Raw genomic sequence first — 288,072 nt, forward strand, 5'->3', positions numbered from 1 at the left:
CCATTTAACCCCAATTTTGGGCTCCTTGGGGCCCTAATCTACGAGACATCAACATTTTATTGATCCTTAGTTAAAATATACAAAATATGTTGGGTAAATTTGTAGCTTTCTTGCTGTTCTCATCTTGGCCCGAACCCGAGTCACAAGCCATTTTTCTTTTTTTCTGTTAGTGACATTGAGAAGTAAGACCTGGCTCAGGCGATGGTCCATGTGCAAAACATTTGCCGCATCCACAATTCTGGTCCATAATAGTGCATGAAATACAGGCAGCTCCTGCACCCAAGCACGAAGCGGCCAAGTATATGGGGCGATTGTCCACAATTTGCAAATGGACTAAATTTTTACAACAGCCATCTAAACCAAGCCTAGGGGCAACACGTTGTGCATCAGAGTAATGAAGAGAGTGAGTTTTCTTTTTGATGGGTCTGTCAAGCAACTGGAGTGAATCCAAATGAGACAAAATGTTATATTTAACCCTAAGGCCGATTTCAGAAGCCTTTGATTTGCCGACCTGAACTAACTGCCTCATAGATGCCTATTGTGAAAAGAGCACAGACTGTACCTCAAGGGAGCGTGAACCCGGCCTAAGGCTACGTGAACAGATTTGGAGCTTTATAAGAACATGTAATGCAATAGTGAAGAATAGTGGAGAGAGAATACACTGCTCAAAAAAATTAAGAGAACATGTAAATCACATCTTAGATCTGTAACGAAAGATTTGAGTTGATTTTGTACGGATATAAATTGTATAATTCGCTGAGAACAAAATGACATATCAACGCTTGAAGGCAAACCAAGACAATCACCCAACCGAGGAAGTGTCACAGGTGTGTCAGAGGTGACAGACAGTCGCCCTGCAGTGGTTTGCAGATCTCCACGTTTGGCAATGCAGACAGCTGCCTAGATAGGAGGCTGTGTTTAGGATCCAGCAACTACCTCCCTTTAGTCTGGGTGTATATATACCTGGCGTGTCTAGGTAGGCATCGCCGGTTATACTAATTTCTACTTGGAACTTGGCTGAAGCAGCATCACGTCCTCTCGGGAGTCTTGAGGCCGTGTGCCCTGTTGGAGTTCTTCTAAAGCTGAGTTGGCGTTCCCCTGTGTTGTCTTCCCCTTTTGGCTTTAGAGTGCTAGCGGAGGTTGACTAGTGCTCATCTCCTTCCACCCCCAGCTATAACCTTACGCCAGGGATAGTAGGGCGAAGCACGTGATTGGCGATAGCTGCGGATGCTGTATAGGGACGTTAGGGGGAGACAGGGTGATGCTAGTCCAGATTAGGAGGTCACCTCTTCCCCCTTTCCCCTCTGTGTTGCACTCACACCTGGCGTGACAGGAACGGATTCTAAATCTTTAGAAAAAATTCAAAGGAAATACTGAAATCACAGCTATATACAATTTTCATGAATTGAATCACTGTAACTCCTAATGTGACCCAATAACGTGTATGGCCGCCACGTGCCTGTATGGACTCTCAACAATTTCTGGGCATGTTCCTGATAAGACGACCAATTGTGTCCTGGGATGGGGGTAAGGGATCTCCTCCCGAACTTGGATCAGAATATCAGTGCGCTCTTGGAGAGTTACATATAGTAGTTATATAGTATTGTTGAAAAAAGACACGTGCATGCACAAGGTCAACCGAGGGATGGGAAAGGATAAAGGGAATAAAGTTGCACTGTGTAGCGCTGTAGCATGCAAACAAAAAATATATGAAATTAGAACTGCATTACTGCTCTAGAAAATAGGAAAAAACAAAGATACTTAGCGCTTAAATTGGCCAATTCATGCATGCCCCACAGCCAAGGCGATCCTCTTTGCTGTTAACCTAACCTAATGTTATTCCTCTCCTGGGCTGATAGCGTACATTTAAATGGGTAGGTGTTTTGTTAGTTATATATGGAAGCGGCTACTCACAGTATCCACCTGTTCACACCTGGTCTCTATTTGGAAGTGATGGTCAGTCTTTGATATTTGTTTTAATCACAGCTGGATTCTACCTACCCTTATATACCCTTATGTTAGTCATCTATGAGACAGTTTTCGATCCAATTACAAACCTTATTTTCTAATCCTATAGAACTTAATTTACCCTCGGCTTGAACCATATCTACTTTTCACTGGGATCGGGTACATCCGACTGATCTCACTTCTCCTGTACATACAGATCTGAAGAACCTATTTAAGAATTCTGTCTACTTTTGATCCTCAGTGACTAACTCCCCATTACAATGATTTAGGAGACCCACCTGTGAGGAAGGTGGGATTTATATATTTAAAAAAAAGTTCTTGTGATATGTCTCGCTTTCCTTGGCTTCTTGCCATTCATTTTCTACTTTATTGAATATATTTATTTTACAGATTCTGTTAAGCTCTTTAGTTTTTAAATGCTATCGCTGATACCTCAGATTTATATACTCTGAATGCCCTTTTTGTCATTAATAGCCATCCTAACCATAGATGTTAGCCATTGCTGTCTAAACTGGTTAGGTATAGGAATATTTTTTGCAGTCTGTTCGACCAGTATAGATGTAAAGTTCTCCCATTTATCACTATTGGACAATAGCTGCTCCCAGTTAGGGATGAGCAGACCAATGAAAGTTCAGGTTCGTCATGTTCAACCAAACTTTAGTTCAAAGTTCAGTTACCAGAATTGAATCCGAACCCCATAGAATATCTCTTTCTCCTGTAAATGGACTTCCAAGAGAAGTCCGATCCTGAACTATACAGTTCGGGTTCACTCGTCTCTATTCCCAGTCAATGTTGTGAAGTGCAGCCCTCAACCTGGGAAAATTGGCCTTTTTGTCATTGCCCTCCCCATCTATGATTTTTTTTTATGATATAAGAAAAATTAAATTATGGTCACTAGTACCAGTGATATTTCCATCAAGCTCTACATGGTTAGAATGGACCGGATCCAACAGAACATTGCTTCAGATCCTCTACAGGTAGTGTTGAGCATTCCGATACTGAAATATCGGGTATCGACCGATATTTGCGGCATCGGAGATCCAATACTGAGTTCCGATACTTTTAGAATATCGAATACCGGAATCGGAAGTTCCCATAATGCCTGCGCTCTGCAGTGTCTCTGAAGGATGACAAGCTGGATGGCAGCGCTCAGCTTACTGTACTTGTCATTTAGTGTTAAAGGATTTATTTAAAAAATAATAGTGTTTTCATGCACCGTCTCTTTAAAAAAGCCGGCCGGCAATTCAGCAGCGGCACCCGACAATTTACAACAGAAAGAATAGAGCATCACACATAGATTAGACAGATAGAAACATGTCAGTCACATATATAAGAAGTACAGTGACAGTGTTGATTACTGTACTTGTCATTTAGTGTTAAAATCAAGGATTTATTTAAAAAAAAATTGGCGTGGGGTTCCCCGTAATTTTAGGTTCTAGCGGAGGTTAAGCAGACGGCTGGGGCAGATGTTTGAAGCCTGGGAAGGGGGTAATACCCACAGAGCTTCCCAGGCTACTAATATCAGCCCCCAGCTGAATACCTAGCCTTTACTAGCTATTAAAATGGGGGACCCCCGCAAAAAAATGACGTGGGGTCCCCCCTATTTTAATAGCTAGCAAAGGCTAGGCAGACAGCTGGGGGCTGATATTAATAGCCCAGGAAGGGTGCCATGAATATTGGCCCCCTCCCAGGCTAGAAACACCAGCCGTCAGCCACCCCAGAAATGGCGCATCCGTAGGATGCGGCAATTCTGGCACTTTACCCCGCTCTTCCCACTGCCCTGTAGCGGTGGCAGTGGGGTAATAGGGTTGGGGTTGATGTCAGCTTATAATGCCAGCTGACATCAAGCCCAGGTTAGTAATGGAGAGGCGTCTATAAGACACCCCCATTACTAACCCCATAGTCAAAGTTAAAAAAAAAACCACAAACCCCCAGAATAAAGTCCTTTAATTGAAATGAACACACAATTTTTTAATGTTCTAAATTAAACAATACTTACCATCATGCCCATTCCAGCTGAAGCCAATGTCTTCTGCAATAAAAGTAAAATAATAAAGCAACATCATCCTTACCTTTCCATGATTCCCACGACAGCTTCAGCTCTGCTACATTAACATGACAGGCTGGATAGCAGCAGAAAGCTGCCATCCAGCTTGCCATGCCGCAGAGACTGAGAAGCGCAGGCATGCTTGCACTCCTCAGTGTCTCGCTGTGACAGCATCCAGATGAGCCGAGGTCATGTCCAATGAACTCAGCTCACCTCATGCACGTCGCTGACAGCGTGGGAGAATTCTCCTGCTCAAACGCTGAGCACAGGAGAATTTTCCCACGCTGTCAGTGACGTGCATGAGGTGAGCTGAGTTCATTGGACATGAACTCAGCTCATCTGGATGCCGTCACAGCGAGACACTGAGGAGCGCAAGCATGCCTGCGCTTCTCAGTCTCTGCGGCATGGCAAGCTGGATGGCAGCTTTCGACTGCGATCCAGCCTGTCATGTGAATGTAGCAGAGCTGGAGCCGTCGTGGGAACCATGTAAAGGTAAGGATGAGGTTGCTTTATTATTTTACTTTTATTGCAGGAGATCGTTGGCTTCAGCTGGAATGGGTGTGATGGTAAGTATGGTTTAATTTAGAACAATAAAGAATTGTGTCTTTATTTCAATTAAAGGACTTTATTCTGGGTGTTTGTGCTTTTTTTTAACTTTGACTATGGGGTTAGTAATGGGGGTGTCTTATAGACGCCTCTCCATTACTAACCTGGGCTTGATGTCAGCTGGCATTATAAGCTGACATCAACCCCAGCCCTATTACCCCACTGCCACCGCTACAGGGCAGTGGGAAGAGCGAGGCTAAGTGCCAGAATTGGCACATCCTATGGATGCGCCATTTCTGGGGCAGCTGACGGCTAGTGTTTCTAGCCTGGGAGGGGGCCAATATTCATGACACCCTTCCTGGGCTATTAATATCAGCCCCCAGCTGTCTGCCTAGACTTTGCTAGCTATTAAAATAGGGGGGACCCCACATCATTTTTTTTTTGGGTCCCCCATTTTAATAGCCAGTAAAGGCTAGGTATTCAGCTGGGGGCTGATATTAGTAGCCTGGGAAGCTCCGTAGGTATTACCCCCTTCCCAGGCTTCAAACATCTGCCCCAGCCGTCTGCTTAACCTCCGCTAGAGACTAAAATTACGGGGAACCCCACGCCAATTTTTTTTTAAAATAAATCCTTTATTTTAACACTAAATGACAAGTACAGTAATGAACACTGTCACTGTACTTATTATATATGTGACTGACATGTTTCTATCTATGTAATCTATGTGTGATTCTCTATTCTTTCTATTCTAAATTGTCGGGTACCGATGCTGAATTGGCTGCCAGCTTTTTTAAAGAGACAGTGCATGAAAACACTATTATTTTTTTTAATAAATCCTTTACACTAAATGACAAGTACAGTAACCAACACTGTCACTGTACTTCATATATATGTGACTGACATGTTTCTATCTATCTAATCTATGTGTGATGTTCTATTCTTTCTGTTCTAAATTGTCGGGTACCGGTGTATGCCACTGCTGAATTGCTGGCTTTTCATGTCATTCTACATTATTCTTAGTTGTTTTCCTTCATGTAGAATTAACCTACAAGGAAAGAAAGGGTTTATTTTTATTCCGATATTTGTGTCCCATTGACTTGCATTGGTTTCCGGTATCGGAATCGGCGATATCCGATACTTTTTGGGTATCGGTCCGATCCAATCTGATCCGATATTTCCCGATATCGGAAGGTATCGCTCAACACTATCTACAGGACATTAGGCCCTCAAGTAGTCTGCATCTTGGCAGTTTGGTCAGAAACCTCAGACCAGATGGCAACTGGAGGTCATTTTGTAGGATTCTGGCAATGCTCCTCCAGGATCTACAGTGAGTGCCCTGGGATCTGCTCTATCTTCTCTAGATCGTGTTGGGAGACACCGCAAACCTTCTGATCAGTCAGGAAGGATAATGAGAGGATAAATAAAGATTATCAGGTTATTTTCTTATAAATCGACTTGCACATCAATATACATAAAAAGTTAAAGCCATACTCTACTCTTAGAAACGTATGAAGCATCCACCAGATAAGCCATAGATGTCTGAGATCAGAGTACCCGTTTGACCATCCATTGGGATCCCATTTTCCCTTCAAAAGAGGAATCTATTGGCTTCTGGACTGAAATAAGACATAGTGATTTCTATAAAATGATAGATGGTGGTCTAACTTCACGGACCAATATACTTATTTCCTTAATGAGGGTCCCACATCCACCTAGTTGTGTGGCTGAATCAATCAAAGAAAATAATGGAAAAGGGAAAGGATGGGGGGGGGTCAATGGATCCCTGTCCTGGAGATATGTGCAGACCCAGATCTATCGGACGTTAATGGGGTACCAAAAAACCTCTTTCCATCCATTGGGATTTGAAAATTCTGTCATTCTTTTCAGTGAAGGCATCAAATCGGCTCCTGGAAAGAGAAAATAGGACCCAGCAATTTTCATGGATGTCACTAGTTTTTACCGTCGTTATCTGTCTCCAGATGAGCATATATTTTTATATTAAAAGGTTTTATATATAAACTCATTCCAGCCTAAACAGTGGGGCTTAGTTTTTCTAAAGTTGTTTCCACCACCGGTGGAGAGGACATCTCCAAATCCATTTTATAAACCTTGGGTCTGCCACTTCACGGGAGGGTCTCAAGCTCCTCCTAAGTACATAGCCAAGAGGAGATTAGCGGTCCAGCATGAGCAATGTCACTTTATTCAGTCAACTGGAAAGATGGACCGCTAATCACAGCACTCATCAGGTTGTCAACCGAGTCGACATCGAATGAAGCCCAGGGTGCACGTTCGACAAACGCTTCTTCCAAATCTTTCCATGCAGAAGAATGTGGGAAGTAATGAAACGCTCAGGACCACTTGTCCTACTGATTGGTGTGAGACCCGATGAGCGTTATCCATGAACAGCGCCATTCATAAAAGAGTGGCTGTGCCTGGTACTGAAGGAATTTATGTTCATTACCACCGAGACTATCGAAGATGCATGTGACAATCCACAGGATCTCAGCAACAGAATAGGCAGAGTAGAAAATTGACAGCATGTCATGAATTCTTCATGGATTTTGCCCCCTGCGAAACCTATGGTTCTGTTAATTGTAAATTTGGGATATTTGCACATACCGCAGGGTGACGTTACTGGTCTGTGACCCATTCCTGCTGGATAAAGACACATTCGGTCTCTGAATCGTTCACACTCGACCGGCATAAATTCAATAATGTCAGTGAAAATGCTAAAATAGTACAAGGTTCTTTCAATGTGATTGGATGCAAAATCCAGAGAAAGAGGCAAAGGACCCATTGTATTACCAGGTAAAAAAAATGCCCCAAAAGAACTATCATCATTGAAAAATAATGGCTGTAAAATGTCCTATTAAAGCAACTGAAGACAAATACCAGAGCAAAATTAGGCTTTAATGGAAAATATCCTGCAAATGCACCACAAATGGCAAACAAATCCATATGACGCCATAAGCCTGGCATATGCCAAAAAAAAAGGGGCCACCATGGAATACACAGGGTGAATATGCATTGCCATATCTATAGGTATGGTCAGACGTAGCTTTTTTTTTATTAATTTCTTTTTCATGAAATATGCAGGATATAGCCAGAAAAAGTTTTGACGCTTTTTTTTTGGCGCCAAGCCATTTTGATCTGAAATAGGAAAAAAAATAAATGCACCAAGGATAAAAAAAAAATAAAATGCAGGGGAAAAAAAAGCACCCAGCGTGAATGACTTTAGAAACCTAATACAGCTTGCCTTTACTGAGAAAAGCTGCTTTTTTTCTACATGGAAAAAGAAAAATATGCGGAAAACACATCAACTTTGCTACATGTAAACTAGCCCACTTTTTTTTATTTTTTTTTAAACTATATAGCAAAACAAACAGTCTAGTACACTTTTCTGTTTAACAAAAATGGGAATCAACCGGCAAAATATGCCCCTCCATGGAAGACTGCGGCATAAACAGTAGTCCACCTCACAGCCGTTCACTGAAGGCCTACATTAGGTGATACGTGGATGTACACCTCTAACGAAAGGGAAAAATGAGTTGCACAGAGACAATGGATAGGATCACACTAAGTTTTTTGGAGGCTTTTCTTTTTAAGAGCAGAAAATGATTTAGGAAAAGCTCCATTTTTTATTCTTTTCCTAAAACCTTGAGTTGTTTGTAACTTTATTTGGAGTAAATGCCATCAATATAAGCTTCATTGAAGTGACATACACTTTTTTGTGAGATGTGTCTCTTTCCTTGGCTTCGTGACATTCATTTTCTTCTCTGATTACTTTTTTTTTTCACAGATTTTATTAAGCCATTTATAGTTTCTAAATGGTAGAGGTGACCACTCAGATCTATATACACATGCATTTACAAGTCAACATAAGCACAATTGTGTATTTCTCTTGGCTTAACAAATCTAATTGTCTGGCAGATTAAGATTATAAACTGTGTCGTCACAGCAGAGGTGACCAATTAGATCTATATACTCTAACTGGCCTTTTTTTGTCATTAATAGCCTCCCTAACCGTAGATGTAAGCCATTTTGCAGTCTATACTTGTTATCTATAGTAATATATATTGCAGTCTCATCGACCAGTAAAGATATAAAGCGCTCCCATTTGTCACTTTCTGAAAAGAGCGGCTCCCAGTCAATGCCCTAAAGTGCAGCTTTTAACCTGGAGAAATTGTCCTTTTTAATTGTCATTTCCCTCCTAACAAGAGTATGTTTTTTTTTAAGGTATAAGAAAAGGGAGATTTTTGTGTACTCACCGTAAAATCTCTTTCTCTTAGCCTCTAATTGGGGGACACAGGACCATGGGTGTTATGCTGCTGTCCACTAGGAGGCGACACTATGCATAATCTGAAAAAGATTAACCGTGGTTCCTCCTCTGCAGTATACACCCCTGGACGGCGTCAGCCTTCTCCAGTTTTGTGCAAAAGCAATAGGAGGAAAGTAACATGGATAACATAATCATGCCTATAAGACGGCAACTATGTACAAGCTAAAAAAAAAACCAATATGAGAACCCAGCATAATAACGGCCCGGAAAGGGCGACAGGGTGGGAGCTGTGTCCCCCAATTAGAGGCGAAGAGAAAGAGATTTTACGGTGAGTACACAAAAATCTCCTTTACTCTGTCGCCTCATTGGGGGACACAGGACCATGGGATGTCGCAAAGCAGTCCCTGGGTGGGAAGCAATGGACGAATATTGTGTAGACGGGCCCCTACAATTGGGGCACCGCCGCCTGCAGAGCACATCTACCCAGGCTCGCGTCTGCTGAGGACTGGGTATGAACCCTGTAGTGTTTGGTAAACGTGCGTAGGCTAGTCCAGGTGGCTGCCTTACACACTTGTTGTGCCGAAGTCTGGTGCCGAATGGCCCAGGAGGCCCCTACCGCACGTGTAGAGTGTGCAGTAATACCTGCTGGAAGAGGAGAATTTTTGAGGCGGTAGGCCTCTTGTATGGTGGATTTGATCCACCTGGCAAGGGTAGCTTTGGAAGCTGGCAGACCCTTGCGGCCGCCTTCCAGAAGAAGGAAAAGAGAATCAGACTTCCGGAAGGGCGCAGTCCTAGACACATAGATACGCAATGCCCTGACAAGGTCAAGCGTATGCAGAGCCTTCTCCACTCTATGAACCGGGACCGGACAGAGGGATGGCAGTGAAATTTCCTCATTGAGGTGGAAGTTGGACACAACCTTCGGAAGGAAAGATGGGACCATACGGAGAACTACCTTGTCCTGGTAAAATGCCAGGAAGGGCCATCTGCAGGAGAGTGCTGTCAGTTCAGACACCCTGCATAGCGAGGTGATTGCTACCAGGAAAACCACTTTCTGGGATAGAAGGCGGAGTGGGACTTCCCTAAGGGGTTCAAAGGGTGTTTCCTGCAATGCTGTCAGCACCAGGTTGTGGTCCCACGTTTCTAGTGGTCGTCTGTAGGGGGGAACCAATCGGGAAACCCCCTGAAGAAATGTCCTTACTTGTGGCTTGTTAGCAATGCACCTCTGAAAAAGCACTGAGAGAGCTGACACCTGGCTCTTAAGGGAGGCCAGGGACAGTCTGGCCTCCAGATCCGATTGGAGAAACCCAAGTACCCTAGGGAGCGAATAAGGGAATGGGGTCTGGCCACGAGATTCGCACCAGGTAAAGAAGGCTTTCCAGGTACGGTAATAAATCTTAGCAGAGGTTGGCTTCCGTGCCCTGATCATGGTTCCAATGACGTCCGGCGAGAACCCTGACTGGGTTAGAACCCAGGTCTCAATGGCCATGCCGTCAAATTGAGGCACCCTGAGTTCTGGTGGTATAACGGGCCTTGTGACGGAAGATCCGGGCGGTCGGGGAGACGCCAGGGGACGTCTGCTGTGAGCTGTACGATGTCAGCGTACCATGTACGTCTGGGCCAGTCTGGTGCGATTAGGATGGTTGGAACTGCCTCTTGCTTCATCTTCCTCACCACTCTGGATATCAGGGGGAGAGGGGGAAAAATGTACAGGAGCTGGAACTGGGTCCAGTCCTGAACCAGGGCGTCCGCTCCTAGCGCCTGCGGGTCGTGAGTTCTGGCCATGAAGTTGGAGACCTTGGCATTGAAGTGGGATGCCATTAGGTCCACGTCCGGAGTCCCCCAGCGATGGAAGATCTGTCGAAAAACTTTGGGATGGAGAGACCACTCTCCCGAGTCCATTCCTTGCCGGCTGAGGAAGTCTGCTTCCCAGTTGTCCACACCCGGAATGTGGACCGCAGAGAGAACAGAACCTGTGTCTTCCACCCAGTGGAGAATGTGTGTCACTTCTCGCATCGCCTGGGCACTGCGGGTCCCCCCTTGGTGATTCACATATGCCACAGTCGTGGCATTGTCCGACTGTACTTTGATGTGAGTGGCTGCTAGTAAGTGATGGAAGGCCCTCAATGCCAGGAGGATGGCACGAATTTCCAAGATGTTGATGGGCATGTTCGCTTCCGCTGGGGACCACTTGCCCTGTGCTCTGTCGTGTAGGTGCACCGCACCCCAACCCGTCAGGCTTGCGTCGGTGGTCAGAACTTTCCATTGACCCGTGAGAAAGGATTTCCCCTTTGTTAGTGAGGTTGGCTTGAGCCACCAGTGCAGGGACCTCCTGGTTGACGACGTCAGCTGGAACTCGCTGTCGAGAGAAAAAGGGGTTCCTGTCCTATGACTTGAGGATGGCTAGTTGGAGAGGCCTGAGGTGAAGCTGGGCAAACGGGACCACTTCTATTGCCGCCACCATCCTGCCGAGGACTCTCATGGCAAACCGGAGAGATCGAGGGGGTTTGCAGAGGAGAGTGCGAACTCCTAGACAGAGAGGCAGTGCCTTGTCCTTGGGAAGGAGCACTAGACCCCTGAAGGTGTTGAATAACATTACCAGGAAGGTCAGAGACTGACTCGGGGTTGGTGATGACTTTTGTAGGTTGACTAACCAACCCAGGCGACTCAGAATGTCGATTGTGATTGAGACACTGAGCTCGCAGTCTTTGAAGGTGGGAGCCTTGATAAGGAGATTGTCCAGGTATGGAACGACTACTATGCCTCTGGAATGCAGGACGTCCATGGTGGCTGCCATAACTTTGGTAAACACTCTGGGAGCCGTGGCGAGTCCGAACGGGAGAGCCACGAACTGGTAGTGGTCCTGGTCGATTGCGAACCTGAGAAATCTCTGATGGGCAGGTGTTGGTAAATGCAGGTATGCGTCTTGTATATCTATGGAGGCGAGAAATTCTCCCTTTTCCATGGACGCAATGATGGACCGAAGGGACTCCATGCGGAAGTGACGTACCCGTACATATTTGTTGAGCTGTTTTAGGTCCAGTATGGGCCGTACGCCACTTCCTTTCTAGGGGACTACGAATAAATTTGAGTAGAACCCTCGGAAGCGCTCGGCCGCGGGGACCGGTAATATGACTCCTGCTTGAAGAAGCGCGAAGACCGCTTGGCGGGCGGTTTTGGGGGAACAGAAAGAAAGAGTCTGTTTGGTGAGTTGGAAGTGAACTCTATCTTGTATCCCGAAGACACTAGTTCCCTGACCCACCTGTCTTCTGTAATAGGCAGCCAGACTTGATGAAAGAGCAAAAGACGGCCGCCTACAGGTGGGGTGTCTTCCAGAGTCCGTGAGTCATGAGGAGGAGGAAGTCTGAGATTTTCCTCCTTTGAACTTTGACTGGCCTGCTTTTGACTGCCAGGTCTTGTCCGACTTTTGCGTCGACCGCGAGTTGTCCCTGCGTACGGAGCGGTTGCTATTTTGTGCTGGCCGCGAGACGGACCAGCCCGAAGAGTTCCGAAAGGATCGGAATTGAGTTTGATTACGCTTCTTGTAAGTTGGGTTTCAGTTGGGGGAGAGAGGTACTCTTACCCCCGGTGGCATTGGATATCATCGTGTCCAACTGTTCACCAAAAAGTCGACCACTGAGGTACGGGAGATGCGTGAGGGACTTCTTTGAGGCTGCGTCTGATTTCCATTCCCACAGCCAGAGGATACGCCGAATCGTGATGGCGTTTGATGCTATCCCCGCTGCACCCCTTGCAGAATCCAGAGCTGCATGAAGCATGTAATCTGCTACAACTGCTATTTGAACCGCTTGGTCCGACAGCTCAGGAGCAGATACTTGGAGGCCAGCTTGTAAATTTTGGGCCCAAGCCAGGATGGCCTTGGCAGCCCAAACTGAAGCAAACGCAGGAGCCAGGGAGGCCCCTGTGGCCTCGAAAATTGAAAGAGCCATGCGTTCTACCTGCCGGTCTGCTGTGTCCCTGAGGGTTGAGCTATCCGGCAGTGAAAGGAGTGACTGTGCTGCTAGCCTAGAGACTGGGGGATCCACTTCGGGTGGATCTGTCCATTTCTTGGTGGTCTCCTGTGGGAAGGGGTACCGCGCCTCCAGATATTTGCGATTGGTAAACTTCTTCTCAGGCTGTGAGAACTGTTTTTTAAGGATCGACAAACTCTGGGTGGTCAAAGAAGACCTTAGGCGGCTTCAGAAGTCCTTCAAAGGAAATCTTGTGTTGTGGTGCCTCCAGGGGTGGATCAGAAATGTCCAGTACCCGATGGATGGACGATATTATGACCTCAACTAGCGCTGTATTGCTAGGGGGGATTGGGATCAGAGACCCTTCAGTTTCCTTGTCTGAGTCGGAATCACAGATGCCTTCCGAATCCTGTGTATCGCTAAGGCATCTCCTGCTGGGTGAACCAGGGTGGAGGCCTTCTCTGGTCAGGGATCGCTGCAAACTGCATTGTCTGTCCCTGGTAGGGGACGGTCTAGATGATCTGGAACTACGGTGTCTCTCCCTAGAAGGGGATGACCGTGTGCTATGGGATGACACAGATGAACGTGACCTGTGGGTCCGCTTACGTCCTGACCTAGACGTGGATGTGCCCGGGTCGTCATGTCCCTGAGTCGAGCCTTCCCTTTGCTGGGTAGCGTTCATAGCCGAGGCATCACTCTGCAGAGCCTGAAGCAATGTGGAGGTTATGTTATCTATAGACTACGTCATAGATTGCGACATCTGAGTGACCCATTCCGGCGTGGCATTCGACACCGAGGTATTGGCAGGGGCTTCTTGGGGCTCTGGCACAGTAGTCTGGATGCAGTCCTGGCAGTGTGGGTACGTGCTGCCACTTGGGAGAGTATTGCTGCAGGCTGTACAGAGTGCATAATAGCAGTCCTGCCTGGTTCTCTTGGACCTTGAGCCCGGCATAGTGTACTGGGGTGGCTATGCAGAGGGCCCTACAGGGGTGGCTATCCAGAGGAGACTGGACTCACAGCCGAGGAAGAACTCCAGCTGTGATCTTATCCCACCGGTGTGCCCCTAGGTCCAGCGCCAAAGATCCACGGTCCTGTGCCCCCCGGAGACTGGCTGGTCTTCCCTTATCCTGCAGCAGATAATGGCTGCCGGAGTAAAGTTAAGAAAGAAGGGGGGCGGAGAGCTGAAAAGGGCGGCAGAACTGTGTGAAATCGCGCCCTTTCAGTCTCGATCCGCCCCTTCTATGACACTGTAGTGTCATATTTGTCATCCGGGGGGCGGGGTGGGGAGGTAGCGGCTTCGGCTAGGCCGAAGCCGCGGCCTAAATTAGATGCCTGATGCCCAAAGGGACTGCAGGCCGGCGCGGAAGTCCGGGAGGGGGCCGGATCTGAACCGGACCCCCCCGGATTTAAAGGCAGGATAGCGGTGGGGCCTTGTGAAGAGTCCCCCTGAGGCACCTTAGAGCTGGTGCTGCTGCAGAAACAGGGTGCAGGGAGGCCTGTGCCTCTGTTATGTTCTGCCTGCGCTCCCCCCGGTACCGAAAGGAGCCCGCAGCAGGGCTGGGGTCCCTGGATTCAGCCGTAGTGTGCTGGCTGCTGGGAGCTGCTGCCTGTACAGGCCCTACCTGAGGCGTTTCAACCTAATACTCCCAGGGGGATTAGGGAGGTGCTGTTGTCACCGTCAGGGGGCTATATCCTCGCCTCGACCTCAACCCAGATACCAAAAGGAATTGGGGAAGGAGGGGGGGTCTCTACTTCGAACCAGCAGCCGAGGGGTTGGGGAAGGAGCGACATGGGGAATAGCCATCTCAACTTCAACCGTGCACCCCATAATAAGGGGCTGAGGAAGGAGCCATGCCGGGAGTCTCGCAGTAGAACCACTTTTCTTCATCTGTAATCACGTCGGTGAAAAACGGAGTAAAAGTTTTAGGTGTGCCTCCTATGCGACACTAAGCAAAAACTGGAGAAGACGGACGCCGTCCAGGGGTGTATACTGCAGAGGAGGAGCCACGGTTAATCTTTTTCAGATTATGCATAGTGTCGCCTCCTAGTGGACAGCAGCATAACACCCATGGTCCTGTGTCCCCCAATGAGGCGACAGAGTAAAATGAAATTATGATATATTGTGCTCACTTTTATTATTATAGCGCCATTTATTCCATGGCGCTTTACATGTGAGAAAGGGGTATGCATACAAGAACAATAATCTTGAACAAAACATGACAACTGGTACAGGAGGAGAGAGGACCCTGCCCGCGAGGGCTCACAGTCTACAAGGGATGGGTGAGAATACAGTAGCTGAGGGTAGAGCTGGTCGTGGACCGGTATGGTGGAGCGATGGTTACTGCAGGTTGTAGGCTTGTCAGAAGAGCTGGATCTTCAGGTTCCTTTTGAAGGTTTCCACAGTAGGCGAGAGTCTGATGTGTTTGGGTAGAGAGTCCCAAAGTAGGGGGGATGCTCAGGAGAAATCTAGTATGCAATTATGGGAAGAGGATATAGAGGGGAGTAGAGAAGGTTTTCGCTAACAGTGACATTTCCCACTAGCTCTACATGGTTAGAATCGAGCGGATCCAACAGACCATGGCTTCAGATCCACTACACGACATTAGGCCCCCATGTAATCTGGATCTGGCATCTTGGTCAGAAACTTCATCTCAGTTGCCCACTGGAGGTCATTTTGTAGGGTTCTGGCAGTGCTCCTCCTCTATCTACAGCCTGTGCCCTGGGATCGGCTCTATGTTATCAAGACTGTGCTGGAAGACACCGCACACCGTCCAATGACTGCGTCAACCGGGAGGAGCTGGACTACCCCTGCATCTTGAATGGGCAGCAGGTACCACCTAATGCCACCAGTTGTAACAAGGACACTAACAAAATGCCAAACTTGAGAAAAATCAGTAATAGTTTTTTTTTTACCATTTTTTTTTCAAAGCCTCTGCAAGAGCAGAAATGCTCAAAAAACTATTTTATGCTCATAATAGTGCCATTTTCACTTTGTAATTAGAAGTACTATACATTTTACATAAACTAGAGATTGGTGGTCTCAATGGAAATTCAGCTAATACTACACCTCCCCAGCTGTCCAGTCACACTTTATAAGTGTAGTGTCCCAAAAACTAGGAGAGTCACTTTTTTCAGATTCAATAAAAAAAAAAAAAAAAAAAAAAAAAAAGTTGTGTGTGAAGCAGATCGGGAACAAGTCACATTCAGGCTGCGTGCCCACGATGCGTTTTTTAAGCAATTCCGCTGCAGAAACGCTTAAAAAAAACGCTTGGTAGAAGGTCTGCCATGTTCCCCAAAATAATCTGCATGAGCTGTGCACATGCTCCGGAAATTTCTGCTGCGGATTATCACTGCAGAAAAATCCGAAGCACTACCATTAATTATACGTAATTGCGGTGTTTTCGCCGCCATTAACTTGCATTGAATCACTTAATATCCACATCACTACATGTGCACATGCGGATATTAAGCGAATCAATGTGCGGATGGTACCTGGGTCTGGAGAAGAGGAGACTCTCCTCCAGACTCTGGTACCATAGAACCTGTAAAAAAAAAAAAAAAGAAAAAAAAAGAATTTAAAATAAAAAATAAACATTATACTCACCTTCTGATGGCCCCCGGTCTTCTCTCCGGTGCGTCCTGGCTCCCCAGCAGCTCGCGATGCTGTAGAAGGACCTTCCATAATGTCATTTAGTCATGTGACATATCACATGACCGCTGAGGTCGGCCGTCGCGTGACCTGTCACACGACTAAATGATATCATGGAAGGTCCTTTAACACCACTGCGAGCCGCCCAAGACACCGGACACACTGGAGAAGGAGACCGGGGGCCATCAGAAGGTGAGTATAATGTTTTTTTTTTTGGGGGGGGGCGGGGGGGGGGTTTACACCATTTTTTTAACTATGTAACACTATAGAAATCCATGCCGGTTGCATAGATTTATATAGAGTGGCCAGGTTGTCAAGCACTTTTCCAAGTGATGCTTAAATCGCTTGGAAAAGCGCTAGATGACCCGCATGCAAAATCGCATGAGAAAAAAGCGTGACAAACGCTTGTCCCTGGCATGAAAAACGCATGTACAATCCGCATGTACAATCCGCATGCGTTTTTTCTGCCAGGGAGATGCAGAAATGCTCAGGAAAAATCCGGAGCATTTCTGCATCGTGGACACATAGCCTTACCAAAATGGACACTCCTCCTAACATCTACTTTAATCAGCTAGCGTGAAAAACATTCAGGTTTCAGATAAGATGATCTGTTTTATTGTTTTCTACAGTTTTACAAGACCTCGATGACCATTGTCTTTGCTCAGATGTCATTTAAGCTTCGTTCACTGCATACAATGTACTTACCCTTGCAGAAAAAAAAACAGATTGGCGAGGGCAAAAGAGAGAATTACAACGAATCGAATATCACATCTCAATTTCTTATCAAGTGAGAGTCTAAAATTCCTGAGAATGAATTCAGTTTTAGCAAAGCCTTGAAATAAAAAACAAAAACAAAAAAAAAAAACACTTTCCGGGACCCTCTGGACAAATAACGCACTTATTTATATGTCCCTGAATGCGTGTATTTTTTTTCTATACACACAGACAGTAATATTTATATAGGATTACATTTCCATTTAAAATAGTCATTAATAACATCTGTTAGCTATACAATATTTCACAGGAAACAAAAAATGTGTTTTACAATGGATTCCTAATTACATATGAACACGGAGAAGGACACATTAAGAGATTAGTTTACAGTGAGTTTATCAAACATTTAAAAGTGCAGTTCCACTTAGCAAAATATACCCAACTAAATTAGCGCTTTAGTATGGTGGAGTAGTTCCAAAGTTAAGGCTAAAAAGCCCCCAACCCATCCCCCCCAAAAAATCTTAAATATCACAATTCATCACAGCACATAATATTCACATCAATCGCCCCCTTCCCATTCTGGCGGTTTACACTGGAGATGGGTGACCCTAAGCAGCGCTAACAAACCCCAATATTGGCGGGTTGTCGGTAAAGTCTCCAGTGACTATACAACTCCACACATAGAAGCAAGGACTTAAAAAAATGTACAGAAACTTAGAGAAATATTCTATACAGAACGAGCGGAAATGCGCCCTGAACATTCAGCATCCATTGTGCTTTCGGGGCAGCGCCGGCCGGAGCGTTCCTTTGCAGCTTTTTCTCTCCGCGGCTGTTCTTCCAGTGCTTGCAGGGATGTGTCTGTATTAATACAATAGCACCTAATCACTAGAAAGCTTTATGTCGGCATCGATGGCGCCCGTCCTCTTCTTTCGGAAGGAAGCCCTTTGCTTCTTGCTAGCAATTTTCATTTGCGATTGCATTGATCTTCACAGGCTATTGTAATGCGGGCCCCATCTCTTATTGATGTGATCAAACGTGTGCGTCACCCACTGCTGCTCCAGCACATTGTAACGCTCCTTGCAGATATAGAGAGGTTTTCCACGTCTGCGAAAAATGCAATAAAAGGAGGTTAATGGGACTAATTTTTTTTTAAAAGCATATTAATGACAATGCATTAGTGGTGGAGGTCCAAAACATAAGAACTGAACACAATATACATCACTGACAATTATCTCCAATCGTCAATTACGAGGCATTGATTATTACCGGAGTTCTCGGTCTTCCTCGCCGTGTGCGTCGAGATACACAGAACCCCAAAGGCAGAACCGGAGTCCTCGAATTATGATGATCACAGAGGCGTTGATTAGCAGGAAAATCCCCGTACCGGCTCCACAGTTCTGCGAGTGCTGAAGAGAAGCAATACGCAACAGAGAATGAGAATAAACCCCCCTCCATGATCAACCAGTAGTCGACATGGATTTCACAATCCAATTTTAGTTTTTATTTTTAATGAAAATACATGAATTTTTAATTAAAAATCATTTTTGTAACTGGGTTTTACTACAAATCTTGCACCATTTTCCTTCCACAGCGTATGTTGCACGGTTTATTGCTGGCTGTAGATGAGTTTACTGCCAAAAAATACATCCATTCAAAAAAAAAAGGGCCCCAAAAGGTGTCCATATTTTTTTTTTTAAAGGGGTTCTCTGGTGTCTCATTTAGTATAATGCACGATACCCGCTTGTCGATCCCATCGCGGAGGTGAGAAATCCCTGAGAACCCCTTTAAATGTTCATGTCAAGTAAAAATTCATTGCACTTCTGGATCTGCATAAGGCTGACAGACGCCATGTCACCAGGACATCTCAGCGCCCAATGCAGTAGTGAGAGGCAGTGGATGACTCCTTTAATATGTCTAGCACAGAATGACTGTTCATACCAAGCACAGGCGCTCAGTGCACCATGGCGTGGACAAACAGTTCAGTTCTCCACCTACTTTGCCATCTTTCCCAATCTGCTCCAGTAAAGTCCGAGCCGATCAAGGAAGAGTAGATAGATGGGAAAACAAGTGCGGGAGAAAGTGCACTGAACAGTTTGGCAATGCCAAGTATATACTGAGTGTGCACATGCTTGGAGTGAACAGTCATTTTTTGCAGACAGACTCCTTTTAAAATACAGGATGCCGGGAAGAAGTGAACACTCGCATTGTGCAAATTAAAGGCAATTGTTCCAATGACATTTGGGGACCTGTGATCATTTAAGTTGGGAAACACAACAAAATCCTTACGCTGTATATTGCACTATTTTCCCAGTTGCTTGCTCAGCAGTAAAAAGCAAGACTGACCTATCAAATCCTGACTGAAGAACATGAAAGCTAAGAAGGTCTGCAATGCTGCTGCAGGGGATGGTATGCAGTTCTTACATCAAGATCCAAAAGGAAAAAATAATCCTAAAGTCTTACCAGGACACATTCACAGAAATTCTGCTGCTTGCAACACAGACCCTTCAAGCAAACAAATGTGCCACAGACGAGGCAAAGTGCTGGATCCTTGGGGACTTTGGTGCACACACTGCAGGCCTTCCTATGATAGTACTGGAATATGGTGTTGTAGATGTCTGGCAGCTGAAGAAGTCGTGGTAAATCCCACTTAGTCTCCTGGATAAGTAGAGCCTGAGAGGAGAGAGGTGCAGACTGTAAAAGAACGGATATAACAGTAATTATATGCCAAAGTAAGAACATTGCCATGTACGGTGGCTCAGTGGTTAGCACTGTACATGGTGGCTCAGTGGTTAGCACTGTTGCTTTGCAGCGCTGGGGTCCTGGGTTCAAATCCCACCAAGGAAACATCTGCAAGGAGTTTGTATGATCTCCCCGTGTTTGCACGGGTTTCCTCCGGGTTCTCCGGTTTCCTCCCACACTCCAAAGACATACTGATAGGGAATCTAGATTGTGAGCCCCAATGGGGACAGTGATGATAATGCCTGTAAAGCGCTGTGGAATATAATGGCGCTATATAAATTAAAAAATGTAGAGAGCACGTTCAAAAAGCCCAACGCAAGAAAAACATGCAACAATAAGACGCCAGCTACTAATCTGAATCAAGTGTGAAATTGTAATAAAAATCAAAAATAAAAGGAACTGCGTACATTTACTTGATCAGATTGTTTCTCTGTAAACTGAATCACTTCTGAGCACCACTGAGACATCAGGTCAAAAGCAGAGACCGGCCAGTCTAGGCAAGCCGCGCTGCTGAAATCGCGCGATGTTTGGAGGACGGATGGTAAAATCCCTAAGCAGCTGCAAAGGACGACAAATTCATCTTCTTCCTGTAAACCACAAAGAAACCTTCATTATGGACACAGAAGACAAGAGGAAACCTGGGTCTTCATTTCAGGCAAAACAGAAAACAATTTCGAAAGAAGAAAAAAAAGAAACACAAAGAGGTTTCCTACTGTAGAGAAGACCGGTCTGAGGGGTGCAGGTCTCACCCCTGGGACCCCCACCAAGCATGGAGAATGTGCCCGACTGTTTCTGAATGGTGACCGCTACATATATCCACAGTCCCCCTACATTTATTATCCACTTGGATGTCAGGTGACTGCTTAAATTTGGAAAAAATGAAAACTACTGATGGCATAATACCTAATTAAAGGGGCTGCCCAGCGACAATGTATTGATAACTGATCCCCAGGATAGATCATCAACATCTGGTTGGTGGGAAACAGACACCTGGCTCCCCCAACAATAAGCTGTTATGAGCTCTAGTGGCTGATTGATGTAAATGTAGCTCCATTCAATGAGTAGCAGCAGCGGCAGGGTACTACCGAACATTTTAGAGAATTAGAGCTGATCTGCAGTACTCGGAGCTGATCGAAAAAGGGAGGTGTTGGGTGTCAGACTAGCACGGATCCTATATTGATGACCTATCTTGAGGGTCAGTCATGAATACGTTGCCTGACCTAGGAATAGGTGATCAATATCTTGTAATCAATCAATCCCTTTAAAATTGAGGCAACCCCTAATACAAAACGTGAATTAAATTCTTTACCTGGCAGCTTGGAATATCTGCTCCAAAAAGATGGTGCTGGAGAAGGGTTGTGATCCTCAGGAAGGGCAGACAAAACTGCTGCACGTGATGTTCAACAGACTGTGAAGTCCACGCGACAAGGCTGGTCTGAGAGACCAAAAACAACCAGTAATATTAATATCAAACTATATATATATATATATATATACAGATCACACTACATTAGTGAGTCACACTTGTCGGGTACCTTAGTAGTGTCCTCCGTCTCTTCTTCTTGGTAGAACTTTCCTGCCGATAACTCGCTAATCGCAAAACCAAGCAAGGCTTCCCATGACTTCCCGGGAGAATATGAACTCTGCTGGTGAAAAATGAAAAATAATTGTCAAAAGGACAAAGGAAATAATATAACATAGCAAATTATTGAGGTTGTAACAGCAAAGTTACAACTATTTAGTTAAAAAAAAATATCTTGTATCCTAATGTCTCCTACAAGAAAAAAAAAAAGTTCTGGTCAGTATTGCCTACTGAAAAGGATGGTGAAGCGTAGATATTAGGTCTCTCCTGGCCTCCACTGATGATCCCTACTGAGTGTATGAAGACATGCATCGACTGTACAGAGAAGAGACTGGGACAAAGCGGCAAGAGAGAAACATTAATGATGGGCTTTTTACTTGCCTAGAAAATAAATGATTTTTTTCTCCTCCACGAATCTACTCAGGAGTAAAGAAACCTAAACGGCAATGTGGACATAGGACTATGAGATTGTGCATTGCTCTTACTCATTATTTTCAATGGTTGACCAAATGATTGATATTTTTCCAGCAGTGATGAAGACTTCCAGCAGAAGCAGTTTTATGTACTACCTGCTACCCAGGCCACTTTTACACTTGAAGACATGTCTAGATGGGAAAACTCCTCGCCTTGTTTGGCAACCCTATAGCTGTGCCCTCCAACCAAAAGCTGGGAGTCAAACTGTCCACTCAAAATACCATGGTGAACCATTGTTGGTCCCTAAAGGGTTAATCTCAGCCTTTTGGGAGCTATTCTATTTTAATAAATGCAATACAAGTTACAAAACAGCGTAACTCAGCCGCTTCACCTGTGGTGGTAGGAGATGGATAGAGTTAAAGTCTATGTACATCTTTACACTATATTTTTTACTGTTCATTTGCTTCGTAAATGCAAAGTTCAGCAACTTTCTAAATAGTCTTCATTAAAAATGTTCTACCATTTTGCTGCTGTAAGTCGTTTGACAAATTTGCATCAGTTTTGCAAATACTGCTAGACGGAGCTCCTGATGGCTTTCTCTGCTCTTTCCTCCTTTCTCTCAGTGTTAGTGATAGCAGGATGGAGGGGTTAGGGGGTTTGTACACTAATCTCAGGTTTCGAGAGGGGAAAGAGCATATACAGTCTCAGGGAGGGTGGGGAAAACGTTTATAAATAAGAAGGAAAGCACATGAAGAAGTAGTGCGGGGTAGAAGCTGTGCTGATACTTGTAAGCCAGTGCACAAACCGTGAGGAGGAGCAAATATAGATTTGAGTGCTGATGCATTATTTAAAAGACAAAAAAAAGAAAAGCAAGTGACGAAAAAGCACTTTCAAGAAAATCACAGAAATCCCTGTTCTTGCGAAAGCTGGGTCACTGACTATGGTCATCACGGCCTCCAAAGTCATTCAGACGATCCCAAATGAAGACCAGCCTATTTATTATTTATGCCTTAGAAGATGAGCAATGGGTAGGCACATTCAAAAATGAAGGAATAGTAAATATATAGTGGTTATTTTACAGGGATATGTCATTACAGAGCTTTAGTACCAGATCACAATGTGTCCAAGGTGCAGACAGATATAAGCATTTTTGCTTAGGTAAAGAAAAATTTGCTAAAATGTTCATTTTCGGGTAGACATAGGTCAAGCCGTAAGCTGCATCGCACGCTGATGGAGCCGAAATGTCGTTCTTTTGTGCCAATGAAGTATTTTGCACGGCTGTCCGCTTGTCAGGAGATCAGTTATACAATGAATGATTCTGCCATCTCTGCACCTTTGGAGCTGAAACTTTTCATAGTGGCTGATGGCTGAAAAATGTCACCTTTCCTTCTAATCGCTTATTTCCTCGCAGAGCATCACATAAAAGGCGCTCACAAAATAGGAGCCATTGATTTTCCTCTTGCAATCATTATTTAAAAAAAAAAAAAAAAAAAAAAAGCACATTGAAAATAAAAACGCAATGACAACGGGGACACCGGCAGATATTAGTCACCGGCAATAATTAGTCGCATCGAAACTTTTCACTGGACTACCCTAAATTATATAGATCACAAAACTACGTACTCTTTTGTGGGATCCGGACTCTCTCCAACTTGCTCGCTCCTCGGCGCTGAGTCTGCCAGTGACTGAGATGAGGGCTTGAGTATACAGGAGCGAGTACAGTACTTTCACAATGCAGGTAAAATGTTCTGTAAAGATAAACATTCCTTGTGAAAACCGGTCATTGGGAGATAGATGAACAGCACAAATCTTTCTCTTTTTTGAGATCTGGAAAGAGTGGCATCGAAATTTTTGTTTTTTTTCAAGCTAAAAGGGTATTACCAAAATCAAACGTTATCCCCTATCAATGACTTATTGATCGCTGGGGGTCCGACTACCGAGACCCCTGAGAATCTTGAGCATGAACGCTGCCTTCTGCAGCAGTCTCAGACAATGAATGTCGCAGAGGTCGAGGGTGCGCTCCTCTTCTCCACTCAGGATGGAGATCTGCAACGATGAGTAAGTAATGGATCTAGCGTTAAATACCCTTTTAATGACTTTCCTGTAGAAACCGTTGGTCATTTCTTGTATAGAATCGGGTATATCTTTTTAAAATGGTTGTCTGGTTTAGAAATCCCATTTTCAAAAGTTTTATTAGGAAACTTTTAAAGGGGTTAACCGGTACCTTAATGGGAATCTGTCAGCAGATTTTTGCTATGTAATTTTAAGACAGTAGGAGATGGAGACTGAAAAACAGATTTCAGGGATGTCTCACTTGTCAAAGTAGGTGCTGTTGTTTACTAACTGTGAAGGGTTAATCACTAGGAGATTAACTACTTTAGTCTGGCAACGCCCCCTCCTGGGATGAGAAGCTCACTGTCTATGGACATTGTCTGCTGTGCACGTGGCTAGATTTCATAGCTCTGCTTCATGCTAAATCTAAAAGCTCTGATTGTGTCAGAACAGCTGAACCCAGTAATCTAAGTGATACATCGTTGGATTCAGCTTCTTTTTACCTACATTATGCTGCTCTCAGATGAAGTAGCAAAAACCTGCTGAAAGACTCCCTTTAAAACCAATGGATAGGTTATTGATATTAGATCGGTGAGGATGTGACGACACATCGAGACCGGTCTCTTGATCTGAATCGCTTCATATATGCCTATGAGGCCATTTAGTTTGGGTCAGACCTGCTGCCAGCCCATACACTGATTGTGATGCACGGATGTGTGAAACCAGTCAATTACCAGGCACAACAGCTACCAAGCGTACATGGAGCATTGTGGCTCCTTTAAAGAGCTGGTTGATCAGTGTGCCAAGAATCAGACCAACAACATTCTGATATGGAGATCCTATTTCAAGGCTAGGTCACTTATCCGTTATCAGAAAGTCAATTGGATTTAAAGCTCTCACCTATGGACAAAAAGAGAGAGTGGCTACATAATATTTTCTATGGTTCCACCATCTTGCATTAATAGCAATACAAAACAGGTGCCTATTCCAACCATCACGGGAAACATAGAATAAAACAAACCTTCATATTGCTTTCCCTGATGCCAGATATTGGGGGACTGTCTCCCAAAAGACATTTTTTTTTCTTAGCTAGATCTGCAACCCACAATCCATGGTTGTAGTCACGAAATGGAAACTGGCCATCAGATGGCTGACAATGTTATTTTCTGGTACTTTTGGCCAATGACATAAACCCATGAGACCAGGCAGGTTAAAAAAAACAAAAAACATTTGCCCATTTTTTTTTTTTTTTTTTTTAATAACCGCTCAACATATGGAAATAATGAACAATGAATTGTAGCCAAATACTGGGTAAAAAAAAAATCCAGCAGGAGATTCTGGCAAAATTTCAGAATTGGGTTTGAGGGACGCAAGAACGTAACCAACTAGTGTTTGACAACTGTGAAAGAAGTTGGATATGTACTTTTTTTGCCTGTAGTTGGATTTGAAAGAAGTTAAACTAGAAACTAGCAATTATCTCTAAAGGAACAATATTGGACATGGAAGAAAATCTGGTAGTGAGGAGCGATCATCCATTACTGCAACTTCTGGAGTCATCAGCTCATGGATCGGACTAAACACTGCCAACGATGAATGGTTCCTTCAGGCGTTTCATGAATGATATATGGCCGGTCTAGGCTTCCATGTTTCTTTTTGGCAATAGCGCTCCTCTGCCAGGGTGTACCTCCGTATACCACCAGAAATTGGGTCATGTTCCGTATAGAGAATAACTAATACGGTGCCTACAGCCATTTTCTAGGAAGCCACGGAGTAAATCAGACCACGGCTAGGAACTGTGCAAAATAAAATCCAGTTTAGGTGGGATGTTCATTGAGAAAGTGTAATTCTTCCTAAGAGCAATTTCAATAACTGGCTTTCCTTCAGCCGGTATTTGGCCGCCTCTATAGAACAGTTTTATTATTGCCTTCAGCCGGCCAATCAATCAAAAGACTTATACAACAGCTTTAAAGTAGACTTTATTGAATGCTGCAGTTCTGCCAAGTGGATTTGGCATTTTATTTACTGGAAAAAGACACGAACAAGCAGGAATGGCCGACGCTACCGGCTGCAAATGATGAAATAATTCTTAAGGCAGATTGACAGCAAAACGTGGAAAATAAAAGGAACTAGCGAGTTTTATTTACCAGGATATCTGAGGCAGATGTGAACGTTAATGCAACATTATACCAACACGCGAGACTGACAGTAAAGGAAATGTGGCGCCTTGTATCAGACCTGAGGATCGGACGCTGCTCATCTGTCCGCAGGACGCGCCATCAATCACACATAAAGCCAACGGCTTCTATTGTGACAATCAATTTTACTTTACATGTTATCGCTGACGTAAATTATAGCTGCACGCACGCGGCATTTATAGGATCAGAAGCAACAAAAAAAAAAAAAAAATAGCTCAAATATGCAGTCACCGAGAAGGTCCGTGGGGCACATATCGCAAAAATTGTAAAAAAAATGTTTTTTTTTTTGTCTTCTCAAAATCGTTGCCCATTTTGCACAATCCCTTTTTTGTTAAAGAGTATCAGGAAGTAACCAGTTTTCCTACAGCGCCTCCATAGGTGAAGTGAAGCATTACGCAGAAGTGAATATATCAATGGACTGCAAGTATAATGTATGGACATGCCGGGTCCTCCAAAGTAGGGGGCACTCTTTGGTAGTCCGTCAATCTCTGCGATGGCTAAAAAGGTTACTCAAAATATCCTAAAATGGGTTTTCTAGATCACAGAACTCCCGGTATTGAACCTACTAAATGTTCCGGATTCATTTAGCGCATTAACATCTCATGTTTTCATCAACTGAGTTTACAGTTTCTACAAAAAAAAAAATTTGACAACCGGCCTAGCTGCCATTATATCATCCATATGGGATGTGCAAATGATAATACATTCCACACACACAATGTTATATCACCTACTTTAGTATCTAGGCAAAAACAAGCAGCTCTTACATTCAGGTAACTAGAAAAAAGAGGAGGGACAATCTGCTTTCTAATGAACAGGTTTATCTAAAAATTGCAGAAATTAATAAGGGGACAATACGGGAATATATACAGTGTTTCTCTGAAAATAAGATCGGGACTTGTTTTTTGCTCTGCAAGATGGGTTAAGGCTTATTTTCAGGGGATGTCTTATTCTTTTTCCCCATGAACAATCCACATTTATTCTTCAACAAAAAAAAAATCAATATTTATTCAAATATGTCATCACGCATACACACACGTGTATACACACACTGCACATACATATGTAAACATACACACACTGCACATACATACCAGCCTGTCTCCTCTTCAGTTCCTGTAGACTCATGCAATTAAAGGACCTTTGGTGACATCATGGACACATGACCACGATGTCATTAAAGGTCCCTAAACAATCTTAACCTTAGAATAAAAATGCTAAGGCACCCTGAGAAATTGCCCAGTCACACCGGGCTCTACATACAAGTCTATGTCTCTTCTGTAGTTCCCCTAGACTCCTGTAGTTAAAGGACTTTTGGTGACATCAAGGACCATGATGTCACCAAAAGGTCCTTAAGCAGTTTTAACCTCGGAATAAAAATGCTGACCTTCCCTCCCCCCCAAACGCTGGTCCTAACTGTTTTTTGGAATAGGGCCTATATTTCCAGCATACTCCAAAAATCCTGTAAAATCATGCTACGGCTTATCTTCGGGGTAGGTCTTATTTTCGGGGAAACATGGTACTGGTGATCTTTAGATTTTATAGGAATAGTTCTTGAAAAGTAAAATAGCTGTCTAGACCGCTATTTTTGAGGTTTAGCCATCAATTAAAGGGTCTTTTAACCCAATAGAATTTTCTTAGAACAACTTCCGATGGTAAAAAAACAACGAAAGGCTCAATTATCAATGAAAACGATTCTCTTTAGAACCCCCCTAACCATTCTTGTGTCTACCCTTCCCCGTTTCCCTGCTAGTCTCTGTTTATCAGTCTCCACCAACCAATGTCAAATAGAGTATGATCACAGGAGCAGCAAGGAATTGGCTTCCCCATGTCCTGATCAGCAGAAACCTAGGGCCAATAAATACCCGTGTAGGGGCTATGGTTGCACAAAACCACTCGGTCTACAGAGTTTAAATGTTTTTTTCCATAACAATGTCTTATAACCTATAGACAAGTTTCTAGATATAGAGCAGGTCGCCAAAATTAGAGTTCTCCCGAATAAAATAATGAGAGCTGATAATCGCTATACAATCATCAGTGCTGCATTGTCTATTATTGGTGTTGGAAAAATCTTTGAAAGGGCGGTACAGAAATACAGTCATGGCTGCCTAACACTGAGCTGAGTTGCAATGCCGGCCACAACGCATGGACAGATGTGGAGTTATTTCTGCAAAAACAAAACATTTTTTAAATTCTTTAATTCCCATTTCAAGGGAATCCATCACCAGATTTTTGCTACCCAATCTGAGTAGCATAGTGTAGGGGCAGAGATCCTTATTCCAGTGATGTGTCACTTACTGGGCTGCTTGATGTTTTTAATCACTTTTTATCTGCAGCAGATCTAGCAGTTCTCCGAATGCTGAGCTCTGTATAACTCCGCCCACATCCCTGATTGGCTGCTCTGTGAGAGCAGCCAATCAGTGGTAGGGGTGGGGTTATACAGAGCTCATGGATATGCTTGACTACCTGGCAGCAGGTTTACTAGCCTTCTAAAGATAAAATCACTTTTTAACAGCAGATTATCAAAACTAAAACTAAGCAGCCTAGTAAGTAACACATAGCTGAAATCAGGGTCTGTGTCTCGACATTATGCTGCTCTCAGATTAGGTGTCAAAAACCTGGTGACAGATTCCCTTTAAGAGGGAAGAAGGTAGCCTGATGGGTTATTAGGTCTAGGACATGACAACATATGGGTTCGGAGTTAGAAGTTGACCAGGATAAGTCCTTGTTTTGCTGAACAGGTTTCTTTGGGTACCTCAGTCTCACAATGATGGGGAACCCTTAATTTATAAAGATGCTTATTGTCCTCCATTAGCGCCGCACGCCCTAGTAAGGCACGATCGCAGTGACCTGTCTAATATCCGGGTCGCTTGAACATTTTCATCATGAAACTTAATGGCAAGCAAGGAGCGGTAAAACTGTCAGCTTGGATTTCTGCTGACGTCTAATGTTCCTCGATTATAAAGGGCTAATTTGCTCTTCCATGTGAAAAGTAACAGTACAGGAAAAGAGCCAAAAGGCTGACTTTATAGAGCCAAGCGCGGAGTCCAAGCACAATCCCACTGCCACTGTGCTGAGCGATAACAGACAGGAATCCCACCATCATCCCTCTTTTACCACTATCGACACAGACGTACGAGGAATAGGTTTTTTTGCAGAAGTTTTAGTTTTCATTGAACGACACCATTCAATGTACTGGAAAATGGGAAAAAACTAAAAAAAGGTGCAATGAAATGGTGGTAAAAAGAAAAAAAAAAACAATCCCAATATTGTATGTTTCTTTTCCTGTGTGAGGGCTGACATTTTTATGGATACCATTTTATGCCACAATTTTGATTGCCTTTTATTGCATTCTAGTTGAACCGCAGCAAAAAAAACCCAAAACTTTAATTCTGACATTTCAATATTATTTTCATTTTGGTGTTCACCAAATGGGATGAATATTTTTATGAGTTTGGGTGATTTTGCACAACAATAGTAAATGTGTTATTTTTATTTTCTTCATTCTTTGCATTTCCACTTGGGAAAAGGATGGGTTTTTAAATATAAAATACAGAATAATGGGCCCCACATGGTCCCCCATACAGAATAATGGGCCCCACATGGTTCCCCATACAGAATAATGGGCCCCACATGGTTCCCCATACAGAATAATGGGCCCCACATGGTTCCCCATACAGAATAATGGGCCCCACATGGTTCCCCATACAGAATAATGGGCCCCACATAGTCCTCCATACAGAATAATGGGCCCCACATAGTCATCCATACAGTATTATGGCCCCACATAGTCATCCATACAGTATTATGGCCCCACATAGTCATCCATACAGTATTATGGCCCCACATAGTCCTCCATACAGTATTATGGCCCCATATAGTCCTCCATACAGAATAATGGACCCCACATAGTCCTCCATACAGAATAATGGACCCCACATAGTTCTCCATACAGAATAATGGACCCCACATAGTCCTCCATACAGAATAATGGGCCCCACATAGTCCTCCATACAGAATAATGGGCCCCACATAGTCCTCCATACAGTATTATGGCCCCACACAGGGCTGGTGGTTCTGGTGTCACGGGCCAAATAAAAACACCCCGCAGGTCAGAAGACAGCGTTATGGCACCATGCAAGTATACATATCTTTTACTTCTTTTCTTGATCCCTACAATATTTTTTTCAGATCTCTGCACTAGTAAGCTATAATTTTTTTAATTTTCTTAAAAATGGAGCAACATGAACTCCGTGGGTGTGTACCCATATAGCATGAACTTATCTTTGTAACTATTTTTTTTTACGTCCTGCACTCTAATGCGGCGAGCTCCCAATAGACGGCATTACACCCATAAACACTCTGACCTCTATCATAAAAAGCTCTACTATAATAAAAGACTTAATTTGTGGTGCTCTTTCATGGTGATGGGTTCAGATCAATTTTCCCTTGGATTGAACAGCCTGAGTAGTATAATGACATTTACTTTAGCTTAATCAATGTTGGATTGAATGAGATAGCAAGTATATCTAACAGCTAATAAGGCAGTTAATACTATTCCTAGAGCAGCATTTCAAGGGCACGAGGTAACACCGGGGTTGTGCCATGAAACTACAATGACTTCTAGAGACTGCACCTTTCGTTTTGGGTCTGTAGAGAAATCAGACTTTAAAGACCCCCATACACATTACACTAATGTTGGCTGAACAAGCAGATAACGGGTTCGGCTGACGTATGGGGATCCCAGACAACGGATTATCAGAGAAGTTAAAGGGGTATTAACATCTCCAAGATTCTATCCCAATATGTATTAGGCATGATAATAATAATATTAGCAAATACCTACAATTAGAAATGAAGTATAGTTCTTCTGATCCGCTATGTCGCTGACCCCCATATGCAGGACATTGCAGTAGCTTAGGTATCCACGGTTACGATCCCTCATATAGTGACAGTTAGTAGGTGTAACCATGGATACCTAAGCTACTGGAATGCCCTGTACATGGGGTAAGCAATATAGCAAATCAGAAGAATTATACTACATTTCTAATTGGAGGCATTTGTTAATAATAATAATAATAATAATAATAATAATAATAATAATATTATTATTACTACACCTACTACATATTGGGATAGGATCTTGGAGATGGGAATACCTTTTTAAGCATTCAGCATGTTCAATTTCAGAGTGCAGATCCTTTTGTCTTCCTGAGATTAAGAAAAAAAAAAAAAGGGGCTTAGCCATATGAACGCTACCCATGTTGGGTTTCGTTTTCACGACGTTCACTGTGGTGTGTAAATGTATCAATGCCTTGTTAACTGTATTCTGTGGGAAAGTTTATGGTGAAACCAAAACTTTTTTTTTTAAACTATCTTGAAAAAACATTTTATAAAATATTTTTTTTAAGGTGTGGCCATATTCTGAGAGCCATAACTTTTTAAATTTTTCTGGATATGTGAGGTTTTCTTTTTTTTTTAGTCAACATTTTCATTAGTACCATTTTGGGGTACATACCGGGCTTTATCTGAATGGGGGGCTTCTCCAAAAAGAATACCTGTCGGAAGTTCAGGGACTGGACTGCAGGGAACTGGGGTCTAGCTATTTTCTCTGATGAAGCCCCCATCAGATTGTTTAGGAACATGTGAAAGAATGATTGTCCGGAGGAGAAAAGGTGAGAGCTACCCGAGTCCTGTGTCAACAGTAAAGCATCCTGACGCCAGCCATGTGTGGGGGCTTTTCATCCGTGGAGGGCCTCACTCACAATTTTGCCACTGAAGACTACCATGAATAAAGAATGAAATCTAATCCTACAAGAGCAAAGATCGAGGAGAAAGTTTGTTTTATATTACCTGGTTATTGACTAAGGAGCAGTGGAACTGAGGCTATGTATTATCATATCATTCATGTCTTTATCTGATTCAAATCCCTGATTTACTGTATACTGTAGCAACGTCAAATGACTGATAACAGTATTGTATCTTTTTTATGCTCGTTTATTCTTTTTATAAAACGAGTTTAAAATGCGTTTAACATACTTAAACTTATGAAAATGTTTAGAATTGTACTTCAGTAACCACAGAAACATCCTAATAAAAGACCTAAAAACACTGAAGTAGCAAACTTTGTGAAAACCAAAACTCAAAACGTTTAACGACTATTTAAAAAAAAACGAAAACTATATACAGACAGGCACCAACTTACAAATATCTGTCTCATATACAAAAAAAAAAAAAGTAATATAATAGTGTGTGTGTGTGTGTGTGTGTGTGTGTGTGTGTGTGTGTGTGTGTGTGTGTGTGTGTGTATGTATATAATATATTATATATATATATACAGTACAGACCAAAAGTTTGGACACACCTTCTCATTTAAAGATTTTTCTGTATTTTCATGACTATGAAAACTGTACATTCACACTGAAGGCATCAACACTATGAATTAACATGTAAGCTAGTTTCTTTGTAGCGCTTGATGGTTTTTGCAACTACACTTGGGGACACTTTCAATGTTTGCCCAATTTTTCGAACTGACTGACCTTCATTTCTTAAAGTAATGATGGCCACTCGTTTTTCTTTACTTAGAATTTGCATTATGGCAAGAAAAAAGCAGCTAACAGTCTATTCAGTAGGACTATCAGCTGTGTATCCATCTGACTTCTGCACAACACAACTGATGGTCCCAACCCCATTTATAAAGCAAGAAATCCCACTTATTAAACCTGACAGGGCACACCTGTGAAGTGAAAACCATTTCCGGTGACTACCTCTTGAATGTCATCAAGAGAATGCCAAGAGTGTGCAAAGCAGTCATCAAAGCAAAAGGTGGCTACTTTGAAGAACCTAGAATATAAGACATATTTTCAGTTGTTTCACACTTTTTTGTTAAGTATATAATTCCACATGTGTTAATTCATAGTTTTGATGCCTTCAGTGTGAATGTACGATTTTCATAGTCATGAAATTACCGAAAAATCTTTAAATGAGAAGGTGTGTCCAAACTTTTGGTCTGTACTGTAATATATATATATATATATATATATATATATATATATATTTATTATTATTATTATTATTATTATTATTATTTATATATATATATATATATATATATATATATTAAAGAAAATGTTATATAATGATAAAAATAATTGAATAAAAATAAATAAAATATTAATAATATTAATAATATAATACTAATAAAATACAAATGTATTAATTAAAATATAATAAAAATGGAATTAAAGTATAACAATAATCAAAATATAAAAATAATACTCTCCTTTCTGCACTATAGGCCAGGACTTCTGGCCACGGATGTCACTGCATGTCATAAAATCAAGGTCACAACCTTATGACGCACAGCCGGGCATGTTATGGCAGAAAGAAGAGGACCAGACGACATGAAATGAGCAGCAGAGCGGCCAGAGAGGTTAGCGATCAAGAATTACTTTTTGTTTTTTTCGTCCTGGCCCTGTTTAATTTGCATACAAATTTGGGTTATGAACAAACCTACAGTCCCTTTCCAGTTCGTACCCCGAGGACCGCCTGTATAATAATTCTATCTAATAACTATATAAAAGAGGAAAACTTTTAACTTCTTGGATCTCTTAAGTAATAGGTTGCATAGTCCAAGCTTTGCATTACTACGTGTGGATTGTCGGCACAACATTCACAAAGGAATCAAAAGAACAAGTCAAATATATCATCTAAATTCATGAAGTTAACATTGAAAGTACAAAGAAGAGATTCTCTGCATAGCTTATCCGAGCCGACTCTCCTTAAAGTATCGGCAATTACCTCTGGATGTCACCTCCAGTTTCATGTGATTTCACCTGTCTAATCCTTGAATTTCAGAATCATTTGGTAGCTTTCACCTTTAAGCAGTCGTAAGCTTGTGAAAAATGAAGCCAAACTTCGCCATTGAAACACAGAAAGGTCAAACAAAGGACTTGATTTCTCGGCTCGGAGATTTGGGCAGTTTATTCTCGCTCTTTCCTCTGGAAGACCTTGTGCCTTCACTCTCCTGAATGACTGATAAAGGACTATGACAGGGGACACAGATAAGCCAGTCAAAGCCCAAGTGAATTCCCAGCCCAATGTCACTTTATGCTGATAAGGAGCAATCATTATTTCTGTAGACCGATCAGACACAACGGATTCTGCAGCGATTACACTATTTTTTTCTCTCCCTTGTCCCCAAACACAATATCATGGGGATGGGATCCACAGACGTACCTCTGCGTAGCGGCTGGGGCATTGTTAGGACCTGAATGAGCAATATGGAGGTGACATCTCTAAAGAGTAAAGGAACCTCGGCTCTCTCCTCATCGCTTGTCCTGAGAAAGCAAAAAAAATAAGCATTTACAGAACAAAAAGTACGACACACTGTTACTAAGCATAGCAAATACTACAAAACATTACACCACTAATATCCTCTTTTCTCTCTGGAGACGGGCAAAATATATTAAAAGGAAGCAATAATCAGAAAAGGAATTATTGGTTAAATCAGGTTTTTGTGTTACATACATTTATATATTAAAAATAAATAATTCCCAATGTGTTCTCATTTATTAAAAAGTATTTTGTAATCTTACAATTTTCACATTGGCCATTGTTTTTTTCATAAACTCAATTTCTGCCCTTTCAGTAAGATTTTCATCAGAGGCAGGATTACATTGACAGGTAAAACCTCTATATACAGATAACACAGGATCCACCAATCAAAATAGACAATGTAACAGCCCCCCTTCCCTTCACAATCACCTTTAACCCTATCTTTTGTATTGAAGCATCTAATGAGAGTGTGCAGAGTCCGTGCATTGTGGTTAATGTACATGTATTATTTCTGGAAATAAGAGGAAAATTGAGTCGAAACAACAAAAATCAGATTTAAGCAATAAATCATTTTCTGATCATCGCTTCCCTTTAAGTTAGGCATGGGAATTTAGGCTATATTAGGTAGCCAGCATTATGATGATTCCACTGATTTTCACAAAAAGATCTGAGGCTTCAATTTCTGTCCTGCAGTGAAACAAAATCCCTTTCCCCTGTTTTCTGACCCTACAAAGTCCCTTAGATTGCTTTGCTCACGCTACAGGTAACTTTTGGACAGGGCCCATACATTTGGAGGAAAAAAGTGCATCTGCTGTGTCTTTAAAGGGACTGTCAGCACAGACGGAAGATCTGTTAAAACCAAGTAAAGGCGCTTGGTGCACCCTTGGTGTGGCCAAACATGTAAGTGCAACTTCCCACCTACTACTTTGGGGCCTTTCAGACGTCCATGATCATCAGTCCGATCTCAGATTGCAATGCACTGACTAGTCGCCCGTCTCCTGACCCGAGCGTGACAGCTTCATGTATTTCTATGAGGCTGTCACGCTCGGTTCAGGAGACGTGCGGTCAGTCCGTGCACTGCGATCAGAGATAGGACCGATGATCACGGACTTCTGAAAAGAGCCCTTACTTTTGCGCCATTCTAGAATGGGGAACGCTGACTATAGTGTTCCAGATAAATCACTGGCCACAAGATATCTACTTTCTCTCATGCATCTCCAATTCTGAGCAGCATTTTCATTAGAATTGTGGGCAACATGGTGGCTCAGTGGTTAGCACTGTACACGGTGGCTCAGTGGTTAGCACTGTTGCTTTGTAGCGCTGGGGTCCTGGGATTAAATCCCACAGAGGACAAAATCTGCAGGGAGTCTGTATGTTCTCCCTGTGTTTGCGTGGGTTTTTTCCGGGTTCTCCGGTTTCCTCCCACACTCCAAAGACATACTGATAGGGAATGTAGATTGTGAGCCCCAATAGGGACAGTGATGATAATGTCTGTAAAGAGCTGCAGAATATGATAGCGCTATATAAGGAAAATAAATTGTAGGATCTGCCACGTTTTAGCACAAATGCACCTGTGTATCGCAGTCCTTTCTTTGCAAAACAGAAAGGGCATTGTACTTAAATTAAGAATGCAAATAAGAAATTGGCAAATAAGCTAAAAGTAACAAAGAGTGTTAATTGAAACATCAAGCCCACGGTACTCTGGAGAGCACGATTCCTGGCACCGCCAACTGGGGCACAAATTGCTATCACAGTAGTAAGCTCAATGCTTTTAGACAAAAATGGCTCTTTAGGGAGTTACAAATTCATGAGCAAGCGTTTAAAGACTCTCAGATGGCATCCTCTGTTAGCTGAACAGTTCACACTGATTAAATGGCTTTTAAAACAGGCTGGAAAAATAGAAAAGTACATACACCGAAAATACAGACACACATACAAGTGATCGGATATTAAAGGCTATAGAAAGAATAATGCACCTAAACCGGGAAAAATTACTGAAACAATTGCAATAAACACTTAGAACAAGAGATCACTTGAGGGGTCACCCGTCATGAAATGTCAATTATATTTATCACAAAAAGCAGTGGTCACCATAAGTGTAGACCATCAATTCACAACATGCGACAAAGGGGTCCAAAACTGGTAATGCCATGTGAAGAAGAGAGACCTAGCATTGCAGAATTGTACATCGATTTCCTAAAATACAATTTTTATAGGGGCCAAATCTTTTTTTTCCTCTTAAAGAGAACTTTTCACTTGATTTTTTTAAATTTTTATTTAATCTGAGTACTTTCTCCAAGTGCCGCTGCTCCACCGATCCTGGGACAGTTTTTCTTTTTCTGCGGCCCTCCGTTCCGAAGTTATGTTCTCCCGTCCCCTTCAACAACTGGGCGGGTACCGCAGAACTTCTTGGGGGACGTATGCTTTTTCTCTTCCGACGATGGCCAATCAAAACACAGCCACGCCCACAGAGACATTCTGTGGTATACGCCCAGTTGGTTGAAGGGAAAATTTGCAAAATTGTTCCCTAGTACATAACTTTGGAACAGAGGTGCACAGAAAAACTGTCCCAGGATCGGTGGAGAAGCAGCAATTGAAAGGGAGAACTCTGTTTAAATTATAAAAAAAAAATATCAAGTGAAAGGTCCTTTTTAAAATGCTCTGAATTTCTGCTTTCTTTTACAGATCCACGGAATAAAATTCTAGCTGCCAGTAGAAACCACTAGGAGCAGTATATACCTCTGCCTAAAATCAAAAGATAACTCCGGCACTATAATACTGATGAACCTTCCAATATCAGAGTGACTCCCATCATCCAGGTCGACCAGTTTTTTTTTTTTTTAATGGGGCTCCGGTGCACTGAAATTGGAACAAATCCATATATTATGTATTGGCTGTAAATGGAACGTTCTCCCATAAAAGTGAATGAGAGCTTGCACTACCATTCACGGCCACTACACAATGAACGGAGCTGTGCCACAGTCCTTCTAGTCAGCAGATTGATGGGGGTTATGGGAGTCGGACTTCCTTAATACTAAGGGCGGGTGCAGACGAGCTTATTTTCGGCCCATGTTCCGTATTTTTGTTCTGATATTTGGATCGCAGTCTGCCATGAAAGTAAATGAGTTTGTCGAAAACATCGGACTGCACTTGGATGACATCTGATTGCAGTTTCGACTTCCATGCACTGACAGAACGGAGAAGACGGAGAAATTTTGAATTGGATCAAAGTGTGATTTGCATAATTGACCCAATTCTATTGGATGAGAAAATACATGGTGGTCTGCACCGGCCCTGAGAATAGGCCATCAATATTAAGGTTCATGAAAAACTCTTATCAGAAAGTTTTACATGTGGTTCTTCTGTGTTAAGGACTTAAAGGCCCAAGGCTACAAGTCTACAGTCACTCCCATCACGCGCACGGTGAGGATTTTCCGGTGCGATTTGCATACTTCTGGCCACATGACTACTAGACGTTAGGATCGCTCATTGACGATAATCGTGCGCTTTTAGACACAGGCTGTGGAGGGAGAAACCTGTTTAGCCATGTCACAAACTAGATGGCCATTTTGGATTCAACTTTTTGCAATGGGAAGTTAGATGTGTGACGCATCAAACTGGTCAAGAAGATCCCTATAAAAACAATGGCGCGCTTCTTGTAACGTATAACTTTATTCATTTTTACGTTAAAACTGTAACTTTACTTCTGTACAGGAGATGTGAACAGCAAGCACTTTATTCTTTAAACACCCGGACAAATTGGACACTAGGCGCATTTCTTATGCAATTCTTACAGGTCAACTATTCAAATATGTTCTATACATGAGAAGTTTGTAATTTTTTTTGGGGGGGGTAAATTTTTTAGAATGGTTATCCAGAAAAAATAAATAAAATAAACACTTACTGTGACTCTTTTTTTGGCATAAGTTGTGTTAGCTTCCTCCACGGATTATACTCGGCGTCAATGCTGTAAAGCCTCATGTGCATGGCTAAAACATGGAAGAGCTGATCTGCAAAACAGAGTGAAACGCTGCGTTACGCACTGCCGGAGCAGCGAGCCAAGACGTAAGCCGGCTATAGACAATTGTCTGAGGACCTCAAAAGGAGCTGCCAAAAAACTCATGTCTTTAAGGACTGCCAGAAAGTCTACTACTGCCACCAGGAGATATCTGGCAGACAGTAGATCATAATTTCAAAAATGCACATTAAGCAACAGGAAAAATAAAATGCACATTATTGGGCGAGTCGGGTCCCAGTCAGCCATCTTTACAGCTAGTTTTAGAAAGGAGCTTGGAAAATACCTTGTAAATCCAACATTAAAAGTGGTTCTCATTCTGAATACTGAAGTTTTTCTACTTTTGGGGACTTTTTTTTTTTTTTTTTTTTACCTAAATACATGTTATTTGGGGCTAAGAATCACTATTGCAATTGATTGAGTTTCATTAAAAACATTGCATCATTTTGCCTACTACAGCCTCTGTGTGTTGCACTGTCTATTGCTGGTTGCAGAAAAAGTTAACTGAGAATCAGTCAGTGAGCGGACTTTTTCTGAATGCCTCCCTGTGGATTTATGATCACAGACCACATCAAAGTTAAATGTGCAAGGAAAGAAAAAAAAGCCTGTAAAAGCCAAATGTAAGCCAACTGCAAAGATGTTTTCTATCTCCAAATACATGAATTAAAGGGAAAAGGTGAAAAAAAAGTCCCAATAGGTGGAGAACACAGCTGGGTCGAGGAATATTTGGGTTAGTGTCCGGACTTTCAACTTTTTGCCTCTGCACAATGAAATGGAAACAAAGCCCTCTATATATGAAACATATCATCGGAAAACAACCTATTAAGTCTGTTTTTTGTATTTTTTTTTCCAAGTTTTTTGGTACATTTTTATTTAAATGAAGATCTGTATTGAAAAAAAATAAATTGAAATTTAGCAACTTTTACACTGGCGAATGGGGCTTTTTTAGACTCATTTCCCGTTTCAGGGAGAGTTTTCAGCAGTTTCACTATCATCACAGGCATGCATAAGTATGAGTCTAGAGTAGTCTCAGTGGCCAGTACCAAAATATCAGAGTTTTTGCCTCCTCTTCTCTGTATATTAATCTAGTCTTGTTAGCCAAGTGGGTGTGGTCCTCAACGCCTATCTATAGGAGTCTTCAAGAGTACCATGCCAGGTTGACAAAAGACTAGATTTACTATCAGGGAAGAAGGGGGGATATGTGTGTAGGGGGGGGGGGGCATATCTTAGGAATGGAAAGTAGCAAGAACAAAAGAAAAACAAAACCAGATTCAGGAAAACAGCAGCATTTACACCAGGTAAAAAACACTTGTTCCTTTGCCTTAAATAAGTTTTTTTTTTAAATAAGAAATTTAATATTCTTCAATGGCTTACCGCTCCCCTGCTACCTGGGAGAGGAGGGAAGAGGGGAGCAGTGAGCTCCTGATTAGTGACAGTTCGAACTTGTGGCATGGTGTAGCCACTGTTACAAGCAGAGGCAGGTTTGTCTCTGTAGCTGGGGGAGAAGGTGAGCAGTGAGCTCCTGATTACGGACAGTTCGAACTTGTGGCATGGTTGAGCCACTGTTACAAGCAGAGGCAGATTTGTCTCTGCAGCATCGAAGGAGCTCAGTGGCACAGAACCTGGCCGGATCCAATGATGGCAGCATTAGCAACCTCCTTGCTATAAACCTTGACCTCTTTTCCTACAGATTGGCCACCGCTGATGGACAGTAGCAGTGGCTGGTAACTGAAGCAACAAGCAGCAAACAAAATTATATATCCCTCCATCCTTGAGAACGAAGAAGATTTTTGATAAGAGGTATGCACGAATGCTTAATAGTGGCTGAAAGAGTTTTGTCCAACATTAGATATGTTCACGCCAATATGTTACATCAGTTTTCCAAGTGCAATTCAATGGAGAGGGAACACACATCTGCAGGCATATTTCCACTGAAAACAAAATAAAGTCAGGGTCCTTTTCTTCCCAAACGGGTAGACACAGTTGCCTGAAAATGATCAATTTGACACGTATGAATAATCCGACTGATGAGTTATAAATTCATAAATGCAGAATAAAGAGTTTTTAAAGATTTGGCATTTATGGAAAAATAGACTAAAGCATCAGTCGCCCAACTCATCTGATGTTTATACATGTATAATTATACCAGAGCGCAGTAACAAAAGCTTCATTATGGCCAATGTGACCTTTAAAGCAAAAAAATGTCTAAAGTTCAATGTGTCTCCTGTTCTGTATGCAGACATTCACGCCACGAGCGCTCTATAAATATTCTCAGTCCTCGGAGGCGCACACGTCCCTTAGATCTGTGATCGGTCACTGACCGGAGGGGGAACACTGCCATCTAGTGGGAACTTCAACTCTGGAAACCACAACTAAATTTACTTTCCTCAAAACCTGCTGAATGTGGTCAGCCAATGATTAAAAATAACTAGCGAGACAATAAAAGTAACGTGGGAGTTGAGCAAAATGATGAGTAGTAGCCTGATCCAATGGCCAGGTCTGCAGAACGTGGCCAGATGAGCCTCCTCTTACCTGCTGGCATCCCCGGAGCCTCTTCTGATTAATAAGCCTGGTGAAACATCATAGTTGCCCACATGAGAAGTGACTACTAGTCAGTAAAGGCACCATGGATGTCATCAGGTAGGAGGGCGTTTGCAGGGCTCTGGTCTGGTGGCGCCCATTGACTACCGACATGGATGAGGATCTGGAAAATCTTTTTGTTCGCCAATTAGTGTATATGTCGTCACTAATATGACTTCTGTCTAATACTTAAGGTACAAACACTTCAATCCAATGCTCTATTCATTCTCAATGGGGCAGCTGGAAAAAGTCGAACACAGTCACATAGGGAATGGATGGCACAGCAGTCGGCCAGGTGCACTGCCCCATTCTAACGGGGACAAAAACTTCCCTGGTCAGTGATCGGACCATCACCAATCAACAAGTGATCACCATCAACAAGGGTTGTCCATGACTTAGGCATCTATGACCCAATATCAGATCCGTGGGGATGAAATGTTACCCAAGAACGGCCTCTACAAAGTGTACAGAGCAGCGGTGTCCCTGTCCATATACTGTTCAAGTCAGGACCTGCAAACACCTGATCAGTGAGGGGGCAGGGGGTCGGTCCTCCACTTATCTGATACTGATGATCTATCATATGGACACAACATCAATACCTTAGTCCTAAACAAACCCTTTGACTGACTGTGAAGGTAAGTCGGGGTTTTGAAGCTTTATATCAGAAAACGGTGCTATGCTCCTGTGACGATACACGACAGGTAAAAAAATTTTGGACCCAAAATATTCAAAAACGGTGATGCCTAACAAATCAGTCCATCTACGAATGTCAAGCAATATATTATATTCTTTATTCTAAGCTTAAAATATACTTTGCGATGTTGCACCTAAAGTAATAGTGAGGGGAAGATTTGCCCATGATAAAGGAGATGTACGATAATTGCTGCCAAGTGCAATCACTGAATAGTTTCATTTCCTTACACAAAAAAAAAGAAAAAAAAGGATAAACAGAAAACTTGAACACCTTAATGAAAGGGGGGAGCAGGGAATTTAACCCTTTAACAGCAAGGATAAGGTGAATATTTTACCGACTCTTAGACTTGTACTCGGATCCAAAATGGACACGTATCCTGTTTTTTTTTTGTGTGCATTCAGCCCACAAAAAGACATGGAATCAGCTAAAAACAGAAAACTGAAAGAGGCCTAATGGTACAAAAGATGTAAGAGTGTATGTGTAAGGGTAACGTGTGCAATCATAAAATATACATTACACTTGATTGTTCTGCTACTACGGATACCAATTTACTACTTAAAATTAAAAGCTGGTCAGTGGACTAATCAGATCCCCGATACCATGGATTAAACAATTAACACACATTAGCTAAACCTGCACTGATCGACATTTGTAATTATACAAGAAAGAGCTGGTAAAGTAAAGTTACCCTGCGGATCATATCAGTCCTGGTAATTCCTGTAAAGTAAAGCACAGGAAATATGTGACCAATACAAAGATGGAAATCCACACTGGTGCTGGTCTGAGGACTGGCAGAGCAGAAGCAGCGCAGTAATAACCAGACGATCATCCTTAAGCCCAAGATGACCTTCCTGAACAAGTCTAAGAATATGGCATCTCTGTGGCACCCTGTGATCTATTGTTCTCCAACCTTACCCCCCTTTACAACCTCTTATAATAGACGAGTATAGTTATATATATTTATGCTATTTACTGAGGAGTAACGCAAAATCAGAAAAAAAATATATAAGTTATCGTTGGTTTTAAAAGTAACATATCCTGCATTATATTATGTTATACTGATTTTCACGATTTCTGGTTGCAATCTTTTACTTGGATGGTTCATCGTTTACAACCAACAAATATTGATAGGACAACCGTGTGGAGCCTATTTGGCTGTTATAACCTGCTGCAAACGTGATGCATAGCCAGACCACCAGCTTCTGGCAGCATCCTTGAGGAATTTTACCCAGTCATCATGGGCAATGGCCTCCAGGTCACTAATATTCTCGGTTTGGTAAAGTAACCACCTAACTCACAGCCCAGCAAAGATTTTCAATGGGGTTCAAGCAAAGAGACTGACAGCCACGTCTAATGATGTCCAAGTTTCAGCTTCCTTAAAGAAGGCATGATGTTTTCTCCTAGGATATGCTAATACTTTGAGTTTATCTGGCCTTTCACACACTCCAAGTCTCCAGCAAGAGAAAGCAAAGTAGCCCCCACAAGCATCGCCGATCCCCCACCTCACTGTAGGCATTAACCGAGCTGCCGCCATGCCTCACTGTAGGCATCGCCAAGCCGCCGCCATGCCTCACTGTAGGCATCACCGAGCCCCCACTATGCTTCACTGTAGGTATCACAGAGCCTCCACTATGCCTCATTGCAGGCATCACCGAGCCCCCACTATGCTTCACTGTACGCATCACAGAGCCTCCACCAGGGCTGGGGAGTCGGTAAGACAAACCTCCGACTCTTCAATCTTCATGACACAGACTGGGACTCCCTCATACATGGCTCATGTTTAAGTGATACATTTACTGTAGCACAGATTCATCTCAGCTAAAAGTCTAGACCCTTACATCAGGAATAGGACAGACATTTATAGGACATTTCATAACTTTCCCAAATTCTTATGAAAAAATATTCCTCACAAACTGCATTGAACTACTGTACCCAATTTTTTATATATTTTAGGAGTCAAAGTTGGTCCATTTTATACCGACTCCACCAAAATGGGCTCCGACTCAGACTCCACAGCCCTGGCCTCCACTATGCCTCACTATAGGCATCACCGAACCGCCGCCGCCATGCCTCACTGTAAGCATCACCGAGCCACTGCAATTCCTCAGTGTAGGCATCACAGGGTCCCCACTATGCTGCACTGTAGGCATCACCGAGTAACGTCATGCTTAGCTGTAGGCATCAACAAGCCACCGCCAACTGTAAACAGGGAATTATTTGCAGCGTATCCTTCAGTCTTCCCTCCAGACATACTGCTGATCCATAGGCCTGAAAAGTTCCAGGTTTGTTTCATCGCTCCCCAGAATAGAATACCAAAACTTCTGTGGCTTACTTATTAATTGTGAGCATTTTGGAGCAGACATCTCTTGTGCTTTTGGGTTAAGCAGAGGTGATATTTTGGATTTCGGGCATGGAGACCTTCAGCATTTATGTACAAAATGAATCCTCAGTGCCTGCTGCCACCACCAAATCTTCTTCAGTTTTTTTTTCCTGTCATTAGGAGGTATTTGTTTTTTATCACCTGCCTCCTCAGGAATCTGGTGGCAGCTGGTGACAGCGTCCTCTTCCTGCCACGTTCATGTAGTGTAGCCAGTGTTTCTTCAACTTTCAAAGTGCAAACATATGCTTTAACTGTATTGCTTGCTTCCTTCATGACTAACAGTATATTTACTGATTGAACAGTTTTTAAGTTTTATTAGGTGTGTTGTAAATGACAAATCAAGCTCTGCTACATCTGTACAGGTGTAAAATATAACATGGATGGTTGACATTTTTTTCTGAACCGCCACAAAGTTCCTATTGCAACATTGATTTAAAAAGTTAGAAAATCAGGATGAATCTGCAGAAATAGTCGCGGTCGTCATTCCTGAAAGAGGGAGCTGTTAAATTCAGCGGGCAGAACCATTGTTCACCTTGTCACATTGTTTCCGAAGCTGACATAGGCAGCTCTATCAATCATTGCTCATTTACATTTCCCGAGTGGAACCGTCCTCATAGCTCAATCTACTAAAACAGTACTTGACCTATTTGTTCCGACCGTTTTCCCTGATGCTTTTTGCTGTAAAGGCTCACCTGGGACACTGCTTTCCATTTAATGCAATATCTAATCGACAAAGTTAACACTTCTTACAAGACTATTATGGAGTGCTGTGCTTAATCACAGTAAAGACACCTCATTACCGCTGCTGTGAAACGTACGGAGGAGGAGGGTCTTGTTCGCAGTCTTTTAATTGACTGAAAATAGACTCGGCGAGCGACACAGACGTGCGGGTCACCGGTGCGTTTTATTTCAAGGGCGTCATTGGCAGCAACTGTAGAACAATTTTAACTCTCAGACGAAGGAGACTGATTATCTGGAATCTAGAAAATACAACCTTAATAACAAGAGAGGAGAGTATAAATTTAGGTCAAGGCAGTAGTCCGTGGCTGCCAGACAAAAGCCTTGCGAGCCGCCAATTATCTGGCAGCATCACCGGCGCCTCCTCAACTTTGCAGCCCCGACGTGATGTCATCGTGTGATGTTCCACCAGGTCTACTAAATTAGAGACGGCAGACGGGAAGCGGTTCACAAGGCTCTCGTCTGGCAGCCATGGGCTACTGTCGTGGCCGCTGGACCAACGTCTAGCAAATAGATTTGCTCATCTCTGGTGATAAGAAATTTGGAAAATAACCAATACCCAGAATATAGATAGACCGGTGGCACGGCGAGGCCTACAGTAAAGGACGGCGGTGGCACGGTGATGCCTACAGTGAAGGACGGCGGTGGCACGGTGATGCCTACAGTGAAGGACGGCGGTGGCACGGTGATGCCTACAGTGAAGGACGGCGGTGGCACGGTGATGCCTACAGTGAAGGACGGCGGTGGCACGGTGATGCCTACAGTGAAGGACGGCGGTGGCACGGTGATGCCTACAGTGAAGGACGGCGGTGGCACGGTGATGCCTACAGTGAAGGACGGCGGTGGCACGGTGATGCCTACAGTGAAGGACGGCGGTGGCACGGTGATGCCTACAGTGAAGGACGGCGGTGGCACGGTGATGCCTACAGTGAAGGACGGCGGTGGCACGGTGATGCCTACAGTGAAGGACGGCGGTGGCACGGTGATGCCTACAGTGAAGGACGGCGGTGGCACGGTGATGCCTACAGTGAAGGACGGCGGTGGCACGGTGATGCCTACAGTGAAGGACGGCGGTGGCACGGTGATGCCTACAGTGAAGGACGGCGGTGGCACGGTGATGCCTACAGTGAAGGACGGCGGTGGCACGGTGATGCCTACAGTGAAGGACGGCGGTGGCACGGTGATGCCTACAGTGAAGGACGGCGGTGGCACGGTGATGCCTACAGTGAAGGACGGCGGTGGCACGGTGATGCCTACAGTGAAGGACGGCGGTGGCACGGTGATGCCTACAGTGAAGGACGGCGGTGGCACGGTGATGCCTACAGTGAAGGACGGCGGTGGCACGGTGATGCCTACAGTGAAGGACGGCGGTGGCACGGTGATGCCTACAGTGAAGGACGGCGGTGGCACGGTGATGCCTACAGTGAAGGACGGCGGTGGCACGGTGATGCCTACAGTGAAGGACGGCGGTGGCACGGTGATGCCTACAGTGAAGGACGGCGGTGGCACGGTGATGCCTACAGTGAAGGATGGCGGTGGCACGGTGATGCCTACAGTGAAACACGGTGGTGGCACGGTGATGCCTACAGTGAAACACGGCGGTGGCACGGCGATGCCTACAGTGAAGCACGGCGGTGGCACGGCAATGCCTACAGTGAAGCATGATGGAGGCTCAGCTGATGCAGACAGTGAAGCACGGTGGGAGCTCGGTGATGTCTTAGATCGCCATCAGCTGAACATTTGTTGGGGAATCGCTATTTCTTTGGACTTATGGCTGCACTATTTCTCCTGTGAACAAAAAGGATTGAGCTGAGCATCTGGAAATCTAATATGCCTAATCCTTCTGTACACTGAAACATGCTGTCAGAGGAAAGTGGGTACATCCCTATTGGATATTAGATGGTGTGCTAAAATCAGAATGGCTAAAGGGAATTTGTGGGCAGGTTTTTGCGCTGTAATCTGAGAGAGCATGTTGTAGGAGCTGAGACCCTGATTCCAGCGATGTGTCACTTACTGGGCTGCTTGCTGCAGTTTCACTAAAATCAGTATTTTAAACAGCGGATAATCACTAGAGGAGCAGTTGCCTCATGTCATGTGGTCCCCTGCTCTGTGTAACCACACCCTCAGCACTGATTGGCAGCTTTCTGCCTATGCACAGTGCACACAGAAAGCTGCCATTCAGTGGTGTGGGCGAGGTTACACAGACCTCAGCATTCAGAGAACTGGTACATCAGCAGAAGATAAAACAGGAACTTTATCAATATGACAGCAAGCAGCTCAGTAAGTGACATAGCTGGAATCAGTGTCTATGCCCCTAAACTATGTTGCCCTCACATTGGATAGCAAAAACCTGGTTACAGATTCCCTTTAAGCCGTCACTTCTTACTATGTATAGATTAGTGGATCTTGTGACTCCTCTGCAGATGGGTCATAGTCATATACAAGATTACAATGACAGGAGAGAGGTCACAAGATTCAGCATTCACAATAGGTGATGGTCACAGCTCACCTCCTCCCTCTCTCTGCAGTGACCTCTACAAAGATCATGCACATAACATAGTACTATGTACCATAGGGATCTGTAGAGAGGTGGCTCATATGGCTGCTGTAAAGCATATCTTCGAATGCTGCAACAGCGGCTCAGACAAGATGGCCGTCTTATAATCAAGTGTATAAAATAAAAATTTAGGTAAAAAAAAAAATTCTACAATTAAATAAAAGAAAAACAAAATTTGTATCCGAAACTGTTTTTAGTTACTTAAAATAAAAAATAATAATCCAGATGATACATTCCCTTAAATAAAAATGTAGGAAGTGTGTGCACCCAACGTGCAGGTAAACCACCCAGAAAATACGGGAAAAGTAGAAATTAAAGTTTTTCTCTATCTCTCCGAAAATAATTGGTATAATCTTAAAACTCAAGCATACTTAAGCAAGATCTTTTGCCAGCAGCGCTCGCTCCTCCTGAGCACAGATTGTCTCCACGGTGGACAAGTTCCAGTTCCAGATTTGTTCTGTAATTAAAAAGTAAAAAAAAAAAAAGTTAAGATTATTATAAACAATCTGTACAAGAATGACTTTACAAATAAATCAAATTCTTGTGGTCCCAAAAAAATGACATAGGTTTGTGACTTAAAAAGAGCATCTCAGCTCCATATGCTGCTAACACGTATGCTGCTAGCACGTATGCTGCTAGCATGCAGCCAGGTGGTCTACAGTTATTTGGCTTCTGGTGCAACATTGATGTTTAGGAATTCAGTATACAATTTGTGCAAATACATAGAAATTTGATTGCTTAAATCCGTCTGGCCAATGTTGTAATAGGAGGCACAGTATTCATGCCTAAGGTCGAGAACAAAGTCACGTGAGGCTGCAAGCGAGTTTACTAGCCCCAAAGTTTGACATAGAACAACGGCAGCAGCAGGGAGGTAAATGCAATAACACAGTAAATTTTAAGGCGGACACTTCTACATATGTACAGAAATTAGTGATTTAAAAGGAATCTGTCAGCAGGATTTCACCCCCCATATTTATATGTACCGTATATTCCGGCGTATAAGACGACTTTTGAAGACTGAAAAATCTTCTGTCTAGTCTGGGGTCGTCTTATACGCCGGTAATGCTTTTGAACTTTCAGAAATTGACATGCGGGGATACTCTGGGGGTGTTAATAAGCTGCCGTGGCCGTATCCCTGCCATGTCGGAGTTAATATAAGGTGGAGGGAGTTAAAATACGGCGGCGGTAGGTCCAGACAGTCAGCGCTTCTGTGCTGAAACTGACACATCGCTGCGTATTCCCTGCTCCGGACACAGCGCAGGGCTTCTGTGCCGACAGCTTTCACTTGTCACAGAAGCGCTGCGCTGTGTACGGAGCAGGGAAGTTCGCATCGCTTCTGTGACAATATATGAAAAGCCGGCAATTCAGCAGCGGCATAAGCCGGCACCCGACAATTTAGAATAGAAAGAATAGAGCATCACACATAGATTAGATAGATAGAAACATGTCAGTCACATATATATGAAGTACAGTGACAGTGTTGCTTACTGTAATTGTCATTTAGTGTAAAGGATTTATCAAAAAAAATAATAGTGTTTTCATGCACTGTCTCTTTAAAAAAGCCGGCCGGCAATTCAGCAGCGGTACCCGACAATTTATAACAGAAAGAATAGAGCATCACACATAGATTAGATAGATAGAAACATGTCAGTCACATATATATGAAGTACAGTGACAGTGCTGGTTACTGTACTTGTCATCTAGTGTTAAAATAACGGATTTATTTAAAAAAAAATTGGCGTGGGGTTCCCCTTAATTTTAGTCTCTAGCGGAGGTTAAGCAGACGGCTGGGGCAGATGTTTGAAGCCTGGGAAGGGGGTAATACCCACGGAGCTTCCCAGGCTACTAATATCAGCCCCCAGCTGAATACCTAGCCTTTACTAGCTATTAAAATGGGGGACCCCCCCAAAAAAATGACGTGGGGTCCCCCCTAATTTAATAGCTAGCAAAGGCTAGGCAGACAGCTGGGGGCTGATATTAATAGCCCAGGAAGGGAGCCATGAATATTGGCCCCCTCCCAGGCTAGAAACACCAGCCGTCAGCCGCCCCAGAAATGGCGCATCCATAGGATGCGCCAATTCTGGCACTTAGCCTCGCTCTTCCCACTGCCCTGTAGCGGTGGCAGTGGGGTAATAGGGCTGGGGTTGATGTCAGCTTATAATGCCAGCTGACATCAAGCCCAGGTTAGTAATGGAGAGGCGTCTATAAGACACCCCCATTACTAACCCCATAGTAAAAGTTAAAAAAAACACAAACACCCAGAATAAAGTCCTTTAATTGAAATAAAGACACAATTCTTTATTGTTCTAAATTAAACCATACTTACCATCACGCCCATTCCAGCTGAAGCCAACGATCTCCTGCAATAAAAGTAAAATAATAAAGCAACCTCATCCTTACCTCTCCATGGTTCCCAGGACCGGTCCAGCTCTGCTACATTCACATGACAGGCTGGACCGCAGCAGAACGCTGCCATCCAGCCTGTCATCCCGCAGACACTGAGAAGCGCAGGCATGCTTGCGCTCTGCAGTGTCTGGCTGTGACGGCATCCAGATGAGCCGACAATGAACTCAGCTCACCTCCTGGACGTCCGTCACTGACAGCGTGAGAAACTTCTACTGCGCAGGAGAATTTTCCCACGCTGTCAGTGACGTGCATGAGGTGAGCCGAGTTCATTGGACATGATCTCGGCTCATCTGGATGCCGTCACAGTCAGACACTGAGGAGCACAAGCATGCCTGCGCTTCTCAGTGTCTGCCGCATGGCAAGCTGAACGGCAGCGTTCTGCTGCGGTCCAGCCTGTCATGTGAATGTAGCAGAGCTGGACCGGTCCTGGGAACCATGGAGAGGTAAGGATGAGGTTGCTTTATTATTTTACTTTTATTGCAGGAGATCGTTGGCTTCAGCTGGAATGGGCGTGATGGTAAGTATGGTTTAATTTAGAACATTAAAAAATTGTGTCTTTATTTCAATTAAAGGACTTTATTCTAGGTGTTTGTGTTTTTTTTAATTACTTTACTAGAAATTCATGGTGGTCATGTCTAATATTGGCGTGACCCCATGAATTTCGGGCTTAGGGCCAGCTGATAATGCCAAGCTGGCCTTAACCCCTTTATTACCCAGTGAGCCACCGCACCAGGGCCCTGGATGAGTTGGGTACAGCGCCAGAAGATGGCGCTTCTTTGAACGCGCCATTTTCCGGGGTGGCTGCGGACTGCAATTTGCAGCGGGGGGGGGCCAGAAAGCTTGGGCCTCCCTGCGCTGCAGATTCCAGTCCCCAGCTGCCTAGTTGTACCTGGCTGGACACATTTCATGAAATAATTAAAAAAAAAAGGGCTTCCCTATATTGTTGTGTCCGGCCAGGTACAAATAGGCAGCTGGTGGTTGGGGGCAGCCCGTTCCTGCCTGCTGTACCTGGCTGGACACAAAAATATGGCGAAGCCCACGTCAACATTTTTGGGAAAAATTAATTACAAAATTAATAATAATTTAGGGACTGCATCTTTATTAACCCCTCAATTGTCATTTAGTGTTAAAATAAAGGATTTTTTAAAAAGAAAATTGGCGTGGGATCCACCATCATTATAGTCTCTAGCGGAGGTTAAGCAGACGGCTGGGGCAGATGTTTGAAGTCTGGGAAGGGGGTAAAACCCACGGAGCTTCCCAGGCTACTAATATCAGCCCCCAGCTGAATACCTAGCCTTTACTAGCTATTAGAATGGGGGACCCCCCCAAAAAATGACGTGGGGTCCCCCCTATTTTAATATGTTTATGAGTGACAGTTTTCCTGCTATATACCTGCATGTCATAAGAATTTAAATTAAAAAAAGGACCATGTTAAATTCAAATCTGTTTTTTTTAAATTTTTACCGGTGTTTGGTATGCGTTGGAAAAGGGGTAGTCTTATACGGTGAATATATCCTAAACTCTATATTTTAACAGGAAAGTAGGGGGGTCGTCTTATACACCAGGTCGTCTTATACGCCGGAATATACGGTACATGTAGCTCTTTCAGAAACCAAGCCCAGCAATCCCTTTACATGGCCAGTCCGTCCATAGGTTACTGAGAAATCAGCGTTTGAATTGATATGCAAATGAGGCTGAAGGACTAAGTGTAGATCTGAAGCCTCTGTCACTCTAGCTCTATTCCCAGCCCAGCACCACCACCACCTCCTGCTACTTGACTGATGGCTCCCATGTCTGAAGTCACGCAGTATAAAGGCTGTCAATGAAGCAGGAAGCGGCGGTGCTGTGCCAGGAATAGAGATGGAGTGACAGAGGTTTCAGATCTACACATATGCAAATAAAGCTGAAGGACTAAGTGTAGATCTGAAGCCTCTGTCACTCCAGCTCTATTCCCGGCCCAGCACCACCACGTCCTCCTGCTGCTGCTTGACTGATGGCTTCTTTGTCTGAAGTCAGCCAGCTGTCCGTCAAGCAGGAGGCGCCGGTGCTGTGTCGGGAATAGAGCTGGAGTGACAGAGGTTTCATATCTACACACAGTCTTTCAGCTTCATTTGCATATTCATTCAAACACTGATTTCTCAGCAATGGAGGAGAAGACTGGCCATGTAAGGGTATTGCTGGACTTGTCTTTGAAAGAGCTACATGTGCATAGTTTTGGGGGGGTGGTGTGAAATCCTGCTGACAGATTTCCTTTTTCATACAGACTCCTTAAAATTGACCACTGGCAGAACAACAACTTAATGTCACTACCTGACTGTCTATCGCACGCTGAACTTCTTTTATGTGCGGACTTACCTACAGCTCACCCTCCGGTCTTCTGATCTGACACCATATTGAATTTAAAGGGAGTTTCTACTTTGGTGTTTAAGGGGAATCAAAGACATTCATGACAAGTCCATGCCAAATACATCTTATAGGGTGGTTGTCAACCTCTGAGATCTCAACCTATTGGAGGAGCAGATCTGGGGATGGCTTCTCCCCCCCAATTTTTTTTCCCTCTATGATCATATTTAACCAATAACTTTTTGGAGCCGACCACTGTCGAATGCAGAATGAGAAATGTAAAAATGTAACGTGATAAATCTGGCGACTCCCATGGACATCATTTAACTATTTAAGCTTCTTAAAAGAGATCTTAGAAACCGAGATTTAATGCTGGCCTAGGGTTTGAAACTATGTCGGCAACAATTTCTCGCAAGCTGCTCAGCATTATTATTATTATTTTTTTTTTAAACGTCTATCAAATAAGATGGCGTCCGTGTATTAACATCACTAAGTTTCCGCTGTTACTGCCACCTATTTTCCAAGGAATGTTTTAATCCACTCTACTTCTCTGAAGGAAAAAAAAAAAAAAGAAAAAAAAGAAAAATCCAATTTAAAATTGATAATGCTCCGGCTCAGAGCTGCATCTGGTTTCTGCTGATAAGGGCATCTGTCTGCTAGGAATTTTCCGCTCCTCAGGCGGTTCGCGCTGCTCACAAAAATACGTCTACCGCTGGAAGAAACGAGGGTTGAGACTTTTTTAGCTTCTATTTTTTTTTGCACATTTTGCAGAATACTCTATTTTATTTTTTTGCTTATTAGCAACATTTTCAAATTCCCAAAGAACTAAGTTCACTTGAGTAAGTCGGTACATGTATATTTATATGTGCAAACGTGTAAAAAAAAATAATATAAAAAGGATGTAATGTTACACCAAGGAGGTGTCTCGATTACATAGAGGAACAGTATAAACCGGGATGTGAGCATTGACATTTCTGAAATGTCAGCGACACGTTTACACGGGAAATGAAAGGGACATTTAAATTCCACTCAAGTTTTCTGACGCGTCACCAAGACATCCGAAAAGTAAAAAAAAGGGTACAAAATGGCATCAATGCATTCAGGAGCGAAATGTACTGATCCAATGTGTTCACCGGCTGATTTATGAGCCAAAAGAGGCTTAGTCCAACAGCGGGACCCTTACAGATCATGAGAAGGGTCCCAAAGTACCTGAATGGAGCAGGATTGCGTATGTGTAACCACCACTCCATTTAGTTCTTTGAGTGGCCATGAGCATGCTTAACCCTAGAACACATGACCATAAAAATCTACTTTTTCACATACCTGAGGCCTTTTAGGCCCGTGTGCAAATAACATGGAATAACTCAAACAAAAATGACAAACTATATACCTGAGGAATACCTAGAGTTTCAAAATTCTAACTAAAGTAATCTTGCAGAAAATTGAAAACAATTAACAGGGCGGGCCTGCGAGGCCCCAGGTATGCGTTCTAGGGTTAACAACTATTCTCGTAGAGAGTGAACACGCACGTGTGCTCACGCATGCGCAAAGAGGTCAAGCATACGCAATCCTTCTCTACTCACACAGTAGACTGAGATCTGTGGCAGATTGTATTGGAGTAATAAACCAGTAATATTTTAATGCATATTTGTCCTTTCATATAAAACTTGTAGAACAGCATAATCTTTCTGTTGTCAGATCCCATAAAGGTAAAACTGCTTTGAATGCAGAAACCAGTCTAATACGTCCAGGAACTGTCTCAATTCTCATGCTCTGATTTAATTGGTCGATTATTCCTTATTAGCATTCTGCCAGCACTATAGGTGCAAGTACTTACTTTCCCTCACTTCTCAGCATGCGCTCTGCCTACCAAATGTTAAGCCTGTACTGAATTGAAATCTCTCTGTTATGTTGGTATTCATTTTGACAAACAGGAGAGCAGGAGCAGAGAAAGACAAAGTACCCATCTCACTTTATTTAATCCTTCTTAAGCCCGCCGTGAACATTCGATGGCGGTTGGCCAAACAATGGTTCAGTCGATAGTTTAGCCGATCGCTCCTGTGTTCTCTTCACCAGTGGTGGTGGCTCATCTCAAAACAATACAATCGTCAGTCCAAAATAAGACATCCCGAAACTAAGGTATATTCCCCCCTCAATAGTTCGGGGCTCACATATACCTTAGACTATCGGATGAACCTGTCGATCTCGGCGGATTGAGCACACATGAGTAATGTGCATGACCCAAAGAGGATTCCCAGAAATGTAACAAAGGAACAAAACCCAGTATTCCAGAATATATGTATTGATTGTTAGCAATCACAAGACTAATACAGACAGAAAGCAATAAACTCTTAACATTGTAAACCACACGTTTAGTGCTACGTAACTGTAGTACCGGTCTGCTGATGGACACTCACCGAGCAACAGAGTACATGAACAGAAAGTCATTGTCGGGGGAGCCGTGCGTCTTGCTGTAGTCGGTATACTTCTTTTGCGTCGCGCTCTTGATGTCTTTCATCACCGCCTCCATTTCTTTGCTTAAATTGGTTTCGGACTAAAAAGGCAAAGAACATAATGTGAGGCAGGGAGTCCTGAAAGTGGCAAACACAACATCAGTGAAGAGCCGCCATTTGTCAGCAGTTCCAATGAATCGACTAAATTAATAATGGGGGAAAAATGAAAAAAAGACGACTTGTCACCGTGAATTTGTCTATTAGGACCTAAAAGTGACGCATGTCCATCATTGCCCGTGTGCTTCTCTAAGGGCGAATTCACTTTCAAACTTTTTATTTTTTACTTTCTCTGAAAGGGGTTTGCAGAAAGCCAAGTGTTTGTCACTAAAAAAGAATGGAATCTCTGTTTTCATTGGAAGAATTTTCTCGAATTGGAGCCAAACTGCAGTTTTCGGCAAATGCCACTATACAAGAATGGAGCTGTGCTGTTCTGGCTCCGCTTACATCCGGCCACCGCCAGTGCTGAAAACAGCTGATCAGTGGGGGTGCCAGGTATCGGACCACAACCGATCTAATATAAGACAGGTCACCAATAGATATGAGCAAATTTGTTTAAGTAAAATTTAATTCTCCTTGAATTTTACAAAATTTCAGGTTCTCCAGGACTCAATTTTTTGCAATTCGCTCTGCACAAATTTAGCAAAATGGTGGACACCGTTGAACCAGATAAAAAGTTAAATAATAATGCAATCCACCATCCTGTCCAACACGCCTCTCCTTTTCGCATTAACCCTTTGCACCCATTCTCTTCTGCCAGCTTGACTCTGAGTAGAAGCATTCAGCGCAGGGTAGTCCTTAGACAGTACTGCGAGCCATGCTGTCATGATTTGCGTCCCTTGAGGCACTAACTAAGCCGCAGGTAACATGTCGTAATGGGATCACATGGCGGTGTTCGCTGCGACGGCACAGCCCAGAGTGATGTCAGGACTAGTCAGAGTGAAGCAGGCCAAAGAGGATGCGCTAGATGGGGAAGGGGGTGGAAGGGTGAAAATAAGGAGGCACACGGAGGATCTGACAGCGGAGCAGTGAAATTTTATTCTTATTTTTTACATCCTACGTAGATTATACTCTGAGGACGACCCCAGAGTATAATAAGGAATAGTCAATTTGCATAGAAAGACTTTGATGCAAACTGAATTTCCCTGTCAAGCTAAAGTGATTTGCTGAATTTGAATATCGACGGATTCACTCCTCTCTAGTCACCAAAATTATGCCCCGAGAGCCCCTTCAAAGAAACACTCCTCCCATCAAACTTTTCATCCTCTTAATATATTGCAGTCATCATATTATACAGCACTGTGTGCTTACAATTGCTCATTTTGCCTTTCTACCCAGCTAATTCTTCTCTTTTCTCTGCTCTAGCAAGTCTGACCCTGCATTTATCATTTCCCTCTTCTTCTCCTGACCCAGCTTCTCCCTCTTCCCCCTGCTATGCCAGGGACTTTTGCATTAACTTATGACTCATACAGGGAAAATTGACCTTCTGTGTCTACATAGAGCATAGAAGGATTCAGCTAGTCTGTTTTTAATCAAGTGATGTCATAGACCTAATGGAAAAGAGAAGAATTTATTGGGTAGAAAAGCAAAATAAGCAATTTTAAGTACAGTGTGCTATATGACTGTAAACCATTAAGGAGGATCACAACTTTTTTGGTAGGAGTGCTTCTTTAATAATTTGTAAATAATGCAGCACTAACTTTGAAATTAGTTCTTTAAAGCTGGCCAATTCTCCCAGCACAAACCGTAATCTCTATAATTTCTATGGGGCAATTCAGATATTTATAAACCGGGGGAAGAGGGGAAAGACGTCTGCTGGAATTCAACGTATATATCATCCTATGTTACCACTTTAACGAAATGTACATTAAGCTGCCCCAGAGGGACTTAACCGGCCAGATATTTGCCCAGTAGGTTTCTATTACCTTCCAACTTAAGACAGAAAGGTGAGGGGGAACGACTCGCTCCATAAAACCAGGAGACCAGCTGATATCTGCAATAATATACAGTACAGTCATCGCCGGAAGTGTTGGCGCCTTGAAATTGTTCTAGAAAAATTAAGTATTTCTCCCAGAAATTGTTGGCAGCCTCAACAATTGCACACTCTTTGGAATAAATAACTGCAATCAATCGCTTCCTATAACCATCAACAAGCTTCTTACACCTCTCAACTGGAATTTTGGACAATTCTTCTTACAAACTTCTCCAGGTCTCTCATATTTCAAGGACCCGTCTCCCAACATCAATTTTAAGATCTCTCCACAGGTGTTCAATGGGATTTAGATCCGAACTCATTGCTGCCACTTCAGAACTCTAACGCTTTGTTTCCATCCATTTCTGGGTGCTTCTTGAAGTATGTTTGGTCTTCGAGCAGGACAATAAACCCAAAGACCTAGGATGCAAACTCAGCTTTCTGACCCTGGGACTACAATGCAACCAAAATCCTTTGTTAATCTTCAGATGTCATGATGTGTTGCACACAGTTAAGGCATTCAGTGCCAGAGGCAGAAAAACCTCAAAACATATTTGAACCTCCACCATATTTGACTATAGGTACTATGTTCTTTTGTTTGTAGATGGACTTGTAACTTTGAGGAATTGAGAAAATTTTTTTTGAAAAATATCAACAATCTCAGTCAATTCTCTTCTCTTTGTTCTCTATGCTTAGTGTGGCGCACACAGACACACAATGCAAAGATTGAGTCAACTTCTCCCCTTTTTATCTGGTATTGGGTGTGTTTTTCATATTACCCACACCTGTTACTTGCCACAGGTGAGTTTGAATGGGCATCACATGCTCAAAACAAAGTTTACCCACATTTTTGGAAAGGTGACAACAATTTTGTCCTACCCATTTTTGGGGTTTGGTGTGAAATTATGTCCAATTTGCCTTTTTTTCTGTTTTTTTTGTGTTGTTTGTTTTGCGTAATACACGCAAAGAGAATAAACTTGTGTATAACAAAACGTGTAACTGCAATAATTTTCTGGGAAAAATACATCATTTTCTGGAAGAATTTCAAGGGTGCCAACGACATTCGCCATTACTGTATATGCTTATTCCTCCTAAAGGGCCACTGAAAAGAAAAAAAAACAACTATATGGTGCTACATCTATTGATTTGTACAGCACGATGTAGGGTTGTTGTTTTTTTTCTTTTTAATTAAAAGGCTTTCAGAGCCTGGCATGAATTTCCACACCCAGTCTGCCTGACTGCATCTTGCAGAATCCTGACTGTGTGCAATAAGTACACTGTTAGGATTGCGAGGGATTGGCTGCCGGAGCGGGTGACACGTGAGTATCAGGAAGAGAAGTGAGCTGGCATTTAACCTCATGAACTATGTAAATCTCGCTTGAGAAGTTACATGTTTACCGCTCCAGAGGGCAAAAAAATAAAACCGCAGAATCCTGATAGCATACATATTGTGCCATCAGGATTGGGGGAAGAATGACTGCAGAAACTCATTCCTGGCCAGTCCGTTCAAACTAAAACACATTTTAGTTGAATCTAACAATGGTTATATGTACGGTGACTGTTTCACATTGCTGAGCTATGCTTCTATCAGGAAATGTGAAGACTTTTCCAATATTGCCCAATGGCTAAACAGATGGGATTCAGCTCCCAGTGATTCTTAGAAATAGTTATGTCACTTCTGCAGTTAATGGGTCCACGCACTTGACATTGATGTGAATGATGACATAATCTGGTGGTAAATAGGTAAAAATAATGATTCTAGGCATGGAGTTTCCAGTCCTACAATATGGAGGGCTGGAATGAATAGATGATCTGTCATGGTCTGGGCAGAAAGGACGATGAGGATTGCAATCCCCTGGTTGCAGAACACAAGGGAATTTCATGAGATCGGCATACAGATGGATTTTTGCCTCTTCGTTAATAAGAATGATGGCGAGTGACGTATGGGGGGGATGAGGTGACGGAGTGGAAGTAACAAGGATATTTCGGCCTTACACTGATGCTTACTGGGAAAGTTCCCAGCTGCTCTTGAAGCTCCTCCACCTCTTTGATGAGCTCGCTCATGCTCTTGTTTCCGTGACTCTGCCAGGGGCTTCGCTCTGTATTATTTCCAGGAAAGCATGGAAGGACACTATTTGCAAATTGCCTGCAGAGAGGACATGTAAATTCGCCTTTGTCAACAGAAAAGCCCGGGAGGACCTGGTCATTCTGCGAAAACAGACACAACAGATACGGGTGAGCAGTTTAGGAATCAACTCATGCAATAATCTCAACAAAAAACTCAACTGACACAGACCTGTTCTTATAATCTATTAATAAGAAAGACTACAGATAATATTATCAGCAGCATTTACTGTTAAACAGAAAAATGCCTATTGTTAAAATAAAGTTTTTACATTAAACCACATTTTTAAGAATTTTTCATTATTTTTTATTGCCACTATTTTTTTAATGAAATCTTGCAGTTTAATAACAGGCTGATATTTTTTCTTAAGAAACCACGTCTCAGCAGTCTCATTACCATCACAAACAGGAGTACAATATAAGGCACCATTTATACATAGCTAACACACGACCCCCCTCCATTCACAAAAGGCAATGGTCACAGCTCACCTCCTCCTCCTCCTCCCTGCACAATTGCTTCTGCACAGATCACGCCTAGAAAATTCACTAATAGAAGTTGGTGAACATTTCCAGACTATTGCACCCTAAGTCTCCAGTAAATCCTTCCTCTAAAACCTTCTGAAGGGAAGGGGAACATGGCAACAGGTTTCTCATTCAAAACCAGCACCGCTGTTCTTGTACGTAAAATTTTCTGTCTTTTGCTCCTCTCCCCAGTATAACTTATACAGAGAACTCTGAATCCCACTGGGGAAGGAATATACATGAAAGAACACCAGGGGGCAGATCCGGAATTTGTGCATTTCATTGAAATGGATGATGCCCCCTACATCATCTGCACTGGCCGTACGAATCTTGCAATTGCCCCGTTGATCAGAAGACTGGCGCATGCGCAAAATCAATTCTCTCCAGCGCATGTGCTGATTATCTGATTAACTGCGCCAGCACTAGATCTGTACAGCGGTGTGGATGATGTAGGACGTAAGCCACTTCATTTACAAAAAGTAGTAAGAAAATGCTAGAATAAAACAACACAGATCTACCCATCCTGCAATCATATAGAGTTAAAGCACCACGCCAGTATTTTTTTTTTTATTCCTCCATCCACGAGCCATTAGTAACGTATGTTCAGTTTCTGCATTAAAATATTTACCCATTGCCATTTTAAAGAAATACATAGTGGAAACTTAAAAAAATATATAAAAATACCTTAAGAAATCAACATAGAACTTAAAACATAGAAGTTTATTTATTAACCACAAAAATGGCACATCTGCTGACCTACTCCTAAGGCAAGAGAAAAATTCTAGTTCCGAGGAGTCATTTGGGGGGTTGCTCCGGAGAAAAGGCATCGTCGTCTTATTCACTTTAACGGAGAAGTGTTACAAATGTTTGCAGGTTTCTATTCCGACAGCAAACGGCGGTCTGGAAAATGGGTAGAACCGAAGCTTATGTATAGTAAAAGCTTATAAAAAATGTTTAAAAAACTTACTCGCAATGACTCCATGTAGGATTTATGGCAGTCTATATGGAGCGTGTGGCCACACGTTTGTACGTATACTCCTCCTTCCCAACCAATCGATACAGACTGAAGACAGGAGCTCTGGATATACGAGAAAAAAATAAGGGATGGAGTTAATTATCACCATTGAATTCAGGTAATGCAAGAAGAAAGCAATTCTTGGTGCTGCCTGCTTTAGAATATACATTGTGGAAAAACACCTTAAGTAATGCATCTAAATTAATATAGGGGGTCTCTTTAGGGGCCATCATACAGTAGCCGAGATTGGATAGCAGATATAAGCGCAGTTTTATTTGGAGGAACCAGTATACCCGTGCATTACAAGGACAGCCCATAAGTTTAAAAAATAGAATAGTAATGCATCATTTCCCCTGTGGGGGAGCTATAGGGATGTTGCACACTTGCTGCAGGATTCTACAACAGATCATACAGCTGATATAACTGGTCATATAGGGTTAGAGACCTGATATTATAAAAGGATGCTCCAATAAAATCAATAAATTACATCACTCTTGCATCATATGTTTGTAGGAGACAGACTGACAGATACACTCGAGAAATGGAGACCGTTCTGACCCTCCCATACAATCTAGAAAGCAGCAAGAACGAATCAACCAGGAGCAGCATGGCAGTAATGTCTGCGGTTTGCACATCAGCCAAGCTGTGGGAGGTTTGACGATTTCCGCATTTATTTCAGAATACAGTTATTTTGGGGGAGGTTTCATCCAATCAGTATTTCAATATCAAGACAAAAACTAAACTGGATGAGATTTCATCATTAGTCATTGTGCACGGATGATATAAAGGTGTACGTCCTCCGCAATCGTCCAGCAAGTACCGAACAGCAGAGTCTAAGAAACTTACAGACTGTCAAATGGCTAAATAAAAAAAAAACAAAGATGGTAGAAAAGGTAAAAAAAAATATTGGTTTGATGAAATAATAGTATCAATAATAAAAATTGCACTCAAAAAGGATCATCTGATTGAACGATCTGACGCGCTCCAGCATTCGCTGCCTCCACCCCATTATTTACCAGGCACAGCGCCATACGTCTCATAGTGGCTGTATCTAGTATTACAGCTCAGTCTTTTTTATGCAGCCACTCTGAAACGTATGGAGTGCCTGCTAAACAATGATGGATAAGGAAGGGATCCCCAAAGATCTGTTAGTGATGGCTTATTCTAAGGAAATGTTGTCAGTATTAAAGTGTTGGAAAACCCCTTTAAATAGGAGTAGCGCTCTATCAGGTGGACTTATTACAGCCGTATATTACATGGTCATACATTAATCAGAATGTAACCGGATAATAACAATTTTTCCCCGGTTAGGATATGTGCACACATTCAGGAATTGAATCAGAAATTTCCTGAGCGTTTTTGCCTATCCCTGGCAGAAAAAAATGCATGCGGATTTCCATGCGTTTTTGACGGGTTTCTGGAAGAGTTTTTGAGCATCAATGAATGATTTTTGAAGCTAAATAAAGTTGGTGGGACATTGCTTAAGCCCTTGGATTACCATAAGAACTGGGGCGAGTATATTGGTTCATTTAAATTATTAAAAAATGGGTCTGTTATATTTCAAATAAAGTGCTTACATTGTGTCTGTGTGTTTCTTTACTTTGTTTGGTCATGAAAAGGTCTGATTAACACCCTTGACATCACCAAACAAAAGAGCTGGGCGTCAGCTAGTCCCATTCACCCAATCTTCATTAGCATTTCTATTCATGTAATTTATGCAACTGCTGTGAGCTGTTTTTTTTTAGCCTGGGAAGGTGCCACTAGGCAAACATTTCCCTGGCCATTAAATAACATCTTACATCTGGTTCGTTAGCCCCTATGTTTCCCCAATCAGCACTCAGCAGCGCTTTGGACACAACATATTTATGTTCTAATGCCGCACTTTTGTTGTCGGTACATGTGAATCCACTGCATATAAGGACACTTCAATCGGTCAAAATCTGCAGTGGAGACTAGCATGTCCGCTACAGAAATTGACATGCTGCGGGTGAGTTTGGGTACGTGGCCACGATCAGGAGTCGCTGCAGGTTTGACGCTGCGTGTATATACAGCGTAAAGCCCGAAGCGTCCAAATGTTACAGCATAGTGGATGGGATCTCTAGAAATCCTACATCTACTATCCGTGCATCAGAGGCAGCGAATCACCCGTGGACACTGACATGCGGCGCGTCTTTCAGGACCGCAGCATGTCAAATTCTCTTGAGGAGTCGCCAGTCTCCACAACATAAATTTGACCACTAGAATGTATTGAATGCGGTAAATCCGCATGGTTCAGTGAACACATGTGGATTTACCTGCGTTCAATAGAATACAATGTTTTGGACGCGGCAAAAATTTGCGTCCAAAGCGCTGCTACATCTGAATTATGGGCACGAAGCCTAAAATGAAAAAAAAAATGGTGTGGGCTTCCGCGTCATTTTAATAACCAGCAGAGGGAAAGCCGACCGCTAGGGGCTGATATTAGAAGGAGCCATTAGCCAAAAATGTTCCCTGGCTATTAATATCAGCCCACAGCTGTTTGTTTAGCCTTTACTGGCTGGGATTACAGGGGGACTGCAGAAAAAAATTGACATAGGGTCCCCCTCTAAAATCTAGCAAGCAAAGGCTAAACTAGACAGCTGCGGGCTCCAAGGAAGGGACCATGGACATTAGCCCCCTCCGCGGCTATTAATATCACCCCTCATCAGTCCCAGAAATAGCGCATCCATAAGATGCGCCAAATCTGGTGCTTAGCCTCGCTCTTCCCACTGCTCTGTAGCGATGGCAAGTGGGGTAATGGGGTTGGGGTTCACGTCAGCCTTGTATTGGCGGCTGACGTGAAGCTCAAGTTAGCAATGGAGGGCGTCTAAAACACCCCCGTTATTAACCGCGTGGTTAAAAGGTTGCTACTTTTTCAATGAAAGACACGGCCAGAATAAAGTATTTTAATGAAATAAACACACACGGTTCTTCAATTTTTTTTTATTACCCGCCTCCGCAAAGCCTTTGATCTCCTGAAAAAAAAAACGTAAAAAAACAAACAATATTCCTCATTTGTTCGCCGTCAATGACGTAGTCTACGATCACGACTGTCCCACGACAATCCGGATCATTTCTACAGCTGTGACATCAGAAATTACTGATGTCACAGCTGTAGAATACAGCACTGTATACTGCCAGGGGTGTAAAATCACTCCCTGTCAGTGTACATGCTGCAGGGGGTCACTGGGGTTCATCAGCTGAAGATCAGCTCATGAGCCCTGGTGAGCTAGAGACCTTGGGAACATTCTTGTGAATGAGACCGATCAGCTGATTACTGGCTTCAGGAATCAGGTGATTGTCACGAAACCATCAGCTGATTGCTGCCGGCACTGATCACCTGATGGTTACACAACCGCAGGTCCTGGAAGTACACTTGCTGTACATGGCAGACCTATTACCAATCAGTTTTAATGCGTTTCCGCCGCAGTTTTTCGCATTAAAACCGCACCGTGTGAACTCAGCCTGACAATTTAAAGGGGATTTGTCTGCAGGTTTTTGCTATGTAATTAGAAAGCACCGTGATGTGGGGCAGCGACCCTGATCCGAGCAATCAACATTTTATTTTATTTTTTAAAGGTGTTGTCCAGCCATGCTTGCTACTGCATCGGAGCGGAGCGGTATTGATGACATCGTATATATTATTATTATTTATTATTATAGCGCCATTTATTCCATGACGCTTTACATGTGATAGGGGTATACATAGCAAAAACATTTACATAGTCTTAACAAAACGAGTCAGCGACTGGTACAGGAGGAGCGAGGACCCTGCCCGCGAGGGCTCACAGTCTACAAGTATATACAATTAAAGTTGACTTCTGTAAAAAAAGAAACTAATTTCTACCAGTGTCTGCCTATAGAAAATGTCCTCCCTACAAGTCTGGTCTGGAGCATGGAGCAATCAGAACCTGAATCCCCTTCATCCAGCGCTGGTCACTGTAGTTCACCAATTAATTATATAGATTAGATAATTAGATAAGCCCCACAGCATGAAGTCAGCTTTCACTAACAAAATCAAATACATAAAGTCCATGGACAATGGAAGCCATCACAGCAAACCCGTAAAACTTGACCTGAGGCCGCACATTTTAATGCCCTGAATTGCATTCTAGCGATCAATAAGTGGCCAGACCGGCTCATAGGAGATTTTGGCCACGTTAATCACACCCCGGCAATTCCATTTGTCACACACAGAAGAATACATCTGAAGAACAAATGATCCATATCCTTCTGACAGTAAAGGATAAACTGGACTTTAAAAAGCCTCAGTTATCTCCTGGAGGACAGACGGTGCAAAGCGAGCACAGCCGGCGTAACCGCTCAGAGTGGCCGTATACATGTAACCCCATCCTGTAAAGTTACTCAGTAACACATATACATGCACCATATACACACACATATATTTATATACACCCCCCCCTCAAAGTGCGTGTGTATATGTGTATATATATATATATACATACATACACACACACACATATATATATATGAATGAATATATACACACATATATTTATATACACCCCCCCAAAGTGTGTGTGTATATATATATATATATATATATATATATATATATATATATATATATATATAAATATATACACACATATATTCTATTATATATATACACACACATATGCACACACACATTATATATATATATATATATATATATATATATATATATATATATATATATATATATATATATATATATATATATATATATATATATATATACACATACATACATACATACATACACACATACATACATACATACATACATACACACACACACACACACACAGTACAGACCAAAAGTTTGGACACACCTTCTCATTTAAAGATTTTTCTGTATTTTCATGACTATGAATATTGTACATTCACACTGAAGGCATCAAAACTATGAATTAACACATGTGGAATTATATACTGAACAAAAAAGTGTGAAACAACTGAAAATATGTCTTATGTTCTAGGTTCTTCAAAGTAGCCACCTTTTGCTTTGATGACTGCTTTGCACACTCTTGGCATTCTCTTGATGAGCTTCAAGAGGTAGTCACCGGAAATGATCTTCCAACAATCTTGAAGGAGTTCCCAGAGATGCTTAGCACTTGTTGGCCCTTTAGCCTTCACTCTGCGGTCCAGCTCACCCCAAACCATCTCGATTGGGTTCAGGTCTGGTGACTGTGGAGGCCAGGTCATCTGGCGTAGCACCCCATCACTCTCCTTCTTGGTCAAATAACCCTTACGCAGCCTGGAGGTGTGTTTGGGGTCATTGTCCTGTTGAAAAATAAATGATGGTCCAACTAAACGCAAACCGGATGGAATAGCATGCCGCTGCAAGATGCTGTGGTAGCCATGCTGGTTCAGTATGCCTTCAATTTTGAATAAATCGCCAACAGTGTCACCAGCAAAGCACCCCCACACCATCACACCTCCTCCTCCATGCTTCACGGTGGGAACCAGGCATGTAGAGTCCATCCGTTCACCTTTTCTGCGTCGCACAAAGACACGGTGGTTGGAACCAAAGATCTCAAATTTGGACTCATCAGACCAAAGCACAGATTTCCACTGGTCTAATGTCCATTCCTTGTGTTCTTTAGCCCAAACAAGTCTCTTCTGCTTGTTGCCTGTCCTTAGCAGTGGTTTCCTAGCAGCTATTTTACCATGAAGGCCTGCAGCACAAAGTCTCCTCTTAACAGTTGTTGTAGAGATGTGTCTGCTGCTAGAACTCTGTGTGGCATTGACCTGGTCTCTAATCTGAGCTGCTGTTAACCTGCGATTTCTGAGGCTGGTGACTCGGATAAACTTATCCTCAGAAGCAGAGGTGACTCTTGGTCTTCCTTTCCTGGGGCGGTCCTCATGTGAGCCAGTTTCTTTGTAGCGCTTGATGGTTTTTGCAACTGCACCTGGGGGCACTTTCAAAGTTTTCCCAATTTTTCGGACTGACTGACCTTCATTTCTTAAAGTAATGATGGCCACTCGTTTTTCTTTACTCAGCTGCTTTTTTCTTGCCATAATACAAATTCTAACAGTCTATTCAGTAGGACTATCAGCTGTGTATCCACCAGACTTCTGCACAACACAACTGATGGTCCCAACCCCATTTATAAGGCAAGAAATCCCACTTATTAAACCTGACAGGGCACACCTGTGAAGTGAAAACCATTTCCGGTGACTACCTCTTGAAGCTCATCAAGAGAATGCCAAGAGTGTGCAAAGCAGTCATCAAAGCAAAAGGTGGCTACTTTGAAGAACCTAGAATATAAGACATATTTTCAGTTGTTTCACACTTTTTTGTTAAGTATATAATTCCACATGTGTTAATTCATACTTTTGATGCCTTCAGTGTGAATGTACAGTTTTCATAGTCATGAAAATACAGAAAAATTTTTAAATGAGAAGGTGTGTCCAAACTTTTGGTCTGTACTGTATATATATGTAACACTGTTAGTAATTCCACAGTAGAATGCCAAAATGGCAGCTTAAATCGCATCTGTCACCAGATTTCACAATACACGCTGCATTCATTATTACGTGAAACCCTCTCTTTGATGCTGAATCTTCACCCACCATGTCGGATTGATGGCTTCTTAGTGCTGCTGAATCTCTGCTCACATAGCCTGACTGCCAAGCTCCTCAGTGTCCCTCCTACCTGCTGCCACTTAATCTATGTCCCCCCAAGCAAGAACAAGCTTCTTTGTGGCCCTCCTCCTTGCTGCTGAATCCTCCTTCCATTGCTCCTCAGTGATCCACCTCTAATGGCTTAAAGGGTTTTTTCAGCATTAGGCTACTAGTCTGCAGTCATGTGACTGCAGACTTGTGAATTCTCCGGTACTGGGAACGGCAGGTGTGTGACCGTATGTGATTTGCATACATGTAGTCACATACTGACTAGACATGCGTGGCCTCACTCAATGCACGTGTACTGAGCGAAGCTGGACACAGTCTAGTCTGAATGTGGCGGGAAATACGTAAATCACAAACTTGCAGTCACCCATCCGCTCCCGGTGCAGTCTTGTAGCTTAAGCCCGGACAACCCCTTTAAGGATATGCTTGGTGTCTTTTGGAAAAGTTCTTGACAATAAAAGGTATTTAAAAATCACCCTATGCATCTATAATAATGTGAAAAATATGGACGGCAATTTGGATCTAAATGATCCCTATGATGACACTTCCACAAACAACACAGTATTTTACTATGTGGCTTTCAAGGATCCTATTTTACAAACTCCTTGCAATAATATATGGAATAAACAAAGGATACAGCCAAGAAAATGCAAATTCTCATCTGCCCCTGATCGATCCATGAATCCATCCTATGGTCCGTACACGTATAGGATCAATATTGGGCATTAGTAACCTTATATAATCTTCCACCAACTGAAACTAATTTTCCGGCAGTGTTAACAGTCATCATACAAGGTGTTGTACCAAAATCTGTTCTTGACCACATCTAGCGGATGAGAGACTAATTGCTCAGAGTATCACACTCATAAATCTCAGAGCACCTCTACGTATGTTCAGCCGGTGATGGATGGCCGTACAGAGCCTAAAGCGACAGATCTCTTGAAATGAAACAGATGGGGAAAAACTAGCAAACTGCCTCTCATTGAGCGTGTCAGGGGTGTTCGACTAACGCGGTGGTAGGGAGAAAGGAGGAGTGGGACTAAGAAACAATGAGAACAGTAAGCAAAAAAGGAAAAAATTAAAAGGGGTTGACTCATCAACGCAAGCCTTAGTCAAGCTGGTGCTGGTCATCACGTTTCTGGCAATCGCCAGACTAGGAATGGAGCAGCGTTCGAGCATGCACACTGCCATTCCATTCATTCTCTATGTGGGTGCTGGAGATCATCGGTTTTTAGTAATCCCATAAAAAATTAAGTCCCGTGTATTTAAAACCGTGGGGAACTTTATAGTTCAATCCTCACTGATCTAGTAGTCAACACCTATGCCCTATAGGTTTGTGATAACAATCTTGCTGGAGGCCCTTCACTTTAAAGGGAATCTGTCAGGAGTTTTTTTTTATGTAATCTGATGTCAGAGATCCTGAGTCTAATGATGTATCACTTACCGTATATACTCGAATATAAGTCGACCCGAATATAAGCAGAGGCACCTAACCACATTTACCACAAAAAAACTGTGAAAACTTATTGACTCGAGTATAAGCCTAGGGTGGGAAATGCAGCAGCTACCGATTTATAGTAGGACTCCACCACCATAATCAGATGGTAAATGTAAGTCTGTGTATTGGGAAAATAATTAGCAACATGTCCTGATGGCCAAGTATCCAAGGAATATGATGCCCGATGTCAAAATAAGGGATAATTCTAGCCTAGCACTAGCATTTAAAGCACTTTCCTACGATGACACTTTTATAAGTGTCTGACCATGCTTTCCTTTTTTGTAGACTGGAATACAAGCCAACGTTTGACACCCAGTAGCCCAACACTCACATCTTTGAAATGGCGCTGTAATATGGTGAGCCTGACGTCGTGCGCTGCGGCACACGTTCCCTCCAGATATATCTGCTCCTCTTCACTGGTTGGAAGCTTCTTTGGCTCAGACAGTTTACGACGGTGTCCCAAAACTAAGAAGAAAAAAAAAGTTTGGAAATAATTAAAGCAAAAATATACAAAACAATTTAATGTCCTTACAGCCATTCATATTAATTGGCTAAAATATATTTACTTTTTTAAAATTTTATTTTAATTAAAGGGAAGTGTTTTTTAAAAAATAGATTTTCCGCCGTACTCCAGTCTCAAAGCTGCCTGGGTCCTCCACTTCTCTTTATGAATTCTGCTCGGTCCACAGCAGAGGTAGTAGTTTGACGTGATGGTCACCCATAGGGCCACTGATTGATTGCAGTGGTCACTTGTCGGTCCAAATGGGAGTGGCGGGAAACTGGCAAGTAATACTTGTTTCAATATTTTACACCGGTTTGAGGATTTTGTTTTAATTTTTACAAGTGGCCAGACAACCCCTTTAAATAAATAAAATCACACCATGTAATTTGTTGGTAGGAGATAAAACTCTAGGTCCCAGTAGACAAAATAGTTAACGAGTCCAAACATGGCTGATCTAATCCGCTACAAGGACTGGATAGATGAAGCCTCTTTGCTATGCCAGTATTAACACTTATCTTGAAAAAGAAGGTTAAAAAAAGAAAATCGTAACATTGAGTAAAAAGAACACAAGGAACATATTTCAGTATATTAAGAACTGGCTTTTTAGGGTTTGTAGAGAGGACGTCACTTACCAGATGTTGCTTGCAGCAAAACCACCAGCCCGATGGGACGGTCCTCCGTGGACGGGCCACTCTGGCCACATATTACACAGTCGTACGTAGGTTCGGACACTTGCTGTTCGGATGACGCTATCTCCATAGCAACATCAGATTCGGGTGATTCTGTTAAAAAGAATATTTAAAGTGAATCAGAAAATTACCCGACATAATAATAATTGTAAAGTGCTGCAGAATATGTTGGTGCTATATAAATAAAAATTAAGTAGGGACATATACCAACAATATAAACAACACAATGTATCACATTTCAACTGTTATAGGAGTGAGGTTCCTGCTCGCAAGCTTACAATCTATATGGATATGGGGACACAATAGGTAGAACATGGTCATCAGCCAGTATCCGTCTAAGGGCAGTTACCGTGTGCTAATGGGTGCATGGAGCATGTGGAGACAGATTAATACGCAGGGGCAGATTAAGATTAATATTTAGGAGGGGACAGGGGAGAGTTAGGTTGGTGAGTTGAGGTGATAGGCTTGTCCAAACAGATGTGTTTTTAAAGCACATTTGAAGACATGGGGACTAAATATTAGTCGGATTGTTTAGGGTAGTGCATTCCAGAAAACTGGTGCGGCACGAGAGAAGTCTTGGAGACGGAGGTGCGAGGTTCGGATTAAGGAGGATGTTAGTCTTAGATCAGTTGCAGAATGGAGGGCACGGGAGGGGCGATAGACAGAAATGAGGGATGAGATATAGGGCGGTGCAGAACTGTGGAGAGCTTGGTGGGTGAGAGAGAGGAGTTTGTATTGTGTTCTGTGGTGAATGGGTAACCAGTGCAATGACTGGCACAGGGTAGAGGCGTCGGTGACGCGGCCTGATAGAAATACGACCCTGGCTGCTGCATTCAGAATGGACTGGAGAGGAGAGAGTTTGTTTAGAGGGAGACCAATCAGAAGAGAGTTGCAATAGTCCAGACGAGAGTGAATGAGAGTGACAGTAAGTTTTTGCAGTATCAAAGGTGAGAAAAGGTCGGATTCTGGAGATGTTTTTAAGGTGCAGGTGACAAAAGAGAGTGAGTGATTGAATATGGGGAATAAAAGGAAAGTCTAATATGACTCCAAGACCGCGAGCTTGCTGATTTAGAGTTATGGCGGCACCAACCAAGGAAATTGAAAAGTCAGGTATAGGTAAGTTAGTAGAGGGAGGAAAAACAAGGAGTTAAATTTTGGAGAGATTCAGTTTCAGATACAGGGAGGACATGATGTTAGAGACCGTGGACAATCACTGGTATTTTGTATTAGAGTGGGGGTGATGTCAGGAGAAGAGGTGTATAGTTGGGTGTCATCAGCATAGAGATGATACTGGAAACCAAATCTGCTGATGGTGACATCTTTATTGTACGCAGAGAAGATATGAAAAAATAATAGGATATAAAGAAGTAATAAAAATGTAAGAGAAGCTTAAAAGGGGTTCAAGATTTTCTCACCTACACAGGACAGGTGATAACTTATTGATGGGTGTGGATCTGACCGCTACCGAATGGCTGAATAAGGAACTTTTATACCTATTGGATTGGAGTGAAAAGTGCTCATTGCACGACCATTGTTGCAGTCATTCCCTGCTGCATTGCTGAGCGCTGCACTCCACTTTTTCCAGCGGCCTATAGAGAGTGAATGGAGCAGAGGTCGAGAGTCCGACCTGCTGAACCATTTTGTAAATGGGGATTGAAGTTCCCTGTTCTGCCTAATTTCAAAAGAGTTGGTCTTAGAGATGACCCGCTTTACATTGCAGCAGCTGGAAATGGAGACCAACAGATCGATCATGGTGAGCCCAGAAAATTTTGCAGGGTGGGTGGGGGTTCTCTAACCAGAGATCTGTAGTATTACGTAATAGCCATTCATGTACCATATACATACAGCAGGTGAACCAGATGTCAATAATAACCCATCCAATCCACACAGGCAAAGAAATCAAACCACAGATGTCCATAAATTATGTGTAATAATGAGAAATGACATAGGGAAAAAGTATTGAACACTGTTACTGAAATGTATTTAATACTTCGCACAAAAGAGTTTGTTGGTGATGACAGTTTTAAGACACCTCCTGTATGGAGACACTAGTCGCAGGCATTGCTCAGGTGTGATTTTGGCTCATTCTTCCACATGAACGCTCTTCACATCCTGAAGGTCCTGCGAGCTTCTTCTATGAACTCTGAGCTTTATTTCCTTCCATACATTTTCTATTCGGTTCATGCCCAGTGACCGGTTCAGCCATTCCAGCAGCTTTACTTTCTCTCTCTGAAAACAATTGAGAGTTTCCTTGGCTGTGTGTTCAGTATCATTCTCTTGCTGAAATGTCCACCCTCGTTTCATATTCATCATCCTGGTAGTTGGCAGCAGATTTTTAACAAGAAGGTCTCAGTACGTTTGTCCTTTCATCCTTCCTTCCTTCAATCATATCAGGTTTGCCAGTGCCGTATGCTGAAAAACAGCCTCCCCACCATGAGATTCCCACCTCCAAACTTCACTGTTGGTATGGTGTTTTTGGGGTGATATGCAGTGCCTTTTGGCCTCCAAACATAGTGTATTATGGCATCCAAAAAGATCAATTTTGGTCTGATCTGACCAGACTATATTCTCCCAATATTTCACAAGCTTGTCTAACTGTTGTGGAGCAAACTTTAAACGTTCTTGAACATGCTTTTTGTTCAACAATGGAGTCTTGCATGGTGAGTGTGCATACAAGCCATGGAGGTTGAGTGCATTACTTATAGGTTTCTTCGAAACAATTGTACCTGCTGGTTTCAGGTCTTTCTGTAGCTCTCCACAGGTGGTCCTTGGCTCTTGGACAACTCTTTTGATAATGCTTATCACTCCTGTCTGAAATCTTGCGGGGAGCTCCTGGTCATGGCCAGTTCATGGTGAAATTATGTGTTTCCACTTCACAATTATAGCCCAAACAGTGCTCACTGAAACCTTCAGTAGTTTAGAAATTCTTCTGTAACCAATGCAATCAGTATGTTTTGCAACAATAAGGTTGTGAAGGTCTTGAGACAGCTCACTGGGTTTACCCATCATGAGATGCTTCTTGTGTGGCAACTTGGTAATGAGACACCTTTTTATAGGCCATCAGTTGAACCCGCTGATATTATTTTTCACCAAGTGGTAGGATTGCTTTCTAATTACTGATAGATTTCAGCTGGTGTCAGGACTTTCCAGGGCTTTTTGTACTTCTTTTTCTTCATGTGTTTAATACTTTTCCCTGTGTCATTTCTTATTATTACACATCACTTAATTTAAGGACATCTATGGTTTGATTTCTCGTCATTTGTTGGGGCCTTTTGAATGTTTTGGTCGTAATATGGATGCAGAATTGTATCATATGACGGCCATGTGAAACCAGCTTTAATTTGTCCAAATGCTTTTATTTATTACATTTATGCTCTCCCAAGAATGGACATGTTCTCAATAGAAAGAATAAAGAAAAAAGCCAACGGTTTGTCTAACAAGCATGTTGAAATCGGACATGTCCCATCTGAGAACTGTAGCTCAGCTATTAGGCTGAGTTCACACGATGCGTTTTTCATGCGTTTCCGCGGCGTTTTTGCAGTTGCGTAAACGCCGCGGAAACGCATGAAAAACGCATGGTAGAAGGGCAGCAATGTTCCCCAATGGAAATCCGCATGTGCTGTGCCCATGATGCGGATTTTTCCGCAGCGTAAACGCTGCGGTCAAAAATCCGCAGCATGTCAATTAATTTTGCGGAAACGCTGCTCTTTTGCCGCCATTGACTTGCATTAGACCGCATGGAATCCGCATCACTGTATATGTTGATGCGCTTTTCATGCGGTCTAATGTGCGGATGGTACCCGGGTGTGGATGAGAGGACTCTCATCCAGACCAAGGTACCATTAAAAAAAAAAGAATAAAATAAAAAATATATATATTCTCACCTTCTGACGGCCCGCGCTGCGTCCTGCCGGCTTCCCGCGCACTTCGCGGTTGAATGAAGGACCTTCGCTGACGTCAGAGTCATGTGACGGGTCACGTGACGCTGACGTCGGAAGGTCCTACAGTCTTCACTGCCGGCAGCCGGGACCGATGAAGCAGGACACCGGGGGCCATCAGAGGGTAAAGTATATATTTATTTTTTATTTTTTGACATCACACACTATATAAATCCATGCCGGCTGCATGGATTTATATAGTGTGAAGTTGACAAGCACTTTCCAAGTGATGCTAAAATCGCTTGGGAAGCGCTTGTCAACCCGCATGCGGAAATGAAAGTGAAGACCGCTTCATTTCCGCATGTCCCTGGCAGGAAACCGCATGTACAATCCGCATGCGTTTTTTCCTGCCAGAGAGATGCAGAAACGCTCAGGAAAAAATCCTGAGCATTTCTGCATCGTGTGCACATACCCTTAAAAAAGAAAAATGAAAAGCTTCATCCCTGTGCTACTCAAGAGCAGTTCCCTGTTTCCATCTACCTGCATGTTGGTGAGGGAGTCGGGTGCAAAACCCCGATTGATCTGATGGGGATGATCTTCGGATAGCGAAAAAAAACACGAGTAAAGGAAGACATCACCCGCCAATATAATTCGTACTGTCAAGTTTGCAAGAAGTCAAAGAATTGCGTGACCATAAGCATGCCTGAAACTATCGATCTCGACAGCACGTCGTCCTGTGCTGCCGAGAACATGCTGTTCTAAACGCACAAAAGTGCCTAAACAAGCCATTAAATGACTGCGTGAGCCACATTTACCACTTTGCTGGCTCCTTAAGTAGTGACAGATCTGTTAATAACACTCAATACACAGTTTATTTCCGATCTATACGGAGCTGGCGGCCGACACAAACAATAGGCGGCGGCGTTGTGCACCGCGCATTATTGACCTCAGCGGTTATAATGTGAAGCGTATGGTTACTCTGTCACAATGAAGGGGGAAAAAAAATCCCGTGATTGTAACAAGTGAAGGAGAAATAATGTGTTGTCACGCCGGGGTGACTGCTCTGTGACGCAGATTTCCGTGAACTACATTATCTGCTGATAACAGCTCTAACCCTCCATATAAAGGATCAGAGTTTCTCCGTGTTTAGATGAATCTTGGGTTATTTCCAGTCTCGTTCAGCGATATCTCGTGTGGCGATGCAATTTTTCACCCACTTCTACTTATAATATAAATATAACTTTCCAGCTTGGCAGAGATTCCTCGGAAAAACCAATGAATACAGAACAGCGAGTGGAAGAAATCACACCGGGACTGGCAATAAGCAACGTGGCGGCCGAAGCTTTGTATGTGCATGATCTGCATATCCTGGAACAAGAAAGGTGGATGGAAACATTTTATTTTCAGTAGCATTTTTATTATTTCTTTTAATCCATCTTTCTTAAGAATCACTCTTTGGAAGCCATGGTCAGGGAGGAAAAAAAAAAAAAAAAAAAAAAAAGAGAGCTTTTCCACTTCAAGGGTTATTTCCATTTTCATATACTGATATTCTCAGATAGCGCTTCGCTTTTAAGCAAAAATAAATAATTACAAGTATTTCTGTAACTTACCGCTTATTAAAATTTGAGATATTAACACTTTTGTTTACATCTCGTTACCTAGGAGACCGACCACCTCTGCGCTGAAAGCTGGCCGGGATTACGAGTTAACAGGACTAGGCATCTCTTTAGGGGAGCAGTTTTTTGGACCTCACATGGACAGGAGAGGCACGAATTGCAGCCAATGCGCTAATACAAAAAAAAAAATCTCTGCAGGCACTATTAAATGGGGGTATTCCCATCTCCAAGATCTTATCCCAATTTGTAGTAGTAATATTCGCAAATAACTCCAATTAGAAATGTAACATAATTCTTCTGATTTGCAATTTTGCTTACCCCATGTGCAGGGCAGTGCAGTAGCTTACATATCCATGGTTACGACCACTAATAACTGTCACTATGAGTGGTCGGAACCATGGATAACTAAGCTACTGCAATACCTGCACATGGGGAAAGACAGAGCGAATCAGAAGAACTATACTACATGTCTAATTGGAGGTATTTGCTAATATTATTATTATTATTACTACTACACCTACTACATATTGGGATGGGACCTTGGAGATGGAATACTCCTATAAGATCTGTTTTACAGACCAAAGTAGTGTATGCAATAAAAGTAAGTTCCTGCACCCATCAGCAAGAGCTGCACACGCAAACAAGTGGCCTGGTATTTTTATACAGTTATCTGAATTCTGCCTTAAAAGTGTTTTCTCAAGTTACACTTTCAGAAGTGTGCCGCTCTCGGTCTCCGGCTTGCTACTTTGCCGGAGTTGGTGCCCTCCTGAAGATTGACAGTGCAAACCAGCACCATGGTCGCGTAGCAGGTCCAAACTGTGCCCTCCATCAGCAATCCGGTGCAAGAAGGCTATAAAGAGTCTACTGGCACCACTCCTTGCTGCAACTCCATGGGGGGCGCTAACTTAGTTTTCAAGAGTGCAGCTCGTTGTCTAAGGGGAATTTTAATATGGGGTAAATTTTAAAGTTGCTTATTTTTTACAAGCACTTTGCAATTTTACCACATTTACAAACTTGAGACAACCTCTTTAAGAAGATCTACCCTAAGACCGCGTTTTCACGTCCATGTTGTAAGGTATATAAGAGGCCAAGTTCAGATCGGGCATTGCATGTTAGTACACAGACAGTGAATGTAAACTTAGGAGTGGATCTTTTAATCGAGGAGGAAGGTGTAAAAAGTTGTACAATGCAATTCGCCGCTGCCAGGACTGCAAGGCCAAAGATGACGCAGCTCTCTCTGCCCCTCTCACAGCAGGTTAGCAAACTGATGGAAGCTTTTTCAAGGGTTCATATAGATTAGCACAACACCAATCCCTTTACTTCCCTGAGAAATAGGCTGCCATAAGAGGTCTCGTTCTCCACTCTATATACTGAATACACCAGCAATCTTGTCCACAGCAAGCGTGCACGTGTACTTGCTCACTGAGCCTTTGCTGCCAGTCCCGATGTCTGTTATTGTCTGCAGATCTGAAGTCACTGCAGCCAAATCGGTGAGCTGATGGCACAAGCCAATGAACTCACTGATTGGCTGCAGCGCTATTGCCGTGACATCAGCACTGCAGACCATAACAGAGACCAGGAGCAGCGGCAGATACTCACCGCTAGACTCAGGAAGATTGAACTTTTACCGTTGCTCCCGATTGTCTGGAGCTCAGAAATCACTTTAGCCCAATCAGTGAACTAATGTCATGAGCTAATGAGCTGAGTGATTGGCTGCAGCCCTGTTGACGTGACATCACCTCTGCAGACTATAGGAGCAGTGGCAGAGACTCTGCGCTGGACCAAGGAAGGTTGAGCCTCCCGTTCTGAAGTCACTGCAGCCAAATCAGTGAGCTGACGGCACGAGCCAATGAGCTCACTGATTGTCTGCAGCGCTGTTGATGTTACATCAGTGCTGCAGACGGCAACAGACACCGGGAGCAGTGGCAGAGACTCCGCGCTGGATCCAGGAAGGTTGAGTAAAGCACAGATTGCAGCTGGGGGACAGGTGTTTTCTGAAAATAAAAAACCCCTTTAACTAAAAGGAGAAATCAATGAACATTCTAAAATTAACACTAAAATATTCCAATCAACGACACATCCAAAGCAATAAAATACAATCTACAATAAATTGGTCCTATATTAAAAGAGTAGGGGTGCCCCGCTGCGGAGATAATAATTTTTTTTTCCTTTTAGTTGACAATGTTTTCCATTTTCCATGGTGCGCCCGTGTAGTTGAGGACGCACAGCTTGTCTGACGGGGTTTCGCTGTGCTAAGTAACTGTTCCCCGATATGCCCCAAGGCTCTATTTTCCTTTGCAAAACATTTTAGGTCAAGAAAATTCCCCTATCGTCCGAGGAGCTATTAGCAGACTAATATACCTTGCCCGGGCCCAGCAAGACGATCCTCAGAAGGCCAGCAAAAACTAATTTATTTTTCTAACCGGTTTCAATAAATGACAAGTGTTCGGAATTTTGTGTCACCTCGGTTAAAAAAAAATAAGTAAAAAGGAACTCGGAGCTTGTTCCCTGCAGCAAATTCGCTGAATAACGGAGCGTGGTCCTGCAGATTTGGGTTTAGGAGGGATCCAAAACTAGAGCATTTATGTTCAGGTGCTTCGGATTTACCGGGGAGGGCACAAAGTGGAGAGATTTGTAAATTTAAGCAGTTTTATTTTTGTGTTATTGTTGCATCTATGGAACAACAATCTGGCAGTTTACTATTAGTAACGTGGCCGGGTTATGATGCACATTTCTATTCCGTCTGCACAGTGTGACACGCTGCCATAATGTGATGAATGGACTCGGCCGGGAGCTCCAGAAGCTGTTACAGCAATTAAATCGGACGCGCACCAGATTAATCTCGCCATTTACTAGTATAAACTGCAAAACAGATCTGGCTTAAGGTGAAAAGTAATGATGAACGCAAGCAAGACTGTGCTGAAGAGGGAAAGATGTCACATACCAAGAGCGATCATTCATAAATCTTACCAACATCCATTGCCGTTTCCATAAAGCTTTTCTGTCTTGAAGCAAACTCGGCCAGTAACTTCTGCTGCCTCTCTCGAGCCTTCTGACGTCTGGGGTACAAAAGCAAAGTTTAGGTGTAGAAATCTATGCAAATGACATGTTTTTATTGTTTATTTGCTTCTTAAATGTAACTTTCTAAGTCTTTGCTACAAATTTTCTACCTTTATCTAGTTCAGGGTTCTGCAAAAAAAATATGTTACAAATCCATCAGCGCCTTTACTCTGTTATTGACTCTCTCTTTTCTCCTTCTCCCTTCTTTTAGTGTTAGGAACAGCAGCAGGGAGGGCATTGTACAAAAGAGCTATAGCTTAAAGGGAAGAAAGCATTTAATGCTTTATGGAGAGCAGAGGAGGAAAAAAAAGGCTATAGAAGAGAGAAAAGCACATGGAGAGAAAAAGGTGTAATACTGGGAGATGTGATGATACATTAAATAAAATAAGATAGCAGAACTGTGGATTCACACAGAGTTCACATCCAGCCTGTATTACTGGGAAGGACACTCCAGCAACAGACATCTACATATTGGATCAATTGTAAGCATAAATTTTCATATCAGGGGTGACAAAGACACTGGGAGGTGGAGATACGGGTGGGGCGTACTCACTCTACCCTAAGCTATATGTACATAATTACTTTTTAATTTATTTGTGGGCTCGCTTTATCTGCATTCAGAGTGCACTGGCACTAGTCCACTTTGTGAGCTCGCTTTATCTGCATTTGGAGTGTACTGGCGCTAGTCCACTTTAAATGCAGATAAAGCGAGCTCACAAAGTGGACTAGTGCCAGTGCACTCCAAATGCAGATAATGCGAGCCCACAAAGTGGACTAGTGCCAGTGCACTCTAAATGCAGATAAAGCGAGCTCACAGAGTGCACTGGAACTAGTCCACTTTGTGGGCTCACTTTATCTGCATTTAGAGTGCACTGATACTGCTTGCTGGCACACACAATTTTTACACTCTTGCACTTTGTTTATTTGGAAGTCCCACACTATGAATTCTTATTAGTCGGGTATTAGTGTTTTTTCTACTGTTGGTATAATGATCCTGATCTACTATCATTTTTAACTTTTTTTTTTTTATTGATCATGTATTGGTTTTCTGTTCTTGGGACCATGGTATCTATTTATTAATAATATGTGGGCAGTAGTTAAGGGTATTTCTGTCTATTAGGACAATACCCTGTATATATTTTTCCTCTTAAAGTTTTTATTCTTTTTTTTGTGCTTGTGTTAATAAAATTATATACTTATCTAAGAAGCCTCACCATTTTGTACGAATCCATTTTTCTTGTTCAATTTTATTTATTTATTTATACGTGAGGAATAACAGGACCGGCAGCTCAAATTTCTATAAAACAGATGCCCCAGATCGGTTAATTTATGGTAAATACAAAGATTTAAGGGTTTGCCCCCTTTTAAGATACAGGCTGCATTCCCATGTCCATTTTCATGGACCGCTTATGGGCTGCAATTCCCCCTGACCGTGAGCAAGTCTCCTGACCAGAACTAAAAAGCCTCATGGTCGTACATGACGTGGATCGTTTGGGTCAGGAAATCAATTACCCTCACCAGGTCCAGTTACAAGTCTCGACAGCTGCTCCCGATGACTGTTCTTGCCTGCAGCCCTGACGTCACGTTGACAACGCTGCAGGCAATCAGTGAGCTCAGTGGCTCTGGCAGAGTTGGTGACACAAACTGAGCTTGTTGATTGGCTGCAGCACTGTGGACAATAAAAGACAATAGTAGCGATGGTGGTGACTCGGCGCTGGACCTGGGGAGGGCGAGTAAAGTTCAGTTTGTTTGTTTTTCCTAAAATAAACTGCAGCCTGGGAAGAGGGGCTTTCCAAACCCAGAAAACCCCATCAAACAATCAAAATCTTGCTATAAACCCAATGCTAAACAGATCCGCTCTAATATAATCCATCCGACGCTGCTACAGAGCAATCATAAAAAAAAGGAAAGATCAATGCAGCATAATGTACATTTATTCCCCAATATAACAGTATATTAATTACATGCGCATTGTATTATCGGCAGTAAATTACACCATAAGCAGAAGAGATATTGCAAATATAAAACTTCTTATGGGGAGAGAGATTACTAGAAAACAAACAGCAACTACAACACGAATAAAAGAAATACACCATAATGGCGCCATATAAATTAACAGCGTAATAAAGTGACGCAGAAAATTAAATAAAAGGTGCAGTTAAAAAAAAAAAAAAAGGTGTAAAAAGGACAAAGACTTAAAGAGGTATTTCCATCTCCAAGATCCTATTCCAATATGTAGTAGGTGTAATAATAATAATAATAATATTAGCAAATACCTCCAATTAGAAATGTAGTATAGTTCTTCTGATTCGCTACGTCTCTTTCCTCATGTGCAGGCATTGCAGGACCTTCGATATCCATGGTTACAACAACTAGCTGTCACTATCAGTGGTCGTAACCATGGATACCCAAGGTGCTGCAATGCCTGCACGTGAGGAAAGAGGCATAGTGAATCAGAAGAACTATACTACATTTCTAATTGGAGATATTTGCTAATATTATACCTACTACATATTGGGATAGGATCTTGGAGATGGGAATATCCAGTTAAGGAGGAGCTGTCTGGTCTCCTGACAGGTCTATTAAAGAGAACATCTGTATTCATTATTTGAAATTCTGGATCATCTTTCCTTAAGGACTGTGTTGTGCAAAATTAATGACTAAATTGACAAATGGGTGTTGCCAGTAAGGGGGTGTGTCCCCATACATTTTAACACTGTCCAATCAGTGCTGATAATGTCATTTTTTCCTTCCCATAAATTTCTAGGCGGAATAAGAGGAACCATTCAATTAAAATGGAATGATTAGTTTTTGGGGAACACAAGTATTTACTAAATTATCAGGATGGAAAGGAACCATTCACACAAAGATCAGAAATTAATTAAAAGAGGTAGGCCATCAGGGCAAGCTTTTCCCATAGGCTGTATTCAGGTGTATGGGCGGCAGAGGGAAGCGGGCTCTCATCCATTAGAGACAGATTGGGGAGTCTCCAACAAACAGAAAACTTTGCACTAGTGAACATAGGCCATTCATATACTACATGGACGTCCATATATCTGAATAGACCCCAGGTTCTCCTGGGAGAAAGAGAGAGCAAAGTGAAGGGAGCTCCTGGTAGCATACACTGCAAGGACAACTAAAAAAAAAAAAAAAAAAGTTACGGGAAAAAAATCATCTATCGGTCAGGGGTCTCGGAGGCTGGAACTACCTTAGCAATCAGCTCATTGCCATTGCTAGTTCCCATATAAAAAATGTCTGAAATGAGACCATGCCTTTAATAGACCCCTGGCTCCAAACATCGTAAGGAACAATGACAGACTTCTGAAGTTCTAGTTCTGTTGTCTGATAACGCTGCATAAATAGCTGTTGGCGGTGGCCGGATGTAAACAATGTACGGTGCTGAAACTGCAACTTGTAGTGGCCGCTGCCGGGCACTGGAGTTCAGCTCAGTCTCTTAAAAGGGGGACTTTCACCAGGTTTTTGCTACCTAATTGAGAGCAGCATACCAGCGATGCTCGCTGTAGATTTGATTAGCAGGAGATCATCACTGCAGCCATGTAGTCTTCCATATTTCAGGAGTTCTGTATAACCCTGTCCCCACCACTAGCTGGCAGCTTTCTGCCTATGCACAGTATATGCCACTACATGTTGTATAAGGCTGTGCTGTTCTAGCTCTTTTCCATGTTTACATTCAGCTACTATCGGAGCCAACAACAGTTGACTGGTGCGGGTGCCGTTTGGTGGACTCCCACTGATCGGATGACCTTTCGCAAAGGATAAGTCGGGACATCCCTTTGTTGATCATAACCGCTGTGTCTACAAAAAGAAGCCATTTACATGAAGTTTTCAGCAACGACACAATCGGCGCCCCCAGAATCCATAGGCCTTACGCTACGGTCATACATCTATGTGTCGTGGTCCGTGACAAACACACCGGCCGGGGGCCAAAAATCAACATCCTCAGGCTGCTGGGTTTAACTCCGGAAACCCGTGGCCGTTCCGTGCATCATGCCCGTACTCGGTTCGCGACCAACCAATGTGAGAATACGGCCTTAGGGTAGACTCACATGAGATCTTCTTACCATAAATGAGGCCTTCATAGTCACTTTAATGGAGGGATTCTGGGGGGGGGGGGGGGGGTGGAGGGAAAGAAAGTCCCTAATACCAGCGTTCCCTCTGGAAATCCTATAAGGATGTGATATGTGTGGTGCTCTGCTGCCGCCATGTCCTTGTGTGGCATCGGCACTTTATATTCACGCATTTCGCCATCCAAGTTCCGCTTCAAGTTAACCGGGTCTGACTGTAAATAGAGATCCCTAATAAGAGGACATAAACCAACTGTGACAGATTCAGTGCAGCTCAGTAATTTTCCGTGATGGCTCACGGGGATGAGACGCTGAGGCTGGGAAAAAAATAAAATTGTGAGGCTTCGCAGCCTTTCCTCGAGTGCCGGATCTTTGTTTCTATGGCGACAGAGCGTCATTCGGGTAATGCCACCTTTTGTCTTATTCTGCAGGTCGCAGTCGCTGCAAATGGCTCATCATGGGGCCCTTATAGGCTGCTCCATCTTCATTACTAGAAAACGCGACTTGAAATCTAGGGGGGCGGGGGAACAAATGAAGGTGGCGATGTGGAAGCTGCGTGATGGCGGCAAATTAGATTCATCTTCATTCAGAGCCATCAACAACTAAGGCGATCTGCGAATGTGTCACGGACCTGGCAAACAACAGGTCTGCGATGTGGCGGTGGAAGCTGAACCAAGAGCAGAAGGTGAAAGAAGTAAAGGAAAATACGGTGCAATGCACTATAGAAACCGCCATCCAAAAACTGGATCTGGTAGATGCAACAACCACTATTCTCTAATTACGTATGATGGGAGACATTGGATTTTAAAGTTTAAAGTTTTTTATACCTTTTATTTACTTGCTAAATTAAACATCTTCATTAAGAATTTCCTTCCATTTTGATGCTGTAGAGTCTGTGCAGCTCCTCCAAATGACAGGCTGTGCTGCTGCTTCTGACAGTTGTTGACAGTGGCTCCTGTCATTTCCTCCTCTCACCGGAGTACAGAAGCAGGTATCCGTAAGGTAAGGTATGATGCCGTAAGGTATCAGTGAGGAGGGATAAAGTTTACACACAATTGTGCAAAGCAAACAGTGTTAGTGAGTGGGGAGAGCACCCTGAGGTTTGTTCGTTTTTATTTATTTATTTTTTTTAAACTTGAGAAAAAAAAAGTAAAAAAAAGGCAGCATTGAATTATCTAGGGAGGAGAAAACCTTTGCACCAAGTCTGCACATTGTCCATCAGCAGGTTTTCTAGCTGTCTCCTAATACGCCACAAAAGGTCAATCAAGTAAGCAGTTTCACAACAAACGTTTCATAAATCAGTAGTACAACCAAAATATAAAAAAAACAAAAAAAAACAAAAAACTGTGCGATATATCTTAAAGAAATAAGTTTTTCTCCACTTATGAACCACTTCCTTTTCTCCCTCTGCCTTCTTTCTCCATGCAGAGACTAGAGGTGGACAAAAAGCACACATAGGGCTTTAACTAAATCGTATGCAGTTTTGTTGCATTGTTTTGCGCTCACCTTGTGAGCAACTGGATCGAATTAAACAGCAATTCCCCAGTTACTGATGCTCCGCTGCTTGGATAGACAAACATCAATATGTACTAAAGGGAGAAATGCGGGTGACCTGCGCTGCTGGTAAGGAAGTCACAGGATTCAGGACTATCTTCCTCAGGGGAACCACAATAAAAAAAATATATACAGCTCTGGCAAAAATTAAGAGACCACAGCAAAATTTTCATTTTCTCTGATTTTCCTCTTTATAGGTATATTTTGGAGTAAAATGTACATTGTTGTTTTATTCTATAAACTACTGACAACATGTCTCCGAAATTCAAAGCTACAATTTTTGTATTTATTTGCAGCAAATGAGAAATCATCAAAATAAATATATTTCAGACCTCAAATAATGCAAAGAAAACAAGTTCTAATTCATTTAGAAACAACAATATTCATGTATTAACTCCAGAAGAGTTCAGAAATCAATATTTGTGGAATAACCATGATTGTTAATCCCAGCTTTCATGCGTCTTGGCTGCTTTCCTCCAGTCTTTCTCTCTGTTTTTGGGTGACCTTACGCCACTCCTGGCACAATAATGTGCGCAGTTCTTCTTTGTTTGATGGCTTGTGACTATCCATCTTCCTCTTGATTACATTCCAGAGGTTTTCAATGGGGTTCAGGTCTGGAGGTTGGGCTGGCCATGACAGGGTCTTGATGTGGTGCTCCTTCATCCACACATTGATTGACCTAGCTGTGTGGCATGGGCCATTGTCCTGCTGGAAAAACCAGTCCTCAGAGTTGGGGAACATTGCCTGAGCAGAAGGAAGCAAGTGTTTTTCAAGGATAACCTTGTATGCGGCTTGATTCATATGTCCTTCGCAAAGATTAACCTGCCCAATTCCAGCCTTGCTGAAGCATCCGCAGATCATCACCGATCCTCCACCAAATTTCACAGTGGGTGCAAGACACTGTGGCTTGTATGCCTCTCCAGGACTCCGTCTAACCATTAGATGACCAGGTGTTGGGCAAAGCTGAAAATTAGACTCATCAGAGAAGATTACCTTACTCCAGTCCTCTATGGTCCAATCCTTATGGTCTTCAGCCTGGCTCTCCTTTGCTTCTCATTGATGAAAGGCTTTTTTCTAGCTTTACATGACTTGAGGCCTCTAGGAGCCTGTTACCAACTGTTCTTGCTGTGCACTTCACCCCAGCTGCCATTTGCCATTCCTTTTGTAGGTCACTTGATGTCATCCTGTGGTTGCTGAGTGACATTGGAATAAGATGACGGTCATCCCGGTCAGTGGAGAGTTGCTTTCGCCCTCTGCCGGTCTATAGCTTTGTTGTCCCCAATGTCCGCTGCTTCACCTTGTTGTAATGGACTGCCGTCTTCGAAATTTTAAGGATGGAGGCAACATGACGCTCATTGTATCCCTCTGCTAGTAAAGCCAGACCTGAGCCCTTCTTTTCCTCACTCAAGACTCTTCTTTTCAACTCCTTTGGCATGGTTAAAAGTTATTTTTTCATTCAAATTACTTTTGGGCTATTCCTAGCACTTGTTTTGCCATCCAGCTTGTCCTATTGCAAGAGGACTGTAAGGCTATGTGCCCACGATGCAGAAATGAAGCAGAAAATTTTGCAGCATTTCTGCATCTCCCTGGCAGAAAAAACGCATGCAGATTGTACATGTGTTTTCCTGCCAGGGACATGCGGAAATGGAGTGGTTACCCACTGACATTTCCGCATGCAGATTGACAAGCGCTTTCCAGGCGATAGCATCACTTGGAAAGTGCTTGACAACTAGGTCACACTGTATAAATCCATGCAAACAGCATGGATTTATACAGTGTGACCGTAAAAATTAAAACAAATAAAGCTATACTCACCCCCGAGGCCCCGGCGTGGCTGCAGCGCTGCTTCCTGGCTGGTTCCCGGCTGCCGGCATATCGCGAGACAGAGCGGTGAAGGGCCTGCGGTCACATGACTGTGACGTCACCGCAGGTCCTCAAGCGATGCCGGCATTCAGAGAGAAGCCGCCGGACAGGTGAATATAACTATTTGTTATTTTATTCTTTTTTTACAGGTAGAATGGTACCCAGGTCTGGATGAGAGTCTCCTCTCCTCCATAACTGGGTACCATCCGCACACAGAGACGCATAGAAGCCGCTTGTACAAATGTACAGTCGCGGTTTCCCTGCGTTTCAATGCAAGTCAATGGCGGGAGTTCCGCTGCGCTTCCGCAAAATTAAATGACATGCTGCGGATTTTTGTACGCAGCATAAACGCTGCGGAAAAATCCGCAGCATGTGCATAGAACATGCGGAATCCCCTTGGGGACCATGGGGGGCGGATTACCTAGCGTTTCACAAGCGTTTCCGCTGCGGAAATTCCGCAGCATAAACTCTTGAAAAACGCTACGTGGGCACACAGCCTGAAGACCACAGCAGTGTTTCTTATACTTTCCCTCGTTACATAAGATTTGGTTCAGGTGATCACCTAATCAGAAGCACATTAAGTAGAATGAGGTGGACGGTGGTTGGAATTTAACTGACACTGGAATGGAATGGCTGTCAGACATGGAGAGATGGGGATTTTTAGAAAACTGTGCAGTGGTCTCGTCAGAGCTGTATATATCGTGGTTCCCCTGAGGAAGAGGTTTGTTCAACCTAGAAACAAGTTGGGAATAAAATACAATTTATTTCTATTCATCTGAATCCTGTGAATTTCCTACCAGCAGCGCAGCACACTAGCATTTTTCACTTTGGTTCTTTTTCCACTTATGAGTCACTTTTTCTCCCTCAGCCTTCTTTCTTTCCTTAAGAGCCACTTCTTTTCCTCCCTCTGCCTCCTGGACTCATCATCTACTTTTTAAAACATCTAAAATGGATTTTACTCAAACCGCAAAACAGACTGATAGGGGTCAGACTACATCTGCCTAATGAGAGGGGAGAAGGAAAGCAGGATGAAAGGCCCAAACCCATTCTGCTGCTTTCAAGTGATTTTTCCCACAACAGTGCAGGACTCACAGCTACACTGCTTAGTTCAGGTGTACGATGTCCTCCATGCCGCTTCTGAATGAGCGCTATGTAGAGACAGATGAGCAGGAATCGCTCGTGTCTGTGTACTGCCTATGGAAGACATCAGGGTAGGCAGTCTACAACCACTAGCTCAGAGACAGAGCCTGAAGAAGGGCTGCAGGGTACAAGTCAAGTCATGGGAAGAAATGTTATTCTTTAAGTACACACACTTGACAGCATATACTGAAAAGCCACCTGATCGCGGTTGAGCTTAAGGTAAGGTAGTTGTGCAAATATATAGAGGCTGAGCAGAATTAAGACATTTGTGCAGCAGAAAAATAATCCATAAATCCTCAGCAAGTCCTTTCACCTAATAATCATAAATAGGGCAAAATCCACATATCACACTCAGATTTAGATGTGGATTTTCAGCTGAACGTTTAGGGTAACATTTCCTCACAGGGGTTCAGATGCCCAGAGGGTGTTCAGCTATAATCTCCAGGGAAAACATGCAAGGATATAAATTTCTTCAAGGAGTTGTCACGTTTCCAAAAACTTTTTCCTATAAGTTCCCCAAGTAGTAAAAATAACAAAAAAATAAATAAATTGTTCTTTACTTACCCTGCCCAGGTCCAGTTCTAAGTGACAACTGCTCCCAATGTCTGTGATTGTGCGCAGTGCTGACGTCACATTGACAGCGCTGCAATCAGTGAACTCAGCCAATATAGATGGCACGACAGTCAATGAGCTTCGGCAGTTGTGCCGGCTACTCCAGCAGCGCTGCTGAGCTTAGTTGTCTGCAGCGGTGTCAATGCTGCAGACAATAACAGAGCAGCTGAGACTCAAACGTTGGACCTGAGCGGGGTAAGTAAAGCGCAATTTGTCTTTTTTAGTACTTCGAGAAGTTATAGGAAAGACTTTTCTGAATGTAGACAACCCCTTTAAAGCACCACGACAGAACAGGTTGTCTCACAAGATGGCTATTGAAATAAGAGATTTACCTTTCCTCTTTGTCCAGTGTTTTCTTCTCCGCAGGACTAGACTTTTTGGGCGGAACGGGTGGAGGAGCTTTCCTACAAATTTCATCAATGCTAAGTTTGTTTAAGCAGCTTCTCTTGGCAGCCTTCAATAAAATCCTTTCCACAGCAGTTACTCCATCCCCATGAGCATACTTCGATAAATCTGCTTGGGCAAGACAATCCGGATCACCCAACCAGGGTGGACAATAGGAGTCCGACTTCCCAGACAGTTTCTGGTGAAGCTTAATCAGTAAGGATAGCATGCTTTCTTTCACCTCTAAAATCACCGTGGTTAACTGAGGCGTTGAGCCCGGCGCGGTCCACTTCAGAGCCGAGGTTTTAGGACGCACAACTTGATTGGCTTCGCTATTGCTCCGGTTTATTATTTCCTGAAACTTCTTCCGTCGTTCAGCGACCAAACTGAAAACTTGAGCAGTGCCAGAGTTCTAGGGGGAGGAAAGAAAATACATATATCATTGAATACGGCACTGCTGTGTACTGACACTCATAAAAAAGCTACCATCTGAACATTTAGCACCTTGGCGGCAACCCCTTAGGCCACCACTATATAGTGCGGGCTCAGGCGTTGAGCCTGTTCCATAAAGAGCTGATGCCAGCTGTTTTAACCGGACAGCAACTGATGAAATTAAGAGAGTAACTCTTAAATGCTGCAGTCAAGAATGAGAGAGGCATCAAAAAGGCTTCAAAGATGACGGCAGTCACTTCTGATGGCTACGGCAACCCCGGACGAAGCAATCAGCCATGTTAAAACTGCTGTGAAGCCCAGTGGCTGAGCCTCATAGGAGGTTATCAATTTTACAATACACTGCAATATTAAAGTATGGAAGCAAAAGAAATAAGCAATCAATTAAATAACAGGTTTAAGTCCCCCTAAGGGGACTAAAAAAAGGTAAAATAAAAACACTAAGGAAAAAAAGAAGCAAATAAGTTTTAAATCACCCTCCTTTTCACCCAAACGTAAATAGTAAAAAGAAAAAAAATGAATAAAAACATATTTGGTATTGCTGTATAAATCGCCAGAATGAATAAACTCTAAAAATATTTATCCAATAAGCCGAATATCAAAATGAAAAAGAAAAAAAATGAAATTGCTAGAATTGCACATTTTCGATTGCCGCACTTCCCCCTAAAAAAATGCAATAAAATTTTTGAAAAAATTATCAAAACCAAATATGTTTCCGAAATGGCACCAATAAAAACAAGCTCTCGCAACAGGTTTGATACCAACGTATTTGTACCAATCTGAAGATTCGTGCGGTCAGATCTTTTTAATTGTGTCATAAAAACATAACCCAAAAACAATGGCAGAATGGCGTTTTTTTCTTTTTAAACATGTCACCAGACTTGGATTTTTTTTCTTTATTTCAGTGCATTAAAAGGGGTTGCCCACTATTCGGACAACCCCTCCTCAATTGCTATATTCTTCCATAATAAATTCTAAATTATATATATATATATATATATATATATATATATATATATATATATATATATATATATATATATATATATATATATATATATAGTCGTAGATAACGTTATATCGCACAGAGCCTCGTAGCCAATCAGCGGCCAACCATTGTCATTCAAAACTACAACCCATCGTGCAAAATGCAAGCCCCATGCGGCCATGTTGACGGAATAATTATGGCTCTTTAAAGAATAGGGGGGGAGGGGAGTGCAAAAATGAAAAATTGTCGTGTCTTTAGGGGGTTAATGGTGTATTCCCCTCTTATTGTGAAATTAGGGCATATTGCGAGGATGCGCCTTCATTTTACGATTTGTCGGGAGCCCAACCTCTGGGACGCTCACAGACATTGATTTAGCTCTGCGGCTTCTTCACTTGGATGAAGCGGTGAGGTACAATCAGGGTTGACCGGGAGTTCTGCTCTGCAGGACAAAAAAAATAATTCTAAAAATGCTGCAGCCCCTTCATTTTTAGGATTGGTTGGACTCCAGAGATCAGACACCCACTGATCATACCGCTCACTGATGGCATTACTTTGTAAGAAGGGCATCTGTCAGTAGGATCAACCCTATTAAGCAGTCTACAAGGGCATTCAGAAAGCTGAATAAACTGATACCTTGATATCTGTGATCCGACATCTTATTCCAGTGAAATCCACATTTTTCTTAATATGTAAATGAGCTGGAGGCGGATTCTCAGGGAGATCTATGTCCGGCCCATAGATCTTAACAGCTCATTTACATATTAAGAAAAAAACGTGAATTTCTCTGGAGTACGACATCAGATCACAGATATCAAGGTATCATTTTGTTCAGCTTCCTATGACCTACATGCCCATATGGACGGCTTATGAGGGTTGACCCTACTGATAGATTCCCTTTAATAAACTTCGATAGAGACGCTTTCAAAATTGTTGAATTTTTGCTGCAGTTTTACGCATTTACAAAACTGGAACATGTAAAAGCAGCGTTCCAGACATCCGCAGGTGCTGGCTATTATGATGCAGGGCCAGTTAAGGTGAAATTGTCTTCATGGTCAAATCCATTATCTTTTATTTTACAAGCATTTAGTTTGAGGTCGTTTTCGTTGTCTTGAGCTTTGAAAACCAAGTTTTTGCCACTTTATTACAAGGGTATGAGAAAGGGCACAAATAACGGCTCAGAATATATTGCAAGAGAAAAAAAAAAGATTAGCAATTAGGCTTAACTGATGCAGAATGAAATAAAGGCGGCACACAATGATTAGACTTCGTTTGCACAGAAAGCCATGCGCAGAGCCGGACAACGGGGTGATTTATAACCAACACACATGCAGTCCCGTCCATCGCCATTCATCAAAAATAATTTGGTTTTTAAAAAAAAAATAGAGAAAAAAGAAAAGAAAATACTTCAAACAATGTCAGTGTTTAACTGAAAATATATTTATGAAAAACTTTTTCCTATCATTAAATGAAAAGAAACCAAGGTTAATCTGACCTGACCGTGTATGGAGACTATTAGTGAACGGGAAACATTACAATAGGATTCGCTTATAGGGTGCGAAACCAAAATATGAGCAGTCCTTTAAGAAACTCATACCCCGGGGCAATTCAATTCTAGCTGCTGGTGACCACAGGGTACCAAACGCATCTGATTACTGCTCCAATCAATGTGACTGGATAGCAAAAGACGCCGTGTACCTATAGACAAAAAGGCTGGGAATTTAAGATGCTGGCTTTAGTACAATGATTCACATTAGAAAAAAATAGATTATTAAAGAGGTATTCCCATATCCAAGATCCTATCCTAATATGTAGTAGGTGTAATAGTAATAATATTAGCAAATACCTCCAATTAGAAATTTCATATAGTTCTTCTGATTAGCTACGTCGCTTACCCCAAGTGCAGGACATTGCAGTAGCTTAGGTATCCATGGTTATGACCACTAACTGTCACACTCTGAGTGGTTGTAACCATGGATAACCAAGCTACTGCAATGCCCTACACATGGTAAGCAACATAGAGAATCAGAAGAACTATACTACATTTCTAATTGGAGGCATCTGCTAATATTATTAAACCTACTACTACATATTGGGATAGGATCTTGGAGATATCCCTTTAAGCACCATGCAAGTCCAAGTATGAAACACTGGAAGCATATCACACCATCCATAGCAAACATCACACATCTACCTCTCTCTGTAAGGAAGGCCGTCTGGAACTCTGCTAATGGATAATGACAAGCGTTATTAATTATATCTACATTGAAAGTAAGTGCAATGTGTATATGGTTCTCCTACGGAGCCATCATCCAGGTTATTATTAATAAACAAAAAAATACTCGTACAAAAGTAGATATATTCTATACATTTTTTTTTTATATTTTTGTAGCCACCACTAGGGGAGCTCTTGATATATAGTTTTGTACAGCTAGGGCTGTATTATGTGGGTTTCGCATAAATCCTTGTTTACCAAGCTTCCTCTAGTGGTGGTGGCAGGAAGCCAGAAATTTATCATGAAACAACACTGGTGTGTAGGGGCATTGAAATGATTCATATGACGATAGATCTAGCGTATAGTGGTTCATGCAGTTTGATAAAGCTGTCTAATCTTACGACGGTCTAGTTTATGTATACAGCAACCACTAGGGGGCCTACTTTGTGCCACAAAATGTGTGCCGCAATACTGCCACATTCTTTGCCGCATTGTGTTGAGAGTTAAGTCACGTCCCTTTTCTGACTAGTCACACCCCAAATCAGTGAGGTCACGCCCTTTTGAGAAATTGAAAGCGTCTGTAATACGTACTAAATCTGGTTTAGAAAATAAAAAAAACATGTTTTAGGTGCAAATTATACCAGAATTATGGCACATTTTGCTCATCACTGTATGGGAAGCTTGAACATTAATGTACATACAACAGGACTATGGCTTGTGGGGTGGTCTTAATTGCAATATTTTTAAAGCGTAACTAAACTTTAAATTATTGATCAGCCTTTGTAAAGTTATGAATCTTTGCAGTGTACTTATTTTGCTTCTTCCCACCTCTAACACAATGCTGAAAGTGCTGTCTTATCTGCCTATTTCTTGCTGTGTGGGCAGCTGTTTTGAACTGCAGGTCTAGTAAAATCCATACTCCTGTCTGAGAAATGGAGGAAAGGAATAAAGAACAGGAGATGGCATCTGAGCATGAGAGAGGATAGCAAAGAAGCTCGCTCTCATGCCATCTTCGGTCTGAGCAATGGAGGAAAGGAATAAAGAAGCTCAAACAGGAGAATGGATTTTACTAGACCTGCAGTTGAAAACAGCTGCCAACACAGCAAGAAATAGGCAGATAAGACAGCACTTTCAGCATCGTGCAAAAATGGGAGGAAGCAAAATTAAAAAATAAGGTAATTGAGCATATTACAATAATACCTTTCCAAATGCTGATCAATAATAAAAAAAAAAAGTTTAATATTTAAAGAATTATAATAAAATGTGTAATATTAGGGAGCACTACATTTTGTAAAGAGACCAATTTACCCAGCTTAGGACTGAGCCAAAAATGTGGTAACCTAAAAACTTACATGTGCGGATGAATGGCTGTCCGAGCTGGTGCTGGCAGGTTGCTCTCTTCGTACCTCCGGAGCAGTGTCAGGTACTCGCACGCGCACATAGTTGATGACATGACGCATATTGCACAGCAGACTGCTACCGGGAAACCAGCTGTCATGGCAGCGATCTGGTCCAGCTGTGTCCTGAAAAGAGATAGGGACATGTTAAAGTGGTCATCCAAGAAGTTTATATAAAAAAAAAAAAAAAAAAAAAGACACATCCATATAGTTTAACAGGGGATGACCGCTGCAGCCAATCATGTGCTTCATCAATGGCAGCAAAAATGTATAAAAAGGGAAAAAAAAAAAAAAGGGGGGATGGAATTATGGGGGTATACCTCATCGCAAGGCTCGTCCTCTGGATAATTTTCCAATCCCAGCTCTATGAGATACAGAACCATGCAGAGGACGTGTTCTGACATATTTTGATGATCCATCAATATCTATAAGTAAGGAACCAAAGGTGAGATTCCAGGGGGTAACGGCACCAATGGACAACGGACTTTGTGGACGTGATGGAGCTTTGTTCTCCAAGTATTTAGGACCGCCATGGGTACGGGTCACACGCACCTTGTAGAGAAGAGTGAAGAGCACAATGTGTAACGTTTTGCAGTGCAGGAGCCTCATCAGCCCTTTATAACTGCGATGCAGAGGGGTTCTCTTCTTGTAAGGCGGCCATGGGTTTCCAGGACATCGTCCAATCTGCTTTAAACTAAAAAGACATAAAAAGACATGAAAAAAACAACCACATGATCACTTCAATACACAGCAGTCATGGCACGGTTTTCAAAAAACGCAATGCAGCTTAAAAACCACATGGAAAAAAATGCAGAGAGTGAATGATATTTTAGGAATCAAATTCATTTTCTCTCTATTGTAAAATGCATTTTTCCATAAGGGAAAAAAAATGCTAAGAAAAATGAAGCAAAAAAAAACACACTACGCACAATTAAAAGAAAAAAAAAATACAACTTTACAAAGCAGAGTTATACTGGTAATAAAATACACTGCTCAAAAAAATAAAGGGAACACTCAAATAACACATCCTAGATCTGAATGAATGAAATATTCTCATTGAATACTTTGTTCTGTACAAAGTTGAATGTGCCGACAATAAAATCACACAAAAATCATCAGTGGAAATCAAATTTATTAACCAATGGAGGCCTGGATTTGGAGCCACCCCAAAAATTAAAGTGGAAAAACACACTACAGGCTGATCCAACTTTGATGTAATGTCCTTAAAACAAGTCAAAATGAGGCTCAGTATTGTGTGTGGCCTCCACGTGCCTGTATGACCTCCCTACAACGCCTGGGCATGCTCCTGATGAGGTTGCGGATGGTCTCCTGTGGGATCTCCTCCCAGACCTGGACTAAAGCATCCGCCAACTCCTGGACAGTCTGTGGTGCAACGTGACGTTGGTGGATGGAGCGAGACATGATGTCCCAGATGTGCTCAATCGGATTCAGGTCTGGGGAACGGGCGGGCCAGTCCATAGCTTCAATGCCTTCATCTTCCAGGAACTGCTGACACCCTCCAGCCACATGAGGTCTGGCATTGTCCTGCATTAGGAGGAACCCAGGGCCAACCGCACCAGCATATGGTCTCACAAGGGGTCTGAGGATCTCATCTCGGTACCTAATGGCAGTCAGGCTACCTCTGGCGAGCACATGGAGGGCTGTGCGGCCCTCCAAAGAAATGCCACCCCACACCATTACTGACCCACTGCCAAACCGGTCATGCTGAAGGATGTTGCAGGCAGCAGATCGCTCTCCACGGCGTCTCCAGACTCTGTCACATCTGTCACATGTGCTCAGTGTGAACCTGCTTTCATCTGTGAAGAGCACAGGGTGCCAGTGGTGACTTTGCCAATCCTGTTTTTCTGTGGCAAATGCAAAGCATCCTGCACGGTATTGGGCTGTGAGCACAACCCTCATCTGTGGACGTCGGGCCCTCATACCACCCTTATGGAGTCGGTTTCTATCTGTTTGTGCAGACACATGCACATTTGTGGCCTGCTGGAGGTCATTTTGCAGGGCTCTGACAGTGCTCCTCCTGTTCCTCCTTGCACAAAGGCGGAGGTAGCGGACCTGCTGCTGGGTTGTTGCCCTCCTACGGCACCCTTCACATCTCCTGGAGTACTGGCCTGTCTCCTGGTAGCGCCTCCAGCCTCTGGACACTCTGCTGACAGACACAGCAAACCTTCTTGCCACAGCTCGCATTGATGTGCCATCCTGGATGAGCTGCACTACCTGAGCAACTTCTGTGGGTTGTAGAGTCTGTCTCATGCTACCGCGAGTGTGAAAGCACAACCAACATTCAAAAGTGACCAAAACATCAGCCAGAAAGCATTAGTACTGAGATGTGGTCTGTGGTCCCCACCTGCAGAACCACCCCTTTATTGAGTGTGCCTTGATAATTGCCAATAATTTCCATCTATTGTCTATGCCATTTGCACAACAGCATGTGAAATTGATTGTCAATCAGTGTTGCTTTCTAAGTGGACAGTTTGATTTCACAGAAGTTTGATTTACTTGAGTTATATCCTGTTGTTTAAGTGTTCCCTTAATTTTTTTGAGCAGTGTATAAACCAAGTTCTCGAAATACTTTATATGACTAAAACAGTGGCGTCACTATAATAAATCCCAGGCACATAAATGTTATGGGTCTGTCATTGAGCAGCTTCTCCTTCTAGTCGTGAACCTTACACCACAGATTGTCATGTTCTGTAACTTAACATCCACTCTTTTTGAGTGGGTGAATCCTCTTCACCAACATTCTGCCAGTACTATAAGTGCTGGAACTTCCTTCCCAACCCAGAATGTATTTCCCTTTTGCCCTTGTCCAATGGTTTGCCTTCCCTTAATGGTAAGGCCACCTTTACGTTATGCCGGTATGCAGCATATTAGACAAGAGAGAAGCAGCAGAGACACAAAGCTCTGCCACCCCTACTCAGTGTCTGTACTGGTACAGATTACACTTAACAACAGACAGTATAAAACAAAGTTAAAGAGTAACCATCGTTTTTATTTCATAAATCAATAGTACACATGAAAATAAGCAACCTTGCAATATATTTTATCACAGAAATCTGATTCTTTCTCCATCAGGAGTGATTTTTCAGTTTCAAAATTTTCAGATTCCAGATAAAATCCGTATTCGGTGAAGACATATTTTTACATCACTGAGATAGGAAAGGCAGTTACTATTGATAACATTTTATGTATATAGGAGGGGAAGGAGTAGTGAGGACCACTGCCTCTAGCTACTCCCTTTTCCTCGCCCCCTTTTATACATAGAATATCATTATTAGCAACTGCCTTTTCCTAAGTATAGGAGGGGGCGAGGTAAAGGGAGTAGCTAGAGGCAGCGCTCCTCACTACTGCTTCCCCTCCCATATACATAACATTTTATCAGTAGCAACGGCCTTTTCCTATCTCTGATGAAGAAATCTCTCTTCACTGAAACAGAAATTTTGAAAATAAAAAAAGATCAGTCCTGGAGAAGAAAAAGAAAAAACAGATTTCTTTGATAAGGTAGAACACAAAATTGCATATTTCCATGTATATTCTTGATTTCTGAAATAAAAAAAATAAAATGATGGTTACATTTTAAACAAAAATGGAGGCACCTAGCGTCGGCCACTTTGGAATGATTTTATGGAAGCACGACAATATAAACTTTAACATGAAAAGAAATGTATATTTATCATATTATCCATCAAATGATAACAAGTTGTCAGAAAGTAGAGGGGGAATTTAATTCTGCAGGAGATTTGTAGCTTTGTATCGGGAAAGCTTATGACCACCGATCATTACAGCATATATTAATAGAATTTTGGATCTTTTTAGATTTTGGGAAAAAAAAAAAAAAATAGCATTTTTGTTTCTACAGATCTGATGGACATTCCCTTTAAAAATCTAAATAGCAGAATAGTAAGCAGCTCAAAGTCACGAGCGTATAGGAAATCTGCTTTCCTTGAAGAAAAAAAAAAATAAGGACAAGGTTACTTTAAGCCTCTTTTTAGCAGGACTTCAGGGAAATGCAGCATCCAATTAGCAAATAAATTGCTCTGGAATAAAGGTTAAGCAATATTTGCTCACGCTGGAAGGCAATGCATCATTCATTCTGACGGCTCATTCCAAAAGCACCACCAGACGAATGGAAATGAAAACCCCGAATGTCAGCTAAATTGCAGGAGAGCATTTTATGCCTACAACTAATGCCCTTTTCTAATATTTAGTAAAATATAAATAAATCGTTTGCGTATAAAGATGTAATCGTTATTCTTCTCGTCTGTTGCAAATAGTTTTGCACTTCTGGATTTATTCAGAAGACAATCCGACTCGCACTAATGATAGGTCACCACTTACAATGCGGTGTATCGGTCCATGGCGGACTGCACGTCTCTGCGGTACACGGTGCGGAGGATAACCATCACGGGGTCAAATTCTTGGTCCCAGACCTCACCTTGGCAGGGACAGAAAGAAACAATGACTCGGGCTGGTCATTTAGTATACATGTTCATAAGCTCTGCATAAAAGGGAGTCTGTCACCACTTAATCTGAGAGCAGCAAGAAATACGGACAGAGACCCTGATTCCAGCGATGTGTCACTTACTGGGCTGCTTGCTGTAATTTTGATAAAATCACTGATTAGTAGGAAAGTATCACAAAAGGACTAGTTGTCTCATGCCAATGTAGTCTCCCTACACTGTATAACCCCGCCACCACCACCGTTTGGCAGCTTTCTGCCTATGCACAGTACACGCAAAAAAGAAGCCAATCAGTGGTGTGGGCGGGGTTACACACAGCTCAACATTCAAAGAACTGGTAGTTCTGTGGCAGATTGATTTTTATCAAAACTACAGGAAGCAGCCCAGTATGTGATACATTGCTGGAGTCAGAGTCTCTGTCCCTACATCATATCACTCTTAGATGTGGTGGCAAAAACCTAAAACAATGAATGGATTCCGGTCCCAGAACAGGAGACGTTACAACCCTCAGAGGTGCGGAATAACAGATCGGGACCACCCAAAAGGTCAAGGAAATGCAAACGGAAAAAACAAAACAAACATATTTTGTGCTGCAATACCCGGGAAGAGCCGCTGCTTGGAGAACTGCGGTCCTATCCCGGAGGCAAATGTTCCTGAGCAATGTGCTGGAGAGAACACCCTTAACCCCTTAGCAGCTGGTCAGCTGCCTATTCACAGCAACTGTGGCTGCAAATCAGTTTATAGTTGTAATTATAGCCAATGGCAAGATCCGCCCAACATGGGTGGCCTGGATGTTCATACGTTAACATGCACCCGTCTGACACTGGGCTAAGACTGTTGTCAGATACTGAAAACAAAAAATTATCCAAAAAAAGACTAATGTAAAGGGTACAATACAGACTTCCATAATTCTGTGAGGTCTGCAGTGAAGATCACAGTCCACCCGTTTTCCTTAAAAGGGTTTTTATTAGCAAACTGGATTTCAGATGGAAGATGGAGGTGTTGGGTGTCGGACTTCCACCTTTAAATAGTAGCTGACCTGCAGTACCCAAGAATGGCCACTAAATAGTGAATGGCGCTGTGCTTTTGATTTATGCCTGGTCTGGAACCACCAGGTGGGGGACACTGGGTGTTGGGACCGCCACTGATCGGATATTGATAACGTATCTTAAAGATTGGTCCATCAATATAAAAGTAGCGGACAACCCCTTTAATTGCTGAAAAAGTACATGGAGCTTATATATGTGCATCAGTACATCCCTATATTCAGAAAAGGCATATATAATTAATGTCTCAGCATTACAAACGTCACATCTCCTTTGTTTGGCCATCTTGGCTACAAATTCTAGCGTGATCCGTACAAAACAAAAATAACAAGAAATGATCTCGTCCGATCTCTGCAATGACGGAGGCAATGACAATCTCAAGAGGAGACATAAAAAATATCAGCTCATCAGTTCTGCTCCACCAGACTGGTATTTACGCAGATCCCGGGCAGAGCGCAATGAGTCGTCTCATGAATCATCAGCCTAAACCCTGAATCTCCGGGCAATTTTACTGTAATAACTGGGGGTGTAGAAACCAAGGGAGCAGACTGTTGGCTCCCCCAAGTGGTGAACAAGTAGAAGACATGGAAGCTGCATATGATAGGATTTCACATAAATCTCAGCTCCACACTGACTACAGTGACTGGAAGGAAAATTTCACACATCCGCAAATCACCGTCCAAGTATGAACCGGCCGCAGGTCTCCTGACCCGAACAATCTCACAGGTATATGTGAAACTGACGTGTTTGGGTCAAAAGACCTGAGACCGGTCTGTACATCGCAGCCCGTACTCATTTGTGGATGTGGAACGCTGCACGTCTTTTTTTGTTTTTTTTTTAACGGTATAGAAAAGCACAGACTGTGCTTAAAAGGGTATTCCCATCTGCAAGATCCTATCCCAATATGTAGTAAGATTAATAATATTAATATTAGCAAATAACTTCAATTAGGAATTTAGTATAGTTCTTCTGATTTGCAATGTCGCTTACCCCATGTGCAGGTCATTGTCGTAGCTTAGGTATCCATGGTTACAACCACTAATAACTAACTGTCACTATATGAGTGATGGTAACCATTGATCCCCAAGCTACTGCAATGCCCTGCACATGAGGAAAGTGACATTGCGAATCAGAATAACTATACTACATTTGTAATTGGAGGTATTTGCTAATATTATTACACCTACTACATATTGGGATAGGATCTTGCAGATGGGAATACCCTTTTAACCTTAGAGAGCGCCACCACAAAAAAAAATAAAGTGTTTCACACACTAATTTTTTCCCTTTTAAACACCTACAAAATAAAAAAATAAATGAATGTCAAGTCTTTTTTACAAGCATTTTGATGGCTTTTTTTTCCATTATGTATGTTATATTTGTAACATGCATTTTTTTGTGGTGTTTTTGAAATTTTAGAGAAATTTGGACCTAGATAAAAAGCAAAAAGCAATGTGCAAAAAAAAAAAAAAAAGCAAATGCTTCCTTTTTGGCCACGTTCAGTATCTTACATCAGTATTTGTAACCAAAAATCAGGAGTGGAACAATCAGAGGAAAAGTATAATAGAAACACGTCACCACTTCTGCATTTATCACCCACTCCTGGTTTTGGCTTACAAATACTGATGTGTGAACGTGGCCTAAACCCAGTTTTAATGAGTAATTTACTTTTGGACACATTGTTCTGTCTTGTGCATACTGCTATCCGCAATGGGCGCTTCTATCCCATGGATAGGCTCGGCACCAGGACCGCTGCAGATTTCATCTTTAGACACGTCACTATGACATGTGAAAAGTTTTGTAGAGGAACACATTCATGTAAACTTGTTCTGGGAAGATCTCTGGGGATTATTTTGGTCACTCAGACCGATCATACACACAGCCTAGAATGTGACTGTTCTCTTCTCCGTGAGATAAAGTAGGGGATTTGATGCCTCACCCATGAAATAAAGCCCCTCTGATACAGTCAATCAATGGCAAAAAAGTTTTATTACCGGTTCCACCAGAGTCCCCTGAGTTCTGTATGATACACACAGTACAGCTGTGATCCTACATGACAGCTGGGACAAGGCTGAGGTCACGTCACCCCAGGAGGAGACTCCTAAAATACGACAATCAAAGGCAACACTTACCCTTTGGCGTGTACATCCCCTGCTGCATGGATCCTCCGGGCTCAAATACGGGAGCTTTAAAGTCAGCGACTGCCGACAACACAGATTCAAAGCTGCAGCTTCCCGGCATTATACCGCTCTTGGGATTAGGGCTTTCTGGAATGTAAACTAGAAGGTCAGGAAAACAAGCGTAGAGGATCACGATAAAAGGGAACCCGTCAGCATGGATATGCCGTGCAATCTGTAGGGAGAGTGTTATAGGGCCAGAGGAGCAGATCAGATTGCTATATAGATTTGTGGGAAGACATTTAATGTATTTTTCTTTTTTCTTAATCCCTCCTCTTTTTATAACTAGTGAGTCCAGTGGGCGATCCTAATTTTTATAGGAGTCCAGTGGGTGGTCCTAATCAGTGACTATCAGCTTTCCCTGTATAAATGTACACAGGAATAGCTGTCAATTACTAGACTCTTTATAACCATTTATAGCCAGATACCTCCTCTCAGTGTTGCACTGTGACGTGGCATTCAAATTTAAGGGGTTGTCCAGTACTTTTAGATTGACGGCCTAACAACATATTAGATTAATGGGGTTGCGACACTCGGTACCGCCGCCGATCAGCTGTTCCAGGTGCTGGCCAGATGTGATTAGTTGCGGAGCTGCACAGCGCCATCAACTGTATAGTGGCCGCGGCCGGGTATTGCAAAATTACCCCTATTCAAATAAAAAAGGGGTGGATCTGCAGTACCAGCTGCAACCACCATCGGGGGCTGTTCCACAACTGAACACATCAAGTGGTAGCGGGAACAACTGATCGTTGAGAGGGCCGGGTGTCGCATCCCCACGATCTGACATTGCGGAACTACCGTAAGGAAAGGCCATAAATATAGAAGTTCTAGACAACCCCTTTAACAGACCGAGATTACACACCTCCCCGATAGGGGATTCCTTATGATTAACTCCCAAAAATGTGTTACAAGGTGCATAAAAAGGAAATTGTGTAAGAAAAATGACCTAACAGTCAATTCAGAAAATATCAATAGCCACTTGTAATTATTTAAAAAACAAAAACCTAGTGACACATCTTAACAAATATATATGTGTGTATATATACACATATATATACATATACACACACATACATTATATATATATATATATATATATATATATATATATATGCAGTACAGACCAAAAGTTTGGACACACCTTCTCATTTAAAGATTTTTCTGTATTTTCATGACTATGAAAATTGTACATTCACACTGAAGGCATCAAAACTATGAATTAACACATGTGGAATTATATACTTAACAAAAAAGTGTGAAACAACTGAAAATATGTCTTATGTTCTAGGTTCTTCAAAGTAGCCACCTTTTGCTTTAAAGCTCATCAAGAGAATGCCAAGAGTGTGCAAAGCAGTCATCAAAGCAAAAGGTGGCTACTTTGAAGAACCTAGAATATAAGAAATATTTTCAGTTGTTTCTCACTTTTTTGTTAAGTATATAATTCCACATGTGTTAATTCATAGTTTTGATGCCTTCAGTGTGAATGTAGAATTTTCATAGTCATGAAAATACAGAAAAATCTTTAAATGAGGTGTGTCCAAACTTTTGGTCTGTACTGTATATGCACACACACATTTTTTTTTTCTTTTTTAAAGCGGATTGCAATAAAAAAGGGATGCATTAGATTAACCAAAAGGATATTTGGAGCTATGGCAAGTAAATGATCTCCTAAAAGCTAAGTGAAGCTATATACTGGGGCAAATCCGGTAAGAAGTGTGAAAGGATATAAGGTCGAGCAGCGAGCTGTGAGTGCGGTCATTCATACATAACTGAGCGATCATCTCTGCTCTGAGGATCTCGTCGTCGGTCATTCCTAAAATCAGAGAAAGTAAAGGTTATTGGGGGGGGTGAAATCAATATTCCAAGTCAGGACCTAATAATACATATTATATAGCCTTGATCCGGTCTAGCTTGTATGACTTAAGGATACCATAATATTTTAATAAAAAGGAATAGCCCCGTTTTATTTTACTATACAGCTTTTAGTTTACTTGAGAATTTAACGTGCCGCAAAAGAGCCTTGAAGGGTTTCCCCACAATTGACATTTACTCCTAATCCAAAGGAGAGATGACAGATATTTGATCACCCCGCGACCCCCCACTTATCCCCAGTACAGCCAGGTATATTTTTATCTGAAACACCAGAGCGTCTCAGAGAGAATATATTTAGATCACCGCTGAAAGAAAGGGACAGTACTCTCCCTGTGTGCACAGGGGAAGAGGCGGAGGGGGGGGTGGGGTGGCGAGGCGGCTTTAGCCTCGTCTCTGGCTACGGTTTGGGCAGCATGAATCAGATGACAGGTTCCCTTTACCCCCGAGGGTGGTTTGCACGTTAATGACCAGAACAATTTATGCAATTCTGACCACTGTCACATTATGAGGTAATTACTCTGGAACGCTTCAACGGATCCCCCTGATTCTGAGATTGTTTTTTTCGTGACATATTGTACTTCATGATTGTGGTAAAGTTTCTTCGATATCACTTGCGTTTATTTGTGAAAAAAATGGAAATTTGGCGAAAATGTTGAAAATGTAGCATTTTTCAAAAAATTTGAATTTTCATGCCCTTAAATCAGAGAGATATGTCACACAAAAGAGTTAATAAATAACATTTCCCACATGTCTACTTTACATCAGCACAATTTTGGAACCAAAATTTTTTTTTGTTAGGGAGCTATAAGGGTTAAAAGTTGACCAGCGATTTCTCATTTTTCCAACAAAATGTACAAAACCACTTTTTTTTTTTTTTTTTTTTTTAGGGACCACATCACATTTGAAGTGACTTTGAGGGGTCTTTATGACAGAAAATACCCAAAAGTGACACCATTCTAAAAACTGCACCCCTCAAGGTGCTCAAAACCACATTCAAGAACCTTATTAACCCTTCAGGTGCTTCACAGGAATTTTTGGAATGTGGAAGAAAAAAAATGAACATTTAACTTTTTTCACAAAAATGTTACTTTAGACTCAATTTTTTTTTATTTTCGCAGGGGTAACAGGAAAAAATGGACCCCAAAATTTGTTGTGCAATTTCCCCTGAGCAAGTCGATACCCCATATGTGGGGGAAAACCACTGTTTGGGCGCACGGCAGGGCTCGGAAGGGAAGGAGCGTCATTTGACTTTTTGAATGTAAAATTAGCTTGAATAATTAGCGGACGCCATGTTGCGCTTGGAGAGCCCCTGATGAGCCTAAACAGTGGAAAACCCCACAAGTGGAAACTAGACCCCTCAGGGAACTTATCTAGATTTTTGGTGAGCACCCTGAAACCCCAAGTGCTTTACAGAAATTTATAACATGGAGCCGTGAAAAAAAAAAAAAAAAAAATCTAACTTTTTCCACAAAAATTATGTTTTAGCCCCAATTTTTTTATTTTCACAAGGGTAAGAGGAGAAAATGGACCCCAAAAACTGTTGTGCAATTTCTCCTGAGTACGCCAATACCCCATATGTGGGGAAAATACAGTGTTTGGGCGCACGGCAGAGTTCAGAAGGGAAGGAGCACTGTGTGACTTTTTGAACGCAAAATCGGCTGGAATCGAGAGCGGACGCCATGTTGCGTCTGGAGAGCCCCTGATGTGCCTAAACAGTAGAAACCCCCCACAAGTGACTCCATTTTGGAAACTACACCCCTCAAGGATTTTATCAAGGGGTATAGTTAACATTTTGAACCCAGAGGTACAACAGAATTTGATAACTTATTCAATATGATGACCTAATGTGGTCATTAGTCTTGAGCGCAAGTGCTCGCTACTTGAGTCTGCATCGGGTACTCAGGTATGCACCATTTATCGCGGGTGCTCGAGTGACATGCTCGAGCCCCTGTCTGCATGTTTCACGGTTGTTAGACACCCAAAAAAAAACATGCGGGGATCGCTCGCGCATGGCAGGCAATCCCAGCAACGTGTTTTTTTTTGGGCCGCGAAGCATATGGGGCGGAGACTCGAGCATCCGCGATACTCAGTGCATACCCAAGCACCCGATGCAAACTCAAGTAGCGAGCACTTGTGCTCAACACTAGTCGCCATATCGTCATCTTTTTTTTTTTTTTTCACATTTGAAAAAAAATCCCAACTCTAACCCCAACCCCAACCCTAACCCTAGAGTTTATTTTTCACGCCCTTCCTCGTGCGGTTTACGTGATTAGACGACTTTATTCTTCGTGTCGGTGCGATTAGAGCGATACCAGAATAATATCGGGTTTTTATGATTGACAGCTGTCGCACACTAAAGGAAGCATTTTTTTGTAAAATCTAGTTTTTGCATCGTTATATTTTGATAGCTATAATTTTCCCATATTTTGGCCGACAGTCATGTGACGGCTTGTTTTTTGCGGGATGAGTTGACGTTGTTATTGGTGCCATTTTCAGGCACGTGACATTTTTTGATCACTTTCTATTCCGATTTTTGGGAGGCAGAATAAATAAAACACATTAATTCCGGAATTGTTTTTATGTTTTTTTTTTTTTTATGCTGTTCCGCGTGTGGTAAAATTGATAAGGCAGCGTTATTCTTTGGGTCAGTACGTTTACAGCGGTACTACAGTTATATCGTTTTTCTATGTTTTGGCGCTTTTACACAATAAAAGCTATTTTATAGAAAAAGATTTTTTTTGCATTGCTTTATTCTGAGAGCTATAACTTTTTGATTTTTCGGATGATGGAGCTGTATGGCGGCTTGTTTTTTTGCGGGACAAGATGACGTTTTCAGCGGTACCATTTTTTATTTATATTCGTCTTTTTGATCGCGTGTTGTTCCATTTTTTGTTTGGCGGTATGATAAAACATTGTTTTTTGCTTTGTTTTTTATTTTTATTTTACCGTGTTAACTAAAGGGGTTAACTAGTGGGACAGTTTTATAGGTCAGGTCGTTCCAGACGTGGCGATACCAAATGTGTGTACTTTTATTGTTTTTTTTTTTTTTTTTCAGAATAATATTTATTGATGGGTACATTATATTTTTATTATTGGTGGATTATTTTTTTTATATATTTTTGCAAAAAAAAAAAATTATTTATTTTTTAAATTTTTTAACACTTTTTGGACTTTTATACTTTGTCCCACTATGGGACTTTCACTTTTTACATTCTGATCGCCTGTAGAGCATAAGGATGGAGCACCATCCCTGTGCTATACAGGCTGTCAGCGCTGCAGATGCAGAAGATACTTTGGTCATGCACTGCGCATGACCAAAGTATCTTCCTGCTGTCTGGTGACCCGGATGTTGTCATGACGACATCGGGTCGTCATGGCAACATAAGGGAAGCCGCGGCTGGAGGCCGGGAGAGGAGGTCAGTATCGCGATCACCTCTCCTTGCCCCCGCAATGCTGCGATCGACTTCAAATCGCAGCATTACGGGGGTTAATGTGTCGGGAGCGGTGCGGGACCGCTCCCAGCACATAGCACCGGGTGTCCGCTGTGACAATCAGCTGACACCCGGCGGCGATCGCGACCACACAGCCTGTGTGCGGGCGAAGTCAACAGGGCGTACTAATACGTACCTGGCTCTTAACCCCTTCCCGACCCGTGTCACACCGTTTGTGACATGGAAAACAGTTCGTTCCCGACCCATGTCACAGCGTCTGTGACATGGAGGGAAAGAGCCCCTGCAGCGCCTGCGAGCGGGATCGCTCAGGTTTCACAGTTGCTACTGCAACTGGACATCCTGAAGTCGACCCCCCGGGGGGTGGATTAACCCCCCCGTGCCTGGGACCCCTCCGATTGGCAGTTTCACTAAAAGTGAAAATGAAACAGCCAATCGGTATGAATTAAATATTTCACCAATGAAAATTGGTGTAATATTTAAATCTGGGCATGGCCTGATGCTTACAGCATCAGCCATTGGCTGGGGGGAGTGTCACCTCTGTCCCCCCCTCCCCCCAGATCTGATTGGGGGGCTAGCGTCACATGGATACTAGCCCCAATCAGATGTGGAGGGAGTTTTTCATGATGGCCGCAACTGCCCAGCTCCTACCCGTCCATGGATCGTGTGCCGGCCATTGTGGACCCTCTGCTGCTGCCCCCCCGTGGACCCTCTGCTGCCGCCGCTGATCGCCTGCTGCCGCCGCTGATCTGCATCAGGTAGTATTGCCCCCACTCCCCCCCGACCCCCCCTCCACCTTCATACCTGCACCCCGACCGCTGCTCCCTCTCCCACGTCTTCATCCACCGGCTGCTGCTCTCCTTCTGACAGCCGGTGGACTGTGATCACAGCAGCAGCAGGCTCAGTGTAAATGCCCTGCTCCTGTGATCAAACCCACCATCCCCCAGTCCCAGTGATATCACCCCCCACCTCCCAATAATCACTCCTCCCCCCAGTGTTCACCCCCCCTGTCCCCAGTGTTCACCCCCCCCCGTCCCCAGTGTTCACCCCCCCCCGTCCCCAGTGTTCACCCCCACCTGTCCCCAGTGTTCACCCCCCCATCCCAGTGATCATCCCCCCCCCGCAAACCCAGTGATCACCCCCCTGCTGCTGGCTCCTGCTCCCCTTTCTGCCCCAGTAATCACCCCCCTGATGCTGCCGGCCTCCTACCCCCCTTGCTGCTGCCGGCTCCTGCCCCAGTGATCACCCCCCTTGCTGCTGCCGGCTCCTGCCCCAGTGATCACCCCCCTTGCTGCAGCTGCTGGCTCCTCCATCTCTTCAGCCCCCCCCTACGCCTGACAGCCCCCACACGTGACTGCAGAAGGTTACACCAAGCACACACACTATAATAAAGTTTCGATTTTTTTTTTTTTTTTTTTTTTTACACACGCACACAGCACACAAAATGTCCCGCCCGTCCCACTCATCCCAGTCTAGGGCGTACTAAGCTTAGGAGGCTATGTCAGGTTGGTGTGTGTGTTGTAGTGTGTGTGTGTGTGTGGTGTATACACTACAATATACCACACCGCACACCAACCTGACATACACTACACAATGGTGTCCGCTAACAAATTGGAACCATGTTGCGTTTGGAGAGTCCCTGTGTGCCCAAACATTGGAGCTCCCCCACAAGTGACCCCATTTTGGAAACTAGACCCCCCAAGGCACCTATCTAGATGCATAGTGAGCACTTGGAACCCCCAGTTGCTTCACAAATTGATTCATAAAAATGAAAAAGTGGAAAAAAAAAACACTTTTATTTTTACGGATTAATTTGTGAAGTACCTGGGGGTTCCAAGTGCTCACTATGCATCTAGATAGGTGCCTTGGGGGGTCTAGTTTCCAATATGGGGTCACTTGTGGGGGAGCTCCAATGTTTGGGCACACAGCGGCTCTCCAAACGCGACATGGTGTCCGCTAACAAATTGAATGTAAAATCGGCTCAAATTGTTAGCGGACACCATGTTGCGTTTGGAGAGCCCCTAATGTGCCTAAACAGTGGAGCTCCCCCACAAGTGACCCCATTTTGGAAACTAGACCCCCCAAGGCACCTATCTAGATGCATAGTGAGCACTTGGAACCCCCAGGTGCTTCACAAAATGATCTGTGAAAACAAAAAAGTACTTTTTTTTTTCACAAAAATTTTCTTTTAGCCTAATTTTTTTAATTTTCACATGGGTAACAGGATAAAATGCATCCTAAAATGTATTGGTCAATTTCTCCTGAGTACACTGATACCTCATATGTGGTCATAAACCACTGTTTGGGCGCATGGCAGGGCTCAGAAGAGAAGGAGCGCAATTTGACTTTTGGAGCTAATTTTCCATTCAAAAAGTAAAATGGCGCTCCTTCCCTTCTGAGCCCTGCCGTGTGCCCAAACAGTGGTTTATGACCACAAATGAGGTATCAGTGTACTAAGGAGAAATTGACCAACAAATTTTAGGATGCATTTTATCCTGTTACCCATGTGAAAATTAAAATATTTAGGCTAAAAGAAAATTTTTGTTAGAAAAATAAAAATGTTCATTTTTTTCTTCCATGTGGCTTTAGTTCCTGTGATGCACCTGAAGGGTTAATAATCTTCTTGAATGTAGTTTTGAGTAGCTTGAGGGGTGCAGTTTTTGGAATGGTGTCACTTTTGGGTGTTTTCTGTCATAAAGACCCCTCAAAGGGACTTCAAATGTGATGTGGTCACTAAAAAAATGGTTTTGTAAATTTTGCTGGAAAAAAGATAAATTGCTGATGAACTTCGAACCCTTCAAACTTCCTACCAAAATTTTTTTTTTTTCCAAAATTGTGCTGATGTAAAGTAGACATGTGGGAAATGTTATTTATTAACTATTTTGTGTCACATCACTCTCTGGTTTAGTAGAATAAAAATTCAAAATTTGAAAATTGCAAAATTTTCACATTTTTTCCCATATTTTTGATTTTTTCACAAATAAACGCAAATATTATCGACCTAAATTTAATACTAACATGAAGCCCAATATGTCACGAAAAAACAATCTCAGAATCGCTAGGATCCGTTGAAGTGTTCCAGAGTTTTTACTTCGTAAAGGGACACTGGTCAGAATTGACAAAAATGCCAAGGTCTTTAGGGTCAAAATAGGCTGGGTCCTGAAGGGGTTAAAGCCCAGGGCGCAGGTACGTATTAGTACGCCTTGGGCTGTAAAGGGGTTAAAGACTGCAAGACGCAGAGTGTGGCGCTTGGCTTTTTCCTGAGCTGCAAAAACATACATCAACTGTGGGCACGTGTGGCGCTGTTTCTGGAAGAAAACAGCCATGTTTTCCTATTCCTCAAAAATCCCTTTAAGCAATGAATATGTTAAAAGGAGTAGCAAGCAGTTAGAAGGTCTAAAAGTCTAAAGGTTTCACAAATATAGGAGGTCAAACACCGGCACAACTTACCCAAATGTAAGCGGAGACTTAACAGGATAACCAGAAATGTCAGCGCTCCTTCAAGCATCGACCTTTCATGATCCGAGTCAAGGACTAAGTTCTGGTGTTGGGAGGCCATTGTTAAAAGGTCCACAACCTTAAACCTTAGATAGAAAGGGAGGCACTTTAAAAAATGATGAAAAAGTGCATTATGAACTGAAGTGCAGATCTCAGATGTAAATCAACTGGAGGTGGTTTCGGAGTATAATTCATATGGATAACACTTTTTTTAAGCTAAAATTCACATGAAAAAGCTAGGTGTGAACATACACTAATGGTGCCATGCTGCAATACCAGACAACTTTTAGAAAAGCGTGGCACTGTTGATGGAAAAAAAGCATCCATGTTTTTCATTTTCAGAAGAGGCAATTCGTATTCCATTTTACAATCTTACCTTTCAAAAACTGATGAAATAAAGTAGTCTGGGTCTAGTTTGGATGCACAAACCTGAATCAGAAAAAAACAAAAATGAAAGGATTGGGCAAATTTACAAGTAGTAATAGAAGTAATGGGACAAGAAAGTCTGCGATTGAGAACTTACCTGCAACAGGTAGATGTCCGGATCAATCATGGAATTACAGAAATGTGACTGTACGTAGGTCATCGCTTGTCCTTTGATTTGAAGGCCGTTCCGTACCCACATATTGCTGTGAATTTCAGACAAGCTGGCCTAGAACAAAACCAGGACAAATGAGGACGACTCAAAATTGTGAGGATGTCTACAGAACGTGCTCCCCATGCTACATGGAGTGATAAATCATAAAAATCTTGCATTGTTTGTTCTATTACCACCCGTACTATCTTATAGGCAAATTTCCATTAACAAATTTAATTTACAAAAATGAAAAGGAAAAAAAAAAAATCATCAGCAATAAATACGGAACCACAAGTAGCATGAATCTGAGCCTGCGTTCTGCGTTCAGAGAAAGTATAGCTGGAAGATCAGGCCGATCAAAGAAATACACCAGACTAGTCCCAGCGTGGCTTCAGATGATTGACAGGTCTCTCGCTATGGAAATACCTGTCAATCATGTGCAGCAGCGTTGCAAGAAGCCTGTCATTGATGGTGTCAGACTAGTCTCGTCTCCAGCTTTTGTCTCTGAAACACTGGAGCATTAAGAATCCATCATTTTGCATCTCCGATGATACCAGAGTGCAATAAAACCGGTGTGATCTACTAGGAAATGTCTATGATCACCGTGATGATTACCAGACAAAAGACAAGCAGCGCAACACCCGCACGTCTCAGGGAGAGGCCCCGTACCTGGATTAACAGTGGGTGAACCATCAGCTTCATCAGCATTTCCTGGTCAGGCAAAATAGAATCCAAATCTATCTCCTGACACTTCACAGCCTGCCGGAGAAAAGAGAGAAAGTTAGTAATTTTATGTACATGTGACTAATAGGAGGAGGGAACAGAACACTACATGTGCTTTATTAGTAAGATGATCATTCCTATCTACTAGGGGTCATGGATCACTTTCTCCCCATAGCTACACATATGTAGCTGCTTTCGTGTCAACTCCACCGAGAGCCGCAGATTTAATATCTCTTTGCGACTACAATGTCCATTTAGAAAATGGAGCATGGACATAGAAAATCTATATGAGCCAGCAGAGGAGCGGAGCTCATCTGTGCAACAGAAACCCAGACGACTGGTAGAGACACAGAATACAGGTATAGGAAGCCGGATCCTGACCGATCTCTACAGAAACTCCTCTGCATTCTTGTTACAATAGAGAAGAATGATCTTCTCTTATCTCTCTGTGAAAATACTGAAGGCGACGCTGAATTTGGGTTCTCCATTCAGTCTCGGGCCCGCGGCGTACCACCTCTGGCCCCTGGGCATACAACCTCTGGCTCCTCGACCCCGGCGTACAACCTCTGGCCCCCCGCCATGCCGTCTACATTTACTAACCTGTGACAGAGCGGCCGGTGGTGCAGAGCTCACTGATACCAGCGGGGTCCGGTAATAGGAGCCACTGATGTAACAAGCCTATTTATGACATTTTTTCCTCCTCAATCTTACCCCATCACCTGTGCGCAATAATATTATTGAGAAGTGGGAGGATCCGAAGTAACTCCACGAAGTGGAGACCCTGTAAAGATGCAGAGCGGGGGGCCGAGTGCTGAGGAGCAGAGGGCAGAAAAGTCACCAACACTCTGCTGACCCTATAACAACAGAGTCCAAACCTTCTCTGGCATTAACATCAGTGTAAAATTTGTGCCCCCACCGGGAGCTTCATGGCTGAGCACCTGCATACAGCCGTACATCACCAAGCACAATGCTGAGCGTCACATGGAGTGGTGTAAAGCTGCCACAACTGGACTCTGGAGAAAACGTGTTGAGTGCAGTGACATTTTATGCTTCTCTATCTGGCATCTGATGCACAAGTCAGGGTTCGGTGAATGCCAGGAGAAGGTTACTTGCCTGACTGCACTTTACCAGCTGTAAAGTCTGGTGCAGGAGGGATAATGCTATGGGCTGTTTTTCAGGGGTCGGCCTCTTCATTCGAGTGAAGGCAAATCTTAATGCTGAAGCTCCATTCATTCTCTAAGGGGCTGCCGATATCTGCGCTTAGCTCTTTCCAGCATCCCCATACAGAATGAATCAGTCGGGTGTCCGACCTACTGCATCATTTTGGAACGGGTATAAAAAGTTCCCTAAAGGGGAAAGAAGTTGGCGGTGGTCGGACCACCACCGATCAGCAAGTGATCACTTATCCTTTGGATAAGTAATAAAGGGGTTGCACAGTGAACCCAAGTTAAGTATAATAAGGTCCTTGGTTGTTGCTTTGCATGAGGCCTGAGTTATTATCTGTAGAAGGTGTGCGGTGAAGGCCCATGACAGTTACTGTAGAGTAAAATCTCACAGTCTCAGGTTATGAAGGAGTAAGAAAACACATTATAAGGCTGGTTAAACTGGTTACAACTACCGTATTTATCGGACTATAAGACACTTTTTTCCTCCAAAATTTTGGAGGAAAGTGGGGCGTGCGTCTTTTAGTCCGGATAATACATTACAGCTGTGGATGGTGGAGTGGGGAAGGGAGCGGCAGCGGAGTGGAGCACAGGCAGTAGGCGACTGCTGCAGCGATCACGTGTGCCCACTATTAAAGAGAATGAATATTCATTCTCCTTAATAGCACAGTCAGTTGCAGCGGCTGGCTTCCTGCTGGGGCTCAGCGATCACGTGTATCCGCTATTAGAGTGTATAAATATTCACTCCTTCCCACTCCCATGGGCATGGAGAAGAGTGAATATTCATTCTCTTTAGTAGTGGGCACACGTGAGCGCCGAGCCACTGGAGGAAGACGGCGTCTGCTGACACTGCGCACTATTAAATGAATATTTACTCCTCTCCACACCCATAGTCTCGGGGTGGAGAGGAGTGAATATGCCCGCAGCTCACCTCCGTGTCTGAGGGCACATGGCAGTGACATTATGTGCTGCTTGTATGCTGAGATCAGCTGCTGGCAGAACAGGAAGCAGCGCTGGAGCAGAGGGAAGGAAGGTGAGCAGAACTGTTTTTTTCATGTGTGCAGTGATGGGGAGCCATGCATACCAGGATGGGGGATCAAGGGGTGGCCAGGCATACCAGGACAAGGATGAGGGGTGCCATGCATACCAGGACAAGGATGAGGGGTGCCATGCATACGAGGATGGAGATGAGGGGTGCCATGCATACGAGGATGGGGATGAGGGGTGCCATGCATACGAGGATGGAGATGAGGGGTGCCATGCATACGAGGATGGGGATGAGGGGTGCCATGCATACGAGGATGGGGATGAGGGGTGCCATGCATACGAGGATGGAGATGAGGGGTGCCATGCATACGAGGATGGAGATGAGGGGTGCCATGCATACGAGGATGGAGATGAGGGGTGCCATGCATACGAGGATGGGGATGAGGGGTGCCATGCATACGAGGATGGGGATGAGGGGTGCCATGCATACGAGGATGGGGATGAGGGGTGCCATGCATACCAGGATGGGGATGAGGGGCGCTATGCATACCAGGATGGGGATGAGGGGTGCCATGCATAACAGGAAGAGGGATTAGGGGACCATGCAAACCAAGATTAGGATGAGGGCCATATATACCAGGATGGGGGATATTAGTATAGAATTGGGGGACATTACCCCTGTAACAGTGTAAGCAGCAAACCTCCCCCCTCCATAAAAGTGCTTCATGACCATATTTTTTGCTTATATTTTTTCCCCTATTTTCCTCCTCTAAAACCTAGGTGCGTCTTATAGTCGATATATGATAATCTGATGATATATTTTTATTAAAATAATTGATATAATGTCACATTACATTGCATGGTACCCACCCAAGAACTTTTTTTTGCATAATTATAAAGAAACTGCAAAATGAGAAACCAACTCCATACTAACACCTATGGATTTAGAAAGGGATGTCACAAAAGCTCCTGAAGGTGCAATGTATAGGTGCTCTGTATATAGTGTATATTGGGGATAGAGGGACCTCGATATATGATGTAACATATATAAAATAATGATATTCCTGGCCATCACATCGTATAAAGCACAGAGTAAAGGAGAAAAAAAAAAAAAGATATTGAGATGAATTGTGGCAAACAACTTGTTACAAACAGAAGAAGTGCACCGAAAATACACACAGCAAACCACGTATGTACCTTGCTTAAAAACATGGCGTAGTAGCGATGCAGAGGCAAATGGAAGGTAACCTGATTCAGAGCAGGCTGGAAAAAAAAAAAGAATAAAAACCGTATTAGTTCATAAATGCTTAAACTTACACCCATGCATAACATATGAAAACACAATCTCAGATCATGAACTTCGGTACATTTACAAAAGATTTGAGAAAAAGAAAATACATTTATATCTACATCTGTCCTATAGACAATGGGAATGGAGTAGTAATTGTGGGACAACCCCTTGAGAAACAAATACCTGAATTGTGCTATTTCAATATCAGACACAGTACAGAAGGGGTCGCTGCGTCTGGGAAAAGCCCAAATCCATAATTGTGCATAGTCCGGTGGTTGAGCATAGTCCGTGCAACCCCAATCAAAATCTATAGGGTCGATGGAAACAAATCGTCTCAATTGTCTCCTCCTATCCTGTGGACAATTGACGAGTGTCCTTTGTGGGACAACCTCTACGTTTCTGTCTATATATTCACAAGACTAGGACGTAACTTTCTGCAATCCAGATGCCAGTCATAAAGTTGACAAAAAACGTTATTATGTGCGGGTGGTAAGATGTATAACTGTTCCCCCCTTACTGTGACACATCATCTTGGACTTGTGATAACCTGAAGACAAGTTCCTGCAGCCCATCCTTAAGTGACTGGGGGCTGCACACTCCCCTGCCTCCTGCGGGTGATGGGTTTCTCCAGGCTGGAGCTGCTTCTCATAGACATACATTGGAGAACCTGTAGACAGCACTCACAGATATTATAGACAGCGTAAGACTGTGGATTTTTATCACTGCTCTTATACGAAGCAGAAATCTTTCCTCCTGATGTCACTTACAACTTCCTTCCCTACCACCACCCCCTAAGGCTATGTTCACACAATGCGTTTTTTTGCAGCTTTTTTTAATGGAAATTAAAACCTGCTTTTTACAGTATCATCAAAAGCTACAAGATTTCAGAAATTTCATGTACACTCTTTTTCCTGACTGAATTGGAAAACTGCAGCGTGTATTAAATCCGCAGAATGTCAGTTGTGGCATTGCTTTTGCAGTGTTTCTTCATGCATAGAAAGCAATGAGAAATTGCAAATGCGCTGAAAATAATAATAAAAAAAAAAAAGCAACCAAGCAATTTAACAGAGTTTCTGGTAAATAAAAAACTTTATTAATTAAATGTTTACTGTAGACAAGCCCACATGTAAATCCCCCAAAAAAGAAAAAAAAAACCACTGCAAAAACGCCTTTCAGGACAAGACACCTTTTGTTTTACAAAGTCTATAGATGCACAAGATTTATCAAACAGAACCTCTTCCAAAATTGTGCCACATTTTTAGAAGGTCTAAAAATTTCACAAGTTTAGTAAATGTGCTGGACAGGAGCCGGAAGAAAAACCTTCAATGCTATTCCTTGACAAATCAAGAGCTGCACCTATAACTTTGGACATCGTATCACTTAAAGGCAAAGACTCAGGGCTATAATATCTTATCACTTATATGAAATATTCCTGTGCATCCACATCCATCTGATTTTTCACAGCTTTTCTTGGTCAGCAGAAAGCAGCTGTGTTTTTTTTAGAACATAAATGCAAACCTTTTGGATCAGATACCCCATTGTGCCAAATTTAGCAACTTTTTGATGCCAGAAAACTAGCATAGAGGGAATGATAAATTCCCCCATGAGATTTTTTTTCCCCTATAGATGTTGTATAAAAGTTTCTAATAATAATAAAATTATTTCTTCAATTGTCAATACAGACGTTGTAAGCAAAATTATTGAACATGTCTTAACTAAATGAACAATACTTAGCAGGGATGTGCAAGGTACAAATACAAAAAGTTAAGGCTTCATTCAGACAATCATTCTTCATGTAGACATTGTATCTGTTTTTCACAAATGGAACACTTACCTATTATAGTCTATGGGGCTTTTCACATGTTTAATGTTTGTTTTGTGGATTGTGCATCTGCCAAAATAATCATGGAAACTTGCCAGCTTTTCAACAAAGCCAGAGAACAAAAAACACCCAGAGAAGTCCATGGGTGCATAAAAGTCACAGAAACACACGGATGGCATCAGTGCACAGTAGGGGTGATGTCCGTGATCAGAATTGCAATAGGTAGGGAATGTTTTGCTGGTTATTTTTGTCTTTTTTAATGGCATATAAGAAAATCACTGATCAAACACTGAGTATAAAAACAGACCAAACACTGATGAGAATTTTTTTTTTTTACGCACAAGATAAATCACGGATGTCTGAATGAGGCCTTAGCAAACAATATTTAGAACATGAAAATCTGAGAGTCCACGAAATCTCACACCGGATAGCAGCAAGTACAAAATGATCCTACACGTCAGGCCTACCTCATCCACAAAGTTTATGGCATCAAACCAATCCTGAAGGGCTTCAAGGCAATACCGGACAACATTCCTTGTGTACTCCTGAGTCTCCTACAAGGAAAGCAGGGTCAGCTCAATATGCAATAAAAGCCATGTAAGTAACATATATAAAATACAATATACATACATGTATCACAGTATATACAGGTGCATCTCACTAAATTAGAATATCACAAAGATAATTTATTTCAGTTCTTCAATACAAAAAGTGAAACTCATATTATATAGAGTCATTACACACAGAGTGATCTATTTCAAGTGTTTATTTCAGTTAATGTTGATGATTATGGCTTACAGCCAATGAAAACACAAAAGTCATTATCTCAGTAAATTACAATAATTTACAAAAAACAACGGCAAAGGCTTCCTGAGCATTTAAAAAGGTCCATTAGTCTTTTTCAGTAGGCTCCACAATCATGGGGAAGACTGCTGACTTGACAGATGTCCAGAAGGCAGTCATTGACACACTCCACAAGGTCCCAGAGTTCCAATTTTCATTTGGAAATCAAGGTCCCAGAGTCTGGAGGAAGAGTGGAGAGGCCACAATCCAAGCTGCTTGAGGTCTAGTGTGAAGTTTCCACAATCAGTGATGGTTCGGGGAGCCATGACATCTGCTGGTGTAGGTCCACTGTGTTTTATCAAGACCAAAGTCAGCGCAGCCGTCTACCAGGAAATTTTAGAGCACTTCATGCTTCCCTCTGCCGACAAGCTTTTTGGAGATGGAAATGTCATTCTCCAGCAGGACTTGGCACCTGTCCACACTGCCAAAAGTATCAATACCTGGTTTACAAACAACAGTATCACTGTGCTTGATTGGCCAGCAAACTCGCCTGACCTTAACCCCATAGAGAATCTATTATAGAGAATCTATGGGGTATTGTCAAGAGGAAGATGAGAGACACCAGACCCAACAATGCAGACGAGCTGAAGGCTGCTATCAAAGCCACCTGGGCTTCCATAACACCTCAGCAGTGCCACAGGCTGATCGCCTCCATGCCACGCCGCATTGATGCAGTAATTGATGCAAAAGGAGCCCCGGCCAAGTATTGAGTGCATTTACTGAACATACATTTCAGTAGGACAACATTTCGGGTTTTAAAAACATTTTTCAAGCTGTTATCATCAAGTATTCTAGTTTACTGAGATAATGACTTTTGTGTTTTCATTGGCTGTAAGCCATAGTCATCAACATTAACAGAAATAAACACTTGAAATAGATCACTCTGTGTGTAATGACTCTATATAATATAGGAGTTTCACTTTTTGTATTGAAGAACTGAAATAAATTAACTTTTTGATGATATTCTAATTTAGCGAGATGCACCTGTAGGTAAAATGACAGTCTACTATAAAAGTCCAGCCTATAGCTTCACAGAAGTACCAACATGTAAGCCATGGAGTCAGCAGACCCCCAACCCATCGGCACCCCACGATAATGTCAAATGGGGAAGTTAATGGGCACCTAGAATGGATCGCTTTCAGCACCACAAGCTTTAAATACCAATTTTTTTTTTTTTTTACAGACAGGAAAAAAAGGAGATTTTTGTGTACTCACAGTAAAATCTCTTTCTCTTAGCCTCTAATTGGGGAACACAGGACCATGGGTGTTACGCTGCTGTCCACTAGGAGGCGACACTATGCGTAATATGAAAAAGATTAACCGTGGCTCCTCCTCTGCAGTATACACCCCTGGACGGCATCAGCCTTCTCCAGTTTTGTGCAAAAGCATTAGGAGGAACGTAACATGGATAACATAACCATGCCTATAAGAAGGCAACTATGTACGAGCTCAAAAAAAACCCAACAATATGAGAACTCAACATAACAGCCCGGAACGGGCGACAGGGTGGGAGCTGTGTCCCCCAATTAGAGGCGAAGAGAAAGATTTACGGTGAGTACACAAAAATCTCCTTTACTCTGTCGCCTCATTGGGGGACACAGGACCATAGGACGTCCCAAAGCAGTCCCTGGGTGGGAAGCAATGGACGAATATTATGTAGACGGGCCCCTACAATTGGGGCACCGCCGCCTGCAGAATACGTCTACCCAGGCTCGCGTCTGCTGAGGATTGGGTATGAACTCTGTAGTGTTTGGTAAACGTGCGGAGGCTAGTCCAGGTGCCTGCCTTACACACTTGTTGTGCCGAAGCCTGGTGCCGAATGGCCCAGGAGGCCCCTACCGCACGTGTAGAGTGTGCCATAATACCTGCTGGTAGAGCAGAATTTTTGAGGCGGTAGGCCTCTTGTATGGTGGATTTGATCCACCTGGCAAGGGTAGCTTTGGAAGCTGGCAGACCCTTGCGGCCGCCTTCCAGAAGAAGGAAAAGAGAATCAGACTTCCGGAAGGGCGCAGACCTAGACACATAGATACGCATTGCCCTGACAAGGTCAAGCGTATGCAGAGCCTTCTCCACTCTATGAACCAGGACCGGCCAAAGGGATGGCAGTGAAATTTCCTCATTGAGGTGGAAGTTGGACACAACCTTCGGAAGGAAGGATGGGACCGTACGGAGAACTACCTTGTCCTGGTAAAAAGCCAGGAAGTGTTGTTTGCAGGAGAGTGCTGTCAGTTCAGACACCCTGCGTAGTGAGGTGATTGCCACCAGGAAAACCACTTTCTGGGATAGAAGGCGGAGTGGGACTTCCCTAAGGGGTTCAAAGGGTGTTTCCTGCAATGCTGTCAGCACCAGGTTGAGGTCCCAAGTTCCTAGTGGTTGTCTGTAGAGGGGAACCAATCGGGAACCCCCCTGAAGAAATGTCCTTACTTGGGGCTTGTTAGCAGTGCACCTCTGAAAAAGCACGGAGAGAGTTGACACCTGGCTCTTAAGGGAGGCCAGGGACAGTCTGGCCTCCAGACCCGATTGGAGAAACCCAAGTACCCTGGGGAGGAAATAAAGGAATGGGGTCTGGACACGAGATTCGCACCAGATAAAGAAGGCTTTCCAGGAACGGTAATAAATCTTAGCCGAGGTTGGCTTCCGTGCCCTAATCATGGTTCCAATAACGTCCGGCTAAAACCCTGACTGGGTTAGAACCCAGGTCTCAATGGCCACGCCGTCAAATTGAGGGCCCCCCGAGTTCTGGTGGTAGAACGGGCCTTGTGACAGAAGACCCGGGCGGTCGGGGAGACTACAGGGGACGTCTGCTGTGAGCTGTACGATGTCGGCGTACCATGTACATCTGGGCTAGTCCGGTGCGATTAGGATGGTTGGAACTCCCTCTTGCTTGATCTTCCTCACCACTCTGGATATCAGGTGGAGAGGTGGAAAAATGTACAGGAGCTGGAACTGGGTCCAGTCCTGAACCAGGGCATCCGCTCCTAGCGTACGCAGGTCGTGAGTTCTGGCCATGAAGTTGGAGACCTTGGCATTGAAGTGGGATGCCATTAGGTCTACGTCCGGGGTGCCCCAGCGATGGCAGATCTGGAGAAAAACTTTGGGATGGAGAGACCACTCTCCCGAGTCCATTCCTTGCCGGCTGAGGAAGTCTGCTTCCCAGTTGTCCACACCCGGAATGTAAACCGCAGAGAGAACCGAACCTGTGTCTTCCGCCCAGTGGAGAATGTGTGTCACTTCTCGCATCGCCTGGGCACTGCGGGTCCCCCCTTGGTGATTCACATATGCCACAGCTGTGGCATTGTCTGACCGTACTCTGATGTGAGAGGCTGCCAGTAAGTGATGGAAGGCTCTCAATGCCAGGAGGATGGCACGAATTTCCAAGATGTTGATGGGCATGGTCGCTTCCGCTGGGGACCACTTGCCCTGTGCGCTCTGGTTTAGGTGTACCGCACCCCAACCAGTCAGGCTCGCGTCGGTGGTCAGAACCTTCCATTGACCCGTTAGAAAGGATTTCCCCTTTGTTAGTGAGGTTGGCTTAAGCCACCAGTGCAGGGACCTCCTGGTTGACGACGTCAGCTGGAACTCCCTGTCGAGAGAAAAAGGGGTTTATGTCCCATGACTTGAGGATGGCTAGTTGGAGAGGCCTGAGGTGAAGCTGGGCAAATGGGACCGCTTCTATTGCCACCACCATCCTGCCGAGGACTCTCATGGCAAACTGGAGAGATCGATGGGGTTTGCTGAGGAGAGTGCGAACTCCAAGACGGAGAGGCAGTGCTTTGTCCTTGGGAAGGAGCACTAGACCCCTGAAGGTGTTGAATAGCATTCCCAGGAAGGTCAGACTGACTCGGGGTTGGTGATGACTTTTGTAGGTTGACTAACCAGCCCAGGCAACTCAGTGTCGATTGTGATTGAGACGCTGAGCTTGCAGTCCTTGAAGGTGGGAGCCTTGATAAGGAGATCGTCCAGGTATGGAACAACTACTATGCCTCTGGAGTGCAGGACGTCCATGGTGGCTGCCATAACTTTGGTAAACACTCTGGGAGCCGTGGCGAGTCCGAATGGGAGAGTCACGAACTGGTAGTGGTCCTGGTCGATTGCGAACCTGAGAAATCTCAGATGGTCGGGTGCAATTGGTATATGCAGGTATGCGTCTTGTATGTCTATGGAGGCAAGAAAGTCTCCCTTTTCTATGGCCGCAATGATGGACCGAAGGGACTCCATGCGGAAGTGACGTACCCGTACATGTTTGTTGAGCTGTTTTAGGTCCAGTATGGGCCGTACGCCGCCTCCTTTCTTGGGAACTACGAATAAATTGGAGTAGAACCCTCGGAAGCGCTCGGCTGCAGGGACCGGTACTAGGACTCCTGCTTGAAGAAGCGAGAAGACCGCTTGGCGGAAGGCACAAGCCTTGGCTGGCGGTTTTGGGGGAACAGAAAGAAAGAGTCTGTTTGGTGAGTTGGAAGTGAACTCTATCTTGTATCCCGAAGACACTAGTTCCCTGACCCACCTGTCTTCTGTAATAGGCAGCCAGACTTGATGAAAGAGCAAAAGTCGGCCGCCTACAGGTGGGGTGTCTTCCGGAGTCCGTGAGTCATGATGAGGAGGAAATCTGAGATTTTCCTCCTTTGAACTTTGATTGGCCAGCTTTTGACTGCCAGGTCTTGTCAGACTTTTGCATCGACCTCGAGTTGTCCCTGCGTAGGGGACGGTTGCTATTTTGTGCTGGTCGCGAGACGGACCAGCCCGAAGAGTTCTGAAAGGATCGGAATCGAGTTTGGTTACGCATCTTGTAAGTGCGTTGGGGTTTCGGTTGGGGGAGAGAGGTACTCTTACCCCCGGTGGCGTTGGATATCACCGTGTCCAACTGTTCACCAAAAAGTCGACCACTGAGGTACGGGAGGTGAGTGAGGGATTTCTTTGAGGCTGCGTCTGCTTTCCGTTCCCGCAGCCAGAGGATACGCCGAATCGTGATGGCGTTTGATGGTATCCCCGCTGCACCCCTTGCAGAATCCAGAGCTGCATGAAGCATGTAATCTGCTACAACTGCTATTTGAACCGCTTGGTCCGACAGCTCAGGAGCAGATACTTGGAGGCCAGCTTGTAAATTTTGGGCCCAAGCCAAGATGGCCTTGGCAGCCCAAACTGAGGCGAACGTGGGAGCCAGGGAGGCCCCTGCGGCCTCGAAAATTGAACGAGCTAAGCGTTCTACCTGCCGGTCTGCTGTGTCCCTGAGGGTTGAGCTATCCGGCAGTGAAAGGAGTGACTGTGCTGCTAGCCTAGAGACTGGGGGATCCACTTCGGGTGGATCTGTCCATTTCTTGGTGGCCTCCTGTGGGAAGGGATACCGCACCTCCAGATATTTGCGATTGGTAAAACTTCTTCTCAGGCTGTGAGAACTGCTTTTTAAGGATCGACTTAAACTCTAGGTGGTCAAAGAAGACTTGAGGCGGCTTCAGAAGTCCTTCAAAAGGAAATCTTGTGCTGAGGTGCCTCCGGGGGCGGATCAGAAATGTCCAGCACCCGATGGATGGACGAGATTACGTCCTCAACTAGCGCTGTATTGCTAGGGGGGATTGGGATCAGAGACCCTTCAGTTTCCTTGTCTGAGTCGGAATCACAGATGCCTTCCGAATCCTGTGTATCGCTAAGGCGTCTCCTGCTGGGTGAACCAGGGTGGAGGCTCTCTCTGGTCAGAGATCGCTGCGGAGAACTGCATTGTCTGTCCCTGGTAGGGGACGGTCTAGATGACATGGAACTACGGTGTCTCTCCCTAGAAGGGGGTGACCATGTGCTATGGGATGACGCAGATGAACGTGACCTGTGGGTCCGCTTGTGTCCTGACCCAGATGTAGATGTGCCCGGGTCGTCATGTCCCTGAGTCGAGCCTTCCCTTTGCTGGGTAGCGTTCATAGCCAAGGCATGACTCTGCAGAGCCTGAAGCAATGTGGAGGTTAGGTTATCTATAGACTGCGTCATAGATTGCGACATCTGAGTGACCCATTCCGGCGTGGCATTAGACACCGAAGCATTGGCAGGGGCTTCTTGGGGCTCTGGCACAGTAGTCTGGATGCAGTCCTGGCAGTGCGGGTACGTGCCACTTGGGAGAGTATTGCTGCAGGCTGTACAGAGTGCATAATAGCAGTCTTGCCTGGTTCTCTTGGACCTTGAGCCCGGCATAGTGCACTGGGGTGGCTATGCAGAGGGCCCTACAGGGGTGGCTACGCAGAGGAGCCTGGACTCACAGCCGAGGAAGAACTCCAGCTGTGATCTTATCCCACCGGTGTGCCCCTAGGTCCAGCGCCGAAGATCCATGGTCCTGTGCCCCCTGGAGACTGGCTGGTCTTCCCTTATCCTGCAGCAGATAATGGCCGCTGGAGTAAAGTTAAGAAAGAAGATCCGCCCCCTCTATGACACTGTAGTGTCATCTTTGTCATCCGGGGGGGCGGGCCGGGGAGAGGAGGTGGCGGCTTCAGCTAGGCCGAAGCCGCGGCCTAAATTAGATGCCTGATTCCCAAAGGGACTGCAGGCCGGCGCGGAAGTCCGGGAGGGGCCGGATCTGAACCGGACCCCCCAGGATTTTAAGGCAGGATAGTGGTGGGGTATAAACAGAAGGGGGGGGCCCTGTGAAGAGTCCCCCTGAGGCACAGTAGAGCTGGTGCTGCTGCAGAAACAGGGCGCAGGGAGGCCTGCCTCTGTTCTGCCTGCGCTCCCCCTAGTCCCGACAGGAGCCCGCAGCAGGGCTGGGGTCCCTGGATTCAGCCGTAGTGTGCTGGCTGCTGGGAGCTGCTGCCTGTACAGGCCCTACCTGAGGCGTTTCAACCTAATACCCCCAGGGGGGGGGGGGGGGATTAGGGAGGTGCTGTTGTCACCGTCAGGGGGCTATATCCTCGCCTCTACCTCAACCCAGAAACCAAAAGGAATTGGGGAAGGAGGGGGGTCTCGACTTCGAACCAGTACCCGAGGGGCTGGGGAAGGAGCGACATGGGGAATAGCCATCTCAACTTCAACCGTGCACCCCATAATAAGGGGCCGAGGAAGGAGCCATGCCGGGAGTCTCGCAGTAGACCCACTTTTCTTCATCTGTAATCCCGTCAGTGAAAAACGGAGTAAAAGTTTTAGGTGTGCCTCCTATGCGACACTAAGCAAAAACTGGAGAAGGCTGACGCCGTCCAGGGGTGTATACTGCAGACGAGGAGCCACGGTTAATCTTTTTCATATTATGGATAGTGTCGCCTCCTAGTGGACAGCAGCATAACACCCATGGTCCGGTGTCCCCCAATGAGGCGACAGAGTAAGCTTTATTTTTCCAGACTGTCGTGGAATTTCTGGACAGTTGACAACCCTGGCTTCGATCGTTGCTTTTACAGACAGATGATGGCTGTGTAACATAGCTGGCATCTGCCTGGTATGGTTCGCTGTCAGCTCCTGAGCCCACTCCAAACACCTGCATCCGACATGCGCCGTACATGTACAGCAGATGTCAGGAAAGGATTAAAGAATAATATAGGGGCTCTTGTGTGTTTGTTATAGACCAGGGTTCCCCAACTCCAGTCCTCAAGGCCCACTAACAGGCCATGCTTTCAGGATTCCATCACCAACACAGACAATAATTCCATCACCTGTGTAATACTAAGGAAATCCTGAAAACATGGCCTGTTGGTGGGCCTTGAGGACTGGAGTTGGGGAACACTGTTTTAGGCTATAAAAAGAAGAGATTCACCAGCATCCTTAACAAATCCAGTGAGACTTTGTGCAGGGCAATACGTGGTGTCCCAGTATAGGCCTTTTTCATGTGTAGTTGATGAGCCATTTTTGTGTTGACTGCCATATGGATTCCTTCTTCCTTTCTAATATGGTTTTCCTAACAAACTCTAGTTTCCTAAATACCTTTGGCTTTGCAGAGATCAAATTGCACTTGCTCAGACATATTTAAGGGCAGCAAATGATCGGTTAGTGGTAAAGATCTGCTTTTCCTAGACTCACATTGCAGAGCTTTATTGTATGCTATGTGATGCAGCATCAGTTAGTCTCCCCTGCCTCCTGCGTGCGATAGGTCTCTCCAGGCTGGAGCTGCTTCTCAGACATACATTGGAGAACCTGTAGACAGCCCTCACAGATATTATAGACAGCGTGAGACGGAGGACGTTTATCACTGCTCATATACGAAGCAGAAATGAGATCTTCAAGTGCATGGGGACAAAGAGGAACAAGGAGGGAAACTAGGTAGAGAAGGGAAATGTCTGAGAGCGGCCAGGAAGAATTTGATATATGATGTCAGAGACTGACATCCTTTGTACACAGGAGAGCGTATACTAGGCTGGTGTTTAGGGCAGGGCTCCATAATTAAAGGCTCAGAACGTAAGGCTGTAACTAAGCAGGAAGGATACAAATTATACACATTATATGTGAAAAAAGAATAGCTGGAGTGCTACTTTAAAAGAGCTGAACATACGGGCTGTACATGATGGTGTACAGACAGCACAGGGTTATACTCACCCGCACTTTGCAATGTGACAGGAGACCCCACATTGGCTGGGCACAGGCTTCAAGTTCAGCAGCAAATGCAGCATAATATGTCTGGGACTCGAACTCTACGTGTTCATTGAGTTCCCGCTTGTTTAAATTCATACCTGGGAAAAAAAACACAAACCCAATCAGCAAATGATTTATAGAACTAAACGATTAATATTTTACATTCAACACATAGGGAAATCTCCCAACATAAGTTGAGTTTTTACGTTTGTCACCTATGTCCCATAGATAATAGATCGAGCTTGTTCCATCACTGTATGCATTATATACACACACAGTCTGCAACCAGAAAGGAGAATACACCAAGCAACTGCTATATACCAGCCTAGTCCATGTGCCAAATATTCACACCAAGTGTAGAGTACACGGGCCCCAATTCATCACCAGAATTATGGCGCAAATGGTTTAGAAAATTCAGAAATTTTTGCACAACTTGGAGTTGTGAAAAATTTCTGCAACTTTTGACGTTTTCACAACATTTTCTAGCAGCTCCGCCACAATGGGCAGAGCTGGGGTAGGACGGGGATGTGGCACCACGGCATGTCTAATTCATGACAAGCTTTGGCGTTGCTTACGCTGGAAATCTTACTTGCTGGCTTTGCACATGGCACTTGTCAGACGCTCCTGCTTCATTAAGAGGAGCATCTCCCTGTGTGACCCCGACTTACCGCTGCCGATCAGCTAATTGAAAAGGCCGAAGTGCTCTGGAGTGACACGCATTATTTTTGTACACAACCCTGTATACTGGGATTGGAATGATCTAGGTTATCAGTCACAGCGACTAGCAAAAGTACAGAACTGTGCCTTGTAACTAATCGTTAATCAGCAAGAGTCGGACCACCACCGATCTGATCCTGATGAAAAAGCATCAATTTTGTATGCCTGGAGAACCTCTTTAAAGTATATCTGTCACCAGATTTCATATTATAAACTGCTTAAATTAATTAAATCTATTAAACCTGATGAGGCCGGTGTAATTACTTTGGAAATCCATCTCAGATTGATTGTATAATCCTTTTTTATAAGTTTTCTTGCATTTTATGAGTCCAGCTAAAGTCAACGTAACCCTCCATCCATCCTGGGACAGATAAGATTATACATTTCTCAGATATAGTCGCCCTACCTGATGACCTCCATTTACCTCCCGCTGCCTCCTCCGCTCAGATCTGCATTCTTTTCCTCCCACTTGAAAGATAGCCATCCGTATTGACATGGGGAGTGCAGCAGTAAGTCTACACCGTGTCTCCACTGCCTTTCTTGTTGATGTGGAATAAAAAAGGCTGGAAAGACATGGATCAGACTCACCGCTGCACTCTCCATGCCACTTCGGAAAAAGGAGGGGGGAAAAAAACACAGATCTGAGCGGAGGAGGCAGCGAGAAGTAAATGGAGAACACCAGGTTGGGGCGACTAGAAGAGAAATCACTTTTCAGTCCCAGGATGGAAGGGTAAGTGTTTATTAAAATTATCATTTTATTTTAACTCTCAGACTTTGGCAGGATTTAGAAAAAAAAGCTTAATATCAAGCAAGAAATAAAAAAATTAAAAAAAAGGGACTGAACCTTCATTCTGACATGCATTTTCAAAGTAATTACACCAGCCTCATCAGGTCTACGAGAGCTATTTAATATTATATGCAGTTTATAATGCGAATTCTGGTGACCGATCTGCTTTAAATCCCAATATTAAATTACTTGAATGTCTCGTCTAATCGGGGACATGGGAAGAGAAAGAGTGTAAGGGACAGTGACCAGAAACTAAAAAGTAAAGCAGATTGCAGGCAGTAGGAAACAAATGTGCAGTGTAGACTTGTACGAAGATTACCTACCTTGAAAAAATGATACAAAATTCATCCATGTAACTAATAATCCATGATCTTCTAAGAATTTCTTAGCTACGCTTTGGTGGGAGAGAATATTGATAAAGTCACTAACTAGCGGCCAGTACGTGTTATTCTTCAGTAACGCCTCCCCGCAGTTTACAACCACGTGTAGACTGTTCTCTTCATCTGAAAAGACACAAACAAATGGAAATAAAAGAAAAAAAAAAAGACTAAAAATCGGACCAGAAAATGGTCAGAAACCAGAAAACTACTTTACACTAAATCAAACACTGCAAGTAAAAGTTTTTAAAGCTCAAAAAAAAGTTTTGAGTATCAAATCTTTGTCATGGTGTCTAGTACAAGCGTTTGTTTGCGGCATTTATTTTGTAATGAGTAAAACAAGCAGTCACCAGATCAAAAACATCCAGTTTTTGCTATTACTTTATCCCCGCTGCTCCCCTGATTAATCAGCTTTTTTTCAATACGCCATTCTAATGCAGAGATATGGGCCGTAATATTTAGAGCCAATTTTATGGTCAAGGGGGGCATAACTCACTGCATAATTACTTTGTGAGCAACGCCCCATTGGCAAAGACCATAAAAATGTGCACTAAATAATAAGTCCAGTATCTTTGGAACCAAATGGCGGATTTTATATTTAAAAAAAAAAAATTCAATAAACGTAAGGCTATGTTCACATGCAGTGGTTTTACAGATTTTTTTCTGCAGCCAAAACCTGCTCTCTTGGTAGGAACAATACAGTGTTCAAGTCACCCATTTTTCAGCATTTTAGAGGAGTCTTTTGGGTGCAGATTACATGTCCACTTTGTTTAATAAAGTTAGTTTTATTCACCAAAAACAGTTCAAAAAATGCAGCAAACACTGTGAAAGACGACATTGCGTTTTTATTTTGCAAGGTTTTTTTTTCACATTCTCATTGTTTTCTATGGGTGAAAAAAACGTTGCAAAAACGCTGAGAATTGACATGCTGCAGATTTAAAAAAAAAAAAACGTCGAAGTTTTCCAATTCAGTCTGAAAAAAAAAAGAAAAGAAAACAAGCATGAGTGAGATTTCTGAAATCTCATCGCTTTTGCTGTAAAAAGCAGCTTTTAATTTACATAAAAAAAAATATAAAAAATAAAAAAAACACTGCAAAAACTCAACATGTAAACATAGACTAATATTCAAGGGAGCTGCAGGAATAATATAGGAGCAAAAACTGACCACTTTAGGGTCCAAAATTAAAACCTCCATGTACTGAAACCTATGGGAGTTACTTCTAGGAGTAGAATATCCCTTTAATGTATCTTAAGTGCATCTTACACATATTACAATGGCAGAAAAAAAAATGGCATCCGTCTATACAGAAATAGAGCTGAATCGCCGCGACAGTCATTTAAAGGCAAGTTCACCTTTTTATAATCAGTTACTTGGAGTGCAAAAGGACAACTGAGTGCTTGACTTAAAAAATCCAATTATCTAATGTATAAGTGGATAAAAAGGATCTATCAACAATACAAACGGCATACATTAATAAACAGATCTCTAGACTTGATGATGCGGCTGTATTTACTCTGAAAATCCATTTCGCAATGATTGAGTTAAGCTTTTCTAAATTAATGAATCAATTTCCACCCTTCTAGCCTGATTAACAGCGTCTCAGTGTCCCTCCACCCTGCTGAGATCTCATTCTGCTCAGTACAAGCTGTCGTTGTCAATCAGCCTGGGCAAAGAGTGAAATCACGCATGAGTCCAAATAATTGGACTTATAAAATGCTCATCTTAACATCCAGTATTATACAGCCATTCTGACATGTATTTTCAAAGTAAATACACCAGTCTCATCAGACCAAAGATCTATTTTATACTGTAAGTGGTTTGTAATGTGAAATCCGCTTTTAAAACCATAGCTACTAACCCTCAAAACATAGCTTAAACAATAAACAACTAATGATCATTCATAAGGCGTCCTTCTCAAATACTTTTCAGGAAAACAAGAAACATGCGAATATATAAAAATCATAATACTATATCGGTCACATCAATGTTTTAATACCTTGTAATTCACTTTTGATAAGGCAACTTTCCATCATGTAGAGCAGCACGGTGACCATGATGTCCAGGAGCTGACACTCTTCAGTCACCTGTCGGGCCAGCTCCTCGTTGCTGAAGAGCTGGACGCTGATGTGCACTATTCGGTTTGACATGGTGTCCGACTCATGGCTTTTCTTTAAGGTTTTCATAATGAAAGCATAATGTTGAACAAAAGTTTTTGTAAATGCAATCTGAAAAAAATAGGATAAAAATGTAAAAATGAAAATAAAAAAATTTATTAAGTGGTTAAACAGCTCATAAGTCACATCCAAAAAACCAACAAGTGTAGAAATACTGTATAGTCGTGATCTTTGACAAAGTAGCGGCACGGCATTAGAAGAGGTGTTGGAAATGCCAGCGCAATATTTTATTTTAGTGTTCAATGTTAAAGAAATACAATTCAGAAAGAAGAGCGATGGCTTACAAACACTGATGTAAAATACTGAACATGTGAACGTGGACTTGGACTGCACACACATACAAGAGGAGTGCCCGAACTCCAGTCTCTATGTAGCACATGTTCAGAAGCAGGAGAAAGGACATTATACAGCAGAACTGAGCAGTGTAGCTGTGAAACCAGCTCTGGAGTGCGATAAACACTTACTAAAAAGCAGAATCACACAGTCTGTGTCTCCTTGTCTACCTCTCCCATCTGCATAGATTTCTATGAACAGCATGTAATCTGATCCCTCACTAAGCTAAAAAGGCTAGTAAAACAAAAAAATAATTTAATATACGGTATATTTTACATAATACTTATAAATTTATATCAACATGCCATATATACAGTATGGTGATCAAATGAAAAAAGTAAAAAAAAAACAAAAAACAACACACTATACATGTTTAGTATTGCCTTGGGGCTCATGCAGACGTCTATGCACAGACTTAGCCGCGGTTCTCCCGACCTAAGTGTCACAGTCTCATATGTCTACGAAGCTGTGATGCTTCAGTAGGGAGAGCAGTGGCCAGACCATACATTGTGCAGACTCAAGCAAACTGTGATTCTACTTTTTAGTAAGTGTTTATCTCACCGCAGAGCTGGTTTCACAGCTACACCGCTCAGTTCTGCTGTATAATGTCCCCCACTCTTACCAACTTAGAGAATCATGTTGGCAGGGAATTTTATCACACAAAAACCCCAAAAACAATGGTGTCATTGCATTTTATTTAACCATTTTAATCAGTGGGGTTTGAACTATTATACCCTGTGATCACTAAAAATGAAGGCAGTACTACGAATATTGACTCACATATATCCCCAAAAAAATGAATTAGTGCAATTTACCTTATATTCTTGGTCTGGTAACATATTAAGCAAGAAGGTGACCATCTTCTGAGGAAATTCATACTTCACGGTCCAAAAGAGTAATTCTTCTAAAAAACATTTATGCTTCAAAACATCCATGATGGACGGATCTGTAGAAGGAAATGAAAGAACTAAGGAACAAACTTTATAATTCACCAAACTGATAGCAACTGGTGCCAGCGCTTCTCATGGAAGAAGACTACGCACTGGAGAGAATCTAATCAAAACAATTCAATCGGGAGTCAAAGATCAACATTTATTTATGGGATCAGTCCCCTTTCATTTATCAAATTACTTCACAAATATGCTTTTCTGAAAAGAAAAAAAAAAAAATCACCGGGAGCAGTGACTATCAGCGCTGCGCTCCTCCCGATGTGGAAGCAAGTGCTGCCAGGCAAGCCCTTTAATCAAAATACACTGCTCAAAAAAATAAAGGGAACACTCAAATAACACATCCTAGATCTGAATGAATGAAATATTCTCATTGAATACTTTGTTCTGTACAAAGTTGAATGTGCTGACTACAAAATCACACAAAAATCATCAATGGAAATCAAATTTATTAACCAATGGAGGCCTGGATTTGGAGTCACCCCCAAAATTAAAGTGGAAAAACACACTACAGGCTGATCCAACTTTGATGTAATGTCCTTAAAACAAGTCAAAATGAGGCTCAGTATTGTGTGTGGCCTCCACGTGCCTGTATGACCTCCCTACAACGCCTGGGCATGCTCCTGATGAGGGTACGGATGGTCTCCTGTGCGATCTCCTCCCAGATCTGGACTAAAGCATCCGCCAACTCCTGGACAGTCTGTGGTGCAACGTGACGTTGGTGGATGGAGCGAGACATGATGTCCCAGATGTGCTCAATCGGATTCAGGTCTGGGGAACGGGCGGGCCAGTCCATAGCTTCAATGCCTTCATCTTGCAGGAACTGCTGACACACTCCAGCCACATGAGGTCTGGCATTGTCCTGCATTAGGAGGAATGCAGGGCCAACCGCACCAGCATATGGTCTCACAAGGGGTCTGAGGATCTCATCTCAGTACCTAATGGCAGTCAGGCTACCTCTGGCGAGCACATGGAGGGCTGTGCGGCCCTCCAAAGAAATGCCACCCCACACCATTACTGACCCACTGCAAAACCGGTCATGCTGAAGGATGTTGCAGGCAGACGATCGCTCTCCACGGCGTCTCCAGACTCTGTCACATGTGCTCAGTGTGAACCTGCTTTTATCTGTGAAGAGCACAGGGCGCCAGTGGCAACTTTGCCGATCCTGGTGTTCTGTGGCAAATGCCAAGCGTCCTGCATGGTGTTGGGCTGTGAACACAACCCCAATCTGTGGACGTCGGGCCCTCATACCACCCTCATGGAGTCGGTTTCTAACCGTTTGTGCAGACACATGCACATTTGTGGCCTGCTGGAGGTCATTTTGCAGGGCTCTGGCAGTGCTCCTCCTGTTCCTCCTTGCACAAATGCGGAGGTAGCGGTCTTTCTGCTGGGTTGTTGCCCTCCTACGTCCCCCTCCATGTCTCCTGGTGTACTGGCCTGTCTCCTGGTACCGCCTCCAGCCTCTGGACACTACGCTGACAGACACAGCAAACCTTCTTGCCACAGCTCGCATTGATGTGCCATCCTAGATGAGCTGCACTACCTGAGCAACTTCTGTGGGTTGTAGAGTCCGTCTCATACTAGTGTGAAAGCACAACCAACATTCAAAGTGACCAAAACATCAGGCAGAAAGCATTGGACTGAGATGTGGTCTGTGGTCCCCACCTGCAGAACCACTCCTTTATTGAGGGTGTCTTGATAATTGCCAATAATTTCCATCTATTGTCTATTCTATTTGCACAACAGCATGTGAAATTGATTGTCAATCAGTGTTGCTTCCTAAGTGGACAGTTTGATTTCACAGAAGTTTGATGTACTTGGAGTTATATTCTGTTGTTTAAGTGTTCCCTTTATTTTTTTGAGCAGTGTATATCTGCACCTATTGAGGAGTTCAGTAGTAGTAATAAAGGCTTACTGTCAACATGAGAAATGGTTTCCCATCTATCTCCGGTCTTCTCTGGCTCTATATAGCTAGAGCTGTCAATCAAAGAAGAGGGGGTGGAGACAGAGAAAACAAGAAGGTGGGAAGGTGCACTTAAATGTTTGGCCATGCCCAGGGTGCAACAAGTGCCTAAACTTTGTTTGAAAAGCCATTCTGTGCTGAATGAATCCCTTTAAAAAGGAAACAATCAGCAAAACCCCAAACATGTGCAACAGGGAAAAAAAGCTATAATTTCTAAAAGCTATAATTGAAGCTATATTTTCCCTGCAGCTGCTCGCTTCCATTCATTGTGGTGGCGCCAGGACCATGATCATTCGACGTCTGCTCCTTGATGGACAACGTGCTATGATCGCAGGGGGCAGATTATTCATAGCTCCAAATGCCACCCTGTTATCTGGAAGCGAGCAGCTGCAGGGAGAATATAACTTAACTTTCTCCCTGCAGCTGAACGTTTAAAACTGTATTTACCTGCAGATTATCACTCTGGTTGCAGGAAAAGGAGATTTTTGTGTACTCACCGTAAAATCTCTTTCTCTTAGCCTCTAATTGGGGGGACACCGGACCATGGGTGTTCTGCTGCTGTCCACTAGGAGGCGACAATATGCTTAATCTGAAAAAGATTAACTGTGGCTCCTCCTCTGCAGTATACACCCCTGGACGGCATCAGCCTTCTCCAGTTTTGTGCAAAAGCAGTAGGAGGAACGTAACATGGATAACATAACCATGCCTATAAGAAGGCAACTATGTACGAGCTAAAAAAAAAACCCAACAATATGAGAACTCAACATAACAGCCCGGAACAGGCGACAGGGTGGGAGCTGTGTCCCCCAATTAGAGGCTAAGAGAAAGAGATTTTACGGTGAGTACACAAAAATCTCCTTTACTCTGTCGCCTCATTGGGGGACACAGGACCATGGGACGTCCCAAAGCAGTCCCTGGGTGGGAAGCAATGGACGAATATTGTGTAGACGGGCCCCTACAATTGGGGTACCGCAGCCTGCAGAACACATCTACCCAGGCTCGCGTCTGCTGAGGACTGGGTATGAACCCTGTAGTGTTTGGTAAACGTGTGTAGGCTAGTCCAGGTGGCTGCCTTACACACTTGCTGTGCCGAAGCCTGGTGCCGAATGGCCCAGGAGGCCCCTATCGCACGTGTAGAGTGTGCCGTAATACCTGCTGGAAGAGGTAGGCCTCTTGTATGGTGGATTTGATCCACCTGGCAAGGGTAGCTTTGGAAGCTGGCAGACCCTTGCGGCCGCCTTCCAGAAGAAGGAAAAGAGAATCAGACTTCCGGAAGGGCGCAGTCCTAGACACATAGATACGCAATGCCCTGACAAGGTCAAGCGTATGCAGAGCCTTCTCCACTCTATGAACCGGGACCGGATAGAGGGATGGCAGTGAAATTTCCTCATTGAGGTGGAAGTTGGACACAACCTTTGGAAGGAAGGATGGGACCGTACGGAGAACTACCTTGTCCTGGTAAAAAGCCAGGAAGGGCCGTCTGCAGGAGAGTGCTGTCAGTTCAGACACCCTGCGTAGTGAGGTGATTGCCACCAGGAAAACCACTTTCTGGGATAGAAGGCGGAGTGGGACTTCCCTAAGGGGTTCAAAGGGTGTTTCCTGCAATGCTGTCAGCACCAGGTTGAGGTCCCACGTTCCTAGTGGTCGTCTGTAGGGGGGAACCAATCGGGAAACCCCCTGAAGAAAAGTCCTTACTTGCGGCTTGTTAGCAATGCACCTCTGAAAAAGCACTGAGAGAGCTGACACCTGGCTCTTAAGGGAGGCCAGGGACAGTCTGGCCTCCAGACCCGATTGGAGAAACCAAAGTACCCTGGGGAGGGAATAAGGGAATGGGGTCTGGCCACGAGATTCGCACCAGGTAAAGAAGGCTTTCCAGGTACGGTAATAAATCTTAGCAGAGGTTGGCTTCCGTGCCCTGATCATGCTTCCAATTACGTCCGGCGAGAACTCTGACTGGGTTAGAACCCAGGTCTCAAAGGCCATGCCATCAAATTGAAGGCCCCTGAGTTCTGGTGGTAGAACGGGCCTTGTGACAGAAGATCCGGGGGGTCGGAGAGACGCCAGGGGACGTCTGTTGTGAGCTGTACGATGTCGGCATACCATGTATGTCTGGGCCAGTCCGGTGCGATTAGGATGGTTGGAACTCCCTCTTGCTTGATCTTCCTCACCACTCTGGATATCAGGGGGAGAGGTGGAAAAATGTACAGGAGCTGGAACTGGGTCCAGTCCTGAACCAGGGCGTCCGCTCCTAGCGTACGCAGGTCGTGAGTTCTGGCCATGAAGTTGGAGACCTTGGCATTGAAGTGGGATGCCATTAGGTCTACGTCCCCCCAGCAATGGCATATCTGTCGAAAAACTTCGGGATGGAGAGACCACTCTCCCGAGTCCATTCCTTGCTGGCTGAGGAAGTCTGCTTCCCAGTTGTCCACAACCGGAATGTGGACCGCAGAGAGAACCGAACCTGTGTCTTCCGTCCAGTGGAGAATGTGTGTCACTTCTCGCATCGCCTGGGCACTGCGGGTCCCCCCTTGGTGATTCACATATGCCACCATTGTCCGACTGTACTCTGATGTGAGAGGCTGCCAGTAAGTGATGGAAGGCTCTCAATGCCAGGAGGATGGCACGAATTTCCAAGATGTTGATTGGCATGGTTGTTTCCGCTGGGGACCACTTGCCTTGTGCTCTGTGGTGTAGGTGTACCGCACCCCAACCCGTCAGGCTCGCGTCGGTGGTCAGAACCTTCCACTGACCCGTGAGAAAGGATTTCCCCTTTGTTAGTGAGGTTGGCTTGAGCCACCAGTGCAGGGACCTCCTGGTTGATGATGTCAGCTGGAACTCCCTGTAGAGAGAAAAAGGGTTCCTGTCCCATGACTTGAGGATGGCTAGATGGAGAGGCCTGAGGTGAAGCTGGGCAAATGGGACCGCTTCTATTGCCGCCACCATCCTGCCGAGGACTCGCATGGCAAACCGGAGAGATCGATAGGGTTTGCAGAGGAGAGTGCGAACTCCTAGACAGAGAGGCAGTGCCTTGTCCTTGGGAAGGAGCACTAGACCCCTGAAGGTGTTGAATAGCATTCCCAGGAAGGTCAGAGACTGACTCGGGGTTGGTGATGACTTTGTAGGTTGACTAACCAGCCCAGGCGACTTAGGATGTTGATTGAGATTGAGACGCTGAGTTTGCAGTCCTTGAAGGTGGAAGCCTTGACGAGAAGATCGTCCAGATATGGAAAGACTATTATGCCTCGAGTGCAGGATGTCCATGGTGACTGCCATGACTTTGCTAAACACTCTGGGAGCTGTGGCGAGTCCGAACGGGAGAGCCACGAACTGGTAGTGGTCCTGGTCGATTGCGAACCTGAGAAATCTCTGATGGGCGGGTGCAATTGGTATGCGTCTTGTATGTCTATGGAGGCGAGAAATTCTCCCTTCTCCATGGACGCAATGATGGACCGAAGGGACTCCATGCGGAAGTGACGTACCCGTACATGTTTGTTGAGCTGTTTTAGGTCCAGTATGGGCTGTACGTTGCCTCCTTTCTTGGGGACTACGAATAAATTGGAGTAGAACCCTCGGAAGCGCTCGGCCACGGGGACCGGTACTATGACTCCTGCTTGAAGAAGCGCGAAGACCGCTTGGCGGAAGGCACAAGCCTTGGCTGGCGGTTTTGGGGGAACAGAAAGGAAGAGTCTGTTTGGTGGGTTGGAAGTGAACTCTATCTTGTATCCCGAAGACACTAGTTCCCTGACCCACCTGTCTTCTGTAATAGGAAGCCAGACTTGATGAAAGAGCAAAAGTCGGCCGCCTACAGGTGGGGTGTCTTCCGGAGTCCGTGAGTCATGATGAGGAGGAAATCTGAGATTTTCCTCCTTTGAACTTTGACTGGCCTACTTTTGACTGCCAGGTCTTGTCCGACTTTTGCGTCGACCTCGAGTTGTCCCTGCGTAGGGGGCAGTTGCCATTTTGTGCTGGTCGCGAGACGGACCGGCCCGAAGAGTTCCGAAAGGATCGGAATCGAGTTTGGTTACGCTTCTTGTAAGTGCGTTTGGGTTTCAGTTGGGGGAGAGAGGAACTCTTACCCCCGGTGGCGTTGGATATCATCGTGTCCAACTGTTCACCAAAAAGTTGACCACTGAGGTATGGTAGGTGCGTCAGGGACTTCTTTGAGGCTGCGTCTGATTTCCATTCCCGCAGCCAGAGGATACGCCGAATCGTGATGCGTTTGAGGCTATCCCCGCTGCACCCCTTGCAGAATCCAGAGCTGCATGAAGCATGTAATCTGCTACAACTGCTATCTGAACCGCTTGGTCCAACAGCTCAGGAGCAGATACTTGGAGGCCAGCTTGTAAATTTTGGGCCCAAGCCAAGATGGCCTTGGCAGCCCAAACTGATGCGAACGCGGGAGCCAGGGAGGCCCCTGCGGCCTCGAAAATTGAACGAGCCATGCGTTCTACCTGCCGGTCTGCTGTGTCCGTGAGGGTTGAGCTATCTGGCAGTGAAAGAAGCAACTGTGCTGCTAGCCTAGAGACTGGGGGATCCACTTTGGGTGGATCTGTCCATTCCTTGGTGGTCTCCTGTGGGAAGGTGTACCGCGCCTTCAGATATTTGCGATTGGTAAACTTCTTCTCAGGCTGTGAGAACTGCTTTTTAAGGATCGACAAACTCTAGGTGGTCAAAGAAGACTTGAGGCGGCTTCAGAAGTCCTTCAAAAGGAAATCTTGTGTTGTGGTGCCTCCGGGGGCGGATCATAAATGTCCAGCACCCGATGGATGGACGAGATTACGTTCTCAACTAGCGTTGTATTGCTAGGGGGGGATTGGGATCAGAGACCCTTCAGTTTCCTTGTCTGAGTCGGAATCACAGATGCCTTCTGAATCCTGTGTATCGCTAAGAAGTCTCCTGCTGGGTGAACCAGGGTGGAGGCCTTCTCTGGTTGGGGGATCGCTGCGGAGAACTGCATTATCTGTCCCCGGTAGGGGACGGTCTAGATAACCTGGAACTACGGTGTCTCTCCCTAGAAGGGGATGACCGTGTGCTATGGGATGACGCAGATGAATGTGACCTGTGGGTCCGCTTGCGTCCTGACCTAGACGTGGATGTGCTCGGGTCGTCATGTCCCTGAGTCGAGCCTTCCCTTTGCTGGGTAGCGTTCATAGCCAAGGCATGACTCTGCAGAGCTTGAAGCAATGTGGAGGTTAGGTTATCTATAGACTGCGTCATAGATTGCGACATCTGAGTGACCCATTCCGGCGTGGCATTAGACACCGAAGTATTGGCAGGGGCTTCTTGGGGCTCTGGCACAGTAGTCTGGATGCAGTCCTGGCAGTGCGGGTATCTGCTGCCACTTGGGAGAGTATTGCTGCAGGCTGTACAGAGTGCATAATACCAGTCCTGCCTGGTTCTCTTGGACCTTGAGCCCGGCATAGTGCACTGGGGTGGCTATGCAGAGAAGCCTATAAGGAATAATGGACTCACAGCCGAGGAAGAACTCCAGCTGTGATCTTATCCCACCAGTGTGCCCCTAGGTCCAGCGCCTTAGATCCACAGTCCTGTGCTCCCCGGAGACTAGCTGGTGTTCCCTTATCCTGCAGCAGATAATGGCAGCCAGAGTAAAGTTGAGAAAGAAGGGGGGGCGGAGAGCTGAAAAGGGCGGCCGAACTGTGTGAAATTGTGCCCTTTCAGTTTCGATCCGCCCCCTCTATGACACTGTAGAGTGTCATATTTGTCATCCGGGGGGTGGGCCGGGGAGAGGAGGTGGCGGCTTCGGCCTAAGTTAGATGCCTGATGCCCAAAGGGACTGCAAGCCGGCGCTAAAGTCCGGGAGGGGGCCGGATCTGATTATGCATCAAATTATGCATAGTGTCGCCTCCTAGTGGACAGCAGCATAACACAGCATAACACCCATGGTCCTGTGTCCCCCCAATGAGGCGACAGAGTAAATACAGTTTGTTTGTCTATTGCTGACAGGTTCCTTTTAAAGAGGTTGTCCGGCTTTAGAGTGACTGCAGATTTGTGAATCCTCACATGGTGCACAGAGTGCACTTGTGATGACTCCCCGATGCCGAGAGTAGCCGGTCATGTGACCGTAGATATGCGATTTGCATACTTCTGGTCACATTTCGACTAGATTTCTACAGCCGTGCACAATACACTTGCATTGAGTGAGGCCGTGCCCATCTAGTTGGCATGTGACCGCCCACCGCATGCTTAGCAGAATCCTCACAGCGAGCAGTGTGCATGGAAATGTGAGGTTTCACAAGTCTGCAGTCACATAGAATGACTGCAGACTTGTAGCCTAAGGCTGGATAACCCCTTTAAAGATGAAAAAAGTTCATCATCTGAACTTTACACTTTCCCAAAATTTCAGATTCAAACATTGCATAAAAAAATCCAGGTCAACTTTTTCACATGTATGTGCACCCTAATATTATCTGTGAATGTGTAGCAGATTATAACCACGTTATTTTACACCAGTCCATTCAACATTGCTTCCAACAAGCACAAGGGTGAAATGACGTTTTATTTTTATTGCATGTACATGAGAAGCAGGAAAGGCCGAGTGAGAAGCGCTGACGTCTCGTAGGTTGCGGTTTGGGGTGTTCCAAGATGTGTAACACAAGACACTTGACATTTCAGATGTTTGTTGTCAGTGACAGTCCTAAGACAAGTCAGCAGGGTCATGGAGAAGGATTCATACCTTTGGCGCTGGCGCTGAGTTTTACTCTTTTTCGTTTCCCCACTGACAGTCTGTCGTCCTGGTCCTCCTGGAAAAATTTAATACAACTTTAGTCCAAACAGAATCTGCAAATTCTATAAAGACGCTCGCACATTTGTACAGATTGATCATCAGCAGATATGTTCGTCTTCTAAAAAGAATCCAATGTATGCGGAGCATGAGGAGATCACGAGTCAGTAGAAGGACAAAAAGTGACCAGATATCACCAGACTTCTCCTCGCTGTATCATTAGCAAAGGGAGGAGGAGAGCTACAAAATTAAAATGGTAAAGAAGGTTTTAATTCACCAACCTCATCGGAAGAATCAGACGGTGCGGACGCCGCAGTCGCTCCAGCAGTTTCTATTTGAAAAAAAAAAAAAAAAATGATTTACTGTAATTATGGAGGTTTAGATTTATTTTTTTCATTAAGTTCGAGTTCATTTTTCTATCCTGGCACAAGTCAGAACTTTTACCCAACAAATATCCTCAAATGCCACAATGCAGACATACAATGTCAGACATCGGCTCTTGACCTCTTGCAGATGCTGCAGAACTGCATGAAGGTTTTCTGAAACCAAACCCCCTGCAATGCTCAGCTCACGGGCCGGCTGTGTGTTTGCAGAAGGAATTGTCTTCCGCTGACGAGCTCCGATTTCCAAATCCTGCGCAGCGAACTGCGATTTCTAACAAGTACATCAGCTTATATGAATGATACTTGGGAGTTGGCAGTGACAGCAAGCCTTTAACCCCTTAGTGCAAAATGACATCTGTACGTCAGCACAGGGGTCGCCTGCCGAGCTCCCTCCACAGCCGGCATTAGTGTCTAAGAACCTCGTGCAGGGCTCAGCTCCGATCGCTGCAGTTAACCATTTAAATACCCATGTCAATCTCTGACAGGCGTTTAAATGGAGCGGTTGTACGGGAGAGTGGACCTCCAATCACGGCCGACTTCTTCTGAGAGGATAGGGCCTGCAGTGGTGTCCCACTCCCATCGCAGATGCGGCCGACCTCCTGAAGCTGTGACCCCGCCGCAGTCCTCCTGAATCAGTGACCCCTCTGAGAGCACAGGGTCCGCAGCAACGCCCCACTCCTGCCGCCGCCAACGACCTCCTGTGACCCTGCTCCACCGCCCCCCCCCCCCCCCCAAGGTAAGCTACCATTAAAATGAATTTAAAAAAATTAATTTTCCTATTTTCCACCCCAAAACTTGGGGTGCGGTTTATAATCCGCATAATACAGTATGTAGCATCATCATCCACTCTGCACTAAAGGAAGCCAAAAACTCTTCTTACAAACCTTGCACTGGCGATGCACTAGTAGCGCTCTGCTCTTGGCTCCCAGTTAATGGTTTCTCTTCAGGAAATGCCAGGCCAGACCCCTTTAGGGCAATAAGATACTTTTCATGACTCTTCGTACTTGTACTCTCCACAGAACCTAAAGTTAAAACAGACACTTGATTTAAAGAGAATCTGTCACCCCCGGGGAGATATCAGACCTCTACCATGGGCATACAGGGTGTCAGGGAAGTATTGAGGAATACTGAAAATGTTCTTCCATATTTTCCTGACCCAGATATTGACCATTCTTCCCCTTCTGCTCAGCACAAAAGCCCCAATTAACACAGTCATGAGGGAGGCCTTACACGAACAAATGCCAGCCATAAAGTGTTACAAGCTAACTAAAATGCAAATGTATTTCCTCTTAACACAGACCGGAGATAGATTGACACCTTCTCCCAGGCCAGAGTTTGGAGGAAAGAGGTAATGGTTTGTTAAGTTCAAAGGCACTCACAAACAATTCCCGGCCACCAGTCAGAGTCACGTCGACTCCGATATGAAATATGAAATATTGTGAGTTCCATACGTCCAGCAATAACGGAACCCATATTTCTAGAGGTAAAATCAGCGAAAGAATGATAGGGATATTTTTTCTGCCGCTGAAAAACGCTACATAGTGCTGTAGCGCAATAAACACGAGACTGCAACTATGCGATGTGTGGTCTCTAAACGAAGGTAAAATCACAAGGGAAAAAAATGGCATAGTTTGCACGCTTCTGCGATCAACGAGCGATGAGTTATCGCAGAAGTTAGCGTTTTTAATAAAAAAGTACAGGCTGCAGACCAGCCCACGTTCGCTAACGCTCAAATCAACTGGGGAGCCCCTCCTCTACCTATGCTGATTCGTCCCTGCGCACTGTATAGTGTAAGTTGTCTTATCTATCCTGTTTATTTTATGTAACTGCTTATGTATTTTAAGGTCTCCTTTGTAACATCCTTGTATATATTTTTCCTAAACACTGCCTCCCTTTTGGATTAAATATAAAATTTAATAGTGCTGTTCCTTTTATCCTGTAATCGTTCCCTTCCCCGAAGCCATATACGCTACCAAAACGCAGGCGTCCGCCCAAGCCTGCATTATATTTCAAATCTGGACGGTGGTGACAGAGAATGATATTAACAATTGGGTATCGTGCAGCCGGCAGCAACCGTACGGTGCGTACACCCATATTCCTGGAGCTGGAATTCGGAGGTGTGACGCCATACGCTTTCTGAATGCTCGCCGATGCCCAAGGAGTGAGTAGTCTGGATCGTGTGCTCGCGATTCCGGACTAAATACTGACAGCATGGTCAGATAGCGACGACACCGGGGTGAGCACGCGATGTTTGTAATCCCTGACACAGGGTATAGAAAAGTAAATCTATACATACCTACATGCCCCGGTACGCCAAGCTATCCCCGCCCATCTGCTTATTATTCCACCAATTCCCCGCCTATGTCCACGTTTACCATTCCCCCCTCCTCCCTCCCTGCACGTCACAGGTCCCTGTGACGTGTGCTTTTTTACCCCCTCACCTCCCGGCGCAAGCGCAAAGCGAGACTTATAGGGAGTGCGCTTTGTTTCCTCCCGGGCCTGTTTGGCTGAGCACAGTCCACGGTGACTCCCCGGCGCCTGCGCAATAGAGTACTGAGGAACTGTGCTCAGCCAAACGGGCCTGGGAGGAAACAAAGTGCACTCCCTGTGAGCCGGGCTATGCGCATGCGCCGGGAGGTGAGGGGGAAAAAAGAACATGTCACAGGGACCTGTGACGTGCAGGGAGGAGGGGGGGGGGTATGGTAAACGTGGACATAGGCGGGGATTTGGTGGAATAATAAGCAGATGGGCGGGGATAGTTTGGCGTCCGGGGGATGCCATGCCTGTGAAAAACCAAGGAGCTAAAACTACATTTCTCTGCATTCAGACCACTACCATGGGCCATACAGGTATGTATAGATTTACTTTTCTATACCCTGTATGCCCATAGTAGAGGTCTGATAACTCCAAAGTGGTGATAGTTTCCTTTTAACTAAAGTTGTTTCATTCAAGGGGCCTGGCTGACAGCAAAGTTTGATAGCAAAGCCAGCCCCCTTTGCCATTAACGCAGAGAAGAGGTTACAGCCGTCAGCGCCGCAGAAATGACTGGAAGTGAGCAGCTGCGAGGAGGATATAACTTAATTTTCTTCCTGCAGCGGCATTTGTAGTTACACTGCCAAAAAGGTTTGTTTAAAAAGGTATTTACCTGCAGATTTCCACTATGGCTTGCGGTAAACAGCATATTTTTTATTTTAATTGTTTTAAAGACAGGTTCCCTTTAAAAGAAATTTCAAGCATCTCACACAGGGGACCATTTTCCTTCTAAATGGAAAAGTTAGAATCACCTGCATTTTAGGGACCTGTCATTTAAGCATTTCGGTCACATAATAAGCTCTGCGTCCCCGGTAGCAGTCACATAAAGAGTCTCTGCCAGCCTCCCACACAGCACACAGGGCTTTTGCCTGATATTTGGCACTCAGATTTGCGTTACAACAGCAATCTGTCTCCTCCACACATGTAACCCACAGAGACGTGATTCATAACAATGGGAAAGCGATCCGAAAGAATATCCAAGAGCTGAGCAAGATCAGAGGACTGTTCTTATAGGAGGGAAGGAGGGGGAACAGTAATGTTAGAATACGAGCCTCATCCCACTGCAGGCGACACTATGGGAAGAGAAGAGGCGCACAACGAACCTGGTCTGTAACCAGCATTTAGGATTTTGTTTTCTTAAAGCAACCCACTAATTGGTCCTTTTTGCAAAATGTCAGAGTCTGAACAGTCATGTTTATATCTCTGAAAATCCTGCTACAACAGAGGTAGTTGCAACCTCAGTGGATAGATGAAGAGTATGGCTAGAAATCCCCCAGAAAAAGAACATGTCAAAAGAACAGGTTCTGAAAAACCCCTTTCCGCCGCTGCAGATTTTCATTTTTGTTTTTTTTCCCCCCTCTCCTTGTAGAAGTAAATGACACAATCCATTTGACCATATCAGGGTGCAGAACAAAATGAGGAAAAAAGGAGGCAATTGATTTTGTGTTTTTGTATCATTGCTCATTTTTTCCACTGTAACTTGGGCATCCATTGGATGCCCAGTTACAGGGGAGAACAGTCCCCTTATGCTGATACAATTAATTGGTGAAGCTGATCTGGGTATGCTAGGACCCAACAGCTCTGCTATGCCAGGTAAAGCTCTGCCGGAGATTATGTAAGCACCAAGGTCCTGCAAAGCGTTGCCAGTCCTAACGAGCGCTATGTAGCCAGCAAAAGAGAACAAAGAAGAAGTGAAAAACAGCTTGGATCTTCTCTCGCCAAGGTCCACAAGTGTGTCTGACAGTCAGAACCGGACCAACAACCACCAAAAAAGCATAACCCAAGCATTGCAGCATTTCAGAGTAAAACAAACACTGCTGCAATCGTGCATCCAGGCTCAGATTCATGCGGCGCGAGGTTCGGGAAGCTTGAATCTAATGACAGGTTCCCTTTAAAGCATGACCCCCCCTTTGGGAACAGGTTTTGTTTCAAGTTTCAATGCCAAAACTTACCACAGCAAAGGTCTTTGTAATATTGCTGGTTAGTAAGAACTTGGGTTAAGACTGTTCGCATTGCTCCCCCCATCTTGGTTAAATCCTCCAGGAAAGAAATCTGTGGATCCAACGCCTGAAGCGTTTTCTGGATATCTTTGTCAGTTGCGGAATCTACAAGAAAAATAATTAATTAATAATGATTTTCTAGTCCAGAAACAAATTGGAAATAAGAAGTAATGACCATGTACTAAATCAAGGGTTGTTGTAGCAAGACGTCCACTTGAATGTATCGCCGGTACTGAAGGCTTCTTCAGGGGAGCCAACATGAATACTATTTTACTAATTTTTCACTGAGCACAGATGAAAACAAATGATATTTAGAACACATTTCAGGACGAAGTTGCATTTTCCTCCAATTAATTTTTTTTTCCTAAAAAAAAAAAAAATCTTTGACCGCAATTGCTGCAAAACTACAGCAAGTACAATATACAGCTCTGGCAAAAATTAGACCACTGCAAAATTTTCACTCTCTCTGATTTTTCTCTTCATAGGTATTTTTGAGTGAAATGTACATTGTTGTTTTATTCTATAAACTACAGACAACATGTCTCCAAAATTCAAAGCTAAAAATTTTGTATTTATTTGCAGCAAATGATAAAGCGTCAAAATACTAAAAAAGAAACAGAGAAACCATGCTTTCAGACCTCAAATTACTCATGTTTTAACTCAAGAAGAGTTCAGAAATCAATATTTGGTGGACTAACCATGATTTTTAATCACAGCTTTCATGCGTCTTGGCTGCTTTCCAATAGAAAACTGTTCAGTGGTCCCTTAATTTTTGCCAGAGCTGTACGATTTATTGTTCCAATCTCTGCACAATTCTACAACATAACATTATAGGAAACCATTTACACATAGGAGAGATTTTCCGATAGGCTGGATTTTAATAGTTTATCCTCGGGTTAACAACAGCATCATACAAATGACTACTGTCTGAACCCAACGAAGACAGAGAGAGAATTGTGAAGGGGGTTCACCAAGCAAATGATATTGATGGCCTATGCTCAGGATAGGTCATCAATATGGGATCAGAGGGGGTCTTTGAATAAGAACTAGGAGAACAAAATTGCATATGTTGATTCGAAAGCTAAGATATTTCAGCTTTGGGACACCACAGAAATGTAACCATCAACCCAAATTATGGATATATAATAGTCAGACTTGGTGTGTAACATAGATAGAATATGCTCAGAATCCTGCATGTCATATTATTACACTAGGAGGTTCCAAAGGGAAAATATGACCAGCAGCTATCTTTCCTTGCATATAATGAGCCATGCTCCTCTCACCTGACCAGGAGGAGGGGTGAGGAGTTAGGAGTTAGTTTAAAATAGCTCATCAAGAGACACCTGCAGCGAGACCCAGGAGAAACATTGATTGCAGATATGTTCAAGTTTTTGCAGTGCCTCCTTCGCAATGAATCTCCCACCAATCTAATCAATAAGAGGTTTCTGGTATTTATCCCTTTTGTTTTTGTACTGTTATGCCTTGTGTGATTTATGTCTTTTTGTTATTTCATCTTTTTGGTAATTTTTGTAAGCACTGTATCTTTCATATATCAAATCTCAAATTTAATAAGTTTGTTCCTTGCTGCTGTAAAAACATACCCACAACCTCAAAGAGGGAAAGTAGAGTTGAGCTGAAAATGTACCTACAACCTCAAAGAAGGAAAGTAGAGTTGAGCAGGGCTGTGGAGTCAGAGTCGTAGGGTCAGTGTCCATTTTGGTGGAGTTGGAATAAAATGGACCGACTCCTAAAATATATAATAAATTGGGTACAGTAGTTCAATGCAGTTTGTGGGGAATATTTTTTTCATAAGAATTTGGGAAAGTTAAATGTCCTATTCCTGATCTAAGGGTCTAGACTTTTAGCTGAGATGAATCTGTGCTACAGTAAATTTATCACTTAAACATGAGCCATGTATGAGGGAGTCGGAGTCGTGGAGTCGGTGTCATGGAAATTGAGGAGTCGGAGGTTTGGCTTACTGACTCCACAGCCCTGGAGTTGAGTTACCCTTTCTATGCGCCACAATGCTACAAGTTTTCGCAGTGTGGAGCCATATAGCTGTGTGAGGGGGAATATATACAGGTGCATCTCACTAAATTAGAATATCATCAAAAAGTTAATTTATTTCAGTTCTTCAATACAAAAAGTGAAACTCATTATATAGAGTCATTACACACAGAGTGATCTATTTCAAGTGTTTATTTCTGTTAATGTTGATCATTTATGTCTTACAGCCAATGAAAACAAAAAAGTAATTATCTCAGTAAAATAAAATAATTAACAAAAAACACCTGCAAAGGCTTCCTAAGCGTTTAAAAAGGTCCCTTAGTCTGTTTCAGTAGGCTCCACAATCATGGAGAAGACTGCTGACTTGACAGATGTCCAGAAGGCAGTCATTGACACACTCCACAAGGTCCCAGAGTTCCAATTTTCATTTGGAAATCAAGGTCCCAGAGTCTGGAGGAAGAGTGGAGAGGCCACAATCCAAGCTGCTTGAGGTCTAGTGTGAAGCGCAGCCGTCTACCTGGAAATTTTAGAGCACTTCATGCTTCCCTCTGCCGACAAGCTCTTAGGAGATGGAAATTTCATTCTCCAGCAGGAGTTGGCACCTGTCCACACTGCCAAAAGTACCAATACCTGGTTTACACACAACAGTATCACTGTGCTTGATTGGCAGCAAACTCGCCTGACCTTAACCCCATAGAGAATCTATGGGGTATTGTCAAGAGGAAGATGAGCGACACCAGACCCAACAATGCAGACGAGCTGAAGGCTGCTATCAAAGCAACCTGGGCTTCCATAACACCTCAGCAGTGCCACAGGCTGATCGCCTCCATGCCACATTGCCGCATTGATGCAGTAATTGATGCAAAAGGAGCCCCGACCAAGTATTGAGGGCATTTACTGAACATACATTTCAGTAGGACAACATTTCAGATTTTAAAAACATTTTTCAAGCTGTTATAAAGTATTCTAATTTACTGAGATAATGACTTTTGTGTTTTCATTGGCTGTAAGCCATAATCATCAACATTAACAGAAATAAACACTTGAAATAGATCACTCTGTAATGACTCTATAATATAGGAGTTTCACTTTTTGTATTGAACTGAAATGAATAAACTTTTTGATGATAATCTATTTCAGTGAGATGCACCTGTGTGTAATATATATATATATATATATATATATATATATATATATATACACACACACACACACACACACACACACACACACACACACACTAGTGGGTTACCCAGGATAGGCATCTCGCTGGCCTAACAAAAAGAAGTGTTGTTGCAGCAAGAAGGGTGATCTGGATGTGTGAACTGGCTGTGGGGAGCGCTTATCTCACTATTAACCTAGTGCAATAGGTGAGTGGACGAGTGAGTGTGAGTGGCGGTGTACCCATTATGAAAGCAGTGGGCAGTGTTTGTGACAGAGCTAATGTGCAGTAATTTGCAGCAGCCACTACACACTGACCGATGCTGTGCAGTGCAGCTCTGCTCTCATCTGGACACCAGCAGAGCTTATAACAGCTGATAGGTGGGGGTCCGTCATTGTGCACCAATCTGATATCGATGACCTAAACATAGGTCATAAACATCATTTGACTGAACAACCCCTTTAATGGAGCAATTGCATGCATTTCCCCTTAGACCACCAGATCTGATTTTTTGCACTGAGGAAGGGCAATACCCCGAAACACGTGTCTGCAAATACTGGTTTGGCTGTTATCCTAAGTCATATGGCAAGGCTTGTTAAAGAGTCAATATTGACTTTTAGGATTGCTTCTTCCAATAGGCGGCGCTAGAGTTCAAGTCCTCTTCCTCTATGAAGAGACCATTTGCATATTTAATTTCCCAGAAGAGTATTGTATGGCCGGTAAGTCTCCTTACACTGGCATATAAACTTCGTGGCCAATGTGAATAAACAAGGAGTGAAAAATCACCATTGCCGCAACAAAAATCCCATATACACACCCCACTCCAGCTACAGGTGAATGGACTCTACGCTGCAGAACATAAAGAAATTCACCTTACGGTAAATGTAGAAGTGATCTCAGGACTTGGCAATTAGTCGCCAACACGAACAATCAATGTAACTTAGCAACAGAGAATTTGTCTGTCGGGTATCATACGGAGAAAATGGATTTCAATGGTTTAGAAACAGCAAAGAAATGTAGGTAAAATGTGACAGCCGAGCAGCATGGCTTATATACTGATAGGAATAGAGGAAGCTAAAAACTTAATTCTCGGCTGCAAAAAATGACAATAGCATAAGCCGACCATTAGAATGTCTTGCTGCAGTAATGGGGGCTGCTGACATTAGAAAGGTAGAGTAGCAGGAAACCGGGAAGTCACAGCAGGGGGGTCTTATACATCTCATCCATGCATTATACATCTATCGCCTCCAGTGGGTGCAACGCCACGCTGGAGATGGAACGTTTTTTGAGACGAGATGCCCCTCCATAACCTGCGCAGCCGCTTCCAGAACTCCTACAGAGCAGAATATACACTTCACAGTCTCTTCTAATATTTTCTCAAACATTCACAAATGCAGAACATTAAGGCTACGTTCCCAAAATTAGATATTAGTGAGTTTTTGATGCTGCATATTTTTTGTTGCATCAAAAACGCAGCATCTTACAGTTCCATAAGCAAAACTGAATAAAGGTAAGTGCACACGTTCAGTATCTGCAGCAGAAATTTCTGCATGTTTTGGCAGGAAAAAACATTGCGTAAAATAGTTTTACCGCATTTTTGGTGCAGATTTTTCCCCACTCATTAGTATGGGTGAATTCTGAAGAATAAAAGGTTGAAAGAATTGATTTTATTCTGCAAGGAAAATATTGCAACGTGTACATGAGATTCCAGGAATCTCATTCACGTTGCTGGTACCAGGAAATCCTTCAGGTTTTGTGACAAATCTGTGCAGAAAAAAACCCGCAAGAAATCTGCAATGTGTGCACAGGCCCTAAGACAAAGTTGCTGTGCACACGTTGCGGTTTTGTCTTTTTTTTTCTCGCAGGTTTGTAAGAAAACCTGAAGGATTTCCATTGCTTCAGTAAAGTGAATGAGAATCCTGAGGCCTCATGCACACGATACTTATTTTCATGTTGTAGATTTGCAGCAGCAGGTCAATTGTTTCAGCGTTTTTGCTGCAGATTTCACCCATACCAATGAATGGGAAAAACGCATCAAAAACGCATGCATTGTATGCTGCGTTTTTCCTGCCAACGCATCAGTGTTTGCAGCAGAATTTTCTGCAGCAAATACTGAACATGTGCACATACTCTCTAAGCAAAAGCACAAAAATCTGCTATCTTACTGTTCCATTGTACAAAAAAGCATATTCTCCATGTAAATTGCTAATTTTCAGAAACTAAATGTATATTGTAAAGAGCATTGGATGACGGCCAACACAAGGGGACTAATGCTGGGAACCGGCGCACGGAGCCGGCAATCTGCAGGAACTCCCACATACAACATGTCTGCAGGAGGACAGTACATGGTGCAGCTAGACTAACGTACTCGCTTCCATATAAACCTATCCCATACAAACCAAGCTTTATGCCTCCAAACCACATTACATTTATTCATTATGAAGAATAAAAAAAAATTACAATCATCAAAAGTGGACACTACAATGCTTTAGGATAGGGCGACACGTAGCATAGGGTCACATAGTGTTGACTGATTACTTACTGTTAATAGCTGCACGATTTTCTTGCAGAACCGTGAAGTCTTTAACAATAAGTAATCAATTTACATGTACTCCCCTATAAACTTTTTATCAGATGCTGCTACTGTCGAATGCCGTCCGTTACGTGTGACCCTTCCCACAGAAGTGCTGCTGACTGATCGGGCATCAGCTGCAGTCCTACGTGGTACTGTATGCACAGAGTGATACGTAATCTGCACATGAAGAGTTAAAATCAATCAAGAGCTCCTCCAAAAATTTTTTGGCTGTAGCACTAGCCTTACTGAAGGAGCAAGAATTAAAGGGGATGATGCTCATTTCTGAATCAAGACGCTGTTGCATGCAAAGTAGGAGAGTAGCTAACCACCTAACCATTAGAATAGCACACGTGCGAGAACATCTAGCAGGTATTATGTGCATGTGCTATGCTAATTGTTAGGATCCGTGCAATGACGTAATAAAATGTTACGGTGTATTATGCAGCTGAGCTAAAGGACGAGGATGCAGCTACTTCTAAAAGGTTAAATCTGCAAAAGGAGGACACAGCTGCTTCCAAAGGGTTTATCTGCAAAGAAGGACATAGCTGCTTCTAAAGGGTTCATTTTCTAGAAGATAAAATTGCTGCTTGTAAATGGTTAGTCTACTATGGGGGACTTCTTAGGTTATGTGCTCAGAGGGGTTCTGGATTGGAGATATCCATTGTGGAAGCATTTCCATAAGCTATAAATGGACCTACAACAAGTGGAAAACATTTAGGCAGTGTAAATGAGCAATTATAAAGTTTAGTATAACTTTTTTTTGCTACAATTCCAAGAAGAATAGTGCTGTAGAAAAACTGAACCACCGCATGCAATGGGCTTCTAACATGTCAATGTAACGCACATGCCCGGACTGACTGGCGTGAGCGTGGTTAGTGATCCCACTAGACCATGAACCGAGGAATGCCTGGAGGGGCGGGACTAAGTATCAACTCAGTCCGACCAAGGTCGCACAGCGGCTCAATCGACTCCGTGAACCAGGGAGGAACCGAGCAGAGGGACCAGGTGCTACTCCAGGTAAGACCCCAGTCACAGCTATTGACCCACACCGGGGAATGCAGGAACAGGCAGGTTAGGCTGGCATACTGACAGGTGAGTACTGGCAGGTGGGAACGCAGGCAGGATAGGGACCAGTACAGACTGGGATACAGGAATAGAGCCGCAGGTGCGGGAGACTAGCAGAGCAAAGCAAAACCCGCAGGTGCGGTAGACGAGCAGAGCAAAGCAAAACCCGCAGGTGCGGTAGACGAGCAGAGCAAAGCAAAACCCGCAGGTGCGGTAGACGAGCAGAGCAAAGCAAAACCCGCAGGTGCGGTAGACGAGCAGAGCAAAGCAAAACCCGCAGGTGCGGTAGACGAGCAGAGCAAAGCAAAACCCGCAGGTGCGGTAGACGAGCAGAGCAAAGCAAAACCCGCAGGTGCGGTAGACGAGCAGAGCAAAGCAAAACCCGCAGGTGCGGTAGACGAGCAGAGCAAAGCAAAACCCGCAGGTGCGGTAGACGAGCAGAGCAAAGCAAAACCCGCAGGTGCGGTAGACGAGCAGAGCAAAGCAAAACCCGCAGGTGCGGTAGACGAGCAGAGCAAAGCAAAACCCGCAGGTGCGGTAGACGAGCAGAGCAAAGCAAAACCCGCAGGTGCGGTAGACGAGCAGAGCAAAGCAAAACCCGCAGGTGCGGTAGACGAGCAGAGCAAAGCAAAACCCGCAGGTGCGGTAGACGAGCAGAGCAAAGCAAAACCCGCAGGTGCGGTAGACGAGCAGAGCAAAGCAAAACCCGCAGGTGCGGTAGACGAGCAGAGCAAAGCAAAACCCGCAGGTGCGGTAGACGAGCAGAGCAAAGCAAAACCCGCAGGTGCGGTAGACGAGCAGAGCAAAGCAAAACCCGCAGGTGCGGTAGACGAGCAGAGCAAAGCAAAACCCGCAGGTGCGGTAGACGAGCAGAGCAAAGCAAAACCCGCAGGTGCGGTAGACGAGCAGAGCAGAGCAAAACCCGCAGGTGCGGTAGACGAGCAGAGCAGAGCAAAACCCGCAGGTGCGGTAGACGAGCAGAGCAGAGCAAAACCCGCAGGTGCGGTAGACGAGCAGAGCAGAGCAAAACCCGCAGGTGCGGTAGACTAGCAGAGCAGAGCAAAACCCGCAGGTGCGGTAGACGAGCAGAGCAGGGCAAAACCCGCAGGTGCGGTAGACAAGCAGAGCAAAACCCGCAAGTGCGGTAGACAAGCAGAGCAAAACCCGCAGGTGCGGTAGACAAGGAGAGCAAAACCCGCAGGTGCGGTAGACAAGCAGAGCAAAACCCGCAGGTGCGGTAGACAAGCAGAGCAAAACCCGCAGGTGCGGTAGACAAGCAGAGCAGATACACACAAGGTACTTACAATGAAGTAGCGAGTGGACACTAAACTCACAAACAGAAGTACAGAGACAACGAGTTGGAGTTACGTGCAGGTTCAAACACTGCAGGAAAAGGAAAGATACTAACATAGAGACAAACAAGTAACGGGCTAGGACACAGTTCAGACAGGAACTGAACCAGGAACAAGATACAGGAATGAGCCTAGGAACCCAGCCCACAGGGTGGGGGAAACAGACTAGAAGTCACAGATACAGGCAACGGGCCAGAGTATACAGCCCCCAGGGTGGCGGAACAGAATAGAAGTCACAGATACAGGTAACAGGCCTGGGTACTCAGCCCCCAGGGTGGTGGAAACAAACAAGATGCAGAACAGGATCTGGCAACTCAGTTGCACAGAACACACTGAAAGAAAGTGTTGCTCAGGCACCTCGTACTGGGTGGAGGGGGTTTAAGTATCCAGTGACTCACAACAATAGGCTGGGGACGCATTAGGAGTGCGCACACAGTAACTATAAGAATCAGGCAGTAACCACGCCGCCGCCCTAAGCAATCAGACAAGAGACATGCACACAGCAGGTACTGGAGCAAAGTGTGCAGCCTGGACTGATAGGTAAGATAGCGGTCTTGCATAGTGGGAGGTGGTAAACCATGCCAGTACGCCGCCAGGGATGTTACAGTCAATACAACCATCGTGACTTCTATTCACTACTCACAATGAGCACAATAAGGGAGTAGCCTATGACTATTGCTATGTAGCAACACTGGCGTCATAGTACTATTTCATTACATTTTGCCTTGCGTGTTCTTGTAGCCGCAGACTATTTTGTATTGCACATACCAGGCTCGCTGTACCAGTCTCTCAAGTACTGAATAAGGTAGAAGATGAAGCGAGGTATCACCAGCTCCGACATCACCAGCAAATCGTGGGGCACCGTGGGAGCACACAAGCTAGACTTTACCCTGTGTCTTTTGCAAAACCTGTAATAGAAGAGAAAATAAATGTCAACACATCAGCACGGTGGCTCAGTGGTTAGCACTGTTGCTTTGCAGCACAGGAGTCCTGGGTACAAATCCCACCAAGGACAACATCTGCAAGGAGTTTGTATGTTCTCCCCGTGTTTGCGTGGTTTTACTCCCACATTCCAAAAACATAGTGTTAGGGAATTTAGACTGTGAGCCCCTATGGGGACAGCAATAAAAAGCGCTATAGGATATGATGGCGGTAGATAAGCGAGTAAAATAAATAAACCAGTTAATACATAAGAGTGGTTGGAGAGGACTGTCTTAGGAGACAAGGTGATTAGGCTAAGAAGCAATTACTTGATGGCTTCTCCTCACCCAACTAACTAGATTGACAGGTCTCTCCCTTTGTGTGTATACTGAGATGCCCATCAGTCTAGCTGAGCAAGGTGGGAAGAAGCCAGTGAGGACAGACCTCTGCGACTAGTCGCTCTGTCCCCGGTCGCAATTTTTAACTGCAGTGTTTTAGGGTAAAACAGATATTTGTAATGCAGTAGCCGAGCAGACTGTGGTTTGGGCAGAATGAATCAATTCGCAGTACCATAATCCACGTTAGCAATCGGTGACCGCTGGACCATATACATATACACTCATATTATATTTTAATATATAAAATTACATATATTATATTTATATACACACACACCTATATGCCTAGAGGCAGTGGACGGCACTACATTACTGATATATTGTTAATGCCACCATTGGCGGTATATGTCATAAAATCCTAACTTATACGTCTGATGGAGGACTCAGACATAATGTGGACGAATATCCTCCAAAACCATAAGAGTCGCACAACATTTTCAGGACAGCCTGAAAAGCTATAACCAGAATACAGGCCGCCATGAACAGCACATGTGGGAAACCATGGTGCGATTTCAGTGAATCCGAGTAATTAGGTGTGGACTTTCATTCCTCAAAATGTGTGTTCTGCATATAAATCATTATAAATGCAGTTGTCTGGAATCTGGTGGTAGAGGAGATCCGGTCCCCCTTGCAGCTTTTCAGGAGCTGGCAGCCGGACAATTGTAATTACAGCGCGTTTCAGACACTTATCCTGCAGCATCTCCATAGAGAACTCGCTGTTATCGGAGGCTTTGTGTCGGAGCAGTAAACCTGCTATTAAGTGGAGATTGAAAGGTAATTTTTTACATGGCTTTTTCCTCCATCACTATGACAACACCGGAGATTTTTTTTTTTTTTTTTTTTTTTTTTATTATCAGAAGTGGAATATGGAAATGAGTTGGTTTACGTGGTTGGTGTAGTAGACGAGCAGCAGAATGCGTTGTCTGCCCCGGCACTCAGATGCCCCTTGTGTCTGACTGCTGGTATGAATCGCGTTAACGGTTTAGGTGCTGGACTGCAAGCAACGAAGGCAACTGCTTTATTGCACACAGGGATGTTGTTACAATATTTGGGAACGTTCTAGGAAGGTTCTGGTTCTCCTCAAGCTGCAGTCACATATCCATGTCAAGTGTCAATGCAGTGTCTAATTTTTCACTCAGACAGCACGTGCACCTACAGAGTTCTATGGATCGATACACACATCCGTTAAAATCTGGGATCGGAGCGACGTACATGAGACTCCGAGCAAGACCTACTCCGATCAGTGTTTGAAGATCAGACTCGGCCATACAATGGGGATCCATAAAATAAAGATGCAAATCGGAAGGCCTCAATGTCTCACGGATCAACTTGAAAAAAAATACATTTTAGGAAAAAAAAAAACACTTTCAGGGGTCTTTTTGTTGGCTTGAGAACAAACCTTTTCAGTGATAAAAAAAAACAAACGGCTGCAACTGGGACAACACCTGAGGAAAAAAAAACTGTCCGTTTCTAACAGATGGTAAAATTCGCATAGTTGTGTGAACGTAGCCTTAGGGGGATGGTAGAAAGAGGCACTAAAACCTGTTAAGAAAATTCTCTCCAGATTGTTACATTAATAAGATGAGGGATGATAATTGGTGCTCGTTAGATTCTATGTAGATGGAAGGGGGAGGAGCTACAGGGAGAGCTCCACCCGCTGCATAGAATTTTATGAGCACAAACTGTCATCAGAAGAAGAATCAATGCCTTTTGAGAATGAGTGATTAGTCTTGGAGAAGAAAGAAGCAGATTTCTCTGATAAAAAAAACTTTGTAATATCTTATTTTCAGGTGAACTAATTATTTATGAAATAAAAATAAAAGTGGCGGTAACTCTTTAACCCCCTCCTAACCTATCAGAAGTACGGAGAGACCATTGTCACTTCCTGTAGATGCAGACTAAGTAACGTGCAAAAAAAAAATCACCAGACATTATTAAATAGATCTTGGACCTGATGGGGCCAGTGTACTTTAAGATCCAGGTCAAAATTTATGTATATCCCAGATTTTAATCTGAGTGTTTTACCTAGCTCTAGCTGAATTAGCAAGGGAGTAAAACTAATATGAAAGTATTATACAGCAATTATGACATTACTGTAGAAACTACATCAGCCTCAATAGACCTAAGAAATCTATTTCCAAATGTATCCAGTTTGTATTGTGAATCGTGCAACAGATCCTGTTGGGATTAGGAGGGAATGACTTGCTCTTTAGGACAGATTGGATCATGCATTATGGCTATACCTATACCCCTGTCCAAGCGGCTGCACAGCTTGGCCCCGATGACCCGGCAGCCGCTCGCTTCGTTCCCTAAGCTTTCTGCACACCGGTGTCATGCTCGCTGGTGACAGCTGATGGGACTTTGCTGTAATGTATAGGCAATGATGACACATGAGATACGTTTCCCCCTTGGCCCGAGTTTTAAGTCGTGTGTGAGCGCTATTTATGGTGCTGGCTACAAGAGCCTGTAAACAGTAATGAGCAAGCGGGATAGAAAGAAGAGCACGGAAAGGCCGCTCACTACACTCACATGCTGCAAGACAATCAGACCATACAAGGTTTATTGTCTGATACATTAAAAGAAAAAAATACAAAGTGTCAACACAATTATGTGTCACTAGCTATGTAGGTTGACACAAGGCGGGGAGCGACACTCACTATTTCTGTTGCATAAAGGATTCTACTAAAATAAATTGGATAATAATAATAAATCCTCCTGACCAATAAGTCTTTTTTTTTTTAAATGTAAACAAAAATCATACAAGAAAGCACCTTTCAAAACTAACTAAAAACTTTGTTTTTTTCATATTTAGCAGGCACTATAATTGCCTGCATATCAGAAGAAGTCCAGGTCCTGAGACCCCCCCACCAATCGCTCAATAGTCGTACCCCTCCCAAATAGTGGTGAAAAGACAGAAAGGTACAGGAAAAAAAAAATGCAAACAGTCTTAAAAAATTGCCCTTTAAAAGATGACCTGTCATCAGGTCAAAGTGGCGTTTTTTTTTCTTATTTTATTCCCGCTGTTCCTCTGAATATTTTATTTTTTTGTAAGTTGGTTTCAGAGATGTGGGTGTTTATTTAGTGTTATTTTTTATGGTCTTTACAAGGGGGCGCAGCTCACAGGCTAATTATTCAGAAAGACACGCCCCAGAGGATCCTCAGAGCACCGACTGTAAGGGAAGACGACCGTATAACTGACGAGGATCGCAACGCAATGCTCGGACTGGCCGGCGGCTCTCCCGATCCGAGTGTGACAGCTGCACAGAAACACATGCTGTAACGCTCAGGTCGGGATAGCTGAGGGCCAGTCTAAGCATTGCGTTGTGATCCTCGCTAGAGTTATACGGCCGTCTGACTCTTCCCTTACAGTCAGTGCTCTGAGGATCCTCTGGGGCGTGTCTTTCTGAATAATTACCCTGTGAGCTGCGCCCCCTTGTAAAAACCATAAAAAGTAGCGCTAAATAAAAAAGTGGCCATAACTATAAAGCCGTAAGGCAGATGAAAAAAAAAAAAGATTCAAGGGAGCAGCGGGAATAAAATAAAAGCAAGAACTGGACACTACAAAAATACCGTACTGTATACAGCCATTACGCATAATATGAGACAAGGGAAAAAATGGTCCCGCTGTGAGATAAGCATTTGGTAGTATAGTTATATAATATATATAGCATCCTCACAAACCAAAAGACCGGACCCTATACATCCAGAAGGACAGTCGATGAATAACGAAGAGAAGAGGAAAAAGAACGAATCAGACTATAAAAGTCCCAGTACATCAAAATTGGTGATAGTTTTGTTACACCATTTTTGATGTACTGGGACTTTTATGGTCGAATTTGTTCTCTTTCCTCTTCTTTTAGCCATTACACGTGTCTGAGTCTCCATGCTGACCTTATGTAGGCTGATCCCACAGTCATATTCAATCTGCCCTGGACTACTTGCTAATAAATTAGGTAAGTTGGTAATGATTAGGGTAAAACTGTGGGAGTCAGACGACACAGCCATGAAGACAGTCCTGCATAGCAGATGAATACACAACATTAAAACTTATTTTTAACTCACAACTTTCAAGGCTGCAAAGTTTAATTTTTTTCAGCGCACTAAAAACAATAAAAAAAAGGTTGTAAAGGTGGTCGAGCGATACTGATGAATATGTGTTCATGGGCGCGAGGAACCATTTCACTGTAAACTATAATAGACTCATCATAAACCAGGACAGATGAATGTAGATTATAGTTACAGCTTTATTATAGACTGCCATAAAAAAACACCACCCATTGCCAAAGAGGGTTACACAGTGGGGTTATCTAAAAGTCTAAAAATGGATCATCTGATTGAAGGAGCTACGACACACCGGCCAGCGCTGTCTGGTGTGACAAGCTAACTCCTACACTCGTAAATGGGACTAAATTCATGATTTTATTGTATGGGCAGACCCATTTTCATGATGGGTCCAAGATATTACAACGTCCAGATCTATTGAGCATCACTTCGTACAGAGGAGTCTGTGCCAACAGCTCGGAGGAGTAACGAGAGGTGGCTCGCCATACTGATCCATAGACTATTTGTAGGTCTGAGCTAATAATAGGCCGGTGTCCTCCGCCCGGCGCTGTAGGGAGGTGAGGCTGGCCGAGCACGCAGGCTTCTGTTTTATGTACTAGACAGAAAAGTCTGACTCACATGAAAGTTGGCACAGACTTCTAGGCGTCTCCCATTATGGTGACCTATAATAACATCCCAATATAGCCGTGCAGAGCGGTCAGCAGACTGCATGCAAAAGGTGTCCAACCGGATGAATAAGATGATGGAGAATAAAGGGGTCATCCAAAATAATAAAGAAAATTGGGGCAATGGAATAAAATAACCAATTCCCACCTGCCGGTCAGGGGGCAGGGCAGAGCAGGGGGCGATCAATAAGGAGATTATTGTTTTTTTTCCTATTTACAGCATTTTGCCCTTTTGGCCAACTTTTTCTAAACTAAGAAAACCCATATTAGATCTATAATGAAGAAGTACCCCCATACTGTAAAGACATATTAAGATGTACCGTCACTTTATGGTCGATGGGATGGGTGAGAGGAAGGGGGTTTAAGACTCCCACCGATCCGGAGAATGAAAGGGCTGTGTTGCTAGATTAGGGCCACATTCCCCTAAAGGAGTGTTCCCATAGACAGGATACAATATAGAAGTAGAATAGATCCCGGTCCCACCAGTAAAACCTGCTTCTATCTCGAAAAAGGGCCGCCAATACTCACTGCTGTCAGAGGTGGTCCGAATTCTCCTACAAGTGAATGGTAATTCCAACCCTTCTCCACCGACAAACCCCAATATACAAACTTGGAATACCCCTTTAACTGTTTTCCACAGACTGCAGCATCCCGACCACCCGCTGTGCAGGGATCGGCAGCCCGGCTCCATACATATGCCGTTGTGTAAGGAAAACGCAGAAGGGGAATTAAGGAGTTCCCTTACATTCATGATCAGTAGGGGGTCCTTGAGGTCAGAAAGCCATTGATTATAATAATGGTCCATCCTAGCAATACATCAAAGCCAAGGTCTACGAGATGAGAATACCCCTTTATCCTGGACCTCTATGGTGTCCAGTATATAATAAAGTGTGCAAGGTATCAAATAATTCACAGGATCACACAGAGCCATGTACTTGCAACGCTCATTTAGTACGGGCGTATAGAGTGACGTGTCTGATCACAAAAAAAAAAAGAAGTCCTGGTTAGGAGAGTCCCTTTATGTAACCTGTATGAGAAGAGTCAACAAGCCTTTTAACCAGCTGATTGACATGGCCTTAAAAAGGTTTCTTAAAGGGAAACCTGTCAACTACTAAAAAAAAAAAAAACTGAATTTACCAGCAGACATTGTGATATGATAACCTGCAGGTAAACAATGTTTAAACCATTTTTTGCTGGGTTTTCTGGAAGAAAGGCTACAGGGAGAAAATGAAGTTATATTCTCCCTGCAGCCGCTTGCTTACAGGCATTGGGGCGATGCAGGAGATGAAACAGTCACCGCTCACTTCACAGCAGGTGCACTGCTCTCACTCCTCCTGCACCTTGACTGACAGCCAAGGCTGCGCACACACGCTGCAGAGCAGGCTGTCACTCAAAGTGCCGGGGAGTGATTACAACGTGCTCACCGTGTAGTAAGCGCTGACAGTTACACCCTCCCGATAACTGGAAGATGAAAAATTAAGCGTTAGTCTCCCTGTAGACGCTGCTCCAGTAACACAGCAAAACATGGTTAAACGCTGTAGATCACCTCTGTAGCTGACAGGTTCCCTTTCTTCTCAATGTATAAAACAGGTAATATTGCAAAGTGCGCATTTACCCCTTATTAAAGCTGCTCTCTACTCTCAAAAAGGGAGCAAATTTTTTATTCCACAGTTTTATTGCTTATTTCCAAGGTTATGTGGCGGATCTGCAAAGCAAGGAGCGCGATGTTACAAGTGTTTTGCTATAGAGCTTGTAAGCGCTCCTCTTTAGCTGCTCGCCCAGCTTCAGTGCCCCTGCGCTCCTCTAATGCTGCCCGAAATAGCAGCATCAGAAAGTGCACAGTATGGGCCAGCCGTGCAGCAATCAGGACCGCACCGCTCCCGGGCAAGCCCTGAGCCGGGAGGCAGAGGAGCGGTGCGCGCCCCTGAGCTACAAACATTAGATAACTAATGACCAAGCATTTTTTTCCTCTTCCTCCGAGCATTTTGAAAGCGAAGCTTTTTTTTTTCTTTTGATATAACCAAGTGAGTTTGTTTTTATTTTTTTTATTTTGCAGGACGTGCTTTAAGTTTTTTCTGCGCTATTTTAAGAAAACACAGAAAAATATAAACTTTTTTTTTTGCAATGATGGAAAACAATAGCAATTCTGTCAACATTTTTAGGGGTTTTACTTTTTGACATTTACTGAGCAGCATAATTGACACTACATAGTAAGTCAGTGGTTGTTACAAATTACAGTAATGCCCCATTTTTATTTATTTTTTGCACAATAAATGTTACAGTATAGCAGTGTAGCAAGTTACGCACATTGACACCTTTGTCCAAGCACATAGATGCCACAGTGGGCACTGACCGCATCCAAGGGGTTAACTGGTCGAGATCACCGGATCCTAGATTGTGACAGCAGCAGTATATTTTAGCCAATGCTGCAGTGACAGTCCGGCACGGCCCCTGTGCCCACTCCATTTCTGCACTGTAATCCTAGGCCGGCTTGCAAAACACAATTTAGCTAGACCGGAAAACCCTTTAAAATTCATTCAGAAGCTAAAGAAACTCTTTGACTTGATATCAACCATAAAAAAAACTTTAAGCCCTTAATAATACAGATCCCAGATTCAAACTAAAAGGGTTTTCCGTTTTCAGAAAAACAGTGTCTCACCCACTGCTGTTAAGAAAAGAAACAAGAAATGGACCCGGGGAGAGTGAGCAAAGCACACTGTCTTTCGATGTTCCCGAAATCCGATGTTGTCAGGTTGACAGCTGCCAATCACTGAGCTCAGCAGCTCTGAGCAGTTTGTGCCATCAACTGAGATAAGCTCAGTGATTGACTGCAGCGCTGTTGACATGATGTCGGCAATGCAGACACTAGGATAAGCAGACACTCTATGTTGGACCAGGTGAGGGTGAGTAAAGCGGACGCTATACGGAGCCACAGCATGACATCCAATTTTTATGGATACATTGCAATTTTATAACATAGGAAACAGTTAAATGGTTAATAGCTGCCAAGTAAAAAAAAAACAAAACATTGCATACAGACGACAGGTGACAAAAAAAAAAAAAAAAAAAGAAAAAAATCGTACAACTTTTCTGGATGAAACTGGATTGATTTTCTCTTACTGTCATGTGATCCCAGCCTGCGGCTATGTTCCCACGATGAGTATTTGGTGCATACTTTTTGTTTTTCAGCTGCATATTTCCATGTGCAAGAAACAAAAAGAGATGACATTTATAAAGATCTCACCCCCACTGTGCTTGTGTTTTTAACATAATGGAAATGGACTACCTGTGGTGCGTTTTTTTTTTTTTTTACATTTTTTATAAATTTGCAACATGTCAATTTCTCTTGCAGTAAACTTGTTTTCTTTGCAGACTTAAATTAGATGGAAAAACATTCCACATATGCATTTTTTTATTTTTTACTGCGTTTCCACATCTGTGACATATGTAATCCCGCACATGACATCAGTACATGTTGATCCCAGTGAGTTAACGCAGCAAAAAAAAAAAAAAAAAAGGGAAGGATCCCAAACAACATTCTTTCGTTAAAAATATGACACGCCAAAAAGGAATTAAAAATATACAAAAAAAAATAAAAAATAGCCTAAATTAGCACCAAATACTCATTGTGGGAACTCAGCCTGAGGAAGTGTGCATGTTGCAGAGATGATTTAGATACATTCAAATTTCACTTTAATTAATTCCTTTACATCCTCAACATGTCATTTCTTGATTCCTATTTTGTTCGGATTTTCTCCAATAAGTATAACATGGAGAAACAAACTTAAAGTCGAATCCCGGTGTTGTGGATTTTGAGACTCCAGAACTCTCCCTTACTGCCCGGCGGCCCTTTAACCTTAGGTCGCAATCACTCTAAATATCCGGCCAAGGAACCAGGCTTCCTCCATATTAAAACCTCCTATATTTATATTTCCTTGCACCCCTTGAGCCGTGTGACCGAGATGTAATTTGGGTTGCAAAATTAAATCATCTCATATTTGTAAATCCGCCGGCGGTATCACATAGCGAAAGTACACAACATACACGGAGTAAGAGAAGCAACCTACAATGCAACCTGAAGAGCCAAAAATGGAGATAGGGGCGGCTGCAACGCTGCCAAAAGTGCCACTACACTACTGAAACTACAAACAGATGCTTCGTAAAAAGGGTTTTCCAGGCATTTTAATATTGATGATGTTACCTTAAAATAGGCCATCAATATCAGATTAGTGGTGGTTAAAGGGGATTAAACACACAGCAGCACCACCATATAGAAACAGTGAACGGAGCCAAAACAGCACAACTCCGTACACTGTAACAGCCGCTGCCGAGAGCTGCAGCTCAGCTCCTATTCAATTCAATAGAAGCTAATCTGCAGTACCTCAGAACGGCCACTACAGGGTACACAGAGATTTCAATCACGCTCAGAAATCCCATCTTCTTTTTAAAAATTATTGTCCATGTAAAAGGATCATGCTGGACAATCATCCATCAGGTCATCCGTTTCTTATCAGTTTTTTAGCGCCTTGCATGCCCGGAAAACTACAGGAGTCCAGAGACGCTCTTTAGAAAAACAGAACCATTTAAAAATGGAAAAATTGGTTTGTTTGGTATCTATTTGCATTTTTTTTAAAGGGGTTGTCCACTTCTCAATCACTATATTTACCCCAGTATAATAATAACACTTATACTCACCTCTGGCGCCGGCGCTGTTTCAGCAATGTCGGTACTGGCTCTCCCAGGGATCGCGTGACATTGTTATGTCATGCAATCACTGTGACCAATAATGTCACACAATCCCTGGGAAAACCAGCGCTGACAACGCTGGAATGGCATGGGCTCCAGAGGTGAGAATAGGTGTTATTTTATTGGGAGGATGGTGGATAGTGTGGAATAGTGGACAACCCCTTTCATTTTTCTCTACTGGATCCCTTTACGAATAGATCCCAAGCTGACATGCAAACCAAGTTTTAGTCCATTTGTAACAGATCCAGTAAAAAAAACAAACAAAAAAAAAAAACCATATCCCTCTAGCTTTCTGGGCTTGTGCAGTGCTTAAAAAACGAGTCTTAAACTGGTAACACAGCATTTGTCCATTTGTTATGATCCCTTTTCCACAGACTTCAATGTAAGGGGAAAGAAGAAAAACAAAAACACAGGAGCTCAGGTCACACTGCTGTGATTTTTGGAACAGAAAAAAAATATTGTGCAGACATGTTCTGTCCAAAACAAAACACAAATAGACGGAAAGGAGGCAAATGAGTCCTGTAGGGCTGTGTTCACATGTCAGTTTTTTTCCTAACGTCTGATCCATTTTAGGAGCATCAGGTTTTCTATGATGAGCATTTGGGGCGTTACTCATGGTGCAGCTCTCCAGGCCCGGCCTCCACCTCTTTATCCTCCCGCAGCAAAGAGAAGAGTGACCTGTCAGTCACAGACAGGAGGCCGGCGGTGGGAGGAGGCAGAGAGGGCTGAGAGCTGTAAGTGCAGGCCACAACCCCTGAACTTGTGGCTCATTTGCAGAAACATTTGCCCATGGATTCCTATAAAACGGAGGCACGGACTTATAATACAGAGGCGCGGACGTCATTACATAGAATACATTAGTTTAGGAACTAAACACTGATGATAGGATCCGACACAAATGGATCAAAACTGCACATGTGAACGGAGCCCAATGGAACGGTCCATTTACATCCTGACAGGTGAGCGCCGCCCTGCAGGCTGACCGCACCTCACTAATAAGGAGGACGAAGTCGTCACCAGATTAATGAACGATCGATATCAGCAACAAGAGGACCCCAAAATATTAGAAAGAAGCTCAACATTTCAAGGTGATCACAGCTGTGATCAGGGGGCTCACAACTCATGCCTGTCAGCCCCTCTGCCGGGGGGGGGGGGGGGGGCAGTAGTCATCCTGTCACTCACCCCTCTGCCGGGGGGCAGCAGTCCCCTGTCACTCACCCCTCTGCCGGGGGGCAGCAGTCATCCTGTCACTCACCCCTCTGCCGGGGGGGCAGCAGTCATCCTGTCACTCACCCCTCTGCCGGGGGGCAGTAGTCCCCTGTCTGTCACTCTCCCCTCTGCCGGGGGGCAGTAGTCCCCTGTCTGTCACTCTCCCCTCTGCCGGGGGGCAGTAGTCATCCTGTCACTCTCCCCTCTGCCGGGGGGCAGTAGTCCCCTGTCTGTCACTCACCCCTCTGCCGGGGGGGCAGCAGTCATCCTGTCACTCTCCCCTCTGCCGGGGGGCAGTAGTCCCCTGTCTGTCACTCTCCCCTCTGCCGGGGGGCAGTAGTCCCCTGTCTGTCACTCTCCCCTCTGCCGGGGGGCAGTAGTCCCCTGTCTGTCACTCTCCCCTCTGCCGGGGGGCAGTAGTCCCCTGTCTGTCACTCTCCCCTCTGCCGGGGGGCAGTAGTCCCCTGTCTGTCACTCTCCCCTCTGCCGGGGGGCAGTAGTCCCCTGTCTGTCACTCTCCCCTCTGCCGGGGGGCAGTAGTCCCCTGTCTGTCACTCTCCCCTCTGCCGGGGGGCAGTAGTCCCCTGTCTGTCACTCTCCCCTCTGCCGGGGGGCAGTAGTCCCCTGTCACTCTCCCCTCTGCTGGGGGGCAGCAGTCATCCTGTCACTCTCCCCTCTGCCGGGGGGCAGTAGTCCCCTGTCTGTCACTCTCCCCTCTGCCGGGGGGCAGTAGTCCCCTGTCTGTCACTCTCCCCTCTGCCGGGGGGCAGTAGTCCCCTGTCTGTCACTCTCCCCTCTGCCGGGGGGCAGTAGTCCCCTGTCACTCTCCCCTCTGCCGGGGGGCAGTAGTCCCCTGTCACGCTCCCCTCTGTAGTCCTCGGTGACTCACCCGCTCTCCCGCATGACGTTGCCGTCCCCGCAGTCGCACGCCCCCCCGGCCTGGCTGCGGAACATGTTGAAGTCATGGCCGGCGTGCTCGCCCTGGTTGAAGCACTCTGCGCACAGGGACATGCAGGGGGAGATGCCGCACGTCCGGCACCGGTAGGCCACGAAGTTAGCCGTCCACACCAGGCCGCACAGAGTCGCGTTGTCGTACGAGCGCACGGCCAGACAGAAGTCCTCGAACTTGTCCCCTCCGGCCAGCAGCGACCGGCACCAGTCCAGCGCCTCCCCCGCCGGCCGCTCCGCGCTCAGCACCCAGTCCAGCAGCTCGTCCAGCTGCTCCCGGCTCCGCTCCGTCCTCCGGCTCAAGTCGCCCTTCAGCTGAGCCGCTGCCGCCTCCTTATCCCGGCTGAGAAGCGGCGGCGCCGCCATGATGACTGCTCGGGAGGTTACTGGGATTTTACTTTTGTTGTGTCTTCCATACACGGAGCGTCTCTTCTCGCGAGATCCCCGGCGCCCCCTGCTGTCAGCTTCTCGGTACTACATCTGGCGGGCAGATCTAATCATGTTCACACTGCTTTTTTTTTCAGCGGTTTCTAAACAACTCCGCTCATAAAATCCTATTCATTTCTATGGAAAAACGGCTTTCACTCCATATATTTAGTCTTTTAAGCTGCAAAGACATACTGATAGGGAATACAAATTGTAAGCCCCGATGGGGACAGCGATGATGTCTATAAAGTGCTGCAGGATTAATGGCGCTATATAAGGAAAATAAATAATCATGATGTCTGATCAATTCTTCATCAACGATAAACTGATTTTTAGTCCTTTATTTCCAGTGATAATTTTGTTATAATTATGATCTCTTATACAAATCTTTTCTTCTTGCTGCTGGATCCAGTGGTATCTGATCAACACCAGAACCTGGGTCAGATGTCCCTTTATTAACCCCCTATTTCTTGTTATTTTCTATCGCTTGTATTCATACACCACATTGAACAGCAGGTGGCAGCAGAGTACAAGTTTCAGCGTATTTTCCTTCTCCGGAACTATTTGTTAGATCTTAGATACCCGGGGGACGGTCTGTAGTGACGAACCGACCCAGGCCATGTGATGCCGCTGGGATTTGCAGCGCTGGTTGCTGAGTTGTGAGTGCAGCCTGTATGATGGGCTACTACTGGTAAATATCTCCATCCTGTAAGGAAGGACACACAGGGAAAGACGCATTATTACACCTCGGAGACATGAAGCTGAAGGAGCTGGAGAGCTGCCTGCAACAGGTGGATGGCTTTGAAAGTCCCAAGCTGCTGCTGGAGCAGTACCCTACTAGAGCTCACATTGCAGGTGAGTGATGCTTCTTGGTGGATGATGAATCTGTGTAGTAGCAAAGCATGCCCCCCCTCCTCCTGCTCCGCGCGCCCCTCCTCCTGGTCCGCGCGCCCCTCCTCCTGCTCCGCGCGCCCCTCCTCCTGCTCCGCGCGCCCCTCCTCCTGCTCCGCGCGCCCCTCCTCCTGGTCCGCGCGCCCCTCCTCCTGGTCCGCGCGCCCCTCCTCCTGGTCCGCGCGCCCCTCCTCCTGGTCCGCGCGCCCCTCCTCCTGGTCCGCGCGCCCCTGCTCCTGGTCCGCGCGCCCCTCCTCCTGCTCCTGCTCCGCGCGCCCCTCCTCTTGCTCCGCGCGCCCCTCCTCTTGCTCCGCGCGCCCCAGGCTATGTTCACACACACATTGTGTTTTGCTGCATATTTTGCAGCAGATTTTTATGCAAATTTTCAGCGGCGTTTTGCAGTACCGGCAAAGTCTATGAGAAACCAGAATCCTCTGTTCACACATGTTGCTTTTTGTTTGCTGCATATTTTCTGCCTTGCTTGCGTATTCTGCATATTTGCTTCTTGTCATTTCTGCAGTGACTGCGCACTGCTGACGCCCCCCTCTCCCTCCACTCCTCATTCTTAGGATTTGGCTGCTAAAATTTCCTCAAAAGTCAAACATTTGTAGTTCACATATTTTGGTTAAAGGGAACCAGTCATTCCCCAAATGCTCTTCACTTGCAAATATAGGGTTAATCTGCAGGTTAGTCGCATCACAGCGTTTACTGAAATTGTGGCTACCAAGAGAAAATTAACTTTCTCCCTCTGGGCAGCCAGTGGCTTTCAGTCATAGAGGCACGGCCGGAGTGGCTACAGTTACTGGTCACAGCATTGTGAGCGGCACCTGTAACCACACGCCGGCATTTTGATTGACCGCTCACTCTGCAGCATAACTGTCCAGAGTAAGCTGACAGTCAAAGTGCCGGTGTGGGCTTACAGCCGCTACTCACAATGCTGTGACCAGTAACTGTAGCCACTCCAGCCGTGCCTCTATGACTGAAACCCACCAGTTCTCAGGAGGAATAAAGTTAATATCAGTAAGCAGGCCAGGCCGCATTGTAACTCTATTAACATTTGGGGACATGACTGGAACCCTTTAAAGCACCACTCCATCGTTTGCTTGTTTTTCAGTGCTGGAGTGCTGCTTCTAAGCTAAGGTTCCTGTCTTATACTCACCCTCCAGCGTCTTCACCTTTTTTCGGCGCCGATCCCGTGGCGCCATCTTGTGACCACAGAGGCTGCATCACAAGCGCTCAATGCTAGGCTGTAAGAGCCAATACGAGGGTCTCAGACTTGTATTGAGTTCCAGCAAACACCGCAGCGATCCGGCAGGTCACAAACTGCTGGAGAGTGACGGGAACAATGGTGAAGATGGCGGCAGGTAAGTGTCAGACTAGGTGCAGTGACCTTAGCTTAGTAGCTCCACTCCAGCACTGCCAGAATGTAAAACACTGGAGTTTAACCCATTAAGGACGCAGCCAGTTTAAAAAAAATAATAATAATAATTCAGTTTTCTTTTTTTTTTCCATCTCTTCTGTCATCTGCCATAACATTCAACAGCCATTTTTCTTTCGACAGACACAGGACGGCTTCTTTTTTTTTTTTTTTTTTTACAGGATGAGTTTTGCTTTTAAATTACACCATTCATTTTAACATATGATGTACTGCAAAATTGGGGGATGGGGATTTCAAGTACAGGTAATTGGTGAAAAATAATAAAATAAACACAACTCCAGGGCTGTAGATGCCTCTGCTTACATGGCCATCACCAGATTTCCTTTACCAACACTCACGTAGTTTCCTGGAGTGTCAGGGATGTATGTTTGCTATTAGTTGTGTATATATTATTGGTTCTGTATTTCTTTCCAGCCTGTATGCTGTATACCATCCACAACACATTTGGAGACATTGAAGATAAAGTAATTGCAGATCTGGGCTGTGGGTGTGGAGTGCTCAGCATTGGGGCAGCCGTTTTAGGTGCTGGGTAAGTACTAATGAAGTTTATTCACCTCAGCAGCACTCGGTTTCAGTCAAGGTGGCGGTGCCGGTGCTGGTTCAGTCACCGTTCTGAGTGTACAGAGTGGCCGCTGTAACTGTGCCCCTGGCCCTCACTGACCCTAGCTCTGCATTAGGGTCAGAATTTTGGCATGAAACCTTTGATGAATCAAGCCCCATGTTTCTGCAAAAAATGAAAAAGTATGGAGACATGTCCACATTTTGTGACTGGCCAAACTCTCACCCCACTCTCATCATGGGGGATTTTAACATACCCATTGATAAGTCTCTTTCCCCATCTGCCTCTCATCTTCTTTCTCTAACCTCATCCGGCCTCTCACAGCTTACCAACTCTCCTACACATGAAGACGGGAAGACTCTGGACTTGGTATTCTCACGACTCTGCTCGCTGCATGACTTTACTAACTCCCCTCTACCACTCTCTGACCACAACCTTCTTTCCTTCTCTGTCAAGAACGGTCTCCTCACCCGGGACACCCCCACTTACCATACACACAGAAATCTACGTGCCATTAATACCCAGCAACTGCTGAACAATCTACAGTCATCTTTAGCCCCCATCTCCTGTCCAGACTCAGCATTGTCACACTATAACAACACATTGTGGAGTGCCCTGGATGAAGCAGCACCTGCTACAAGCAGAATAAGCCGGCATAAACGGCAGCCCTGGCACACAATGCAGACATGTTTTCTCCAGCTCTGCTTAAGGTGTGCTGAGCATCTGTGGAGAAAATCACTTTCAGCAGAAGACTTCATCCACTATAAGTTAATGCTCAAAACTTATAACTCTGCTCTCCATCTGGCTAAACAAGTCTACTTTACCACTCTCATCACATATCTAGCCAACAATCCTAAACGACTCTTATTTCCTACAAAAAATCAATCATATCCGTCAAGACATTCTTGCACAATCCCCTCAGAGTCTGGATCCCCTTCCCTCCCGCACCTCAAGTTCACTTTCCATCTTTGAGCCGGTCACAGAAGAAGTGACCAGACTCCTCGCTTTTTCTCGCCCTACAACCTACCCACCTAACTAAAATATTTAACCTCTCTCTTTCTTTAGGTATCTTTCCCTCTTCATTCAAGCATGCCATCATAACCCTTTTACTGAAAAAGCCATCTCTGGACCAGAACTGCACTGCTAAGTACAGACTGGTCTCTAATCTTCCCTTCATCTCTAAACTCCTGGAACGCCTAGTCCACTCCGTTCTAATCCGCTATCTCTCAGATAACTCTCTCCTCGACCCTCTACAATCTTGTTTCCGCTTTTTACACTCGACTGAAACTGCCCTCACTAAAGTCTCTAATGATCTACTAACAGCTAAATCTAATGGTCACTGCTCCCTGCTGATTCTCCTGGATCTCTCTGCCGCATTTAACACTGTGGATCACCAGCTCCTCCTCACTATTTACTGCACTATAGGCCTCAAGGACACCGCTCTCTCCTGGTTCTCCTCCTATCTCTCTGACTGCTCCTTCATGGTATATTTTGCCGCCTCCTCTTCCTCTAAATTTCCCCTTACTATCGGGGTTCCACAAGGATCAGTCCTAGGTCCCCTCCTCTTCTCCTAGTATACTGCCCCTATTGGACACACCATCAGCAGATTTGGTTTCCAGTATCATCTCTATGCTGATGACACCCAACTATACGCCTCTTCACCTGACATCACCCCCACTCTAATACAAAATACCAGTGATTGTCCACTGTCTCTAACATCATGTCCTCCCTGTATCTGAAACTGAATCTCTCCAAAACTGAACTCCTTGTTTTTCCTCCCTCTACTAACCTACCTATACCTGACTTTTCAATTTCCTTGGGTGGCGTCACCATAACCCCCAAGCAGCAAGCTCGCTGTCTTGGAGTCATATTTGGCACACAACTTTCCTTTATTCCCCATATTCAATCACTCACTTGCTCATGTCACCTGCACCTTAAAAACATCTCCAGAATCTGACCTTTTCTCACCTTTGATACTGCAAAAACTCTATTGCTCTTATTCACTCTCGTCTGGACTACTGCAACTCTCTTCTGAATGGTCTCCCTAAACAAACTCTCTCCTCTCCAGTCCATTCTGAATGCAGCAGCCAGGGTCGTATTTCTATCAGGCCGCTTCACCGACGCCTCTACCCTGTGCCAGTCATTGCACTGGTTACCCATTCACCACAGAACACAATACAAACTCCTCTCTCTCACCCACCAAGCTCTCCACAGTTCTGCACCGCCCTATATCTCATCCCTCATTTCTGTCTATCGCCCCTCCCGTGCCCTCCGTTCTGCAACTGATCTAAGACTAACATCCTCCTTAATCCGAACCTCGCACCTCCGTCTCCAAGACTTCTCTCGTGCCGCACCAGTTTTCTGGAATGCACTACCCTAAACAATCCGACTAATATTTAGTCCCCATGTCTTCAAATGTGCTTTAAAAACACATCTGTTTGGACAAGCCTATCACCTCAACTCACCAACCTAACTCTCCCCTGTCCCCTCCTAAATATTAATCTTAATCTGCCCCTGCGTATTCATCTGTCTCCACATCCTCCATGCACCCATTAGCACACGGTAACTGCCCTTAGACAGATAGAGTTATATTATATGTATTATATAATAAAAAAGAACAACAAAGTAACAATGAAAAATAGGACCTCATAAGTAATAAGGGGCATAACACTAAACATTAGGAAAGCAAAAGAGGGAACATAAGTGTTTCAAAAACCCCAGAATCAAACGTAGTTAGAACACCATATGTTGACTAAAAAAGGTGAATACTTTATTTGAATATTTAAAAAGACATAAATACTATAAATGACATAACATGGGCATATGAGGCAACAGAGGGTAGATAGAGACACAGCTGGTATCAAATTTACACTGGACCTATAATAGGTCACATAGTCCAACCCATACAATCCATTGATCACAACAAAAGTGTGCAGGAAAAGTTATAGTAACATAAATCATAGGACCTGTATCAGGTCAGATATAGACCGTCATCAAAAATCCTGCAACACACAGAAAATACAAGTATCCCATGGATAAGGTTAAATAAGACATACTTAGTGAAGGTAAAAGGATAACCAGCAGTGCCAGGGGAACCCCCGACACGTGTTTCCGTACTTCCTCAGGGGGCCGGTATTCACCTTTTTTAGTCAACATACGGTGTTCTAACTACGCTTTATTCTGGGGTTTTTGAAACACTTATGGTCCCTCTTTTGCTTTCATAATAAAAAAGAAGTGGATGTCTGAATGAGGTCCTAGACATGAACAAGGTCACAGCTTAGTTGGGACGGTTTTGCCTTCTTTTAACAGTGTTGCCCCAGTGTGAGATCGTGATAGGCCGGGTATTATCTGCTTTTTCTTCTTCCTCCTCCTGTCTGGCAGGTTGTGCATAGGATTTGACATAGATGAAGATGCACTGGACATATTTAGGACAAATGCTGAAGAATTTGAGCTTCCAAATGTTGATTTGGTCCAGTGTGACGTCTGCTCGCAGCCATCTACCAGCTTAGAGAAATCTGTGGATACGGTCATAATGAATCCTCCTTTTGGTACAAAACATAATAAAGGTGGGATTCCTGGTGTGTGATACTTCTCGGCACGTTCTCCATTGTAAGAAGGATGACACTGTCAGGAAACCTCTGGTTACATCCAAAAGGGATTGATCTGCAGCAACAGATTTGTATGTGGAAAATCCTCTGCTTATTACAGCATTGTGGATGAGATTGTCAGGCTGTAGCACAAATTCAACTCTGTCTTTGCACATTATGATTTTACAATATTTCTGGTTTCACCTTGGCCTTGAGCATCTGTGTAAAATAAAGTGTAGCAGAGTCATTTATGCTGCAGTCCCAGGTGAAAGCACAAATATTGTACAATCAATGGGCATAGATGTTGTGGAAAACCGTTGAAAAACTTGACATTGTGTCACATGACTATTCTCAATTATTAAATTTCAAGTTTTCAATTGACTTTTTCTATCTGCTGTTTTTTTTTCCCTGCAATTCCAGCCTTTATCTCCTTCTAAATGAGTTCTGCACCTACTGTGTAGAGATACAGCAGAGCGGAGTTATGTATCATTACAAACACTTCCAGATCTGATGTCACAGCAGTCAGTGTGTGTCTGTGAGATGATATCTGGAAGTATTTAAAAATGATATAAGTTTCCCAGTTCAGGGAAGAGAAGGATTGTGCGAATCCTTTTGTTTCAGCAGGAAGAAAAGGTACTACCATACCAGTCTGGTAGCTCACTCTGTGATTTTTTTTTTTTTTTAAAAAAATGCTAAATTAATTCCATGATGTGTATGTGAAAAAAGGTTAAATACATATAATATACACGGAATCAAATAAGCTGGTACAGTGTGGAAAGGACCCTGCCCATGTGGGCTTACAATCTATGGAGCAATGGGTTGGGGGGTGGTAGTGAGGTAGCAGCAGGGTTATTGTAGACTTTCCTGAAGATTCCAAATGTGAAAAATAATCTGACGTGTTGGGGAGCAGAAGGCCAGAGAATGGGGTTTGCATGGGTGAAGTCTTGGAGGTGATTGGGTGAGGAACGTATGAGGGTGGAGGAGGTCTAATGGGGTCTGGATATTATGTGTTGGGACGTATAGGAAGAGTAGTTTACATATGTGCAAGTGGTTTTTTTTTTTTGTTTGTTTTTTTCAGATGGATTTCTCTTGGAACCCACATTTGGGGGAAAAAAATGCATATACACAGCAATAGCAAAACGGCTTGCTATGCTTATGTGCTGTATTTTGTAACTTTTTTTAAGCAGTTCAGGCTTCAAAAATAGTGAATTGGCTTAGAGAAGTGACCAGACCCTCCTTCAGGCAGCCTTCGCTTAGATGCGATCACAATGTTATTCGGACTTAGGAAACCATTGGCAAAGTTTTTCTTAAAGGATCTTCTGCTTCAAAAACTATGCTGAGGTCTGAAAGGCCTCGTATGCACATTACATTAATGGAACAGTACAGGCCGGGTGTAGGAAAGCGGCGTCCCGGGAGTTTAGAGCAGCCACCCCACCTAAGCATATCGTCAATTACTAAAAATATTCCTAAAATGTTGAATATTTTTACTCTGTTGTAAAATATGGAGTGTGACCACCGCCCAATGGAACCTGACTGGTTATCTAACATTGCTTCCATTAGGCATGGACATGACGTTCCTGAAGAATGCGCTGCAGATGGCGAGAACGTCCGTGTATTCACTGCATAAAACATCTACAAGAGAAGTATGTGTGTATAAGACATGTGTCCTGTACAGTGAAACGTAGTCAGAAAGGTCCAAGAGCAGGTCTGTCTTATGTAGAAACATCATCTTATTCTCTTTCCAGCATATTCTAAAGAAAGCTGCAGATTGGAAGGTGAAGATGGAAGTAATAGCTGGTAAGCACTTCCCAAATATAGTGAGTATCAGTCATCTCTCTCATTCCAAAATATTTTTTTTAAATAAATTTTATTTAAACATTTAACAAACAGATAAGTTGACAATCACATCCTTTCAAAATTTCCCCGTAACTCCCACCCCGCCGGCTCTTTTGACCCTTTACAGCCTGTGACGTATTAGTACACACAGGCTTTAATCCGGCGCTGAGCCCACACTGAACCGGGCACATGTCAGCTGATTCTTACAGCTGACATGTGCCCGCAACAGCCGCCAGTGGAATCGCGATCCACCCGCGGCTGTTAACTTGTTAAATGCTGCTGTCAATCTCCGACAGCGGCATTTAACATGCGCTTCTGGGAAGCGCGTCCTAAGCCCTGTCCATCGGCGACCCCGTCACGGGTCACCGATGGGCGTGCATGACAACCCTGGGTCTGCAGCAGACACCTGCGGTTGTCATGAGCTGGTCGCTATGAGCGCCACCTAGTGGTCAGCGCTCATAGCACAGGATCATTTCTGCTGCATACAGGGGATCTGCTGATCCCCTGTATGTAGCAGAGGTGATCGAACAGTTGCCGCTTCTAGTCTCCTATGGAGACTATAGAAGCAAGCAAAAAGTGAAAAAAGTGTTTAAAAAAAAAAAGAAAGTTTAAAATCACCCCCCTTTCGCCCCATTAAAAATAAAATTAAAAAAAAAAAACCCCTAAACATATTTGGTATCGCCGCGTTCAGAATCGCCCTATCAATATAAAAAAATAATCCGATCGGTAAACGGCGTAACGATAAAAAAATTCTAAAAGCCAGAATTACGTTTTTTGGTCGCCGCAAAATTGCAATAAAATGCAATAATGGGCGATCAAAACATCAGATCTACCCCAAAATGTTAATAAAAAAGTCAGCCCGGCACGCAAAAAATAAGCCCTCACCCAGCCCCAGACTCCAAAAAATGGAGAAGCTACAGGTCTTAGAAAATTGCGCTTTTTTTTTTACCAAATTTTGGGAAAAAATTTCACCACTTAAATAAAAAAAGAACCTATACATGTTTGGTGTCTACAAACTCGTAATGACCTGGAGAATAAGAATGGCAGGTCAGTTTTAGTATTCAGTGAACGTGGTAAAATAAAAATAAAATACAACTGTGGTATTGCACTTTTTTTGCAATTTTACCGCACTTGGAATTTTTTCCCATACACGATATGGTAAAACTAGTAGTGACATTGAAAAGTACAACTTGTCCCGCAAAAAAAAAGCCTTCACATGGCCATATTGACCAAAAAATAAAAACGCTATGGCTCTGGGAACAAGGGGAGCAAAAACGAAAAATTCCAAGGTTGCGAAGGGGTTAAAAAATATATATTTTTTAAAGTATATTCTATTGTAATATACTTAGCACAACAATAAAGTCATTAAATTAAAATTTGTCAGTTTTCTCCTAACTGTTCCCGAGCTTTTTTTTTTTTTTTTCTTCTTCGTCAGACAGACGGTTTCAGAGACAAGACCACTAAAGAAAAAGGCCCTTAATAGGGTGACACTAATAGGGCAGTAATGCAGTATAGAGAACCATGTGAGCTGCACACCCTCACTAAATAGAAATACCTTTGTCTGGAACTTGGATTTAAAAAAAAAAAAAAAAAGTTAGTTGTACAGTAGAAACCATGGCAACTTTAACCTGGTGACAAGTTCCCTTAAATATGGGTCTCTTGTTTTGCAGAGCTCAGATATGATTTGCCAGCTTCATACAAGTTCCACAAGAAGAAGTCTGTAAGTGGTCTGCTGGTGACAATGGTCCTGCCTGAAGGACGCCAGTACATTCTGTAAATGGTGCACAGAAAAAAAAAAAAAGCCCCCGCCTTCAAGACTTGTGTTTTTCATTGCAGTCCTTGTGAGGGGCAGGCTGGAATAAGAGATAGGGACTGGTGTAAAGAACATAGTCTTGTAGGGCCCCCCTATCCCTCCCCTCAAACACAGACCATTAAAAAGGATGAGTGGACGCAGTTGCAGTCTGCTTTAATTATCTATTTGGATGAAATGGCACAAAAAGATGACATTAGACCAATAACCAGATAGTTGGGGAGAGGAGCAAGTAGATACAATAGCCGGAGAATTTAACAAGCCACGTATACTACTATTTAATAGGGGGGGGGGGGGGGGCACTGTCTTCTGCACCAGTCACCTTCCAATGTTATAGTAGTGCCAGAATAATTCTAAATAGATTTATCCTCCCCCCCCCCCCCTTCCTCCTTGTAATTAAGGAAAAGGATTGGGGCAGTGGTGTACTGCAAACACTCCCACTCTGACATCTTAGAGCAGGGGGTGCAATGACATCACTACAGCGCGCCCTCTGTGCTGAACACTGCAGGAGGGTAAGAAGATGCACTGCAGGCAGGTGGGGGACAAGGAGAGGTGAGTATTTGCTTATTTTTAATGTGGAGCCTATAATACTGTATGGAAAACACTGGGGGGTTGGTAGAATACTGTATGGAGGACAGTGTGGTACCATAACTGTATAGGGGCACATCATAACTATAGAGGACTTTGTGGGGGTGCCATTACTGTATGGAGGACTGTGTGGGAGGGCACCATAACTATGGAGGGCTGTGCTGTGATTACCATTGGGGCATCATACTGTCAGGGGTCACCATACTATGCTGTGGATGTGTACAGTAGGGTTATACCATGTGGGCATCATACTGTTTTTTTTTGGGGGGGGGGGGGGGGCACTGTTGGTATTGTACTTTATGGGGGTAATGAAAGGCCAATCTAGGGAGCTTCAATAGCTGGTAAGTTTAGTAAGGCAGGGTTCCCCAACTCCAGTCCTCAAGGCCCACCAATAGGTCATGTTTTTAGGATTTCCTTACCATTACACAGGTGATGCAATTATCACTTTAGCAGTACTAAGGTAATCCTGAAAACATGGCCTTTTGGTGGGCTTTGCGGACTGGAGTTGGGGAACCCTGTTGTAAGGGATGCAAAATTGAGCTAAAAAAAATAAATAAATAAAAAAATAGCAGGATAAAAAGTATTTCTGCACTCTCTGGAATACAACACGATTATTGGTAATAGAATAGTAGTTTTATTGTCAGTGTTTCAGAGTTCACAGACTCCTTCCTCTGGACAATCCTACAACTGTATGGTCGTCGTGAGGAAGGAGTCAGTGAACTCTGAACTACGTTGACAATAAACCTACAATTCTATTACCAATATTTGTGTTGTATTAAGTTTTCAGAACTTCTGTTGTGAGGCCCTATGATTTCTGTGTTTGCCCCTGAATGGGTGGAATAATTCTAGTATTTACATATAAAGCTGCCACATATTGGCTCCTGAAGTATAGCCATGCATTAAATCAGACTTGTGGCAAGGCTGTTTCTACAGATGGGTGTGAATAGATTGAGGAAATAAAACTACAACCCACTTAGTAATTTGTTTTTATTGATTATTGTGATAGATCCATGTTAAGTACAACTGTGTCCTCTATACAGAAAACCTGGAAGAAATTCTTGATTAGGGTTTAAAAAACAAAAACATAAATATAAAACCTGTTTAAGTGCCGTTCATTGTAACATAAAAAAAGAAAAAAAAATCATCTTCTTGCAGGTTGACATCGAAGTGGACTTCATCAGATTCTCGTTTCACTGACACGTTATCTGAAGACTTAAAATAGGCAAAGTTTTTGTATTTTCAGTTTTCTAAAAAAGAAAAAAAAAAGAAGAAGGTTTCCAATCAGAAGACTTAAACTCTGCAGCTTATTGATCTTCAGTTTTCTGCTGCTTTGGTTCTGGTTCATCTGTGGTCTTGTCCTCCAGTTGCCTTTTCTTTGTACTTTCTGGAGATTCTGTCCCATTTTTAGCATCGGCGGACTCTGAAATGCGTAGAGCGAAGTTACAATTAAGAAAACAAGAACATTGGAAAAGACATTCACGAGGACACCGATTGGGTTTGCAATTTCAGCAGTGCCTATAAACAGACTATAAATGGCATACCCTAAACCTCCATGGTTTTTGCGATTAATTATTGAAGGACACACAATAGTGGAGGTTTGTAAAAATACCTGGTCCACAGAGAACAGCCAGGAAGCCATGGGCATAAGCCAATTCTGTATATAATGTCTACATGTTATATAGCAATTAAAAAGTACCTTCCATCTCCTCTTCGTCACTGCTGTCAAATTTCTTCTTTTTCCCCTGGAACTGTATCTTCTTTCTGGATGAATCATTGTTTCTTCCACCCCTTCCCTTACCTTTAGGCTTCTTCCCACCTGCAAATATATAACAGTCAGTCACAGATGTGCTACATGCAAACATTACAAGAGCACTAGGCAGCAAGAAAGTCCTTATACCCTGGATTTTTGTACAGAACAGTCACCAAATATGTCAGCTAAATATTTTCTACCCTCCTTAGCAAACTCCACAAGGGCCATTTAGCAATCAGATTTGAGTAAGGTCTCGTGCACCCACCCAACCCATATCCTCGTACAACAAAGCCACAGGCACTCGGCATGCCGTCATATGGTGCTCTGTACAGAACCTACCCAGGCAAAAACAATGGCTTGTAATTCCCACTGAAGTCTCAGGCCAAGTTCACACAGTATGTACATGCTGTGGTTTCCCCACTGCATATTTATATGCAGAAAATCCAAGGTATATAAAAGTTCAAGCAAAGTGGATAAGATTTTATATATGACATCCACACTGTTGGGGGTAGGGTAGATTATACACTGATGAAATTGACCGGCGGGGCAGTTTTGTATTGCACAGCATGTTAATTTCTCTTGTGGTATATATGCATTTTATTTGCAGCTTTTCCTCTACACTTGAATGAGATGCTTATGTGGTTAACTGGAATTGAAATTGTTTATTCAGGATTTTATTTTTTCCTTATTATGGGTTTAAAATTCAAACAGGCAGTTGGCAACTATGTGCCTAATCTACCCGTCACTGAGTGCTCTTTTTGGCAATTAAAGCTGCTCAACAAACAGAGCAGCGCTTCCTCTTCTGGGCAGCTGTCGACATGCTGATTTGACAGCTGGCTCCCCGCAGTTAGGTAACGGGGAGCCAGCAGTCAAGTCACTCTGAGCACATCGGAAGAGAAGCTGCTGTTCTATTGACGCAACATCAGTGGAAACTGGTGACTGGGCAGCAGTCTAATTAAGAAACATGACCATCAGTGTTATAAAAGCTAGAAAAAAAATTGAGCTAACAGGAAAGTTTCCAAAACAAAAAGTAGTTTAAATTTAAACACAACTTAAAAAAAATAAATAATCAAAAGACCACCACACCAAGATCCACAAGTAACTTAATGAATGGTGAATAGTAGGAAACTGTTGGAGCTCCAATGCAAAGTTGCAAATGGCATACAACAATGCCAAAGAACACAGCTGTGATAGATATTGTACACTTGTCATGAGCCATAAAATAACCTGACAGGCTCCCCTGCCCCCCTCATGTTTATTGTATTGATATGTACTTTATAATGTCAGCAGTTTTCCACAGTTTTTTTTATGTATTGTTTTTGTACACTGCAGCCATTCAAGGGGTTGAGCAGCAGCCTGGACCAGTGATGAAACAGGAGGCAAGTGTCAGACCACCTTAGACCCCCTGAAGGCACCATACTGAAGCTGTAGTCACAGATCTCAGCATTCCCTTATTGCACCCCAGCTAAAAAGCATTAAGAGCTTAGAAAAAAATATAAATTATATACATACACACACACACCTATACATAGCGCAGGCAAGCATGCCCTGTAGACATTGACTTACCTTTTCCTTTCCATCTATTATAAGATTCTTGTTGATCTTCCATGATTTTCTTTAATGCAGTCTTCTCCACATCACCCTCAAGAAGTTCCCAGTTCACAGCCTTCTGTTTCAGCTGTAGGTCATCATCATTAGCAGCTTTGGCCTTATCCAATGCTTCTTTTGCATTGCTTTTAAATAATATGATTCCCTTTGAGGGGAGAAGACAAAAAAATATATAAAATGTAAAATAGAATATATGCAAATGTGTATATAATCTTTCATATATATTTAATTTAAAAAAAAATTAAAATACTTATCTGCTTAATAAAAAGTGTCCATTTACCTCCTTGGCTCCCCTGCTAAAATCAATCCATTTTATTTCCCCGTGCTGCTGGAATAAATCATGAACGTCTTCTCTGGATGTCATGTTGTCCAGTTCGCCTGAGAATTTTAGGAGGCAGCCCATCTGTTCATCTAAGGATTTCTGTAAAATACGGAGAATGTTAGCAAGGTGCATTAAAGGGTAAGGCCATGTTCACATGGAGTTATACACATGGCTTTTGTCACAGATTCTGCACCAAAATGCACATAACGCATTAGATCTGTTGGCAACAAGCTTCCCATTCATTTGGATGACGCTGCCCCTATACTACACATCTGTAACCTAAATAATTAAGTACGGTAGCACTTTTTATATGCACTTTGATGTATCAATTTAACTTGTAAATTACTAGGCAGTGCAGAACTGTGTTCTCTTCTGCTGACGGATCAGCGATTTGAAACCGCAAATTTATGACCGATCATGCAAGTGTTCTGTATTGCACCACAGCATTTAGGAAAGTCACTTGTATATAAAAATAAAAAATCCAAAATGTATATATACCATCTCAGCTTCCTCTGCTTGCTTCTGAGCATCAGCTTTCTCCCTGGAAAAAAATAAATAAATTAAATAAAATGCCATCTGGAGCTACGGTCAGGCTGTAATGCAGCAATATGCAGATCCCATATCCAAGAAGCGGTCAACTTAAAAAGTGTCCACATTTGAAGCATCAAGTTTACAAAGACGGCAGGAGCAACAGAGGAAGGTTGTATTTGCATCCTTTCCAACAAAAATTGTTTAAGAACTATTTATATGACTACACTCATTACAATATAAGCTGGCTCTAGTTTAGGATTTACTCATTTCCCAGTAATAAAGAGTATTATTTCCAAGACTAGAAAGAAAAAAAAAAAAACAATCCTGACATTTACTCACTGTTTGGATTTTGCTTTGGCTTCAGAATGTTTGTGCTTTCTTTCTTCATTCTTCTTAGTAAAATATTCATCCCTGTGGAAAGAGAACGTGTCATAGCTCATACATATATATATATATATATATATATATATATATATATATATATATATATATATATATATATATATATATATATATATATATATATATTAAATTCTAGACCCAGTTCTGCATCCCCCCCACTTAGAGTAATAACCATTTACTAAAAAGAAGCCAAGAACTTTAGTCACAGATTGAACCTAAACATCTGGTTAAGGTGAGGAGGTCATTGGGGTCACAATAGGCCAGTATTCCTAGGCAGGCAAGGATCCATCATTGGGGAGACCTGAATTACTACATGTCCATGTGGTTTATAACCAGACCTGCATGAAACCTATATAATTGGTGACCAAAACCTTTAACCACTTCGCACCAGAGCCTGTTTTTGCCTTCGTGACCAGGTCAATTTTTTCAATTCTGACCAGTCACTTTATGAGGTAATTACTCTGGAACGCTTCAACAGATCCCCCTGATTCTGAGATTGTTTTTTCGTGCCATATTGTGCTTCATGATTGTGGTAAAGTTTCTTAGATATCACTTGCGTTTATTTGTGAAAAAAAAAATTAAATCGGAAATTTGGCAAAAATTTTGAACATTTTGCAATTTTCAAACTTTGAATTTTCATGCCCTTAAATCAGAGCGATATGTCACACAAAATAGTTAATAAATAAGATTTCCCACATGTCTACTTTACATCAGCACAATTTTGGAATTAAATTTTTTTTTTTGTTAGGGAGCTATAAGGGTTAAAAGTTGACCAGCGATTTCTCATTTTTCCAACAAAATTTACAAAAACATTTTTTTTTTTTTAGGGACCACATCTTATTTGAAGTCACTTTGAGAGGTCTTTATGACAGAAAATACCCAAAAGTGACACCATTATAAAAACTGCACCCCTCAAGGTGCTCAAAACCACATTCAAGAACTTTATTAACCCTTCAGGTGTTATGGGAATTTTTGGAAAGTGGAAGAAAATAATATTTAACTTTTTTTCACAAAAATGTTACTTTAGACCCAATTTTTTTATTTTCACAGGGGTAACAGGAAAAAAAATGGAATACACAATTTGTAGTGCAATTTCTCATGAGCGTGCTGATACCCCATATCTGAGGAAAAACCACTGTTTGGGCGCACGTTAGGGCTTAGAAGAGAAGGAGCGCCATTTGACTTTTTGAATGTAAAATTTGTTTGAATAATTAGCGGACGCCATGTTGCATTTGGGGAGCTCCGGATGTGCCTAAACAGTGGAAACCCCCTACAAGTGCCACCATTTTGGAAACTAGACCTCTTAGGGAACTTATCTAGATGTGTGGTGAGCACCTTGCACCCCCAGTTGCTTCACAGAAGATTAGAATATTGAGCCGTCAAAAAAAAAAATTTCACATCTTTCCCCAAAAAAATGTTTTTCATCCCCTAATTTTGCATTATCATAAGGATAACAGGATAAATTCCACCTTGAAATTTGTTGTGCAATTTCTCCTGAGTACACAGATACCCCATATGTGGGGGAAAACCACTGCTTTGGTGTACGGCAGGGTTCGGAAGAGAAAGAAGCGCTATGTTGGCTGGGATAGGCAGCAGACACCATGTCACATTTGAAGAGTAGCTGACGTGCCGAAACCCCCACAAGTGACCCCATTTTGTAAACTACACCTCTCAAGGAATTCATCTAGGGAGTAGTGAGTATTTTTTAAATTTATACCATTGGGCAGTGAAGAAAATTATATTTTTACCACAAAAAAAAATGTTTTACCCTCAGATTTTACATTTTCACACAGGGCAATGGGTAAAAATGGTGCCAAAATGTGTCACACAATTTCTTCTAAAAGTGGCAATACCCCATATGTGGCTGTATCGTACCGCTCAGCCATACGGCGAGATCTGGGGGGGGGGACGGAGCGCTATTTGACAATTGGAGAACAAATTATTGTAGAATAGGCATTTGGATTTGGGAGCACAACATTTTCTGAATTTCTTTTGGGGGGCAAGGGCCATTTCGCTTTTCCAGAGCCTTTCTGCTACCAGTAACTTGGAATATTTTTAACAGATGACAGACCTGAGTGGGGACCAGCTTTTTTTGAGGACTGAGTCAAAGCTTTTATTGGGAACATTTTACGTAACATTTATCCGGCGCTCTAGGCTGAGCACTTACATCGGGGTTTCCCCACTTAATTTTCAAGTGATACAATTCAGAAGAAACCCCTGCGGGATCCATTCACTATAATGAGGCAGCAGAGTTACTCTGGACTCCGTCTGGCCTCTGTTTAGCGGTGTCCTTTTTTTCAGAAGTGCACAAAACTGGCCAACCGCACTTTGATGCACGCCTAAAACAAATGACACCGTGGGATCACAGGCCAGACGGCATCCACAGTGCCCTATATCTGCCTCATTACAGGGAATCTTCCGTCATAGGTTCCGTCTGAATCACGTATTTCAGAGTTTTACACGGAAACTCTGGTGTAAGTGCTCAGCGCAGAGCGCAGGATAAATGTGAGCAGAGCCTTACTGCGATCTTTGGGAGACATAATAAACAAATCAGTAGTAGGTGAAGAATTTGTTTTATTTTTTACGCCGTTCCTCATGCGGTATAAGTGACGAGATTACTTTATTCTTCGGGTCGGTGCGATTACAGAGATACCAGATTTATATCGGTTTTTATGACTGACCGCCGTCACACACTAAGACTTTTTTTGCAAAATCAAGTTTTTGCATCACCATATTTTGAGAGCTATAATTTTTCAATATTTTGTCCGACAGTCATGTGACTGCTTGTTTTTTTTCGGGACAAGTTGACATTTTTATTGGTACCATTTTTTGGGTACGTGACATTTTTTGATCATTTTACCTCCCAAAAAATGAAATAGAACAAAAACCTGTGTGGTAAAAGTGATAAGGCAGCATTATTCTTCGGGTCAGTACGTTTACAGCGATACTACACTTACTGTATATTTTTTTATGTTTTGGCGCTTTTACACAAAAAAAAAACAATTTATAGAAAAAAATTTTTTGTGTGGCGCCCCTGAGGGTTCGACCGCCACAGGGATGCTGCACTTCTCTAATGGAATGTAGCGTTCCTCCTCTGAGGTAAGGACAGTGTGATAGTAGTGACCCAACCTTTGCATCCAACACCACATTCTCCACCAGAGGGAGCTGTTATGAACCAGGTGCTGCTCCCCTGGTTACAGGGAGACTGGGGAAGACAAAGTGGTAGGAACCAGTTAGTGGGTATGCGTGGAGGACTTACACGTTAGTTGCACTTAGTGGATCCTGTGTGGGCCTGCAGGGGATGGAGACACGGCCCTAGTCCCTAGGCCTTGGGATGATGGGCAGGCGGGAGATAAGGAATATCTCAGCCCGGTCGAGGACCATGAGCAAGAAGGCCCGGGAGCTTTAGAGTGTGGCTCCACAGCAAATGGGTCCCGGGGAGGATGCAGACGGAGCGGAGTACGCCACCGGTCCTCGCCTACCTGATCTATTCAGAGGGATTCCGGCTGCAAGAGGGGTAAAGGCTCCCAACCTCGCACTCCAAGTCCTGTTTGGGAAAGCCCGGTAGGCCCTGAGGATCCCACCGGGCATCGGATGGAGAGGAATTGCCACCCGTGCCCTAGTCCTGAGAGGAGCTCAGAGGGATACCCGGCCTATCTACACACGCACAGACGGGAAAGGGAGAGGTCTGTAGTGCAGGAACACTCTGGTGTAGGGTCCCGACTGAATGCTGGACTTCCTCGGAGGTAGTCGGACCCCCGTCCTTGGTAGCCGCAAGACTCCGCGGGGAGCAGGGAGCCGCCTTCCCGCTGTCGTCTCTAAGAGAGTAAAGCCTTGGAAGTTCACCCCTATGGCCTCCGGACTGTTCATTATGAGCTATACCATGCGACGCGGTGCCCGTACTCCCCGCACTACTACCCTCTCCATCCTGTCTGCCTGCACTGAGGCCTTGCTCTGCCTGTGGGGAGCAGCGAGAACTTTGGCTGCCATGACACCAGGCCTCGGCGGACTGCAGCGGCGCTGGTGACCCTTCACCAGGCACCACAGGTGGCGTAGTCGTTAATTAAGCCACTCAACCCGGACAGGCCCACAACATCTTCCTTTTCATGTGACGGCCCTGAGCACGGGTCGGGTCCGGGCCACGGCTACATTCCATCTCTTCATCACAGGACCCGACCAGAGTCCCCTATCACCCAGGGTAAACTCAAAACTATAAGGGCTCTTTCGAGACTGAGGCGTCACATTTGCATCGCTTTATTCTGAGCTATAACTTTTATTTTTCGGTTGTTGGAGCTGTATGGTGGCTTTTTTTGCGGAATAAGATGACGTTTTCTGCGGTACCATTTTTATTTCCATTTTGCTTTTTGATCGCATTTTTTTTCCCCCACTTTGTTTGGCGATATGATGAAAAATCATAGTTTTTTTTGCTCCGTTTTTTATTTATTTTTTATTACGGTGTGCACAGAAGGAGTTAGTGTGACAGTTATATAGATCAGGTTGTTTCAGATGTGGCGATACCAAATAGGTGTACTTTTTTGTTTTTGCATAAATATATGGATTTATTGGTTTAATATTTTTTTTATTTATTTTGTGATTTTTTTAACAGTTTGAAAACATTTTTTTTTTTTTTTTTTTTAGACTTACCTTTTTACTTAGTCCTTGTATGGGACATTAATTTTTAATTTTTCCAATCACTGTTCTTATGCAATGCAATAGACATGTATTGCATGAGAACTTTGACAGTTTCACACTGTCTCCTGCTAGACTTCAGCTGCAGGCTGAGCCTAGCAGGAGACCATATATGGCAGATCCGGAGGCAGTCATGTGACCTCCGGCTGCCATAACAATGGCAGGTCCTGGAAGACATCAGGGGGCCGGAGAGGTAAGTGGACGACCCCCTCCCCTCTCCTCATCTTCTAAATGCCGCGATGACTATAGATCGCGGCATATAGAGGATAGCAAAGGGTTAACATCATTGGGACCTGATCCAATCAGGTCCCTATGATGTCCCCCGTCAGAGCTGTCGCTCTGAACCGCAACCGCAGCATTTGCAGGACCTTGCAGCACCGACGTTTGTGTACAGTGGGCGGTCGGGAAGCGGTTAAGTGAAAACCCAGACAATTTTCAGCAAGATCTTTTAGACTATGGATACGATGGTGTCCTGACTCCCAGTGGGACACAATGTGCCTGGGGAACATAGTGTCAGTCATTTAGTCAAATTACTAAATATTTCCTCGACAAAAAAAAAAAATATATATATATATAAATAATATACAACCAAACTTACTTTGACAGTATGGTCATGTCGGAATCTTTGAACTTGAGATCTCTGTTCTCCAAGAACTTTTTTGAAGCTTCTTCAGTCTCAAATACAATAAATATGGATCCCTATGGATAAAGAAATGACATGAACCCCGATTAGTCATTGTTGTGTCTCCAGTTCTCAGGAGTCACTTGCTCCCTTTTAGTGCCTTTAGTATTTCCACTTTATTCTCTATGTTTTGCACCACTTTTTAAAGTTTTCTTTAGTATTTAAATCTTTTATTTTCTCTTGACAACATTGCTGATGTAGATATTTCAGACAGATTCATGAAATGTGACTAACCAAATGTCACATCCCCTCCAGTCCTTCGCCAAGGTAAGGTTTCTGGAGCAGTTTCAATCTTGGCTGGGTTTGTTTTTTTTTTTTTTTTTTTTTTTTTTTTTAACCCCTTAAGCCCCGCAGGTGGTTTGCACGTTAATGACCGGGCCAATTTTTACAATTCTGACCACTGTCACTTTACTCTGAAACGCTTCAACGGATCCCCCTGATTCTGAGATTGTTTTTTCGTGCCATATTGTACTTCATGATTGTGGAAAAATTTCTTCGATATCACTTGCGTTTATTTGTGAAAAAAACGGAAATTTGGCGAAAATTTTGAAAATTTTGCAATTTTCAAAATTTGAATTTTTAAGCCCTGAAATCAGAGCGATATGTCACACAAAAGAGTTAATAAATAACATTTCCCACATGTCTACTTTACATCAGCACAATTTTGGAACCAAAATTTTTTTTTGTTAGGGAGCTATAAGGGTTAAAAGTTGACCAGCGATTTCTCATTTTTCCAATAAAATTTATAAAACCATTTTTTTTTTAGGGACCACATCACATTTGAAGTCACTTGGAGAGGTCTTTATGACAGAAAATACCCAAAAGTGACACCATTCTAAAAACTGCACCCCTCAAGGTGCTCAAAACCACATTCAAGAACTTTATTAACCCTTCAGGTGCTTCACAGGAATTTTTTGAATGTGGAAGAAAAAAATGAACATTTAACTTTTTTCACAAAAATGTTACTTTAGACCCAATTTTTTTTTTATTTTCACAGGGGTAACAAGAAAAAATGGACCCCAAAATTTGCTGTGCAATTTCCCCTGGGCACGCAGATACCCAATATTTGGGGAAGAAACACTGTTTGGGCGCACGGCAGGGCTCGGAAGGGAAGGAGCGCCATTTGACTTTGATTGTAAAATTTGCTTGAATAATTAGCGGACGCCATGTTGCGTTTGGAGAGCCCCTGTGTGCCCAAACATTGGAGCTCCCCCACAAGTGACCCCATTTTGGAAACTAGACCCCCCAAGGCACCTTTATAGATGCATAGTGAGCACTTGGAACCCCCAGGTGCTTCACAAATTGATTCGTAATAATGAAAAAGTGAAAAAAAAAAACACTTTTTCATTTTTACGAATCAATTTGTGAAGCACCTAGGGGTTCCAAGTGCTCACTATGCATCTAGATAGGTGCCTTGGGGGGTCTAGTTTCCAAAATGGGGTCACTTGTGGGGGAGCTCCAATGTTTGGGCACACAGGGGCTCTCCAAACGCAACATGGCGTCCGCTAACAATTTGAGCCGATTTTCCATTCAATTTGTTAGCGGACACCATGTCGCGTTTGGAGAGCCCGTGATGTGCCTAAACAGTGGAGCTCCCCCACAAGTGTCCCCATTTTGGAAACTATACCCCTCAAGGATTTTATTAAGGTGTATAGTGAACATTTTGAACCCAGAGGTACGGCACAGAATTTGTTTACATTAGGTCATCATATTGAATAAGTTGTCATTATTCTTGAGCGCAAGTGCTCGCTACTTGAGTTTGCATCGGGTACTCAGGTATGCACCATGTACAGCGTGTGCTCGAGTGACATGCTCCGCATGTTTCACGGTTATTAGACACCCAAAAAAAAACCATGCGGGGATCGCTCGTGCATGGCAGGCAATCCCCGTAAAGTTTTTTGGCCGCGAAGCATATGGGGCAGAGACTCGAGCATGTCACTCAAATACCCACGATACTCAATGCATACCAGAGCACCCGATGCAAACTCAAGTAGCGAGCACTTGCTCTCAACACTAGTCGCCATATCGTCATCTTTTTTTCTTACTTTTGAAAAAAATCCCAACCCCAGCCCTAGCCCCAGAGTTTATTTTTGACGCCGTTCCTTGTGCGGTATAAGTGATTAGACGACTTTATTCTTCGGGTCGGTGTGATTACAGCAATGCCAGAATCATATGGGGTTTTTATGACTGACAGCTGTCACACACTAAAAGACGCATTTTTGTAAAATCTAGTTTTTGCATCGCCATATTTTGAGAGCTATAATTTTTCCAGATTTTGGCAGACAGTCATGTGACGGCTCGTTTTTTGCGGGATGACTTGACGTGGTTATTGGTGCCATTTTCAGGCACGTGACATTATTTGATCGCTTTCTATTCCGATTTTTGGGAGGCAGAATAAACAAAAACCAACAATTCAGGAATTATTTTATTTTTTTTTTATTCTGTTCCGCGTGTGGTAAAATTGATGAGGTAGCTTTATTCTTCGGGTCAGTACGTTTACAGCGGTACCACATTTGTATCATTTTTCTATGTTTTGGCGCTTATACACAATAAAAGCTATTTTATAGAAAAAAATATGTTTTAGTATCGCTTTATTCTGAGAGCTTTAACTTTTTTATTTTTCGGCTGATGGAGCTGTGTGGCGGCTTGTTTTTTGCGGGACGAGATGACGTTTTCAGCGGTATCATTTTTATTTATATGCGTCTTTTTGATCGCGTGTTATTCCACTTTTTGTTTGGCGGTATGGTGATAAAGCATTGTTTTTTGCTTTGTTTTTTTTTTTTTTTTTTTTTTTTTTTTTTTTTTTTTTACAGTGTTCACTGAAGGGGTTAACTAGTGGGACAGTTTTATAGGTCAGGTTGTTCCGGATGCGGCGATACCAAATATGTGTACTTTTATTGTTTTTTTTTTAATTTTTTTTATAATAATATTTATTGATGGGTACATTATATTTTTATTTTTGGTGTATTATTTTTTTTATTTTTTTATAATATTTTTGCACTTTTTTTTTTTTTGCCCACTTTCACACAGTTTATACACTTTATTACTTTGTCCCACTCTGGGACTTTCACTTTTTTTTCTGATCGCCTGCATGGCACAGGAATGGAGCACCATCCCTATGCCATGAAGGCTGTCAGAAGTGCACAGTGTGAAGATTGCTTGGAGATGCACTGCGCATGTCCAAGCAATCTTCCTGCTCTCTGGTGACCCGGATGTTGTCATGACGACATCGGGTCGTCATGGCAACACCCGGGAAGCCTTTGCAGACTGCGCTGGAAGCCGGAAGAGGAGGTGAGTATCACCGATCACCTCCCCTTGCCCCCGCAATGCCGCGATCGACTTCGATCGCAGCATCGCGGGGGTTAATGTGCTGGGAGCGGTGCAGGACCGCTCCCTGCACATTGTCACAGCTGACACCCGGTGGCGATTGCGCCCGCACAGCCTGTGTGCGCGCGCGATCGCGATGACGTACTAATACGGGTCTGGCTCTTAAGTCCCAGGGCACAGACGCGTATTAGTACGTCAGATGTTATTAAGGGGTTAAGCAAACGTGCGACTAAAGGATTTGTGACTTTAGGTGCCAAAAAGTGGTAATAAAACAGCAAGACAAAACTAAAAAGTTATTCTATTTCTATTTTTTTCAAATTAATGAACCGCTTGCGCCATTTTAAAGAATTCGGGAGCAAAAAACGTAAATAAAAAAAAACACTTCTCTATGCCAGAATAAAACACCCTGTGGCTCATTTACCTTAAATGTCTTCTGGAGCGTCCGCCTCATTTGAATGTTCTCAATGGGACCTTTGCCTTCAAGCCATTCCTTTACTTCATCCAGGGTGGTTTCCGGCTGGAATCCTTTCTGCAGAAAAGTTTATTTTATTTTTTATTTTTGCAAGATATCCGACCTATTTGTTTCACCTACTGCATGCCTAATATTGCAAGAGGAATTTTTTAATTATATAATAAACTTACTAATTTATCCCCCACCAATATTTTCATTCCAACAATACCTAGGACGCCCACCAGGTGTAACAGCCATGTAGACCAGCGCACCCAATCACCAGCTGCAGCGGTGTCCAACCCTTTACTGGAGCAGCCAGGTGACATACCTGTCTGGACCAAACTAAAAGTAAGCGACTGCACAACCCCCTTTATTGCATATGACTAATGGCATGATACATCAGCAGTGTACATTGGATTGATTTCCATTCTTACTCAGCACTAGATGACCCCAGGCCTATGAAATACACTACGTACAATGTAGACCGATCTGGTCTTTATGGCATTCTTGTACTCCTCTGTGACTTCAGGTAAGGGCTTGTCAGGCGACCGTCTGATTTTAGATTTCTCCTCATCGATCTGCAGCAGACCGCTCTTTGATTTTTTAAGTGCTTCAAGAATCTTGTCAAAATCTTTCGTCAATTTGCTCAACCTGTAAAATAAAAATAAAAATGTGAGATATCCCAGACCGGAGATTACTGTATAACGCATTCCACTGCAGGGTCGTACCTGTTAAACTTAATCATAGTCTGTAGTGGCACCCAGCCATCATCGAGGGTGATCTGTTCCTTTAAGAACTTATCTCTTGGTAGATTATGGTCCCCAAAATAATACTTTAGAGAAAGACACAAGGACATGAATTAGTATAAAGCCACCCATTTATATATATAAGCCAGTATTGTTCCCTTAAAGGGAAGGTGCCTTTTTTTATTAATAATTATTGATCTTATAATCAGATATTTTTAATACAAAATTAAATTCACTGTTTGAACAGTTTTATTATTATTTTAGTCAACAGCTGGGGGCTGCCATTTGCTGGTGTGTAACAGCAGTTACACACCTCAAATACGGCAGCCCCTGTACATAGAACTCTGCAGTCGGCCTCCGACTGCATACGCTGCATTGAAACAGCCCACTGGGCTGTCCAGGTCACACCTATGGGAGGAGATCGGCGCCATCTTTCTGAAGCCCACAGCTATGCTGTGAGCTCCAGTTTCCCCCTGGATGATGTCACAGCAGTGGGCGGGGCCTTCTCCTCCACCAGGAGGCTGCCTTGTGGTCATGCTGCCGACTCCAAGCAGGAGATAGGTTGTGTGAGAGCTGAGCGGCTGTATGATTGAGCTGTGGAGATGGGTGGGGACAGACGCTGGGGGACAGAGGGGCACAAGAGACAGACAGAAGCTGGGGTACAAAGACAGATACCTCCAGAGCTGCGGTCACTATTCTGTGTCATCATGTAACAGAATAGTGAATGCTGCTCTGGAGGTGACTGTTGAATAAGACAGCATGTCTTATTCTCCAGTCACCTCCAGAACTGCACTCACTATTCTGTTACATGATGACACAGAATAGTGACCGCAGCTCTGGAGGTGACTAGAGGATAAGACACAATGTAACAACAGAATAGTGAGTGCAGCTCTGGAGGATAAGACGTGATGTCTTATTCTGCAGTCACCTCCAGAGCAGCATTCACTATTCTGTTACATGATGACACAGAATAGTGACCACAGCTCTGGAGGATAAGACACAATGTCAAGTCACCTCCAGAGCTGCGCTCACTATTCTGATATTACATCTGGTCTTATCCTCCAGTCACCTCCAGAGCTGTGGTCACTATTCTGTTACATGATGACACATAGTGACCGCAGCTCTGGAGGTGACTAGAGGATAAGACACAATCTAACAGCAGAATAGTGAGTGCAGCTCTGGAGGATAAGATGTGATGTCCAGTCACCTCCAGAGCTGCACTCACTATTCTGTGTCATGTAACAGAATAGTGAATTCTGCTCTGGAGGTGACTGAAGAATAAGACAGCACATCTTATCCTCCAGAGCTGCAGTCACTATTCTACTGTTACTTGTCACTGGTACCTAATCCATAACATGAGAGGTCACATGACTGGCGACCCTTTATATTTGCATTTATAACGAAAATACAAATTACTAAATAAAACTGAAACATTTAAATACATTATATACAAAATAAATAGTAAGAACACAAGGGCAATATTCAGTCCAGGCCTGGACCGCAGAGCTGACGCTCTAATATCAGACCTTGCTGCATAAGGATCTGCATGTAGTTGTGTGTTGGTGTCACTATGTCTACGGCTGTGTGCCTGTTGGAGGCCAACAGGTACAAAATATTATATATATATATATATATATATATATATATATATATATATATATATATATATATATATATATATATATAATCTATATATCTATATATCATAGGAATGACTGAACTCTGCATTAAATTTGAGTGCTGGATATTTCCAGGACTCTATCAAGAGATACTAGGTACAAGGTTGTGAACCTGCTAGGCGAGAAGGCCGGTGTTCTTTGTGTGATGTCCTTTGTTTTAGTGATAAAGTAAAGGTTGCATCTACATATGGAATGAGTATAGGCCCTCCAGCCTCCTGGATGATACAGGTACACACACCTTCTGTGGTGAACTTGAATACAGATCCTGTTTTTATGTCCTAGTGTAATCTACATATGTACACTGCCCCTGTGGATTTGAATTGTATACCATTGCTCCTGAGGTAGACATCCTGTCTCCAGCCTATGGATATGTATATTGGTGCACAATGCTTTTGATGAACATCTTGGAGCCAGCCCAAATGGAGTTGAACCTACACAAGGACTTTCTTCCAGAAGTACAAGAGTGCCATCTGCAGGAAGGTGTTGACCAATGCAGCCAATGACAATGCTCATACTACCCTGAAGATGATTGGATATTTGCCACAGAAGATACCGGAGAAGAAGGGCGGAGTCGTGGGTTGTATGTGGGTGTGGATGTGAAATTTTTAGTATAAATGAAGTAGAGTCAAGACTCTCTCTCTCTCTCTCTCTCTCTGCCATGAAGGATCATTGCTAAGTATACTTATAATTGTATTTGTATTTTCTCTAATTAGAGGACATTGAAGAAAGGTTCTATTGTGAAATTGTTGATTGAATTGCCTTATTATTATCTTATTTTTCTTGTTATTAAACATCTGTATTATTTTCCCAAACTTGAGTTATTGATTATATAGGAAAGGTTCAGGACAGGAAATAGAAAGGGAAATCAATTTCCTACGGGATAAATAAAGTATATCTTAAATCACCATCTACAGTGCCCACATAGCGTTGAATAGTTTTTTCCGCGTAAATTACGCAGCACAAACACTTGAAAAACGCTAGTATATACGCCCCCCATGGTCCCCTATGTGAGAACGCAAGTCATGAGCACATGCTGCGTATTATCGCTGCATAAAAACACGTAGCATGTCCATTAATTTTGCGGTTACGCGGCGTAATCGCCGCCTTATGCGTATGTCCATGCCCACCATGTGTATATTGTGCGCTTCAATATGTGTATGGTACCCGGGTCTGGAGGAGAGGAGACTCTCCTCCGGGCCCAGGTACCATAAAACCTGTTGTAAAAAAAGAATTAAAATAAATATCAATATACTTACCCTCTGTCAGCCTACGATCTCCTCACCGCCGCTGCCTCCGAACCCAGAGATGCATTGCAGCAACGGCCTGCGATGACGTTGCGGTCATGTGACCGTGAGGTCCTCACAGGTCCTGCCACTCTGTATCTATGGGAACAAAGCTGCCGGGGAGTAGCGGTGAGGAGACTTATTATTTTTTTACATTCTATCTTTTACTATTGATGCTGCATATGCAGCATCAATAGTAAAAAGTTGGTCACACTTGTCAAGCACTATGCAGTGTGACCAACCTGTCAAGCACTTTTCCAAGTAATGCCAATATCGCTTGGAAAGCTCTTGACAATGTGCATGCTAAAATGCATGCAAAAAAGCTTGATTTGCACAAAAACGCATGTGAATTAGGCTTGCGCTTTCCCGCAGCAGGGGGATGCGGAAATGATGCAGAAATTTCTGCTTAATTTACGCAAAGTGGGCACATAGCCTAATATCAGACCTCGCTGCATAAGGATCAGCATGTAGTTGTGTGTTGGTATCACTTTGTGTCTACAACAAAATGGCTCCTCACTGAGATCCTAAAGGCCCCGTCACACATAACGAGATTGTTATGTCTGACAGGTAGCAACGATCAGGCCCCTGCTGTAAGATCGTTGATCGTTACAAAGCTTCCTGGACCATTCCTGGGTCGTTGCGCTCCCGCTGGGCAGTGTGCATCGCTGTATTTGACACCTTATCAACGACCTCGTTAGCGATTCAGAACTGAGACACGTAGGCGTGCATAAATTGGACTTTTCCGCGCCCCTCGTCCCCGATTGGTGGTCGCTACAGCGTTCTCATTTTCCGCCGTGCATAAAGAAGGCAACAGAATAGCGATTCCATCCTTTGTTTCTGACCTCGTGCTGGATTGCAGATCCTAGCAGAATTCTCCGGGCTGTTGATATCCGTTCATTCGACCGAGTCCTGATTTTGCGGAGATGAGGAGGCGCGGAAGGCTGCGTTCACACATTGCATATTTTCCTGCGTTTTTTTACGTGCGCGCATTTCCTGCTTTTTTTTTTTTTTTTTTTTTTTTACAAAGGATGCAGGAGAAATGAAGTGAGAGGATGGACACCTGTATGTAATGTAATGTAATGTATGTGTCGTGTGTGTGAGTGTCCCCCTAGCAGTGTATGTACAGACAGCTTCTGGCTGCAGTACATACACTGCTTTAAAAGAAATAAACTATGGATACTCACCTATCCGATGGACGGGAGAGGGGTCTGGTCCCGCACTTTCCAGCATCTGCCGTGAATCGCTGACTGTAACTTGCCGGCTCCGGTCCCACACTTTCCGACATCTGCCGTGAGCACTTCACGGTAGATGCTGGAAAGTGCGGGACCAGACGCCTCTCCCATCCATCGGATAGGTGAGTATCCATAGTTTCTCCTGCGCCTTCATAAAAAAGCGATGGAATTACGCAGTGTGTGAACACCGCTGCGTAATTCCATCGCTTATAATGGGCACAATAGGGAGAAAGCGCAGGACGCAGCTGCGTAAAGAATTGACATGTCAATTCTTTACGCAGCTGCGCTTTTGCGCTGCGTAATATTAGACTGTCTGAACGGCAAAGTGAATTTCCCATTCACTTTTCTGGCAGACACAAGGCACATTGTGTATTTTGAAAAAGCGCATGCAAAAAAGCAATTTTATACACGCCTTTGTGACACAGTACAGTCCCTATCAAGGTGTGGATCGTTGAAATAGCTGCTGTGTGAAAGCGTCCCAACAACCGCCAAGATCGTTAGATCGCTGGGACGGCCGAAATCATTGGGAAGTTCTGCAGGTTTGACAGCTCCCCAGCGATCCCAAAACCGTGACGTAATAACGATCTCGCTAGCGATCTCGTTATGTGTGACGGGGCCTTAATTCCTAAACTTCATTGTCTCTTATCCATTTGTAAACACCCAGAAAGGGAGGGGGGAGGAGGAGACATCAGACGGAGCAAATCCAGCCCAGATTTTCAGCAGTCGTAATGCATGCCAGCTCTACACAAGGTTTTCATGCCAAATTTCAGTAGCTGCTCCCCCTAGTGTTTCAAAATGGAACATGTCAAACTTTTTAAATTATTTTTCAGATTTTACTCCATTAAAAAAATATGATAATATTGGAAAAACGAATCAAAACAATACTTTACATTTTCGCAATTGTTGAAAAAAATTTTTTTTTTATGGCACCTTCCCTTTACCATAATGATGCCTCAAGTGCCCACTAGAGTTGGTGAAAGACCCCAGTCCACCAGCCGAGTCACTCTGTAATCTGTTACCAGTGAAGGGGAGCCCTGAGAATGGCCTTCGGCACCCACAGCTGTTCTCATTATTCAGCCTGGCGCCAACGTCATCATTACAGGGTAGCACGTGGGTAAGGAGACCCGACTCCCTGCACCACAACAGGATCAAACTGTATTGGTGGCATATTGACCCCAAAGTGGCATCAACCTAAAGATCTGGAGAGTGCATTGGCCTTCAGTGCTAGATATTATTCATTATTAATTTTTATTATTTATTTGCAATTTTTTTATTATTTTTATAATTATTAATAAATATTTTGCACCTCTAAGAAATTAATGCCAAAACAAATGCCCTTGTTCCCCAACCCCAGGCTGTGCCACTGCCTCTCTCCTAGAATTTGTATTCGGCCACGTTCACACGTTCAGTATTTGGTCAGTATTTTACGTCAGTATCTGTAAGTCAAAACCAGGAGTGGGTGATAAATACAGAAGTGGTGACGTGTTTCTATTATACTTTTCCTCTGATTGTAAACCAAAACCAGGAGTGGAACAAATACTGATGTAAAATACTGACCAAATACTGAACGGTGCCTAAAGGCTTACCTCAATTTGCTGACAGATCTTTGCATCCAAGTCTTGCACTTGCTCATTGTCTCCATTTTCAGCCATTTCAAAGCCTAAAAAGTAAAAACAAAAAGTATATAAAAACTTATCTACATGTTCATGGGGTTCACATTGTGCCATACACTCCATGTAATACAGATGTCAGATCTCAGGCGCTGGACCACAGGGTCTACAATTTAAAACCTTATACACACACACAATCCTCAGAGATACCAAGCAAACAGATACAGGATCACCTGGAGGGTCAATGAGAAGTGTGGGAAAGTAGGGAATAAACCATTCGTCCCTCTTCCTTTACCCCCTTCACGACATCCACCATACATGTATGGCGATGTCAGAAGCAGGTGAATGGATCGAGCTCGCCCCATTCCTGGCACGTGATGGCTGTAGATTACAGCCAGGACCTGCCGCTATCAATCGTGGGTGGAGCGGTGCTTCACCCACAATTGTTAACCTGTTACAATGCCACTGTCAATCTCTGACAGTGGCATACCACATGCCATTACCTCCACCAATCGGTACGCTCATGACATGATCACGGGCCACCATGACAGCCAGGGGTCAGCTGATGCCCCTCGTGCCTGTCATTACAGAGCTCCCTTTAAACCCTGCCTGTGGCCGGGCTTCACAGGAGACTAATTTCAGCTATATACAGCGATCCTGTGGCATCACTGTATATAGCACAAGCGATTGGAAAATCGTATCTTCAAGTCCCCTAAGGGGGTGAACAAGAACAGTAAAAAGTAAGAAAATTTTAAAAAGTTATAATAAATCCTAAAAACTGCAAATCACTCCCCCACTGAAAATCAAAATATTAAAAAAAAAATTCACATGTGTTACCGCCGAATTCAGAAAGTCCGATCTATCAAAACATAGAAACAATTAACCCGATCGGTAAACACTGTAAACAGAAATAATTCAAGAACGCCAAATTTACGGGGTTTTTTGGTTGACGCAATCCCACAAAAATGCTGTAATAAGCGATCAAAAAGTCACAACTATCTCAAAAAGTTAATGAAAACGTCACCCCACAAAAAAAATAATCAGTCGCACAGCTCCATCGGCTGAAAAACAAAAATGTTATGGGTCTCAGTAAAATGGCGACAAAAAAAAAAAAAAAAAAGTTTCAGATTTTTTTTTTTCCACCACTAAAAAGAAAACTGGACGTTTGGTATCACCGTAATAGTGTTAATGAGGAGAATCAAACTGAGGTCAGCTTTATCACAGTAAAAACAATGTCAGAATTACACTGAAGAAATAAAAAAGAAAATTTAACCATACTTATAATTACCCCCCCCCCAATTGTCCAGTACACTGATGTACGAGAGAGAAATTTATATATATATATATATATATATATATATATATATATATATATATATATATATATATATATATATATATATATATATATATATATATATATATATATATATATATATATATATATATATATATATATATATATACACACACACACACACACACACACTATAGAAAATATTTAAGTTGCACCCTGAATCGCTAAGAATGATTGCTCTAAAGCAATGAAACTGCATTGCTGCCATAGGAAAATAGGAAAGTGCTGTATAATGTATACATGAAACATTGGAAAATTAATCTAATATGAAAAATTACAGTAAAGGGTACTTCACACAGATTGGCCAACATGTGTGACCACCAATCTGTGCGCTAAGTACCTTCCTTTTACTGTCAATTTTCATATTAATATTACTGAATAATTTTCCATTACTTCATGTATACATTATGTAGTGCTTTCCCATTTTCCTATGGCAGCAATGCAGTTTCAATGCTTTAGAGCAGTGATTTTCAACCAGTGTTCCGCGGCACATGGTCGGGTGTGCCGCGGGGAGAGTTCCCCAAACTATGGTGCCCCCTGTGTTTTGTTTCCCGGCAATGCGCTCGATGCGCAGTCACGCCTTCTTACAATGTAGGAGACGTGTACAATAACACATGCGCAAGCTTTGAACCTCGAGCGACTTAATGACGTCACCGAGGCCGGCGCGTCATCCTGAGAGCGGAGAGACTATCGCATTTGCCCGCCGCCAAGGTAATGCCCGCCAATAATGCTGACTATATGAGCTTTTGCCTGAGTATATGAACTGTTGGCAGAATACTCAGCATATGAGCTGGTACTTTTAGCACTCCAGCAGTATACTGCATATAACAATGAGAAATGTAAAATGAGAAATACTATAGTCATGAGGCTGGAGTACTACAAGTACCAGCTCATATGCTGAGTATATGAGCTGGCACTTGTACTCTGGCCTCATGGCCATAGTACTTCTCATTGTACCCCTTTATATTGCAGTATATGAGCCACATAATAATCAGCACCATATACTGTGGCGCTGTACAGTGCACATCACCACAGTATATGATGCGGATAATCATGTGCTCATATACGTGGGACTGTATTTATGAGGTTACATGGGATTGAATATATGAGGGGGTTATCCTTTTTTATTTCACTTTTTTAAAATAAATAATTTATTGAAAGGACCTCTGCCAGGCATATTTCACTCTTGAGGGCTAAAAAAGTAGCTCTTGTGGTGGTAAGAAGCTGATTTAAAACCCCCAAGAGTGAACTCCGTGAGAGTTGTATGTATGGAATAATAAATGATATTAGTACCGTTCTTCAGCAGTCATGTCCTGCTTGAATTGACTCGACTCTAGTGGCGTAGCACTTGCCAGCCGGCTCTATTCTACTTATAGAGAAAGCTGAGTGCTACGTCACTAGTGTCAATTCAAGCAGGAAATGCAGACCGTAGTAATATAAGTTATCACACACATACAGCTCTTGCGAAGTTCACTCTTGGGGGGTTTAAATCAGCTTCTTGTCACCACGAGAGCTGCTTTTTAAGCCCTCAGGAATGAAATATGCCTAGCAGAGGTCCTTTAAGTGTGGCAGATAATGTAATACTCTTCTATTTTAGTGTGTGGCTGCGCACACTATCTCAGCAGTGATGGAGAAGTATTTGAGAATGGAAAAGGCAAATGCCGAACAGGACCCTGGACACAATTCTAACCCAAATGAAGGCCCTAGTATGAGAGTTCGACAAAAGAAAAAAGACAAGATGGTGAGCTCAAGGCAATACAGTGAAAGCTATCTTTCACTTGGATTTACTTCCACTGGGGATGCGACAGCACCAACACCACTGTACTTGGTGTGTGGTGAGAAGCTTTCCAATAGCGCTATGGTGCCAAGCAAACTTAAACGCCATCTCCAAACGAAACACCCTTCCGTTCAAAATAAACCGATGGAGTATTTTGTACGCTTACGTACAAACAATGAGAAAGGGGCAACTTTTTTGGGAAAAAGCACAAAGGTAAATGAGAGAGCCCTCAAAGCTAGCTACCTTGTTGCTGAACTCATAGCTAAATCAAAAAAGTCCCACACTGTGGCAGAAACATTAATACTACCAGCTTGTAAAGCTATTGTAAATGAGATGCTTGGCCCTGAAGCAGCTAAAGAGATAGCTAAAGTGCCTCTCTCTGATAACACAATTGCCAGACGGATTGATGACTTGTCTGCGGACATTGAAACAGTTGTTTTGGAAAAGGTGCGCATCAGTAAGAAATTTGCCTTGCAACTTGATGAGTCGACGGATATCAGTGGACATTGTCAGTTGTTGGCCAATGTGCGTTTTGTGGATGGTGAAGCCATTAGAGAAAACTTCCTATTTTGCAAGGCACTGACAGAAAAATCAACACGAGAGGCAATATTCCAAGTCACATCGGAATATCTTGATAAAAGTGGACTTACATGGGAAAACTGCACAGGTGTCTGCACTGATGGAGCCACAGCCATGGTCGGGCGCATCAAAGGCTTTGTAAGTAGGGTTAAAGAAAGAAACCCAGATGTTCTTGCTACCCACTGTTTCTTGCACCGTGAGGCCCTCGTTGCAAAGACCTTACCAGCAGATCTAGCTCCTGTGTTGGATGATGTTGTGCGCATAGTGAACTTTGTGAAGACGCGACCTTTGAGATGTCGCTTATTTGCGTCTTTGTGTACAGAAATGGGAGCGGAACATAAAATCTTATTGCTCCACACGGAGGTCAGGTGGCTGTCACGCGGCAAAGTGCTGGCCCGTGTGTATGAGTTGCGAGAGGAACTTAAAATATTTCTTACAAACGAGAGGTCCGATTATTCAAAGCTGCTTGCAAGTGATGAGTGGTGTGCAAAGCTGGCATACCTGGCTGATATATTTCAATATCTGAATGAACTAAACACACGGATGCAAGGTCGAAATGAAAACCTGCTTACAAGCACTGATAAAATGAACGGATTCCGTTTAAAGGTGCAGCTCTGGCAACAACATGTGCAGGGTGGCAACCTTCAGATGTTCCCACTCACCGAGAAACTGCATGATGACAATACTGCTGCAATGTGCGAAGCGATTGGCAGACATTTGAAAACTCTTGAGGAGAAGTTATCGTTCTATTTCTCTTCAGCCTTCACAGAATGCCTTGACTGGGTTAGGGACCCATACAGCTCATTATCCGTTGCTGGAAAGGACATGACTTTAAAGGAGCAAGAGGAACTCATTGAACTGAAAGCAAGATCGCGGTTTAAAGCTAAAGTTTGCTGATCTTCCTTTGGACAGTTTTTGGTTATCTGTTGCCAAGGAGTTCCCCATTCTGGCCAACAAAGCTATTTTGACATTGCTCCCATTTTCAACCACATATCTATGTGAGCTGGGCTTCTCAAGCTTGACTGCGATAAAAACTAAAAACAGGGAGAAACTGAGAACTGTTGAGGAAGAGCTTCGTGTGTGTCTTTCCACCATTCCTGCCAGGATATCCCTTTTGTGTTTATCGAAACAGGCCCAGGTTTCACACTGAGTGAGTAAAATAAATTTTAGAATCTATATTATTAACTATATGTATAATATGACTGTTTTAGTGTCATTTTGTGCTATTTTGGTTGGTGGTGTGCCCCAGGATTTTCTAAGTATAAAAAGTGTGCCACGGCTCAAAAAAGGTTGAAAATCACTGCTTTAGAGCAATCACTCTTAGCGATTCAGGGTGCAACTTAGTAATTTTCTAAAGTTGTAGTTTTTTTTTTTTAGTTGGCTCCTGTTCACACTAGTTTGGATGTGCTGGTCATTTCCTGCTATTTGGATAGCAAAAAAAAAAAAAAAAAAAAAAAAAAAGGAGATACAAATCTATTGAGGGAAAAAAAGGGTATAGGTCGTGGAAAGCGAGGGGGGAGTGAAAACTAAATCCATAGCAGGTGCCCATATCGCCCTGGAGCCGACCCTGCATCTGCCAAACATCAAACCCATTCTGCTACGGCTGAAACTACAACTCCCAGCATGCCCCTTCATTCACAACCTGCCCGGGCACGCCGGGAATTGTAGTCCGATAGCAGCTGGCGTGGTACAGGTTGTAGGCAGCTCGGAGTGCAACTCGTCAGGCCTGGCAGAAACCACGTGTGAGTGAGGAGAGGGGAGGACGCGATCTTGTACATCTCCCGGCCGGACAGAGATAACGATCAGGAACGGAGAACGCAGCAGATTAACCCCCTCAGTCACCGCTAGACTTGGCACAGTCAGCGCGATAACCCGCAGTCTGTGTGCAGATACAGCACAGGCCTAATACGTGGCTCGTACACGTGCTGCCCGGGCCTGGACACTGCGGTCCCGCCGGGTTACTGCGCAGTAATCAGACCCGTACAGTCGGCGTCTCCGGCAGGCGCACGTCTCCCTCTCACCTGAGCACGCCGCGGTCCTCCGGTATCCCAGTCACACGCCGCTCTCTCTTGCTTGCTGCCTCCGGATGACGCGCAGCTTTAAAGGCGGCTCAGCACCGCCCCCTCCCGGCATGCAGCTGCCCTGCACCCGCCTGCGCTGGGAGTTTCCTGCGGCGCCTGTGGAGCGGCCGATGCCGGAGAACGTGGGAGTCGCGGCTTCTCCCGGGCCCGGCTCCCCGCACTGTGTCCGCCCTCCACACTGTCAGAAGTCGGCCCTGTAGGGCTCTGTGCACATGGAGTGGAGTTCAGGAGTTTTTGGCGCAGAAACCCTGCAAAAACCATGCGTCTTAAATGGAGAATGTGTATTCTAAAAACTCAATGTGAACACACCCTAATGCTGTATGCACATAGCGTTTTTTGGAGCAGCTCCTGAGCTTGGAAACTGCCTAAAAAAATAACTTTTGTGTGAACAGAGACTTGGGCTATGTGCAGGCGGAGCGGTTATTTTTTTTTTACAGGGTCAAAAACCATCTTGGGAAACGCTCCATCTATGGGGAGTATTTGGAGCGAATCTTTGGTAAAGATTTCCATGGGAGATTCACTTTGCTGTTAATATGAGGAGTTTTCTGGGCATTTTCTTCCCTGAAGAGGCTTTGTAAAACGCCTGGTGAGAAAAAAAAAAAAGTGCAGGTGACGGATCCTGATATAATCTGCTCCAAACTAGACGGCGTCCAATCAGAAGGCTGCAAAAAAATATGGGTGCGGGAACTTTTCCTAAATCACTAACACTTTATTGTAATTTTTCTAAATCCCAAGATTAAAAACTTCCCCCGATAAGAGACTTTATGTCCCATAAACCACGACTGGACCCCAGAAGTGCAGCGGTAGATCCCCCCCCCCCCGATGTGCCGTCTCCTCGTCATTATCCCAATGTGAATAATGAAACATAAGTCAATATTTCCCAGATCGAGACGCCGTCCTCAACATGTGCAACAGCAAGAAAGGCAGCGGGGATTCCAGCTCCGCAGCCTCATACAGGTGCACGGGCACATGAGCATGTCAGACGATAATGATGGAAGGATATCCGGCACTCCGTAAGTGGGCGAAAATCTTCAGGAACATAAATATAGGCAAGATGACTTGGCAACAACGCGTTTCAGCCAGAGGGTCTTAACCATGATTAAGATCCTCTGCTCGAAACGCGTTGGTTTTGCTAAGTCTTGTCTATATTTATGTTCCTGAAATATATCTGAAGATTTTACCCCACTTAAGAAAGTGCTGGATCTCCTTTCACCAAGAAGGAAAAGTCGTGGAATTCTGGAAATCACAGGATGGATAGACACGTTACTGATCTGCAAATGATGAAAAAATGGGATCAAAAATTTAGAAAACCTTGATTTATTCAGTATCGACTATGAGCCACGTGCAGAAATCTCCGCCGTTACAACCTTGACTGCTAACAATGATGTTATTAATGGTTGAGCAATGTTCTGATTCATAAATGCACTTGGTCACAGAAATCATCAAGATCCTCTGCTGGCAGCTCCTTTTGTAATTGCCGACCAATGACATCCCAGATGTTCTCCATGGGAGACCAATCCTAATACGCTGCAGACCATGGTAGCACGTTTAGTACACACAGGCTGCTCACAGTAGTACTAGCAATATGCGGCCTGGTGTGCTGTGATTTTTTCCCAGACTGGCCCGATCCGAGGAAAAAATTGGACATATGCACGGCCCCGTAGATTACCATTGGTTCAAGTGCAATCTAATGTTTTCAGATCGTACTCTGATCAAAAACACGGTCATGTGCACAAGCCCTAAGGCTGTCAGTCATCTCAGGTCCACATAGCAGACGCTTCTACAGAGGTATTGTATAAAGTCTTCTAATTACATGCAACAGTACAATGCTCTTTCTGATACTCTATCAAATCCCCTATAAGAGCCCTATTACCAGCCCTATAGCCAACCCTATTAACTGCTCTATTACCAACGCTATAACCAGCCCCGTTACCAGCCCTATAACCAGCCCTATATCCAGCCCTGTATTCAGCCATATTACCAGCTCTATATTTGTTTTTGATACTTACCAGTATTTGGCTTTGACAAAACTTTATTGACGCAGTCATGTGCGGATTACATGCTTTTTTTTACATGCAGATTTTCCACATCTAATGCATTTCTATGGAGAAACTCCATGCATTAAATTCAGCGTACATGCAAGAGAGATGGACAAGCTGCAGATTTCAAAATCACACTGCAACTTATTATTATGAATTACTTATATAGCACCATCATATTCCACAGCGCTGTACAGACCTCATCATCACTGTCCCCATCAGGGCTCACAATCTACATGCCCTATCAGTCTTTGGAGTGTGGGAGGAAACCAGAGAACCTGGAGGAAACCCAGACAAACACAGGGAGAACATACAAACTCCTTGCAGATGTTGTCCTTGGTGGGATTTGAACCCAGGACCCCAGCGCTACAAAGCTACAGTGCTAACTACTGAGCACCATGTACAGTGCTAACTACTGAGCCACCATGTACAGTGCTAACTACTGAGCACCATGTCCAGTGCTAAACACTGAGCTACCATGTCCAGTGCTAACCACTGAGCACCATGTACAGTGCTAACTACTGAGCCACCATGTACAGTGCTAAACACTGAGCCACCATGTACAGTGCTAACCACTGAGCACCATGTACAGTGCTAAACACTGAGCCACCATGTACAGTGCTAACTACTGAGCACCATGTACAGTGCTAACCACTGAGCACCATGTACAGTGCTAACCACTGAGCACCATGTACAATGCTAACTACTGAGCACCATGTACAGTGCTAACTACTGAGCACCATGTACAGTGCTAAACACTGAGCACCATGTACAGTGCTAACCACTGAGCACCATGTACAGTGCTAACTACTGAGCACCATGTACAGTGCTAACTACTGAGCACCATGTACAGTGCTAAACACTGAGCACCATGTACAGTGCTAACCACTGAGCACCATGTACAGTGCTAACTACTGAGCACCATGTACAGTGCTAACTACTGAGCACCATGTACAGTGCTAAACACTGAGCACCATGTACAGTGCTAACTACTGAGCACCATGTACAGTGCTAACCACTGAGCACCATGTACAGTGCTAACTACTGAGCACCATGTACAGTGCTAACTACTGAGCACCATGTACAGTGCTAACTACTGAGCACCATGTACAGTGCTAAACACTGAGCACCATGTACAGTGCTAACCACTGAGCACCATGTACAATGCTAACTACTGAGCACCATGTACAGTGCTAACTACTGAGCACCATGTACAGTGCTAACTACTGAGCACCATGTACAGTGCTAAACACTGAGCACCATGTACAGTGCTAACCACTGAGCACCATGTACAGTGCTAACTACTGAGCACCATGTACAGTGCTAACTACTGAGCACCATGTACAGTGCTAAACACTGAGCACCATGTACAGTGCTAACCACTGAGCACCATGTACAGTGCTAACTACTGAGCACCATGTACAGTGCTAACTACTGAGCACCATGTACAGTGCTAAACACTGAGCACCATGTACAGTGCTAACTACTGAGCACCATGTACAGTGCTAACCACTGAGCACCATGTACAGTGCTAACTACTGAGCACCATGTACAGTGCTAAACACTGAGCACCATGTACAGTGCTAACCACTGAGCACCATGTACAGTGCTAACTACTGAGCACCATGTACAGTGCTAACTACTGAGCACCATGTACAGTGCTAAACACTGAGCACCATGTACAGTGCTAACTACTGAGCACCATGTACAGTGCTAAACACTGAGCACCATGTACAGTGCTAACTACTGAGCACCATGTACAGTGCTAAACACTGAGCACCATGTACAGTGCTAACCACTGAGCACCATGTACAGTGCTAACTACTGAGCACCATGTACAGTGCTAAACACTGAGCCACCATGTACAGTGCTAACCACTGAGCACCATGTACAGTGCTAACTACTGAGCCACCATGTACAGTGCTAACCACTGAGCTCCATGTACAGTGCTAACTACTGAGCACCATGTACAGTGCTAACTACTGAGCTCCATGTACAGTGCTAACTACTGAGCCACGATGTACAGTGCTAACCACTGAGCTCCATGTACAGTGCTAACTACTGAGCCACCATGTACAGTGCTAACCACTGAGCTCCATGTACAGTGCTAACTACTGAGCACCATGTACAGTGCTAACTACTGAGCTCCATGTACAGTGCTGACTACTGAGCCACGATGTACAGTGCTAACCACTGAGCTCCATGTACAGTGCTAACTACTGAGCCACCATGTACAGTGCTAAACACTGAGCCTCTGTGCTATGTTAGTTTAAGCAGCGTTAAAAAAAAGCCCAGTGGGCACGAGATTTCTATAAATCCAGGCATCCTCTGAGCTTTCTCACTGACTTGTAAACTACAGAGCATCTTCCAAGCAGAAAGCACCAGAATGGTCAGGTCACTTCTTTGAACCTCTTGCTGTTTTTAGAAACCTGAAGCCGTTAAAAGACTCTCAAAAGCCTGAGCATGTGAACAGTGAGACGTTTCTACATACAAATGCATATGATTGTTCTTTGGAGTGTTTTCTCATGGTTCTTTCAGGCGGTTTTCGCCTGATAAAGACATTGTGTGCACAGAGGTTCCCAGGAATTATTTCTGCGGTATTTCATCCTTGTTTATTATGGAGGCTCTTTGCTCTTGTCCTGCAGGAAAGCTCACAGACCCATGCTTCTCCAGCCTTTCATTGGTATTTTTCCTGCAGACACCGCACTATTGGCATTCATGGAGCCATACAGACCCACTCTTTCATTAGAATGTACCATGCAGGCTCTTTACTATTGTTATTCACATGGGCACACAGACACATACCATCCCTACTGACATTTGTTATGGAGGCACCTTATTAGGCCACGGTCCCACAATCAGTATTAGGTCAGTATTCGCTCAGTATTTTTTCGCAGGAGTCAGAGCCAAAACCAGGAGTGGGTGATAAATGCAGAATTGGTGACTTGTTTCTATTATACCTTTTCTCTGATTGTTCCTCACCTGGTTTTGTCTCCCACTCCTGAGAAAAAATACTGACCGAATACTGATAGTGGGGCCGTGGCCTTATTGCCTTTCCTGGAAGCATGTAGACCCATGCAACCCACAGTCTGCACACTTTCATTAGCATCCATTAAGTCATCTCCATTATTCCTTCCTACTGAGACATGCTGATATATATGTATACTTCTGCTCCACAGCTCTGCAATATTCCATGCAATAAGGGATAGTGCATAAGAACAACTTTTAAGGGCTCGTTCACACGTCCGATTTTCTTATTCGAGTGCTATCCATCTTTTTCACAGATAGCACTCGTACCTTCAATATTTTTGGGGACTGTGCACGTGTCTGATTTTTTTCCTAGGATTAAGCAATCCGCGGAAAATAACAGAGACATGTACAATTTTGATCCAAGGGTCGGATCAAAATCAGCAATGCAAGTCTTATATATGGGTTCGTAAAAAAAAATCAGACTGCACTCAGATGACATTCGAGTGCAGGCCGATTTTCACGGACTGTCAGAAAGGAGAAGATGGAGAAATTCTTTTTTTTTCTCCACATATGAGAATAACTGTTGACACTAAGAACAAGGGCTGATCAGAATAATCAAACTGTTAGGCCACGGCCCCACTATCAGTATTCGGTCAGTATTTTTTCTCAGGAGTGGGAGGCAAAACCAGGTGAGGAACAATCAGAGAAAAGGAATAATAGAAACAAGTCACCAATTCTACATTTATCACCCACTCCTGGTTTTGGCTCCCACTCATGAGAAAAATTACTAACCGACTACTGATAGTGGGCCGTGGCTTTAGACTGACGTCTGTGTAAGTCCTGATGCCGAGTTCACATGTCCAATTACTCATCTGTCTAAAAAAGTCAGTTAACAAAAAAGATCCGTTTCAAATGGAATAAAAACGGATCTCTGTTTAACAGATTCATTTTCCATACACTTCAATATTTAAAAAAAAATGTATCCAGCAGCAATCCGCTTTTCTTTTTTTTTTATCCTGCACTATTTAAAAAAAAAAAGATTGCTGCTGGATCTATCCTTTAAATCAACGAAGTCAATGCGAACAGATAAATTTGACAGTTCATTAGTTTGAAACTGATCCAGTTTTTTGTTTAATTGATCAATTTCCAACGGACAATTACTGGACCAGAAACAGATGTTGCAGCAATCAGTTATCTTAACAGGACAAAAAAGTTATGAAGACCCAAAGAAAAAACAGAATGCAACTGAATATGTTTTGTTTTGTTTTTAAAAAATGTTGAAGTCTGTGGAAAACTGTTAAATAGCCATCCATTTTTCCTCCATTTTTGGATCCGTTTTTTGTTTCTTACTGGATCCATTTCAAACCAATGATTATTGAACATGTGAATTCAGCCTAAATCTACATTCACACGTCTGTATGACACATCTAAGTGCTATAATTTTTTTTTTCTTGGACAGCACATGAACCCATATAGTTTCATTGAGCAATACACACATCAGTTTTAGAAACAGATCCATGTCTCCAGTCCTGGAGACTCAAAGCAGGTCCTATTCTCATCCATTTTGTGGATCAGACTCGACCATTAATGTCTATGGAGATCAATGTAAAAAGGAAAGAACACAGAAAACAGACTTCAGCATTCCATCCGAGTTTCACTCGTCTTTAATATTAACTGCCAACCTCTGTTTTTGATTAAACGACTATACAAAATCACTGATATACTTAACCACTGGTTAGACGATCTATGCCAAAACGATCATTATCATCACGAATATCTGATGGATGTTCCAATTAAATGATTACCCCCTTCCCAAGATAATTTCAGCCAAATTCTCAAACCAAAAAGCCCTTAACAGGAATACAATGTGAAATGCCCGGTGGGGGGAAAAAAGTGCATGTAGCTTATTGGAAAGAAATCTTGATTGGATATCGCTTTCTTTGAAGCAAATTCTATCAAAAGGCTGGGAATACCACTTCCGAAAAAAGAGAAACTTGCAAAAAAAGGAGCATTTCCTTCCACTTCAAAAACTCTTCCTTTTTTGAAGGGTTCAAAACACTTTGTGTAAAATGAGAACCAAACCTCAGTAATGCCACATAAAACTCAGTCCAAGAACAGTTGTGAAACGTGGGAAAAAATGTATTGCTGCAATTACGAAACAGAAATAAAATATGAGCCCATTAAAAAAATAAAAGCTGGTCTACAAAGTAATGTCAGGACAGATATTTTCAGTGTTTTAGTGGTTACTGTCCTCTCCATGCTACTAGTCATCATATTGTGTGTGTTGGGGGGCATCTTACTGTGTGGTGGCCATGAAAGGGGGTGAGGGGTTATCTTACTGTATGGAAACATCTTCTTTGGCAAAAGTTATGAGGCCCAATCACTCTTCGTCCTCCACTGGACTATTTTGGTGGGATTAAGAGTCATTGGATATCTATGGCAGACATAGAACTTTGGCGAATTCCATTAAAATAGGTTACATCTGCTAAGAAAAATCACCTAAGGCGACTTTTTATTGTTATTTTTCTTAGGAACGTACGCTGTAGAACAATGGTCTCCTAAACTTTAACTTTCAGCACAGCTTGAGTGCCTCCATCTATGGTCTCCAATACTGGTCCCCAAACTTCTAGCATGTTACTGCACCCGTGCTCTCCAGCTTTTGGCTCCTCACAAGTGGTGGCAAAACTACAACTTTGGAACAACTTGGCGCTGCAGCCTTCATCTGTAGTCCCCAGCAATGATCTCCCGCCACTGCCACTGCATCTGTTTTGGAAAATTATCTCTCCCCAGTGTGGCCAGAACTCCTAGCATACCATTGCAATCGGTGGGTATCAAGGCAAGCTACAAGTTGTAGTTCAAGAAAGCCACAGGTTAAAGAATGCTTATCTAGGGCAGGGGTCCCCAACCTTTCTTACCTTGAGAACCACATTTAGTTTCACAGATGGTCACGAGTCACATCTTATGCTAAGAAATTATAGAAGTCCTCTGTGTGCCCCTTTGAAGGTTATAATTCCCTGACTGTCTCTTTATGGAGTAAAAATGCAAAGCAAGCCCCCTCATAAAGTCATAATGGTCCCAGTGCCCCCCTTTAACAAATAACAATGCACAGAGTACCCCTCGAAAAGTAATAATGCCTCATTGTGCCCCAAAGAGTAATAATGCCTAAGTGCCCCCTTAGGGGCAATCATTAATGCCCCCCCCCGCCCCGAGTGGCCCCAAAAATAAAACTGCCCCTCCCCCCAGAGTACCTATACTCTCTTAAATTATAAGTACCTAACTAGTCTAGCAGCAGAGTCTTCTTTTTTTAGTGTCCAAGCGCAGTTGTAGTAGAGCAGTGACCCATGGCCTAAAAGAAGAGTGTTGGTGGAGCAGGTGCCAATTACTTATTTAGGTTCACCACATTACCACCTTATGCATTTGTTCTTTTATTAGATCATCATTTATAATGACAAAGCTCAACATTAGAAAAACAATACCATATATACATGTCATTTCAGTGTGTACAGATACTCATACAAAGGAAAAATTTCACTTTATAACAAAAACATTTGTGCTTTAAAGAGGACCTGTCAATTGCTAAAAAAAATATATATACAGTACAGACCAAAAGTTTGGACACACCTTCTCATTTAAAGCTTTTCTGTATTTTCATGACTATGAAAATTGTACATTCACACTGAAGGCATCAAAACTATGAATTACCACATGTGGAATTATATACTTAACAAAAAAGTGTGAAACAACTGAAAATATGTCTTATATTCTAGGTTCTTCAAAGTAGCCACCTTTTGCTTTGATGACTGCTTTGCACACTCTTGGCATTCTCTTGATGAGCTTCAAGAGGTAGTCACCGGAAATGGTCTTCACTTCACAGGTGTGCCCTGTCAGGTTTAATAAGGGGTTGGGACCATCAGTTCTGTTGTGCAGAAGTCTGGTGGATACACAGCTGATAGTCCTACTGAATAGACTGTTAGAATTTGTATTATGGCAAGAAAAAAGCAGCTAAGTAAAGAAAAACGAGTGGCCATCATTACTTTAAGAAATGAAGGTCAGTCAGTGCGAAAAATTGGGAAAACTTTGAAAGTGTCCCCAAGTGCAGTTGCAAAAACCATCAAGCGCTACAAAGAAACTGGCTCACATGAGGACTGTCCCAGGAAAGGAAGACCAAACAAAGAAACTGGCTCACATGAGGACTGTCCCAGGAAAGGAAGACCAAGAGTCACCTCTGCTTCTGAGGATAAGTTTATCCAAGTCACCAGCCTCAGAAATCGCAGGTTAACAGCAGCTCAGATTAGAGACCAGGTCAATGCCACACAGAGTTCTAGCAGCAGACACATCTCTTCTACAACTGTTAAGAGGAGACTTTGTGTAGCAGGCCTTCATGGTAAAATAGCTGCTAGGAAACCACTGCTAAGGACATTCAACAAGCAGAAGAGACTTGTTTGGGCTAAAGAACACAAGGAATGGACATTAGACCAGTGGAAATCTGTGCTTTGGTCTGATGAGTCCAAATTTGAGATCTTTGGTGTAGCGCCGGCGTCCCTGCCCTCTGCTAGGCAGGGACGCTGTTCCCCTCACCCCTCTGCTCCGAGCCCGGCGTCCTCCTCCCGCTCTGCTGGCAGCGCGCGCTCCTTCCCGGCCACTGTGCTTAGGGCGCGCGCGCTCCCTCCCTCTTAAAGGGGCCGCGCGCGCCGTCCTAAGGAGTCCCCGGCCAATGGCCGGAGGACTTCACCATATATAAGGCACCTCCTCCAAAATGGAGGTGCCCGAGCAATGTTGTTGCACTGTTCACTACTCTGCTTCAGCCCTCAGGTCCCGTTGCCAGTTACCTGCCAGATTCCTGCCAGTTTGCTGTCTGATTCCTGCCTGATATTCTGCTTACCTGCCTGCTAGCCTGAGGTCCGACGGTCTGCCCTCCAACTCCTGTCAGTCTGTCTATGGACCAGCTTGCCCGCTCACCTGGGAGCGCACAGCTGTTACCTGCCTGCTAGCCTACCTGAAGGCTCCGCCGTCACGTGCTGTGACCACCTGCCATTCCAGAGACTCCTGCCCGCTCACCTGGGAGCGCACACCTGTTACCTGCCTGCTAGCCTACCTGGAGGCTCCGCCGTCACGTGCTGTGACCACCTGCCATTCCAGAGACTCCTGCCCGCTCACCTGGGAGCGCACACCTGTTACCTGCCTGCTAGCCTACCTGGAGGCTCCGCCGTCACGTGCTGTGACCACCTGCCATTCCAGAGACTCTCGCTTGCTCACCTGGGAGCACACATCAACCATCTGCCTGCTAGCCTACCTGGAGGCTCTGCCATCACAGGTCGTACCTACCCTTTACCCAGAGACTGCCCCGGTCACTTGCCGTGACCTCCTGCCCGTTCATCCAGAGACTGCCCCGGTCACTTGCCGTGATCTACTGCCCGTTCATCCAGAGACTGCCCCGGTCACTTGCCGTGACCTCCAGCCCGTTCACTCAGAGACTGTCCCGGTCACCTGCTGTGACTGCCTGCCCGTCTTCCCTGGTCGCCACCCTCTCCCTTACAAGGACCGCCCCCTTGTATAGTAGCTCAGAGGTTCCGCCTCCCAGACCCGTTACAGTTTGCTCGGGCCATGGAACCCGGTGGCACCCAAGCTCCCTCACTCTCGGACCTGTGTCATGAACTGTCCCGTCAGAGGTCCCAACAGGAGTCCATCCTGGGTCACCTGCGGAATGTCAATACTCGCCTGGACACTCTGACTGCTCCACCAGCAACCACCGCCAGAGCCATGACTCGCAATCCGGCAGCTCCGCTGCCCACCAATACTATGGTATCCTACCCCGGACCCCGGCTTTCCGCACCTCCTCGCTTCGGAGGCGACTCCGCTCAGGCTCGGGGCTTTATAAATCAGTGCACCCTGCACTTTGAACTCCTGTCCCACCAGTTTAACTCCGACCGGGCCAAAATTGCCTTCATCATGTCCCATCTCACCGGGGAGGCCCTGGCCTGGCTAAATCCTCTATGGGAGAGAGGAGACCCCCTGGTGTCCGACTTGCCTGCCTTTCTCACGGCTTTCCGGAAAGTCTTCGACGAACCTGGACGGAAGACCTCATCCGCATCATCTCTACTACGCCTCCGTCAGGGAAGTCTCACCGTGGGCCAATATGCCATACGGTTCCGTACCCTTGCCTCGGAGCTGGCCTGGGATAACGACGCTCTGGTATCTGTCTTCTGGGAGGGTCTGTCCGGCCGTATTAAAGATGAACTTGCCGGTCGAGACATTCCTACCACTCTCGATGACCTAATAACTCTTGCCACCCGGATTGACCTACGGTTCCAGGAGCGTGCCAAAGAAGTCACCCGTGAGAGGAGGTTTCCACGTCTAGCTCCTACTTTTCAGAAATCCGTCACTCCCTCCGTTTCTCCCCAGGTACACTCTCCTGAGCCTATGCAGGTCGACCAGACCAAGATGGTCAAAACCCGTCAGGACTTACGCCGTGCCGAGGGGAGCTGCTTCTACTGTGGCAGTAAGGAGCACCGGATCCGTACCTGTCCGGAGAGGTCGGGAAACGCCTGTGTCTAGGTTCGCTCAGAGAGGTCGACCTAGACAAGAATAAATCCTCTCCATCTCAGTTGCTGTCAGTCTCAATTATCTGCGGGGAGAATCGTTATTTCGAACTAGCCCAACTTGACTCTGGAGCGGCCGGGAATCTTATTTCACAGGCCCTGGTAGAAAAATACCGCATTCCCACCAAACCTCTGGCTATACCATTATCTGTCGCTGCTGTGGATGGGGGCCTCTTACCACGTCCCATCCAACTCATCACCGAATCCGTAACTCTGCAGGTGGGAATGCTGCATTCTGAGAGCATCTCTTTTCATGTTCTGCCTGGACTCTCTCACGCCCTCTTACTAGGTCTACCTTGGCTCCAGAGACATGCACCCGTGCTTGACTGGCAGACCGGAGAAGTCCTTCGCTGGGGACAGGACTGTCATAAGACTTGTTTGGTTCCTGTTCATCCCGCCCGTCCTTCTCCTACCCCAACTAATCTACCTGGACTTCCGATTCCCTATTGGTCATTTGCTGATGTCTTTAATAAAAAGGAGGCAGAGACATTACCCCCTCATAGACCATACGACTGTCCTATCGACCTGTTACCCGGTACTACGCCTCCCCGTGGGCGTATTTACCCATTGTCCGCTGCTGAGACCCGGTCGATGTCCGAATATATTGAGGAGAATTTGGCCAGGGGATTCATCCGGAAATCTACCTCCCCGGCGGGAGCAGGCTTCTTTTTCGTAAAAAAGAAGGACGGCTCTCTCCGTCCCTGTATAGACTATAGAGGCCTTAACCAGATCACGGTGAAGAATAAGTACCCCCTTCCGCTCATTCCAGAATTATTTGATCGTCTGAGGGGGGCTAGAATCTTCACCAAACTGGACCTCCGTGGGGCGTACAACCTGGTCCGTATCCGTCAAGGAGATGAATGGAAGACTGCATTCAACACCCGGGACGGCCACTATGAATATCTGGTAATGCCCTTTGGTCTCTGTAACGCTCCTGCCGTCTTTCAAGAGTTGGTCAATGACATCTTCCGGGACCTTCTCTACTCCTGCGTAGTGGTGTACCTGGACGACATCTTGGTCTTCTCTCCGGATCTCCAGACTCACCGGAGAGACGTTCGTCAGGTCCTGCTCAGGCTCAGGCAGAATCACCTCTTCGCTAAATATGAGAAGTGCCTCTTTGAGCAGACCTCGCTTCCGTTTTTGGGCTACATTATTTCTCAGACCGGCCTTCGAATGGATCCAGAGAAACTGTCTGCCATCGAGAAATGGCCCCGACCGGAGGGGTTGAAGGCCATTCAGCGGTTCCTGGGCTTCGCCAACTACTACCGCCTCTTCATTCCGCACTTCTGTTCCCGGACTGCCCCAATTTCCGCGCTCACCCGTAAGGGCACTAATCCCAGAGAGTGGCCGCCCGAAGCAGAGGAGGCCTTTCTTTCCTTAAAACAGGCCTTCTCTTCCGCCCCGGTGCTGCATCGCCCAGATGGCAACAAGCAGTTCTTCCTGGAGGTTGACGCCTCCTCCTCTGGAGCCGGAGCGGTACTTACCCAAAAATCATCTTCTGGGAGAATGGTAACTTGTGGCTTCTTCTCCAAACTCTTCTCCTCTTTTGAGCGCAACTATTCCATAGGAGATCGAGAGTTATTGGCCATCAAGCTGGCATTGGAGGAGTGGCGTTACCTGCTCGAAGGGGCTCTTCACCCGGTAATAATTTACACTGACCACAAGAACTTGGCTTACCTCCAGCATGCCCAGAGACTTAACCCGCGCCAAGCTCGGTGGTCCTTGTTTTTTGCTCGCTTTGATTTTATTCTTCATTTTCGCCCGGCTGACAAAAACATCAAGGCGGACGCCTTGTCCCGATCCTTTCTGGTGTCTGATCTCGAGGAGGAACCGAAACACATCATCGATCCCGCCAGAGTAATGCAGGTGGCTCCCGTGAGTCTAAATCGTCTCCCTCCCGGTAAGACGTTCGTATCAGTACCTGATCGGGAGAAGATCCTACACTGGGGTCACTCGTCTAAACTAGCTGGCCACGCCGGTCAGAAAAAGACCCTCCAGCTTATTACCCGGCACTACTGGTGGCCTACCCTGCACAAGGACGTAATAGACTTTGTTTCTGCCTGTGTGTCCTGCGCCCGCAACAAGGTTCCGAGACATCTGCCAGCCGGTCGCCTCCTTCCGCTCCCAGTACCTGCTGCCCCCTGGCAGCATATAGCAATGGAGTTTATAACTGATCTTCCCGTCTCTGCCGGTTGTACGGTCATTTGGGTGGTCGCTGACCGCTTTTCCAAGATGACTCATTTCGTTCCCCTGCCAGGCCTCCCGTCTGCACCCGAGCTGGCTAAAGACTTTATCCGCCACATCTTCCGTCTTCATGGCCTGCCCCTCCACATCGTGTCGGATCGTGGGGTACAGTTCACTTCACGCTTCTGGAGAGCCACTTGTAAACTGCTAGACGTCACCCTGGACTTCTCCTCCGCTTACCACCCACAGTCTAATGGTCAAGTGGAGCGGATCAATCAGAACCTGACCAGTTACCTCCGGCACTTCGTTAATGCCCACCATTCAGACTGGGTGGATCTCCTGCCATGGGCCGAATTTTCTTACAACAATCACGAGAGCGAATCTTCCTCCAAATCCCCGTTTTTTGTTGTCTTCGGTCAGCATCCTCGGATCCCATTTCCCGTCTCCACCTCGGTGGACAATCCGGCTGCGGAATCTATTGTTAACAAATTTTCCTCCATATGGGAGAGTACCCGATCCGCACTCCTTCTGTCATCCGAGCGTATGAAAAGACATGCTGACAAAAAACGTCTGGATCCTCCTCAATTCCGTCCAGGGGATAAGGTCTGGCTCTCGTCCAAGTATGTCCGGCTCAAGTTTCCTTCCTATAAGTTAGGGCCTCGGTTCATCGGTCCTCTGGAGGTCATCAGTCAGATCAACCCGGTGGCCTATAAATTGAAACTCCCGGCCAACTTGCGGATCCCTAACTCCTTCCATGTATCTCTCCTCAAACCTGTGGTACTTAACTCTTTTTCCAAGTCTACAGGTACGCCTCCTGCTCCGGTTTCCGCTGAAAACGAATTTGAGGTAGAGAACATTCTGGCCACCAAAAGGGTAAGAGGGAAGACCTTTTTTCTAGTAGATTGGAAGGGGTTTGGTCCTGAAGAGAGAACGTGGGAGCCCCGGGAGAACATCCATGCCCCTCTCATCCTAGCTAAATTTCTCTCTGGCCTAAAAAAGGGGGGGCCTAAAGGGGGGGGTACTGTAGCGCCGGCATCCCTGCCCTCTGCTAGGCAGGGACGCTGTTCCCCTCACCCCTCTGCTCCGAGCCCGGCGTCCTCCTCCCGCTCTGCTGGCAGCGCGCGCTCCTTCCCGGCCACTGTGCTTAGGGCGCGCGCGCGCGCGCTCCCTCCCTCTTAAAGGGGCCGCGCGCGCCGTCCTAAGGAGTCCCCGGCCAATGGCCGGAGGACTTCACCATATATAAGGCACCTCCTCCAAAATGGAGGTGCCCGAGCAATGTTGTTGCACTGTTCACTACTCTGCTTCAGCCCTCAGGTCCCGTTGCCAGTTACCTGCCAGATTCCTGCCAGTTTGCTGTCTGATTCCTGCCTGATATTCTGCTTACCTGCCTGCTAGCCTGAGGTCCGACGGTCTGCCTACCGACTCCTGTCAGTCTGTCTAAGGACCAGCTTGCCCGCTCACCTGGGAGCGCTCCTCTGCTACCTGCCTGCTAGCCTGAGGTCCGACGGTCTGCCCTCCAACTCCTGTCAGTCTGTCTATGGACCAGCTTGCCCGCTCACCTGGGAGCGCACACCTGTTACCTGCCTGCTAGCCTACCTGGAGGCTCCGCCGTCACGTGCTGTGACCACCTGCCATTCCAGAGACTCCTGCCCGCTCACCTGGGAGCGCACACCTGTTACCTGCCTGCTAGCCTACCTGGAGCCTCCGCCGTCACGTGCTGTGACCACCTGCCATTCCAGAGACTCCTGCCCGCTCACCTGGGAGCGCACACCTGTTACCTGCCTGCTAGCCTACCTGGAGGCTGCGCCGTCACGTGCTGTGACCACCTGCCATTCCAGAGACTCTCGCTTGCTCACCTGGGAGCACACATCAACCATCTGCCTGCTAGCCTACCTGGAGGCTCTGCCATCACAGGTCGTACCTACCCTTTACCCAGAGACTGCCCCGGTCACTTGCCGTGACCTCCTGCCCGTTCATCCAGAGACTGCCCCGGTCACTTGCCGTGATCTCCTGCCCGTTCATCCAGAGACTGCCCCGGTCACTTGCCGTGAACTCCAGCCCGTTCACTCAGAGACTGTCCCGGTCACCTGCTGTGACTGCCTGCCCGTCTTCCCTGGTCGCCACCCGCTCCCTTACAAGGACCGCCCCCTTGTATAGTAGCTCAGAGGTTCCGCCTCCCAGACCCGTTACATTTGGTTCCAACCACCATGTCTTTGTGCGACGTAGAAAAGGTGAACGGATGGACTCTACATGCCTGGTTCCCACCGTGAAGCATGGAGGAGGAGGTGTGATGGTGTGGGGGTGCTTTGCTGGTGAAACTGTTGGGGATTTATTCAAAATTGAAGGCATACTGAACCAGCATGGCTACCACAGCATCTTGCAGCGGCATGCTATTCCATCCGGTTTGCGTTTAGTTGGACCATCATTTATTTTTCAACAGGACAATGACCCCAAACACACCTCCAGGCTGTGTAAGGGCTATTTGACCAAGAAGGAGAGTGATGGGGTGCTACGCCAGATGACCTGGCCTCCACAGTCACCAGACCTGAACCCAATCGAGATGGTTTGGGGTGAGCTGGACCGCAGAGTGAAGGCAAAAGGGCCAACAAGTGCTAAGCATCTCTGGGAACTCCTTCAAGATTGTTGGAAAACCATTTCGGGTGACTACCTCTTAAAGCTCATCAAGAGAATGCCAAGAGTGTGCACAGCAGTCATCAAAGCAAAAGGTGGCTACTTTGAAGAACCTAGAATATAAGACATATTTTCAGTTGTTTCACACTTTTTTGTTAAGTATATAATTCCACATGTGTTAATTCATAGTTTTGATGCCTTCAGTGTGAATGTACAATTTTCATAGTCATGAAAATACAGAAAAATCTTTAAATGAGAAGGTGTGTCCAAACTTTTGGTCTGTACTGTATATACCTTGAAAAAAATGCCTGATTTCCCCTGATTCTGACGCTCTCTTACGTTTTTCGCTGCGTCACTCCGTTGCAGAGATATTCACATTTGTTACGTTTAGAGCACAGTATGTGAAATCTCTGCTTGCAGACAACTGGGCGTTTCTTCAGAGTCTTTTCTGGGGTGTTCGCCTTCACCCCTCTCTCTCAGACACAGCCAATCGGAAACTGATCTAGCAGACACTGATGGGCTATGATTGGTTGCATCTGGGACGGATGAAGAGAAGACTCTGAAGAAACGCCCAGTTGCCCAGAGACTTCACATAGTACGCTCCAGAAGCAACAAATTTGAATAACTTTGCAATGGAGCAAAGCATTTCAAAATGGAAAACAGCGGCAAAATCAGGGGAGCTCAAGAATTTTTTTTACAAGGTATTTAATGCATTTTTTGAGCAAGTGACAGGTCCTCTTTCAGTTATAGTAATATTTTTTTTCATAGAACTTGGTAACATGCCATTGATTTAATATTAAACATTAGAAAATCACATTTTTAATTGAAAGTTGTGCTCTAAAAACAGAGAAAGAGAAAAAAAAAGGAATTATAAATAAATTCCTAAGTACCAAATTAACAGCTTCCCGACTTAGGACATGCCTTTATGTCCGCTTTCGGGTGTGGGTTTATGGAGCACTCCATATAGGGCAGGTATATTGTGCAAGTGATCAAATGATCGCAAGTTCAAGTCCTCTAAGGATACAGCTAAAAAAAAATATGTAAAAACAAAAATTTAACATAAAAAGTTTAGATCACCCCTTATTCCCTATCTGATTTTTTTTTTTTTTTTTAGAAAAAAGCACATTTGGCATCACCGCATCCCCAAAAAAGTCTAGTCTAAATGCTGTAAAGAATGAATGAAGCATCAGAATTACCTATTTTCATTTTTAGTAAATCTGCCATACGGTTCCACAGACTTTTTACTTAGTGCTAGTTTTTATGATCTTTTTTTTGCGCATGTGTGATCGCCACTTCATTCATTGTCTATGGAACTGCCGGCAGCGCCATAGACAATGAAATGGAGCACAAGTTACACATGTGCATTTGCGCTCCATTCAAGAAGGGTCTGCAGAGCCCTGATCGGGTGGTCAGACCCCCAGCAATCATAGCTTTTTATTTTTGTAATAACCCTTTAATAATTAATCACGCACAGTGGGGCATATTTATCAAAAATGTCTAAGCCTTAGACCATGAAAACTTAGACTAAACATTCTGAAAATGCTCAAAATGTATCACAGCGGTTCAAGACTGTTTACTCTAAATTTACACCATCTACTAGTTGAGTTACTTTAGACTTGAATTAATACTTTAACTGCAGTTAAAAAGTTGCAAATTTGTGCACAACTTGAAGCTGGACAAAAATGTAATCATTTGGCATTTCTACGCCAATAAGCCAAATGGGTGGAGCTTAGTTGGAGGGCGTGGCCTAGCACACTCGACAGATTCGCTATCATTTATGCCACAGTAGTGCTGTAAATTATAACAAAAATGTGCTCCAGACTGTAACGACAGCTGAAAGAGTCACTAAATTAATTAAGAGGCTTCTACCTCATCTTACCCAGACCCTCCATCAGGACAGGGATATAAACATCAGTCTTGATGAATTCCCCTCTATGTGCCACAAATTTCCACAGACATTTTGGTGTATTTTTTGGCACACAATGGAGTATATTTATCAATATAATTGTGCCAGTGAATTCTAATGTAATTGACACCAAAAATATGTGTCTTTCATGGCCTGAACCATATTATGTGTATTAGTCTATTTTTACGTCTTTTCCAATTTTGAGGCGTGGCCTAACTGAAAAGGGGCGTGTCTCACCAGGAAAAGGGAGTGACTTAGTTTGCAACATGATGTGATGCACATTTCTAGCACAAAGTAAGCAAACTAATTGTGGTGTAAACTTAGACTAGATGTCCGAAAATTAGGTCACGTTCACACGTTCAGTATTTGGTCAGTATTTTACATCAGTATTTGCAAGCTAAATTAGACCATTAGTTTTTTCACATAGTGTACTGGAAAATGTTAGTACGAGTATAGTGATAAAAAAAAATAATTAAAAATTTGTAAAAAAAACAAAACAACAAAATGTCATTGTGTCACCATTTTCCGAGCCCCGTAACATTTTCTTGTGTTCTTGTGAGCCCGCCCCATGCACACACCGCCCCCGACGTGCGTTGCACATGCACGACAGATATTGGGAAGGATCAGGCCTCTCTCCTCTAAGAATTAGACAGTATTGATAATTAAGCCACACCACTTTTCTGTCGTGTCACATCCCCTTGTCGGAGAAGGTGAAGAAATATCATGGAGGTCATGAAAGAGAGGTGTTTTATTTTTTTGGAGGGTTTTTACCATGCAAATGACACCTCAATTTGGGGGGCATTTATCCTGATACATTTCCCCCATTGTGTTTCAATGCCATTTCTAAGATCTCTGCTTGCTGTCTGAGATTATTCCCGCCCGGCTCACACAAGGGGACGACTGGATATTCTCTCTGAATTAGGAATTGTTGCGCCCGTGTCAGTCGGGGGGTTTATTAGCCTCTTAATATAAAAGGAGAACAATTGAATTCACTGACAGCAAGCGCAGATCTTGAAAATAAAGACGAATTGAAACACAAGTACCGTATATAAGGAATTTGCAAAAATTGATAATTTAAAGAATGGAAACCTCTATGGCCGACCTGCGAGCAACCGGAGTAAAAGTGGGCGAGCTTGGCACAATGCCAGATTTGCTGCAAGGTGCCAGGATGACATAATGCCACTTAGTATATTTGACTAATAATCTAGAAAAAGTTGAACCTGAGCGGAATAAATAATAAAGTAATGTAACAGACCCTGCACGTTCCTATACATTATATACACAGACGCAGCCGTGGGATCTCATGGGGCTGGGAAGGTTTCCCACCAGCTCCCACTTATCAGACTCGGGGTTGTACTTCTCGATGCTCTGCAGGTAGGTGCCTTTAGACCAGGAGTAGCCGCCGGTGATGTATATAAATCCATTCATGACAATTGCTCCACACTCCATCCTCCGCTCCATAGTTGGCGCCAGCGCCACCCACTGACTGCTGTCAAGATCATAGCAGTCCGTAGTCGTAGTCTGTCCTCCGACCAGGTAAAGCTTATTCTGTAGTGTGATGGAGCACAGGCCATACTCTGAGGAAGGCGAAACACAGACACATTACACAGACATTTCCATCATTAAAATATTAACACGCTATATATCAAATTCATGACCGAGCCATTTTCAATGATTGCACTTTTTTTTCCTCCCCCTTTTCCAACATACGTTATTTTATTATCATTTTTTAAAATAGGGAAGCTTTGATTTTACAGCGTTCACTGCTAAAAAAAAAAAATGACTACATGATTCTCTTAAGTCAGTATGATTATGGCGATAACAAAATGTTTATTTTACCGGTTAAGAAAAAATTCTAAAAAAATTGGTTTGTGCCGGAATTTTCAGAGACACATACGTTTATTTTTCTTTTTATGGATAGCACTTGTATCTACAAAAGAGAATGGGACCGGACACGTGTCCATGATTGTTTGTTCTGCGCAAAATCGCAGAGACGTGTCCAATTTTGATTTGACTGTCTTATCAAAATAAGCAATGCAAGTTAATGGTCACATTGAAAAAAAAAAAAAAAAAGGACAGCACTCAGGTAACATCCATTTTTCATGGACGACTTGATAGGAAAAGTTAGAGAAACTTTTTTTTTGGTTTATGATGAAACTCAACTGAAGCTCTGATTACAAATAATCAGTGATGAAACTCGGAACGATTTTGTTGTGCGAGAAAATCACTGACGTGTGACTGAGCCATAAGCCATGTACACATCGGGTTGTTTTTTTTTTAAGTGGAAATATTTTTTTTTCCTTAATCAACAGTGCCTAGTTTGGAAAAAATTCCATCTTAAGCTGTTTTAAAAAGGTGTCATGCATTTTCTTTTCTTCCACCAGGCTCCATTCATTCTCTATGAAGCAGCCAGAAAATGCCAAGTGCAGCATTCAGCGGCCCCATAGGGGATGACTGGTGCTGCGGTCAAGGATGAGCACTGTCCCTCCATGTTAACGGCAATAAAAGTACCCTCTTCTTCCGATCGGTGCAGGACCCCACTGAATAGGTGATAACTTATTTTCACTGGACAACCTCTTCAAATACCCAGATTACAATTGTTAAGTGTTTTATTTTTGTTTTATGGGGTGTTTTTTTTTTGTAAATCGAGTTTATTGACATAATGCAAATCACAAAAATATACAAACTTTGAAGGTTAAGTAAGATATGACATATTTCGATATCATTGTTTCTTAGATTATTTGAGAAATGTCATCTATTATTAAATAAGATATAAAGATTGTAAAACGTTATAATTTTGTAAACAAGTGTAATCTATAGCAAATAGTAATAAGGTAAAATGACATAAAGGAAAAAGGGAGAAGGTAGAAGGGTGTAGATTAATAAAAGAAGGGAAAGGCGTTGGTAAAAAGGGGGGGGAGGGAAGGGGATAGGGATTTTGGATCTCTCCTCCAAACAAGACCGGGCCCAATCCCAAGAAAAAAAATAGGGTTCATGATATAGTAAGTAATCAATTTGTGAAGTTCAGTTAGTCTTTGATGTGTATATTAAATGGGGTGGTTTTTTTTAAAGCGAACCTGTCACCAGGTTTGGCCTATATGAGATACGGCCATCACCTTTCTGCCCTCATATACTGCATTCTGTAATGCTGTATTTAAGCCCCTAATCCGACCTGCAAGAGAAGAAAAAGAGCTTTTATTATACTCACCTGGGGGTTGGTCCCATCCGATGGGTGTCGCTCTTTCTGGTCCAGTGCCTCCCTTCTACTTGCCTTACCATCCTCTTTGCTTTGTGTGGATGACACGTCGCTACGTCATCCCCAGCATCGCGCTTCTGCGCAGCCATACGTTTCTGCCCTGACTAGGGCATCGAAAAGTACCACAGTGCGCATGCGCCAGGGCTCTTTGACCTTTCCCAGCACATGCGCACTGCAGTGCTTTGCTCTTCCCTCAACAGGTCAGAGAAGTACGCCTGCGGAGGAGCGCGGTGCCGGGGAAACTGTGTGGATGACGTAGGAACGTGTCATCCACACAACGCAAGAAGGAGGACGGCATCGAAATAAGAGAGGAGGCAGCGACGCCTCTTGGACCGGACCGCCCCCCATGTGAGTATAATAAAAGCTCTTTTTCTTGTCTTGTTGATCGGATCAGGGGCTTATATACAACATTATAGAGTGCTGTATTATGAGGGATGAAAGGTGCTGGCCGTATCTTATATTGGCCAAACCTGGTGACAGTTTCCCTTTAAGCAAAAACAAAGGTTCGAAAAAATTAATGTTACATATTTTTCTATCCTACCTGCGGCTGTAGAGCTAAAATAATATTTTTGAAAACCTCAGATATCGCAGAATAGGTGATAAAAGTGTGATCGCTAGAAATGCAACCACTTATCCCCCTACCCATTGCAAAAACGAGGGTCAAAAAACCCTGTGTTCATGCCAAAAACCGCTCCATTCACCTACTTGACTTTGAACTCCTGATCTAATGACTATGGGGGTCTCAACATCAGTCTTAGGCATTGAATATCCACATCAGAGTGGCTGTATTTATAAACGTTTTCCTGCCTAATACTGAAATTAACTCATCTCAATTTGATCATTTCAAAGCCATTCTTACATACATTTTCAAAGTAAGTACACTGGCCTCATCAGGTCAAACAGATCGAATTAATAATGTATGCAGTTTATATTATGAAATTTAGTGACCAATCTACTTTAAGATGTATTTTCTGGCAGAGATTGGATTTGGTGCACTTTGTTCATCCTTTTTTATTTTCCATACTAACCCCACCAACAAGTACTGGTCACACAAGTATGCAGTTACATGGGTGTTTAATAGTTTTGCATTGAGATTTTTGACGTGCAGGTAAATACGGCAGAGTTATTTACTATGACATATCTGCAGGAGTAAAAAAGTTATCTTTACCTGGATGTGGACAGACTGATAAGATGCTCCATTCATTTATATCAGAGTGGAAGCTCTGAATTTTATCATAAGTACAACTGCCTCTGTATCCATAATGACCTCCGCTGACGTAGATCACCTCGCGCAGCACACAGGCCGTAGCGTTCCCAACACCTATCATGAGAATTACGTTAAATATGAATATGTATAATAATATAGAAATCTGCACATAAGACTATGTGTGTTTCAATGAAAAATGTGGATACAAAAAAGACAAAATTTAAAAATCCGCAACTGTTTATACACAAATTATACAAGAGAAAAATTGCACTTCTTTCCCAATACTTTATCACACAGGTTTCAAACATTTTATTTTTTTTTACATTTGCATTAGTTGCCCATTACAGTCAAATATTAAGAATGCAGCACCTCCATCTGTCAGCTTGATTGCATGTAACAGGTTGTTAAATAGTCACTGTTGTTTCATTAAACTTTGCATAAATCAATAGAAAAAATGAATATAGGAAAATTTGTAATATATCTTATCAGAGAAGTTTGCTTTTTTCTCCACTTATGTGCCACTTTTTCTCCTCCCTCCTGAATTCAATATTCACTTTGAAAAATTACTAAAGTCTGTTTTATTTTTGCCAAAGAAAAAAATAGGAGGAACTGTTCGTAGGGGATTAGATTATAACAGCCTATTAAAGGGGTTGTCCGGTCCAAATCGATAAGTCTGCAGTCGCTATGTGTGACTGCAGACTTATGAATCCCCCGCAGTGCACGCACTGTGCACTGCGAGGATTTGCCGGGTTCAGAGCCGGGAAAGGAGGGTGTGTATGAGTTATACATACTCCCGGCCAGTGGGCTCGGCCTCGCTCAATATATATTTGTATGGAGTGAAGCCATACAAGAATATGGAGCGAGGCCACACATATCCTCCAGTGCCGGGTCTGAAACCGATGAATCCCCGCAGTGCAAAGTCCTTAAGTCTGCAGTCTCACAGAGCGACTGCAGACTTATCGATTTCAACTGGACAACCCCTTTAAAGTCTGTACAAAGGAGAGTGGGAGCACAGTTAAAGAACAGGCAAAAAGAGAGAGAGAGAATGACAGATCTACTCAAGCTTCTTGAAAGTGATTTAGCTGGCTTCATTGCAGGATTCACAGCTACACTGCTCAGTACTGCTGAATAATGTCCTCTATGCTGCTGTGGCTTTTGAACACGTACTAAATAGAGACAGGAGAGCAGGCATCCCTTATGTCTGTGTGTGCTGTGTATGATGCTATATTCTGAAAAACAAAATCACCTACAGTAACACATATACTTTAAAGGGATTGTCCACTACTCCGACAACTCCTTCTCAATTACTATATTCCCCAATGTAAATTAAAAACAGCCTATACTCCTCTCCGGTGCCTGCGCCTTTTCAGCGATGTCGGTGTTGAGTCTTCCATGGTTCGCATGACATTATGTCACGTGAGCCCTGCAGCCAATCAGCGGCCGCTAATGGGCCAATTCCTTTGGACGAAATTGACATCCGGAAGAAGTGAGAACTGCTGCTGACATTTCGCACCAAGTTTCGTCAAGGGGTCGAAGCTTGGTGCGAAATGTGCGTCGGGTGTGGTTCACCTCATGGTCTGGTGAGATTCTCTTTCCTCTGCCACTGTGCTTGTACTCACCATTGTATTGTCTCTTTATTTCATGATAGCCTATCCTAATTATAGTCTTTATGCATGAACAGTCTTTCCTTGATACTCATTTCTGCACTGGTATCCGTCCAGAATATTTGGACTATATATTATATACATATACAGTACAGACCAAAAGTTTGGACACACCTTCTCATTTAAAGATTTTTCTGTATTTTCATGACTTTGAAAATTGTACATTCACACTGAAGGCATCAAAACTATGAATTAACACATGTGGAATTATATACTTAACAAAAAAGTGTGAAACAACTGAAAATATGTCTTATATTCTAGGTTCTTCAAAGTAGCCACCTTTTGCTTTGATGACTGCTTTGCACACTCTTGGCATTCTCTTGATGAGCTTCAAGAGGTAGTCACCGGAAATGGTCTTCCAACAATCTTGAAGGAGTTCCCAGAGATGCTTAGCACTTGTTGGCCCTTTTGCCTTCACTCTGCGGTCCAGCTCACCCCAAACCATCTCGATTGGGTTCAGGCTGGTGACTGTGAAGGCCAGGTCATCTGGCGTAGCACCCCATCACTCTCCTTCTTGGTCAAATAGCCCTTACACAGCCTGGAGGTGTGTTTGGGGTCATTGTCCTGTTGAAAAATAAATGATGGTCCAACTAAACACAAACCGGATGGAATAGCATGCCGCTGCAAGATGCTGTGGTAGCCATGCTGGTTCAGTATGCCTTCAATTTTGAATAAATCCCCAACAGTGTCACCAGCAAAGCACCCCCACACCATCACACCTTCTCCTCTATGCTTCACGGTGGGAACCAGGCATGTAGAGTCCATCCGTTCACCTTTTCTGCGTCGCACAAAGACACGGTGGTTGGAACCAAAGATCTCAAATTTGGACTCATCAGACCAAAGCACAGATTTCCACTGGTCTAATGTCCATTCCTTGTGTTCTTTAGCCCAAACAAGTCTCTTCTGCTTGTTGCCTGTCCTTAGCAGTGGTTCCCTAGCAGCTATTTTACCATGAAGGCCTGCTGCACAAAGTCTCCTCTTAACAGTTGTTGAAGAGATGTGTCTGCTGCTAGAACTCTGTGTGGCATTGACCTGGTCTCTAATCTGAGCTGCTGTTAACCTGTGATTTCTGAGGCTGGTGACTCGGATAAACTTATCCTCAGAAGCAGAGGTGACTCTTGGTCTTCCTTTCCTGGGGTGGTCCTCATGTGATCCAGTTTCTTTGTAGCGCTTGATGGTTTTTGCAACTGCACTTGGGGACACATTCAAAGTTTGCCCAATTTTTCGGACTGACTGACCTTCATTTCTTAAAGTAATGATGGCCACTCGTTTTTCTTTACTTAGCTGCTTTTTTCTTGCCATAATACAAATTCTAACAGTCTATTCAGTAGGACTATCAGCTGTGTATCCACCAGACTTCTGCACAACACAACTGATGGTCCCAACCCCATTTATAAGGCAAGAAATCCCACTTCTTAAACCTGACAGGGCACACATGTGAAGTGAAAACCATTTCCGGTGAATACCTCTTGAAGCTCATCAAGAGAATGCCAAGAGTGTGCGAAGCAGTCATCAAAGCAAAAGGTGGCTACTTTGAAGAACCTAGAATATAAGACGTATTTTCAGTTGTTTCACACTTTTGTGTTAAGTATATAATTCCACATGTGTTAATTCATAGTTTTGATGCCTTCAGTGTGAATGTACAATTTTCAAAGTCATGAAAATACAGAAAAATGTTTAAATGAGGTGTGTCCAAACTTTTGGTCTGTACTGTATATATATATATATATATATACCAGTGTATATACAGTACAGACCAAAAGTTTGGACACACCTTCTCATTTAAAGATTTTTCTGTATTTTCATGACTATGAAAATTGTACATTCACACTGAAGGCATCAAAACTATGAATTAACACATGTGGAATTATATACTTAACAAAAAAGTGTGAAACAACTGAAAATATGTCTTATATTCGAGGTTCTTCAAAGTAGCCACCTTTTGCTTTGATGACTGCTTTGCACACTCTTGGCATTCTCTTGATGAGCTTCAAGAGGTAGTCACCGGAAATGGTTTTCACTTCACAGGTGTGCCCTGTCAGGTTTAATAAGTGGGATTTCTTGCCTTATAAATGGGGTTGGGACCATCAGTTGTGTTGTGCAGAAGTCTGGTGGATACACAGCTGATAGTCCTACTGAATAGACTGTTAGCTGCTTTTTTTCTTGCCATAATACAAATTCTAAGTAAAGAAAAACGAGTGGCCATCATTATTTTAACAAATGAAGGTCAGTCAGTGCGAACAATTGGGAAAACTTTGAAAGTGTCCCCAAGTGCAGTTGCAAAAACCAGCAAGCGCTACAAAGAAACTGGCTCACATGAGGACCGCCCCAGGAAAGGAAGACCAAGAGTCACCTCTGCCTCTGAGGATAAGTTTATCCGAGTCACAAGCCTCAGAAATCGCAGGTTAACAGCAGCTCAGATTAGAGACCAGGTCAATGCCACACAGAGTTCTAGCAGCAGACACATCTCTACAACAACTGTTAAGAGGAGACTTTGTGCAGCAGGCCTTCATGGTAAAATAGCTGCTAGGAAACCACTGCTAAGGACAGGCAACAAGCAGAAGAGACTTGTTTGGGCTAAAGAACACAAGGAATGGACATTAGACCAGTGGAAATCTGTGCTTTGGTCTGATGAGTCCAAATTTGAGATCTTTGGTTCCAACCACCGTGTCTTTGTGCGACGCAGAAAAGGTGAACGGATGGACTCTACATGCCTGGTTCCCACCGTGAAGCATGGAGGAGGAGGTGTGATGGTGTGGGGGTGCTTTGCTGGTGACACTGTTGGGGATTTATTCAAAATTGGAGCCATACTGAACCAGCATGGCTACCACAGCATCTTGCAGCGGCATGCTATTCCATCCGGTTTGCGTTTAGTTGGACCATTATTTATTTTTCAACAGGACAATGACCCCAAACACACCTCCAGGCTGTGTAAGGGCTATTTGACCAAGAAGGAGAGTGGTGGGGTGCTACGCCCGATGACCTGGCCTCCACAGTCACCAGACCTGAACCCAATCGAGATGGTTTGGGGTGAGCTGGACCGCAGAGTGAAGGCAAAAGGGCCAACAAGTGCTAAGCATCTCTGGGAACTCCTTCAAGATTGTTGGAAGACCATTTCCGGTGACTACCTCTTTGAAGCGCATCAAGAGAATGCCAAGAGTGTGCAAAGCAGTCATCAAAGCAAAAAGTGGCTACTTTGAAGAACCTAGAATATAAGACATATTTTCAGTTGTTTCACACTTTTTTGTTAAGTATATAATTCCACATGTGTTAATTCATAGTTTTGATGCCTTCAGTGTGAATGTACAATTCTCATAGTCATGAAAATACAGAAAAATCTTTAAATGAGAAGGTGTGTCCAAACTTTTGGTCTGTACTGTACCTGTGTACTCACTGTACTGTACCTGTATATTGATCTATCCTGTAAATCTGTATTATGCTGCCCATTTTCTCATCAGCTATGATTGTCTTGTGTAACACATTTTTTAAATACTTTTTAATCGATGTTAAAATAAAATGTAATTTTATTTGTATATTTTTTTGTGCCCTGCACTTATTTCTGTTGACTTTATTCTAAAGAATGAATGTCACACGGATTTTAAAAAAATGCATGAAAAGAAGTATGCAAAAAAGGGATCGCCTAAAATAATGAATGTTTATTATACATGAAACCAAAAACAACATTAAAACACTTAAAAAGCTGAATGGCTGTTGATTGCATAAACCCATAATAGAGTTTAATTCTACCCTATTAAACAATCACATAGGAGACCAATAGCAAAAAGTTGGTGAAAGCACTTAAATAATAAAGTGTTTACTGCATGTCATTAATTAGTTTAGGTGATCCCTTTTTGCATACTTTTCTTTATTTTCATATACAGTGGGTACAGAAAGTATTCAGACCCCTTTAAATTTTTCACTCTTTGTTTCATTGCAGCCATTTGGTAAATTCTAAAAAGTTCATTTTTTTTTCTCATTAAAGTACACTCTGCACCCCATCTTGAGTAAAAAAAAAAAAAAAAAGAAATTTAGAAATTTTTGCAAATTTATTAAAAAAGAAAAACTGAAATATCACATGGTCATAAGTATTCAGACCCTTTGCTCAGTATTGAGTAGAAGCACCCTTTTGAGCTAGCACAGCCATGAGTCTTCTTGGGAATGATGCAACAAGTTTTTCACACCTGGATTTGGGGATCCTCTGCCATTCTTCCTTGCAGATCCTCTCCAGTTCCGTCAGGTTGGATGGTGAACGTTAGTGGACAGCCATTTTCAGGTCTCTCCAGAGATGCTCAGTTGGGTTTAGGTCAGGGTTCTGGCTGGACCAGTCAAGAATGGTCACAGACTTGTTCTGAAGCCACTCCTTTGTTATTTTAGTTGTATGCTTAGGGTCACTGTCTTGTTGGAAGGTGAACCTTCGGCCAAGTCTGAGGTCCAGAGCACTCTGGAAGAGGTTTTCATCCAGGATATCTCTGTACTTGGCCGCTGTTATGCACACGCCCGGACTGACTGGCGTGTGCGGGTGTTGTGGTTCCACTGGACCATGGACCGGAGAGTGCCTGGAGGGGCGTGACTAAGTATCTGGCCGATCCGACCAAGGTGGCACGACGGCATACGACGCCAGTGCACCAGGGAGAAACCGGGCAGAGGGACCAGGTGCTACTCCAGGTCAAACTCCGGACACGGGGGTTGACCCACACTGGGATTACTGGAACAGGCAGGTTAGGCTGGCACAGACTGGTAGATGTAAGCAAACACGGCAGGTATGCAGATGAGTGGATACAGGCAAGTATGCAGGCAGGGAGGTACTGGCCGAAAGGACGGGCTGGAGCACAGAAAGGTTAAGACCCAGTACAGACTGGGTCACAGAACCGCAGATGCGGTAGACAACCACAGCAGAGAGGGAACACCCGAAGTGGTGGGCAAGAACAGAGCAGGACGGGGCTGCAGGAGCAGCGAGCACAAGCAGGGCAGGACGGGGCTGCAGGAGCAGCGAGCACAAGCAGGGCAGGACAGGACTGCCGGAGCAGCGGGCAGAAGCAGGGCAGGACAGGACTGCCGGAGCAGCGGGAAGAAGCAGGGCAGGACAGGACTGCCGGAGCAGCGGGCAGAAGCAGGGCAGGACAGGACTGCCGGAGCAGCGGGCAGAAGCAGGGTAGGACAGGACTGCCGGAGCAGTGAACAAAAGGGTCAGAGCGGAGCAAGGCTGCCGGAGCAGTGAGCAAAAGGGTCAGAGCGGAGCAAGGCTGCCGGAGCAGTGAGCAAAAGGGTCAGAGCGGAGCAAGGCTGCAGAGCAGTGAGCAAGGAGTCAGAGCAGGCTAGAACCGCCGGAGCGGTAAGCAAAGGAGTCAGAGCAGACTAGAACCGCCGGAGCGGTGAGCAAAGGAGTCAGAGCAGACTAGAACCGCCGGAGCGGTGAGCAAAGGAGTCAGAGCAGGCTAGAACCGCCGGAGCGGTAAGCAAAGGAGTCAGAGCAGGCTAGAACCGCCGGAGCGGTAAGCAAAGGAGTCAGAGCAGGCTAGAACCGCCGGAGCGGTGAGCAAAGGAGTCAGAGCAGGCTAGAACCGCCGGAGCGGTGAGCAAAGGAGTCAGAGCAGGCTAGAACCACCGGAGCGGTGAGCAAAGGAGTCAGAGCAGGCTAGAACCGCCGGAGCGGTGAGCAAAGGAGTCAGAGCAGGCAAGGCTGAGTAGGGGGGACAGGGCTCTGTTCACACAGAACAGACAGGAAGGGAAAGGCAGAGCCAGACACCCACAGGGTACTTGCAGAGAAGTAGCGAGTGGACCACAAACTCACAAACGGGAGTACAGAGACAACAAGCAGGAGTTAGGTACGAGTTCAGACTCTGCAGAAAAAGGAAGGGAACGGACATAGAGGCAAAACAGGTAAAGGATAGGAGAGAGTTCAGACTGGAACTGAGTGTACGGAGGAGACCGACACTGCAGCGGAATACAGGAGCGGGTCTGGGAATACGGCCCCCAGAGAGGCAGGACGAACAGGCAAGGAGCGTGTTCAGACAGGACAGACAAGATACAGGAGCGGGTCTAGGTAATCGGCCCCTAGAAGGCGGGAGGAACAGGCTAGGAGCGTGTTCAGACAGGTCAGACAAGATACAGGAACGGGTCTAGGTAATCGGCCCCTAGGAGGCAGGAGGAACAGGCTAGGAGCGTGTTCAGACAGGCCTGGAAATACAGCCTCCAGGATAGGCAGACAAGAGAACACAGAACGGGACCTGGCACCTTCAGAGTGCAAGCACACACTGAATGAAACACTATGCTCAGGCAGGAATAGATGGGAGCAGCTGAGCTATATACCAGGTGACAGACAGCAATAGGCTGAGGACGCACAAGGGGTGTGACCCACAGCAGGTACAAAAAGCAGGAAGTGATCGGGCGCCGCCCTTAAGCAGCAGAAACAGACACAAACAGACAGCATGGAGGGAAGCCAGAGAGACATTCTGGACTGGAGATCAAGTGCGCGCTCTTGCACAGTGGGAGATGGACCACCATGCAAGGACGCCGCCAGGTATGTTACAGTACCCCCCCCCTTACGCCCCCTCTTCTTCAGGCCTGCCAGAATCTTCCGCAGGGAATTCGAGGACCAGTCGTTCACTTCAAGGAGATCACTTCCACTGTCCACAGGACAAACTGATCTCATCTGGTTAGCTAGGATGCTACCTCCTATCCAGCCATCCTCAGCAACAGACAAAACGGGTGGAGTACCAGGAACAGCACACAAGGAAGTCTCTCTCCACATATTTTCAGGTGGCACCCCAGAGGGTACAGGAGACAACTGGAAGTCCTTCACCGGGTTGGAGGGGGACAGAGACTTGGGGGTAATCTCTGCTTCGAGGTACATCTTGTCAAGCTCACAGGAAGAAATAGACGGGTTATCAGGTACATAATGAAGAAAAGTCACTGTCTCTTTGTTATCTGGTGGTACCCCGGAGGATTCAGGAAACAACTGGAGGTCCTCCGCTGGGTCAGAAGAGTGCAGAGGCTCAGAGAAAACATCTGCTTCAGAGTACACTAGGTCGGACTCACTGGACGAAGCAGGCGAGGTATCGGGTACCGAGTATAGGAAAGTCTCTGTCCATTCACCACCAGGTGGCACCCCGAAGGGTTCTGGAGACAACTGGCGGTCCTCCGCCTGGTCAGAAGGGTGTAGAGACTCACGGGTAACCTCTGCTTCAGAGTACACTAGGTTGGACTCACTGGACGAAGCGAGCGAGGTATCAGGTACAGAGTAAAGGAGAGTCTCTGTCCTTTCGCTACCAGGTAGCACTCCGAAGGGTTCTGGGGACAACTGGAGGTCCTCCGCCTGGTCGGAGGGGTGTAGAGACTCGGGAGTAACCTCTGCTTCGGAGTACACTAGGTTGGACTCACTGGACGAAGCGAGCGAGGTATCAGATACAGAGTATAGGAGAGTCTCTGTCCTTTCGCTACCAGGTAGCACCCCGAAGGGTTCTGGAGACAACTGGAGGTCCTCCGCCTGGTCGGAGGGGTGTAGAGACTCGGGGGTAACTACCACTTTGGGGTACCGATTGTCAGGCTCACAGGACGAAGCGGACAAAGTATCGAGTACCGAGTGTAGAGAAGTCTCTCTCCATTTGTCATCGAGTGGTATCCCGGAGGATTCAGGAGGCAACAGGGGGTCCTCCGCCAGGTAGTAGAGGTGCACAGACTCAGAGGTAACCACAGCTTTGGAGCATCCTTGGACATGCACACCGGTTAAAGTGGGTGAAGCATCTGATGCCGGGTGCAGGAAGTTCTCCTGTGTGGCGTCTGGATGGGCAGAAGTCTCTTCGGGCAGGAGAACCGGAGCACTACCCACGCACATTACCCGTTGGGGCTTCTCCGGGATACAGGGAGATGAAGCTTCAGTAGGGACTTCAAGGTTGGGGTCAGGAGGTCTCAGGGAGGACAGACCCTGGCGTGACGGCTTGCCTCTACGTCTAGCACGTCTGGACTGCCTCTTGAGGTTGGGAGATGTATTCCGGAAAGCGTAGTCACCCTGTGAAGATTCTGGGTGGACAGTAGTCTCATTGGGCTGGAGGACTATTGCGCTACCCACACACATTACCCATCGGGGCTGCTCCGGGATATTGGGAGGTGAAGCTTCAGCAGGAGCCTCCGGGTTAGGATCATCGAAGACCATTAGAAAGGCCACCAGGAAGGCCATTAGGTCCAGGAGGATCGGATCCTGTGTTTCATATAGGGGGTTGATCCATTCCAAGGCATCACCCGCCAGGTAAGACATAATGAATGCCACCTTAACCCGATCGGTGGGAAAACATAGAGGGTAGAACTTGAAGTGTAGCATGCATTGCTCCACAAATGCACGACTTTGTCTTGGATCCCCATAGTAACGTGGCGGATCCGCAGGAACGAGAGCAGATAGATCCATCTGGACGGGAGCGTAATTCGCCTGGAACTCAGCTGAGAAAAAAAATAAATTTTATTTATTTATTTTTAATGCATGTATTCGCTGGAAAACTTCTCAGAGAGCGAAGGCCGTGGGGCTCAACGGGAACCATGGCCTGAGCATGCTGTTATGCACACGCCCGGACTGACTGGCGTGTGCGGGTGTTGTGGTTCCACTGGACCATGGACCGGAGAGTGCCTGGAGGGGCGTGACTAAGTATCTGGCCGATCCGACCAAGGTGGCACGACGGCATACGACGCCAGTGCACCAGGGAGAAACCGGGCAGAGGGACCAGGTGCTACTCCAGGTCAAACTCCGGACACGGGGGTTGACCCACACTGGGATTACTGGAACAGGCAGGTTAGGCTGGCACAGACTGGTAGATGTAAGCAAACACGGCAGGTATGCAGATGGGTGGATACAGGCGAGTATGCAGGCAGGGAGGTACTGGCCGAAAGGACGGGCTGGAGCACAGAAAGGTTAAGACCCAGTACAGACTGGGTCACAGAACCGCAGATGCGGTAGACAACCACAGCAGAGAGGGAACACCCGAAGTGGTGGGCAAGAACAGAGCAGGACGGGGCTGCAGGAGCAGCGAGCACAAGCAGGGCAGGACAGGACTGCCGGAGCAGCGGGCAGAAGCAGGGCAGGACAGGACTGCCGGAGCAGCGGGCAGAAGCAGGGCAGGACAGGACTGCCGGAGCAGCGGGCAGAAGCAGGGCAGGACAGGACTGCCGGAGCAGCGGGCAGAAGCAGGGCAGGACAGGACTGCCGGAGCAGCGGGCAGAAGCAGGGCAGGACAGGACTGCCGGAGCAGCGGGCAGAAGCAGGGCAGGACAGGACTGCCGGAGCAGCGGGCAGAAGCAGGGCAGGACAGGACTGCCGGAGCAGTGAGCAAAAGGGTCAGAGCGGAGCAAGGCTGCCGGAGCAGTGAGCAAAAGGGTCAGAGCGGAGCAAGGCTGCCGGAGCAGTGAGCAAAAGGGTCAGAGCGGAGCAAGGCTGCGGAGCAGTGAGCAAGGAGTCAGAGCAGGCTAGAACCGCCGGAGCGGTAAGCAAAGGAGTCAGAGCAGACTAGAACCGCCGGAGCGGTGAGCAAAGGAGTCAGAGCAGACTAGAACCGCCGGAGCGGTGAGCAAAGGAGTCAGAGCAGGCTAGAACCGCCGGAGGGGTAAGCAAAGGAGTCAGAGCAGGCAAGAACCGCCGGAGCGGTGAGCAAAGGAGTCAGAGCAGGCTAGAACCGCCGGAGCGGTGAGCAAAGGAGTCAGAGCAGGCTAGAACCGCCGGAGCGGTGAGCAAAGGAGTCAGAGCAGGCTAGAACCGCCGGAGCGGTGAGCAAAGGAGTCAGAGCAGGCAAGGCTGAGTAGGGGGGACAGGGCTCTGTTCACACAGAACAGACAGGAAGGGAAAGGCAGAGCCAGACACCCACAGGGTACTTGCAGAGAAGTAGCGAGTGGACCACAAACTCACAAACGGGAGTACAGAGACAACAAGCAGGAGTTAGGTACGAGTTCAGACTCTGCAGAAAAAGGAAGGGAACGGACATAGAGGCAAAACAGGTAAAGGATAGGAGAGAGTTCAGACTGGAACTGAGTGTACGGAGGAGACCGACACTGCAGCGGAATACAGGAGCGGGTCTGGGAATACGGCCCCCAGAGAGGCAGGACGAACAGGCAAGGAGCGTGTTCAGACAGGACAGACAAGATACAGGAGCGGGTCTAGGTAATCGGCCCCTAGAAGGCGGGAGGAACAGGCTAGGAGCGTGTTCAGACAGGTCAGACAAGATACAGGAACGGGTCTAGGTAATCGGCCCCTAGAAGGCAGGAGGAACAGGCTAGGAGCGTGTTCAGACAGGCCTGGAAATACAGCCTCCAGGATAGGCAGACAAGAGAACACAGAACGGGACCTGGCACCTTCAGAGTGCAAGCACACACTGAATGAAACACTATGCTCAGGCAGGAATAGATGGGAGCAGCTGAGCTATATACCAGGTGACAGACAGCAATAGGCTGAGGACGCACAAGGGGTGTGACCCACAGCAGGTACAAAAAGCAGGAAGTGATCGGGCGCCGCCCTTAAGCAGCAGAAACAGACACAAACAGACAGCATGGAGGGAAGCCAGAGAGACATTCTGGACTGGAGATCAAGTGCGCGCTCTTGCACAGTGGGAGATGGACCACCATGCAAGGACGCCGCCAGGTATGTTACAGCCGCATTCATGTTTACATCAATTGCAACCAGTCGTCCTGTCCCTGCAGCTGAAAAACACCCCCATAGCATGATGCTGCCACCACTATGTTTCACTGTTGGGATTGTATTGGGCAGGTGATGAGCAGTGCCTCGTTTTCTCCACACATACCGCTTACAATTATCACCAAAAAGTTCTATCTTCCTCTCATCAGACCAGAGAATCTTATTTCTCATAGTCTGGGAGTCCTTCATGTGTTTTTGAGCAAACTCTATGCGGTCTTTCATATGTCTTGTACTGAGGAGAGGCTTCTGTCGGGCCACTCTGCCTTAAAGGCCCGACTGGTGGAGGGCTGCAGTGATAGTTGACTTTGTGGAACTTTCTCCCATCTCCCTACTGCATCTCTGGAGCTCAGCCACAGTGATCTTGGGGTTCTTATTTACCTCCGTCACCAAGGCTTCTTCTCCCACGATTGCTCAGTTTGGCTGGGCGGCCAGGTCTAGGAAGACTTCTGGTGGTCCCAAACTTCTTCCATTTAAGGATTATGGAGGCCACTGTGCTCTTAGGAACCCTGAGTAATGCAGAAATTCTTTTGTAACCTTGGCCAGATCTGTGCCTTGCCACAATTCTGTCTCTGAGCTCCTTGGGCAGTTTCTTTGAACACATGATTCTCATTTGGTCTGACATGCACTGTGAGGTCTTATATAGACAGGTGTGAGCCTTTCCAAATCAAGTCCTGTCAGTTTAATTAAATACAGCTGGGCTCCAATGAAGGAGTAGAACCATCTCAAGGAGGATCATAAGGAAATGGACAGGATATGATTTAAATATGAGTGTCTGAGCAATGGGTCTGAATACTTATGACCATGTGATACTTCAGTTTTTCATTTTAATAATATTTTGCAAAAATTTTTACATTCCTGTTTTTTTTCAGTCAAGATGGGGTGCAGAGTGTACTTCAATGAGAAAAAAATGAACTTTTTAGAATTTACCAAATGGCTGCAATGAAACAAAGAGTGAAAAAGGGGTCTGAATACGGAAAGTACCCACTGTAGTTTCTTGGGTATGCTGCTGGTTGATCCCTTTACATATGGTGGTGCCCTCTATTACCCAGGATTTTAAAAAAATGGACACACGCACAACGTACAAATGAAAAATCATCATGATGGATGAGATTTTGCTTTCTTATCTAAGTAATTGTTCTGAATGCTATACGATACAGTCTGCACATCTACATACCTTTAATCATGTTTGCAATGGGAAACCAGGCCTTTTTTAATGGATCATAAAATTCCGCTTCTTGGGCAGGAGCTCCTTTTCTGTAACCACCTAAAGCATAAACGCAACCACCCAGGGTGACAGAGCAGTGATAGTACCTTGCGTGAAGCATGGGACATCCCTCCGTCCATTCATCGCTCTCTGTATTATAAATCCACACAGTGTTCAATGCCTCGATGTTATCTGTCCTGTACCCACCAGTGATATAGATGTGGGGTCCGAGACTGGTAGCACTGTAGCTCTCTCTGGTGTGATCAGGCATGTCTGCCCCCTGGATCCAGTTGTTGCTTTCAGGATCCCAGATGTGCACTTCGGATAAGGGATGCCAATAGTAGCCACCAACCACAAACATATTAGCTGTTGATCTTTTGGGCATGTCTTGCGATTTAGTCCGTAAAGCATAATAGAGTAAAGACTGGATTTTATTTTCGTTGAGTAAGTGCTTCTTGTGCAGCTCCAAAGAGGTCCTGAGATAATTTTCATCTATATCAACTTTAATACAGTTCAGTAGTTCATAAATACGTTCAAGCCGAGTCCTGGAATCGTGTGCAATCCATCTGATCAGAGGTTGGAGAAGAGCCTCCATTGTCCACACGTTGAGGTTCTTCTGGGAGAAGACGTACAGCAGCTTCTCAAAACTAATTTCCACAAACTCATCTTGAGTCCAAACTTCTTGAAACCTGGAAACAATGATTCTTCTAGATTCCTTTTCCAAAGCCGGACACACATGAAATTCTGCAAAAGAATGCATTCCCAAACAGTTGTCCACATCCAGATGTCGCACCAGGAACTGTTCACAAGCCTCTTTGACCGAGACAAAGTGGAGCTGGTCGGCAGCTTGCAGAAGACATTGGACATTCTTGGTTGTTATCTTGATCTGTGCGGTGTACGTATAGTTCAGTAACGCTTCCAAGATGGAGTGATCAATCCCAGACAACTTGATCTGATTGTTGGACTTTTCCTTCATATCAGCTGTAAACATCACCTTAAAGTAGTGGCTACATGCGGCCAAAGCAGCCTTATGGCACTGGAAGATCTTACCCGAGGAGCTCACCAAGGTGACATCGGTGAATAGACCTTCTTTATAAAATGTCCTAAACGAGTCAAGGAAATCAACATGGTGGGTCGGGTCGTTGTATAAAAGGCAGTAATCTTCAAGCTCCCTTTGTGACATGGCTGTAAAATAAGAAGACAAAGATGGAAGAAAAGTCGCTATAAAAGGGAATTGCAATACACAAAACTATTATCTATGACACCTAATACCAGGATATATTGGTGAAAGCCAATGAAGGAAGAATCATTGTGTGCAACTGTATACATTACAAGGTTACGCAGAAGCAATGCCTCGGAGTACAAAGACACGTGTGATACAATATATTCCGGATACATTATCGCACTCGTTTATGAAGCCTACAGAATAATTGATTCAGCCTCATGGGTTATTCTGCAATCGGCAGAAAACATCAATCAACAGCATCTTCTATTTACCCAACTACTTCCCAAAATAATACCTCCACCCCCACCATCCTGCAGATTACTGCATGTCATAGTAATAACCACCACAATGAAATGCTATTGTGTGGGCAGCCGCAGCCTCCTGTGCCGGCTTCTGCGGTTGTGTTATTGTAAATAAAGCCCACGGATGGAAGACACGACTGCAAACCTATTACCATCGATGCCTCCTCTTATCCACTACAGGGATTAGCTGTCAGCCTTAGAATAAATTCACCTCCCTCCAGCACTAACACTATGGCACAGAGCCACTGGCAACACAAGCATGCAAATCCAAAATCCACTCAATAACTTCCTATCTGCAGGGTCTACGTGCCAAGAGATAATAAGATCCACCAAACAATGCCCTCCGCAGAGACGTCATACAGGATCTGTAAATCCCATTCTCTCCTAACCCTTTGTCTTTGCATTGTGAATGGATTTAGCAGTGATCAGCCATGCACGACACATCTGCGAAGATGCACCACATACTTGCCTCTCCATTACCACTTGTCATTGACGCTTCACATGCATTATCTTTGTTTACCTGCAGAGCTCTAGCGTGGACTGCAAAGTGTTAATGTCTTGTCAGCTGCCTGGCTGTTGCAGCGTTTCCCAGGCTGATGCCATTGGATACAGCGCCTCCTTGTTGACCATCTTTGGCATCAGCTGCACACAGGGATTTGGAATTGTAGAGAGTTGCTTTGCAAAGGGGAGGGAAATGGCACATCCTATTTTGGTATCCCAGCTGCTCCCCATCCCCTGCAAGAATACACAGTATCCCTCTTCCCTTCCCCACCTTCCCAGTCCTGCCAAAGGTCACTGGGACTCTGACACAGCAGATGATACACTGTCACAAATGTGCACCACTGTGTGTTACTACTTCATAAAATATGGAATGTTCCCGCTATCTATATTGTTATATTACTAATGACGTATATAGGAATTACAGATTTTTTTATTGTTAATATTAATTATGTTAGAATAATAATTACATAAAATATGTAAATAAAATTCAGCAATGCATAAAATAATAAAAAAAATATACATGCACATAAAATCATGCATAGTCTATGGGGATGTGGCTGGAATGGCTCAGAAAGAACACGTATAAGGAGAAATGTTCCTGAGTACAACAAACAGCTTCTGCGGAATGTTTTTTTTTTTAAGCGATATACTAGAGATGAACAAATAAATTTGAGTAGAATTGAATTTTACAAACATCCGCATTCGCCAAAATACAGAATTTTTGTAATTCACATCCACTCCGATTTAGCAAAATGGCAATTGTTGGCCGCTATTTTTTCTGATCTGTAAAAGGCCATCCGGCTCACCTGGTGAGGTGGATCCTCCAAGCCCAAGGTCCGGGTGGGCACACGAGCCACGGGCATAAGTGCAGCATGTGTCATGGCTCGGTTTCGGGATTTGATATGGGTGACCTTTTGTTGCATGGTCGGTTTCCCTCTCTACTGGGCTACAGTCCTTTTTGTCTCTGTCCAAATGCTGATGCTTTATTTTGTCTTGGTTTTCCTTTCTTGGGTGGCTTCTCTCCAGGTGTTTTCTATTTTCCCTTTTGGCTCTGTCCTATCACATTTTGAGATGGGCTTTATACTATATGTTCACCATTCACTTACCTCACTTGCTGTCTATACTTCCATATAGATTGGTATTTGGAGTACCAGCTCCTCAGCTATGGGTTTACCTTGTCCGGTAAGCCCCAGTTGTTGTTCCTGCTGCAAATCTGTGAGTTTTCCTCACCTGCACCTTTCCCTTCTTCTCCATATTTGGAGGTCTGGGAGTTTTTACTTATTCTGTTTGTTTTTTTGTTCTCCTTATTTATCTTTGTCTATCCTTTGTCAATGTGTTGTAGTTTCTCACCCTGGCTTCTCGTATCTCCCTACATGCTTTCCTCTATCTTGGTTGGATTTGTGTTGCGGCCTCCCCTCTGGTTCCTCAGTAGGTACAAGAAACCCCTTGACGGCCTTTTAAGGAGCCAGGTCCGAGGAGGTGTATTTAATTGTGTGGCCGGGGCCTTTTCTAGTCTGTACAAGGACCAGTTGGGTACAGGTGCGGCTTCTCTCTTTGGTAGTTCTTTCCCTCCTCTGTTACCTGTGCGTGTGTGAGCACGATCATAACAGCAGGCAGGTGAGAGACGGGGGAGACAGCAGAGGTACTGGAGATGACAGGAGACGGAAGGACAGGAATCCGCAGGCAGCCAGGAGATGTCTTGGAGACCATAGACAGGTTGCAGAGATAATGAAGGCCTCAGGCAGACAGAACTCACGAACACTAAAGGTTTAATACCAAGATACAGGTGTGTGTCTTGGTGAGCCTTATATAGGCCAAAGATGATCACATAAGAGAACGCCATCTGCAAATCCCAACGTTGAGCATAACAGAGTTTAGCAGACTGGGGTGAGGGTAGCAAAGCCTTCATCCGGGAAGGATGCGTAACACACAGATATTAAGTTCTAATCGAATTTTCCAGGAAAATCTGTGCGAACAGGCGAATTTAAATTTTGCCTGATCTGCTCATCTATAGGGTAAACTCTTGAAAAACTCTCCCCTATTTCAAGGAAGGTAAACCGCTGCACTCTAGACTTTCCCAAATGTTCTTGGTGCTCTCAAGTCTCCCTGCTTACCATAGTAACAGACAAAAGTTGGATTATTCAACATTATACTGCAGTGTTTTATTTCTGTCTCAAAATGCTGCATCCATATGTTGTTCTAAAAACTATACTGTGTAACATTAATGCCAGCGGCCCTGCATGTTACCCCTTCTCCCATTATGCAGGGATGCCGACATACCACCCCGGCTGTGCGGCGTGTTCCTCGGCATCTCCTGCTTCCTATTTCTCTTTGGACGCCGCATTTCCTGTCAGCGCGTCTAGTACACACAAGCTCCCCTGTTCTTAAAGGGGCAGCACGCACCTGCTAAGATGCCCCTAGCCAATAACTGGGAGGCATCCTGTATAAAAGACACCCTCCCCAACAGGGAGGTGCCTAAGCAACATTGTGTCATTAGTGAATGAAGTGTGCTACTAGTGAGTTGTTAGGTTCAATGGTCCTTGTGTGGTTAGGTCCTGAACCCAAACCCCTGGTCCTCGTGTGGCCAGTGCCTGAATCCGCTCGTGGTCAGTGCCTGAATCTGATCCCCTGGTCTGTGTGGCCACTGCCTGAACATCATCCCCTGGTCCGTGTGTGACCAGTGCTTAAACCTCATCCCCTGGTCCGTGTGGCCAGTGCCTGAACCTTGTCCCATGGTCTGTGTGTGCCCAGTGCCTGAACCTCGCCCCCTGGTCCATGTGTAGCCAGTTCTTAAACCTCGTCCCCTGGTCCGTGTGTGGTCAGCGCTTGAATCTCGTCCCCTGGTCCTTGTCTGAAAGTGTACTCTGCTTATCTGGACTGCTAAAAACAGTCTCAGAATCCAGTGCTGATGTGACTCCGTGTCAGTATCTGTCCTGCCCGAGTAGTCTGAATGGAGCCCGAGTCTGTGAATTTAACCCCTGGGGCCAGCAGCCGCAGAACCGAGGACTGCTTAGGAGTGGTACCTGGCGGCTACCTGCAGCTCAAGCCTGACTCCACCATCAGGAGCTCCAGTGAACACCAGGTAGCTGCTTAGCAAGGCCCCTCCTAGGTAAGCCCGGCTCCGTGGCACAGTGGGTCCACGAACCACATGCGCCACCTGCGTACGTGACATAGGAAATACTAAAAAGCTTATTGTGCTGTTTGTTTTTTTCTTTTTTTTGTGACATTTCTCAAGACACAGTATGCCTTGGGTATAGCGTTTTATCTACAGACTTCACTATACGACGTAAAAAAAAAAAAAAAATCAAAATACATGCATGAAATTCTTGATGTTTTTTTTTGTCCATTGTTTTTTTCTAAGCAATTTAAAGAGGATCTATCACCGGATTTCACAATATAAACTGCATACATTATTAAATAAATATCTTGGACCTTATGAGACAGGTTTATTTACTTTTAAATGTCATGTCAGAATGGCTGTATAATCCCAATACTAAATTGAGCATTTTAGGATTCCAGCTATAGAATCCAGTAACTCATGAGTTCGTGTGTTCAATCTCCCCACACCCAGCCTGGCAGACAGCTGCAGCCTGTACTGAGCAGTGTGAGATCTCAGCAGCAGCAGGGAAGAGGGACACTTGGGAACCAGCAATGAATGGGTGGTGGTGGAGGAGGGGTTAAAAGGTGAGTAGCATCTGGATTTTTTATTTTACTTGATAGAAAACATTTGAGGACAACTTTTCTAAAAAACGGGAAACTTTTTTAAAAACGGGAAACTTTTATGTAAACTACATGATAAGGTGGTCATGGAAAGTATGTAACACAGGAATTATATACAGTCCAAAATTGAAAGCCAGTAGGAAATATGGAATTCTTCTCTGTTCCACTTTTGACAATCTAGATTTTTTTTAAGTTCTAGGCCAAGATACAAGTGCTGAACGCTCAACATTTTTCATTCTAAAAGTACATTTAGTGCACTAATATAAAGAGACCATCCGTTATGTTAAAAGAGCACATAAAGACCTAACGGTTTCAACAAAGACATTTATTAAAATCACATTTTTTTATTCCATACCACGTTTCAAAGTCGATTTTAATAGTAAATTCAAGTCATATTTAGTGAGCTACGGGTATTAGATGTGCAGTCATTCTGTGATTATAATATGGAAAAGAACTTAGCAACTTAGTTGTTGATGGTAATACCCAAGATCATTTAAAGGGCATCTGTCAGTAAGATGAACCCTCCTAAGCCGTCTATATGGGCACGCCAGTCATTAAAAGATGAATAAAATGATACCTTGATATCTGCGATTCAATGTTTTATTCCTGAGAAATCCACGTTTTTCTTAATATGTAAATGAGCTGTTAAGATCTATGGGCCGGACATAGATCTCCCTGAGAATCTGCCTCCAGAGATTATTATAAACGAAAGTGGCGTTACCAGTGTGAGACATGTAATGGCTGACAGTCTTCTCTCCTGATCTACATGTCTCACACCCTTTCATTTAAAATAAGCAGCGGAGCCCTCATCTACATATTAAATAAACCATCTTTTCTGGACCCAAAAGCAGTAAAATCTATAGTATGGGCATGATTATAGTTGCTTAGCCCCCTATATGACTGTACTAGCACTCTAATTGGAGTTTCGGAGGTGAAACACTTCCTTTAAATATCTATTGCAGAAGATTAGCACAAAAAAAAGAAAAGCATTATTTTTTCCTCTTTATATCTCATAGACGTGGTTTACTTGGCCATTTAGCAGCAATGCTTGAGGAGGGACACCTCTGTGAGGCCGTACGGTATCAGATTCCCATTCACTGCGTGGAAACAGAGAACATCTTTTATTTAGCTTTTCACCAGGAAACCAGGTTACAATGTGACACCCGAATAAAGTCAGGGATCAGGTTATCGGGCTACAAAGCACCGTCATTACACGAGGCAAGCATGCTCAAGTTTATATCTAAGTCTTTAAAGAAGCACTCCTCCTCCTCCCATCAAAGTTTTTATCCTCTTAATATATTGCAGTCATCATATAATATAGCACTGTGTACTTACAATTGCTCATTTTGTCTTTCTACCCAGTTAATTCTTCTCTTTTCTCTGCTCTAGGTAGAAACGTGAAGTCTCTTGTTCCTGCATTTATCATTGTCCTCTTTAACTCATGATCCAACTGCTCCCTTCTCCCCTTGCCAGGGAGTTTTGCAGTGACTCATGACTCATGCAAGGAAAATTTACCTCCTCTTTCTACATAGAGCTTAGAAGTATTCCGCTAGTCAGTTTTTAATCATGTGATGTCATAGACCTAATGGAAAACAGAAGAATTAGCTGGGTAGAAAGACAAAATGAGCAATTGTAAGTGCACAGTGAAATATAATATGATGATTGCAATATATTAAGAAGATAAACACTTTGATGGGAGCAGGAGTGGCCCTTAAAACAACATATCACCTAGCCACTGGATAGGTAATAAACGTATGATCCCTTGGGAAGGGGAAGGGTTCACACCAAACAAAAGTAAGGGGGTCATAAGTTCTCCAGCGTGAATGGAGCAGCACTAAGCATGTGCGACCAGTCGCTGTCTATAGGTGTGGTCGCACATGCTCACTACAACTCTACTCACACAGGGGACGTTGGGACCCTTGTACATAAGATCGTGGGGGTTTCTAAGATGGACCACAGCCATTATAACTACATCATCGATCCTTCTTCATTATTGATAACTCCTGTAAAGACCGAAGGCCCCCATGCACAGAAGACGATATCGATGGGTTTGGCTGACAGTCTAATGTGTGGGGCAACTCCCGAGTGTCCCGACACGTAATGTCAAGGGGCAGAATGATCCGTCATGTCCGACACTAAAACTCTTGAGTGTTAGAGCAGCAGCCTGGTCGTGTGGCCGTCATAACCCGCTATGTAAAAATCCATAACCGGACACTAAACTTTCAAAACCCTGTACTGAGTCTATAAGCACCCAAGACACGTATGATGTCATTAGTGATGTCACGGGTCTCCTATGGCAAAAATCCAGAGGGAAATGGAGAAGTTACTATCTGTGCAATACATTGGACAATTACCATCAGATCACTTTGTATATACTTGGGAAAATACCGTGAATTCATAACCAAGCGTTCTCAGCGGTACCGAGATAACAAACTAGAATAGAAATATTCTATTTAAAATAAAAATTAGATAAAAGTGAAAAACAACTTAGCTCCGGGATGCTCCTGAGCTGCACCTGTACCCTGGATTGCTCTTTCTCAGACCTACATTCGTGATTTATATGCGTCTTAAAATCCCAAATTTAACCACCACTGTATACAATGCGCCAGGGCTTCTGGATGCCTTTTTTTTACCCAATCTACCTCCTTACATCTGTGCATAGATAGATCATGGCTGAGAGATTTGCACGTATAGCAGACCCCCCCCCCCCTAGTCCTTCCAGGGACTATTGATTGGTCCGATGTAGGTCCCTGACCTTCTTCTCCCCATGCCTTAGACTGACAGGTCTCTTTCTATGAAATCTGCAACATCAAAAACTGACCAAATACTCATTGTGGGAGGGTAGGCCTCAGGTATGCATTTCCTTTTGGAACATATGATAGGGCAAGTTGACGTTCAACATGCCCGATCCTTCTTCTCCTCCCCATCAAGGAAGAGTCAGCAGACCTTATACATATTAGCCCACTGGACCAACATCACCCGGTGTCATCGGCCTTCCCCTAATAAGAGTGGTGAGTAACGTACGCGGCATTAAAAGCCATCTTGTACATCATGGTAAACTTTTTTTTATTATATCAGTAAAGATGTGATATTTGATTTTTTTTTACTAGACTTCGGTTACTTGTATTCAAGTTATATTCAAATTGGTGCAGCTGCGTCCTGGACATGCAAATCATAATGAAAATGAATATGGCAAAAAGATCAAAGTCATAATTACATCAATGTATCCGCCCCATATACAAAGAAATGCAATCACACATAGTGACCTCTCATAGCAGTGCAGAAATACACCACTGTTACAATGTATGATGACCTCTGAACGCCATTGTACAGCTCATATAATCTGTACAAAAAGATCACTTACTTTGCAAATACATTACTTATCTTGTACTGATATTTTACTGCCTGTATTATACTCCAGAGCTGCATTCACAATTCTCCTGGTTGTTGGTAAGAGTCAAAAATCTTGTCCATAGACACAACCCTAACCGATTTGCTGTGCTTCCTAAATACAAGGTGGACAATTTGTTATTCCTATATTAGATGTAAGGGTGACACAACCCAAAATGCAAAACATCAGTATAATAAATCAATGTGCAAAGTATGCTTAGAGATTTCAGCTCTGCAGCACAAATCAGAGTAGAGTAACTAATGCAAAGTATTTAGGAAGTTACTCCAACTTTTTCATGCACCCTTTATGTGCAAACATAAATCAAGTAGTAGTAGGAGATAATCGGATAATTTGGATAATTTGTCAGATACTGATATTAAAAAAATAAAAATTTAGGAAAATCCCAAATTAGTTTAAAATTTGATTCACTTGGAATGTCCCAATGGTTGGACCTTGGAATCATCTTTAAATCATTTTTCAAGTACTGATATATGGACAGCCAATTCATCATAGGATAAGCCCTCAATATTGGATGGGTGGGGGTAACACTGTTCACTTCAGCTGCAGTACATGAGAATGGCCACTATGCAGTGCTGTTCTGGCTCTGTATAGCTGTCTGCAGAAGGAGCTCCAAGCAGCAGAATGGAGGGGTCCGCAGGTGCCGGACCCTCACTTATCTGATTTGAAGATCTATCCAAAGAAAATGTCGTCAATAAGTAAGTCCTGGAAAAATCCCTTTAAATTATCAATCTCTGATTTAGTGGAGAGTAAAAAAAAATGAAAACATCAGGGGAACAGATAATCAATCGTCTGTAGAGACATCAAGTCGTATTTTGTCATTAGTAACCTTAGAAAACGCTCCATCTTTTAGTCAAGATATGATATAAAGACTTTTATGAGACAGCGAAATAAATAAAAATGCTTATATCTTCAAGGGAATCTGTCAGTAGGTTTTTGCTATGTAATCTTAGAAAAGTATGACGTAGGGGCTGAGAACCTGATTCCAGCGATATGTCACTTACTAGGCTGTCTGTGACAGTTTCAATACAATTAGTATTTTATCAGCAGGAAATTATCACTAAAGGACTAGGTGTCTCATGCCTTCTAGTCCAACCCCACCCCCACCGCTCATTGGCAGCTTTCTATCAATGTACATAAAAAGCAGCCAATCAGTGTTGTGGGCGGAGTTATACACGGCTCAGTATTCTGAGCTCTGCTAAATCTGCAACAGATAAAACTATGATTCTATCACAAATGCTGCACCCAGTAAACTTAGTGACACATCGCTGGAATCAGGGTCTCTGTCTCTACATCATGCTGCTCTCAGATTACATAGCAAAAAAAAAAAAAATGTTGATAGATTCCCCTTAAGAATGTGTCATACTCAGTGGTGTACACTTAGGCCATGCTAAAGATATGGGGCCCATAAGTTGGGGGTCCCCATCCTCTGCCCAGCATTTAAAGATGTCTCCCGACTATTTATGGAGAAGTCGGGAGAATTTGTATGGAATTGGCTCTCAGGTACCGGCTGTTTTACACATAAGATGCCGATATTGGAGATAACTATTACTGCAGTAGTTTAACCCCTTGAATGTCATGGTGAAAAGCGACCATGGCATCTAAATTGTTAGACCCCCTATTGGGTTAATGGCAGGGGGGGGGATACCCAATTTAAATCTTCACTATTGAGCCCCCAGATATGTACGCATTACACCCCTGGTCAGACCTACCTCCTATGACAGCGTCGTTCAGCTCCAGTTTTTAAGTATAATGTTGGCCATACAAATAAGATAAAACCTGCTGAGAGCTTTTTAATTTTATAGGTAAAAGATAATTTGTGATGGACGATGACGGACCCCATCTGCCAAAACAGTGATCAATAATGTTAGAATGTTTTTGTCCATTGGCAGAAACCTGAAGAGTGGCATAATAAATCAGACGATCATTTGCCACTTTGACAATCATTATCCATCTGGCCGGTCCTACAATTTAATGATCCTAATGTTATGTGCATGGTCACTTTTGGCCACAAAGTCATGTTTTGAGGGTGGAACATTAGGGATATCTTAAAAAAGATGCCCTATCGAGGCTAGCTGAGAACAATCATGATATCATTAGCCTTTGCAACCTTGTTGCATTGCATCGGATCTCTGAAGGGCTGAAGATAACACACTGAAACAGAACCTCAGTGCTCCACCTGCAAAAACCCAACTATTGTGTAAAGGATCATTAGGAAACACATTTATTGACATTTAGGATAAATATGATGATTTTGTGCTTATTTACGACCGTGACAAAGGGCAGGATAAAATGCCGGTACTATCTATACTGATGAGTCTTATCTTGTGGCAGAAGCTTCCAGTAAGTGCTTCAGATGAGACAAGATCTCGGCCCCAGTTGACCAGACGTTAATCGAAGAATCAATGAGCTCAATCTCCTTGGCGATTTTCTTCTGTAACGTGTAGCCCTCCCTAGGCATGGCAATATCTCCCTTCTTCAGAAATGTTACAGGGCAGAGGTCATTGCTGCCATCGCCAATGTAAACTATTTTCGAGTAGTCCACTCCATGTGACATCTGCTTGGCCACAAACTCTTCCAATACTTTTTTCTTGCACAGGTTCGTCGGGCAGGTTGCACAATGGTGGATGTGGAAATTCTGCACCGTGAGGTTACCAAAGCGGTCGAAAGTCGCGGGGTTTGTGAACACCTGATCAAAAACGTTGTTCACATTGGCGTGGGTGAGAATCCAATCAATGAAGATCGTATTGGAATCAGAAATGATGACACAGTCAAAACGATCCTTGTTTTGGCCAATGAAGTGCAGGAGCTCCGTCATCCCGGGAGTGTAGGGTATGGCGATCATGATTCTTTTCATGTCATCCTCTCGAATTCCCTGTTCTCCTAAGTAGGTGAAAATCCGACCCATGTACTCTGTCCATTTCCCTTTTTCGTAGGAGTTTTGTAATACGTGTGGGAGCTTTTTATCCGGAGCGCACTGGACAATCCAAGTGTCGCTGTTATCATTGACAATGGTGTGGTCAAAGTCAAACACCAGGAGGATCTTCATGTCCGCGGGATGATGGTCGTCACCTAAGGAGAAGAATGATTGAAGATGGTTACAGATTTGCTTGTTTGTCTTATCAATGGAGAAGGAAATATTGGGGTGCATTTTACAAATTATGTCCTGAATTTATAAGGTGCAATCTTAGACTAGAAAGTTAGAAAATCCACCAAAGGGATCCCAGTGACCAGTTTGCTACATCTGGTGCATCCACTTGTGTCTTACTTTCTACCACCTATTAGTTGGATTACTTTGTCCCACTTTTTGTGCCAAAAGTTTGATGGACATTGTTGCTTTTTAGGCCACACACCCTTTCCCTTATTTATTGCTAAGTATAATTATATAGTGCTTAGAACCCCCCCCCCCTCCAGATAATTAAAGGGTTTAACCAGGACTTTTTTTTCTACTATGGGCTTAAAAACTAAGACAGAAAAAAAAGCAGGCAGGTAGTTTCTAAAAGAGTCAACTACCTGCCTATTCTACCCGGCGCTGGTACAAAGCGGTTATTTGGACGCTCCTGCTGGCGATTCAGCTGTCAACAGAGCAGCTCTTCCTCTTCCAGGCTGCTCTATTGATGGGGAGTGACTGGTGATGTCATGCTGATTGACAGCCGACACCCCGCAGTTAGGCAGAGGGGAGCCAGCTGTCTATCAGCATGACTTCGACAGAGCTGAAGAGAAGCTGCAGCTCTGTCGACGTGACATCAGCGGAAGCTGCTGAATCGCCAGCAGGAGCGGTCTGCAACACCACCTATCTGACGGGTAGTTTTTAGGCCCATTGTAAAAAAAAAAAAAAATAGTCTTGGATAAACTTTTATTTATTGATTTTTTTGGTTTCCTCGGGTTCATGTTCTGGTGCCCGAATATTGGACTAAAGTTCGGTTTGGTACTAGAACCCGAAATTCCACGGGCCCGCTCATCCCTACTTGTAAGCACTGCGCATGATCGCACACTGCTGCTAATTTGCAGAGGTGGCCGGTAATCTGGGCAATGAGTAAACAATATAATCAATAATCCCTCTGTTATTGAGAACGGAGAGGATTTTTAGTAACAAGTAAATGGTAAAGTTGCTTGTTTTTTCATGAACTTTGCAATTTTGTTTTGTTGCACTTTCCGGATTCTGTCTGATGTGATAGCAGCCGCCATTATAGATGGAGAACACGGCAAGAAATGACTGACAAGTATTTGTGACGCTATTTCTACAGTGTAATTACATATGAGGGTCTGCAGTGACAGCCCCCAGCATATCCTAAGGCCAGTGCATGCTGGGAAGCCTCCATCTGCAGACATAGGGATCAGTAGGGATTCTGCACTTACTATGAAGGTACACAGCTCCCTGCTGACATAGATGAAGCCTCCCACCAGCACTAGTCGGCTCCTCGGCAGGAAGTCAAGCTCTATCCGCCAGTGCAGGCAATTTATTACTTTCTCTTACCCTTTAGACACAATCAGCCAACAGCACCATCAGCGCTTCAGCGATTGGTCCGCGGTCTCAATGACGTCAACGACATCCGGTAGCCATCTTTGATGAGGGCAACAGTCCAAAAGCGGCGGCGGTTATAGATGTTTGTAACGACCTGTGTAAATAACGTCGTTATGTAGAAATAGAGACTCCTTAATACACCGGACATGCGCACTAGTGGACGGCGTCTCCGCCTTCATCTGACGGAAAAGGACGCCCATACTTTTACGTGCACTTCCGGTTTGGTATCTAGGCAACGAAAAGTAACACGTCCTGCTGGTTGCCGGGCAACGTGGAGACGCGGCAGGTTCCCCATAGTGGATGTGATGATGATGATGTCCGTCCCTGTGATCCGGCACGGCAGGAGGAAGGGGTCCAGCAGGGAGCAGACAGGTAACCGGGAGGAACACACAGCACCATTATCTATAGGGAATCAGCCGGGTCTGACATTATGGACTGGATACAATTGTAACAAACCCTCAGCTGTTATCAAGTGGGATTTCAGCTCTTGGAAGCAAAAAAAAAGATCTTTAGAGAAAGTGATCAACTGATGCGATGGTTTTTTTTTTTGTTATAGATCAATCATCGGAAGAGATCCCTTTAACCCCTTCAAGACCAGGCGATTTTTCCTTTTTGCTCTTTTGTTATTTTTGGTTTGTTTGTTTTTCTCCCCTCGTATTCTGAGAGCCAGAACTTTTTTTTTATATATCTCCTCCGTCCACACAGCAGCACGAGGGCTTGTTTTAGTCGTAGTTTTGATTGACACCATTTATTTTACCATATAATGTACTGGGAAAAAGAGAAAAAAAATCCAAGTGTGGAGAAATAGTGAAATAATTGCAATTCAGATATATATATACAGATTTTTTTTTTTACGCTGTTTATGGTGCAGTAGAAATGACCCGTAATGTGACTCTCTAGGACGGGACGATTACAAAACCAAACTTGTACAGTTTCTTATATACAGTATATATACACTGCTCAAAAAATGAAGGGAACACTTAAACAACAGAATATAACTTCAAGTAAATCAAACTTCTGTGAAATCAAACTGTCCACTTAGGAAGCAACACTGATTGACAATCAATTTCACATGCTGTTGTGCAAGTGGAATAGACAATAGATGGAAATTATTGGCAATTATCAAGACACCCTCAATAAAGGAGTGGTTCTGCAGGTGGGGACCACAGACCACACATCTCAGTACCAATGCTTTCTGGCTGATGTTTTGGTCACTTTTGAATGCTGGTTGCGCTTTCACACTCGTGGCAGCATGAGACGGACTCTACAACCCACAGAAGTTGCTCAGGTAGTGCAGCTCATCCAGGATGGCACATCAATGCGAGCTGTGGCAAGAAGGTTTGCTGTGTCTGTCGGCGTAGTGTCCAGAGGCTGGAGGTGCTACCAGGAGACAGGCCAGTACACCAGGAGAAGTGGAGGGGGCTATAGGAGGGCAATAACCCAGCAGCAGGACCTTTACCTCCGCTTTTGTGCAAGGAGGAACAGGAGGAGCACTGCCAGAGCCCTGCAAAATGACCTCCAGCAGGCCACAAATGTGCATGTGTCTGCACAAACGGTTAGAAACTGACTCCATGAGGGTGGTATGAAGACCCGACGTCCACAGATGGGGGTTGTGCTCACAGCCCAACACCGTGCAGGACGCTTGGCATTTGCCACAGAACACCAGGATTGGCAAAGTCGCCACTGGCGCCCTGTGCTCTTCACAGATGAAAGCAGCTTCACACTGAGCACATGTGACAGACGTGACAGAGTCTGGAGACGCCATGGAGAGCGATCTGCTGCCTGTAACATCCTTCAGCATGACCGGTTTTGCAGTGGGTCAGTAATGGTGTGGGGTGGCATTTCTTTGGAGGGCCGCATAGCCCTCCATGTGCTCGCCAGATGTAGCCTGACTGCCATTGGGTACCGAGATGAGATCCTCAGACCCCTTGTGAGACCATATTCTGGTGCGGTTGGCCCTGGGTTCCTCCTAATGCAGGACAGTGCCAGACCTCATGTGGCTGGAGTGTGTCAGCAGTTCCTGCAAGATGAAGGCATTGAAGCTATGGACTGGCCCGCCCGTTCCCCAGACCTGAATCCGATTGAGCACATCTGGGACATCATGTCTCGCTCCATCCACCAACGTCACGTTGCACCACAGACTGTCCAGGAGTTGGCGGATGCTTTAGTCCAGGTCTGGGAGGAGATCCCACAGGAGACCATCCGTACCCTCATCAGGAGCATGCCCAGGCGTTGTAGGGAGGTCATACAGGCACGTGGAGGCCACACAATACTGAGCCTCATTTTGACTTGTTTTAAGGACATTACATCAAAGTTGGATCAGCCTGTAGTGTGTTTTTCCACTTTAATTTTGGGGGTGACTCCAAATCCAGGCCTCCATTGGTTAATAAATTTGATTTCCATTGATGATTTTTGTGTGATTTTGTTGTCAGCACATTCAACTTTGTACAGAACAAAGTATTCAATGAGAATATTTCATTCATTGAGATCTAGGATGTGTTATTTCAGTGTTCCCTTTATTTTTTGAGCAGTGTATATTAATAGATAATAACAGTTCTGAACTTTGCTAAAAACTTTGTAACTTTTTTATCTTTCCATTCATGAAGTTGAGTCCGTCACACACTTGTTTGTTTTTCGCGCTAAACCGTCATGTTGATTGATACTATTTTTCGTTGTATACAATGTTTTGATTGCTTTTTATTTGCCTTTTTCGGGAGGTGCATTGACCGAAAAACAGCGATTACATTTTCTTTTTTTTATGTTCTTCGCTGTATCGGTTAATTATATATTTTCATACTTTTACTGACACTGCTCTATTTCAAATATGATTTTTTTTTTATTTATTTTTTTACTGACATACTGTATTTATGTATTTTTGAGATATTTTTGGTAAACATTTTTTATTACGTTTGACTTATTGTTTAGTCCTCAGGAGACTTGCTCTGTATAGTGTAATACTTCAGTATTGAAGTACAGTCCTGGTCGGCCTTTATAGAATCACCAAGATGGCAACAACGGGGGTGTTCAGAAGGCCCCTGGCTACTATGGTATCACTTCACCACCCCATGATTACGTGAACTGTGTGGGAGACATCAATGGTCGCCCCCTCCCACCCCACCACACACAAACCATACTGACAAAAAATTCCACTGACCCACTCCTTATAATTGTCTCAATTATGGAGTTTTTAGGTAAAAATCCTAAATTTTAGAAACTTAAACTTCTGCTACCCGGGAGCAGTTTGTTTAGAAAAAAAATAAAAATAAAAACAAGCTGTACTTTACTTGCCCTCCCCAGGTCCAGCACTAGGACTCCAGTGCTGCTCACAGTCCTATATTGTCTGCAGCCCCAATGTCAAGTCATCAGCGCTGCAGCCAATCAGTGGCTCATTCCATCAACTCTCCTGAGCCTTTAAAAAGTCCCGTATCACACGCCACGCCATACATTTAGACTAAGCTTTAGTTATAATCTGAAATACTTTTTAATCATTTTTAATTTTACTTATTTTTTTTTAAATTAAAATTGCAGTAGAGAGATTGCCAGGAAATATGGCAGATACAGGTGTAGATCTCCGGGAAGTTACCGTTCTTCCAAGGGCTGAGTGGGAGCGTATAACCAACCATGGAAATTCTGTGGAGAAAAAGGCAAGGAAAGTTTATGAAGAAAGGAAAAAAAGAGAAGACTTACATCTACGATCCAAGGAACTGGTGAAGAACTGGACTAACACTATATCTGTGAGTAGATCGGCTAATGATGCCGCCTCCTCGTTCACCAGTGATACATGTCTTTACATAGGAGATATCTATCATAAGGCTCCATACACACTACTGTATAATGTCTATGGAGATGGCACATTGTTTTATCCAATGTATATGGCAGCATCTGTCTTCCTTTCTCCATCGTACATGTGCCTACAGCTAAGCCAAGAATATATATTATTATTATTATTTATCATTATAGCGCCATTCATTCCATGGCGCTTTACATGTGAAAAGGGAGTATAGATAGCAAAACAATTATCAATTGAAGCCATTCTCAAGGACTAGACAATAGATAACCTGTCCTGAGAATAGGCCATCAATATCAGATCCGATGAGAGTTTAACTGTAAGGCCACGTTCACACGTTCAGTATTTGGTCAGTATTTTACATCAGTATTTGTAAGCCAAAACCAGGAGTGGGTGATAAATACAGAAGTGGTGACGTTTTTCTATTATACTTTTCCTCTGATTGTTCCTCTCCTGATTTTTACTTAAAAATACTGATGTAAAATACTGACCAGATACTGAACGTGGCCTTAAAGTGGACCTGTCACCAGGTCTAAAGTGGTCAGTTTTTGCTGTCTATTCACACTGTCATCCTGAGTTGTTGTTTTTTTTTAATCCGCCATACAGTTGCAGAGATACGGTCCTTTTTAGTTAGTACTAATTTTTAAGATCTTTTCCAAGGGGGCGTGGCTAACACAGTAATAATGCTGAGTAGCCTTAAAACACATCCCATAGGATCCTCTGAGCCACGCTAAAACCCATAAAACTTAGCAATAAATAAAAAGGCTCATATCTCTGGAACCATGTGGGACATTTAACGATAGCAGAACTGGAATCTCGGGGATAAGTATATACTGTGTCATTATTTTAGCTGTATTGTTGCCTTTGTGCAGCTTTTGATTAACTGTAACGACCCATTTAATAAATTTGGCATATGGCACATTGAGTTAAGTAAGATGAAAAGGTTTTTAAATATTTATTTTTCTTAAAATATAACTCTCTCACAGGGTTCAAGAAGGGAAAAATTACAGGCAAAGAAACTGCGGGAAGAAAAAGAAGAAGAGGAGAAAAAAAGAATCGATTTAGAGGAGGCCCAGTACCAAGCCGAAAAGAGGAGACAAGCAATAGAGGACGCCAGAGTTAAGCAATATAATCAGAGTGATAAAGTCAAGACCTTCCACGTATGTCGTCCATCTCCGCCATAGACTTCTCATTATCCCAGCTGCTTGGCTTGACTCTATATTATATTGCTGCTGTTCTACCATGCATCTAAATTATAGAAATATAATGTTTTCAAATAGTGTTTACTTAGGATAGAAGAATCCTACAATTTTAGACATACAGATCCCACCCCCTTCAAATAAATGAAATTAAGTATTGCACTATGTAGTATAAGTGATCAAACAACTGCAGGATGAAGTCCCACAGCGGGACTAAAAAAATAGTGTCAAAAGTAGTTAAGAAAAGTAAACTTAAAGAGGTTGTCCTCCATGGTCGCCCCGGTACCAGCTCAGTATTCCATGGTCGCCCTGGTACCAGGTCAGTATTCCATGGTCGCCTGGTACCAGGTCAGTATTCCATAGTCGCCCTAGTACCAGGTCAGTATTCCATGGTTGCCCTGGTACCAGGTCAGTGTTCCATGGTCGCCCTGGTACCAGGTCAGTCTTCCATGGTCGCCCTGGTACCAGGTCAGTCTTCCATGGTCGCCCTGGTACCAGGTCAGTCTTCCATGGTCGCCCTGGTACCAGGTCAGTCTTAAATGGTCGCCCTGGTACCAGGTCAGTCTTCCATGGTCGCCCTGGTACCAGGTCAGTATTCCATAGTCGCCTTGGTACCAGGTCAGTCTTCCATGTCACTCTGGTACCAGGTCAGTATTCCATGGTCGCCCTGGTACCAGGTCAGTATTCCATAGTCGCCCTAGTACCAGGTCAGTATTCCATGGTCGCCCTAGTGCCAGGTCAGTATTCCATAGTCGCCCTAGTACAAGGTCAGTATTCCATGACCGTCCTGGTACCAGGTCAGTATTCCATGGTTGCCCTGGTACCAGGTCAGTATTCCATAGTCGCCCTGGTACCAGGTCAGTATTCCATAGTCGCCCTGGTACCAGGTCAGTATTCCATGGTCACCCTGGTACCAGGTCAGTATTCCATGGTCGCCCTGGTACCAGCTCAGTATTTCATAGTCGCCCTGGTACCAGCTCAGTATTCCATGGTCGCCCTGGTACCAGGTCAGTATTCCATGGTCGCCCCGGTACCAGGTTAGTATTCCATAGTCGCCCTGGTACCAGCTCAGTATTCCATGGTCGCCCTGGTACCAGCTCAGTATTCCATGGTCGCCCTGGTACCAGGTCAGTATTCCATGGTCGCCCTGGTACCAGGTCAGTATTCCATGGTCGCCCTGGTACCAGGTCAGTATTCCATGGTCGCCCTGGTACCAGGTCAGTATTCCATGGTCGCCCTGGTACCAGGTCAGTATTCCATGGTCGCCCTGGTACCAGGTCAGTATTCCATGGTCGCCCTGGTACCAGGTCAGTATTCCATAGTCGCCCTGGTACCAGGTCAGTATTCCATAGTCGCCCTGGTACCAGGTCAGTATTCCATGGTCACCCTGGTACAAGGTTAGAATTCCATGGTCGCTGGACAAGAACCCTGTGACCCGCCTCCTACCTGACGCCATCATCGGCCTCCCTCTTCATTAGCCGGCCAGGATGGCTAATTAATAGAGGATTCAGGCATTTGTGTGATCTAGTAGAGTAACTTCTATTGATGTGACAACCCCTTTAGCAGCTCGGAGTAATTTTGAGTAAGGTAATCTGTGTGTGAGTGTCACTGGGTATTGTGTTACCTCTTTTATTACAGAGCGCGCTGCTGCTTACTGAAGTCATCAGAGAACGAGACGCCCAGATAGAACTGAAGAATAAACGCATGAGTATGAACACTAGGCAAGACACGGACGCCCTGGCTAAGATGCAGAGGGAATTGGAGGAAACTATTTATTCTGACCAGCAGAAGGCACTACAGAGGTCGACAGGGAGAAAGAATAATGCAAATGATCTTCTGAAGCAGTATGTAAAGGTTTCCTTTTTGACACTTAGGGCCCCTTCAGACGTCCGTGATCAACGGTCCGATCTTGGATCAGAATGCGCAGACTGGCCGTGCAACTCCCAACACCGTGTTTGACAGCTTCATTTATTTCTATGAGGCTGTCACGCTTGAGGTAGGGAGACGCGCTGCCAGTCCACGCATTTTGATTTGAGATTGGACCGATGATCACCGACGTCTGAAGGAGTTTGTATGATGCAGATTGTTTGGATTTATGCCTTGTACCCAAATATATTGCTTTCTACCTGTATGTACAGAGTGGAAGAATGCTTTCAGAAACAGAAGTGTTAATAGTTTATGCCAAGTGAATTAACAAAAGAGAAATCTAAATCAGATGAATATTTGGTGATCGCCATTCACCTTCTGAACATCATCAGTTCTCCTAGGCACACTACACACAATTTTTGAAGGAGGAGGAGATTGTTCCAAACATCTTGGAGAGCCAACCACAGATCTTCTGTGGATGTCACTTGTGCAAATCCTTCATGTAATCCCAGACAGACTGAATGATGCTGAGATCAGGGCTCTGAGGGGGCTTCTTGTTCTTCTTTAGGCTACATTCACACAATGAGTATTTGGTGAGTTTTTGATGGTGCAAATTTTCTGCACATATTAGGTAAATTCGGTTATTTGTGTTGTTTTTTTCCGATTATGTTTTTATTGCATTTTCAATGCTGCAGGTTTTTTCCTCTTTTTGCTATGTTATGTTTTAAATAAAGCTGTTTAGTTTTTGATTCTTCTTTTTATTTGGCTTTGACAAAAGTTTATTGATACAGTCATGTGCGGATTACATGCGGTTTTGGTGTTTCTACGTTTTTTTACCTGTGGATTTTAAGCATCCAATCCAATTCTATGGGGAAATTCTGCACGTAAAACTCAGCAAAATAAATTGTCACGTTGCGGATTTCAGACATACAGGTCAGTTTACGCTGCGTGAAAAAAAGCTCATAGGGAAGGAGATTTCTATAAATCCCATCCACTTTGCTGGAACTGTAAGACGCTGCGTTTTTTGCTTAGGAAAAATACAGAGCGTCAAAAACTCAGCGTGGGAACTTAACCTTCATGTAAACAAAGTTCTTGACATCGGCTGTATATTCAGAGTTGTTTTCCTAATGTAGAATACATTTGGAGACAATCAGACGCCTCCTTGATGGTGTATGATGGATAAGTATCTGCCTGTATTTCTCAGCATTGAGGACACCATTAATCTTGACCAAATAAGGCGGATACTTATTCATCATACACCATCAAGGAGATGGTCTGATTGCCTCCAAATTTATTCTGCAGCAGAACAGTGACTCCAACTAATGTCATTAAGATCCATCTTCAGTGTGAGGCCTCATTCACAAGTCCAATTTTCTTGTACGAGTGCTGTCCGTGATTTTCATGGGTAGCACTCATGCGTGTTATAGTCTATGGGGCCATTCACATGTCCATGATTTTTCGCGAACCAAGGGAAACCAGGGAAAATCGCTGGAGACATGTCCGATTTTGCAAGTCTATAGGTCTGACTGTCACATTGTGGAGAAACTTTTTTTTTTCTCCAGATCTGAGAAAAGCTGAGGACACTCGACCACACTCTGATCAAAATAATCAGTCCGTTTTTTCTTGTACGTGAGAAAAACTAACGCGTGAATGAGGCCTAAAGAAGAACAAGGAATCCTGTAAGTGTTCACTAAATCAGAAAACATCCATATCACCATTATAAAGGTTGTGTTATTGCATCTTAGGACATCAATGATTTATATCGCAGCATCTGGGTGCAACTCTGCGGTTGTATGGAGCCATAATACACCTTGTAATGTCGGCATCAACTGTCTGAATCTAAAATCCGAAGCTCTTGAATAGGCTGATCTGTACTTCATCTCTTATCCGTTGCGTAAAATCGGTATTTGGAGTGGTAGGTTACACATTGTTAATATTTTTCTACATAAAGTCACTTATTATATTTGTCCCCAGGATGGAGGAGCACAGACATGCTGCTGACTTAGAGAAACAAGTCAACGACCGAGAAAGCGCAGAGATCCAGAGACAGGCCCGGCTGTATGAGTGGGAGATGAATAAACTAGCCAAACTGAAAATGGAGGAGAAAAAAGAAATAATGAAGACTTATCAGGTTAGTGGGGAGAAATGTGTAGTCCCATCTACAAATCTCTAGCGCTAACATAGGAGGAAGACCTCTTTTACTTCTGATCGGTGCCAAACAGTAAAGTGTCTACCAAGTTTTCCAAACCTTTACTTTGTAAATAGTTGTGTAAAAGAAGTCTATATGTCCCCTAAAAGCTATATGTCACGTTATCTATAAAATGCTAAGTCTATCACATAATTAAAAAGATTGTGCCTGCTGATAGGAAGCAAAACTTTTGGTAGAAAAATACCCCACTTGCCCAAGTTGAAAAATTTAAAGGGGTTGTGCATTAATTTAAAAAAACTTTTTCAATGGCCTCAGGGTCCTTAAAAAAGAGCCCATGCTCACGTACCAGACTGGTGCATCTTGTCCGTTCTGCCGTTGGCGTTCCCCAGTTCCCCACCTGGTTCCTGGCTTCCACTTCCGGCAGGCAGAGTCACATGATGCCTGCAGCCAAACAGTGACTGCTGATCAGCTACAGCCCTTGACATTCTGTCCAAACAGAAGCTGAACGGTGGCTATTGATTGTCTGCAGCCTTTTCGTCATGCCGCCTGCTAGAAGAAGATGAAGCCAGGAACCTAGGCACTGGTTCGGTTACTGTCTATCTATTATTTTTTAATTCTTAAAGAAGCACTCCTCCTCCTCCCATCAAAGTTTTAGCCTCTTATTATATTGCAATCATCATATTATACAGCATGGTTTACTTACAATTGCTCATTTTGTCTTTCTACCCAGTTAATTCTTCTCTTTGTTAGAACCTTGCTCTTAGTTTTTTTTCCTTTGCTGGTCACATGACCTTGTTGGCCTATTTAAGCCTGCTCCGCCCTTCTGGCTTTGCTGGACTTCATTGTATATCTACTTTCTAGCTAGCCTGTGCTCTGTTTCTTGCTCTGTTAGTTTGCTTGGTCTACTGACCTCTATGTTCTATATATTTTGTTTGTTCGTCTGTCTGCTACTATTTCTGTTAGGAGGTGTCCCATATTCCTCCCAGTCCTTAGTACTTGTAGGGATTCCCTCCCCACATCTATAGGTCTCCGTACAGACTAGCTTAGGACTTTAGCAGGTCTGATCGCAGGATCAGGTTCCCTGTTACATCGTAGGGATTAAGCTGAGTTCTATCGTAGGGACAGATCTCCTCTCTTTCCTTAGCTCTGGTAGCAGAACATAACAGTAAGTCCAGCCTGCAAATTCTCTAAGGAAAGATTTTTCTGTTCCATCATGGTGTCGGTTCAGGATTTGGTTCATCGCCTGCAGGGACTCTCTCTGGAGGTGGCCGAGCTCCGTTAGCACGTGAGTAACTGTCCTGGAGCACATTTCTTGGAGCCTAAGGTATGTTTGCCGGATTTATTTTTTGGTGAACACCGAGAATTTTTTTCATTTAAAAATGCTTGCTTATTGTATTTTCGTTTGAGACCTAAGTCCTCTGGGGATGAATCCCAGCGCATAGGGTTCATAATGTCACTTTTGCGCAAAGAGCCTCAGGAGTGGGCCTTTTCTTTGCAACCTAGTGATACATGCTTCAGATCAGTGGATAGTTTTTTTTCTGCTTTGGGACTATTATATGATGATCCTGACCGTGTCGCATCAGCTGAGACTGAGTTGAGACGTTTAAAACAAGGATCAGGTAATGTGGAAAAATATTGTACTCATTTCCGTCGTTTGTCTACTCAAACAGGGTGGAACGATTCTGCTCTGAAAAGTCTATTTCTTGCTGGGCTCAATGAAAGGGTTAAAGACCTGCTAATTGCTTATCCTACACCTGAAGATTTGCAACAGGCTATGCAATTAGCTATACGGGTGGATAGAAGACTGCGTGCAAGGGTTAATGAGAGCAAATCCTCTGCTATGTCAGTTTCTGGTTATGAGAATGTGTGTACTAACAGTGGTGAACCGATGGAGATTGGATCGGTGACACCTCGCTCTCAAGAAAAAGACCGTCGATTTTCTGAAGGCTTGTGTTTCTATTGCGGAAAATCTGGTCATTTGATTAAAGGCTGTGAGCTTCGTATGAAGAAAGAAAAAAAAATGGTCAGTCACGCCCGTATTGCCTGTTTAAATTCCAAGGGTATATTTTTAGCTGCTTCCACGATTGCTCAGGAAAAATTAATGGAATTTCGGGTGTTTGTCGATTGTGGGTCTACACTGAATGTAATTGATGGGGGATTCGTGGAAAGACTCAATTTAAAACCTGAACCTTTATCATTCCCCATTGCTGTGGTTTCTGTGGATGGTTCCCCTTTGAAGAATATTACTCTCAAGGTCTGTGAATTTCCTCTCACTATTAATGGTGTTCACCATGAGAAATTGGATTTGGTAGTGTTGAATAACTTGCCTTCTCCAGTAATATTGGGATTGCCCTGGTTAAAATTTCACAATCCTGTACTGGATTGGTCTACCAGTGAAATTAAATCCTGGAGCCATAAATGTTATGACAAGTGTTGTAACGGGCGTATTGCAGCTTTGGATAGGGGAGAATTGCCTGTTCCTATTCAGGATTTTTGGAGAGTTTTTTCTGAGAAGGAATCGCAGGTTTTGCCTCCCCATAGAGATTATGATTGTTCTATTGAATTTGTCCCTGGAGCGACTCTTCCTAAAAGTCGTTTATTTAACCTTACTATTCCTGAGAGGAAGGCTTTGGAGGAATACATACAGACAAGTTTGGCCGCCGGTCACATTAGGCCTTCCAAGTCTCTTGTGGCTGTTGGATTTTTTTTGTAAAAAAAAAGGACGGCGGTTTACGTCCTTGTCTGGATTTTCGTGAGATTAACAAAATTACTGTAAGCAATCCTTACCCACTGCCATTGATTCCTGATCTGTTTAACCAGTTATTGGGGGCCAAGTGGTTCTCTAAAATTGACCTTAAGGGGGCATACAATCTGTTGCGCATGAAGGAGGGTGACGAATGGAAGACTGCTTTTAACACTCCTGTGGGTCATTTTGAGAATCTGGTTATGCCTTTTGGTCTTATTAATGCTCCTGCATTTTTTCAGAATCTGATTAATGACATCCTTAGACCTTTGATCGGCAAAAATGTGGTTGTGTATTTGGATGACATTTTGATTTATTCGCCGGATCTGGAGTCTCATTGGCGGAGCGTGCGTGAGGTATTACAGTTATTAATGGACAATTCGCTTTTTGCTAAGCTGGAGAAATGTGAGTTCGCTGTACAGAGAATTAGTTTTTTGGGCTACATTATCTCCAGCAAAGGTTTTGAGATGGATCCGGTTAAGGTTCAGGCTGTGCAGGAATGGCCTAGGCCTATTGGTTTGAAATCGATACAGAGGTTTTTGGGTTTCGCCAATTACTACAGAAAATTCATAAAAAATGTTTCTAGTATTGTCAAACCTCTGACTGATCTCACCAGGAAAGGTGCTGATGCGGTTCAGTGGTCTTCTGAGGCCATTGAAGCTTTTGTGTATCTCAAGGAGAGGTTCACCTCTGCTCCCATCCTTATGCAGCCTGATGTTACTAGGCCGTTTTTGGTTGAGGTTGATGCTTCCTCTGTGGGGGTTGGCGCAGTATTGTCTCAGGATAACGGGGATGGATTACATCCCTGTGCCTTTTTTTCAAAATAATTTTCGGAGACTGAATTGAATTACGATATTGGTAATCGGGAATTATTGGCTATTAAACTCACATTTGAACACTGGCGCCACTTCTTGGAAGGTGCGGAATTTCCCGTTCAGGTTCTTACGGATCATAAAAATCTGATATATCTTGATGCTGCCAAGCGCCTGAATGCCTGTCAGGCTAGGTGGGCACTGTTTTTCTCGCGGTTTAATTTCTCCGTTACTTACATCCCTGGTACTAAGAATGTTAAGGCGGATGCCTTGTCTCGCAGTTTTTCTCCCATAGTCGGTGCTGAGAAAGAGGAGAACATTTTACAAGAAGGTGTTGTGATAGCTGCTTTGGACTCCGTTTTGGAAAATGAGATTCTTAAAGCACAGGAGAATGCCCCGTCTAACACTCCCCATGGGAGGTTGTTTGTGCCTGGGACCTTTAGGAGAGATTTGTTTGTTGAGTGTCACGAATCTCGGTTGGCAGGTCATCCCGGAATCTCTGAGACCAAGAGACTGGTGGGTCGCAGTTTTTGGTGGCCTGGATGGCAGAAGGAAGTCATTAAGTGGGTGCGTCAATGTACTATATGTGCTAGATCTAAGTCCTCACATACTCCTGCTGCGGGGTTGCTTTGTCCTTTGGAGGTTCCCAGTGCTCCTTGGACACATTTGGCTATGGACTTTATAACTGACCTTCCCCCCTCTGAGGGTTTTACTGTCATCTGGGTGGTCGTGGACCGTTTTAGCAAGATGTGTCACTTGGTTCCCTTTGTCAAACTGCCCTGCGCTAAAACTCTCGCTAAGGCCTTTGTCAAGGAAATTGTCAGACTTCATGGCGTTCCTACTGACATTGTTTCTGATAGGGGTCCTCAGTTCGTGGCTCGTTTTTGGCGTGCCTTTTGTGACAGGTTGGGAGTTCATTTATCGTTCTCGTCCGGATATCATCCTGAATCTAATGGCCAGACAGAAAGGAAAAACCAGGATGTTGAGCAGTTCTTGCGTTGTTTTGTGGCAGACAATCAAGAGGGGTGGTCTGAGTTTCTGCCACTTGCTGAATTTGCTCTGAACAATCATACATCTTCTTCTGCTGGTTGTTCGCCTTTTTTTTGTTGTTCTGGGAGACATCCGTCGTTTGGGTCGTTCTCCAAGTTGGGATCTGCCGTGCCTGAGGAGGAGAATTTTTCCGGTGATTTGGAGAGAGTTTGGACGGATGTGCGTGGTAATCTTCAGGAGGGCAACAGAAAATCTAAAGACTACTTTGATAGGAAACGACAGGAGGTTTTGTTCGCTGTTGGTGACATGGTTTGGTTGTCCTCTAGGAATCTGCGGTTGAGGATTCCTTCTAAGAAATTGGGTCCCAAGTTTGTAGGGCCCTTTAAGGTGCTTCAGGTTGTCAACCAATCTGCTGTTAGGTTGGAGGTTCCTACCTCCTGGAGAATTAATCCGGTATTTCATGTCTCTCTGTTGAAAAAAGCTGTTGTATCGGATTGTGACGCCTCTGCCTCTGTTCCTCCGGTGGTGGAGGACGGGGAATATGAAATTTCTCGCATCCTTAACTCTAGACTGTATAGAGGTAGTTTGCAGTATCTTGTGGCCTGGAAAGGTTTCGGACCCGAGGATAACTCTTGGGTGAGGTCGGATGATGTTTCCGCGTCCAGACTTATCAGAGCGTTTCACAGGAGATTTCCTGATAAGCCTGGTCCTAGGGGATCCGGAGGATCCTCTTAGAAGGGGGGGTACTGTTAGAACCTTGCTCTTAGTTTTTTTTCCTTTGCTGGTCACATGACCTTGTTGGCCTATTTAAGCCTGCTCCGCCCTTCTGGCTTTGCTGGACTGCATTGTATATCTACTTTCTAGCTAGCCTGTGCTCTGTTTCTTGCTCTGTTAGTTTGCTTGGTCTACTGACCTCTATGTTCTATATATTTTGTTTGTTCGTCTGTCTGCTACTATTTCTGTTAGGAGGTGTCCCATATTCCTCCCAGTCCTTAGTACTTGTAGGGATTCCCTCCCCACATCTATAGGTCTCCGTACAGACTAGCTTAGGACTTTAGCAGGTCTGATCGCAGGATCAGGTTCCCTGTTACATCGTAGGGATTAAGCTGAGTTCTATCGTAGGGACAGATCTCCTCTCTTTCCTTAGCTCTGGTAGCAGAACATAACACTCTTTTCCATTAGGTCTATGACATCACATGATTATAACCTGACTAGCTGAATCCTTCTAAGCTCTATATTTAAAGAGGGGGTCAATTTTCTCTGCACAAGTCATAAGACACTGCAAAAGTCTTTGACAGGAGGAGGAGCAGCTGCATCAGAAAGTAAAGAGGGGAATGATTTCTGCAGGGAAAAGAGACTTCCTGTTTCTACATAGAGCAGAGAAAAGAGAAGAATTATCTGGGTAGAAAGGTAAAATGAGCAATTGTAAGTACACAGTGCTATATTATATGATGACTGAATTATATTAAGAGGATAAAAACTTTGATGGGAGCACGTCTTTAAGCACCCTAGGATGGTTGAAAAAAAAGTTCTTTCAAAGTAGAGGACAACCTCATTAATTATAGTCTGAACCATTTCTACTCACATTACACTGTGGAAGCTTTCCTCACATTACAGACCTATCAACAAGTCAGATCGGTTGAAGTCTGGTAGTGGGAATCATGATAAATCCACTGCACTTAATGCAATCCCATCACATTAAAGCCCAATAAGTGTCTCATCTCAGCATGGAAGAAAAAAAAAATTCTGACTCCAATGTATGTACACTGTCAATATTCGTAGGCGCATACTGCTGACAGAGACCTCCTGCGAGCATTTGAGAAACAGATGGATGAAGAAAACGATGACCTAATAAGACGCTATGTTCTCGCAAAGCGAAAAATGGCAAATCTGAAAAAGGAGAGAGAAGAGGAATTACAGAGGTGAGAACGTTTGTAACATTTTGATGGGTTATTAGTACCTGCACTGATCAGCTGCTCTTAGCTTTGGCAGCGGCTGGATGAAACTCAACTGCGCTTCGTTCAGTGTGTATCGGCTGCTGCCAGGCACTGTAGTAGATCAGCTTATATTTAAAGGGGTTGTCTAGGACTCTTTTTTTTTTTTTTTTTACTATGGGCCTAAAAACTAACAGGCAGTTAGTTGCTAAGAGAGGCAACTAGCCATCTGCTCCTTCCGGTGATTCAACTATTTCACATAAACAGATCAGCTCTACTTCTTACGAGCTGCTCTGTTAAAGGCACTACGTCGACTCATTTAGGCAGCAGGGAGCCGGCTGTCAATCAGCATGACTTCGACAGTCACACCCCATCAACAGAGCAAAGCGCAAGAGCTGCTGTTGCTCTGTCAACGTAATGTGAGCAGAAAATGCTGAATCACCGGTTTATGACCGCTCTGTACCAGTAGAGATCAATGCCGGGCACACAATGCAGGTAGATAGCACCTACTTGCCTGTTAGGTCTAAGGTCCATAAAAAAAATTAAATCATCCTGGATATCCCCTTTAAGAGAATAAGGTGGTGCAAAAAATGCAAAGGCATAGGGGATGAAAATGGTAAGAAAAAATAACACAATCAGCCAAAGTCCATACTAACCCCAGGATAGGGAGCCTGCACCCCACAAAACGCATTTCACTGTAGATTTGTCAAACATAAGCCTTGATGAACCTATGGCGAAACGCTCATGTAATATGACAATAGAAGAAGCTATGCTTCCGGGCTGTAGCCCTCGTCGCTCCACTGGAGGCCGCTCCTGTGTTCACTGCTAGGACAGGAAGCAACGACTTGCTGTTCTATGTCAGGTGAATGGAACAGGATGCCATCGGATATGACTCGGATTAGCATAGCTTTGCTTATTATTTTATCATATGCCTTGCCTTTTCAAAAAAAATTGGGGGGGGTGTGAAGTTGGACAACCCTTTCAAAGAGCCTTTGTAATGGCCTGGATTTTATCAGCAATATTGCCAAAACACAGGCACCTGCAGTGGTGGCCAAAAGTATTGGCACCCCTGCAATTCTGTCAGATAATACTCAGTTTCTTCCTGAAAATGATTGCAATCACAAATTCTTTGGTATTATTCTCTTCATTTAATTTGCTTGCAAGAAAAAAACACAAAAGAGAATGAAGCAAAAATCAAATCATTGATCATTTCACACAAAACTCCAAAAATGGGCCGGACAAAAGTATTGGCACCCTCAGCCTAATACTTGGTTGCACAACCTTTAGCCAAAATAACTGCGAACAACCGCTTCCGGTAACCATCAATGAGTTTCTTACAATGCTCTGCTGGAATTGTAGACCATTCTTCTTTGGCAAACTGCTCCAGGTCCCTGATATTTGAAGGGTGCCTTCTCCAAACTGCCATTTTGAGATCTTTCCACAGGTGTTCTATGGGATTCAGGTCTGGACTCATTGCTGGCCACCTTAGAAGTCTCCAGTGCTTTCTCTCAAACCATTTTATAGTGCTTTTGGAAGTGTGTTTTGGGTCATTGTCCTGCTGGAAGACCCATGACCTCTGAGGGAGACCCAGCTTTCTCACACTGGGCCCTACATTATGCTGCAAAATTTGTTGGTAGTCTTCAGACTTCATAATGCCATGCACACGGTCAAGCAGTCCAGTGCCAGAGGCAGCAAAGCAACCCCAAAACATCAGGGAACCTCCACCATGTTTGACTGTAGGGACCGTGTTCTTTTCTTTGAATGCCTCTTTTTTTTTCCTGTACACTCTATGTTGATGCTTTTTCCCAAAAAGCTCTACTTTTGTCTCATCTGACCAGAGAACATTCTTCCAAAACGTTTTAGGCTTTCTCAGGTAAGTTTTGGCAAACTCCAGCCTGGCTTTTTTATGTCTCGGGGTAAGAAGTGAGGTCTTCCTGGGTATCCTACCATACAGTCCCTTTTCATTCAGACGCCGACGGATAGTACGGGTTGACACTGCTGTACCCTCGGACTGCAGGGCAGCTTGAACTTGTTTGGATGTTAGTCGAGGTTCTTTATCCACCATCCGCACAATCTTGCGTTGAAATCTCTCGTCAATTTTTCTTTTCCGTCCACATCTAGGGAGGTTAGCCACAGTGCCATGGGCTTTAAACTTCTTGATGACACTGCGCACGGAAGACACAGGAACATTCAGGTCTTTGGAGATGGACTTGGTTTCACAAGTCCTCAGACAGTTCTTTGGTCTTCTTTCTTTTCTCCATGCTCAATGTGGTACACACAAGGACACAGGACAGAGGTTGAGTCAACTTTAATCCATGTTAACTGGCTGCAAGTGGGATTTAGTTATTGCCAACACCTGTTAGGTGCCACAGGTAAGTTACAGGTGCTGTTAATTACACCAATTAGAGAAGCATCACATGATTTTTCAAAGGGTGCCAATACTTTTGTCCACCCCCTTTTTTAGGTTTGGTGTGGAATTATATCCAATTTGGCTTTAAGACAATTCTTTTTGTGTTTTTTTCATTGAAGACAAATTAAATGAAGATAATAATACCAAAGAATTTGTGATTGCAATCATTTTCAGGAAGAAACTGAGTATTATCTGACAGAATTGCAGGGGTGCCAATACTTTTGGCCACCACTGTATAAATGTATTCTGCTCCAGCTGTCTGCTGACCGGCATCATTATTAGCAGATTGCCTGTAAAGGAAGAATTTCTTAGAACATCATTCCTCATAGTGCTGATTATGCAGGCATGCTCGGCACACTTGTATATAGGAAGGCATGACATTGAATTTGCACCTTGACACGAAATAGGAAAACAGTGGAACGCAGGGATAAAATCACTGAACTGCTGGCCGCGCAAATGAAGCAGAAACTCGATGATGAAGAAGAACGTCTAACTAGAGCTCTGGATGAAATGGAAGCAAAGATTAAAAAAGAAAGTGAGAAAAAAGAGGAAAAGAGAAAAGCAGATCTGAAGGCAATTGCAGAGCACAGAATGGCCATGGTGAGTAGTGGGTTCCTGTGCCCATTATTACACTAAAAATCATCTTTGGTTCCTTATGGCGCTTGGTTATACTACATACACTTGGGTTCCATGTTTTACTTTTCCCATATCTCATGTCTTGTGAAATATTATTTATTATTATAGCGCCATTTATTCCATGGTGCTTTACATGTGAAAAGGAGTATACATAATAAAAACAAGTACAATAATCATGAAGGATACAAGTCACTGACTGGTACAGGAGGAGAGAGGACCCTGCCCGCGAGGGCTCACAATCTACAAGGGATGGGTGAGGATACAGTAGGTGATGGTAGAGCTGGTCATGCAGCGGTGTGGTGGAAGCCAGGGAATAGCGGGGGGACAGGTGGATTAGTCAGGCAGCAGAGTTTAGGATAGATTGGAGGGGTGTGAGAGTGTTAGAGGGGAGGCCACAGAGCAGGAGGTTGCAGTAGTCAAGGCGGGAGATGATGAGGGCGTGCACTAGTGTGACATATGTGCATGTGTTCATGATTGTTCCCATTCTGTTAAACTAACAAGCAAATGACTGCCGACCAGCTCGATTAGTATTTGGGCCAATGCACTCGTGCACCTCTGTAGGATTCACTACTGTGGCTCATGCACCCGGCCATATTGTATGCATCTGTAAAGTGGGCACATAAAGGGGCATGAGGCTTTTTTTGTAACAGAGGATAGAAAGATGGAAATGATGTCCGGTGTCATGACTCTGAATCCTTTAATCATTCATCTGAACAACCTGATTTTCGACAGTTGTGCTGCACCAAATTTAGATCAACGTAAGGGTACAAGGGTTAATAGGGCCAAGTTCGATTGGGGGAACCATTGGGGGGGTCTAAGTATTGTGAGTGTTATTTAGAAGCTGAAATTCAGTCATATAGTAGTCGTAAGCTTATATGAGGCTGCTGAATTTGGGTCAGGACACCCTCGGACAGTCCATGCTTAGACTGTGAGATATCCCTGCTGTGCAGACTGGGATTAGTAGACAGGCACGACTATGCTGGAGTAATAAGACATTGCCAAAAATCTCCTTTCTATGAGTGGACAGAAGTCGTACACAGCCTGGCGAAGGACAGTTTATAGCAATATCGCTGTTAAAAATGACCAAAATATTACAGTTAGATACCTGTGTATTGTACATTTTTATCTATCAGAGGAAGAAGAAAGATGAAGAAGAAAAGGGAGAGAAACTAAAAGGAATCCAAGCTCTTTACGAAATAAAAGAAGCAGATAACTTCTTTCTCGCGCAGCAAATGGAGAAAATGAAGAGAGCCGAAGATGAATGTAAAAAAGTACAAAACACGCAGATCCGGCAGATGGTAAGAGCTCAGTGCAGCGAGCCTGACCTTAGAAATACATATATGCGTAAGTAATAGTCTAAGTCACACATGGGAATTATCGGTGGGGTGTACTGACGATCCGATGGCCGGCGGATCCTTCGAGATACGTCTGCTACATTGGAGTTTTCATTTTTACCTCCCAGAAATGTGCAGCACAGGCATCGGGCAGATGTCACCACCCTTATAGCTGAGGTTTTTCACTCCCATATCATTGATCTTTTAGGATAAATTCACATTCTGCAGATTTTGTTGCAGAATTTTGAGCCATACTACTACAGGACCTGTTTTTTTTGTTTTTTTTTTAGATAAATGGCAGAGTTGCAGAACTTCTTACAACACAGGAATTCCACCTTTAACATCCCATTTTCATCCATTTTTGGTCCATGTGTCAGTCTTTACTCTCATCTGTTTTTCTCGTGTGCAAAAATATCCACGCTTCTCCAACCCATTAAATAGTAAAAAATGGACGGCACTACGATGACATACTGATTGGATCCGTGTGCTGTCTTTTTTTTTCATGGACACATTTGAAACAGACAGGAGGTGTGACCCATAATTCAGATTGAGAACCGACACGTCTCCATAGATTTATTTATTTTACGGTCACTCGGTCCACAAAAAAAAACATGTAGATTTGAACAGCCCCATAGACTATAATGGGATTGTGTCGTATCAATGAAAACATGGATAGAACACGTATGTGAAAAATGGAGGCCTGAATGAGCCTTTATTAGACATTTTCACTTTGCAGCGTGCATATATTTACATACATTATAAGTTGCAGAGTGAAAACGGGTGAACATTTCTAATAAGTCTATTAGTAAAATGTTTTTTTTTTCTTAACCCTGTAAAAAAATTCCCCTTCCTCCAAAGTTGTCCATAGTCTTTACACAATGTTTGAGGACACTTATAAAAAAAAGTAACGTACATGATTTTGTTTTCCAGATACTTAAAGAGCATCAGCAACACCTTGAAGTGAATCCATCAGCACAAAATGACTGTTCAAACCAAGCACAGGCACTCGGTACACCTTCCCACCTACTACTGTTCCACCTATCTCCAACCTACTCTTCCTTGACAGCTCTGAGGAGGGCAGAAATAGATGGAAAATAAGTATGGTTTGGCCAAGTCAGGGGTGCACCAAGCGCCTGTGCTTGGTTTGAACAGTCATTTTGTGCTGACAGACTCTCTTTAAAGGGACTCTGTCAGTACAGAATGACTGTTCAAACCAAGTACAGGCGCTCGGTGCATTATGGTGTAACCAATCATTTATATACACCTTCCGGTTTTAACATCTATTTCCAACCCTATCTGGCTCAATGAAGCAAGAGCTGTCAATCAAAGAAGGGGAGGGGTAGAGAGAGGGAAAACAAGCCGGTGAGGTGTAAATGTTTTGCCACACCAAGGGTGCACTGAGTGCCTGTGCTTGGTTTGAGCAGTCAATCTATGCTGACAGAGACCATTTAAATCTATGGCTCATGTACTAGGACGTAGTATGAGTCCACAGGCTGTAAGTATGGCTGCAAGACCCAGATCCTCGCAGTCCTTCTCTAAGGTGATCTGCTGTGTGGTCTTGCTGGTGGTTTATGTTTGTCTCGCTACAATGGTGGGGGTTGTGATTATCCAAAGTTAACGTCTTAACAATTTTACTGTTTCTTTGATTTTTCATTCTGTAACATCCTTTTTATTAGGCTGAAAAGCAGATAGTGACAGAAGCAGAAAGAGAAGAGGAGTTTGAGTATGCCAGGAAGAACGAAGCACTGATAACCAAGGAAGAAGAGATGTTCCAGGAGTACGCCAATCGGGTGATTGATTCCGTCACCAAAGCCGGAGGAAATCCACTGGCATTGAAGAAAGCAGCGCACACAGGCACCGGCGGAGGACGTGGTCCGGTGTACTCCGACAGGGGAGGCATACAACCTAGCTACCAAGTGCAGGACACCAGCGGAGTTCAGCTGCCCGCTTATCATAAGGACACCACCCAGCAAATAAAGGAAATTTACGATTCTGGGGACGTACAACAGGGGAAGAGAAGACTCGGCTTTACATTTTAAAGAGGCATCATTTCCCAGACGAAGCGGCGTGAATTCTGTAATCCTGACATCACTTTTTTACCAATGTCCTTATTAAATAAAGTAGAATAAATTCTGTATTAGCGTAACTGGATTATTTTTTTAATGAATATTACAAGGAATCTTTACATCGGTGGTGCCAAAACTGTACTCAGCTGTTGTAAAATTCCAACCCCCCTGTTCAGCAGCATCCTGGAAGTTGTAGTTTTAACAGTGAAAAGTTTTGGTCACACACAATGAAGAAATCTAGTACATAGTGGTTGGAATTGAAGGGGTTGTCCCAACATTGTAAAAGAGTAAAATTGCAAAGTGCTAGTAAAAAGAATGGAATGATTTTTAATTCTATAGGTTACTGCTTGTTTCCTAAGTTACCGGCCACCTCTGCAGTCTATCAGCAGTGGACAGTTTCTTGGGCAAGGAGTGCAGCTCTTGCAAGCGATCTGCCATACAGATTGCAAGCAGATCACTGGAACCGAGCAGCTTCCGTGCAGTGCTCCACCGGAGCTGCAGAGGCAAAGCTGCAGAGTATCATCTCTGGATCTGCTGTGGTAGCGGATGAGGAACCTTTGTAGAATGGAAATGGACTAAGGCTGGGTTCAGATGGTTATATGTCACAGTATGGACTGACAAGTTGGTCTGCACATTGTGCTTCACACACAGACTGTTAAAACTCAGCTGTTTGAACCCAGCCAAAAACTGACTTTTCGAGTTAAAGGGGTATACCCATCTGCAAGATCCTATCCCAATGTGTAGTAGGTATAATAATAATAATAATACTAGAAAATAGCTCCAATTAGAAATGTAATATAGTTCTTCAAATTAAGCTATGTTGCTTACCCCATGTGCAGGTCATTGCATTAGCTTACATATCCATGGTTATGACCACTAACAACTATTTTAAGTACCAACAAAGTTCCCCAAGTAGAGGAGACCCAAGTATTTGTGTAAACATATAAATCCTCTAAAAACTATAACCTTTATTAGAATATACAGTACAGACCAAAAGTTTGGACACACCTCATTTAAAGATTTTTCTGTATTTTCATGACTATGAAAATTGTACATTCACACTGAAGGCATCAAAACTATGAATTAACACATGTGGAATTATATACTTAACAAAAAAAGTGTGAAACAACTGAGAATATGTCTTATATTCTAGGTTCTTCAAAGTAGCCACCTTTTGCTTTGATGACTGCTTTGCACACTCTTGGCATTCTCTTAATGAGCTTCAAGAGGAAATGGTCTTCCAACAATCTTGAAGGAGTTCCCAGAGATGCTTAGCACTTGTTGGCCCTTTTGCCTTCACTCTGCGGTCCAGCTCACCCCAAACCATCTCGATTGAGTTCAGGTCTGGTGACTGTGGAGGCCAGGTCATCTGGCGTAGCACCCCATCACTCTCCTTCTTGGTCAAATAGCCCTTACACAGCCTGGAGGTGTGTTTGGGGTCATTGTCCTGTTGAAAAATAAATGATGGTCCAACTAAACACAAACCGGATGGAATAGCATGCTGCTGCAAGATGCTGTGGTAGCCATGCTGGTTCAGTATGCCTTCAATTTTGAATAAATCCCCAACAGTGTCACCAGCAAAGCACCCCCACACCATCACACCTCCTCCTCCATGCTTCACGATGGGAACCAAGCATGTAGAGTCCATCCGTTCACCTTTTCTGCGTCGCACAAAGACACGGTGGTTGGAACCAAAAATCTCAAATTGGGACTCATCAGACCAAAGCACAGATTTCCACTGGTCTAATGTCCATTCCTTGTGTTCTTTAGCCCAAACAAGTCTCTTCTGCTTGTTGCCTGTCCTTAGCAGTGGTTTCCTAGCAGCTATTTTACCATGAAGGCCTGCAGCACAAAGTCTCCTCTTAACAGTTGTTGTAGAGATGTGTCTGCTGCTAGAACTCTGTGTGGCATTGACCTGGTCTCTAATCTGAGCTGCTGTTAACCTGCGATTTCTGAGGCTGGTGACTCGGATAAACTTATCCTCAGAAGCAGAGGTGACTCTTGGTCTTCCTTTCCTGGGGCGGTCCTCATGTGAGCCAGTTTCTTTGTAGCGCTTGATGGTTTTTGCCACTGCACTTGGGGACACTTTCAAAGTTTTCCCAATTTTTTGCACTGACTGACCTTCATTTTTTAAAGTAATGATGGCCACTCGTTTTTCTTTACTTAGCTGCTTTTTTCTTTCCATAATACAAATTCTAATAGTCTATTCAGTAGGACTATCAGCTGTGTATCCACCAGACTTCCGCAAAACACAACTGATGGTCCCAATCCCATTTATAAGGCAAGAAATCCCACTTATTAAACCTGACAGGGCACACCTGTGAAGTGAAAACCATTTCCGGTGACTACCTCTTGAAGCTCATCAAGAGAATGCCAAGAGTGTGCAAAGCAGTCATCAAAGCAAAAGGTGGCTACTTTGAAGAACCTAGAATATAAGACATATTTTCAGTTGTTTCACACTTTTTTGTTAAGTATATAATTCCACATGTGTTAATTCATAGTTTTGATGCCTTCAGTGTGAATGTACAATTTTCATAGTCATGAAAATACAGAAAAATCTTTAAATGAGAAGGTGTGTCCAAACTTTTGGTCTGTACTGTATATTAAAAGCACCAATACCCATGTGATAAGGGAATTAAAAATATGTCACAATGCTGTGATCACACTAAAGAACAAGCGTCCCTAAGGGACTAATAAGCCAGAAAATGAAGGCAAGTTATATTCGGTAATGGACTTAACCCGCCCGATTAATAGCCTAAAGTGATACTGCCTGTCATGGGGGTTGGCACCTTCAATGGCGAATCTGGCGCCCCCGTTCATCAGCGGCTGTCCCTCACTAACCCTGTTCAGCCCTGATGTAGTGAGCTATATAATGAGTGACTGACTGCTCTAATAAATAGATAATACTGAGCTAATAAATAAATAGATCAAATGTATATGACAAATGAACTTATCTCTTAGTTCTGGAAACTGCCTCAACGCGTTTCCCCGTCATGTTGGTTCATCAGGAGGCCCAATGTAGAAGTCCAGAGAGATATTGGTATAGATGCATGATGAAAGATGGCAGGCATAGTGGTCTGTCAGAGTGGCTGGGTTTAAATATGCCTCCAGATTGACTTCTACTCAATATCATTGGGCAGCAGGGTTGGTCAGTGGTTAGCACAGCAGCCTTGCAGCGCTGGGTTCAAATCCCACCAAGGACAACATCTGCAAGGAGTTTGTAAGTTCTCCCCATATTTGCGTGGGGTTCCTCCGGGTTCTCCGGTTTCCTCCCACCCTGCAAAGACATACTGATAGGGAATTTAGATTGTGAGCCCCAAAGGGGACAGCCATGATAATGTCTGTACAGCCCACGGGGGAAATATGTTGGAAATAAAGATTATTATATCATACGCCCTCTCTCTCCATAGTGCATTGCTAGATCAGCAATTCCTTGTGCCTGATTCCCCACTGCGCATGTTATGTTCTTTCTGACACTAGAGGTTGTGTCCCTGCTGATGAGAGCGCATGCGCATCACTTCTGGACTGGAAGCGATCTATGTGCTCCACAGTGGAGTGCAAAGCACAGTGAGGCACCGCACATGCGCGAATACGCCACATCCGGAATAAGGAGACTGCGTCCCACTGTGGAATGTAAGCCACGTACCATATCTTTATGTTACCCTTAGTTGCGGCACTTATGGCCCATATAAATGTAGACACACAGTACGGGGTCCATTCACAGTAGAATATAATACAGGTTATATCAGGTTTGATGTATAGGAGGCAGTTGGATTTTTGGATAAAATTTCATATGTATCACTATCATTTAACACAAACCAACACATTGTTAGATATTTAAAGTGGTCAAGAAGAACAAGGTTTCCCCTTTGTCTGATGCCTTTATGATCAGCTCCTTATTTTTAAGCAGTCTATTAAGGTCCTATAATTCATTCCCAGATAGTTTGGAGTCATAATCGAGATTCCACTTCCACCAGCTCAGGGGCACGGAGATGGGGAGCCCTTGTGCCCCCACATATGCCAATTTGCTCCTGGGCTGGTGGAAGGAAACAAACAATCATCTTTGGGGAGGAGGATAGGTGGTGGCACCCATATGTTGGCCTCTGGGCCAGATACATTGGTCTGGCCCAGAGGCTGACTTTAAGCTGTTCATGGAAACTATTAATATAAATACACTTGGTCTGAAATTTACACCTGAGTGCCAGAAGAGCAGTATCGCCTTTCTTGATCTAACAATAAAAAAAGGAGACGGATAGATTCATCAGCACATGTACATGCCCTTAACCAACCGTAACGAACAGCCTTCTAAATTCGTATAGCCACCACCCTGAGGCTTTAAAACGGGGCATTTCTAAAGGTCAGTTTCTTCGCATCAGAAGAAACTGCACCAATATCGGTGTCTTCAGATAACAAGCCAATGACCTCTACCATAAGTTTCACGAGAGGGGATATCCATGCCAGGTCCTGGACAGATCCTACTCAGAAGCTCTGGGAATGGACAGATGGTCAATTTTGGCTAACTCCAATAGTAGAAACCAAGGGAATTAGATTACAAGAATAATAGGCACCTTTGACAACCAATCTGAGATGGTATTTCCATATCCTGAAAAAACATTGGAGGATTCTATTAGCGGATCCGAATGTCAAGGGACTCATTCCTCCATCCCTCAGCATCACATATAGGAGGGGTATATCAATCGGCGACCGTTTGGTGCACAGTCTATTCCAGAGGTCCACAAAACCCGGATCCTGGCTGGATAGAAAACCCTGTGGATATTACAGATCTGGGAACTGTAGTAGGTGTGATTGGATGGACGTATGCAAAATGTTTAGAAGTTCAGCCACTGGCAGGCTCTTTTCACAGAGGGACTTTGGAAATTGTAGTACATCAGGGGTAGTGTTCAAAGCTACATGTACATGTCCCAAGGACTATGTAGGGAAGGCAACGAGGGAGATGAGAACACGAGTGGAAGAGCATCTAGGGGACATCAGGAATATACGTGATACACCCATTGCACGCAGAGCTGTGGAGTCGGTATAAAATGGACCGATTCCGACTCCTAAAATATATAATAAATTGGGTACAGTAGTTCAATGCAGTTTGTGGGGAATATTTTTTCATACGAATTTGGGAAAGTTATGAAATGTCCTATAAATGTCTATCCTATTCCTGATCTAAGAGTCTAGACTTTTAGCTGAGATGAATCTGTGCTACAGTTTATGTACATGATAAGTAGTGAAGCTCCTCCTCTACAGATAAGGGGGGGAAAAAAACAAACACATGGAGAAGGAATGCCTGCACTCATCTCAGAACTGCTGGAGTGAACAGGAAAGCAGGATTAAGAACAAAAAAGAACAGGTTCTTGCTATTATAACTGATAATGCTTCAGACATGATAAGTACAATTAAACTGATGAATGAGAATAATGAAGGTGAACAGCAGCTAGAAGAACACTTCAGATTCAGTATGTTGGAGATGGAAGGCCACAGTCCTGTTCCCATAACAGAGGAACAAACAGATATTACTACAGAAGAACAGCAAAATGATTCTTTACAATCAGATGATCTCGTTGAAGCGGCTTCACACCTCTCTCCTATTCATCACATGCGCTGTGTTGTGCACACGCTGCAGCTGGCAATAAGAGATAGTCTGCAAGAAGGATATGCTGCAACTCTGATTAGCAAAGTAAGGAAATTGGCTATTGCTGCCAGAACCCCTAAAATTGATCCCATCTTCAAGAGACGTGCTGGGAAAGGGGCAATTGTGGAATTACAAAATTTTTCACTTGCTCTCAAAGAAAAAGCACAAAATTTGAGCTTGGTTTAAGAAGGTATACATGCAGCACATAAGTGCATGTTTCACAATGGCCATGAATCAGAAAAACCTACAAGAAGCAAAATGAAAATAAACCCAGCTGTAAATAAATAAAAAGCAATTGCATTTAAATAAAATAGGGTTGTAGGTAACACTGTTTTTGATAAAAAATAGTATGAAAGCTATCCCACCAGCGACAAGGTGAACCCATTCAGGATAGAACCTACTCTAATATTAGAAACCTTACCATGTGTCAAAGTTGACCTCTGTGTGAATAAGGGCAGACTGAGGCTCCGGTCCCAAAGTGGGAACACCAGCCAAGGGAAGCTTTTAAATGTGTTAAAAGGAAGGGAGGCCGCACCCAGGTTTGCACAGAATGCAAAATATACAAAGAAAAAACACAAAATTTGAGCTTGGTTTAAGATGGTATACATGCAGCACATAAATGCATGTTTCACAATGGCCATGAATCAGAAAAACCTACAAGAAGCAAAATGAAAATAAACCTATCTATCCCGAATGGGTTCACCTTGTCGCTGGTAGGATGGCTTTCATACTATTTTTGATCAAAAATAGTGTTACTAAGAATCCTATTTTATTTAAATGCTCTTTCTTTTTATTTATTTACAGCAGGGTTTATTTTCATTTTGCTTCTTGTAGGTTTTTTTGCTCTCAAAGAAGTAAAGAGTTCAATCGTTCATCAAAACTGACTGTGCACAAGGCAATTCCTTTATACCCTGAAATTGTTAGAGATGTTGCCCATGTGGTTACTGCTTTGCCACCAACCCAAGTTACTGTAGAGAGGTTGTTCTCTAGCCTTAAAATAATTAGGTCAGATTTGAGGTCATCTATGAAGGAGGATCTGATGGAGGTGATACTATTTCTCAGAACAAATTCATAGACTGCACAAATGTTATTCGGTACGTTTTTGTTGAAAATTGCTTTTTCCACTTACTGCATAGTGTATAATAAATTGTAAATATGCAAAAGTTTTTTTTATTCTAAAGTTGTATTCCAATAAATATATTTATGTTCTATCTAAATAGCTTGATTATTGTATCATAATAATGATTAAAGCCTGATGTTACCATTTTACTATAGTAAATTTATCACTTAAGCCCCCGTCTCACATAGCGAGATCGCTGCTGGGTCACGGTTTTGGTGACGCAACAGCGACCTCACCAGCAATGTCGCTATGTGTGACACTTTGCAGCGATCAGGCCCCTGCTGTGAGGTCGCTGATTGCTGCAGAATGTCCTGGACCATTTTTTGGTCTTTGCCCTCCCGCTGGTCAGGAGCTCAACGTGATCTAATTGAATTTGTCCGGAAAAGACTTTCCGCCTAGCGGGAATAACCGGTGACCCCCGCTAGGGCCATATGCAGAGTTAAAGAACTCACGTGGTGTATCCCATGACTGAGAGCACCACATTACTTTGAGAGACTTCGTATCTTGCTAATATTTCAAATTACTGTTCATTACCCTTGTTGCCAATCCCTTGTTCAGAATACCTGATATATGTATATATATAAACTGTTTACAAACATCTCTGACTGTTCTCGCCTTGTGTCTCTGTGCGTTGCATTCCGGCACCTGCATTACACACCTACTACATATTGGGATAGGATCTTGGAGATGGGAATACCCCTTTGGAAGTGCATTGAGGTGAAGGGTACATTGCTGGAAAAGGAAGAAAAAAAAAAAAACTCTTTAAATCTCTTAGTTTGCGAGTGTGAACGAGCTGCGTGTGTCCGGAGCGTAAGTGCGAACGAAAGTAAGTGTGTGACTTGTTTTTCAGTGACTTTGGATTCAGGGAGTTTGGAAGGGAGGACTTAGGACTGAATTGCTGACTGTATTTCATTCTTTCTTTACTTTACGTTTTACTTAATTAATCCACCTGACCTACTTAGCTGATTCCCCCGTCCATACTTGATACTTAACTGATCCCCCGCCGATATCTAATTGATACACTTGCACATCCCTAATTGATCCCCGTCCATACACCTATATATAAATAATTGTGTTTTGTACTTATATATATATACTGACTGTATCCCCATATTTAGAATGACGTCCATTTTGGCCGAAGCCGTGCAGTGTACATCTTGCGCAATGTATGCATTCCGTGAGCAACCGCTCGAGGATCCATACTGCTGCGAGAGATGTGAGCATATCGTGCACTTGGAAGCCCAAATTCTGGATCTAAGTGCTCAGATAGCGGTACTGAAGAGCATCGACAACATGGAACGGAGTTTGCTGCTCACCGAGCAGACACTCAATGGGTCAATACTGGGGGTGGAGCATAGAGGGGAAGTGCAGGCTGAACAGGCAGGGAGCTGGATAACAGTTAGGAGGGATAGAGGGAAGAAGTATAGGAAGGCTGGTTCAGAACCGGCATTATTGGAGCACGACAGATCCTCTGACCGCCGGGGGAGTGTATGCTCCAGTAATGAGGGGGAGGGGGGAAGTGTAGGGCAGGCAAGACAGGTTCTGGTAGTGGGTGACTCTATTATTACGGGGACAGACAGGGCAATCTGTCACAAAGACCGGGATCGCCGAACGGTGTGCTGCCTCCCTGGCGCTCGAGTCCGGCACATCGCGGATCGGGTTGACAGGTTACTGGGTGGGGCTGGCGAAGACCCAGTGGTCATGGTCCACATCGGCACCAATGACAAAGTGAGTGGTAGATGGAGGGTCCTTAAAAATGATTTCAGGGACCTAGGTAGGAAGCTTAGGGCAAGGACCTCCAAGGTAGTTTTCTCAGAAATACTACCAATCCCGCGAGCCACACAGGAGCACCAACGGGAAGTTAGGGAGGTGAATAAGTGGCTAAAGAGTTGGTGCAAGGCAGAAGGGTTTGGGTTCATGGAGAACTGGGCCGACTTCGCGGTCGGCTACAGGCTCTACCGTAGGGACGGGCTGCACCTCAATGGGGAGGGTGCAGCGGTGCTGGGGAAGAAGATGGCTAATAGGTTGGAGGAGTTTTTAAACTAGAGACGGGGGGGGGAAACCAAGGAAATAGGTGGGATGTGAGGCAAGCAAGGGGGAAGGGGAGAAGTGAATATAATGAGGGTGGAGAGGGGGGTGGGGATAGTACAGTTAGATCGTTAGAGAAGAATAGGATGCTAAATAACCCCAAAGTTTTATCTTGCATGCTGACCAACGCAAGAAGCCTGACCAATAAGGCGGATGAGCTGCAGGCGCTTATATCGGAGGAGAGGTATGACATCGTAGGTATAACAGAGACTTGGCTAGACGATAGCTACGACTGGGCGGTAAATTTATTAGATTATAGTTTATTTAGAAGGGACCGGAAACAGGGGAAAGGCGGAGGAGTCTGCTTATATGTAAAGTCATGTCTAAAACCCAGACTAAGGGAAGATATAGGAGAGGGAGAAGAGGGGGTCGAGTCCATGTGGGTAGAGATAGAGGGAACTAAAAATAATAATAAAATATTACTGGGGGTCTGCTATAAGCCACCAAATATAACAGAGGAGAATGAGAATCTGCTCTTAGGACAAATAGAGAAAGTAGCAAAACATAATGAAGTGATTGTAATGGGGGATTTCAACTACTCGGATATTGACTGGGAAACTGAAACCTGTAGATCTCAGAAAGGAAAAAGGTTCTTGACAAATATTAAGGATAATTATCTCTCCCAACTAGTGCAGGAACCAACGAGAGGGAAGGCCGTGTTGGACTTAATATTGACTAATAGGCCTGATAGAATAACTGAGGTACAGATAGGGGGGCACCTAGGTAATAGCGATCATAATATTATCGACTTCAAAATGCCCTTCAGTAGGGTTATCAATAAGGGAACAACAAAAACATTAAACTTTAGGAGGGCGAAGTTTGATCAGCTGAAAGAAAGCCTTCAACTTAATGACTGGGACAAAGTTCTTAATCAAAGGAATACGAATAGTAAATGGGAAACCTTCAAAAGAATTCTGAATACTCAGTGCGAGAGGTATATACCGTATGGGAATAAAAGGGCCAGAAATAAGAGGAAACCAATATGGTTGAACAAGAACGTAAAAGGGGCGTTAAATAGCAAAAAAGAGGCATTCAAGAGATTAAAACAAGAAAACAGTAAGGAGGCACTAATGTGTTACAAGGAAAAAACAAGAACCTGTAAAAAACAAATAAAAATAGCGAAGGAGGAAACAGAGAGACGTATTGCTAGGGAAAGTAGATCAAATCCCAAACTGTTCTTTACGTATATAAATAGTAAAAGGATTAAATCGGATAATATTGGACCGATAAAAAGTGAGGAAGGCAAAATCATAGAGAAAGATGAGGATAAAGCTAATCTATTAAATAATTTTTTTTCGACAACTTTCACAAAGGAAATCGAACTAACAGGAGAAATGAGAAGTGACAAACTTAATCCTCCACTAAGTATGACAAATCTAACCCAAGCTGGGGTACAGAAACGCCTCAGTAACATTAAAATAAACAAATCACCAGGACCTGATGGCATACACCCACTGGTACTAAGGGAGTTAAGTAATGTGATAGACAGACCGTTATATCTTATATTTAAGGACTCTGTTGAGACTGGGTCTGTGCCACTTGATTGGCGACAGGCGAATGTAGTGCCAATATTCAAAAAGGGAGCAAAAAGTGACGCCGGAAACTATCGGCCGGTGAGTCTGACGTCCGTTGTGGGCAAAATTTTTGAAAGCTTCATTAAAGAGGCAATTACGGAGCATCTTGATGCTAATAATCTTTTAATCCCGAACCAACATGGATTCATGAGGAATCGCTCCTGCCAAACAAACCTGATTGACTTCTACGAGGAGGTTAGCTCTCGAGTAGATCAGGGGGAACCAGTGGATGTCGTGTATCTCGACTTCTCAAAAGCGTTCGATAGCGTGCCACATAATAGGTTGGTATACAAAATGAGAATGATGGGGCTGGGGGAAAATGTCTGCAAGTGGGTAGCAAACTGGCTAAAGGATAGAAGGCAGAGGGTGGTTATAAATGGAATATACTCAGATTGGGTAAGCGTCACTAGTGGGGTATCACAGGGGTCTGTACTAGGCCCAATGTTATTTAATATCTTTATTAACGACATAGTCAACGGGATAAATAGTAAAATATCAATATTTGCAGATGACACAAAGTTATGTAAAACAATTAATACAAAAGAGGACAGTGCAGACCTACAGAGGGATTTGGATAAGCTGGGTAGGTGGAGCATTAAATGGCAAATGAGGTTTAACGAGGAGAAATGTAAGGTCATACATATGGGAAGGAAAAATGGAAGTCACCAGTACTCACTGAATGGGAAATCATTGGGGAATTCAGAGATGGAGAAGGACTTGGGCATCTTGATTGATAGCAAACTAAATTGGAGTGTCCAAAGTCAGGCTGCTGCTGTAAGGGCAAACAGGGTAATGGGATGTATCAGAAGAGGTATAGCTGCAAAGGATGAGAACATTGTTCTTCCACTGTACAAAGCACTGGTCAGACCACACTTGGAATACTGTGCTCAGTTATGGGCCCCAATATATAGAAAGGATATAAATGAGCTTGAAAAGGTACAAAGGAGGGCAACAAAATTAATAAGGGGAATGGAGGGACTGCAATACCCAGAGAGGTTGGCAAAACTAGGACTATTCAGCCTGGAAAAGAGAAGGTTGAGGGGGGACATAATAAATGTGTACAAATATGTTAGGGGACAGTATAGAGATCTTGCCCGGGATTTGTTCAAAAGGAGGGATATTACGGTAACAAGAGGGCATTCACTAAGACTGGAAGAGAAAAGGTTTCAGCACCAGCATAGGAAGGGGTTCTTTACGGTAAGAGCAGTGAGAATATGGAATTCACTGAGTGAGGAGACGGTAATGTCAGATTCACTACACCAGTTCAAGCGGGGACTGGATGCATTTCTAGATACCAGGCAGATTTCAGCGTATACTTAAAAATAAAATAAAATAGTAGGTTGATACAGGGATTTATTCTGACTGCTGGTTTCAGAGTCGGGAGGGAATTTTTCCTCAGGTGAAGATTGGCTAAATCATTTGGGGTTTTTGCCCTCCTCTGGATCAACTTTAGCAATTACAGAGCTAACAGGTCGAACTTGATGGACGCAAGTCTTTATTCGGCTTTACAAACTATGTTACTATGTTAAAAAACATGTTGAGTATCGCCACTTGTAGGAGACCCCCAGGTTGGACACCAATATTTAGCATTTCTAGGGCTTTTGCACTTGGCTGTATTTTAAGTCCGAGCGTGATCCGACAAAACATTGGATCGCATTCAGACCAATGTTAGCCCATGGGACCGTGCAAATGTCTAATTTTTTCCTTTGACAGAGCAAGTCTGGGGAAAAAAATCGCAGCATACCTGAATTTGGTCTGATATTCGGATCCTACTCGGTCATGCCAGTCATTGAGTCTTTGAAAAACATCGGACTGCACTCAGATGACATCTGAGTGCAGTCCGATTTCCATGGACTGACAGAATGGAGAAGATGGAAAAAATGTTTTCTCCTTCTATTCCTATTCCAGAGAGAATCGGATCACACTGTGATCACACTCTGATCAAACTCTTGCATAATCGGTCCAATTCTCTCGGATGAGAGAATATATACGCCCGTCTGCACCTGCCCTAAATCAGATCTTTTGAGATGTTGTTACATGCTGTTGGTAAGTTTTAGCTGCATCTTGACACATAGATCCTAAAAGCCTTTAGACCTGAACACAGTGATATCCAGCATGATGGGAAGTATGACGTTCTTCTATGTTATGCAGGTTGTATAAATGTAGGAAATAACATCCATGTTACCTTGTTTATCGCGCAGATGTGAAATCGAAGAAACACTGGAGAGGCTTAAGAAACTAGAGCGAGACTTGAGCTTTAAGGAACAAGAGCTGAAAGAACGAGAACAGCGTTTAAAACTGTGGGAGAAAAAGCTGACAGAACAATCCCACACTCCAGTAGGTGATATATTATATATACGGTATATTTATTGTACCACCAAAAATGGTTTATTTGGAACATTTACATAAACTTTCGGAACCTGTGATACTAACAGCACCCCAGCATGCCTCACCACCCCCAAACCCTGGATTAAATGCATGAGCCAATGGTTAGCACTGATGTTTTTAGTCTTTCTCTCTCTTCTGTCAGAGCACCTTAACTTTGTCATATATGTTTCATGGTAGAACGTAGGACAAGGGTGGTGAGAATTTTCTGTAATGTATCCCTCCACCCTAACAAAGACTGCCCGGGTGTTCCTATAACTGAGACAGTCGCCGGACTCCCAACAATAGCGTCCACCAATAATAGGGAGAGGTGCACAGCGACCCCTATAACAGTCATAGACCACCTTATAACAGCTATAGGACCTCCCCAATGACTGTGATATCCATGAAACAACAGACCCTTAGTAACTTGGCGGTCACAGACCTAAATAACAAGTGTCCCCAGGTGCACAGCCTATAAAGGATCCTGATTCCTCTTCGTCTTTGGTTCATTGCATAAATATTTTTCAATAAGCTAGAAAAATGATGGATGACATGAATATTATATTTATTATATTCTGCCATTGTTATTGAATCGAGAGGTCAAGATCAGCTGGAAACATGTAGCACATGAAAACATAAAAAAAGCATA

General features: G+C 43.9%; 6 protein-coding genes across 8 annotated transcripts; 2 read left to right on the plus strand and 4 right to left on the minus strand.

The window, feature by feature from the left end:
* Positions 1–16,709: 16,709 nt before the first annotated feature.
* UBR3 (ubiquitin protein ligase E3 component n-recognin 3) lies at positions 16,710–165,911 on the minus strand. The gene is made up of 39 exons (XM_073646979.1): positions 165,397–165,911; positions 153,275–153,414; positions 144,298–144,450; positions 140,698–140,835; positions 139,712–139,761; positions 139,383–139,449; positions 130,594–130,724; positions 129,268–129,496; positions 127,217–127,396; positions 125,354–125,487; positions 116,485–116,571; positions 114,102–114,167; positions 110,701–110,790; positions 109,978–110,106; positions 109,831–109,883; positions 109,407–109,540; positions 102,363–102,448; positions 100,591–100,732; positions 97,291–97,387; positions 93,487–93,628; positions 93,255–93,359; positions 92,890–93,060; positions 87,836–88,299; positions 78,160–78,248; positions 69,639–69,788; positions 68,836–68,969; positions 60,302–60,412; positions 58,696–58,896; positions 54,624–54,760; positions 47,829–47,914; positions 38,398–38,503; positions 34,395–34,495; positions 23,533–23,657; positions 21,449–21,556; positions 21,223–21,348; positions 20,321–20,500; positions 19,635–19,844; positions 18,441–18,580; positions 16,710–18,278 (listed from the first exon to the last, which is right to left on the minus strand). The coding sequence occupies exons 1-39, from the start codon at positions 165,819–165,821 to the stop codon at positions 18,161–18,163; spliced, it is 5,535 nt and encodes a 1,844-aa protein (XP_073503080.1). The 5' UTR covers positions 165,822–165,911; the 3' UTR covers positions 16,710–18,160.
* Positions 165,912–166,581: 670 nt separating this feature from the next.
* METTL5 (methyltransferase 5, N6-adenosine) lies at positions 166,582–178,635 on the plus strand. The gene is made up of 7 exons (XM_073646978.1): positions 166,582–166,736; positions 168,625–168,739; positions 172,151–172,335; positions 173,917–173,999; positions 174,102–174,153; positions 175,863–175,912; positions 177,746–178,635. Exons 1-7 carry the CDS (start codon positions 166,637–166,639, stop codon positions 177,785–177,787), a joined length of 627 nt encoding a protein of 208 aa, XP_073503079.1. The 5' UTR covers positions 166,582–166,636; the 3' UTR covers positions 177,788–178,635.
* SSB (small RNA binding exonuclease protection factor La) lies at positions 177,847–202,791 on the minus strand. The gene is made up of 12 exons (XM_073646977.1): positions 202,637–202,791; positions 196,879–196,952; positions 191,081–191,184; positions 190,829–191,003; positions 190,323–190,430; positions 186,491–186,591; positions 181,141–181,212; positions 180,769–180,811; positions 180,229–180,369; positions 179,907–180,093; positions 178,287–178,406; positions 177,847–178,010 (listed from the first exon to the last, which is right to left on the minus strand). Exons 2-12 carry the CDS (start codon positions 196,942–196,944, stop codon positions 177,895–177,897), a joined length of 1,233 nt encoding a protein of 410 aa, XP_073503078.1. The 5' UTR covers positions 196,945–196,952; positions 202,637–202,791; the 3' UTR covers positions 177,847–177,894.
* A 16,647-nt stretch (positions 202,792–219,438) lies between these two features.
* Positions 219,439–241,275, minus strand: KLHL23 (kelch like family member 23). Of its 2 annotated transcripts, none has more exons than XM_073646982.1 (4): positions 241,073–241,275; positions 238,996–240,210; positions 225,450–225,602; positions 219,439–222,602 (listed from the first exon to the last, which is right to left on the minus strand). In XM_073646982.1, the coding sequence occupies exons 2-4, from the start codon at positions 240,206–240,208 to the stop codon at positions 222,292–222,294; spliced, it is 1,677 nt and encodes a 558-aa protein (XP_073503083.1). In that variant the 5' UTR covers positions 240,209–240,210; positions 241,073–241,275; the 3' UTR covers positions 219,439–222,291. The 2 variants fall into 2 exon arrangements, with proteins under 2 accessions (XP_073503083.1, XP_073503082.1); XM_073646981.1 differs by having other exon boundaries at positions 241,018–241,078.
* A 6,589-nt stretch (positions 241,276–247,864) lies between these two features.
* PHOSPHO2 (phosphatase, orphan 2) lies at positions 247,865–252,892 on the minus strand. 2 transcript variants are annotated; one of them, XM_073646984.1, is made up of 2 exons: positions 252,660–252,892; positions 247,865–251,254 (listed from the first exon to the last, which is right to left on the minus strand). In XM_073646984.1, exon 2 carries the CDS (start codon positions 251,229–251,231, stop codon positions 250,503–250,505), a length of 729 nt encoding a protein of 242 aa, XP_073503085.1. In that variant the 5' UTR covers positions 251,232–251,254; positions 252,660–252,892; the 3' UTR covers positions 247,865–250,502. The 2 variants fall into 2 exon arrangements, with proteins under 2 accessions (XP_073503085.1, XP_073503086.1); XM_073646985.1 differs by having other exon boundaries at positions 252,542–252,664.
* Positions 252,839–274,702, plus strand: CFAP210 (cilia and flagella associated protein 210). The gene is made up of 9 exons (XM_073646983.1): positions 252,839–253,079; positions 256,236–256,441; positions 257,481–257,654; positions 259,332–259,537; positions 261,534–261,690; positions 268,036–268,175; positions 271,005–271,197; positions 272,367–272,531; positions 274,244–274,702. The coding sequence occupies exons 1-9, from the start codon at positions 252,854–252,856 to the stop codon at positions 274,604–274,606; spliced, it is 1,830 nt and encodes a 609-aa protein (XP_073503084.1). The 5' UTR covers positions 252,839–252,853; the 3' UTR covers positions 274,607–274,702.
* The last annotated feature ends 13,370 nt before the right edge of the window (positions 274,703–288,072 follow it).

Source organism: Phyllobates terribilis, unplaced genomic scaffold (genome assembly GCF_046119375.1).
Source record: "Phyllobates terribilis strain yellow unplaced genomic scaffold, ASM4611937v1 Scaffold_9__5_contigs__length_417890890, whole genome shotgun sequence".
Taxonomy (NCBI): domain Eukaryota; kingdom Metazoa; phylum Chordata; class Amphibia; order Anura; family Dendrobatidae; genus Phyllobates; species Phyllobates terribilis.

What these genes read in the sequence shown, in the direction of transcription:
- UBR3 (XM_073646979.1), bottom strand. Translation starts at nt 165,821, where the DNA reads ATGGCGGCGCCGCCGCTTCTCAGCCGGGATAAGGAGGCGGCAGCGGCT. An exon ending in TGGCAAAAGATCTTGCTTAA is followed by an intron (nt 38,504 to 47,828) that starts GTATGCTTGAGT and finishes TCTGTTTTGCAG; the next exon opens with ATCAGCTCTTCCATGTTTTA. An exon ending in CAGATATTCCAAGCTGCCAG is followed by an intron (nt 20,501 to 21,222) that starts GTAAAGAATTTA and finishes TGTGGTTTACAG; the next exon opens with GAAGAAGATGAATTTGTCGT.
- METTL5 (XM_073646978.1), top strand. Translation starts at nt 166,637, where the DNA reads ATGAAGCTGAAGGAGCTGGAGAGCTGCCTGCAACAGGTGGATGGCTTT. An exon ending in TACTAGAGCTCACATTGCAG is followed by an intron (nt 166,737 to 168,624) that starts GTGAGTGATGCT and finishes ATTTCTTTCCAG; the next exon opens with CCTGTATGCTGTATACCATC. An exon ending in AGTTCCACAAGAAGAAGTCT is followed by an intron (nt 175,913 to 177,745) that starts GTAAGTGGTCTG and finishes ATCTTCTTGCAG; the next exon opens with GTTGACATCGAAGTGGACTT.
- SSB (XM_073646977.1), bottom strand. Translation starts at nt 196,944, where the DNA reads ATGGCTGAAAATGGAGACAATGAGCAAGTGCAAGACTTGGATGCAAAG. An exon ending in AGATCTGTCAGCAAATTGAG is followed by an intron (nt 191,185 to 196,878) that starts GTAAGCCTTTAG and finishes CTTTCTCTAAAG; the next exon opens with TATTATTTTGGGGACCATAA. An exon ending in CGCTCCAGAAGACATTTAAG is followed by an intron (nt 186,592 to 190,322) that starts GTAAATGAGCCA and finishes CTTTATCCATAG; the next exon opens with GGATCCATATTTATTGTATT.
- KLHL23 (XM_073646981.1), bottom strand. Translation starts at nt 241,042, where the DNA reads ATGACAAGTGGTAATGGAGAGGCAA. An exon ending in AAGTGGTAATGGAGAGGCAA is followed by an intron (nt 240,211 to 241,017) that starts GTATGTGGTGCA and finishes CTTATTTTACAG; the next exon opens with CCATGTCACAAAGGGAGCTT. An exon ending in ATCAGTCTGTCCACATCCAG is followed by an intron (nt 222,603 to 225,449) that starts GTAAAGATAACT and finishes CGCCTTCCTCAG; the next exon opens with AGTATGGCCTGTGCTCCATC.
- PHOSPHO2 (XM_073646984.1), bottom strand. Translation starts at nt 251,231, where the DNA reads ATGAAGATCCTCCTGGTGTTTGACTTTGACCACACCATTGTCAATGAT.
- CFAP210 (XM_073646983.1), top strand. Translation starts at nt 252,854, where the DNA reads ATGCGCACTAGTGGACGGCGTCTCCGCCTTCATCTGACGGAAAAGGAC. An exon ending in GTCCAGCAGGGAGCAGACAG is followed by an intron (nt 253,080 to 256,235) that starts GTAACCGGGAGG and finishes TTAAAATTGCAG; the next exon opens with TAGAGAGATTGCCAGGAAAT. An exon ending in AGAGAAGAGGAATTACAGAG is followed by an intron (nt 268,176 to 271,004) that starts GTGAGAACGTTT and finishes GACACGAAATAG; the next exon opens with GAAAACAGTGGAACGCAGGG.